The sequence below is a fragment of the Melopsittacus undulatus genome, chromosome 25, assembly GCF_012275295.1.
Source record: "Melopsittacus undulatus isolate bMelUnd1 chromosome 25, bMelUnd1.mat.Z, whole genome shotgun sequence".
Taxonomy (NCBI): Eukaryota; Metazoa; Chordata; class Aves; order Psittaciformes; family Psittaculidae; genus Melopsittacus; species Melopsittacus undulatus.
In genome coordinates, this window is record NC_047551.1 from 26,386 (window position 1) to 304,480 (window position 278,095).

At 58.0% G+C, this 278,095-nt stretch overlaps 21 protein-coding genes, 4 long non-coding RNA genes and 1 other non-coding gene across 47 annotated transcripts in view; 15 read left to right on the forward strand and 11 right to left on the reverse strand.

The window, feature by feature from the left end:
* Positions 1 to 1,055: 1,055 nt before the first annotated feature.
* LOC117437671 (AP-1 complex subunit sigma-1A) lies at positions 1,056 to 6,369 on the forward strand. 3 transcript variants are annotated; one of them, XM_034072230.1, is made up of 6 exons: positions 1,056 to 1,238; positions 1,377 to 1,403; positions 2,526 to 2,704; positions 3,619 to 3,727; positions 4,310 to 4,447; positions 5,927 to 6,369. In XM_034072230.1, exons 2-6 carry the CDS (start codon positions 1,401 to 1,403, stop codon positions 5,972 to 5,974), a joined length of 477 nt encoding a protein of 158 aa, XP_033928121.1. In that variant the 5' UTR covers positions 1,056 to 1,238; positions 1,377 to 1,400; the 3' UTR covers positions 5,975 to 6,369. The 3 variants fall into 3 exon arrangements, with proteins under 3 accessions (XP_033928121.1, XP_033928122.1, XP_033928123.1); XM_034072231.1 differs by having other exon boundaries at positions 1,056 to 1,212; XM_034072232.1 differs by having other exon boundaries at positions 1,083 to 1,100.
* A 7,302-nt stretch (positions 6,370 to 13,671) lies between these two features.
* Positions 13,672 to 13,745, forward strand: TRNAT-AGU (transfer RNA threonine (anticodon AGU)). Its single transcript has one exon. It is a non-coding gene; the product is annotated as a tRNA-Thr (tRNA).
* An 897-nt stretch (positions 13,746 to 14,642) lies between these two features.
* On the reverse strand, positions 14,643 to 15,058 carry LOC117437660 (uncharacterized). The gene is made up of 3 exons (XR_004550486.1): positions 14,999 to 15,058; positions 14,853 to 14,911; positions 14,643 to 14,774 (listed from the first exon to the last, which is right to left on the reverse strand). It is a non-coding gene; the product is annotated as an uncharacterized lncRNA (long non-coding RNA).
* Positions 15,059 to 26,377: 11,319 nt separating this feature from the next.
* On the reverse strand, positions 26,378 to 28,200 carry LOC115945999 (mucin-3B-like). Its single transcript, XM_034072216.1, has 7 exons — positions 28,197 to 28,200; positions 28,019 to 28,126; positions 27,808 to 27,935; positions 27,670 to 27,728; positions 27,441 to 27,589; positions 27,176 to 27,363; positions 26,378 to 26,506 (listed from the first exon to the last, which is right to left on the reverse strand). Exons 1-7 carry the CDS (start codon positions 28,198 to 28,200, stop codon positions 26,378 to 26,380), a joined length of 765 nt encoding a protein of 254 aa, XP_033928107.1.
* A 12,186-nt stretch (positions 28,201 to 40,386) lies between these two features.
* On the reverse strand, positions 40,387 to 63,628 carry POLR2A (RNA polymerase II subunit A). 4 transcript variants are annotated; one of them, XM_034072223.1, is made up of 29 exons: positions 63,539 to 63,628; positions 62,611 to 62,743; positions 61,892 to 62,028; positions 61,102 to 61,275; positions 60,214 to 60,495; positions 59,115 to 59,276; positions 58,127 to 58,347; positions 57,284 to 57,416; positions 56,524 to 56,648; positions 55,773 to 55,983; positions 54,676 to 54,885; positions 53,979 to 54,147; positions 53,409 to 53,503; positions 52,766 to 52,969; positions 51,622 to 51,844; positions 50,852 to 51,035; positions 50,022 to 50,193; positions 49,676 to 49,781; positions 48,850 to 49,055; positions 47,665 to 47,889; positions 46,926 to 47,172; positions 46,284 to 46,384; positions 46,098 to 46,202; positions 45,518 to 45,700; positions 44,690 to 44,893; positions 43,834 to 44,020; positions 42,545 to 42,658; positions 42,163 to 42,312; positions 40,387 to 41,807 (listed from the first exon to the last, which is right to left on the reverse strand). In XM_034072223.1, exons 1-29 carry the CDS (start codon positions 63,626 to 63,628, stop codon positions 40,651 to 40,653), a joined length of 5,910 nt encoding a protein of 1,969 aa, XP_033928114.1. In that variant the 3' UTR covers positions 40,387 to 40,650. The 4 variants fall into 4 exon arrangements, with proteins under 4 accessions (XP_033928114.1, XP_033928116.1, XP_033928115.1 ...); XM_034072225.1 differs by lacking the exons at positions 60,214 to 60,495; positions 61,102 to 61,275; positions 61,892 to 62,028; positions 62,611 to 62,743; positions 63,539 to 63,628 and adding an exon at positions 59,891 to 59,958; XM_034072224.1 differs by lacking the exons at positions 60,214 to 60,495; positions 61,102 to 61,275; positions 61,892 to 62,028; positions 62,611 to 62,743; positions 63,539 to 63,628 and adding an exon at positions 59,759 to 59,826.
* Positions 63,629 to 64,155: 527 nt separating this feature from the next.
* Positions 64,156 to 67,540, forward strand: LOC117437669 (uncharacterized). 2 transcript variants are annotated; one of them, XR_004550488.1, is made up of 3 exons: positions 64,156 to 64,296; positions 66,329 to 66,376; positions 67,435 to 67,540. It is a non-coding gene; the product is annotated as an uncharacterized lncRNA (long non-coding RNA). The 2 variants fall into 2 exon arrangements; XR_004550489.1 differs by lacking the exon at positions 64,156 to 64,296 and adding an exon at positions 65,528 to 65,594.
* A 28-nt stretch (positions 67,541 to 67,568) lies between these two features.
* ZBTB4 (zinc finger and BTB domain containing 4) lies at positions 67,569 to 71,816 on the forward strand. The gene is made up of 3 exons (XM_034072217.1): positions 67,569 to 67,795; positions 68,033 to 71,124; positions 71,777 to 71,816. Exons 1-3 carry the CDS (start codon positions 67,613 to 67,615, stop codon positions 71,814 to 71,816), a joined length of 3,315 nt encoding a protein of 1,104 aa, XP_033928108.1. The 5' UTR covers positions 67,569 to 67,612.
* A 1,478-nt stretch (positions 71,817 to 73,294) lies between these two features.
* Positions 73,295 to 78,113, forward strand: TRAPPC1 (trafficking protein particle complex subunit 1). Its single transcript, XM_034072245.1, has 5 exons — positions 73,295 to 73,399; positions 73,531 to 73,629; positions 74,277 to 74,347; positions 75,066 to 75,204; positions 76,554 to 78,113. Exons 2-5 carry the CDS (start codon positions 73,531 to 73,533, stop codon positions 76,680 to 76,682), a joined length of 438 nt encoding a protein of 145 aa, XP_033928136.1. The 5' UTR covers positions 73,295 to 73,399; the 3' UTR covers positions 76,683 to 78,113.
* A 313-nt stretch (positions 78,114 to 78,426) lies between these two features.
* WRAP53 (WD repeat containing antisense to TP53) lies at positions 78,427 to 84,955 on the forward strand. Of its 2 annotated transcripts, XM_034072237.1 has the most exons (12): positions 78,427 to 78,480; positions 78,561 to 78,609; positions 79,091 to 79,189; positions 79,880 to 79,982; positions 80,216 to 80,304; positions 80,821 to 80,911; positions 81,748 to 81,880; positions 82,448 to 82,656; positions 83,106 to 83,209; positions 83,308 to 83,454; positions 84,001 to 84,480; positions 84,517 to 84,955. In XM_034072237.1, exons 1-12 carry the CDS (start codon positions 78,459 to 78,461, stop codon positions 84,641 to 84,643), a joined length of 1,653 nt encoding a protein of 550 aa, XP_033928128.1. In that variant the 5' UTR covers positions 78,427 to 78,458; the 3' UTR covers positions 84,644 to 84,955. The 2 variants fall into 2 exon arrangements, with proteins under 2 accessions (XP_033928128.1, XP_033928127.1); XM_034072236.1 differs by having other exon boundaries at positions 84,001 to 84,955.
* A 2,036-nt stretch (positions 84,956 to 86,991) lies between these two features.
* LOC117437690 (uncharacterized) lies at positions 86,992 to 96,194 on the forward strand. Its single transcript, XR_004550491.1, has 5 exons — positions 86,992 to 87,138; positions 94,162 to 94,253; positions 94,731 to 94,822; positions 95,343 to 95,472; positions 96,095 to 96,194. It is a non-coding gene; the product is annotated as an uncharacterized lncRNA (long non-coding RNA).
* Positions 96,195 to 96,461: 267 nt separating this feature from the next.
* On the forward strand, positions 96,462 to 111,154 carry KDM6B (lysine demethylase 6B). The gene is made up of 19 exons (XM_034072218.1): positions 96,462 to 96,475; positions 96,572 to 96,719; positions 97,805 to 97,894; positions 98,034 to 98,165; positions 98,876 to 98,977; positions 100,562 to 100,669; positions 101,580 to 101,824; positions 102,376 to 102,502; positions 103,590 to 103,695; positions 104,940 to 105,145; positions 106,039 to 106,103; positions 106,202 to 106,273; positions 106,916 to 107,064; positions 107,704 to 107,818; positions 108,449 to 108,636; positions 109,045 to 109,186; positions 109,616 to 109,742; positions 110,349 to 110,519; positions 111,011 to 111,154. Exons 1-19 carry the CDS (start codon positions 96,462 to 96,464, stop codon positions 111,032 to 111,034), a joined length of 2,331 nt encoding a protein of 776 aa, XP_033928109.1. The 3' UTR covers positions 111,035 to 111,154.
* A 1,275-nt stretch (positions 111,155 to 112,429) lies between these two features.
* Positions 112,430 to 121,478, reverse strand: NAA38 (N-alpha-acetyltransferase 38, NatC auxiliary subunit). 9 transcript variants are annotated; one of them, XM_034072209.1, is made up of 7 exons: positions 121,398 to 121,478; positions 120,852 to 120,925; positions 119,803 to 119,853; positions 118,947 to 119,064; positions 114,570 to 114,780; positions 113,184 to 113,445; positions 112,430 to 112,580 (listed from the first exon to the last, which is right to left on the reverse strand). In XM_034072209.1, exons 4-7 carry the CDS (start codon positions 119,015 to 119,017, stop codon positions 112,450 to 112,452), a joined length of 675 nt encoding a protein of 224 aa, XP_033928100.1. In that variant the 5' UTR covers positions 119,018 to 119,064; positions 119,803 to 119,853; positions 120,852 to 120,925; positions 121,398 to 121,478; the 3' UTR covers positions 112,430 to 112,449. The 9 variants fall into 9 exon arrangements, with proteins under 9 accessions (XP_033928100.1, XP_033928102.1, XP_033928103.1 ...); XM_034072211.1 differs by having other exon boundaries at positions 118,947 to 119,135; XM_034072212.1 differs by having other exon boundaries at positions 113,184 to 113,415; positions 118,947 to 119,245.
* On the forward strand, positions 115,547 to 118,637 carry LOC117437662 (uncharacterized). The gene is made up of 3 exons (XR_004550487.1): positions 115,547 to 115,626; positions 117,603 to 117,791; positions 118,527 to 118,637. It is a non-coding gene; the product is annotated as an uncharacterized lncRNA (long non-coding RNA).
* On the forward strand, positions 121,059 to 158,025 carry CHD3 (chromodomain helicase DNA binding protein 3). The gene is given in 43 exon segments (XM_034072206.1): positions 121,059 to 121,204; positions 121,672 to 121,991; positions 126,590 to 126,708; positions 127,587 to 127,688; positions 127,690 to 127,779; positions 128,237 to 128,361; positions 128,927 to 129,165; positions 129,961 to 130,091; positions 130,655 to 130,790; positions 131,477 to 131,530; positions 132,250 to 132,428; positions 133,058 to 133,288; positions 134,049 to 134,246; positions 134,637 to 134,851; positions 135,386 to 135,517; positions 135,787 to 135,886; positions 136,339 to 136,530; positions 137,365 to 137,565; positions 138,119 to 138,256; positions 138,927 to 139,048; positions 139,417 to 139,590; positions 140,191 to 140,332; positions 140,739 to 140,870; positions 141,661 to 141,778; positions 142,706 to 142,830; positions 143,519 to 143,750; positions 144,341 to 144,507; positions 144,977 to 145,154; positions 145,526 to 145,591; positions 145,992 to 146,077; positions 146,820 to 146,953; positions 148,029 to 148,173; positions 149,089 to 149,236; positions 149,756 to 149,862; positions 149,953 to 150,091; positions 150,835 to 150,921; positions 151,180 to 151,293; positions 151,803 to 151,911; positions 153,129 to 153,261; positions 154,670 to 154,865; positions 156,415 to 156,578; positions 157,134 to 157,260; positions 157,921 to 158,025. Coding segments are annotated over 42 exon segments (6,144 nt in total). The 5' UTR covers positions 121,059 to 121,204; positions 121,672 to 121,678; the 3' UTR covers position 158,025.
* A 1,865-nt stretch (positions 158,026 to 159,890) lies between these two features.
* CCDC81 (coiled-coil domain containing 81) lies at positions 159,891 to 161,846 on the reverse strand. Its single transcript, XM_034072219.1, has 5 exons — positions 161,789 to 161,846; positions 160,979 to 161,235; positions 160,405 to 160,490; positions 160,180 to 160,307; positions 159,891 to 160,018 (listed from the first exon to the last, which is right to left on the reverse strand). Exons 1-5 carry the CDS (start codon positions 161,832 to 161,834, stop codon positions 159,891 to 159,893), a joined length of 645 nt encoding a protein of 214 aa, XP_033928110.1. The 5' UTR covers positions 161,835 to 161,846.
* Positions 161,847 to 164,482: 2,636 nt separating this feature from the next.
* On the reverse strand, positions 164,483 to 171,505 carry LOC117437682 (voltage-gated potassium channel subunit beta-3). 2 transcript variants are annotated; one of them, XM_034072248.1, is made up of 13 exons: positions 171,428 to 171,505; positions 170,928 to 170,971; positions 170,470 to 170,507; positions 170,048 to 170,109; positions 169,902 to 169,946; positions 169,421 to 169,465; positions 169,158 to 169,195; positions 168,365 to 168,451; positions 167,411 to 167,496; positions 166,841 to 166,934; positions 166,247 to 166,332; positions 166,016 to 166,103; positions 164,483 to 164,846 (listed from the first exon to the last, which is right to left on the reverse strand). In XM_034072248.1, the coding sequence occupies exons 1-13, from the start codon at positions 171,436 to 171,438 to the stop codon at positions 164,599 to 164,601; spliced, it is 972 nt and encodes a 323-aa protein (XP_033928139.1). In that variant the 5' UTR covers positions 171,439 to 171,505; the 3' UTR covers positions 164,483 to 164,598. The 2 variants fall into 2 exon arrangements, with proteins under 2 accessions (XP_033928139.1, XP_033928140.1); XM_034072249.1 differs by lacking the exon at positions 168,365 to 168,451.
* A 2,263-nt stretch (positions 171,506 to 173,768) lies between these two features.
* ATP1B2 (ATPase Na+/K+ transporting subunit beta 2) lies at positions 173,769 to 180,880 on the forward strand. The gene is made up of 7 exons (XM_034072246.1): positions 173,769 to 174,011; positions 175,339 to 175,467; positions 176,050 to 176,154; positions 176,960 to 177,171; positions 177,918 to 177,974; positions 179,532 to 179,630; positions 180,685 to 180,880. Exons 1-7 carry the CDS (start codon positions 173,900 to 173,902, stop codon positions 180,856 to 180,858), a joined length of 888 nt encoding a protein of 295 aa, XP_033928137.1. The 5' UTR covers positions 173,769 to 173,899; the 3' UTR covers positions 180,859 to 180,880.
* A 1,670-nt stretch (positions 180,881 to 182,550) lies between these two features.
* Positions 182,551 to 186,781, forward strand: MPDU1 (mannose-P-dolichol utilization defect 1). Of its 2 annotated transcripts, XM_034072252.1 has the most exons (7): positions 182,551 to 182,657; positions 183,030 to 183,095; positions 184,202 to 184,334; positions 184,667 to 184,752; positions 185,084 to 185,202; positions 185,992 to 186,102; positions 186,643 to 186,781. In XM_034072252.1, exons 1-7 carry the CDS (start codon positions 182,570 to 182,572, stop codon positions 186,772 to 186,774), a joined length of 735 nt encoding a protein of 244 aa, XP_033928143.1. In that variant the 5' UTR covers positions 182,551 to 182,569; the 3' UTR covers positions 186,775 to 186,781. The 2 variants fall into 2 exon arrangements, with proteins under 2 accessions (XP_033928143.1, XP_033928144.1); XM_034072253.1 differs by lacking the exon at positions 182,551 to 182,657 and having other exon boundaries at positions 184,207 to 184,334.
* A 734-nt stretch (positions 186,782 to 187,515) lies between these two features.
* On the forward strand, positions 187,516 to 189,074 carry LAMTOR4 (late endosomal/lysosomal adaptor, MAPK and MTOR activator 4). The gene is made up of 4 exons (XM_034072255.1): positions 187,516 to 187,597; positions 187,683 to 187,763; positions 188,452 to 188,569; positions 188,939 to 189,074. Exons 1-4 carry the CDS (start codon positions 187,595 to 187,597, stop codon positions 189,034 to 189,036), a joined length of 300 nt encoding a protein of 99 aa, XP_033928146.1. The 5' UTR covers positions 187,516 to 187,594; the 3' UTR covers positions 189,037 to 189,074.
* Positions 189,075 to 190,205: 1,131 nt separating this feature from the next.
* Positions 190,206 to 201,062, reverse strand: TRAPPC14 (trafficking protein particle complex subunit 14). Its single transcript, XM_034072262.1, has 11 exons — positions 200,669 to 201,062; positions 199,200 to 199,295; positions 198,638 to 198,770; positions 197,748 to 197,834; positions 196,764 to 196,884; positions 196,072 to 196,210; positions 195,329 to 195,411; positions 194,482 to 194,663; positions 193,484 to 193,608; positions 192,572 to 192,798; positions 190,206 to 190,360 (listed from the first exon to the last, which is right to left on the reverse strand). Exons 1-11 carry the CDS (start codon positions 201,017 to 201,019, stop codon positions 190,207 to 190,209), a joined length of 1,698 nt encoding a protein of 565 aa, XP_033928153.1. The 5' UTR covers positions 201,020 to 201,062; the 3' UTR covers position 190,206.
* An 837-nt stretch (positions 201,063 to 201,899) lies between these two features.
* COPS6 (COP9 signalosome subunit 6) lies at positions 201,900 to 210,725 on the forward strand. Its single transcript, XM_034072261.1, has 10 exons — positions 201,900 to 202,396; positions 204,399 to 204,524; positions 206,426 to 206,557; positions 207,612 to 207,700; positions 207,789 to 207,851; positions 207,975 to 208,022; positions 208,838 to 208,952; positions 209,521 to 209,613; positions 209,725 to 209,825; positions 210,541 to 210,725. The coding sequence occupies exons 1-10, from the start codon at positions 202,297 to 202,299 to the stop codon at positions 210,679 to 210,681; spliced, it is 1,008 nt and encodes a 335-aa protein (XP_033928152.1). The 5' UTR covers positions 201,900 to 202,296; the 3' UTR covers positions 210,682 to 210,725.
* Positions 210,726 to 213,105: 2,380 nt separating this feature from the next.
* MCM7 (minichromosome maintenance complex component 7) lies at positions 213,106 to 227,126 on the reverse strand. The gene is given in 16 exon segments (XM_034072260.1): positions 213,106 to 213,351; positions 213,988 to 214,097; positions 214,806 to 214,974; positions 215,894 to 215,977; positions 217,342 to 217,735; positions 218,568 to 218,651; positions 218,859 to 218,990; positions 220,169 to 220,283; positions 221,050 to 221,199; positions 222,688 to 222,825; positions 223,513 to 223,668; positions 223,670 to 223,694; positions 224,444 to 224,562; positions 225,366 to 225,524; positions 226,353 to 226,432; positions 227,025 to 227,126. Coding segments are annotated over 16 exon segments (2,148 nt in total). The 5' UTR covers positions 227,056 to 227,126; the 3' UTR covers positions 213,106 to 213,149.
* Positions 227,127 to 227,211: 85 nt separating this feature from the next.
* AP4M1 (adaptor related protein complex 4 subunit mu 1) lies at positions 227,212 to 238,086 on the forward strand. 4 transcript variants are annotated; one of them, XM_034072241.1, is made up of 16 exons: positions 227,212 to 227,304; positions 227,853 to 227,914; positions 228,638 to 228,732; positions 229,813 to 229,919; positions 231,215 to 231,311; positions 232,067 to 232,177; positions 233,018 to 233,098; positions 233,673 to 233,729; positions 233,966 to 234,032; positions 234,678 to 234,731; positions 235,078 to 235,184; positions 235,322 to 235,413; positions 235,722 to 235,766; positions 235,954 to 236,004; positions 236,729 to 236,846; positions 237,808 to 238,086. In XM_034072241.1, exons 2-16 carry the CDS (start codon positions 227,857 to 227,859, stop codon positions 238,045 to 238,047), a joined length of 1,380 nt encoding a protein of 459 aa, XP_033928132.1. In that variant the 5' UTR covers positions 227,212 to 227,304; positions 227,853 to 227,856; the 3' UTR covers positions 238,048 to 238,086. The 4 variants fall into 4 exon arrangements, with proteins under 4 accessions (XP_033928132.1, XP_033928135.1, XP_033928134.1 ...); XM_034072244.1 differs by having other exon boundaries at positions 231,215 to 231,284; XM_034072243.1 differs by having other exon boundaries at positions 231,233 to 231,311.
* Positions 238,087 to 238,613: 527 nt separating this feature from the next.
* Positions 238,614 to 241,380, reverse strand: ADAT3 (adenosine deaminase tRNA specific 3). Its single transcript, XM_034072220.1, has 3 exons — positions 241,335 to 241,380; positions 239,069 to 239,767; positions 238,614 to 238,882 (listed from the first exon to the last, which is right to left on the reverse strand). Exons 1-3 carry the CDS (start codon positions 241,378 to 241,380, stop codon positions 238,614 to 238,616), a joined length of 1,014 nt encoding a protein of 337 aa, XP_033928111.1.
* Positions 241,381 to 242,317: 937 nt separating this feature from the next.
* DLG4 (discs large MAGUK scaffold protein 4) lies at positions 242,318 to 265,481 on the reverse strand. Of its 2 annotated transcripts, XM_034072238.1 has the most exons (21): positions 265,467 to 265,481; positions 264,252 to 264,317; positions 263,532 to 263,585; positions 263,385 to 263,435; positions 262,678 to 262,802; positions 261,401 to 261,570; positions 259,255 to 259,391; positions 257,989 to 258,133; positions 256,700 to 256,838; positions 255,513 to 255,669; positions 252,909 to 253,011; positions 250,548 to 250,662; positions 249,391 to 249,567; positions 248,545 to 248,581; positions 248,412 to 248,439; positions 248,259 to 248,297; positions 247,590 to 247,691; positions 245,802 to 245,974; positions 244,265 to 244,374; positions 243,547 to 243,638; positions 242,318 to 242,543 (listed from the first exon to the last, which is right to left on the reverse strand). In XM_034072238.1, the coding sequence occupies exons 4-21, from the start codon at positions 263,412 to 263,414 to the stop codon at positions 242,437 to 242,439; spliced, it is 1,986 nt and encodes a 661-aa protein (XP_033928129.1). In that variant the 5' UTR covers positions 263,415 to 263,435; positions 263,532 to 263,585; positions 264,252 to 264,317; positions 265,467 to 265,481; the 3' UTR covers positions 242,318 to 242,436. The 2 variants fall into 2 exon arrangements, with proteins under 2 accessions (XP_033928129.1, XP_033928130.1); XM_034072239.1 differs by lacking the exons at positions 257,989 to 258,133; positions 259,255 to 259,391; positions 261,401 to 261,570; ... (3 more) ...; positions 264,252 to 264,317; positions 265,467 to 265,481 and adding an exon at positions 257,834 to 257,855.
* A 6,470-nt stretch (positions 265,482 to 271,951) lies between these two features.
* The window catches only part of ACADVL (acyl-CoA dehydrogenase very long chain), an 11,177-nt gene continuing 5,033 nt past the window's right edge, over positions 271,952 to 278,095 (reverse strand). The window contains 12 exon segments of the mRNA XM_034072256.1: positions 271,952 to 272,005; positions 272,007 to 272,093; positions 272,177 to 272,252; positions 273,247 to 273,319; positions 273,596 to 273,668; positions 274,256 to 274,328; positions 274,432 to 274,529; positions 275,239 to 275,340; positions 275,472 to 275,534; positions 275,637 to 275,723; positions 275,811 to 275,915; positions 276,990 to 277,188. Of these exon segments, the coding sequence (XP_033928147.1) occupies positions 271,967 to 272,005; positions 272,007 to 272,093; positions 272,177 to 272,252; positions 273,247 to 273,319; positions 273,596 to 273,668; positions 274,256 to 274,328; positions 274,432 to 274,529; positions 275,239 to 275,340; positions 275,472 to 275,534; positions 275,637 to 275,723; positions 275,811 to 275,915; positions 276,990 to 277,188 (1,075 nt within the window). The 3' untranslated portion in view covers positions 271,952 to 271,966.

The following is a 278,095-nucleotide window of genomic DNA, read 5'->3' on the forward strand; positions in this document are numbered from 1 at the left end:
GGGATCCTGGAGCATCCAGGTACATCCCAGAGCTTATCCTGATACCGGGTGGAGGGGAATGGGATAGGGTGGGAACGGGGATGGGGGGGATGTGGGGTGGGAATGGGGTGGGAATGGGGACATAGGGTGGGAATGGGGATGTGGGGTGGGAATGGGGATATGGGGGATGGGTGGGAATGGGGACATAGGGTGGGAATGGGGATATGGGGTGGGAATAGAGAGGTGGGGGATGGGTGGGAATGGGGATATGGGGGATGTGGGGTGGGAATGGGGATGTGGGGTGGGAATGGGATGTGGGGTGGGAATGGGGGTGAGGGCTAGGAATGGGGATGTGGGGATGGGGTGGGAATGGGGAGATGGGGGTTGGGGTGGGAATGGGGACATAGGGTGGGAATGGGGATATGGGGTGAGAATAGAGAGGTGGGGGATGGGTGGGAATGGGGATATGGGGTGGGAATGGGGGTGAGGGCTGGGAATGGGGATGTGGGGATGGGGTGGGAATGGGGACATAGGGTGGGAATGGGGATATGGGGATGGGAAAAGGGATGTGGGGTGGGAATGGGTAGGTGGGGGATGGGTTGGAATGGGGATATGGGGTGGGAATGGGGCACAGGGTTTGGATACGGTAACCTCGGACCCCCCCGCACCCCAACACCAGCCCCCAGCACCCCCAAACGGCCCCATAGCAGCCCATAGACCCCCACTCCACGACAAGAGCCCTGCAGTTGCCATGGAAACACCTCCACGCCCCCAGCAACCGTTGCCAGGAAGCCCCGCCCCCCGTTACCATAGCAACGCTCCGAGGTATCCCCGCCCACCTCACCCCGTTGCCCCCAGCAACAGGCCCCGCCCCCGGAAGCCCCGGCGCATGCGCGGTGCGGCGGGGCCTGGCGTGAGGCGCAGGTGAGGAGAGGCCCGGAACGGTCGGGATCGGGCCCTGGGGGTGTCCGGATAACGGGATAACGGGAACGGGATAACGGGAACGGAGGGATAACGGCACCGGGAGACCGGAACACCGGGAGCACCGGAAGCACCGGGAGACCGGAAACACCGGGACATCCGGGACACCGGAAGCACCGGAACATCCGGGATACCGGAACATCCGGGATACCGGAAGCACCGGAACATCCGGGATACCGGAACATCCGGGACACCGGAAGCACCGGAACATCCGGGACACCGGAAGCACCGGAACATCCGGGACACCGGAACATCCGGGATACCGGAAGCACCGGAACATCCGGGATACCGGAAGCACCGGAACATCCGGGACACCGGAAGCACCGGGACACCGGAAGCACCGGAACATCCGGGATACCGAAAGCACCGGAACATCCGGGACACCGGAACATCCGGGACACCGGAAGCACCGGAACATCCGGGATACCGGAACCGCCGCTATGGTGAGGGGGGGGTGAGGAGGGAGGGAGGGAGGGGAGGTTACGCTGGGCGCGATCATGTGCTCCAGGGGTGTCATGTGACCACCTGTGGGTTGTACATGTCCTGAACCCAGCCCCATAGCGACCCCCATGTCCTTTCCAGCCCCATATCCCCCAGCCCCACAGCAACCCCCACATCCCCTCCAGCCCCACAGCGCCCCCCATATCCCCTCCAGCCCCATAGTGAACCCCATGTCCTTTCCAGCCCCATATCCCCCAGCCCCATAGTGACCCCCACACCCCCCCCCAGCCCCACAGCGCCCCCCAGGTGCCCCCCAGCCCCATAGTGACCCCCATGTCCTTTCCAGCCCCATATCCCCCCCATCCCCATTAGCAACCCCCACACCCCCCCAGCCCCACAGCGCCCCCCATATCCCCAGCGTGACCCCCATATCCCCCCCATCCCCCCAGTGACCCCAATATCTCTCCCAGCCCCATATCCCCCCCATCCCCACAGTGACCCCCATATCCCCCAGCCCCATAGCGACCTTCATGTTCCCCTCCCAGCCCCATAGTGACCCCCACATCCCCCCCATCCCCATAGCGACCCCCATGTCCTTTCCAGCCCCATAGCAACCCCCATATCCCCCCCATCCCCACAGTGACCGCCATCCCCCCAGTCCCGTAGTGACCCCCATGTCCTTTCCAGCCCCATATCCCCCAGCCCCATAGCGACCCCCATATCCCCCAGCCCCATAGTGACCCCCACATCCCCTCCAGTCCCACAGTGACCCCCATGTCCTTTCCAGCCCCATATCCCCCCCATCCCCACAGTGACCCCCATATCCCCCCGAGCCCCATAGTGACCCCCATGTCCTTTCCAGCCCCATATCCCCCCCATCCCCCCAGCGACCCCCACATCCCCCCATCCCCCCAGTGACCCCCATGTCCTTTCCAGCCCCATAGCAATCCCCAGCCCTATAGCGCCCCCCAGCCCCATAGAGCCCCCCAGCCCCATAGCGACCCCCAGCCCCACAGCGCCCGCTGTCCCCGCAGATGCCCCCCAGCCCCATAGTGACCCCCAGCCCCATATCCCCCCCAGCCCCATAGCGACCCCCAGCCCCACAGCGCCTGCTGTCCCCGCAGATGCGCTTCATGCTGCTGTTCAGCCGGCAGGGGAAGCTCCGCCTGCAGAAGTGGTTCCTGGCCACGGCCGACAGGGACAAGAAGAAGCTGGTGCGGGAGCTGATGCAGGTGGTGCTGGCGCGGAAGCCCAAGATGTGCAGCTTCCTGGAGTGGAGGGACCTCAAGGTGGTTTACAAGAGGTGACAGCAGATGAGGGGGGACGAAACAGCACCGAAAACACCTGAAAACAACCTGAAAACAGCCCAAAATCACCCCAAAACAGCCCAAAATCACCTGAAAACAGCCAAAAACACCTCAAAACACCCCAAAATCACCTGAAAACACCCCAAAACCACCCAAGCCCACTTGAAATCAACCCAAAAACACCCAAACCAACCCAAAACCACCTGAAATCCACCCAAAACCACTCCCAAATGCACCCAAAATCACCTCAAAACACCCCAAACCACCCCCAAATCCACCAGAAACCACCTGAAAACACCCCAAAATCACACCAAAACGACCTGAAAACACCTGTTTGAGGGTGTTTGAGGGAGTTTTGGGTGTGTTTCAGGATGTTTTCATGTGTTTTGGGGCTGTTTGAGGGTGTTTTGGGTGTGTTTTGGGGTGTTTTGGGTGTGTTTTACGGTGTTTTACGGTGTTTTGGGATGTTCTGGGTGTGTTTTAGGGTGTTCTGGGTGTGTGTTAGGGTGTTTTGGGGCTGTTTGAGGGTGTTTTGGGTGTGTTTCGGGTGTGTTTTAGGGTGTTTTGGGGCTGTTTGAGGGTGTTTTAGGGTGTTTTGGGTGTTTTTCAGGGTGTTTTGGGTGTGTTTCGGGTGTGTTTTAGGGTGTTTTGGGGCTGTTTGAGGGTGTTTTAGGGTGTTTTGGGTGTTTTTCAGGGTGTTTTGGGTGTGTTTTAGGGTGTTTTGGGTGTGTTTTGGGTGTGTTTTAGGGTGTTTTTCAGGGTGTTTCGGGTGTGTTTTAGGATGTTTTTCAGGGTGTTTCGGGTGTGTTTTAGGGTGTTTTGGGTGTTTTTCAGGGTGTTTTGGGTGTGTTTCGGGGCTGTTTGAGGGTGGTTCTGGCTCCAGCCCCCCCATCCCTGCTGCCCCCCCCAGGTACGCCAGCCTCTACTTCTGCTGCGCCATCGAGGGGCAGGACAATGAACTCATCACCCTGGAGCTCATTCACCGCTATGTGGAGCTGCTCGACAAGTACTTCGGCAGCGTGAGTGGGGCGCCCCATAGACACCCCATAGACACCCCATAGACATCCCATAGACATCCCATAGACACCCCATAGACACCCCATAGGCACCCCATGGACACCCCATAGACACACCATAGACATCCCATAGACACCCCATAGACATCCCATAGACACCCCATAGACACCCCATAGACACCACATAGTCACCCCAAAGCCATCCCAGGCTCACCCCAAGCTCTGTCCCATGGGATCGGGATGCAGTGAGGTGGATCCCTTGGGATTCAGTGAGGTCCATGCCATGGGATCGGGATGCAGTGATGTCCATCCCATGGGATGCAGTGATGTCCATCCCATGGGATGCAGTGAGCTCCATCCCATGGGATGCAGTGAGGTCCATGGGATGCAGTGATGTGGATCCCATGGGATGCAGTGATGTCCATCCCATGGGATGCAGTGAGGTCCATGGGATGCAGTGAGGTCAATCCCATGGGATGCAGTGATGTGGATCCCATGGGATGCAGTGAGGTCCATGGGATGCAGTGAGGTCCATGGGATGCAGTGAGGTGGATCCCATGGGATGCAGTGAGGTCCCCATTGCAGGTCTGTGAGCTCGACATCATCTTCAACTTCGAGAAGGCTTATTTCATCCTGGATGAGTTCGTCATGGGGGGAGAGATCCAGGACACCTCCAAGAAGAGTGTGCTCAAGGCCATCGAGCAGGCGGATCTGCTGCAGGAGGTGAGGGCACAGGGAGCACCCCATAGCATCCCTATGGAGCACCCTATAGCATCCCTATGGAGCATCCCTATGGAGCACCCCATAGCATCCCTATGGAGCACCCTATAGCATCCCTGTGGAGCATCCCTAGGGAGCACCCCATAGCATCCCTATGGAGCACCCCATAGCATCCCTATGGAGCACCCCATCCACCCCTATGGAGCACCCCATCCACCCCTATGGAGCACCCCTATGGAGCACCCCATAGCATCCCTATGGAACACCCTATAGCATCCCTATGGAGCTCCCCATAGCATCCCTATGGAACACCCCTATGGAACACTTCATAGCACCCCTATGGAACATCCCAAACCTCCCTTGTGGACCCCCCAGACACCCCTATGGAATCTCCAAACTCACCCATGGAATACCCCAAACACCCTTATGGGACCCCCAAACACCCCTATGGACCCCCCCAAACACCCCTATGGACCCCCCCAAACACCTCTATGGAACCCTCCAAACAGTCCTATGGAACCCCCCCAAACTCACCTATGGACCCCCACAGAAACACCCCCCCCATAGGGTCCTGGTGACCAATGGGACCTTAACAGCTCCCATAGTCCCCCCCTCCCCAACCATGAGGTGCTGGTGCTCCCCAAAATCCCCTATAGGCTTCCCCTATAGACTCCCCTATATCACCCCTCATATAGCATCCTGGTACCCCCCCCTTAACACTCCTATAACATCATGGTGCCCCCCACCCCTCAAGATCCCCTATGGACCCTTAACACCCCTATAGGCCCCATTTAGAGTCCTGGTACCCCTCAAGTGTCCCCTATAGAACCCAACTACTCTCATAGAGCCCCCATGTGCCCCCCCCCAGATCCCCTATAGATCCCCCTGTGATGTCCTGGTCCCCTACAAAGTCCCTTATAGCCCCTTAATACCCCTATAGCCCACCCATAGGATCATGGTGCCCCCCCAGATCCCCTATAGACCCCCTCTATAAGGTCCTCTTGACCCCCCCAAAGTCCCCTATAGACCCCTAACACCCCTATAGCCCCCTATAGGGTCTTGAAACCCCCTTAAAGTCCCCTGTAGACCACCAATGAGGTCCTGGTATTCCCCAACATCCCCTATAGACCCCAACTCCTCCCATACCCCCCCCCCATAGGACCGTGGTGCCCCCCCCACATCCCCTATATGTGCCCTTTGCCCCCCCCATAAGTGGGCACTGTCACCCCATGTATAAGGGGCCCCAATGTGTCATTTAGGGGGAGGGTCCCCTCTTTATGACCCCCCCATGGGTAAGCAGCATCACTCCATATATAGGGCACCCCCATATATGTTTGGGGGGGGGTCTTCTCTTTATGTCCCCCCATAGGTGGGTGCTGTCACCCCATATATAAGGGCCCCTATATGTCATCTGGGGGGGGGGTTCCCATTTATCCTGCCCCTTGTGCCCCCCCAAACCCTGACCCATTTCCCCCCCCATAGGAGGACGAATCCCCCCGCAGTGTGCTGGAAGAGATGGGGCTGGCATAGCCCACCCTTATTGGGGGGGGGGGACACCCCCATATTAATGGGCCTCCCCCCCCATTCATCCACATGGGACCAACCCTGGACACAACAACAGGGAGGGGGGGCACCCCAAAAGGCCCCCCTAAGCTGTAAATATATATATATATGGGGGGGGCACCCACTTATTGGGGGGGGCAATGCTGCAGGGTCCCTGTGCCCCCCCCCATGGACCCTGGTTTGGGGGAGGGGGGTCACAAGTGGGTGCCCCCACCTAAAGGGACCCTTTTTTGGGGTGCTGGGGGGGTGACAGGGACCCCCCCTTGTCCTTTTGGGGGGGGTCACTCATTTGGGGACCCCCCCCCCATAATGGGACCATCCTCTTGCTGTCCCCCCTATGGAATAAAGCCTATGGAGCCCGTCACCGTCTTGGGTGCTTTTGGGGGGGTACTGGGTTATAGTGGGGGGGTCATGGGGCCAATATGGGGATGTGGGGGGGGGGGGTTTTGGGGGGGCCCCCCCCAGGATCGAGGGTAACTCGTACTAAAATAGTCGCTTTTATTCGATAGCAAAAGTCAATGATGGGGTATTTACACCCCCCCCATGGGGGGGTCTCTAGGGCTGGAATTGGGGGGGGGGGATGGAGGGGAGGAAGTGGGGGGGGGGGGGGGGGTCTAGGGCTGGAAATGGGGCAATTCCAGGGCTGAAACTGGGATGGAATTGTGGGGTCCGGAGCTGGAATTGGGGTACATGGGGGGGGGGGTTCAGCAATGGGAATGGGGAGGAACACAACACCCAAGCAGGATAAATGGGGGGGGGTCCTAATGGAGGGGTTGTGCCCCCCCCCGCTATGGAAACCCCTTGGGGGGGGCCCCCCAAAACCCTCTCCAGGTACCGCTGCAGCTCCCGATCCCGAAGGGGGGGTGGGGGCCGGCGCGGGGGGGGCAGGAAAGTCCGGCCTGGAATGCGGTTGGATATGGGAATGGGGCGGCTATGGGGCCGGGGGGGGGGGGGATGGATGAGCCGAGGGGGGGCCCCAATGGTGGCCTCTTCCTTGCGCTTCTGCTCCACGTCATGGATGATGTCGACCACGTCGTCCGCAGGGAGATGGAGCTTACTGGAGAGCTCAATGAGCTGGTCAATGGTACCGGGGTCCAGGTCGTCCACCTCGGCCGGGTCCTGAGGCTGGAGCTCGTTGGAATCCATTGGGATGTCATTGGAATCCATTGGGATGTCATTGGAGCTCAATGGGATGTCATTGGTGCCCATTGGGATGTCATTGGTACCCATTGGGATGTCATTGGAATCCATTGGGATGTCGTTGGTGCGCATTCTGATGTCGTTGGTGCCCATTCGGATGTCATTGGTACCCATTGGGATGTCATTGGTGCCCATTCGGATGGCGTTGGTACCCATTGCGATGTCATTGGTACCCATTGGGATGTCATTGGTACCCATTGGGATGGCGTTGGTGCCCATTCGGATGTCATTGGTACCCATTGCGATGTCATTGGTACCCAATGGGATCTCATTGCCTCTTGGGAGCATCTCCCCTCTTGGGCTCATCCTGCCTCTTGGAAGCATCTCCCCCCTTGGCATCATCCCACCTCTTGGGATCATCCCACCTCTTGGGATCATCTCCCCTCTTGGCAGGATCTCATTGTCCTCCAACCCCCCGTTGCCTTCGAACCCCTCATTGCCTTCAAACCTCCCTTTCCCCTTCCCACCCCTGTTGTCTCCTGCTTCAAACCCTGCATCCATCCCCTCCCCATCATCCCCATCCATCCCATCCCCATCATCCCCATCCATCCCATCCCGTTCCATCCCATTCCCATCCATCCCATCCTCCTCCTCGGACCTCTTGTCCTCGCCCCCCGCTCCCCGCAGCAGGTACCGCAGGAGCAGATCCGACGCCAGATCCGCCAACCTCTCCTCCTCGGCCGCTGCCTTCCTGGCTGCCTGCGCCTGGCGCCGGCTCTCGGCCAGCTCCTGGTACCGGCGCTCCAGCAACCGGTGCTCGAGGCTCTGCTGCTGCCGCAGCTGCCGGGAGCTGGCCCAGCCCCGTTCCCGTTGCTCCCGTTGTTCCCGTTCCCGTTTGGCTTCGGCTCGGAGCCGTCCCAGCTCCTCCAGCTCCTGCAGCACAGCCTCGGGCTGTGGGGCCGGGGGGGCCGAGCGCCTGCTCAAGGAGTGGGGGGGGGGGGATGGGGCGGTGGGGGGGGGGGCACGAGGGGAGGGTTTGGGGTGGCTCTGGACGAGGAGGGTGATGGAGAGCAGCAGAGCGGCGCTGCGGAGGGGGCGGGCACGGGGAGCCATGGGGCCTGGGGGGGCATGGGGGGGGGGGGGTGGAATGGGGGGTACGGGGGGGGACAGGAGAGATGGGGCAATGGGGGGTACAGGAGGGATGGGGGGGACAGGAGGGGTGGGGGGGACAGGAGGGATGGGGGGTACAGGAGGGGTGGGGGGCATGGGAGGGATGGGGGAATGGGGGGTACAGGAGGGATGGGGGCACAAGAGGGATGGGGGGCACAGGAGGGATGGGGGAGACGGGAGGGATGGGGGGCACGGGGGGATACAGGAGGGATGGGGGGCACGGGAGGGATGGGGGGGACAGGAGGGATGGGGGTAATGGGGGGGTACAGAAGGAATGGGGGGGCACAAGAGGGATGTGAGGATGGGGGGGACAGGAGGGATGGGGGAATGAGGAGCACAGGATGGGGGGGCACAAGAGGAAAGGGGGGACACAGGAGGGATGTGAGGATGGGGGGTACAAGAGGGATGGGGGGCACAGGAAGGATATGGGATGGGGAGGGATGAGCCCCAATGTGGGGTTCATCCCTCCCCCCAATGCACCATCCCTGTGTGCTACAGGGACCTTGTGTCCCCTATGGGACCCCCCCCCTCCGCCCCCTCTACATGATCCCCCCGGGACCCCCATAGGGACACCCCCATGTCCCCCCTCCACACACCCCATAGCCCCCCATGTCCCCCTCCCCATGTCCCCCCCCCCATCCCCCCGGCACCCCCACTTTCTGGTTGATGCAGTGATGGGGGGGGGGGGAACACAAGACACAAGGCTCAGTTTTGGGGGTCGCTGCCCCCCCCCCATTTATGGGGCTTCTCTGACCCCCCCCATCCCCATATCCCACCTCTGCCCCCCAGGGTGCTGCAGTGATGGGGGGGGGTCCCAATTGTCCCGCCCCACAGATTTGGGGCTCACCCGCATGCTCTGCCCCCCCCATCCCCATGCATTGCCCCCCCTAAGTCCCCGATGCTGGGGGGGGGGGGGGGGGTTGCATGTGCGAGGCGTGTGCGCACGCGTGTCCACGCGAGCTCATACATGTAACATGTGATGACACAGCTCACGCGCATCACGACACACGCACCCCCCCATAGAACACACACAAACACGCGTGTGCCCCCTCCCCCATCGAACCCCCCCCCCTTTCAGACCCCCAAAACCCCATTTGGGAACGGGGGGGACACACGACCCCTTCCATCCCCATCCCCCCCTTTTCACACCCCAAAACCCCATTTGGGAACGGGGGGGGGGGGGGAAAACCCCTTCCATCCCCACCCCCCCCCCCCACCCAATAACGGGGTCCGGGGGGGGGGGACCCCTTCCATCCCCCCCCCCCCCCCCCCACCCAATAACGGGGTCGGGGGGGGGGACCCCTTCCATCCCCACCCCCCCCCCCCACCCAATAACGGGGTCCGGGGGGGGGAACCCTTCCATCCCCACCCCCCCCCCCACCCAATAACGGGGTCCGGGGGGGGGAACCCTTCCATCCCCACCCCCCCACCCAATAACGGGGTCCGGGGGGGGAACCCTTCCATCCCCACCCCCCCCACCCAATAACGGGGTCCGGGGGGGGTGGGGGTCCCTTCCATCCCCACCCCCCCCCCCACCCAATAACGGGGTCCGGGGGGGGGAACCCTTCCATCCCCACCCCCCCCCCACCCAATAACGGGGTCCGGGGGGGGGACCCCTTCCGTCCCCACCCCCTCACCCAATAACGGGGTCCGGGGGGGGGGGTGTCAAGCGCTATTTACCGGCTCCGGGGGGGTCTCTGCAGATCCGGGGTCTCTCCCTTCACCCCCCCCTTCTTCCAATCTGTGGGGGGGGGGGCCGATGGATGTCGATGGGGGGGAGGGGGGGCTCGATGCTCCGTGCGGATGGGGAGGGGGGGTCGCGATAACGGGGGGGGGTATCGCGATAACGGGGGGGGGTATCGCGATAAAAGGGGAGGGGGTCGCGGCCGTCGCCGCCGTCTCGCCCTTCAGCACCCTGGACAGCGGCGGCACCGCCCCCTTTATACGCGCGGGGCCCCACGTGGGGGGTCTCCATTGACGTCAATGGCCCATTCATAAAATCCGGCCGGGCCTGGGAAAAAGGGGGGGGGGGGGGGGGGGGGGGGAGGTTCGCGCATGCGCAGAGGTCCCAGCGAGGGATGAATGAGCGAGGGGGGATGAATGAATGGGGGGGGTGTTACACACACACACACACACCCCCCCCGTTCCCTATACAGCCCCTATGCATACATAGAGCCCTATGCACCCCCATCCCATATACAGCCTCCTATACACACACAGGCTTCTATACACCCCCCTACACACACATACATCCCTATGCACCCCCATACCTATATGCGCCCTACACACACACAGACCCCTATAGACCCCCTACACACACACACAGCCCTGTACACCCCCTTACACACATAGACCCCTATAGACCCCCTACACACACACAGCCCTATACACACCGTTACAAACAGAGACCCCTATACACCCCCCTATACACGCATACGGCCCTATACAACCCCTACACACACACAGTCGTGCCACCCAGTACCACTGTGCACACACAAACCCATATACCCCATGCTCCTATACACACACACCGCCATACACCTCTATAGGCATCCCCTACATCCCCCATGCCACCCAGTACCCTATACACCTCCGTACACACAGCCCCTATACACCCCCATATCCCTATACACACCCCCTACCCCCCATCCTCCTATACACACCCCCCTATACACCCCCTCCACATACATACAGGCCCCATAGCACTGCACACGCCCTATAGAAACCCCAAGGTCACCCCCAGAACATCGCTTCCCCCACCCTTGTGTACATATACCTATGGGGAGGGTGCACATACGTGTCTATACGTGCATCTATACATGTGCATATACGTGCCTATAGGTGCCTATACGTGCGTACCTACACATACACACACATGTATAGGTCTGCATGCGTGTTCCTATAGGGTGAAGCTTGCACACACACGTGGGTCCACCCGCAGCCTGTCTATATGCGCACCCCCATGCACCTATATGTCCCTCCAGCCACCCCTGTAGGCCTCCCTATAGGTGCCCCCCCCCGGCCAGCACTGCGGGAGGAGGTGACTCACCAATGCAGCTGTACTGGGGGGGGGGTGTGTAGGTGATGGGGGGGGGGGCCTTATAGAGCTCCGACGCCTCCCCCACCTATAGAGGGGGGGTATGGGGGGGGGATGAGTCACTAATTGCTGCAGCTGCCTCAGCAACGGGGGGGTATGGGGGTATAGGGAGAGAGGGGGGGGAGGTGAATGGGGGATATAGGGAATAAGGGGGTGGGAAGGTGAATGGTGGATATAGGGAATAAGGGGGTGGATAAGGGGTGGGAAGGTGAATGGGGGATATAGGGAACAAGGGGGTGGATATGAGTGGGAAGGTGAATGGGGGATATAGGGAACAAGGGGGTGGATATGAGTGGGAAGGTGAATGGGGGATATAGGGAATGGGGGTGGATGGGGGTGGGAAATCGTGTAAGGGGTGTATAGGGAGAATGGGGGTGGATAGGGGGTGGGAATGTGTATGAGGGGTATATAGGGAGGAGGGGGCTGTATGGGTCATGTATAGGGCTTGGTAGGGTTAACTGAAGGGGGGGCCCATGTATAGGTTTGGAGGGACTCTATAGGGGCTGGGGGAGCCCTATAGGAGCTTGACGTGGGCTGTAGAGAGCCTCGGAGGGGTTGCATAGGGGCTGAGGGGGGTCTTCTAGGGGCTCTATAGGAGGTTTAGGGGGGTCTATAGGACCTGGGTGCGGATGTAGAAGGGACTTTTGGGGTTCTATAGATGCCTGGGTGTCCATATGGGACTTGGTGGGGGTTTACAGGGGCTGGGGAAGGCTCTATTGTGGATTTCATGGCGTTAATAGGGCTTGGGGGCCTTTATGGGGGCCTTTGGGGGTCTCTATGGTCGGGAGAGGGTCTATAGGGGGCTTTGGGGTGTCTATATGCTCCGGGGATGGTCTATAGGGGTCTTTGGAGCATCTATAGGGTCTGGGGGGGGGTCTATAGGGGCCTTTTGGGGTCTATAGCATCCGGGGGAAGGTCTATAGGGGGCTTTAGGGGGTCCATAGGGGGCTTTAGGGGGGTCTATAGTGGCCTTTGGGGGCCTATATGGTCTGAGGAAGGGTCTATAGGGGGCTCTGTGGGGTCTATAGGGGCCTCTGGGAGAGTCTATAGGGTCATTGGGAGAGTTTATAGGAGGCTTTGGGGGTATATACGGTCCGGGGAAGGGTCTATAGGCATCTTTGGGGGGTCTATAGGTTCCGGGAGAGGACCTATAGGGGGCTTGGGGAGTTCTATAGGGGCCTTTTGGGGTCTCTATGGGGCTGGGGCCCCCCCCGCTGCCTCCCGTGGATGATTCACCCTGCGGCATACGCGCCCCCCCCCGAGAGGTTGGGGGGGGGGGAGGGGCAGCGGTGACATCACCTCGGGATCACGTGGAGGGGTCTCCTACTGCAGCGGGAGGAGCGGACACCCCCCCTCCCCCCCGCCCTTGGGGGTGACCCTGACCCCCCCCCTCCCGTTGCCATGGCAGCCGTTGCCACGGCCCGAGCATCCCCCTGTTGCTAGGCCACCGGTTGCGAGGGACCCCCCTGTTGCAATAGCAACCGCTGTTAGGGGCTTAGCATCCTCTCCCGTTGCCATGGCAGCCGTTGCTAGGGACGTAGCATTCCCCCTCCCCCGTTGCCATGGCAGCCGCTGCTCGGTACCCAGCATCCCCCTGTTGCTATGCCAACGGTTGCTACGCACGGAGCATCCCCCAGTTACCACGGCAGCCGTTGCTACGGACCGAGCATCCGCCGTTGCCATGGCAGCCGTCGTTAGGGACCCAGACCCCTCCCCCCACCCTCCCATGGCTCCATAGCAGCGCCTCCGCCCGGGGACCACAAGGACCCGGGTTCGAGACCCCCCCGGGTAGGGGCCGGTGTGGATCGTGCCCCCCCCCCCCCCACATTGCACGTGCACCCCCCTCGTTGCACCCCTCTTTTACATCACCCTCCCCCACTGCCCAACCCCCCCATCACCCCCCCCCCGCACCCCTCATTACCCCATTACCTACCATTAACCCCCATTGCACCCCCATTACTCCCCATTCCCCCCATTCCCTCCCATTATCCCCTTTCCCCCCATTCCCCCTCTTTATCCCCCCATTATCGCCTCCATTCCCCCCATTCCCTCCCATTCCCCCCATTATTCCCATTCCCACCTTTATCCCCCATTATCCCCTCCATTCCCCCCCATTCCCTCCCATTATCCCCATTCCCCCCCTTATCCTTCCCATTCCCCCCCCTTTACCCATCCCATTCCCCAGCCCTCCGCTGCCCGCGCATGCGCGCAGCCGGCGGGGCCAGTATGCGGCGCCGTGCGCGCAGCTGCGGCAGGCGGCGCCGTGGCTTAGTTGGTTAAAGCGCCTGTCTAGTAAACAGGAGATCCTGGGTTCGAATCCCAGCGGTGCCTTTTGGTGCCATGGGGGGGGGGGACGTGGTTTTTGGGGGGGAATAAAGGGAATTGGGGTCTGGAATTGGAATGGGGGGGGGGGCATGGAAATGGGCTGGAATTTGGGATTGGAGGGAAATGGAGCTGGTGGCGACTGGAGGCTGGAAGTGGGGGATGGGAATGGGGTGGGGATGGGATGGGGATGGGATGGGAATGAGATGGGGTTAGGATGGGGTTTGAATGGGGTTCAGATGGGCTGGAAGTGGGGGATTTGACTGGGGTGGGATGGGGGGGGCTGGAATGGGAATGGGGTGGGGCTTGGATGGGGTTGGGATGGGAATGAGATGGGGTTAGGATGGGGCTCGGATGGGGTTGGGATGGGCTGGAATGGGGAATGGATGGGGCTCGGATGGGATTAGGATGGGGAATGGATGAAGCTGGGATGTAGTTGGGATTGTGCTGGGATGGAGCTGGAATGGGGTTAGGATGGGGTCCCATGTGCCTGGTTCCTGGTTGGACCTTCCCAGCGCAATTCCAGCCCTTGGAGCTTGGAATGGTCCCACAGAGCCACCACATGGGGCTCCAAACCCACAAATGTGACCCCAAAACCCAATGGAGACGCTCAAGAGATGGAATGAACCTGTTAATAAATATCATTGTTCTCATGGTGAAGCCCCATGAGCTCCATAGAGCCCCATCCAACCACCGGGATGGCCTCTCCAGTGAGGATTCCCCCAGGAACCATGGGGGAGCCCCCCTCCATCACTGAGGACCATATACCCCCTTTGTCTGTGTTGGGGTCTTGGTTGGTGGTCAATGGTTGGGTGTTGGTGTCAATGGTTGGATGCTGGTGGTCAATGGTTTGGTGTTGTGGTCAATGCTTGGGTGTTGGTGGTCAATGGTTGGATGTTGGGGTCAACAGGTTGCGTGTTGTGGTCAATGGTTGGTTGCCTTTGGTTGTTGTCCCACCATGATGCAGACACCAACAAAGCCTCAGGCCCCACCACAGAGCTCTTCAGGTCACAGGGATGGTGGATCTTCTACCATCACCTACAAGAGGGGTTGGAGCAGTGAAGATGGGGTTGGCCACCCCATCACCACGTCCATGGTGAAGCACCAAGAGCCTACCGGTGTGGTGGGGGCTGCCACGTCCACACTGGGTCTATAGGAGCTGTGTCTATAGGGATCTGAAAGAGGGAAGTGAGATGAAGCTCTGGTGGGGTGTCCTCACCATAGACATGGGGTTGTGTCCCCCCACTCCCAACGGGGGTCACCTTTTGGTGGTGGGGACCTTCTGCTGTTGACATGGTAGATGCCAGTGGCACGAGGGTTGCGCCGGGGGTTGTCCTCAATGGAGATGCTGTAGGAACCGATTGAGGTCCCATGTGGAGCTCATGGGCTCTGACACTGAGGTCTTCAACTCCCCCAGCCCCATAGAGGAAATGGTTGGGTGTTGGGGTTAATGGTTGGGTGTTGGGGTCAGTGATGGGGTGTTGGGGGCAAGGGTTGGGTGTTGGTGGTCAATGGCTGGGTGTTGGGGTCAATAGTTGGGTGTTGGTGGTCAATAGTTGGGTGTTGGTGGTCAATAGTTGGGTGTTGGTGATCAATAGCTGGATGCTGGAGTCAATGGTTGGGTGTTGGAGCCAATGGTTGGGTGTTGGTGGTCAATGGACAACCCAACTCAGTACCACCCCCAAGTGTCCCCCTTGGGCCCCCCACTAGAGCCCCTCTTGGTCCTTTCACCTGTCTCCAGTTGATGTCTTCTTCTTCTTGGCCAAGCAGATGGAGAGACCAATGCAGAGCAGGAGCAGGACGAGGAGCCCCAGCCCCACACCCAGCCCCAGCCCCACTTGGCTGATGTGGGTCTGGCAACGGCCACCAGAGGTCAGGAACCAGGACACAGTCGGACAGCTGCAGAAGGTGACATTTCATGGAGGAGCTCCATGCTGGGATCAATGGTTGGGTGTTGGTGTCGATGGTTAGGTGTTGATGGTCAGTGGTTGGTTGTTGATGTCAATGGCTGGGTGTGGAGTCAGTGGTTGGGTGTTGGTGTCAATGGTTAGGTGTTGATGTAAGTGGTTGGTTGGTGATATCAATGGTTGGGTGTTGGAGTCAGTGGTTGGGTGTTGGAGTCAATGGTTGGGTGTTGATGTAAGTGGTTGGTTGGTGATATCAATGGTTGGGTGTTGGTGTCAATGGTTGGGTGTTGGAGTCAGTGGCTGGGTGTTGGTGTCAACGGTTGGGTGTTGGGTTTGTGGTGGCTCTGGGGGGATTGGTTCACTCACAAGCATTGGGGACCCTCCGTTGTCACCCGGCAGAGCCCGGGACCGCAGTCGATGGTGCCAGGGACGTTGGGGGTGCAGTTGGTGACACAGAGGACACTACCCCCTATGCGGACGGGGTGGTAGAACCTACTGAAGGCAGGGGGTGCGAGGCTCCTGCACAGCTCTGCATGGAGAAGCTCCGGTCAGGCCAGTCCAGACCCAAACTGGGTCCCCATGGAGTCCCCATGGTGTCCCCATTGTGTCTCCATGGAGTCCCCATGGTTTCCCCATGATACCCCAATGGTGTCCCCATGATACCCCAATGGTGTTCCCATGATGTCCCAGTGGTGTCCCCATGGTGTCCCCATGGTGTCCCAGTGGTGTCCCCATGATATCCCAATGGTGTCCCCATGGTGTCCCCATGGTGTCCCAGTGGTGTCCCAGTGGTGTCCCCATGATATCCCAATGGTGTCCCCATGGTGTCCCCATCATGTCCCAGTGGTGTCCCCATGGTGTCCCAGTGGTGTCCCCATGGTATCCCCATGATACCCAACGGTGTTCCCATGGTATCCCCATGATACCCCAATGGTGTCCCCATCATGTCCCAGTGGTGTCCCCATCATGTCCCAGTGGTGTCCCCATGGTATCCCCATGATACCCAACGGTGTTCCCATGGTATCCCCATGATACCCCAATGGTGTCCCCATGATGTCCCCATGGTGTCCCCATCATGTCCCAATGGTGTCCCCATATTGTCCCCATGGTGTCCCAGTGGTGTCCTCATGCTCACCAGTGGCATTGGGCTCCTTGGGGTCGGCAGCTCTGACCGTGCTGAAGCAAAGCCCATCTGGAGAGGGAGCAGTGGTTATGGGAAGGCACCAGAGATGTGGAGGGACCATGTGTGGGCCCCTGGGTCCTACCTGCCCCATGGCTGCAGTTGTGGGGCTGAGCAGCTTCCAGCAGCTCCTGGGCACGATGCTGGATGTTGGTGTCTCCGTGTGGTGGGTCCAGGAGGACTTTGTAAGTCACCAGTACACTGCCTCTTCTGTGGGGCAGTGGTGTGGGGCTCCTCAACAGCTCCATCCTACCCCATCCCATCCCATCCCCATCCCCACCCCCATCCCATCCCATCCCATCCCATCCTACCCCATCCCATCCCATCCCCATCCCCATCTCCATCCTCATCCCATCCTATCTTATCCCATACCCATCCCATCCCCATCTCCATCTCCATCCCTTCCTATCCTATCCCATACACATCCCATTCCCATCTCATCCCATCCCATCCCCACACCCATCCCATCCCATCCCCATCCCATCTCATCCCATCCCCATCCCATCTCATCCCATCCTATCCCATACCATCCCCATTGCGTCCTGTATAAACCCATCCTCATCCCATCCTGTGCCATCCCATTCCCATCCCACTCCATCCATCCCAACCCCATCCCCATCCCATCCCCTCCCATCCCCATCCTGTGCCATCCCATCCCCATCCCCATCCCATCCCATCCCCATCCCCATCCCATCCCCATCCCCATCCCATCCCCATCCCATCCCATCCCCATCCCATCCCACCGCACACTCACTCCAGTGCCAGGACATGGGTACCACGGTACCAGGAGATGTTCTGGTAGACCTGGTCCATCTGGAGCCATGGAGACCCCCGTCACCAACAGCCCCACATTGGGCTGCCCCATGGAGCTGTCCCCAAACCCTTTGGGGTGAGGACCCCCCATAGGTCCTCACCGTGCGGCTGAACTCCCCCACGAAGCTGCGGTAGGTGTGGGATGAGGGGTCCCCCATGGTGTCCAGGAAGTCCCGGTTGGTGACACGCGCCAGCATGGCCACAGAGGGGCCCAGCGCTGCATGGGATGGGGTGGGATGGGGCATCCCATGGGGTGTCCCTGTGGGGGACAAGGGGGTTCTCCGTCCCCTCCATCACCCTCTGTTACCTGCTGTGATGTTGATGGTGGGTGCTCCGAACTGGCACTGGTCTCCAATCACATTGGGGGGGCAGAGACAACCGGTTCCCAGCCAGTGACCCCCGTTCTGGCAGGGCTCTGTGGGGACAAGGGCACAGACACATCTCCTGTGGGCCCCATTGCCTCCTGTGGGATTCACCCCCAGGTCCATGCAGTTGGGTCCCCACCAAGCGCCTGGTCCCACCAACAGCAGCCTGGGGTGTCCCATTGGTGGTGGGCTCAGCGCTGAGCTTCCTTTGCCATCCCATCCATCCCATCCCACACCATCCATCTCCATCCCATCCCATCTCACACCATCCACCTCCATCCCATCCCATCCCACACCATCCATCTCCATCCCATCTCTTCCCATCTCCATCTCCATCCCATCCCATCTCACACCATCCATCTCCATCCCATCCCATCTCTTCCCATCTCCATCTCCATCCCATCCCATCTCTATCTCCATCCACCCAACCCACCTCATCACACCATCCCATCTCCATCTCCATTACATCCCATCCCATCCATCCCATCACATCTCATCCCATCTCCATCTCTTCCCATCCCACCCACCCCACCCATCCCACCCACCCCATTACATCATTCCATCTCCATCTCCATTTCTATCTCTATCTCCATCCCATCCCCATCCCATCTCCATCCATCCCATCCCACCTCCACCCCACCCATCCCCATCCCATCCCCATCCCACCTCCATCCACCGCACCCTTGACCCCTTGCCATGAATGCCCACCCCCCACAGCACCCCCCAACCTGCGGTGCTGGTTCTGCCCACAGCAGTACTGGTTCTGCCCACGGCAGTACTGGTTCTGCCCACAGCAGTACTGGTTCTGCCCACAGCAGTACTGGTTCTGCCCACGGCAGTACTGGTTCTGCCCACAGCAGTACTGGTTCTGCCCATGGTGGTACTGGGGCTGCTCTGTGTCACCTCGCTGCTCCCATGCCCATCGGGGCCGCTCTGGCACCGCTCCCCATAGAACCCCCGTGGGCAGAAGCATCCGGTGCCCACAGCGGTGCCCCCGTTACCGCAGGCACCGGAGGGGTCGGGGAGGTCACAGCGGGTCCCGGTGAGCCCGGGGGGGCAGAGGCATCTTGGCCCCACTGCGGTGCTGCCGTCGGAGCAGCGCGTGGAGGGGTCGGGGGTCTCACATCGGGGGCCTGAGTAACCAGGGGGGCAGAGGCACAGGGGGGAGGTGGTGCTGGGGACGCCGCCGTGAAGGCAGGAGACTGTGGGAGATGGGGGGGGGGAGCCCCATGGAGAGAACGTCAGACATATGGGGAACACATCAGACACATGGGGAACCCATCAACCCCATAGAGAACACATCAGACCCATAGAGACCCCGTCAGACCCATAGAGAACCCATCAGACCCATGGAGAACCCATCAGACCTATGGAGAACCCATCAACCCCATGGGGAACCCATCAGCCCCATAGAGAACACATCAACCCCATAGAGAACCCATCAGCCCCATAGAGACCCCGTCAGACCCATAGAGAACCCATCAGACCCATGGAGAACCCATCAGACCTATGGAGAACCCATCAACCCCATGGGGAACCCATCAGCCCCATAGAGAACCCATCAGCCCCATAGAGACCCCGTCAGACCCATAGAGAACCCATCAGACCCATGGAGAACCCATCAGACCTATGGAGAACCCATCAACCCCATGGGGAACCCATCAGCCCCATAGCGAACCCATCAGACCCATGGAGAACCCATCAGCCCCATACAGAACCCGTCAACACCATGGAGAACCCAACACCCCAATGGGGAGCCCATCACCCCCATAGAGAACCCATCACCCCCATAGAGAACCCATCAGCCCCATAGAGAGCCCATCACTCCATGGAGAACCCAACACCCCAATGGGGAACCCATCAGCCCCATGGAGAACCCATTACCCCAGTGGAGACCCCACCACCCCACGTCCCCACCACCCCACGTCCCCACCACCACATCACCCACTGGCTGGAGGGCTGGACCCATGCGGGAGGTAGAGGCAGAATGTGGCCATGGTGCTGTTGGTGATGGTGGTGGTGATGCTGCTTGGAGAGGACCATGGGGTGTCGGTGGTGGACACGGTGGTGGGGCTGGTGCAGGTCCCAACGCACGCTGTGGTGGCACCAGTGGGGATGTTGTGGGTGGTGTTGGGTTGAGTTGGAGCTGGGGTGGCAGTGGCTCTGCTGGGAGTCTTGAGGATGCTCTCCATGGATGTGGTGGTGTTATCCATGACCGTGGTGGTGTTATCCATGACCGTGGTGGTGTTATCCATTACCATGGTGGTGCTATCCATGACCATGGTGGTGTTATCCATGACCATGGTGGTGTTATCCATGACCGTGGTGGTGTTATCCATGACCATGGTGGTGTTATCCATGACCATGGTGGTGTTATCCATGACCATGGTGGTGTTATCCATGACCATGGTGGTGCTATCCATGACCATGGTGGTGTTATCCATGACCGTGGTGGTGTTATCCATGACCGTGGTGGTGTTATCCATGACCGTGGTGGTGTTATCCATGACCGTGGTGGTGTTATCCATGACCATGGTGGTGTTATCCATGACCATGGTGGTGTTATCCATGACCGTGGTGGTGTTATCCATGACCGTGGTGGTGTTATCCATGACAGTGGTGGTGCTATCCATGACCATGGTGGTGTTATCCATGACAGTGGTGGTGTTATCCATGACCATGGTGGTGTTATCCATGACCATGGTGGTGTTGTTCATGACAGTGGTGGTGTTATCCATGACCATGGTGGTGTTATCCATGACCATGGTGGTGTTATCCATTACCATGGTGGTGTTATCCATTACCATGGTGGTGCTATCCATGACCGTGGTGGTGTTATCCATGACCATGGTGGTGTTATCCATGACCATGGTGGTGCTATCCATAGGGTTGGCCGTGGTGTTCCCCTCTATGGGGGTCACCAGTGTGGCCACGGTGCTCCTCTCCATGACCATGGTGTTGGTCTCCAAGGTTGCCGTGGTGTTACCATCTATGGAGTTGGCCGTTGTGTTCTTCTCCATAGGGTTGGCCATGGTGTTGGTTTCCATGACCATTGTGCTCCTGTCCATAGGGTTGGCCATGGTGCTGTTTTCCATGTCTGCAGTGCTGTTTTCCATGGCCACAGTGGTGTTACCCATGACCATGGTGCTCCTCTCCATGGGATTGGCTGTGCTGTTCCCCTCTATGGTGCTTCTCTCCATGGCTGTGGTGTCACTGTCCATGGATGTGGTGGTGTTGTCCATGACCATGGTGCTCCTCTCTATAGGTCTGGCTGTGCTGTTCCCCTCTGTGGTTGTCTCTAGTGTGGCCATGGTGCTCCTCTCCATGGCCATGGTGTTACCTTCTATAGGGTTGGCTGTGGTGTTGTCCATGACCATGGTGCTCCTCTCCATAGGGTTGGCTGTGGTGTTCCGCTCTATGGTTGTCTCTCCTGTGGCCATGGTGCTCCTCTCCATGACCATGGTAGTGTTGTCCATGACCATGGTGTTGTTCTCCATGGCCATAGTGGTGTTGTCCATGACCATGGTGCTCCTCTCCATGGCCACAGTGGTGCTGTCCATGACCACCCTGCTCCTCTCCACACTGGTCAGGACATCACCCTCCATGGGACGTGTGCTGTGCTCCATGGACACCATCGTCACCGAGACCACCTCCGTGCCCACCTTGGTGACCACGGTGACGGCCGCGGTGGTGGCCGTGGGGCCGGTGCACTCACACCGAGGTCCCCAAGCACTTGGGGGGCAACGACAGCCCCCATCCACCAACGTCCCCCCATTGAAACAGGAGCTGACCTCATACTGGTGCTGGCAAACATCTCCCCAGTACCCCGGGGGGCAGAGGCAGGAGGTGCCGAACGCGGTGGCCCCATTCCTACAGGCACTGGTGGCATTGGGGTGCTCACAGAGGGGACCCCCATACCCCGGGGGGCAGTAGCACTGGGTGCCCACAGCGGTGCCACCGTTGTGGCAGGCCTGCGAGGGGTCCCAGTGCTCGCAATGGGTCCCGTTGTAGCCAGGAGGACACAGGCAGACGGGTCCCACCAGGGTACCACCGTTGTCACAGGGAGCTGGGGACAGCAGGGTTATGGGGGCATGGGGTGGGATAGGGGGGTGGGATGGGGATGGGATGGGGATGGTGGGATGGAGATGGGATGGGGATGGTGGGATAGGGATGGGATGGGGATGGGGGTGGTGGGATGGGGATGGGATGGATGGTGGGATACAGGTGGGGATGTTGGGATGGGGATGGTGAGAAGGGGATGGTGGGATGAGGATGGGGATGGGGATAATGGGAAGGGGATGGTGGGAAGGGGATGGTGGGATGGGGATGGTGGGAACGGGATGGGCATGGGGATGGTGGGATGGTTGGGGATGGGAAGGGGATGGTGGGATGGTTGCATGGGGATGGTGGGAAGGGGTTGTAATATGGGGTTGGTGGGATGAGGGTGGTGCAATGGGGCAGTAGGAAAAGGATGGTGGAATGGGATGGGGATGGTAGGATGGGGAAGGGGATGATAAGAAGGGGGTGGTGGGAAGGGGGTGGGATGGGGATGGTGAGATGGGATAGAGACCTGGGAGAGAAGGTTCTACTCCCACCCCACATGTGATGGGTCAGCATCACCTGAATCCCTCAGGAGACATGAGGATAGGATGGGATGGGATGGGATAGGATGGGATGGGATAGAATGGGATGGGATGGGATGGGACCAGGTGGGATGGGGATGGGGATGGGATAGGATGGGATGGGATGGGATGGGGATGGGATGGGACCAGGTTGGATGGGGATGGGGATGTTGATGTCAAAAGAGCTCCCAATGGATCCAAAGGCTCCGACCCCCCCATTCCTTACCTGCCAGCACCTCCAGGGGGGCGAAGAGGAGGAGGAGGAGAAGAAGGATGAAGCCATTGAGCTCCATCCTCATCATCCCCAGGGGCTGAAGGAGCAACTGAGCTGCAGGACCCAAGCCCATGGCTTTGTGCCCTTGGGTGATGCGGTCACCAACCACAAGGTCAACAGTTGCCCATGAGTAATCCCCAGGCAAGCCCATAGACAACAGCCCCACAGCGTCCCCATGGTGACCCACAGCATCCAACCCTTGCCCCATAGACAAGGGAGGGAGCCGGTGGTGGCCTCACCCTGATAACATTGAGGCGAGGTCACCTCCCGGCCCCACCTTAGGGTGTTGTCACCTATGGGGCTGAGTCACCTGACGGACACGTCACCACCCCAGATACAACACCCAGGACCACCCATCCCTCGGGTGTCACCAGGAAGGAGAGCATCCACATGGATAGAAATGGAACCTTTATTGCTACACATGGAGCAGGAAAGGTCCTCGGGGGTGACCAGCACCCCTTGAGGAGTCCTTCATCCCCATCGATGGGGCATCATCCTCGTTGGACCTCCCCAGGCTTCAGCATCCCAATAAATAGTGAGTATTGAGGGTCTCCAGCCCAGCATTGGGTTCTTCAAGCCCTTGTTGGGTTCTCCAACTGCTTGTTGGGTTCTCCAAGACCAGTTTGGGTTCTCCAAGACCAGTTTGGGTTCTCCAAGACCAGTTTGGGTTCTCCGAGACCAGTTTGGGTTCTCCAACCTCTTGTTGGTTTCTCCAACTCCACGTTGAGTTGTTCAACCTGATATTGAGTTCTCTAACCTGATATTGAGTTGTCCAACCCCATATTGAGTTGTCCAACCCCATAATGAGTTGTCCAACCCCATAATGAGTTGTCCAACCCCATATTGAGTTGTCCAACCCCATATTGAGTTCTCCAACCCCATAATGAGTTGTCCAACCCCATAATGAGTTGTCCAACCCCATATTGAGTTCTCCAACTCCACGTTGAGTTGTCCAACCCCATATTGAGTTCTCCAACCCCATAATGAGTTGTCCAACCCCATAATGAGTTGTCCAACCCCATAATGAGTTGTCCAACCCCATATTGAGTTCTCCAACTCCACGTTGAGTTGTCCAACCCCATATTGAGTTCTCCAACCCCATATTGAGTTCTCCAACCCCATAATGAGTTGTCCAACCCCATAATGAGTTGTCCAACCCGATATTGAGTTCTCCAACCCACACTGGGTCATCCAACCCCTCTCATCCATCCTCCAGCATGTCCCACACACTGGTGGGGACCCCATTGCTTGAGGCCTTCATCCTGGGTCAAAGCTTGGTGGCAACCTGTGGCCTGGAGATCTTCATCTGCAAGGGGCAGAGGAAGGAAGGGGGTGAGAAGGGTTTGGGGTCCCCATGGGGGTCCCCATGGCTGTGGGATGGTGCTGGGGGTGACGCACCGGAACGGACGTGTCCACCATCTCCAGTACAGGCGTGAAGCTGCGTGGACCATCACCACCACCACGGTGGTACCGGGGTGGGCTGGGGGGTCCCCAGGACCTGGGGTTGGGGTCCCTGGGGGTGGTCCCGGCTCCCATGTTGCTATAGATGAAACCATCAGGCGAGGGCCAGGAGAGGGAGTCCTCCTCGTACCAGGAGTCACCAGTGGAAGATTGATGGTCACTGGGGGGGCAATGGGAAGGGGGTCAGAGGAGAGGGGATGGGGATGATGTGGGGGGGGGGATGGTGGGATGGGGATGGTGGGATGGGGATGGTGGGATGGGGATGGGGAGGGTGGGACGGGGATGGGATGGGGAGGGTGGGATGGGGATGGGGAGATGGGGATGGGGATGGTGGGAGGGAGATGGGGATGGTGGGATGGGGATGGGGAGGGTGGGATGGGGATGGGATGGGGATGGTGGGATGGGGATGGTGGGACGGGGATGGTGGGATGGGGATGGGGAGGGTGGGATGGGGATGGTGGGACGGGGATGGTGGGATGGGGATGGGGAGGGTGGGATGGGGATGGGATGGGGATGGTGGGATGGGGATGGTGGGACGGGGATGGTGGGATGGGGATGGGGAGGGTGGGATGGGGATGGGATGGGGATGGTGGGATGGGGATGGTGGGACGGGGATGGTGGGATGGGGATGGGGAGGGTGGGATGGGGATGGTGGGATGGGGATGGGGAGATGGGGATGGGGAGGGTGGGAGGGAGATGGGGATGGTGGGATGGGGATGGGGATGGTGGGATGGGGATGACAGGATGGGGATGGGGAGATGGGGATGATGGGATGGGGACAGTGGGTCCATGGGGATGTTGGGATGGGGACAGTGGGTCCATGGGGATGTTGGGATGGGGACAGTGGGTCCATGGGGATGTTGGGAAGGGGATGATGGGATGGGGACAGTGGGTCCATGGGGATGTTGGGATGGGGATGGTGGGACAGGGATGTTGGGATGGGGACAGTGGGTCCATGGGGATGTTGGGATGGGGATGGGAATCTCCACACCAAGGAGACCAGAGCATGAAGGTCAATCCCATCCCACCTCAACTCCCTCCTCCTCCGGCGGTCCCTGGCTATGATGACACCGAGGATGATGCAGGTGAGGAGCAGGACGGTGGCCACCAGCCCCAGGCCTGTGGCCACTTTGCTGACGCGCCCAGAGCAGTTCGGGCCCGTGTACCAGAAGAAGGCTTCATCCTGGCAGCTGCAGCAGGGGATGGGGCTGAGACCTTCACCTCCATAGGGGCAGCAACCAAGGACAGGGACAGGGGTGGGATGGGGATGTGGGGCCATGGGGATGTGGGGCCATGGGGATGTGGGGCTATGGGGATGTGGGGCTATGGGGATGTGGGGCCATGGGGATGTGGGGCCATGGGGATGGTGGGGCCATAGGGATGTTGGGATGTAGATGGGATGGGGATGGTGAGTCCGTAAGGATGTCATGATGGGGATGGGATGGGGATGCTGACCCATAGGGATGATGGGATGGGGATGTTGACCCATAGGGATGACGGGATGGGGATGTTGACCCATAGGGATGACGGGATGGGGATGTTGACCCATAGGGACAATAGCATGGGGATGTTGTTCCATGGGGATGATGGGATGGGGATGCTGTTCTGTATTGACAATAGGATGGAGATGTTGACCCATAGGGATGATAGGATGGGGATGTTGACCCATAGGGACAATAGGATGGGGATGTTGACCCATAGGGATGATAGGATGGGGATGTTGACCCATAGGGACAATAGGATGGGGATGTTGACCCATAGGGATGATAGGATGGGGATGTTGACCCATAGGGACAATAGGATGGGGATGTTGACCCATAGGGACAATAGGATGGGGATGTTGACCCATAGGGATGACGGGATGGGGATGTTGACCCATAGGGACAATAGCATGGGGATGTTGTTCCATGGGGATGATGGGATGGGGATGCTGTTCTGTATTGACAATAGGATGGAGATGTTGACCCATAGGGACAATAGGATGGGGATGTTGACCCATAGGAGCACCAGGTCCCTGACTCACAAGCAGGAGGACCCCTGGAGGGTGACTCGGCACTGCCCATGGTGGCACTGGAGTGAGGTGGGTCTGTTGGGGGTGCAGGTGGTGATGCAGGAGACAGAACCGCCTGTGGTGTCCGCGAAGTAGGACTGAGAGTAACCCAGAGGGGCCCGGATCCGGCACAGCTCTGCAGGCAGGGACATGGGGGGCACAGGGGTATGGGGGGAACAGGGGTATGGGGGGAACAGGGGGATGGGGGGGACAGGGGGATGGGGGGAACAGGGGTATGGGGGGAACAGGGGTATGGGGGGAACAGGGGGATGGGGGGAACAGGGGTATGAGGGGAACAGGGGTATGGGGGGCACAGGGGGATGGGGGGCACAGGGGGATGGGGGGCACAGGGGGATGGGGGGAACAGGGGGATGGGGGGAACAGGGGTATGGGGGGAACAGGGGTATGGGGGGCATGTAGTGATATAGGGATGGGGATGGGATGGGGATGGGATGAGGATAGGGTTGGGGTAGGGATGGAGATGGGGATGGAGGTAGGGATGGAATGAGGATGGGGATGGGGTGGGTTTGGGAAGGGATGGGGATAGGGATGGGGATGGAGGTAGGGATGGGGTGGGATGGAGGTGGGGATGGGGTGGGGATGGGATAGTATGGGGATGGGATGGAGGTAGGGATGGGGTGGGATGAGGATGAAGATGGGGATGGGATGGGGTGGGGTTTGGGATGGGGTGGGGTTTGGGATGGGGTGGGGATGTGTTTGCGATGGAGATGGAGATGGGATAGAGGTGGATGGGATGGGATGGAGACGGGAATGGAGACAGAGACAGTATGAGATGAGGATGAAGATGTTGAGATGAGGATGAAGCTGTTGCACCCATGGACCTGGCGAGTCCACGGGTGGTGATGGGGTCCAGGCAGGGTCTCACCATCCAGATCTGATGTCTCCGTCACGTTCCCTATGAGAGGGTTCTCGGCCACCTTGAGGCACAGGATGTCTATGGGGGGGACAGAAGACATCAGAGCCCCCCCTTGCTCACCAGGACCCCATTGAGGTGCATGGAGGGGCACCCACCGGTCTCATTCTGGCAGGCCCCTTGTCCATCCTCCACCTCCTTCAAGGTGAGCACCAGCCCATGGGTGATGTCCTCCACGTCCTGGCTCACGTTGTTGGAGGCCACCAGGGTGAAGAACACCTCGTAGGTCACCACGATGCTGCCTCTCCTTGGGGGACATGGGGGGGTGAGGATGGGGACAAGGAGATCGACCCCGACCCCCCAGTGTGGGGCTCTGATGGTCCTCACCTGAGGGTCTCAATCTTCACCCCCTCGTATCCAGGGATGGACCCATAGATCCTCATCATCTGCACAACCAAAGGGTCTCATAAGGACCACGGAGGGGACAACGTGGCCCTTGGAGGCTCTCGGTGCCCTCGTCCTCACCTCCTTATGGAAGAGGTCCTCAAAGGCCCCATAGGCCTCGGATGTGATGTCCAAGAGGTCCTCGGTGAAGTTAAAGTTGGTGACGGTCACCTCGAGGTCCGCGTGGGCCAAGATGGTCCCTGGGAATGCTGGAGGACACAAGGGATGGGGGTGACCATGGGGGCTCCAGGAGGTCCAAAGGGCCCCATAGATGGGTGAAGGTGACACCTACGGAGGTTGGTGTTGAAGGACTCAGTGGAGAACTCGCAGGAGGGCCCATAGAAGATGGGGGTGCAGAGACACTTGATGCCATCGTGGGTGCCCCCGTTGTAACAGAAGCCTGGGGGGACAAAGGAGGGGGTCAGGAGGACACTTGGAGACCCCCATGGACAAGGGAGGGAGGAGAAGACCCATTGGGGGAATGGGTTTTGTCAGGTAGATAAGGGGGGACTCACCTGTAGGGATGGAGGATGTGCTGGGGCTGAGTGTGGAGGGGACCTCTGTTGTGGTAACACCAATGGGGGTGACACCAACGGTGGGCAATGACGTGGAGGAACCAATGGAGGTGGTTGTGGCTGTTGTGGAGGTCACCAGTATGGATGTGGGAGCAGTGGAGGTGGCTCCAGAGGTGGAGAAGGAGGTGGAAGCATCAATGGAGGTGGTTGTGGCACTCAAAGAGGTCACCCCTGTTGAGGTCATCCCGATGGAGGTGGCAGCACTGGAGGTGGCTGCAATGGTGGTGAATGAGGTGGAGATAACACCAGAGGTGGTTGCGGCTGTGGTGGAGGTCACAGCTGTGGATATGGGAGCAGTAGAGGTGGCTCCAGAGGTGGAGGAGAGTGTGGAGGTGTCCATTGGGGTGGCTGTGGAAGACACTGGGGTCCCATCAGAGAAGGTTACAGGAGGGGAAGAGGTTCCAGAGATGGAGGAAGACATTGGAGGCTCTGATGTTGAGGTTGGAACATTGCTGGAGGTCACTTCAATGGAGGTGGCTGCACTGGAGGTGGATCCAGAGGTGGTGAATGAGGAGGAGGCAACAACAGAGGAGGTTGTGGCTGTGGTGGAGGTCACTTCAGTGGAGGTCGGAGCAGAGGAGGAGGCTCCAGAGGTGGAGAAGGAGGTTGGGGACACTGTTGGGGTGGTTGTGGCTGTTGTGGAGGTGACCACATTGGAGGTGACAGCAGAGGAAGAGGTTCCAGTGGTGGGGAATGAGGTGGAGGCACCAACAGAGGTGGCTGCAGCATTGGTTGAGGTCACTCCTGTGGAGCTGACAGCAGAGGAGGTGGTTGGGGCTGGGGTGAAGATGCCCTCAGTGAAGGAGGGAACAGAGGAGGTGACTCCAGTGGTTGTGAAGGTGCTGGAGGCACCAACAGAGGTGGTTGGAGCTGTTGTGGAGGTCACACCTGTGGACATGGGAGCACTGGAGGTGGCTCCAGAGGTGGAGGAGAGTGTGGAGGTGTCCATTGATGTGGCTGTGGAAGACACTGAGGTCCCATCAGTGAAGGTGACAGCAGAGGAGGAGGTTCCAGTGCTGGAGGAAGACATTGGAGGCTCTGATGTTGAGGTTGGGGCTGTTGTGGAGGTCACTGTATTGGAGGTGACAGCACTGGAGGTGGCTCCAGAGGTGAAGAAGGAGGTGGAAGCATCAATGGAGGTGGTTGGCGCAATGGTGGAGGTCACGCTTGTGGATATGGGAGCAGTTGAGGTGGCTCCAGTGGAAGTGGCTCCAGAAGTGGAGGAGAGTGTGGAGGAACCTCCTGAGGTGGCTGTGGAAGACACTGGGGTCTCAACAGTGGATGTTGGAGCAGTTGAGGTGGCTGCAGAGGTGGTGAAGGAGGTTGAAGGCTCTGCTGAGGTGGTTTGGGCTGATGTGGAGGTCACATCTATGGAGGTGGCAGCACTGGAGGTGGCTCCAGAGGTGGAGGAGGAGGTTGGAGGCTCTGTTGGGGTGGTTTGGGCTGATGGGGAGGTCACCAGTGTGGAGGTGACAGCACTGGAGGTGGCTCCAATGGTGGTGAATGAGGTGGAGGTATGTACGGAGGTGGTTGTGGCACTCACAGAGGTCATCCCTGCTGAGGTGGGACCAGTGGAGGTGGCTGCAGAGGTGGAGCAGGAGGTTGGAGGCTTCACTGTTGAGGTTGGAGCATTGGTGGAGGGCCCCAGTGCGGATGTGAGAGGGATGAAGGTGGCTGCAGTGGTGGTGAAGGTGCTAGAGGTGGTTGGAGCTGTTGTGGAGGTCACCCCTGTGGACATGGGAGCAGAGGAGGTGGCTCCAATGGTGGTGAATGAGGTGGAGGCACCAACAGAGGTGGCTGCAGCATTGGTTGAGGTCACTCCTGTGGAGGTGACAGCAGAGGAGGTGGTTGGGGCTGCGGTGAAGATGCCCTCAGTGAAGGAGGGAGCAGAGGAGGTGACTGCAGTGGAAGTAGCTCCAGAGGTGGAGGAGAGTGTGGAGAAAGCACCTGAGGTGGCTGTGGAAGACACTGGGGTCCCCTGAGGGGAAGTGACAGCAGAGGAAGAGGTTCCAGAGGTGGACATGGGGGTAGAAGCCTCTGCTGAGGTGGTTGGAGCATTGCTGGAGGTCACTGCATTGGTGATGGCTGCACTGGAGGTGGCTCCAATGGTGGTGAATGAGGTGGAGGCATCAACAGAGGAGGTTGGGGCATCAGTTGAGCTCATCCTGATGGAGGTGACAGCAGAGGTCGTGAAGGAGGTTGGAGGCTCTGTTGGGGTGGTTGGGGCTGTTGTGGAGGTCATGTCATTGGTGGTGGCAGCAGAGGAAGTGGTTCCAATGGTGGTGAATGAGGTGGAGGCATCAACAGAGGTGGTTGTGGCACTCATGGAGGTGCCCTCAGTTGAGGTAGCAGAACTGGAGGTGGCTCCAGAGGTGGAGGAGGAGGTTGGAGGCTCTGCTGATGAGGTTGGGGCATTGGTGGAGGGCCCCAGTGTGGATGTGAGAGGGCTGAAGGTGGCTGCAGTGGTGGTGAAGGTGCTGGAGGCACCAACAGAGGTGGTTGGAGCTGCTGTGGAGGTCACCTCAATGGAGCTGGGAGCAGAGGAGGTGGCTCCAGAGGTGGTGAATGAGGTGGAGATAACAACAGAGGTGGTTGTGGCTGTGGTGGAGGTCACTTCAGTTGAGGTGACAGCAGTGGAGGTGGCTCCAGAGGTGGAGAAGGAGGTTGTGGGAACTGTTGGGGTGGTTGTGGCTGTTGTGGAGGTGACCACATTGGAGGTGACAGCAGAGGAGGAGGTTCCAGAGGTGGAGAAGGTGCTGGAGGCACCAACAGAGGTGGTTGAAGCTGTTGTGGAGGTCCCCAGTGAGGAAGTTACAGCAGAGGAGGAGGCTCCAGAGGTGGACATGGAGGGAGCAGACTCTGCTGAGGTGGTTTGGGCTGATGTGGAGGTCACTGCATTGGAGGTGACAGCAGAGGAGGTGGCTCCAATGGTGGTGAATGAGGTGGAGGCATCAACAGAGGTGGTTGTGGCTGCTGTGTTCACCCCTGTGGACATGGGAGCAGTTGAGGTGTCTCCAGTGGTCGAGATCATTGTGGAGGCAGCTTCTGATGTGGTTGGAGCTGTTGTGGAGGTCACCTCAGTGGAGGTGGGAGCAGAGGAGGTGGCTCCAGAGGTGGAGGAGAGTGTGGAGGAAGCACCTGAGGTGGTTGTGGAAGACACTGAGGTCCCATCAGTGGAGGTGACAGCAGAGGAAGAGGTTCCAGTGCTGGAGGAAGACATTGGAGGCTCTGATGTTGAGGTTGGAGCATTGCTGGAGGTCACTTCAATGGAGGTGACAGCACTGGAGGTGGTTCCAATGGTGGTGAATGAGGAGGAGGCACCAACAGAGGTGGTTGTGGCACTCAGAGAGGTCACCTCTGTTGAGGTGGGACCAGTGGAGGTGGCTGCAGAGGTGAAGGAGGTGGAAGCCTCTGCTGAAGTTGTAGCATCGGTTGAGGTCATCCCAATGGAGGTGGCAGCAGAGGAGGAGGTTCCAATGGTGGAGGAGGAGGTTGGAGGCTCCACTGTTGAGGTTGGGGCTGTTGTGGAGGGCACCAGTGTGGATGTGAGAGGGCTGAAGGTGGCTGCAGTGGTGGTGAATGAGCTGGAGGCACCAACAGAGGTGGTTGTGGCTGCTGTGGAGGTCACCTCAGTGGAGGTGACACCAGTGGAAGTGGCTCCAGAGGTGGAGGAGAGTGTGGAGGTGTCCATTGGGGTGGCTGTGGAAGACACTGGGGTCGCATCAGTGAAGGTTGGAGCAGTGGAGGTGGCTCCAGTGGTGGTGAAGGAGGTTGAAGGCTCTGCTGAGGTGGTTGGAGCTGCTGTGGAGGTCATCCCTGTGGACATGGGAGCAGAGGAGGTTGCTCCAGAGGTGGAGAAGGAGGTTGAAGGCTCTACTGGGGTGATTGTGGATGCTGTGGAGGTCACCTCAGTGGAGGTCGAAGCACTGGAGGTGGCTCCAGAGGTGGTGAATGAGGTGGAGGCATCAATGGAGGTGGTTGTGGCACTCATGGAGGTCATCCCTGCTGAGGTGGGAGCAGTGGAGGTGGCTGCAGAGGTGGAGGAGAGCGTGGAGGTGTCCATTGATGTGGCTGTGGAAGACACTGGGGTCCTATCAGTGAAGGTGACAGGAGGGGAAGAGGTTCCAGAGATGGAGGAAGACATTGGAGGCTCTGATGTTGAGGTTGGAGCATTGCTGGAGGTCACTGCATTGGAGGTGGCTCCAGAGGTTGGGAACATGCTGGAGGCTTCAACAGAGGTGTATGGAAGTGTTGTGGTCAACCCTGTGGACATGGGAGCAGTGGAGGTGGCTCCAGTGGTGGTGAAGGAGGTTGGAGGCTCTGCTGAGGTGGTTTGGGCTGATGTGGAGGTCACCTCATTGGTGGTGGCTACACTGGAGGTGGCTCCAATGGTGGTGAATGAGGTGGAGGCACCAACAGAGGTGGTTGGAGCTGTTGTGGAGGTCACCCCTGTGGACATGGGAGCACTGGAGGTGGCTCCAGAGGTGGTGAAGGAGGTTGTGGGAATTGTTGGGGTGGTTGTGGCACTGGTGGAGGTGACCACATTGGAGGTGACAGCAGAGGAGGAGGCTCCAGAGGTGGACATGGAGGTAACAGACTCTGCTGAGGTGGTTGGAGCATTGCTGGAGGTCACTGCACTGGAGGTGGCTGCACTGGAGGTGGCTGCAATGGTGGAGAAGGTGCTGGAGGCATCAACAGAGGTGGTTGTGGCACTGGTGGAGGTGCCCTCAGTTGAGGTGGCAGAACTGGAGGTGGCTCCAGAGGTGGAGGAGGAGGTTGGAGGCTCTGCTGTTGAGGTTGGGGCATTGGTGGAGGGCTCCAATGTGGGTGTGAGAGGGCTGAAGGTGGCTGCAGTGGTGGTGAAGGTGCTGGAGGTGGTTGGAGCTGCTGTGGAGGTCACAACTGTGGATATGGGAGCAGTTGAGGTGGCTCCAGTGATGTAGGAGAGCGTGGTGGTACCTTCTGATGTGGCTGTGGAAGACACTGGGGTCCCATCAGTGGAGGTGACAGCAGAGGAGGAGGTTCCAGTGCTGGAGGAAGACATTGGAGGCTCTGCTGTTGAGGTTGGGGCATTGCTGGAGGTCACTTGAATGGAGGTGGCTGCACTGGAGGTGTCTCCAGAGGTGGTGAATGAGGTGGAGGCATCAACAGAGGTGGTTGTGGTTGCTGTGGAGGTGACCTCAGTGGAGGTGGAGGAGAGTGTGGAGGAAGCACCTGAGGTGGCTGTGGAAGACATCAGGGTCCCATCAGTGAAGGTGACAGCAGAGGAGGTGGCTCCAATGGTGGTGAATGAGGTGGAGGCACCAACAGAGGTGGTTGCAGCATTGGTTAAGGTCACTCCTGTGGAGGTGACAGCAGAGGTGGTTGAGGCTGTGGTGAAGATGCCCTCAGTGAAGGAGGGAGCAGAGGAGGTGGCTCCAGTGGTGGAGAAGGTGCTGGAGGCACCAACAGAGGTGGTTGGAGCTGTTGTGGAGGTCACAACTGTGGACATGGGAGCAGTGGAGGTGGCTCCAGAGGTGGAGGAGAGAGTGGAGGTGTCCATTGATGTGGCTGTGGAAGACACTGAGGTCCCATCAGTGGATGCTGGAGCAGTGGAGGTGGCTCCAGTAGTGGAGGAGAGCGTGGAGGTGTCCATTGATGTGGCTGTGGAAGACACTGAGGTCCCATCAGTGGATGCTGGAGCAGTGGAGGTGGCTCCAATGGTGGTGAATGAGGAGGAGGCATCAACAGAGGTGGTTGGAGATGTTGTGGACGTCACAACTGTGGAGGTCAGAGAAGAGGAGGTGGCTCCAGAGGTAGTGAATGAGGTTGGGGACACTGTTGGGGTGGTTGTGGCACTGATGGAGGTGACCACATTGGAGGTGACAGCAGAGGAGGAGGTTCCAGTGGTGGAGAAGGTGCTGGAGGAAGCACCTGAGGTGGCTGTGGAAGACATTGGGGTCCCATCAGTGAAGGTGACAGCAGAGGAGGTGACTCCAGAGGTGGTGAATGAGGTGAAGGCATCAACAGAGGTGGTTGGAGCTGTGGTTGAGGTCACTCCTGTGGAGGTGACAGCAGAGGAGGTGACTCCAGAGGTGGAGGAAGAGGTTGGAGGCTCCACTGTTGAGGTTGGAGCATTGCTGGAGGGCCCCAGTGTGGATGTGAGAGGGCTGAAGGTGGCTGCAGTGGTGGTGAATGAGCTGGAGGCACCAACAGAGGTGGTTGGGGCAATGGTGGAGGTCACCTCAGTGGAGCTGGCAGCTCTGGAGGTGGCTCCAGAGGTGGTGAATGAGGTGGAAGCATCAATGGAGGTGGTTGAGGCACTCACAGAGGTCACCTCTATTGAGGTGGGACCAGTGGAGGTGGCTGCAGAGGTGAAGGAGGTGGAAGCCTCTGCTGAAGTGGTTGCAGCATCGGTTGAGGTCATCCCAATGGAGGTGGCAGAACTGGAGGTGGCTCCAGAGGTGGAGGAGACTGTGGAGGTGTCCATTGATGTGGCTGTGGAAGACATTGGAGTCCTATCAGTGAAGGTGACAGCAGAGGAGGAGGTTCCAGAGGTGGTGAATGAGGTGGAGGCATCAACATAGGTGGTTGTGGCTGCTGTGTTCACCCCTGTGGACATGGGAGCAGTGGAGGTGACTCCAGTGGACAAGAACATTGTGGAGGCAGCTTCTGATGTGGTTGGAGCTGTTGTGAAGGTCACCTCAGTGGAGCTGGGAACAGTGGATGTGGCTGAAGAGGTGAAGGTGCTGGAGGCATCACCAGAGGTGGTTGTGGCACTCATGGAGGTGCCCTCAGTGGATGTGACACCAATGGAAGTGGCTGCAGAGGTGGAGGAGAGTGTGGAGGAAGCACCTGAGGTGGCTGTGGAAGACACTGAGGTCCCATCAGTGGAGGTTGGAGCAGTGGAGGTGGCTCCAGTGGTGGAGAAGGAGGTTGATGGCTCTGTTGGGGTGGTTGTGGCTGTTGTGGAGGTCATCCCTGTGGACATGGGAGCACTGGAGGTGGCTCCAGAGGTGGTGAATGAGGTGGAGGCATCACCAGATGTGGCTGTGGCACTCACAGAGGTCACCTCAGTTGAGGTGGTTGGGGTTGGGGTGAAGATGTCCTCAGTGGAGGTGGCTCCAGTGGTTGAGGAACTCAGGGTGACATCAACTGAGGTGGTTGGAGCTGTTGTGGAGGTCACTGCTGTGGAGGTGACAGCAGAGGAGGAGGTTGGAGGCTCTGCTGTTGAGGTTGGGGCATTGCTGGACGTAACTGCATTGGTGCTGACAGCACTGGAGGTGGTTCCAATGATGGTGAATGAGGTGGAGGCACCAACAGAGGTGGTTTGGGCATTGATTGAGGTGACCTCATTGGTGCTGACAGCACTGGAAGTGGTTCCAATGGTGGTGAATGAGGAGGAGGCATCAACAGAGGTGGTTGGAGCTGGGGTGAAAGTGCCTTCAGTAGAGGTGGCTCCAGTGGTTGAGGAACTCAGGGTGACATCAACTGAGGTGGTTGGAGCTGCTGTGTTCACCCCTGTGGTCATGGGAGCAGTGGAGGTGGCTTCAGAGGTGGAGAAGGTGCTGGAGACACCAACAGAGGTGATTGGGGCACTCATGGAGGTGCCCTCAGTGGATGTGACACCAGTGGAAGTGGTTTCAGATGTGAAAGAGAGAGTGGAGGAAGCACCTGAGGTGGCTGTGGAAGACACTGAGGTCCCATCAGTGAAGGTGACAGCAGAGGAGGTGGATCCAGAGAAGGATGAGAAGGTTGGAGGCTCTGCTGTTGAGGTTGGAGCATTGCTGGAGGTCACCTCATTGGAGGTGGCACCAGAGGTGGTGAATGAGGTGGAAGCATCAACAGAGGTGGTTGTGGCACTCATGGAGGTGACCTCAGTGGAAGTGGCTGCAGAGGTGGAGGAGAGTGTGGAGGTGTCCATTGATGTGGCTGTGGAAGACACTGGGGTCCCATCAGTGAAGGTGACAGCAGAGGAGGAGGTTCCAGAGGTGGTGAATGAAGAGGAGGCACCAACAGAGGTGGTTGGAGCTGTGGTTGATGTCTTCTCACTGAAGGTGACAGCAGAGGAGGTGTCTCCAATGGTGCTGAAGGTGCTGGAGGCATCACCAGATGTGGTTGTGGCACTCACAGAGGTCACCCCTGCTGAGGTGATTGGGGTTGGGGTGAAGATGCCCTCAGTGGAGGTGGCTCCAGTGGTTGAGGAACTCACGGTGACATCAACAGAGGTGGTTGGAGCTGTTGTGGAGGTCACAGCTGTGGACATGGGAGCAGTTGAGGTGGCTGCAGAGGTGGTGAAGGAGGTTGAAGGCTCTGCTGAGGTGGTTTGGGCTGATGTGGAGGTCACCTCTATGGAGCTGGCAGCACTGGAGGTGGCTCTGGTGGTTGAGAAGGTGCTGGAGTCATCAACAGAGGTGGTTGAGGCAATGGTGGAGCTCACCCCTGGGGACAAGGGAGCAGTGGAGGTGGCTCCAGAGGTGGACATGGAGGTAGCAGCTTCTGCTGAGGTGGTTGGAGCATTGCTGGAGGTGACCTCATTGGTGGTGGCAGCACTGGAGGTAGTTCCAATTGTGGTGAATGAGGTGGAGGCATCAACAGAGGTGGTTGTGGCACTGGTTGAGGTGCCCTCAGTGGATGTGACACCAGTAGAAGTGGCTGCAGAGGTGGAGGAGAGCGTGGAGGAAGCACCTGATGTTGCTGTGGAAGACACTGGGGTCCCATCAGTGGAGGTGACAGCAGAGGAGGAGGTTCCAATGGTGGTGAATGAGGTGGAGGCATCACCAGATGTGGCTGTGGCACTCACAGAGATCACCTCAGTTGAGGTGTTTGGGGTTGGGGTGAAGATGTCCTCAGTGGAGGTGGCTCCAGTTGTTGAGGAACTCAGGATGACATCAACTGAGGTGGTTGGAGCTGTTGTGGAGGTCACTGCATTGGAGGTGCCAGCACTGGAGGTGTCTCCAGAGGTGGTGAATGATGTGGAGGCATCAACAGAGGTGGTTGGGGCTGTGGTTGAGGTCTCCTCACTGAAGGTGACAACAGAGGAGGTGGCTCCAGAGGTGGTGAAGGTGCTGGAGGCATCAACAGAGGTGGTTGTGGCACTCACAGAGGTTACCTCACTTGAGGTGATTGGGGTTGGGGTGAAGATGTCCTCAGTGGAGGTGGCTCCAGTGGTTGAGGAACTCACGGTGACATCAACAGACGTGGTTGTGGCTGTCGTGGAGGTCACCTCTATGGAGGTGGCAGCACTGGAGGTGACTCCAGAGGTGGACAAGTAGGTTGGAGGCTCCACTGTTGAGGTTGGGGCATTGCTGGAGGTCACCTCATTGGTGCTGACAGCACTGGAGGTGGCTGCAGTGGTGGTGAATGATATGGAGGCATCAATAGAGGTGGTTGGAGCTGCTGTGTTCACCCCTGTGGACATGGGAGCACTGGAGGTGGCTCCAGTGGTCAAGAACATTGTGGATGCAGCTTCTGATGTGGTTGGAGCTGTTGTGGAGGTCACCTCAGTAGAGCTGGGAACAGTGGAGGTGGCTGCAGAGGTGGTGAAGGTGCTGGAGGCATCAACAGAGGTGGTTGTGGCACTCATGGAGGTGACCTCAGTTGAGGTGGTTGGAGCTGTTGTGGAGGTCACCACTGTGGAGGTGACAGGAGAGGAGGAGGTTGGAGGCTCCACTGTTGAGGTTGGGGCATTGCTGGAGGTCACTTCAATGGAGGTGACAGCACTGGAGGAGGCTCCAGAGGTGGAGGAGAGCGTGGAGGTGTCCATTGATGTGGCTGTGGATGACACTGGGGTCCCATCAGTGGAGGTGTCTCCAATGGTGGTTGGGGCATCAACAGTCGCTGTCCATGAGCCCCCCGGTGTGGAGGTGTCCCCATGGGTGGAGCAGGAAGTGGAGGCTGCTCCTGATGAGGCTGTGTCTGTGCTGGAGGTGAGGTCAGCAGAGATGAGGGCAGAGGAGGAGGCCCCAGGGGTGGGGATGGAAGAGGAAGGCTCCAGTTCAGTGACATCAGCAATGGGTGAGCTCATCCCGGCAGGGAGGGGGGTCCTGGGGGTGTCCATGGGGCTGGAGGTGACACCAGCAATGGGTGAGCTCATCCCTGCAGGGAGGGGGGTCCTGGGGGTGTCCATGGGGCTGGAGGTGACATCAGCAATGGGTGAGCTCATCCCTGCAGGGAGGGGGGTCCTGGGGGTGCCCATGGGGCTGGAGGTGACATCAGCAATGGGTGAGCTCATCCCAGCAGGGTTGGGGGTCCTGGGGGTGTCCATGGGGCTGGAGGTGACACCAGCAATGGGTGAGCTCATCCCTGCAGGGTTGGGGGTCCTGGAGGTGCCCATGGGGCTGGAGGTGACCGAGGCCATGGGCCCATCCATGAGGTTCACGTTCTCTGAGCTCTCAGCACAGACGGCTCCTGCTGGGGATCAGACATGAGAACGTGGCCCAAAACCTCCTGCAACCACCGCGTGCATCACAAGCACCTCCTGCATCCATCTACATCCTGCATCCATCTACATCCTGCATCCATCCACATCCTGCATCCATCTACATCCTGCATCCATCCACATCCTGCATCCATCTACATCCTGCATCCATCCACATCCTGCATCCATCTACATCCTGCATCCATCTACATCCTGCATCCATCCACATCCTGCATCCATCCATCCATCCACCTCCATCCATCTCCTCCATCCACCTCCTCCATCCACCTCCATCCACCTCCATCCACCTCCATCCATCTCCATCCATCCATCCACCTCCATCCATCTCCTCCATCCACCTCCATCCACCTCCTCCATCCACCTCCATCCATCCACCTCCATCCACCTCCATCCACCTCCATCAATCTCCATCCATCCATCCACCTCCATCCATCCACCTCCATCCACCTCCATCCACCTCCATCCACCTCCATCCACCTCCATCCATCTCCTCCATCCATCTCCATCCCACCACATCCATCCCTATCCCACCACCTCCATCCACCTCCATCCATCTCCATCCCACCACATCCATCCCTATCCCACCACCTCCATCCACCTCCATCCATCCATCTCCATCCCACCACATCCATCCCACCACCTCCATCCCTATCCCACCACCTCCACCCCCCCCCCACCATTCCCGTTCCCACCTGCGAGCAGCAGGATGAGGATCCTGCCCATGTCATGTCCCATCCCTGCGGATCCGGAGCTGACGGGACAGGAGGTGACAACAGGGACTTTGTCCCGGGTGGGGATGGTGACGATGATGTCAGCAGTGACGTCATCGGGAGACACTTCCTGGTCCCCACCCCAATGCCTTTGGGTTGTAAATGGGTGGGAATGGGCAAGGGAGGGGGAACGGGGAAAGAGAAACTGGAGATGGGATATGGAGATAACAGGTATGGGGTGTGGGGTATGGGGTATGGGATAGGAGATATGCGGTATGGCGTATGGGATGTATGGGGTATGGGATAGGGGGTATGGGATATGGGGTATGGGATATGGGGTACGGGATGTATGGGGTATGGGATATGGGGTATGGGATGTATGGGGTATGGGATATGGGGTATGGGATGTATGGGGTATGGGATATGGGGTATGGGATGTATGGGGTATGGGATATGGGGTATGGGGTTTGGGATAGGGGCTATGGGATATGGGGTATGAGGTATGGGATGTATGGGGTATGGGACAAGGGGTATGGGATAGGGGGTATGGGATACGGGGTATTTGGGGTAGGGGGTATGGGGTATTTGGGGTGTCTCTGGGTCCCTGTGACCCCCCCCGCATCCCTTCCTTCCCCCTCCCCATGGCTCCCCCTGGTGGCCTCGCACTCCCCATCAGCTCAGTCCCGATGGGGCCATGGGTTCGAATCCTGGTGCTCCCAACACGGGGTCGTCAGGGGGGGGGGGGGGTCCCCCTTTTACCCCTCCCCCCACCCCCATTTCCCCTCCCCCACAAACGGAGCTGTGGCTTAAAATCACTAAAACCTTTATTTTCAGCCCAAAATGTCCCATTCCTCCCTCCCCGCCATTGAACCCCCATATAAAGGTGGGGGAGGGGCCAAATACTCCCCCCCCACTGAACCCCACAATTACCCCTCCCTTGTGTTGTAACCCCCTCTATCACCTAACAACCCCCATAAATTACCCCATTTGGAGCTATTGAGTGTCCCCAACAACCCAACATGGGCACCCCCCCTTTTGGCCCCCCCTAGTTGGGGGTCACCCCCCAACTTTGGGGTCAGCCCCCCATTGAAGCTTACCTACAACCCCAAGTGTCTCCCACCCCATTGTCACCCACCCTAATGTCAACCGCCCGGCTTGGGGTGGTGACAGCAACTTATGGGTCAGCCCCATAGCCTGGGGGGGGTCCCCCCACCCAGGCTCAGTTGTCTTCGTCGCTGTCGTCGGGGCTGATGGCTGGGCTGGTGAGGCTGTAGGTGGGTGACGTGGGGCTGTAGCCGGGGGACGTGGGGCTGTAGGTGGACCCCTTGGGGCTGGTGGGGCTGTAGGTGGGGGATGTGGGGCTGTACTTGGGGCTGGTGGGGCTGTAGGTGGGGCTGGTGGGGCTGTATTTGGGGCTGGTTGGGGTGTAGACAGGACTGGTGGGGCTGTAGGTGGGTGAGGTGGGGCTGTACTTGGGGGTGGTGGGGCTGTAGGTGGGTGAGGTGGGGCTGTACTTGGGGCTGGTGGGGCTGTATTTGGGGCTGGTAGGGCTGTACTTGGGGCTCGTTGGGGTGTACTCGGGGGAGCTGGGGCTGTAGCTGGGGCTGGTCGGGGTGTACTTGGGGGAGGTGGGGCTGTAGCTGGGGCTGCTGGGGCTGTAGCTGGGGCTGCTGGGGGTGTAGGTGGGAGACTGCGGGGTGTAGCGGGGGCTGGAGGGGCTGTAGCTGGGAGATGTGGGGCTGTAGCTGGGGGATGTGGGGCTGTAGCTGGGCGAGGTGGGGCTGTAGTTGGGGGAGGTCGGGGTGTAGTTGGGGCTGGTGGGGCTGTAGCTGGGTGAAGTGGGGCTGTAGCTGGGAGAGGTTGGGGTATAATTGGGACTGGTGGGGCTGTAGTTGGGGCTGGTGGGGCTGTAGCTGGGCGACGTCGGGCTGTAGCTGGGTGACGTGGGGCTGTAGCTGGGCGACGTCGGGCTGTAGCTGGGAGATGTGGGGCTGTAGCTGGGCGAAGTCGGACTGTAGCTGGGGGACGTCGGGCTGTAGCTGGGCGAGGTGGGGCTGTAGCTTGGTGATGTGGGGCTGTAACTGGGCGACGTGGGGCTGTAACTGGGCGACGTCGGGCTGTAGCTTGGCGACGTCGGGCTGTAACTGGGCGATGTAGGGCTGTAGCTGGGTGATGTTGGGCTGTAACTGGGTGATGTGGGGCTGTAGCTCGGTGATGTGGGGCTGTAGTTGGGTGACGTCGGGCTGTAGCTGGGTGACGTCGGGCTGTAGCTTGGCGAGGTGGGGCTGTAGCTGGGGCTCTGTGGGGTGTAGCCCCCAGGTGAACGTGGCTCATAGGCGGGTGATGTTGGGCTGTAGCTGGGTGACATGGCACCGCCTGTAGAGAGAGGACAGAGGGGTTATTGGGGGTCCCAACACAGGTGTTGTGGGGGTTGTTTTACAGTGGTTTTGGGTGCTTTTCGTTGGGTTTGAAATGGTTTGGGTGTTGTGGTCTGGGTTTGGGGTGGTTTTGCAGTGGTTTGGGTGTTGTTGAGGTGGTGTGGGTGTTATAAAGGTGGGTTTGGGTGTTTTTGGGTTGTTGGGGTGTGGATTTGGAGCAGTTTTGCCATGCTTTGGGTGCTGTTGGGGTGGTCTGGGTGTCGTTGGGTTGTTTGGGTGTTGTTGGGGCAGTTTTGCCATGCTTTGGCTGTTGTCCAGGTGTTGTCACGTTGTTGCTGTGGGGCTGTACTTACCGGGGGAGGGGATGTAGGGGCTGGAGGGCCCAGGGGAGCCGGGGGAGCCGGGGGTCGGGGACCAGGCCGGGGAGTAACCGGGACTGAAGCCACTGGCATCCGAGGCTGCACTGGGGGAGAAGCCGGCGCCTCCGGGGGTCATCCCACTGCCTGCAATGGGGGGGGGCAAAAACAGGGGGTCAGGACCCACAACTGCCCCCCCCAATAGCACCAAGGACCCCAAACTGCCTCATGGGCCCCAAATCTGCCCCAGGGACCCCAATTTACCCCCCCAATCTGCCCCATAGCACCCCAATCCCCCCCCAACCATTCCCTTGTACCCCAATTTACCCCCCAGGCCCCCTCCCAGTGCATCCCAGTGCTCCCAGTCCGCATCACTCACCCACACTGGGGGACCAGGCCCCATAGGCGGGGGTAGCTCCTTGGTTCCAGGGCGTCATGGCTGGGGACAGGCCCCCCATGGGACTGGGGGCCGACCCAAAGAACATTCCAGTAGCTGGGAAGAAAAGGGGAGGGAGGGATTAGAGCGAACCCAATGGCTATGGAGGGATCCCAACATTCCCATCCCATCCTATTCCCATCCTCACACCTATCCATGCCCCTTTCCTGGCAGGGTGCTGGGAATCTCCATCCTCTCCCCATTCCCATCCCATCCCCGTTCTTATTTCCAGCCCTATCCCATCCTCATCCCCATTTCCATCCCCACCGCATCTCCATTCTGTCTCTATCCTATCCCCCCCATCCCATCTCCATCCTAAGCCCATCCCATGTCCATCCTATCCCCATCCCGTTTTAATTCCATCTCTGTCCTACCTCCATCCTATCTCTGTCCTACATTCATACTATTCTCATCCCATCTCTATCCTATCTCCATCATATCCCATCCCCACCCCATCTCTACCTCCATACCTCTCCCATCTCCACCCCATCTCCATCCTATCTCTATCCCATCTCCACCCCATCTCCAACCCAACCCCATCCCATCTCTATCCCATCTCCACCCCATCTCCAACCCAACCCCATCCCATCTCTATCCTATCCCCATCCTACATCCATCCCACCTCCACCTCCACCCCTCTCCCATCTCCATCCTGTCTCTATCCCATCCCCATCTTATCCCCATCCCATCTCTATCTCCATCCCTCTCCCATCTCCATCCTATGTCCATCCCATCTCTACCTCCATCCCTCTCCCATCCCCATCCCTATCCCATTCCTATTCCCATCCCTCTCCCATCCCCATCCCCACCCCATTCCCATCCCATCACTCACGCCCGCCCATGCCCATGCCGGGCAGGGTGCTGGGGATCTCCATCCTGTCTCTATGCCATCCCCATCCCACCCCATCACTCACGCCTGCCCATGCCCATGCCGGGCAGGGTACTGGGGATCTCCATCCCATCCCCATCCCCATCCCACCCCATCCCCATCCCACCCCATCACTCACACCCGCCCATGCCCATGCCAGGCAGGGTACTGGGGATCTCCATCCTGTCTCTATGCCATCCCATCCCCATCCCCATCCCTCTCCCATCCCCATCGCACCCCATCCCCATCCCACCCCATCACTCACAGCCGCCCATGCCCATGCCGGGCAGGGTACTGGGGATCTCCATCCCATCCCCATCCCCATCCCCATCCCATCCCATCCCCATCCCACCCCATCACTCACTCCCTCCCATGCCCATGCCAGGCAGGGTACTGGGGATCTCCATCCCATGCTTGCACTTCTCAGCATCCAGGAGCAGGTCGAAGCAGCCGGTCCCAGCAGGCGCCAGCTGCCCCAGCATGATGTTCTCTGACACCCCCTTCATGGGGTCACTCTCACCATGGGCTGCAGCCTCCATCAGCACGTCCACCTGGGGGGGGCAAATGGACACCAATTAGACACAAAACAGCCACAAATGGGCCCAAAACAGCCCCGAATCACACCCAAAACAGCCCCAAATCAGACCCAAAACAGACCCCAATCACACCCAAACCAGCCCCAAATCCGACCCAAAACAGACCCAAATCAGACCCAAAACAGCCCCAAACAGACCCAAACCAGCCTCAATCACACCCAAAATAGACCCAAATCAGACCCAAAACAGACCCCAATCACACCCAAAACAGCCCCAAAACAGACCCCCAATCACACCCAAAACAGCCCCAAAACAGCCCCAAATCACACCCAAAACAGCCCCAAATCAGCCCAAATTGCCCCAAATCAACCCAAAAAACATTCCCCCATCACCCCCATAGCCCCCAATACCCCATCACCCCCATTGCCCCAATTACCACCATAACCCCCATAGCCCCATTACCCCATCACACTCTTTACCCCATTACCTCCATCACCCCCATTCCCCCCTTACGCCCATCACCTCTATTCCCCCATCACCCCCTTTACCCCATTACCCCCTTTACCCCCATCACCCCCATTACCCCTTTTACCCCATCACCCCCATTCCCCCCATCACCCCCATTCCCCCATCACCCCCTTACCCCCATCACCCCCATTCCCCCCATCACCCCCATGTGCTCACAGTCTCCTCGAAGGAGCACTTCATGAGGGGTCCGGTGTCCTGGCGGTTGACACCATGACGGGTGATGGCCATGAGGTGTCCCCTCGAGGTCATGGTGTCACACAACAGCGCCAGGTGACGGTAGTTGACGTAGGAGCCGTCGAAGGAGATGACGTGGTACAGCTCACGCTCCAGGGCCTTGCGTACGGCCTCGATGCCCAGCACCTGCAGTATATGGGGTATGGGGTATATGGGGTATGGGATATGGGATGTATGGAATATGAGGTATGGGGTATATGGGGTATGGGATATGGGGTATGGGATATATGGGGTATGGGGTATGTGAGATATGGTGTATGGGGTGTATGGGGTATGGGGTATATGGGGTATGAGATGACGTGGTAGAGCTCACGCTCCAGGGCCTTGCGCACGGCCTCGATGCCCAGCACCTGGGGTGTATGGGGTACGGGGTATGAGGTATGGGGTGTATGGGGTATGGCGTATATGGGGTATGGGATATGGGGTATATGGGGTATGGGATGACGTGGTAGAGCTCACGCTCCAGAGCCTTGCGTACAGCCTCGATGCCCAGCACCTGCACAGCACCGGGGGTACCGGGTATATGGGGTGTATAGGGTATGGGGTATATGGGATATGGGGTATGTGGGGTATGGGATATGGGGTATGGGGTATATGGGATATGGGGTATGTGGAATATGGGGTATATGGGATATGGAGTATATGGGGTATGGGATATGGGGTATATGGGGTATGGGATATGGGGTATATGGGATATGTGGTATATGGGATATGGAGTATGGGATATGGCTCATGGGATCCGGTGCTCACCGTGAAGATCTCCACGATGTCATTGGACGTGGTGCGCACGGGGTCCACATCCTTCTCGCTCAGCACCCGCATGAGGCTGACGCCGTCAGTCTCCAGGATCCACTCCTGCAGGGCCTTGAACTCCCCATCCTCGGTGATGATGATCTTCTTCTTGTTGTCTGTCTGCGGGAGGTGCATGTACACCTGGGGGGAGATGGGGGTCAGCACCCGTGGGGCAGCACCCGTGGGGCAGTACCTGTGGGGCAGCACCCGTGGGGCAGCATCAGCACCCGTGGGGCAGCACCCGTGGGGCAGCCCCTGTGGGGCAGCACCCGTGGGTCCTGTGCCGGGCACCACACACCTCCATATGGAACCCCAGGTACCACCATGGGGATGCTGGGGGTGACAACAGGACCATAGGGGTCCTCAAGGCCACCAGCACCCATGGGTGCTACCTGGATGACACAACAAGCACCCATGGACCTCCTGAGGTGGCTCCAAGTGCCACTATAACCATTCTGGACCTCCTAAAGGTCCCAATGGAGAACCCCCAAGCGCTCCCCATCCCCCATAGAGCACCCATGGGTGCTGCTGGCCCCACCTTGCTGATCTGCTCGATGCCCTGCAGCGTCATGTCCGTCAGCATGTTGGACTCGATGCAGCGCAAGAAGACGTCATCATCCATCTTATCCACCACCTCCTCCTCCTGTGGGGCACAGGGTGACACTGGCTATGGGGCAGGGTCCCGGCAGCACCCATGGGTGCTCTGTGGGGCTGTGGGTCCCACCTCCTGCATCTTGTTCTCGTCGCTGTTCATGATGCGGATGCGCAGAACCAGCTTCTCTGCGTTGTCGTCATTGAAGATGCAGTTGAGGTCGTCACCGAAGCCTGACCATGGGGGGCAAGTGGGGGTCAGATGCCCTCGGGGCACATCCAGGACCATACAAACACCCCCAAAGACACCTTAAGTGCCCTTAAACCCCCTTTACATACCCTCAAACCCTCATTAGGTGCCCTCAAAACACCATTAGATGCCCCCAAACCCCCTTTAGATGCCCCCAAACCCCCTTTAGATGCCCCCAAACCCCCTTTAGATGCCCTCAAACCCCCTTCAGACACCCCCAAACCCCTTCAGACACCCCCAAACCCCTTCAGACACCCCAAACCCCTTCAGACACCCCAAACCCCTTCAGACGCCCCCAAACCCCTTCAGACACCCCCAAACGCCTTCAGACGCCCCCAAACCCCTTCAGACACTCCCAAACCCCCTTCAGACACTCCCAAACCCCCTTCAGACACCCCCAGACCCCTTCAGACACCCCCAAACCCCTTCAGACACCCCCAAACCCCCTTCAGACGCCCCCAAACCCCCTTCAGACACCCCCAAACCCCTTCAGACACCCCCAAACCCCTTCACCCCCTGCCCTACCAGCATTGATCTTCTCAGCTATCTGCTCCATGGTCAGCTTCCTGTCCGTCATGTGCTTGCGGTCCAGCTCCACGCGCAGCAGCCAGGGGGAGATGCGGCTGACATCGAAGTCAGGCATCTCATAGTAGACATTGACCCACTCCTGGTCCTCGGCCACCACCGTGCTCTGAGGGTTGGGGTCGTAGTAGATGGCGGTGTTGGCGGTCACCTTGCGCAGGGTGGTGTGCTCCAGGCGGCACAGGATGTCCTAGGGACAGGGGGGTCAGGTGGGGATGTGGGGATGGGGATGTGGGGATGGGGATGTGGGGATGGAGGAGACAGGGATGTCACAGAGCCCACAAGAACCAACACGGGAATGATGCCATGGGGATGCACTGAGCACTCAGGACATGCCACAGGGCTGGAGCCCAACACCAGCACCACCAGCACACCACCACCACCACCAGCACCAGCACAACACCACCACCACCACCACCACCACCACCATCACCACCATCACCACCACACCATCACCACCACCATCACCACACCATCACCACCATCATCACCACCATCACCACCACACCATCACCACCACCATCACCACACCATCACCACCACCATCACCACACCATCACCACCATCATCACCACCACCACCATTACCACCAACACCACAACCACACTACCACCACCATAACCACCACACCACCACCATCACACCATCACCACCACCACCCCCAGCCCCACAGTCACCAGACCTTGGCACGTTCAGCATCGCGGGCGCTCTGCCCCAGCAGGAACACGGTGAGCGAGGGGGTCTTGGGCTTCTTGGAGATGTTGATGAGCTCCTTGAGCCGCGGCACCCCCAGGGTCACGTTCTTGGCCGAGACCCCCGCGTAGTGGAAGGTGTTGAGGGTCATCTGCGTGGCCGGTTCACCCAGCGACTGTGCTGCCAGTGCACCCACCATCTCCCCTGGGTGCGCCTGTAGGGGGCAATGGGGTGATGGTGAGCTAGGGGTGATGGTGAGCTATGGGTGATGGTGAGCTATGGGTGACGGTGAGCTATGGGTGATGGTGAGCTATGGGTGATGGTGAGCTATGGGTGATGGTGAGTTATGGGTGATGGTGAGCTATGGGTGACGGTGAGCTATGGGTGACAGTGAGCTATGGGTGACGGTGAGCTATGGGTGACGGTGAGCTATGGGTGACGGTGAGCTATGGGTGACGGTGAGCTAGGGGTGACGGTGAGCTATGGGTGACGGTGAGCTATGGGTGATGGTGAGCTATGGGTGACGGTGAGCTATGGGTGACGGTGAGCTATGGGTGACGGTGAGCTATGGGTGACGGTGAGCTATGGGTGACGGTGAGCTATGGGTGATGGTGAGCTATGGGTGATGGTGAGCTATGGGTGATGGTGAGCTATGGGTGACGGTGAGCTATGGGTGATGGTGAGCTATGGGTGATGGTGAGCTATGGGTGATGGTGAGCTATGGGTGATGGTGAGCTATGGGTGACGGTGAGCTATGGGTGATGGTGAGCTATGGGGTGATGATGAGCTATGGGGTGATGGTGAGTTATGGGTGATGATGAGCTATGGGTGATGGGGAGCTATGGGTGATGGGGAGCTATGGGGTGATGGGGAGCTATGGGGTGATGGGGAGCTATGGGGTGATGGAGCGCACCAGGCGCCCTTCGCTTCCAGACACACATGGATCTACCACTTAAGAGCTGTGAGGCTGAGCTCTAGACACTGTATGTACCACTCAGACCCACATATGTACTCCTCAGACCCACATATCTACCCTTTAGAGCCCTGGAGCTAAGCTCTAGACACCATATGTACCCCTCAGCCCCCCATATCTGCCCCTCAGCCCCCCATATCTACCCCTCAAACCCCCATATTTACCCCTCAGCCCCCCCACGTCCCCCCCACCGCTGCTCACAATGGCCTGGTTGAACTTGGACTCGATCTCGCCCAGGAGCCAGTCGAAGGCCTCCCCGCTGAGGCGGAACTCGTCGGCCATGCGGCGGGCGCAGAGCGTGGAGCGCAGGTGGATGTTGAAGAGCAGGGTGGCGTTGTGCTGCGCCTGCCGGCTCAGCGGGTCCTCCCCGTTCACGATCACCAGGCGGCGGCTCAGCTCCCGCACCCCTGCCGCACGCAGGCGCATTACTACAGCCTTACTACGGCCTTACTATGGGGTTACTATGGGGCTACTACGGGGTTACTACGGCCTTACTACGGCCTTACTATGGGGTTACTATGGGGCTACTACGGGGTTACTACGGCCTTACTACGGCCTTACTATGGGGTTACAATGGGGCTACTATGGGGTTACTATGACCTCGTTACTACGGCCTTACTACAGAGTTACTACAGCCTTACTACAGGGTTACAATGGGGTTACTACAGCCTTACTACGGGGTTACTACGGCCTTACTATGGCCTTATTACTACAGCCTTACTACAGGGTTACTATGACCTTACTGCAGGGTTACAATGGGGTTACTACGGCCCTACTACGGGGTTACAATGGGGTTACTATGACCTTATTACAGGGTTACTATGGCCTTACTACAGGGTTCCCACTGATCCACTACAGGGTTACTATGACCTTATTATGGGGTTACTACAGATCCACTACAGGGTTACTATGGCCTTACTAAGCTCCATCAGAACCTTAATCCCCCCCTCCCACCCTCCTGGGGGTCCCCCAGACCTCCTGAACCCAGCACCAACCCCAAGGCCCCCCCAGGCCCTTCCCCACTCACCCTCCACCACTTTGATGGGGTGCAGGTCCGAGGGCAGCCTGGAGTTGATGTGGAAGATCTTCTGCGCGTTCCAGATCATGCGGAGCAGGTTGCAGGGGAGCACGACCTGGGGGGCAGGAGCCCCACAATGGGGGCAGGAGCTCAAACATGGGGCTCAGGAGCCCCAAAATAGGGGATACCACCTCAAAAATGGAGTTTAGGAGGTGATCCCCATCAGGAGATGATGGAACCTCCATGGAGCTCCCCATTGGCTTTGGGTCCTCCTGACCCCCATCAGGAGATGATGGCACCTCCATGGAGCTCCCTGACCCCCATAAGGATGCTGTGCCCCCCCCATAGCACTGACCTTGCTGTCCCCGGTGGGGAAGATGACCCTGAGGACCTCCCTGTCCTCCCTCATCTTCTCGAACTCCCTCTCGAGCTCGTTCTGGATGTGGGCATTGGACAGGATGTCCTTGACCAGCTCCTCCTGCAGCGTCCGGCGCAGAGCCCGCTCGTTGGTGCAGTCAAACTTGAACCTGGGGGGCACAGAGGGGGGCAAGAACATGGGGGGCACCAAGATGGGGGCAGAGATGGGCACCAGAACATGGGGGGCACCAAGATGGGGTCAGAGATGGGGACAAGAACATGGGGGGCACCAAGATGGGGTCCAACGTGTAAAGAAAGAGGTTGGGGACCCCAAGATGGGCTCCAATGTGGACAGAAGGAGGTTGGGGACCCCAAGATGGGGTCCAACATGGACAGAAGGAGGTTGGGGACCCCAAGATGGGGTCCAACATGGACAGAAGGAGGTTGGGGACCCCAAGATGGGTGTTGGGGACCCCAAGATGGGCTCCAATGTGGACAGAAGGAGGTTGGGGACCCCAAGATGGGTGTTGGGGATTCCAAGATGGGTGTTGGGGACCCCAAGATGGGCTCCAACATGAGCAGAAGGAGCTTGGGGACCCCAAGATGGGTGTTGGGGACGCCAAGATGGGTGTTGGGTACCCCAAGGTGAGTGCTGAGGACCTCAAGATGGGTGTTGTTGGACCCCAAAATGGGTGTTGGGGACCCCAAGATGAGCTCCAACATGGTCCAAATCACCTTGAGGCCCCCAAGACATCTCCCCCTCAACCCTCACTCCCCTTCCAGCCCCATAACCAACCCCCCCACTCTGTGTGTGTGTCCCCCCCTTACTTCTTCTCGAAGGCCTTGTTGGAGGGCTTGAGCGTGGCCAGGTTCTGGAACTCCACGCTCTCCCCAGCCAGCCCATCCTCCCCATAGCGCAGCTGCACCACCTGGTTGATGGAGTTCCTCACTGTGGCATCGTACTTCACCATCACCGACTCCATGGACTTGATCAGCCGGCGCTGGATGTACCCTGGGGGCAACGGGGGGGTCAACGGCTCTATGGGGTCTATGGGTTGGGGGGGTGAGCATCACGGATGGGGGTGGGAGGCATCTGGGGAGGGGTTGGGGGGTCTTAAACATCATGGATGGGGGGCAGGAGACATCTAAGGAGGGGTTGGGGGGTACTGAACATCATTAATGGGGCCCAGGAGGCATCTGGGGAGGGTTTGGTTGACCCCAAACCCCATTGAAAGCCCTTAGGAGGCATCTAGAGGGGGTCTGATGGACCCCAAACCCCATTGAAAGCCCTTAGGAGGCATCTAGAGGGGGTTGATGGACCCCAAACCCCATTGAAAGCCCTTAGGAGTCACCTAGAGGGGCTTTGCCAGACCCCACACCCCATTGAAAGCCCTTAGGAGGCATCTAGAGGGGGTTTGATGGACCCCAAACCCCACTGAAAGCCCTTAGGAGGCATCTAGAGGGGGTTGATGGACCCCAAACCCCATTGAAAGCCCTTAGGAGTCACCTAGAGGGGCTTTGCCAGACCCCACACCACACCCCCAGCAGGTACACAAGGCCCTGCCCCACAGCACGCCCGCTATGGGGCAGCCCCTAACCGGTCTCAGCCGTCTTGACAGCAGTGTCAATGAGACCCTCACGGCCACCCATGGCATGGAAGAAGAACTCGGTGGGGGTCAGCCCGGCCAGGTAGGAGTTCTCCACGAAGCCGCGGCTCTCGGGGCCATAGTCATCCTTGATGAAGTGGGGCAGGGTCCTGTGCTTGAAGCCAAACGGGATCCGCTTGCCCTCCACGTTCTGCTGCCCCACAACTGCAATGACCTGGGGGGGAATGGGGACCGGTCATGGACACTGGGGATACACATGGAGACACCAGAGATACACATGGAGGCACCAGAGATACACATGGGGACACCAAAGATACACATGGGGACACCAAAGATACACATGGAGACACCAAAGACATCATGGAGACACCAGAGATACACATGGAGACACCAAAGATACACATGGAGACACCAAAGATACACATGGGGACACCAAAGATACACATGGAGGCACCAAAGATACACATGGAGACACCAAAGATACACATGGAGACACCAGAGATACACATGGGGACACCAAAGATACACATGGAGACACCAAAGATACACATGGGGACACCAAAGATACACATGGAGGCACCAAAGATACACATGGAGACACCAAAGACATCACGGGGACACCATAGAGCTAGGAGATGTTGATCTTGGCGCATCAAACCCCATTGTGCCCTTCTCAAAGCCCATTGAGATCCTCCTGGCACCCCTCAAACCCCACTGAAACCCCCCCAAACCCCATTGCAACCCCCCCAAGACCCCATAGACCCCATATGGACCTGGGAGATGTTGATCTTGGAGCCCTTGGTGCCTAAGGAGCTCCATCAGACCCCATTGAACCCCCCCCAAACCCCATTGAAAACCCCCAAAACCCCACTGAAACCCCCTCAAACCCCACTGAAACCCCCTCAAACCCCACTGAAACCCCCTCAAACCCCATTGCAACCCCCCAAACACCATTGCAACCCCCCAAGACCCCATAGACCCCATATGGACCTGGGAGATGTTGATCTTGGATCCCTTGGTGCCCAAGGAGCTCCATCAAACCCCATTGAGATCCTCCTGAAACCCCTCAAACCCCACTGAAACCCCCTCAAACCCCATTGAAACCCCCCCAAGACCCCATAGACCCCATATGGACCTGGGAGATGTTGATCTTGGATCCCTTGGCTCCAGACACCACCATGGACTTGAAGTTGTTGTACTCGGAGAGGGATTTCTGTGCCGAGGAGCCTGTCTTGTCACGAGCATCATTGAGGATCCGGTTGACCTGGTTCTCGAAGGTCTGGCGCAGGGTGTTCCCTGGGGTGGGCTCCAGCTCGTTGTTGTGGGCCTTCTCTATCACCTGCACACATGGGGGCAATGGGGTGAGCTGGGGGCACCCATAGATGGGCTGGGAGCACCCATAGAGGGGATCGGGGGCACCCAATGGGAGCCAGGAGCACCCATAGATGGCACCCAATGGGAGCCAGGAGCACCCATAGAGGGGATCAGGGGCTCGTTGTTGTGGGCCTTCTCTATCACCTGCACCCATGGGGACAGCGGCAGGGTCAATGGGGTGGGCTGGGAGCACCCAATGGGAGCCAGGAGCACCCATAGAGGGGATCAGGGGCACCCAAAGGGACCCATGGGACACCCCACAGTGGGACCAGAGCACCCCAAAACCCAACAGGGGCAGCCACAGGGTGAAGGATGGGGTGCAGAGCACCCATAGAGGGGTGCAGGAGCACCCAAAGGGAGCCAGGAGCACCCATAGAGGGGTGCAGGAGCACCCCAACCCCCACCTCAATGACATCCTGCTTGGCCTTCTTGATGGTGTTCTGGATGTCCTGGTAGGTCTTGGCATCGGCGATGGAGTCCCCAATGCCAATGGTGTGCCCTAGAGATGGGGGGCAATGGGGGTCAATGGGTGCTCCCCACCCCTGGGGACCCCAAAACCAACCCAGGGCTATGGGGTCCAACCCAAACGGGTCCCAGACCCCCATGTCCATAGTGACCATCCCAAATGGTGTCCATAGACCCACAGACCCCCATTGACCCCAATGTCCCCATTGCTTCCATGTCCCCATTACCCTCAGTGCCCCATTACCTCTATGATCCCTACTGCCCCCATGTCCCCATAACATCCATTACCCCCATCACCCCCATTGCTCCCCATGTCCCCATCACTCCCATCACCCTCATTGTCCCATCACCCCCCATGTCCCCATCACCCCCATCACCCCTCATGTCCCCATCACCCCCATCACCCCCCATCACCCCCCATGTCCCCATCAGCCCCATGTCCCCATTACCCCCATCACCCCATCACCCCCCATGTCCCCATCCCCCCTCTGCCCCCCCTTCCCCCGCACCCTCGATGAGCAGCCAGTTGTTGATGACAGTCTGGATGTTGCTGTAGAACAGTCGGGTGGTGTCATGTCCCATCTCCAGGTAGGAGATGTGCACCAGGGACCCGGCTGACGTCCCCAGGGACTTCTTGCACAGGATGCCCATGATCAGCTCCCCGTTCTCCACGATCACCTGGAGGGGGGGGGACAACACCCGGGGGTGGTACCGGTACCCACAGGGACACAGACACCTCCTTAGGTACCACTGAACCCCTTAGGTACCATTGAACCCCCTTAGGTACCATCGAACCCCTTAGGTACCATCGAACCCCTTAGGTACCATCGAACCCCCTTTAGATGCCCTCAAAGCCCTTTAGGTGCCCCAAAACCCTCTTCAGACACCCCCAAATCCCCTTCAGACACCCCCAAACCCCTTCAGACACCCCCAAACCCCCTTCAGACACCCCCAAACCCCTTCAGACACCCCCAAACCCCCTTCAGACACCCCCAAACCCCTTCAGACACCCCCAAACCCCCTTCAGACACCCTCAAACCCCTTCAGACACCCCCAAACCCCCTTCAGACACCCCCAAACCCCCTTTAGACACCCTCAAACCCCTTCAGACACCCCCAAACCCCTTCAGACACCCCCAAACCCCCTTTAGACACCCTCAAACCCCTTTAGACACCCCCAAACCCCTTCAGACACCCCCAAACCCACCTTGGTGTCCCCAGGGGAGATGTGCTTGTAGGGCCCGCTGTCCTCATCATCGGGGTGGGTGCTGTGGGTCCGGATGCAGTTGATGTGACCAGGGATGATGAGGGAGAAGATCTGCTTCCCAGTCCAGAGCGGCCGCGGCTTCAGGATGGCTGGTTGGGGAACCTTCCCATCCCACGTGGACAGGAACATGAGCAGGTTCATCACCTCCCCCTATGGCAATGGAGCGGGGTCAGCATCACTGGGTGATGGAGAGCATCCCACTGGGGTCCTATGGAGCATCCCATTGGGGTCCTATGGGATCTGGATCCGTCCGATCCATCAGGGAGATGCTGTGGAGCATCCTATTGGGGTCCTATAGGGACCCAGAGCCTTCATCACTAGAAGATGCTATGGAGCATCCCATTGGGGTGCTATGGGAACCAGATCCTTCATCACTAGGAGATGGCTCCATATCTCCTCACAGAGGTCCATAAACACCCACAGTGCCCCATAGACACCCCATAGACACCCATATCTCCCCATACCCTCTGCAGGAACACATCCCACTTGGTGAACTTGCGCACAGCGGTGAGCACCCATAGACACCCCATAGACCCCCCACAGACCCCATACCCTCTGCAGGAAGACATCCCTCTTGGTGAACTTGCGCACGGCAGTGAGCACCCATAGACACCCACAGACCCCATAGACACCATAGACACCATAGACACCCCATATCTCCCCATAGAGCCCCATAGATCCCTATGAACACCCATACCCGCTGCAGGAAGACATCCCTCTTGGTGAACCTGCGCACAGCGATGAGCACCCATAGACACCCCATATCATCCCATAGACACCATAGACACCCATATCTCCCCATAGACACCCATATCACCCCATAGACACCCCATAGACACCCCACAGACCCCATACCCGCTGCAGGAACACGTCCCTCTTGGTGAACTTGCGCACGGCAGTGAGCACCCATAGACACCCCATATCATCCCATAGACACCCCATAGGGCCCCATATCATCCCATAGACACCCATATCACCCCATAGACACCCCATAGACACCCCATAGACACCCCATAGATCCCTATGGACACCCATACCCGCTGCAGGAAGACATCCCTCTTGGTGAACTTGCGCACAGCCGTCAGCGTGTCCTGCACGATGCCCATGACCGGCCGGTTGGCCTGTGGGGTCACAATCATACGCGGCACCATGGCCAACTCCTGGATCTCTGCTCGGGTCTCCAGCGACTGCGGCAGGTGCAGGTTCATCTCATCCCCATCGAAGTCTGCGTTGTAGGGGGTGGTCACACTGGTAACAGGGGGAATGGGTTAGGGGGAGGCTGTGGGGCTGGCTATGGGGCTGGCTATAGGGATATGGGGTAGGGTATTGGGTGTTGTATGGGGTGGTCACACTGGTAACAGGGGGCAATGGGTTAGGGGGAGGCTGTGGGGCTGGGGGATGTGGGGATAGGGTATTGGGTGTTGTATGGGGTGGTCACACTGGTAACAGGGGGAATGGGTTAGGGGGAGGCTGTGGGGCTGGGGATGGGGCAGGGGATGGGGATAGGGTATTGGGTGTTGTACGGGGTAGTCACGCTGCCGACAGGGGGCAATGGGTTAGGGGGAGGCTGTGGGGCTGGATATGCGGCTGGGGGATATGGGGATATGGGGCTGGGGGATATGGGGATATGGGGCTGGCTATGGCACAGGGGATGGGGATAGGGTATTGGGTGTTGTACGGGGTGGTCACGCTGGGGACGGGGGGCAATGGGTTAGGGGGAGGCTGTGGGGCTGGATATGGGGCTGGGGGATATGGGTCAGGGTTATGGGTCAGGGTTATGGGTCTCACCTGAGGTTGAGGCGGAAGGTGGACCAGGGCAGGATGCGCACACGATGTCCCATCATGGACATCTTGTGCAGGGTTGGCTGCCGGTTGAAGATGACAATGTCCCCATCGCACATGTGCCGCTCCACCTGCAATGGGGGGGGTCAGCACCCCAAAGTGGGGCAGAAACACCCAAAATGGGGCAGAAACAACCCAAAATGGGGCAGAAACACCCCCAAAATGGGGCAGAAACACCCCCAAAATGGGGCAGAACACCCCAAAGTGGGGCAGAACACCCCAAAATGGGGCAGAAACACCCCCAAAATGGGCCAGAACACCCCCAAAGTGGGGCAGAAACACCCAAAATGGGGCAGAACACGCCAAAATGGGGCAGAACTGCCCCAAAACAGGGTTGGCCCCAAAAAATGGCATCTTCCAGGGCCCTAAAAGCTGGAAGTTGAACCCAAACTGGCCCCAGAGTAGGGGGTGCCCCTGTATTGGGGTCACCCCTGTATTGGGGTCCCCTTGTATTGGGGACACCCCTGCATTGGGGTGCCCCATCTTGGGGTCCCCCCCTGTATTTGGGTGCCCCTGCATTGGGGTCACCCCATTCTGGGTTCACCCTGTATTGGGGTCCCCCGTTTTGGGGTGCCCCATTTTGGGATCCCTCCTGCATTGGGATCCTCTGGTTTGGGGTGCCCTATTCTGGGGTCCCCCTGTGTTAGGGTCCCACCTGTATTAGGGTGCCCCATTATGGGGTGCCCCTGCATTGGGATGGGGGTACCTTGTAGCCCGTCTGCAGGTGTAGGTCGCTGGGTTTGGGGTGGAAGCGGAGGTCAATGCGGTCCCCATTGTCCCTAATGATGTACTTGGCCCCCGGGTACTGACTGTTGCCGCGGCGCACCAGCTCCTGCAGCCTGTGAGGGCACAGCCGGCACGTGGGCAACAGGTACAGCCGGAGCAATACCAAAACACCCCAGAAACACCCCAAAACCACACCAAAACACACCCGAAACACCCCAAACACACACACCAAAAACACACCCAAAACAGCCCAAAAACACCCTAAAAACACACCCAAAACAGCCCAAAAACACCCTAAAAACACACCCAAAACAGCCCAAAAACAGCCCAAAAACACCCCAAAATCACACCCGAAGCAACCCTGAAAACACCCCAAAACACACCAAAACGACCCAAAACCAACCCAAACACACCGAAACACCCCAAAAACACCCTAAATCACCCCAAAATCCCCCTAAATCACCCCAACCCCCCCCAAACACAGACCTGTCAATGTTGAAAGGGGTGACAATCTCAGTGAAGCTCATCTTGGCAGCAATAGGATGGATCCACCACATCCATCACCCACCATAACACCCCAAATACACCCCAAAACCACCGGAACACCCCAAACCCCCCTGAAATCACCCCAAAACACAGACCTGTCGATGTTGAAGGGGGTGACAATCTCAGCGAAGGTCATGTTGGCAGCGATGGAGCCACCACACCCATAACCCACCAATAACACCCCAAATACACCCCAAATCACCCCAAAAACACCCTAAAAACACCCTAAATCACCCCAAAAACACCAAAACACCCTAAATCACCCCAAAACACAGACCTGTCGATGTTGAAGGGGGTGACGATCTCAGCGAAGGTCATGTTGGCAGCGATGGATCGGGGCACCCCCACTTGGTCGATGGCCAGGTTGGGGTCGGGGGTGATGACTGTGCGGGCGCTGAAGTCCACCCGCTTGCCCATGAGGTTGCCCCGTACACGACCCTCCTTGCCCTTGAGCCGCTGCTTTAGGGACTTGAGGGGACGCCCTGACTTCTGCATGGCCTGGGGGGGGAGAAATGGGGGTTATGGGGGGGGAATGGGGGTAACAGGGGGGAAATGGGGGTTATGGGGGGGGAAATGGGGGTTTGGGGGGGGAGAAATGGGGGTTATGGGGGGAAATGGGGTTTTGGGGGGGAGAATGGGGGTTATGGGGGGAGGAAATGGGGGTTACGGGGGGAAATGGGGGTTACAGGGGGGAAATGGGGGTTATTGGGGGGAAATGGGGGTTACAGGGGGGAAATGGGGTTTTGGGTGGGGGAAATGGGGGTTACGGGGGGGGAAAGAGGGGGTTCGGGGGGGGTGATGCCCCAAAACCATCCTGGGATGAGGTGTTAGGGGAGGGATGCGATGGAGAGTCAATAGGAGGCAGGAATCAACCCCATCCTCATCCTGGTCCCCATGGGGCTCCTCCTGTCCCCTTGTGCTGCCTCCCAGCACCCATGGGTGTCCCTCTGGGGATGGTCAGGACCAAGACCATGGTGCAGATCCCATCTCCATCCCCATTCCCATCACCCATCCCCATCACCCATCCCCATCACCCACCTCCATCACCCACCTCCATCACCCACCTCCATCACCCACCTCCATCACCCACCTCCATCACCCACCTCCATCACCCACCTCCATCACCCACCTCCATCACCCACCTCCATCACCCACCTCCATCACCCACCTCCATCACCCACCTCCATCACCCACCTCCATCCCCTATTCCCATCCCCACCTCCATCACCCCTCCCCCACCCCCCCACCCCTATCCCCTCCCCCACCCTGGGCAGTCCAGGCAGCTCGTTGTCCACCATGGTGGCCACATGGAACTGGAGCAGTTTGACATCCTCAGCAATGACGTGTGCGGCTGCTCCGTTCTGCTCATTGCGCCGCAGCTGGTTGTTGATCTTCACGATGTCAGCCAGCTTGTGGGTCAGGTCATCCTGGGGGGGGGCAAAGAGTGAGGTGGGGGGGGCAGGAGTGATGGGGGGCAGGAAAGGTAATGGGGGGCAACAAAGGCAATGGGGGGGCATTAAAGGCAATGGGGGGCAGCAAAGGTAATGGGGGGGCAGCAAAGGCAATGGGGGGATCAAAGGCAATAGGTGGACCCATCTATAACCCCCCTAAAGGTACCTATAACCCCCTAAAGATGTCTATGACCCCCTTAAAGTATGTACGAACCCCCTAAAGGTACCTATGAACCCCTAATGGTATCCATAACCCCCATAGGGTGTCTATAAACGCCTAAAGGTGTTCAGTACCCCCATAGGTACCATATCTGACCTGGTTCCTCGCAGAGCCCTGCATGACCACAGTGGGGCGCACAGCCGGGGGGGCACAGGCAGCACTGTGCACAGGGAACCCCAAAACCCCTTCAGGACCCCCATAGGGTATGTATATACCCCCCATAGGTACTGTATCTAACCTGGTTGCGTGCAGAGCCCTGCATGACGACCGCAGGCCGCACAGCCAGGGGGGGCACAGGCAGCACCGTGCACAGGGAACCCCAAAACCCCTTCAGGACCCCCATAGGATGTCTATAACCCCTATAACTAACCTGGTTGCGTGCAGAGCCCTGCATGACGACCGCAGGCCGCACAGCCAGGGGGGGCACCGGCAGCACCGTGCACAGGGAACCCCAACACCCCTTCAGGACCCCCATAGGGTATCTATGTACCCCATAGGGTATCTATAACCCCCATAGGTACTGTATCTAACCTGGTTGCGTGCAGAGCCCTGCATGACAACCGCAGGCCGCACAGCCAGGGGGGGCACCGGCAGCACCGTGCACAGGGAACCCCAAAACCCCTTCAGCACCCCCATAGGGTATCTATAACCCCCATAGGATGTCTATGTACCCCTATAGGTACCATATCTAACCTGGTTGCGTGCAGAGCCCTGCATGACGACCGCAGGCCGCACAGCCAGGGGGGGCACAGGCAGCACCGTGCACACCATCCACTCGGGGCGCGCGAACTTGGGGTCCATGCCCAGCACCAGACACTCCTCATCTGAGATGCGCTTGAAGACCTCGTGCACCCGCTCGGGGCTCAGCAGGATCTTCTTGTCCTGGGAGTCCTCGTTCACGTGCTTCCATTCGGCATAGAGCTCCAGCCCCGAGCGCCGGATGCGCGGCTGGTACCGACCGCAGCCACCGTGGCCCTGGGGGGATATGGGGATGGGGTGAATGGGGGAGATGGGGGTGATGGAGGTGATGAGGGAGATGGGGAATGGGGTTAATGGGGATGGGGAAATGGGGAAGATGGGGATGGGGGAATGGGGTTAATGGGGATGGGGTTTACGGGGATGAGGGATGGGGGAATGGGGATGGGGGGAATGGGGTTAATGGGGATGGGGAAATGGGGGAGATGGGGATGGGGAATGGGGGGAATGGGGGAGATGGGGAATGGGGGAGATGGGGATGGGGTTAATGGGGTTAATGGGGATGGGGTTTACGGGGATGAGGGATGGGGGAATGGGGTTAATGGGGATGGGGTTTACGGGGATGAGGGATGGGGGGAATGGGGTTAATGGGCTTAACAGGGAATGGGGGAATTGCTTTTCTTGCACTTATGGGTCCAGAGGGGTCACTTATGGATCCAGAGGGGTCACTTATGGGTCTGGGGGCTCACTTATGGGGCCAGAGGAATCACTTATGGATCTATGATCTCAGTTACGGGTCCAGAGGGCTCACTTATGGATCCATAGGGATCACTTATGGATCCATGATCTCACTTATGGGTCGGGGGCCTCACTTATGGGTCGCACCTTGTCCCTGGCCAGCTCGTCGTCGCCGTCAGGCTGCTCCACCCCAAACTTGTGGTCCATCTCCTCCCCACCCTCACAGATGTTCTTCCCCTTGCACAGGTCATAGACGTGTGACAGCCGCTTCTTGGGCTGCCCCTTGGACTTGGCCAGGATGTCCCGGATCTTGGGGTTGTTCTGGGGGGAAACAGAGAGATTTGGGGTGAAAACAGAGCGGTTTGGGAAAAACAGCAGTTTGGGGTCAGAAAACAGCAGTTTGGGGTCAGAAAACAGCAGTTTGGGGTCAGAAAACAGCAGTTTGGGGTCAGAAAACAGCAGTTTGGGGTCAAAAAACAGCAGTTTGGGGTCAAAAAACAGCAGTTTGGGGTCAAAAAACAGCAGTTTGGGGTCAGAAAACAGCAGTTTGGGGTCAGAAAACAGCAGTTTGGGGTCAGAAAACAGCAGTTTGGGGTCAAAAACCAGCAGTTTGGGGTGAGAATAGTGTATTTTGGGGTAAGAAAAGGGTGTTTTGGGGTTAGAGAAGGGCGTTTTGGGGTTGGAAAATGATGTTTTAAGGTTAGAAAAGGGCATTTCAAGAAAAAAAATGGTGTTTTGGGGTCAAAACCCCTCATTTTGGGGTCAAAAAAACCTCATTTTGGGTCTTCAGAACCCACTTTGTCTCCCTTGATGCCCCCCCCTTGGCTCCCCCCCTCCCAACACAGCCCCCGACCCATCCCCATTGGGAAGCCCCATGGGTTGCAGGGCCGGCTATGGGGCTGTGCGGCCGCCCCCCAAGTGTGGGGCAGCCCCTCACCGAGTCCACCAGCAGCTTGGAGCAGAAGAAGCAGACGCAGCGAAGGATCTTCATGGTCTTGGCCAGGAATCCCACATGGAAAACAGGCTTGGCCAGCTCGATGTGCCCAAAGTGACCCGGACACTCCGTCATGTTCCCTATGGGGAATGGGAATGGTGGGAATGGGAAAGGGGGAATGGGGGGAATGGGAAGGGGGGGAATGGGAAGGGGGAATGGGAAGGGGCAATGGGAATGGGGGGAATGGGAATGGTGAGGGGGGAATGGGGAGGGGGGAATGGGAATGGGGGGAATGGGAATGGTGAGGGGGGAATGGGGAGGGGGGAATGGGAAGGGGGGAATGGGAAGGGGGGAATGGGAAGGGGGAAAGGGGGGAATGGGAATGGGGGGAATGGGTGTTTGCAGCCCCACAAATGGGGTCAGAAAGGGGGTGGGTTCAGCCCCAAAAGGGAGGGGATTTGACCCCAAAGAGGGATGATTTGGCCTTAAATGGGGCAGGGGAGAAGTTTCACCCCCAAAATGGGGTTGGTTCTACCCCAAAAAGCGACTGTTCCATCCAAATTAGGGGGTGTTGTGATCCCAAAGCTCCCCCAAAAAGGGGGTGCCTCCCTCAATAAAAGGGAGCTCATTCCCCCCCCAATGGCTGCTTATGGGGGGCAATGGGGCAGCCCCTTGATGTCCCTGTGTGTGTGTGCCCCCCATTTGTGGGGTGCCCAACTCACCAGCACAGGTCTGGCAGCGCCCTGTCCTCTCAATGACACCCTGCCGAGGGTCCATGAGCCCCCCAAGTTTGGGGCGCCCCCCTTCTGTGGTCTCAGGGTACTTGATGCCCCCCTCGGTCACCGACATCCGTTTCTATGGGGGGGAAAGGGGAAACTGAAGCACAGAGGGAGCCCCAAAACCCTCCCAATTCACCCCAAAGAGATGGGGGACCCCAAACCCCCCCTTTAAGCGGTTGCAACCACATTCAAGCACCCCAATAATCACCCAAGGCCCCCCCAGCACCTCTGGGGACACCAAAGCCCCTCCAGGGACCCCAATATCACCCCGCAAACACCCCAATAGTGCTTGAAGAACCATTGGGGCCTCCTGGAAGCTCAATGGGGACCCCCAAACTCCCCTTTAGGAGCCATTGGGGCCTCCTTGAGGCTCAATGGGGACCCCCAGACACCCCAATAGTGCTTTAAAACCCATTGGGGCCTTCTGGAGGCTCAATAGGGACTCCAAAAGTGCCTTAAGAACCATTGGGGCCTCCTTGAGGCTCAATGGGGACCCCTAAGCACCCCAATAGTGCTTTAAAAGCCATTGGGGCCTTCTGGAGGCTCAACAGGAACCTCAATAGCCCCTTATGAGCCATTAAGGCCTCCTAGAGGCTCAATGGGGACCCCAAAACTCCTCCCGAGCACCCCAAAGCCTCCCGAGGGCCCCTTCAAGGCCTCATCACGGCTCCCCCCCCCCCCCCATCCTGTGGGGGGCGCTCTCCCCCCCCCGGGGCCTCTCTGTCTCCCGCTCTCGTTGCCTCGCCGCCATTTCCCGTTCCCCCCCCAACCTCAGCCGCTTTCCCGTCCCCATTCCCGTTCCCATTCCCGTCCCCATTCCCATTCCCATTCCCATTCCCATTCCCATTCCCGTCCCCATCCCATCCGGTACCATCTCATCGGGGCTGAGGATCCCGAACTGCACCCGCTTGATGGTGCGCAGCGGGCAGGCGCTGTCTCCGGAGGGCGGCCCGCCGTGCATGGCGCCGGCCGGAACGCGGCCCCGGCGGCCGCTTCACGTCCCGAGCACCCCACAGACTCTGCCCCACACTTATGGGGCTAAATCCGGTTAATCCCCTTCCTTTAGGGACCGGCGCAACCGGAGCCTCCCCCGCTGAGGTCCGGCCGCGGCGCGGTCCCGCTCCAACTGAGGTAAAACGCGCTTGAGCGAGCCCTTATATAGGCTCGGGACGGAGGGGGCGTGGCCGGACCGTACCAACGGGCGGCGCCTCAGAGAGGGGGGGATCGGGGTGAAGGAGACGGGGAACGGAAGGGGGAGCGGGGCCCGGTGCCGGTGCCCGAGGGAGGGGGGGGCGAGGGGGAGGCTGGGGGAGGGGAGAGGAAGGAGCGGCTCCGCTTTAACCCTACGGGGAAGCCGCAATCTGGGCCCCGATCCCCCCTCCGGGCGGCGATGGAACAGCTATGAATATTTAATGAGGCCACGCCCACTCCTCAGAGAGCCACGCCCCCCAGCAGAGGCCACGCCTCCCGGCGGAGGAAGCGGGCGGCGGAAGCGGGCGGAGGGTGCGCGGTGCGGCCTGCGCAGCCTCGGGCTCGAGTGAGCGCTGCGGCCGCCGCCCCCCCTGCGCCGCCCGGCTGCGGAGCTACGCGAGGCCCCGGCTCGGGCCTGGTCCGGAGCGGGCATGGAGGGTGAGTGACACGTGTGGGAACATGTGTGTTCTGGGTCACATGTTAGGGGTGTGGGGGTCATATGGTGCGTGTGTGTGAGGGGTGTGTCGCCTGTGTCATGTGTGTATTTGTGTCACGTGACAACATTCACATACGTGCGTATGTTGTTATATGGTATGTGTACATATGTTACATGTATATATATGTTACATATATATATATGTAATGATGTCTTATGTGTGTGGACATATATCTTGTAATGTGTATGTATGCTGCATATCATGTGTACGTGTGTCACGTGACTCACATATGTACATGCATATTGCATGCAGCATATGTTCCATATATGTACGTGTCACCTGATTTACACACATGTTGCAGGTCACCCGTCCCATACGTGTGCATGTGTCACATGATGCACACATGTGTATGCTGGGTGTCACGTGTCCCATATGTGTGCATGTGCATCACGTGATATACACGTATCTTGCATGTCACCTGTTACATGCATGCGCATCTGTCAATGATGTACATGCATGTTAAATGCCACATGTGCCATATGTGTGTCACATGACACACATGTACATATATGTTGTGTGTCATGTGTCACATGTACGTGTATGTTTTATGTCATGTGTCTTGCATACATGTGTTGCATGATGCACATCTGCATGTATGTTGCGTGTCACGTGCCCCGTGCTTATGCATGTGTGTCACATGATCCACACATACATGTCCATTGCATGTCATGGCCTGTATGTACATGTTTATCATATGTCGTGTGTTACGTGCCCCATGTGTGTACATTTGTCACGTGATGCACACATATGTTGTGTGTCACATGTCCTGTGTGTGCATGTGTCATGTGATGCACACGTATACGTATGTCCTAAGGGTCACGTGTCCCGTATGTGTACATGCGTGTCACGTGACGCATGTATGTTGTGTCCCGTGCCACACGTGTCCGCGCGTGTGACGTCACACGTGACGTCACCCTTTGACGTCACTCCACCCTCACCCCCTCCCTGTCCCTTTAACACCCCCCCCCCCGCGCCGCGCGCTGCCTTGTGGGCGCGTGACGTCACCCCCCCTCCCGTCCAATCCGCGGCCGGGGCCACCGCTGACGTCACGGCGGCGGTGGGCGGGGCTTGGCGCGGCCGGCGCTCCCCGATTGGCTGCAGGTGAAAGGTCCCCTCTCCCCCTGCGGGACCCTGGGGGGGGCTGTTCCCATGGCAACGAGCGGGTGACACCGCCCCCCCCCCCCCCATCACTGCCGCCTGTTGCTGGGGACGGCGGCGAGGGAACAGGCGGCGCCGATGGTACCGGGGGGGGCATTGGGGTCAATGGGGGTTGGGGGGGGTTCCTATAGGGGGTAGGTATGGGGGGGTGTGAGACGGGTGTAGTTATGGGGGTGTTGGTTGTTATGGGGGGGTTGTTATGGGGGTCGTGGGGGTGTTATGGGGGTGTTATGTAGTGTTGCTGTGGGGATGTAGTTATGGGGAGGTTGATATGGGGTGGTTATGGGGGTGTGGTTATGGGGGTGTTGTTATGTGAGTGCTGTTATGGGGGTCATGGGGATGTTATGGGGGTTGTTATGGGGGTGTTGTCATGAGGGGGTTGTTATGTGGTTGTTACAGGAGGGTTGTTATGGGGGTGTTGTTATGGGGTGTTTACGCTTGTTGTTCCAAGTGACGCCACACTGGGGGGGGGGGGGGTGGGGGTGTTGCTGTGTGGCAGGTGTTGCTGTAGGGGTGTTGCTATGGGGGGGGTGTTACAGGTGGGGGTTCCCCTCTGCCTGTTCCCCGCCCCCCCCCATCCTCCGCTTGTGGCTGTTGCGTTGTTGTTGTTCCACCCCCTCCCCCCCCCCCGGCCTCCCCCCATCTCCGACTGTACAACAACACCCGCTGGGGGGGGTGTGACGTCGCGGTGGTGATGACATCACAGTGACGTCACACCGCGCGTTGTGACGTCACAGAGCGCCACACACACACTTGTCACCCGCTGCCGCCTGTAGCCGGGTCCGGTTGTAACAACCCCCCCCCCCCCCCCGCAGGTTGTGGCCCCCCCAACAGCGCCCCCTGCGTGAGACCTCAGCGCACAGGTGGGGGGGCAGGCGGGTGTGGGGCTGCCCCATAGCGCGGGGGGGGAGGGTCTATGGGGCTCTATGGGGTCTCTGTGGGGTATATATGGGTCTCTATGGGGTTTCTATGGGTCTCTATGGGGTCTCTATGTGTCCCTATGAATGTGTATGGGGTCCCTATGGGGCTCTGTGGGGCTCTATGGGGCGCAGCCGCCGCGGCTCCAGCGGCCATTTTAAGCCTCCGGCTGCGGAGGCTGCGGCACAAAATGGCTGCTGCGGGGGGGGGGGGGGGGAAGTAGAGAAGCGGGGGGGGCAGGAGCTGTGGGGCAGAGACCTCGGCCCCATAGCACAGGGACCCCCCTGCCCCATAGCATGGGGGGGGGGGGGGCAGGAAGTTGCTATGGGGGGCGGGGCCAATCTATGGGGCTGGAGGGGGATGGGAGGGGGATGTGTGGGGCTGGGATACCTCAATCTATGGGGCTGAGGAAGCCCTGAAGTGGGACTGGTGGGGCCATGGGGACCCACAGGCACCCCATAGAAGGGACCCAGGTCACCATTCAGCCCCATAGAACAACCTGAGCCCCATAGAACAGCTCCAGTCCCACACCAAGCCCCATGAAACAGCCCAGCCCCACATCCAGTCTCATAGAACAGCCCCAGAGAACAGCCCCAACCCCACACCCAGCCCCATAGAACAGCCCCAGACCCCCATCTAGCCCCATAAAACAGCCCCATCCCCACACCCAGCCCCATAGAACAGCCCCAGCTGCAAACCCAGCACCATAGAACGGCCCCAAACCCACACCCAGCCCCATAGAACAGCCCCAACCCCACATCCAGCCCCATAGAACAGCGCCAACCCCACACCCAACCCCATAGAACAGGCCCAGCCTCACACCCAGCCCCATAGAATGGCCCCAACCCCACACCCAGCCCCATAGAACAGCCCCACGCCATACAACAGCCCCATAAAACAGCCCCAGCCCCATAGAACAGCCCCATAGAGCAGACCCATAGAACAGCCCCATAGAGCAGCCCCAGCCCCACATCCTGCCCCACATCCTGCCCCCTTCCCGCAGGTGCTGAGTGCGGCGCTGGAGCTTCCTGAACCGGACGAGCGGCTCCCCCTGGGCCCTGCCCCCCCCAGCGCCCCCCAGCGGCCCCTCCCCCCCGGGCATGGAGGAGGGGGGCGGGGATGGGGGAGGGGCGGTGGATTTGAGGTGCGGGGGGAGGGGGGGTGAGGAGGCATCGGCACCAATGGCGCTGACGTCATCGGTGACGTCATCATCATCGGAAGCACCAATGGCGCTGACGTCATCATCATCGACACCATCGGCTTCAACATCAGTGACACCATTGGCATTGACGTCATCACCATCGTTGGCTCCATTGACACCATTGGCGTTGACGTCATCGGTGTCGTCACCATCGTTGGCACCATTGACACCATTGGCGTTGACGTCATCATCATCACCATCATTGGCACCGTTGGCATTGACGTCACCGGTGTCATCATCACCATCATTGGCACCATTGACACCATTGGCGTTGACGTCATCACCATCACCATTGGCATCCGCAGCCGCGGTACCGCTGACCCCATTGACGCCATCATCGGTGACGCCATTGGCAGTGACGTCATCATCATCAGCAGCACCATTGGCTCCATTGACACCGTTGGCGTTGACGTCATCATCGTCATCATCATCACCATTGGCGGCGGCAGCAGCAGCTTTGGCACCGTTGGCGGCAGCTGCAGCATCATTGGCACCATTGACGTCATCATTGACATCATCATCTTTGGCACCGTTGGCATCATCATCAACACCATCACCGGTGACATCATCACTGACATCATCGTTGACTCCATTGACATCAGCATCACCGTCGTTGACTCCATTGACCCCATCCTTGACCCCATTGGCTCCACCATCACCATCCTTGACCCCATTGGCACCATCATTGACCCCATTGGCTCCACCGTCACCATCCTTGACCCCATTGACTCCACTATCAACATCATTGGCTCCACCATCACCATCCTTGACCCCATTGGCTCCACCATCACCATCATTGACCCCGTTGGCTCCACCATCACCATCATTGACCCCATTGGCTCCACCATCACCATCATTGACCCAATTGACTCCACCATCACCATCCTTGACCCCAATGGCTCCACCATCCCCATCCTCGGCCCCATTGGCTCCACCATCCCCCTCCTCGCCCCCCCCCCTCGGCTGTGGGCTCTGTGGCCGTGCCTTCGCCTCGGCACCGGCACTCACCTTCCACCTGAAGCTGCACCGGGGCCGCCGGGGCCTGGGCTGCCGGCACTGCGGGAAGAGCTTCATCCACGTCAAGAGGCTCCAGACCCATGAGGTGCTGTGCAGGGATGGGGACGGCGCCATGGACAACACCATGGCCAACAACACCGTGGCCAATAGCACCATGGCCAACAGTGCCATGGACAACACCATGACCAACAACACCATGGACAACAGCACCATGGACAGCAGCACCATGGACAACAATGCCATGGACAACAACACCATCGCCAAGAGCACTGTGGCCAACACCATGACCAGCACCATGGACAGCACCATGACCAACAGCACCATGGTCAACAACACCGTGGCTGCCACCATGATCAGCACCATGGACAACAACACCATGGCCAACAGCACCATGGGTAACAGCACCATGGACAACACCATGGCAAACAACGTCATTGACAGCATCACCATGGACACCACCAAGGCAATGGTGGGCAATGGCACCATAGTGATTAATAGCTCCATGGACACCACTGTGACAAGCAATAGCACCAACACCATGAAGGTCAATAGCACCATGGACACCACCAACACCATGAAGGTCAATAGCACCATGGACACCACAAACACCATGAAGGTCAATAGTGCCATGGACACCACCAACACCGTGAAGATCAATAGCACCGTGGACACCACCAACACCGTGAATGTCCATAGCACCATGGACACCACCAACACCATGAAGGTCAATAGCACCATGGACACCACCAACACCATGAAGGTCAATAGCGCCATGGACACCACCAACACCGTGAATGTCCATAGTGCCATTGACAGCCCCAAGCCAATGGTGTGCAACACCTCTATGAACACCACCAATACCACTGTACCGGTCAACAGCCCCACGGCCACCACCACCACCATGGCCAACAGCCCCATGGCCACCCCAAAGACCCCACCCCCCCCCACCATAACCACCCCCCCCAAACCAGGCAAGAAGGCGCTGTTGCTGCGTCACCGCGCGCTGGAGCCGGCGCCGGAGCCGGACGCGGTGGTCAAGGTGGTGGACGGGCACCTGGTGTACGCGTGTAGCACGTGCCAGCGCTCCTACATGACCCTGTCGAGCCTGAAGCGCCACGCCAACGTCCACTCGTGGCGCCGGACCTACCCCTGCCGCTACTGCGACAAGGTGTTCGCGCTGGCCGAGTACCGCACCAAGCACGAGGTGTGGCACACCGGCGAGCGCCGGTACCAGTGCGTCTTCTGCTGGGACACCTTCGTCACCTACTACAACCTCAAGACGCACCAGAAGACCGCGCACGGCATCAACCCGGCGCTCATCTCCTCCGAGAAGACCCCCAACGGCGGCTACAGGCCCAAGGTGGACGCATTGAAGCTCTACCGCCTGTTGCCCATGCGGGCGCACAAGCGGCCCTACAAGACCTACAGCCAAGAGGCAACACCGCACGGCTTCGTGGTGCCGGCTGTTGCCGCGGCGGAGCCGACGTCAGTCATCGCCTATGGGAGACCTCCCTCCGTCATCATGCGCAACAGCGCGGCGACAACCGCTACCCCCGGTGGTGGTGGTGGTGGTGCCTACAACCGGCCCGGCCCCACACCGGTGGTGCCGCCCATCAAGAAGCAAGTGCTCAAGGAGTACATTGAAGCGCAACAGGCGGCGGCGGCGGCGGCAACACCACAACCGGCGCCTTGTAGCGCCGCCGGCGACAGTCGGACCATGACGTACGTGGCCAAACCGGCCTGCTCGGGGCCACTGGGGGGGCTGTGCCAGATCACTGTGCGCATCGGGCAGGAGGCTGTTGTCAAGCGGAGCATCGCCGAGAGTCACCTGCACCCCCCGGCTACAGGCGGCGGCACCGGCGACCCCGAGGAGCGGTTGTGGGGCTACAGCCCCAAAGCCAAGCGGAAGGCGGCGGCAGGGGGGGCCGGCACCCACGGGACCGGGGGCAGCGAGGGGGTGAAGGCCCCCCCATGGCGCCGGGGGTGGCAACACCCGTGCGGGGTGTGCGGGAAGAGCTTCCCGGCGCTACGGAAGCTGCGGCGGCACCAGCGGGGACACCCGGAGCTGGGGGGTGACAAAGGGGGTGTTGTGGGTGCGGGTGTTGGGGGGGCGGGGGTCGCGGCCCCCCCCCGCGTGGGGCGGCGCCCGTCGCTGCGGTTCGCCTGTAGCCGCTGTGTGAAGGTGTGCAGGACGGCGGCCGCGCTCAGCCGGCACCTCAAGAGGCATCAGGCGGAGGTACAGGCGGAAGGGGGGGGGGCCGAGGGGTACGGCCCCATAGAGGGGACGGGGGGCGGGGGGGGACACAAGGAGGTGGGTGTTGCGCCGGGTGACGCAATGGGTGACAGCGGAAGTGAGGGCGCGGGGGGTGACAACAGGCGGACGGGTGACGCAATGGGTGACGTCACGGTGACGTCAGCACCCCCCGGCGTGGGCGGGGGTTACCCCGTGCAGGAGCAGCCATTGGCTCTGCTGAGGCGGGGGGGGGGGCAGGGGGGACCCCAACCCCCCCCTCCCCTCTGCCCCCCCTCCCCCCCCTGCAGTGTGGGGGGGAGGGGAGCGCACAGCCCCATAGAGGGGGGTGGGGTGGCCCCGTAGAATGAAGTGGGAAGGGGGGGCCCATAGGAAATGGGGGGGCCCCTGGGGTGAGTTGGGGGTCCTGCCCCATAGAGAAGGGTCCTGCCCCATAAACGGGGCTGGGGGGGGCCCCATAGAATCGGGGGGACCCATAGCATACAAGGGGGCTGTTACCCCATAAGGAAGGGTCCTGCCCCATAGATGGGGGGGGAATAAGGGACCCCCCCCGCACTACCCCCCCCCACACTTTAAGCCCCCCCAGACCCCCTGTAGCACCTTATGGCAGCCACATTCCACCCCCCATGGGGCGTGCGAGGCCTCGTGTCTTCCTATGGGGTGAGGGGTCCTCCTGGCCCCGCCCCCAACCCTCGTGCAAGCCCCACCCCCTTCCCGTGAAGGGGGCGGGGCTTGAACCCCCACCCCCCATTGCAATGAATGGGGCTCGCACGGGGGGGGGAGGGGCCTTGTCCAAGCCCCGCCCCCTTCACGCCCCCTTTGCACTTTGATGCCCGCGTTTGCTACTGATTGGCCCCGCCCCTTTCCCTCCTTTAGCCACGCCCCCTTCTACCGGCCACGCCTCCTCCTCCTTTAGCCACGCCCCCACTCTTTAAGCCACGCCTCTTTCACCATTGGCTCTGCCCCTTCCTATTGGCCACGCCCCCTCCAGCACTGGCTCCGCCCCCTCTTTGTCTTGACCACGCCCCCGTATTGGCCCCGCCCCCGGCAGCGAAACCCCACCCATACAAGAGGCCACTAAGGGGGGACCGCCCGGCCTGTGGGGGGGGGGGGGGGGCTGTGGGGTGGCTTCAATGGGGACGTCCAATGGGGTGGCCCCAATGATGATGTCACCAATGGGATGTCACCAATGATGTCACCAATGGGGGTCACCAATGGCAATGTAACCAATGGGATGACGTCAATGGGGACGTCCAATGGGGTGGCCCCACTGATGATGTCACAAATGGGGTGTCACCAATGGCAATGTAACCAATGGCAGTGTAACAAATGGGGTGACCCCAATGATGATGTCACCAATGGGATGTCACCAATGGCAATGTAACCAATGGGGTGGCCCCACTGATGATGTCACCAATGATGATGTCACCAATGGGGTGTCACCAATGGGGAGTCACCAATGGGATGACCTCAATGGGGTGTCCAATGGGGTGGCCCCACTGATAATGTCACCAATGGGATGTCACCAATGGGGTGACCTCAGTGGGGATGTAACCAATGGGGTGGCTTCAATCAGGGACACCCCATGGGGTGCCCCATGGCGAGGGGTCCCCCAGGGGTGTGGGGTGCCCCATAGCGGTGGCGGTGCCGAATGTCCACTATTTATCTGCATCAATAAACACCTTAGAGCTGAGCTGAGCGAGGGGAGTATGGGGCATGGGGGTCTATGGGGCATGGGGGGCTATGGGGCATGGGGGGCTATGGGGCATGGGGGGCTATGGGGACATGAGGGGCTATGGGGACATGGGGGGCTATGGGGACATGAGGGGCTATGGGGACATGGGGGGCTATGGGGACATGGGGGGTTATGGGGGTTCTTGGGGTTTATGGGGACATGGGGGGTTATGGGGGACATTGCGGGCTATGGGGACATGGGGGGTTATGGGGGACATTGCGGGCTATGGGGACATGGGGGGCTATGGGGGGCTATGGGGACATGGGGGGTTATGGGGGGCTATGGGGACATGGGGGGTTATGGGGGACATTGGGGGCTATGGGGACATGGGGGGTTATGGGGGACATTGGGGGCCATGGGGACATGGGGGGCACAGGGGCAATGGGGGGCTCTGGGGGTCCACAGCCATGGGGCACATGGGGTGCTCGGGGGCTCCATGGGTGCTGACAGGAGGGTCTATGGGGCGCTGTGGGTCACATGGGGTGGTCTTTAACCCCGCCCCCCCCATCGGGACCCCAAAACCTCCCTTTTCCACCCCAAAACGGCGCCGCGCCCCCACCCGTCAATCACAGCCGAGACCACGCCCCCTTCCCGAACATCCACGCCTCCCTCAGACCACGCCCCCTCATTACCATAACCACGCCTCTGCGCAACGTGACCACGCCCTCTTCTCCGTCGTGACCCCGCCCCCTCCGTTGCCATGGTCACGCCCTTCCCTCCGCGGCCGCCATCTTGGCTGAGGGCGGAAGCGGCGGCGGCCTGAGGTGAGGCAATGGGGGCCTATGGGGGGGTCTATGGGGCCCTATGGGGTCTATGGGGCGCTATGGGGTCTATGGGGCGCTATGGGGGGGTCTATGGGGTGCTATGGGGCCCGTCACGTGTCTCCCCCCCCCAGATGACCATTCACAACCTGTACATCTTCGACCGGACCGGGACCTGCCTCCACTACAGTGAATGGCACCGGCGGCGGCAGGCGGGGATCCCCAAGGAGGAGGTGGGGGGGGCATGGACCCAACATCCCATAATAACACACACATCCCATAATAACACATACCCCATACCCCATATCCCATATCCCATATATCCCATACCCCATATCCCATATCCCATATATCCCATACCCCATATCCCATATCCCATATATCCCATACCCCATATCCCATATCCCATATATCCCGTACCCCATATCCCATACCCCGTACCCCATATCCCATACCCCATATCCCATATATCCCATACCCCACACCCCATATACCCCATACCCCATATACCCCATATCCCATACCCCATATCCCATACCCCATATCCCATACCCCACACCCCATATACCCCATACCCCATATCCCATATCCCGTATCCCATACCCCATATCCCATATACCCCATATCCCATACCCCATACCCCATACATCACATATCCCATACCCCACACCCCATATACCCCATACCCCATATCCCATACATCCCATACCCCATACCCCATACCCCATATCCCATACCCCATATCCCATACCCCATACCCCATACATCACATATCCCATACCCCACACCCCATATACCCCATACCCCATATCCCATACATCCCATACCCCATACCCCATACCCCATATCCCATACCCCATACCCTGTATCCATATCCCAGGAATTCAAGCTCATGTTCGGGATGCTTTTCTCCCTCTGCTCCTTCGTGAACAAGATGAGCCCCACAGACATGTATCCTCTTGGCTTATGGGCTGCCCCATAGGGGGGTGTGGGGCTGCCCCATAGGACTCGGGGGTCCCAAAGTATGGGGGGGATCCCATAAAACCCAATGGGGGTGGATGGGGGAGCCCTAGGTTTGGGATATGGGGGGAAAGACCTGGGAGAAGGGAGCTCTCTATGGGGTGTATGGTTCTTTATGGGGTCTCTGTGGGTCTCTATGGGGTGTATGTGTTCTTATGGGGTCTCTATGGGTGTCTATGGGGTCTCTATTGAGTGTCTATGGGTCTTTGTGGCTCTCTATGGGGTCACTATGGCGTTGTATGGGGTCTCTATGGGTCTCTATGGGGTCTCTATGAGTCTCTATGTGGTCTCTGTGGGTTTCTATGGGGGTCTGTGGGGGCTCTATGGGTCTCTATGTGTCTCTATGGTCTCTCTATGGGTCTCTATGGGTCTCTATGGGGTCCCTATGGTCTCTCTATGGGTCTCTATGGGGTCCCTGTGGGGTCTCTATGGGTCCCCATGGGTCCCTATGGGTCCCTATGGATCTCTATGGGTCTCTATGGGGTCTCTATGGGTCCCTATGGGTCCCTATGGATCTCTATGGGTCCCTATGGATCTCTATGGGTCCCTATGGATCTCTATGGGTCCCTATGGATCTCTATGTGTCTCTATGGGGTCTCTATGGGGTCTCTATGTGTCTCTATGTGTCGCTGTGCTCCTGAGCGCGCAGGCGGGAGGGCTTCGTGTCCTTCCAGACCTCCCGGTACCGGCTCCATTACCTGGAGAGCCCAAGTGGGGTGAGGCTGGTGCTGAACACGGACCTGGGGGTGAGCAGCGCCCGCGATGCCCTGCAGCACATCTACAGTAATGTGAGTACCGGGAACAGCCGGAATACACCCGAAATACACCCGAAATACACCTGAAATACACCTGAAATACACCCGAAATACACCTGAAATACACCTGAAATACACCCGAAATACACCCGAAATACACCCGAAATACACCTGAAATACACCTGAAATACACCCGAAATACACCCGAAATACACCTGAAATACACCTGAAATACACCCGAAATACACCCGAAATACACCCGAAATACACCCGAAATACACCCGAAATACACCCGAAATACACCTGAAATACACCTGAAATACACCTGAAAACAGCTGAAATACACCTGAAATACACCCGGAAACACCCGGAATACACCCGAAATACACCTGAAATACACCTGAAATACACCCGAAATACACCCGAAATACACCTGAAATACACCTGAAATACACCCGAAATACACCCGAAATACACCTGAAATACACCTGAAATACACCCGAAATACACCTGAAATACACCCGAAATACACCCGAAATACACCCGAAATACACCCGAAATACACCCGAAATACACCCGAAATACACCCGAAATACACCTGAAATACACCCGAAATACACCCGAAATACACCCGAAATACACCCGAAATACACCCGAAATACACCCGAAATACACCCGAAATACACCTGAAATACACCTGAAATACACCTGAAAACAGCTGAAATACACCTGAAATACACCCGGAAACACCCGGAATACACCCGAAATACACCTGAAATACACCTGAAATACACCTGAAATACACCCGGAAACACCTGAAATACACCCGGAAACACACAGAATACACCCAGAAACAGCTTAAATACACCCAGAAACACCTGAAATACACCCAAACTGAGCCAAACTCACCCAAGCTCACCCAAACTCACCCAAAACAGTCTCTATGGGTGCTATGGAGGCTCTATTGGTGCTATGGGGGGGTCTCTGGATGCTATGGGAGGGCCTATGGGTGCCATGGGTCAGTCCATGGGCTCTATGGGGTCTTTATGGGGTCTCTATGGTGTCTCTATGGTCTCTCTATGGGTTTTTCTATGGGGTGTCTCTATGTTCTCTATGGTATCTCTATGATATTTATGGGTCTCTCTCTGGTCTCTCTATGGTTTCTCTATGGTCTATGTATGGTCTCTATGGTCTCTCAATGGTATCTATGTGGTGTCTATGTTCTCTATGGTGTCTCTATGGTATCTATGGGTCTCTCTATGGGGTATCTCTATGGTATCTATGGTATCTCTATGGTATCTCTATGGTATCTATCGGTCTCTCTATGGTATCTCTATGGTCTCTCTATGTTCTCTATGGTGTCTCTATGGTCTCCCCCCCAGCTGTTCGTGGAGCTGGTTGTCAAGAACCCGCTGTGTCCCCCCCGCGCTCCGGTGCAGAGTGAGCTGTTCCGCTCGCGCCTCGACGCCTTCATCCGGGGCCTGCCCTTCTTTGCGCCCCGTCCCTCCTGAGCGCCCCCTGCAGGACCGGAGGTGCCCTATGGGGACAGTGGTACCCTATGGGGCACAGTGATACCCTATGGGGCACAGTGATGTCCTATGGGGACAGCGATGTCCTATGGGGCACAGTGATATCCTATGGGGCACAGTGATATCCTATGGGGCACAGTGATGTCCTATGGGGCACTGTGATACCCTATGGGGCACAGCGATACCCTATGGGGCACTGTGATACCCTATGGGGCACTGTGATACCCTATGGGGCACAGTGGTACCCTATGGGGCACAGTGATACCCTATGGGGCACTGTGATACCCTATGGGGCACAGTGATACCCTATGGGGCACTGTGATACCCTATGGGGCACTGTGATACCCTATGGGGCACAGTGATGCCCTATGGGGCACTGTGATACCCTATGGGGACAGTGATACCCTATGGGGCACAGTGATACCCTATGGGGCACAGTGGTACCCTATGGGGACAGTGATACCCTATGGGGCACAGTGATACCCTATGGGGCACAGTGATGTCCTATGGGGCACAGTGGTACCCTATGGGGCACTGTGATACCCTATGGGGCACTGTGATACCCTATGGGGCACAGTGATACCCTATGGGGCACAGTGATACCCTATGGGGCACAATGATATCCTATGGGGCACAGTGATACCCTATGGGGCACAGTGATGTCCTATGGGGCACAGCGATGTCCTATGGGGCACAATGATGCCCTATGGGGCACAGTGGTACCCTATGGGGCACAGTGATACCCTATGGGGCACAGTGGTACCCTACGGGGCACAGCGATACCCTATGGGGCACTGTGATACCCTATGGGGCACTGTGATACCCTATGGGGCACAGCGGTGCCCTATGAGATACAATGGCACCCTATGGGGCACTATGGCTCTCTATGGGGCACTGTGATACCCTATGGGGAGCCATGGCAACCAGTGTGGCACAGTGATACCCTATGGGGCACAGTGATACCCTATGGGGAGGCATGGCTCTCTATGGGGCACAGTGATACCCTATGGGGCACCATGGCGCTCTATGGGGCACAGTGATACCCTATGGGGTGGACTGACACTCTATGGGGCACAAAGGCATTTTATGGGGCAGAATGCACTCTATGGTTCACCATGGCATCCTATGGGGCACAATGATACCCTGTGGGGCACCATGACTTGTTATAGGGTGCCCTGAACGCCCCCCATGGGGCACAATGACACCCTATGGGGCACAGTGACACCCTATAGGGCACAATGCCACCCTATAGGGCACAGTGACACCCTGTGGGGCACAGTGACACCCTATAGGGCACAATGCCACCCCATAGGGCACAGTGACACCCTATGGGACACCATGCCACCCTATGGGGCACCATGACACCCTATGGGGCACGCACCCCACATGTAATAAAGGCTCCGTTGGTTCTCAGCTCTCTGTGGGTGCTGGGGGGAGGGGCTCTATGGGGCAGGGCTCTATGGGGGCGGGGCTCTATGGGGGAGGGGCTCTATGGGGGCGGGGCTCTATGGGGGCGGAGCTCTATGGGGGAGGGGCTCTATGGGGAGGGGCTCTATGGGGCGGAGCTCTATGGGGGAGGGGCTCTATGGGGGAGGGGCTCTATGGGGCGGAGCTCTATGGGGGCGGGGCTCTATGGGGCAGATGACGTCATCCATTGCCCCATAACGGCGTTTTCGCGGCAAACTCCCCTCCGTGGCCCCGCCCCCTTGCCCCGCCCCCGCGCGGTGCACGCCGGGAAGGGGCGTGGCCAGCGCTGTCATGGCGGCGCCCATGGAGAGAGGTGCGTATGAGGGGGAGGGGGAGGCTCAATGGGGGGGAGGGGGATGTGACCCCCCGATGACCCCGCTCCTGCCCCCTTAGCCCCGCCCCCCGCCGAGACCACCCACGAAGCAGCGGAGGAGCCAATGGGGTGAGCGGGGGGGAGGGTTTGGGGTCTCTATGTGGGTTTATGGGGTTCCTATGGGGCTCTATGGGGTTCCTATGGGGTGTACGGGGTCTCTATGGGGTATTTGGGTTCTCTGGGGTGTATATAGGGCATTTGAGGTCTCTATAGGGGAGTTTATGGGTGTCTATGGGGTCTCTATGGAGTATTTGGGGTCTCTATGGGGGTGTATGGGGTTTCTGTGGGGTGTATATGGGATATCTATGGGGTATTTGGGGTCTCTGGGGGGTTATATGGGGTGTATATGGGGTATTTGGGGTCTCTATGGGCTATACATGAGGGTCCTATGGGGTGTATGGAGTCTCTATGGGGGTATTGGGGGTCTCTATGGGGTACTTGCAGTCTTTATAGGGTGTATATGGGGTCTCTATGGGGTCTCTATGGTCTCTATGTGTCTCTATGTGTCTCTATGGGGACCCTGACCCCTCTGCCCCCCCCTCCCCCCCAGTCTCCCCCCCCTCTCTCCGGACCACCCCCCCCGGCTCCTGGGGGGGGCTCAGGACGAGTTCCGGCTCCGGCCCCACAACTTCCTGCGGGGCTGCAAGTGGTGAGAGAGCCCCGCCCCCTTCCAGAGCCCCGCCCCCTTCCAGAGCCCCGCCCCCTTCCAGAGCCCCGCCCCCTTCCAGAGCCCCGCCCCCTCACAGAGCCCCGCCCCCTTCCAGAGCCCCGCCCCCTTCCAGAGCCCCGCCCCCTCACAGAGCCCCGCCCCCTTCCAGAGCCCCGCCCCCTTCCCGAGCCCCGCCCCCTTCCAGAGCCCCGCCCCCTCACAGAGCCCCGCCCCCTGCCCTGGCCCCGCCCCCCCACCGGACAACACCCCCTCATCTAACCCCGCCCCCTCTCATGGCCCTGCCCCCTTTAATGACCCCGCCCCCTCCTCGAGCCCCGCCCCCTCCTGTAACCCCTCCCCTGGCTCCGCCCCCTCCGCTGGCCCCGCCCACACCGTGGCCCCTCCCCGAGCCCAGGCCACGCCCCCACCCCCGGATCCTTTCCCCCTCCTCTCTCCTCTCCATAGATCTCTATGGGTTCCTATGGGTCCCTGTGGGGTCTATGGGGTCACTATGGGTCCCTATGGGGTCTATGGGTCCCTATGAGTTTTATGGGTCCCTATGGAGTCTATGGGGTCACTATGGGTCCCTGTGGGATGTATGCGTCTCTATGTGTCTCTATGTGTCCCTATGGGTCCCTATGTGTCCCTATGGGTCCCTATGGGTCGCTATGGGGCTCTGGGTGTCCGCAGGGCCCCCGACGGCTCCTGTGTGCTGAGCTGCAGCGCTGACAACACCCTGCGGCTGTTCAACCTGCCTGCCTGCCCCCCCCCGGGGCAGGACCTGCTGCAGCTGGTGCGTGAGGGGCTCTATGGGGGCTCTATGGGGCTCTATGGGGCTCTGTGGGTCCTTATGTGTCCCTATGTGTCCCTATGGTCTCTATGGGTCTCTATGGGGCTCTGTGGGTCTCTATGAGTCCCTATGTGTCCCTATGGTCTTTATGGGGCTCTATGGGTATCTGTGGGTCCTTATGTGTCCCTATGTGTCCCTATGGTCTCTATGGGTCTCTATGGGTCGCTGTGGGTCAGGAGCTGGCGCTGCGCGTGCACGAGGGTGACATCATCTACGACTTCACCTGGTTCCCACACATGAACTCCAGGGACCCCCAGACCTGCCTGTGGGTGTGGGGCTATGGGGCAATGGGGGGTAATGGGGGCCTATGGGGTAATGGGGGTGATGGGGTAATGGGGGTGATGGGGGTAATGGGGGTGATGGGGTATTGAGGGTGATGGGGGTAATGGGGGTAATGGGGGGCAATGGGGTGATGGAGAGCTATGGAGTAATGGGGCAATGGGGGCTATGGAGTAATGGGGCAATGGGGGCTATGGGGTAATGGGGGCAATGGGGGTTATGGGTGTAATGGGGCTATGGGGTAATGGGGGTTATGGGGTAATGGGCGCCATGAGGGACAATGAGTGCTGTGGGTTCAATGGCGAACAAAGCAGGCTATGGGGTCCATACTGGTCTGTACTGGCCTGTATTGCTCTATAGTGGTTCATACTGGTCTGTATAGGTGTGTATTTTTCTATACTGGTCTGTACCAGTGCATACTGATCAATACTGGTCTGTACTGGTCTGTACCAGTACGGACCTTACTGGTCCATACTGGTTCATGCTGGTCTGTACTGGGCAGGATGGCCTCCAGCAGCCGGGACAACCCCGTCCACCTCTGGGATGCCTTCGATGGGACCCTGAGGGGCTCCTTCTGCGCCTACAACCACCTGGTGAGCCCCATAGCGACCCATAGAGCCCTATAGTGACCACATAGAGCTCTATAGCGACCCCATAGAGCCCCATAGCAACCCATAGAGCCCCCTAGAGACCCATAGATCCCTATAGTGACACCATAGAGACGCCCCAGTGCTCCATAGAGACCCCCAGAGCCCCCCACGCATGTCTATGGGTCACTGTGGTTCTTTGTGGCTCCCTAAGGGTCCCTATGGGTCTATTTCTATGGGGTCCCTATGGGTCTCAGTGGATCTCTATGGATCTCTATGGGTCTCTATGGGTCCCTGTGGGTCTCAGTGTGTGTCTATGGGGCAGGAGGTGCTCTGTGGGGTCCCTATGGGTCTCTATGGGGTCTCAATGGGTCTCTATGGGGCAGGAGGTGCTCTGTGGGGTCTCTATGGGTCTCAATGGGTCTCTATGGGGCAGGAGGTGCTCTGTGGGGTCTCTATGGGGTCTCAGTGTGTGTCTATGGGGTCTCAGTGTGTCTCTATGGGTCTCTATGGGGCAGGAGGTGCTCTGTGGGGTCTCTATGGGGTCTCAATGGGTCTCTATGGGGCAGGAGGTGCTCTGTGGGGTCCCTATGGGTCCCTATGAGTCTCAATGGGTCTCTATGGGGCAGGAGGTGCTCTGTGGGGTCCCTATGGGTCCCTATGAGTCTCAATGGGTCTCTATGGGGCAGGAGGTGCTCTGTGGGGTCTCTATGGGGTCTCAATGGGTCTCTATGGGGCAGGAGGTGCTCTGTGGGGTCTCTATGGGGTCTCAATGGGTCTCTATGGGGCAGGAGGTGCTCTGTGGGGTCTCTATGGGGTCTCAATGGGTCTCTATGGGGCAGGAGGTGCTCTGTGCCCCACACTCTCTCTGCTTCACCCTGGATGGTTCTCGGCTCCTCGGAGGCTTCAAAGGCTCCGTCCGGATCTTCCCTATGGAGCGGCCGGGGAGGGGCCAGGAGGAGCACGTGCTGCGCTGTGAGGGGCGGGGCCAAGGGGGGCGGGGCCAAGGGGGGGGGGCGGGGCCAGGAGGAGCACGTGCTGCGCAGTGAGGGGCGGGGCCTCAGGGGGGCGGGGCCAGGAGGAGCACGTGCTGTGCAGTGAGGGGCCGGGCCAAAGGGGGGCGGGGCTTAATGCGGGGCGGGGGGGCTCGAGGGGGTGGGGCCTGAAGGGGGCGGGGCTTACTGCGGGGGTCTAAAGGGGAGGAGCTTAAAGAGGGCGGAGCTTTAAAGGGATGGGTTTAAAAGGGGTGGATCTTAAAGGGGGCGGGGCTTAAAAGTGGAGCTTGAAGTGGGTGGACTCTAAAGGGGCGGAGCTTAAAGGGGTGGAGCTTAAAGAGGGCGGGGCCTAAAGGGGCGGGAACTAAAGGGGCCTTTGCTTACAGGGGGCGTGGCTTAAATGGAAGAGGTGGAGAGGGGCGGGGCTTAAGGCAGGAGGGGCTTTAAGGGGCGGGGCTTTATGTGGGAGGGGTCTAAAGGGGAGGAGCCTACAGAGGGCGTGGCTTTAAGTGGGCGTGTCCTGCTCTCTCCCCCTGCCCAATCACAGATGGCAGCAAGCGCCAGGGTGGCCCCATTGGCTGCCTGGCAATGAGCCCCAGCCAATCAGTGTTCGCCTGCGGCTCCTATGGGCGGAGCCTGGGGCTGTACGCGCTGGGAGGGGGCGGGGCCTTGTTGTTCTGGCCCCGCCTCCCCGCGGCCCCCACCCAACTGCTCTTCAGCCATGATGGACTCCGACTCTATGTGGGGGGGCGCAAGGTGGGCGGGGCTTGGAGGGGAGGGGTTTGATTGGTGGAGGGGATGAGAGGGGCGGGGCTTAGGGTGGGAGGGGCTTAAAGGGGTGGGGGGGGCTTCGGTGTTGGAGGGGTTATGGGGATGGGGGTTGATTGGTTGAGGGGCTGAAGGGGTGGGGCTTAGGTGGGAGGGGCTTAAATGGGAGGGGTTGGAGGGTGGGAGGGGCTTATGGGAATGGGTTTGATGGGTGGGAGGGGCTTTAGGGTGGGAGGGGCTTAAGGGGGTTGGGTCTAATGGGGAGGGGTCTAAAGGGTTGTCCAATGGGGTGTGTGGTGGGCGGAGCTAGAGAAGGTGGAGCCTCTTTGTGGGCGTGGCCTCCACATTGGGGTGTGTCCAGGGGATGAAGCCTCCTGATTGGCTGTGCCCATCAATGGGGGGAGGGGGCGTGGCCTCACCTTAGGCCCCGCCCCCAGGACACCCACATCCTGTGCTGGGACCTGCGGCTGCCGGACCGCCCCCTGCTGGCCATGGAGCGCCACGTGACCACCAACCAGCGCGTGACCTTTGACCTTGACCCGTATGTGACCCCCCCCCCAAGTTGGGGTCCCCCCCTATAGGGCTATAGAGCCCCTATGGGGCTCCCCATTGACCCCATGTGTGTGTTCCCCCCCATAGGACAGGCCGGTACCTGGTGAGCGGTGACACCAGAGGCTTTGTCAGCCTATGGGACACTGTAGGGACCCCCCCGGAAGGGACGGACCTTCCATTGCTGTCCCCAGTGCTGCGGTTCAGGGCCCTGCAGGACTGCATCAATGGCACCAGGTGACAGCAACACCCCCTAACAACACCCCGCGTACACCAGAACACCCCCACAACACCCTATGTCGTCCCCGTAACACCCTAAATCCCTGTCACAACACCCCATAGCCCCCCACAACAGCCCAAATCTCCCCAGAACGCCCTAAATATGCCTACAACACCCTAAATTCTCCCCGCAACTGTGTAAATCCCTCCCACAACACTTTTCTAACCCCCTACAACACCCCAAATCCTGCCCAGAACACCTTAACTCCCCCCACAACCCTCCTATGCCCTCCCACAACACCCTAAATCTCCTCCATTACACCTCAACCCCCCTCACAACACCCTTAGAACCACCCCCCCAACACACCGACCCCCATCTCCCCCCCAGCACCACCCTCACACCCCCCCCAGTGCTGCTCTTTGGGGCGGGCTGTTGCGTCCGGCTGTTGCTGTGAGGCTGTTGTTGGGTCCGGGGGAGCCTTTGGGGGGTCACATGTGTGGGTCTGGGAGTACCTGGGGTTGTTGGGATCACCCCAATGCATGTAACCCCCTCCCTCCCCCCAGTTTACACCCTCAGCTCCCATTGTTGGCCACATCCTCGGGGCAGCGGCTGTTCCCACCGCTATGGAGCAGTGACGAGGAGGAGGATGAGCCCCCACCGGGGGGGGACAATCGGCTCCAGCTCTGGTGGTGGGGGCATGAACCCCCTGAGGACAACGGCTGGTGCATGGCCATGGACAGCGAGCAGGAGGACACCCATTGTCATCCTATGGGGGGCACCGACTGTGACACCGACTGTCAGCTTATTGAGGACACTCATTGTCACCCTACGGGGGGCACAGGCAGTGATGCCGATTGTCAGCTTGTTGAGGACACCCATTGTCACCCTACGGGGGGCACCGACTGTGACGCTGACAGTCACCCTATGGGGGACGCCCATTGTCACCCTATGGGGGGCACCGATTGTGATGCCGACTGTCAGCATATTGAGGACACCCATTGTCACCCGATGGGGGACACCCATTGTCACCCTATTGAGGATGACCATTGTCACCCTGCTGAGGACACCGACTGTGACACCCATTGTCACCCTACTGAGGACACCGGGACAGTGTCTGGCGACTGTCACCCCCCTGGGGACACCGACTGTGATGCCAGCATTGACTACCCCATGTCCTCTGAGTGTGACCCTGCCCAGGGACACTGAATGTCACCCCATGGTGACACCACCTGTGACACTGTCACCTACAGCCCCACAGGTAACCCCCCCAGGGCTGGTGGGTTGTGTCTGGGGGAGGTTTGGGGGTTGTTTTCAGGCTGTTGTGGGTCCAAGTGAGTTTTGGGGTCTCCCGTATGGGTCTAATGGAGGATGTGGGTGTTCAGGGAGGTCAGGGCTTGTGTTGGGGGTTGCATTGGCACTTGTTGGGGGTTGTTGTTAGGATGCTGTTGGGTACACATGCGGTTTGGGGGGAGTTTCAGGGTTTCCCCCCCTTTTGTATTAAAGACACTGTGACTGTTACTGCTTGTCATTGGTTGTACCTGCGGTGTGGGGTACAGCGGTACCCCACATACACCCCAGATACCCTCTTATACCCCTCATACAATCCATATACACCACACATACACCCCATATACACCCCATAGATCCCATATACCCCCTACATACACCCCATATACATCCCACATACATTCCATACTCTGCATATACACCCCATATACACCCTATGCACCCTATATGCACCCCATACCCCCAACATACACCCCACATACCACCCATACACCCCAGAGGCACCTCACATACATTCCATATCCACTCTTTACACCCCATATTCACCCCATACACCTCATATACACCCCATATACACCCCATGCATACCTCACATATACCCTATACACCCCACATACCCCCATATACACCCCACATATACTCTCTATGCCCCCCATACACCCCATATATCATCCTTTTTTGGTCCAAATCCCTCATTTTGAAGTTAAACTCCTCCTTATCGGGGTCCAACCCTCCCTTTGGGGCCAAACCCTTCATTTTTGGGTCCATTCCCCTCCTTTTTGGGCCCAAATTCGCCTTTTTAAGGCCTCAAACCCCCCCCCGTCTCACTCCCCCTCCCCCCTTGTTGCCATGGTAACAGACGGCCGCGCCCTGCCGTGACGTCACCGGCCAGCAGCCAATCAGGGCGCGGCTCCGCTGTTGTTGCTGGGAGGGGCGTCGGGGGGGGAGGGGGAGGAGGACGCGGCACGCGCAGGGGGCGGGGCTTCCGGCGGGGGGGGGGGGGGGGTGAGGGGTGGGCGGGGCTTCCGGGCGCACGTGCAGTCCCGCGCGCTGCCGCCGGGGGGGCGGGGCTTGCTCTGGCCACGCCCCTCTCCTCCCTGTTCCCGTTTGCCCCACCCCCAACGGCCTCTGCTGCGTTCTCATTGGCTGGAGCTCCGCTGCGGAGCCTGCTATTGGCTGCAGTGGAGGGGCGGGACTGGAGCGGCTGGTCCCAGTGTCAGGCTGTACTGGGACCAGTGTCACCCAGTGTCACCCAATGACACCCAGTGACAGCCCGGACTGGGACCAGCACTGTCCCCATCCTGATGTACTGGGATTGAACTGGTGTTAATGTCAACCAGTGTCACCCTGTACTGGTCCCAGTCTCACCCAGTGTCACCCTGTACTGGTCCCAGTGTCACCCACTGCTCCCAACACTGTTCCATCCTGCTCCATTCCCAACTCAATCCCATCCCATTCCCATTCCCATTTCCTGTTCTGCACCTCCTATCCCCCATCCCATCCCCACTTCCATCCCCAGTTTCCCATCCCATTCCCAATTCTATCCCATTCTCAATCCCATTCCCTGTCTCATTCCCAATACCCAATCCCATCCCACTGCATAGAACCCCCCCTATCCCATCCCATTCCCATTCCCAATACCCAATCCCATCCCACTGTATAGAACCCCCCATCCCATCCCATTCCCATCCCATTCCCATCCCATTCCCATTCCCACTTCCCAATCCCATCCCATTGCATAGAACCCCCCTATCCCATCCCATCCCATTCCCAATCCCATTCCCATTCCCATCCCATCCCATTCCCAATCCCATTCCCATCCCATTCCCATTCCCATCCCATCCCATCCCATTCCCATCCCATTCCCATTCCCATTCCCAATCCCATCCCATTCCCATTCCCATCCCATTCCCATTCCCATTCCCAATCCCATTCCCATTCCCATCCCATCCCATTCCCAATCCCATTCCCATCCCATTCCCATCCCATTCCCATCCCATTCCCATTCCCATTCCCATTCCCATTCCACCCCCTCCACTCCTCCCAACCACCAGGGGGCGCCTCCCTCCCCTTCATCGCGTGTGCGCCTTGGGGGGGGGGGGGGGGAAGGGGGGCGTGGCCACGGGCGCGGTGGGCGTCGTTCTGTGGGCGTGGCCACGCCGGCGGTGGGCGTGGCTTCACCGGGGGTATATAAGCAGTCGGGGCACGGGGGGCGTGCCCAGACGGGCGGTGGGCGGGGCGCGGGGCGGGCGGGGCGCGCGGCGCTGGGTCCTTTGTTTGAGCGAGGCCGGAGCTCAGCGGAGCCGACACCGACCGCGGGGCCGGGACCGGGGCCGGAGCTGGGGCCGGGACCAGGACCGGGATCCGCCGCTTCCCTTCCGCTTCCACCGCCTGCGAACCGGGCCCTGCCGCAGGTAACCGGGATGGGGGGGAACGGGAAACGGGGGGTAAAGGGCCGAGGCCTTGGGGGGGGTAAAGGGTGAATGGGGGGGGGTGACTCCATTGGAGTGCATTGAGGGGGTCAGTATGGGGTGTTTGGGGTGAGTTATGGGGGCCTGGGTGTCTTATGGGGGGGGTGTTGGGGAGGGGGTTTAAGGGGGTTTGAGCCCTTTTTTGGGGTGTTTTTAGGGGTGTCTGAGGTGAAAAGGGGGGGTCTGGCCCTGTTTGGGTCAGTGGGGGGGGTGTCAATGCTGAGGTGAGGAGAGGGGGTTCTGAGGTAAACGGGGGGGGTTGAGGCGCTTTAAGGGGGTTTTGGGGGGTTCTGAGGTGATTTGGGGGTTTGTGAGGTGAAATTGGGGTTTTGGGGGTGAATTTGGGGTTTTTTGGGGTGAAATTGGGGTTTTGTGAGGTGATTTTGAGGGGAAAGTGGGGTTTATTGGGGGGCTGTGAGGTGAATTTGTGGGGTTTTTTGAGGTTAAATTAGGGGGTTTGAGGTGAATTTGAGGGTTTTTGAGGTGAAATTAGGTTTTTTGAGGTGAAATTGGGGGGTTTGAGGTGAAACTGGGGGTTCTGAGGTGATTTTGAGGTAAAATTGAGGGTTTATAAGGTGAAATTGGGGTTTTTTGAGGTGAATTTGGGAGTTTTGAGGCAGATTTTGATGTTTTGATGTGAATTTGGGTGTTTTGTGGTGAAATTGGGGGTTTATTAGCTGAAATTGGGGGGGTCTGTGGTGAAATTGGGGTTGTATGAGGTGAAATTGGGGATTTCTGAGGTGATTTGACAGGTTTTGAGGTGAATTTAGGGGTTTATGGGGTGAAATTGGGGTTTTATGAGGTGAATTTGGGGTTTCTGAGGTGATTTGGTGTTTTTGATGGGAAATTGGGGGTTTATGAGGTGAATTTGGGTGATTTTGAGGTGATTTGGGGTTTTTTGAGGTGAAAGTGGGTGTTTTGAGGTGAATTTGGGGCTTTATGAGGTAAATTATGGGGGTCTGAGGCAATTGGGGGTCAGTGCTGAGGTAAACGGGGGGGATTGGGCCCCTCTGAGGTGAATTTGGGGGGTTTTGAGGTAAATGGGGGAGTTTGAGCCTATTTAAGGTGTTTTTTGCCTGTTTCCGGGGTGATTTGGGGTGATTTTGAGGTGAATCCGAGGCGGTTGTGTCCCTATTGAAGTGAATTGGGGTGAACTGAGGTAACGTGAAGGGGGGGGGTCAAAGCTGAGGTAAAGGGGGGGGGGGGAATTGGCCCTTTTGGGGTGATTTTGGGTGGTTTTGGGGCCCTGTGAGGTCGTTTTGGGGGGATCTGAGGTAAAGGAGAAGGGGGTTGGGCCCAGGAGGTGAATGGGGGGGGGGGGGTTGGGCCTCCTTAAGGTGATTTTGGGTATTTCTGAGGTGAATTTGGTGTTTCTGAGGTGATTTTGGGTGTTTCTGAGGTGATTTTGGGTATTTCTGAGGTGAATTTGGTGTTTCTGAGGTAAATTTGGTGTTTCTGAGGTGATTTTGGGTGTTTCTGAGGTGATTTTGGGTGTTTCTGAGGTGAATTTGGTGTTTCTGAGGTAAATTTGGTGTTTCTGAGGTGATTTTGGGTATTTCTGAGGTGAATTTGGTGTTTCTGAGGTAAATTTGGTGTTTCTGAGGTGAATTTGGATGTTTTTTGAGGCAAATGGGGAGGTTTGGGCTCAGTGAGGTGATTTTGGGTGTTTATGCAATGAATTGGGGGGCTCTGACCCCATTGGGGGGGTCAAACCTTAAGAATGGGGCTATTTGAGGTGATTTTGGGCTCTTTAAGGTGGTTTTAGGTGTTTATAGAATGAACTGGGGGGCTCTGACCCCACTGTTGTGCATTGGGGGGGTCAAACCTGAAGACTGGGGCTGTTAGACCCCAATAGGTGATTTTGGGGCTATTTCAGGTGATTTTGGGGCTATTTGAGGTGATTTTGGGGCTATTTGAGGTGATTTTGGGGCTATTTGAGGTGATTTTGGGGCTATTTCAGGTGATTTTGGGGCTATTTCAGGTGATTTTGGGGCTATTTAAGGTGATCTTGGCTGTTTCTAGAATGACTTGGGGGGCTCTGACCCCACTGGGGGCATCTTGGCTGGATATAAAGGAGGGCCCTGTCCCTATTGGGGTGCCCCCCACCCCCATTGCCCCATTGCCCTGGGCTGGGCCTGGCTGGGTGCGGAGCTGAGATAAGGGAGGGTGTGGGAGCACTGGGAGCACTGGGGCAGGGCCAGAGCTGCACTGGGAGCACTGGGTGCTGCACTGGGAGCACTGGGGCAGGGCCAGAGCTGCACTGGGAGCACTGGGGCAGGGCCAGAGCTGCACTGGAAGCACTGGGTGCTGCACTGGGAGCACTGGGGCAGGGCCAGAGCTGCACTGGGAGCACTGGGGCAGGGCCAGAGCTGCACTGGGAGCACTGGGGCAGGGCCAGAGCTGCACTGGGAGCACTGAGGCAGTGTTAGAGCTGCACTGGGAGTGCTGGGTGCTGCACTGGGAGCACTGGGGCAGGGCCAGAGCTGCACTGGGAGCACTGAGGCAGTGTTAGAGCTGCACTGGGAGTGCTGGGTGCTGCACTGGGAACACTGGGAGCTGCACTGGGAGCACTGGGAATGGAGACAAGAGATAATGGTCAGACTGGGAGCTGGTACTGGCCATACTGCGAGCAGTTCCTTATAGATCCCAGTTTGGCACTGGGAATGGAGGGAGCTCCCAGTGCTCCCAGTAACCGTGTTCCCCCCCCAGATACCACCATGGCTGCAGCCTAGCCCCCCCCCCACTGGACCCACTGCATGTGAGTGAACACACATGTGCAGGGAGGTCACGTGTGTGTCCATGTGCACACATGTGTGCAGGGGGTCATGTGACATGGATGTGTCTATGCTCACGTGTGTGCCAGGCTCTGATACATGTACATGTGTGTACACGTGTGTCATCAATGGGTGTTGTCACATGCACATGGGCTGTGCATACATGTTGGGGTGCACATGCCTGTACACGTGTGCACATGGGTGTGCTGTTGCACACATGTGGTCTGTGACACGTGTGTTGTTGTGTATTCCACATGAAACACGTGTGTTACACACAAAAAGCACAGTCAGACACGTGTCACAGGCAGAGAACAGGGCTACACACATGTAGAGGACACAGTTCCACACGTGTTACATGTGTTACATGTGTTACATGTGTTACATGTGTTACATGTGTTACATGTGTTACATGTGTTACATGCCACGTGCATGCTCACACACATGCTGTATTTCACATGCAGGGGCACAGTTGCACATGTTACACCCGTGACACCATCACACGTGTGTTACACGCAGAGCGTGTGGTTCCACAGTGTTATACATGCGTGTTGGCACTACACACACGTGCCACGGGCCCAGTTACATGTGTCTGGTGGTGTTACACATGTATGATGGGTGACACACGTGTTACATACGTATGACAGTGTGACACATGTGTTACATGTGTATGATGTGTGACACTGTACCTGTTTATGATGGTGACACACGTGTTACATACGTATGACAGTGTGACACATGTGTTACATGTGTGTGATGTGTGACACTGTACCTGTTTATGTTGGTGACACACGTGTTACATGTGTATGATATGTGATACTGCACCTGTTTATGTTGGTGACACATGTGTTACATGTGTATGATGTGTGACACTGTACCTGTTTATGTTGGTGACACATGTGTTACATGTGTATGATGTGTGACACTGTACCTGTTTATGTTGGTGACACACATGTTACATACGTATGACAGTGTGACACATGTGTTACATGTGTATGATGTGTGACACTGTACCTGTTTATGTTGGTGACACACATGTTACATACGTATGACAGTGTGACACATGTGTTACATGTGTATGATGTGTGACATGTCACCTGTTTATGTTGGTGACACACGTGTTACATGTATCTGCTGTTACACACGTGTTACACACCACACACAAGTCCATGCCCCTCCCCCTTCCGTGACGTCACTGGCCACGCCCCTCCCCCTGCCTCTTCCCCCCTCTGGGCAGTTCCTCCGGAACCTGAACAAGCAACAGCAGCCCCACATCTGCCCCACATCTGCCCCACAACTGCCCTATGGCTGCCCCACATCTGCCCCACCCCTGCCCCACAACTGCCCCACATCTGCCCCATGGCTGCCCCATAGCCCAAGCTCCCTGTGCCTCAGTTTCCCCTTCCCCCCCATCCCTGGGGCTCAGTGGGGCAGGAGCAGGGGCACATCCATGCGCCCCACATGTAACACACATCTAACACATGTAAGACACGTGTAACACATGTGTAACACATGTGCCCCCATGTAACACACATGTAACATGCTACAACATGCTTGCGACCCCAGGGGCAGTGACACGTGACCGGGGTCACGTGCCTGTTGTCACATGTGGGGTCACACGTGTGTGCTTGCATGTCCCATGTAGGCCTATGGAGCTGTCCTCATGTCACCCTGTGTCCTCACGTGTCCCATGATCCCTATATCCCATTCCTATATCCATATATCCCATATCCCATTCCCATATCCGTGTATCCTATATTCCATTATCCCATTCCCATATCTATGTATCCCATATCCCATTCCCCATATCCCATTCTGTATATCCCATTCCTATACCCATGTATCCTGTATCCCATACCCCATATCCATGTATCCCATACCCCATATTCCATTCCCATATCCATGTATCCCATATTCCATGTATCCTGTATCCCTTTCCCCATACCCCATTCCTATATCCATGTATCCCATATCCCATTATCCTGTTCTCATATCCATGTATCCCATCTCCCATTACCCATATCCATCCCTATACCCCTGTATCCCATGATCCCATCTCCATGTATCCCATACCCCATATCCATATATTCCATGCCCCATTCCCATATATCCCATATCCCTCCCATGTCCCCATGTGCCCTCTTTGTGTCCCCTCCCCCTCCGGCCTGCTGATGACGTCATGCTGACGTCACGGGGGGGGGATCCCACGCGGTGCCGGTGACTCACCCGTGTCCATGTGGGGCCCGAGCACGGGACAGGGCACATGGGGCACGGTAAGGACACGTTCATGGGCTGTGGGGCAGAGCACATGGCTGTGGGGCACAGGCTGTGGGGTAGAACATGGCTGTGGGGCATGGGACATGGCTGTGGGGCACAGGTTGTGGGGCTAGAACATGGCTGTGGGTCATGGGACATGGCTGTGGGGCACAGGTTGTGGGGTAGAACATGGTTGTGGGGCACCGGACATGGCTGTGGGGCACAGGTTGTGGGGTAGAACATGGTTGTGGGTCACAGGACATGGCTGTGGGGCACAGGTTGTGGGGTAGAACATGGCTGTGGGTCACAGGACATGGCTGTGGGGCACAGGCTGTGGGGCTAGAACATGGTTGTGGGTCACAGGACATGGCTGTGGGTCATGGGACATGGCTGTGGGGCACAGGTTGTGGGGTAGAACATGGCTGTGGGGCACAGGTTGTGGGGTAGAACATGGCTGTGGGGCATGGGACATGGCTGTGGGGCACAGGTTGTGGGGTAGAACATGGCTGTGGGTCATGGGACATGGCTGTGGGGCACAGGTTGTGGGGTAGAACATGGTTGTGGGTCACAGGACATGGCTGTGGGTCATGGGACATGGCTGTGGGGCACAGGTTGTGGGGCACAGGTTGTGGGGCTAGAACATGGCTGTGGGGCATATGTGTGTGGTTGTGGGTCGTGGGACATGGCTGTGGGTCTAGAACATGGTTGTGGGTCACATCTGTCCAGTTGTGGGTCACATGTGTTGTGGGTTTAGAACATGGTTGTAGGTCTAGAACATGGTTGTGGGTCACATGTGTCCAGTTGTGGGTCTAGAACATGGTTGTGGGGCACATATCATGGTTGTGGATCATAGGGCATTGTTGTGGGTCACCCAAGGTGGTTGTGGGTCCATGAGTTGTGGGTCAGAGAACATAGTTGTGGGTCCATGTATTGTGGGTCACACAACATGGCTGTGGGTCACGTGTCCAGTTGTGGGTCACACGTGTCCAAGTGTGGGTCATGTGTTCAGGTGTGGGGCACGTGCACTGGGTGAGGTGTGATGAGGTCACGTGATGTCACCTGAGGTCACGTGCCTCACAGACACCACTTTAGAGGGGGTTTGGCGCATTCATGGGTCTCTATGGGGTTGCTATGGGGCAGCCATGAGTAGCTATGGGGCAGTTGTGGGTACTTATGAGGCAGCCATGAGTTGCTATGAGGCAGCCATGGGTCTCTATGGGGCAGCTGTTGATCTCCATGGGGCACCCATGAGTTGCTATGGGGCAGCCGTGTTTCTCTATGGGGCAGCCATGGGTCTCTATGGGGCAGCCGTGGGTCTCTATGGGGCAGCCATGGGTCTCTATGGGGCAGCCGTGGGTCTCTATGGGACAGCTGTGTTTCTCTATTGGCAGCCATGGGTCTCTATGGGGCAGCCGTGGGTCTCTATGGGGCAGCTGTGTTTCTCTATGGGGCAGCCGTGGGTCGCTGTGGGTCTCTCTGGGGTTTCCCATGGCTGCCCCACCCCCTGCACGTCATGGGAAGGCCCCAAAACTCCCCCCCGTGGGCGGCTGCAACGTCACAGCCGTGGGGGGGCGGGGGAAGCCCTGCCCCATAGCGGCGGGTCCTGCCCCATAGCGCCGGGTCCTGCCCCATAGCGCTGGGTCCTGCCCCATAGCAACGGGTCCTGCCCCATAGCAGTGGGTCCTGCCCCATAGCAACGGGTCCTGCCCCATAGCGCTGGGTCCTGCCCCATAGCAGCGGGTCCTGCCCCATAGCAGCAGGTCCTGCCCCATAGCACCCGTCCTGCCCCATAGCAGCGGGTCCTGCCCCCCTGCTGCCCCACACCAGCCCCACAGTGGTTCCCCCCCATGTCTCTGCCCTAGAGCCATGTGGACACCCCCCCCCCTTGTCCTGATTGGCCAGCCCCAGCCTAACCCCCGCCTCCCATTGGTCCCCGCAGGCTGAGCTAGAAGACGGCTGGGGACGATGATTGGCTGCCAGGCGAGGGGCGCCCTGTGATTGGCCGGATTCCTGGAGAGCATCGCCGGATCGGTGAGGGGGCGGGGCCTGCGCCGTCTGACGTCACGCGGGAGCCCCGCCCACTTCCGCCCCACGTTGTTCCTGCTTCCCCCCCCATAACCAATCCCTGCCCCATAACTGCCCCATAACCAACCTCCCTGCCCCATAACTGATCTCCTGCCCCATAACAAACCCCTTGCCCCATAACCAATCCCTGCCCCATAACTGATCTCCTGCCCCATAACAAACCCCTTGCCCCATAACCAATCCCTGCCCCATAACTGATCTCCTGCCCCATAGCTGCCCCATAACAATCTCCTTGCCCCATAACTGATCTCCTGCCCCATAACAAACCCCTTGCCCCATAACTAATCCCTGCCCCATAACTGATCTTCTGCCCCATAGCTGCCCCATAACCAATCTCCTGCCCTATAACTGACTTCCTGCCCCATAACTGCCCCATAACCAATCCCCATTGGCCCCCATGACCCCCGTGAACTTTGACCCCAGGTGAGGGCGGGGCCGCCCCAGCCCAGCAGCCGCCCCTCCCCCACCCGGGGCTGCCCCTGACCTGCCCCCCACGGGGACCCAGCCCCGGAGCGGTGAGTGGGGTGCTATGGGGTGGCTATGGGGCTCTATGGGGTGGCTATGGGGTGTCTATGGGGTGCTATGGGGTGGCTATGGGGCTCTATGGGGGGGCTATGGGGTGCTATGGGGTGTCTATGGGGTGTCTATGGGGGGCTATGGGGTGGCTATGGGGCTCTATGGGGTGCTCTGGGTTGTCTGTGGGGTGTCTATGGGGTGTCTATGGGGGGCTGTGGGTTGCTTTGGGGTGCTATGTCTTCTCCATAGGGGGGCTGTGGGGTGGGTATGGGAGTCTATGTGGGGCTATGGGTGTCTATGGGGTGTCTGTGGGGGCTATGGGTTATGGGGTGTGGGGGCTGTGGGGTGACAGCTCCATTGCCCCCTATGGGGCTGCATTGCTCCCTATGGGGCTCTGTTCCCTATGGGGCTCCATTGTCCCCTATGGGGCTGCATTGTCCCCTATGGGGCTCCATTGTCCCCTATGGGGCTCCGTTGTCCCCTATGGGGCTCTGTTCCCTATGGGGCTGCTGCTCACAGGCTGGATGCATCGCGCCGTGGAGCCGCTGGGGGGCAGGGCCGGTCGGGACCCCTTCACTGTGGGGAGCCTGGGCTGCGGTGGGGCCTGGGCTGCCTGCCCCCCACCCCGGGCCTGGCTGCCCGCCACCAGGTACTGCCCCATAGCGACCCATAGTGACACATAGTGACCCATAGCGACCCATAGAGACCCATAGCGACCCCATAGAGACACATAGTGACCCATAGCGACCCATAGAGACCCGTAGTGACCCCATAGAGACACATAGAGACCCATAGCGACCCCATAGAGACACATAGTGACCCATAGCGACCCATAGAGACCCGTAGTGACCCCATAGAGACCCATAGCGACCTGTAGCGACCCATAGTGACCCGTAGCGACCCATAGCGACCCGTAGCAACCCATAGTGACCCGTAGCGACCCATAGCGAGCCATAGCGACCCCATAGCAACCCCATAGCGACACATAGAGCACCCATAGCGACTCATAGAGGCACCTGGAGACCTTAGCAACCCCATAGCAACCCATAGAAACCCATAGCGACCCATAGAGACCCATAGAGACATCATAGAGACCCATAGAGACCAATACAGACCCATAGAGATGCAGAGAGACCCATAGAGACCCACACACTGAGCCATACCACCCTATAAGAACCCCCCCCACTGCCCCATAGCACCCTATAAAACCCCCCCCACTGCCCCATAGCACCCTATAGGAACCCCCCCACCTCTCTCTCTCCCCCCCACAGGTGCTCTTCCAGCCTCGGGCAGGCCCCGCTGCCCCCCCACCTCCTGCCCCATCATGGTGGCAATGGGGTCCCCCCCCACAAGTCCTTCTACCCCCCAGGGTAAGTTCTACTCCCCCATTGCCAGGGGCATCCATGGGGCCGAGCCCCACAAGTGCCCTCTGTGGGGGTCAATCCATGGGGCTGGGCCCCACAAGTGACCCCTCTCTATGGGGGTCAATCCATGGGGCTGGGCCCCACAAGTGACCCCTCTCTATGGGGGTCAGTCTATGGGGCTGAGCCCCACAAGCGATCCCACTCTATGGGGGTCAATCCATGGGTCTGAGCCCCACAAGTGCTCTCTCTGGGGCTGAGCCCCAAAGTGCCCCCCATGGGGGTCAGTCTGTGGGTCTGAGCCCCACAAGTGCTCTCTATGGGGCTGAGCCCCACAAGTGCTCTCTATGGGGCTGAGCCCCACAAGTGCCCCTGTCTATGGGTCAGGCCCGCCCCCCCCCCCCGCGCGGCGCTGGAGCCCCCCCCGGGGTGCGTGCGGCTGCTGCCCTGGGAGCCGCCGGCAGAGGGAGCTGCGGAGCTGGAGAGCGTCTGCCCCGGGCGGGCCCGAGCGGTGCGGCTGCGGGGGCTGCAGCAGGTACTATGGGATGGATGGAGTATGGGGTGTGTGGGGTGTATGGGGTGTATGGGGTATGGGGTGTATGGGGTGTATGGGATATATGGGATATGAGGTATGGGGTATGGGATATATGGGATATGAGGTATGGGGTATGGGATATGGGGTATGTGATATCGCTATATTTAGTATCGCGGTATGTGGTACCGCGCTGTGTGATATCCACAGTATGGGGTATCCGCTGTATGGGGTATTCACGGTGTGGGTGTTGCTTTATGGGGTGTCGCTGTATGGGGTATCCATGGTATTGGGTATCGCTGTATGGGGTATCCGCGGTATGGGGTGTTGGGTACCGCACTATGCGGTATCAGCGGTAGTGGGTACTGCTGTATGCTGTATCCGCGGTGTGGGTGTTGCTGTATGCGGTATCCATGGTGTTGGGTCCCGCGCTATGCGGTATCCTCAGTGCGGGTGTTGCTGTATGCGGTATCCATGGTGTTGTGTATTGCTGTATGCGGTATCCATGGTGTTGTGTATTGCTGTATGCGGTATCTGCTGTGCGGGTGTTGCTGTATGCGGTATCTGCTGTGCGGGTGTTGCTGTATGCGGTATCCATGGTGTTGGGTACCGCGCTATGCGGTATCCTCAGTGCGGGTGTTGCTGTATGCGGTATCTGCTGTGCGGGTGTTGCTGTATGCGGTATCCATGGTGTTGGGTACTGTTGTATGCGGTATCTGTGGTGCAGGTGTTGCTGTATGCGGTATCCATGGTGTTGTGTACTGTTGTATGCGGTATCCTCAGTGCGGGTGTTGCTGTATGCGGTATGTGCTGTGCGGGTGTTGCTGTATGCGGTATCCATGGTGTTGTGTACTGCTGTATGCGGTATCCTCAGTGCGGGTGTTGCTGTATGTGGTATCTGTGGTACAGGTGTTGCTGTATGCGGTATCCATGGTGTTGTGTACCACTGTATGCGGTATCTGCTGTGCGGGTGTTGCTGTATGCGGTATCCATGGTGTTGTGTACTGCTGTATGCTGTATCTGCTGTGCGGGTGTCCCCGCTCCGGTACAACCGGTACCGGGTGTCTCATCCACCTGTGTCCCCCCAGGCCCAGCTCTGGAGCTTCCCTGTGGGCCCCGTGTCCCCCCCCCGCAGCCGGGCCCTGCCCCCGCTCCAGCCGGCCTGGAGCCCCCCCGAGGTGAGGGGGGGGCATTATGGGGTGGGGGGTTATGGGGTAGGGGCTCTGGATATTATGGGGCAGGATTATTACAGGATATGGGGAATGGGATATGGCTATTATGGGATATGGGGCATTAAACACACCCCTCCCCCCCCAGAAACGGACCTTCCCCCCCAAGCGGGGGGTGCAGCTGAAGCGGGGGGCGCCCCCCCCTGAGCCCCCCCCCCCGGCCCCGCCCGATGAACTGCCCCCCCCCGGCAAGCGCCAGCGGAGCCGCAGCCCCGAGCAGGTATGGGGGGGCATTAATGGGGTCTGGGGGGGCATTAATGGGGTCTTGGGGGGCATTCATGGGGTCTGGGGGGTATTAATGGGGTCTGGGGGGGCATTAATGGGGTCTGGGGGGGATTAATGGGGTCTGGAGGGGTATTAATGGGGTCTGGGGGGGTATTAATGGGGTCGGGGGGGGCATTAATGGGGTCTGGGGGGGTATTAATGGGGTCTGAGGGGGCATTAATGGGGTCTGGGGGGGTATTAATGGGGTCTGGGGGGGCATTAATGGGGTCTGGGGGGGATTAATGGGGTCTGGGGGGGCATTAATGGAGTCTGGGGGGTATTAATGGGGTCTGGGGGGGCATTAATGGGGTCTGGGGGGGCATTAATGGGGTCTGGGGGGGCATTAATGGGGTCTGGGGGGTATTAATGGGTCTGGGGGGCATTAATGGAGTCTGGGGGGGCATTAATGGGGTCTGGGGGGGTATTAATGGGGTCTGGGGGGGCATTAATGGGGTCTGAGGGGAATTAATGGAGTCTGGGGGGTATTAATGGGGTCTGGGGGGGGCATTAATGGGGTCTGGGGGGGGGCATTAATGGGGTCTGGGGGGGTATTAATGGGATCTGGGGGGGCATTAATGGGGACTGGGGGGGATTAATGGGGTCTGGGGGGGGTATTAATGGGATCTGGTGCCCATTGGGGCCCCCTCATCACCCCGCTGTCCTCAGGTGCCCCCCCCGTTCCCGCTGCCCCCCCAGGGGCTGTGGCCCCCCCAGCATGGGGACGCCTGGACACCCCCCCCCCGCCTCGGGGCCCCCCTAGAGAGACAGGTGAGACCCCCCCATTACCCCCAAGCCCCTCCCCCTTTCCCAAGCCCCTCCCCCTTTCCCAAGCCCCTCCCCCTTTCACAAGCCCCTCCCCCTTTCACAAGCCCCTCCCCCTTTCCCCAAGCCCCGCCCCCTTCTGACTCTCCCCCCCCCCCCCCCGCAGGACCAGCGCAGCCTGGCGCCCCCCCGCCCCCCCCCGCCGCCCCCCGGCCCCCTCGGAAGTGACCTTAGGGGCGGGGGGTCAGGGCGGGCGCCGCCCCCCCCCACACCAGCACCCACCGTCTGCGTGCCTTGTGCCCCCCCCCGGGCACCCCCCCGGCACCCCCAGAGCGTGAGTGGGGGGGGGGGGGGTCGCGATAGATGGGGTATGGGGTGTGGGGTATGGGATATATGGGATACGAGGTATCGGGTATTGTGATATATGGGGTATGGGGTATCACGATATATGGAGTACGGGGTATCGCGATATATGGGGTATGGTGTATGGGGTATCGCGATATATGGGGTATGGGGTATTGTGATATATGGGGTATGGGGTATGGTATATCGTGATCTGTGGGGTATGGGGTATGGGATATGGGGTATTGTGGTATATGGGGTATGGGGTATCGCGATATATGGGGTATTGTGATATGAGATATGGGGTATCAAGAAATGGGGTAGTGTGATATAGGGTATGGGATATCATGATATAAGATATGGGGTATTGTGATATGGGATATGGGGTATCGCAATATGGTATATGGAATATTGTGATATGAGGTGTGGGATATCATGATAGGGGTTTGGGATACCGGATATCGCAGTATGGGGTGTGAGTTATCGTGATGGGGTACATGGGGTACCATGATATGGGGTATGGGGTGTTGTGATATGGGATATCATGATACAGGTATAGGATATTGTGATGTGACATATGGGATATCCTGATATGGGGTCTCACCCTCTCTCCCCCTCCCTTTTCACCCCATAGGCTCCCGACCGCCACCACCCCCCGGAGCCGGGGGGGCCGGGGGTGTCACTTGGGGGGGTCCCCTCCTCCCTGGGCCCCCCCACCCCCGTGCCCCCCCTCTGCCCCCCCCCTCCTCCCCCCCCCCCTTTGCCCTGGCTGAAGGAGCCGGGGGGGGGAGGGGGGGACCCGTTGGACGAGCTCCTCTTTGGGGCTGGGGGGGGCACCCCCGAACCCCCATTGAGGGGGGGGCGCTCCCCGGGGCCGTTCCCGGCCCCTACCACCAGCACAGCCCCGGGGGGGGGGTCCCCGTTCCATTGCCCTTACTCCCATAAGGAGGAAGGGGAGGAGGAGGAAGCGCCCCCCCCCCCCCTCCCCTCCATCACCACCCCCCCCCCACCCCCCCTTTCTGGCTGGGGACCCCCCCCCCCTCCCCCTCCCCCCCTCGAGGGGCCCCCCCCCCAAGACCTCAGGTACCTCCCCCCGCCCCCCCCCCCAGCCCCCCAATCTTAACGGGGGTCTCCTATCCAAAGAGCGCCCCATTGCCCCCCCGCTCCCCCCCCCCCCACCCCCCCCCCCATCCTCCTCCTCCTCCCCCCCCCCGCTTCGACTTCGGCCCCCCCCCTTTGGACGACCAGTTCGAGGAGCCCCCCGAGTTCGCCCCCATCCTCCCCGATGGCTTGGCCACCATCATGCGCATGTTGGACGAGTCCATTCGCCAGGGGGAGGATGAGGATGGACTCCTGGCCCCCCCCCCCTTCATCCTCACCCCCCCCTCCTCCTCCTCCTCCATCACCCCCACCCCCACCCCCCCCTCCACCCCCCCCACCAGCCCCCCCCCTCCTCGCCCGCCCCAAAGCACCTCATTATGGGGCCCCCCCCGGCCATGACCCCCTCGACCCCCCCCCGCCTGTATCCCTTTGGGAAGAGGGATGATCCCGGTGCCCCCCCCCCCGCCCCATAAACCCATTGGGTTCCTTAAGTCCTTAGCAGCCGCTTTGGAAGGGGGGGGGGGCGACGACGACGAGAGGGGGGCCCCCCCCCTCCCCCCAGAATGCCCCCATTGCCACCCATGAGGCCCCCCCCCAAGTCGCTACCTCAGCACCCGGCTGGGTGCCCCCCCCACCCTCCTCCCATCCCAGTCATCCCAGTGCCCATCCCAGTCATCCCAGTGCCCCCCCCCCTCCGTCCCGCTCCGCTTCCGAAGCCTTGGAAGAGATCAGCAGGGCCTGCGAGACCCTGGCCGAGCAAGTGGGGCGCCCCCCCCCTCCCCACACCCCCCCCAAACCCCCCCCCCTTGAGCCCCATTCAAACCCCCCCCAAACCGACCCCATTGAGCCCCATTCAAACCCCCCCCAAACCGACCCCATTGAGCCCCATTCAGCCCCCATTGAACCCCATCCAACCCCCCCCGAAACCCCCCCAAACGCCCCCCCCCATCGGGGGTCGCCGGCACCGCCGCCCCCCCCCCCCGCCACCGCGCCCCCCCCCCGCCGCCGTCACCACCAGCACCACCCCCCCCCCCCGCAAGGACCGTCCCGTCCTCGCCTCCTTGGACCTCCAAATGCAACCGGATCAAGGGGGGGCTCCCCCCCCCCCCCCAGCCCCCCCAACCCCCTCTGGGGCCCCCCCCCAGCCCCGCCCCCCCCCCCCCAGCCCCCCCCGTCCTACGTCAGCTCCAGTGACCTCCTCAAGCTGCGGGCGCTGGGGGGGGAGGGGCCCCCCAAAGAGCTCAAGATTCGCTTGATCAAGGTGGAAAGTGGGGGGGGGACGGGGACGGGGCCCCCCCAGAACGGTGCCATAGGAGGGGGGGGGGACACCGCAGCGGAAGAGCCGCAGGGACCCCCCCTGGCACAGCTCACCATAAGGCACAGTGCGGCTGAGGTGGTGCGGGCCAGCAAGTGAGTGGGGGGGCAATGGGGTCTATGGGGGGGATGGGGTTGTATGGGACAATGGGGTTGGATGGGGGGGATTGGGATATATGGGAGGGAATGAGGTTATGGGGGGGAATGGGGTTATGGGGGAATGGGGTTCTATGGGTATTTGGGGAGGTTAAAGAGGGCTTAAAGGGGGTTTAGGGGTAATTGGAGGGTGTTTGGGGGATTAAAAGGGGTTTAATGGGGTTTAATATGGGTTCAGAGGGTCTCAAATGGGTTTAAGGGGGGTTTAATGGGGTTTAATGTGGTTTCAAATGGGTTTAATGTGGGTTCAGAGGGGTTTAAGTGAGTTTAATGGGGTTTAATGTGGGTTCAAAGGGGTTTAATGGGGTTTAATGTGGGTTCAGAGGGCTTTAATGGGGTTTAATGTGGGTTCAAAGGGGTTTAATGGGGTTTAATGTGGTTTCAAATGGGTTTAATGTGGGTTCAAAGGGGTTTAATGGGGCCTCAGGGGTGTTTAATGTGCTTGAGGCTCAGGCCCCTGTGCTGCCCTCCCCGCTGCCTGTCTCCCGCAGGCAGGCACGCCTGAAGGGCCCCTTCCGGGAGTCCTACCTGTGCCCGGCCCAGTCCGTGAAGCCCCACATTGATGCGCAGGAGAAGCTGCCCCGGGACAAGCTCAACCCCCCCACCCCCAGCATCTACGTGAGTGCTCATTGGCTGCTGCCAGACCCCCCCTTGATGCTCATTGGCTGCCCACAGGGCCCCTCGATGCTCATTGGCTGCTGCCAGGCCCCCCTTTATGCTCATTGGTTGCCACAAGGCCCACCTCGATGCTCATTGGTTGCCACAAGGCCCACCTCGATGCTCATTATCTGCTGCTTGACTCCCCCCTTGATGCTCATTGGCTGCTGCCAGGACCCCCTTGATGCTCATTGGCTGCCTTGATTCCTATTGGGCTGCTCACAGCCCCCCTTGCTGCTCATTGGTTCACTGGTGGGGGTCCCAGGGCATCCCTGCTTCTCATTGGCCGGTAGGAGGGGTCATGGGGCATCCCCTGCGGTTCCTTCCCCCTCATTGGCTGACTGGAAGGACCCCCTCCCTGCTGATTGGCCCGCTGTAGGGGGTCCTGGCGCATCCACTGTGCTGATTGGCCCATGGGCAGGGGTCCCAGGGTATCCTCCCTGCTGATTGGTCCGCTAGCAAGGCTCCCTGGATGTCCTGCCAGCTGATTGGCCGAGCAGCCACTGTCATGGGGCATCCCCCCTTGCTGATTGGCTGGCAGGAGGGGCCATTCCCAGGGCATCCCCCTGCTGATTGGCTGCCAGGCTGGGGAATCCCCACTCTGATTGGCTGTGGGAGGGGGACTGTTCCCTGCAGCTGATTGGCCGTGGGTGGGGTGTTCCCCAGGGGATCCTCATGCTGATTGGCTAAGGGGGGAGGGGGGGGGATTCCTTAGGACATCCCCATCCTGATTGGCTGGTGAGTCAGAGCATCCCTGTCCTGATTGACCCATAGATGGGGAATCCCTGCTCTCATTGGCTGCTGGGCCAGGGTATCCCTGTCCTGATTGGCTCCTGGCTCAGAGCATCCCAGTGCTGATTGGCTGGCAGCTTGGGGCTATTCCCTTTGTGCTGATTGGCCAGCAGGGAGCTGCGGGGGGGGGGGTTACCAGTCTCCCATTGGCTAATGAGGGGGGGGTTGATCTCTGATTGGTGCATGGGTGGAGGTGCTGGTCTGTGATTGGTCCGTGGTTGGGATGCCGGGCTCTGATTGGCTGTTCCCCCCCCAGCTGGAGAGCAAACGCGACGCCTTCTCCCCTGTCCTGCTGCAGTTCTGCACCGACCCCAAGAACCCCATCACTGTCATCAGGGGCCTGGCGGGGTCCCTGCGCCTCAGTGAGTGCCAGAACACCCCAAAACACCCCAAAATCACCCCAAAACACCCCAAAATCACACAAAACACCCCAAAACCACCCCAAAATCACCCAAAAATCACCCAAAACACCCCAAAATCACCCCAAAATCACCTCAAATCACCCAAAACACCCCTTTACTCCCATAGACCTGGGTCTGTTCAGCACCAAGACCCTGGGTCAGGCCCCATCCCCAGCACCCATGGGTGCCCCTTTACCCCCCATAGACCTGGGTCAGGCCCCATCCCCAGCACCCATGGGTGCCCCTCTCTCCCCATAGACCTGGGTCAGGCCCCATCCCCAGCACCCATGGGTGCCCCTTTACCCCCCATAGACCTGGGTCAGGCCCCATCCCCAGCACCCATGGGTGCCCCTTTACCCCCCATAGACCTGGGTCAGGCCCCATCCCCAGCACCCATGGGTGCCCCTTTACCCCCCATAGACCTGGGTCAGGCCCCATCCCCAGCACCCATGGGTGCCCCTCTCTCCCCATAGACCTGGGTCAGGCCCCATCCCCAGCACCCATGGGTGCCCCTCTCTCCCCATAGACCTGGGTCAGGCCCCATCCCCAGCACCCATGGGTGCCCCTCTCTCCCCATAGACCTGGGTCAGGCCCCATCCCCAGCACCCATGGGTGCCCCTCTCTCCCCATAGACCTGGGTCAGGCCCCATCCCCAGCACCCATGGGTGCCCCTTTACCCCCCATAGACCTGGGTCAGGCCCCATCCCCAGCACCCATGGGTGCCCCTCTCTCCCCATAGACCTGGGTCAGGCCCCATCCCCAGCACCCATGGGTGCCCCCATAGACCTGGGTCAGGCCCCATCCCCAGCACCCATGGGTGCCCCTCTCTCCCCATAGACCTGGGTCAGGCCCCATCCCCAGCACCCATGGGTGCCCCTCTCTCCCCATAGACCTGGGTCAGGCCCCATCCCCAGCACCCATGGGTGCCCCTTTACCCCCCATAGACCTGGGTCAGGCCCCAGCACCCATGGGTGCCCCTCTCTCCCCATAGACCTGGGTCAGGCCCCATCCCCAGCACCCATGGGTGCCCCTCTCTCCCCATAGACCTGGGTCAGGCCCCATCCCCAGCACCCATGGGTGCCCCTTTACCCCCCATAGACCTGGGTCAGGCCCCATCCCCAGCACCCATGGGTGCCCCTTTACCCCCCATAGACCTGGGTCAGGCCCCATCCCCAGCACCCATGGGTGCCCCTCTCTCCCCATAGACCTGGGTCTGTTCAGCACCAAGACCCTGGTGCAGGCCAGTGGGGAACACGCAGTTGAGGTTCGCACCCAGGTCCAGCAGCCCTCGGACCAGAACTGGGACCTGTCTGGGACCCGTCAGGTGTGGCCATGTGCCAGCAGCAGGTCCCACACCACCATAGCCAAGTACGCCCAGTACCAGGCCTCGTCCTTCCAGGAGGCTCTGCAGGTCAGGGGGGGGAATGGGGGTGATGGGGTTAATGGGGGCTATGGGGGTGATGGGGGCTATGGGGGTGATGGGGCTATGGGGGGGATGGGGCTATGGGGGTGATGGGGGCGATGGGGGTGATGGGCCTATGGGGGTGATGGGGGCGATGGGGGTGATGGGGGGTGATGGGGCTATGGGGTTAATGGGGGCTATGGGGGTGATGGGGGTATGGGGGTGATGGGGGCTATGGGGGTGATGGGGCTATGGGGTTAATGGGGGCTATGGGGTGATGAGAGCTATGGGGGTGATGGGGGCTATGGGGTTAATGGGGGTGATGGGGGTGATGGGGGCTATGGGGGTGATGGGGGCTATGGGGTTAATGGGGGTGATGGGGGCTATGGGGGTGATGGGGGCTATGGGGTTAATGGGGGCTATGGGGGTGATGGGGGCTATGGGGGTGATGGGGGCTATGGGGTTAATTGGGGTGATGGGGGGGATGGGGGCTATGGGGGTGATGAGGGCTATGGGCATGTTGAGGCTATGGGGTGATGGGGGCTATGGGGGTGATGGGGCAATGAGGGGAATGGGGATAAGGGAGGTAATGGGGTAATAAGGCTATGGGGACTGTGGGGGCAATGGGGTAATGAGGGGCTATAAGGACAATTAGGACAATGGGAGTAATAGGATAATGGGTGCTATGGGGGGAATGGGGGTGATGGGGCAATGGGGGGAATGGGGGCAAGGGAGGTAATGGGGTAATGGGAGCTATGGGGGCAATGGGGGTGATGGTAATGGGGCCAATGGGGTAATGGAGGCAATGGGGGTAATGGGAGTTATGGGGGCAATGGGGGCACTGGGGGCTGTGTGGGGAGTGGGCAATGGGGGTCCATGGGTCCATGGTGCCGTCCCCACAGGAGGACAAGGACAGTGAGGATGAGGAGGCCGAGGAGCCCGACAGCACCACAGAGACCCCCCCCAGGTAGGGGCACCCCCTGTGCCTTATGGGGACACTATGGGGGGGGGGGTGACACCCTGAGCACCCCATGGCACCCATGGGTGTCCCCATGTCCCCCCCAGCAGCAACCCCGACCAGAAATCCCACCAGATCATCAAGTTTGGGACCAACATCGACCTCTCGGATGCCAAGAGGTGAGGGGGGGGCACCCATGGGTGTTGGGGGGCACCCATGGGTGGTGGGGGGCACCTATGGGTGTTGGGGGGTACCTATGGGTGTTGGGGGGTACCTATGGGTGTTGGGGGCACCCACGGGTGTTGGGGGTACCTATGGGTGTTGGGGGCACCCATGGGTGTTGGGGGTACCTATGGGTGTTGGGGGGCACCTATGGGTGATGGGGGGCACCCATGGGTGTTGGGGGGCACCTATGGGTGATGGGGGGCACCCATGGGTGTTGCGGGGCACCTATGGGTGATGGGAGATGTTGCCGTGTCCCATGGGTGACATCTCCAATGGGTGACGCATCCCATGTATGGTGTGTCCATGGACAACACACCCATGGGTGCCACCTGCATTGGGTGCCATGTCCCATGGATACCACCTCCAATGGGTGCCGTGCCCCATGGGTGCCATATCCCATGGGTGCCGTGTCCCATGGGTGCTGTATCCCATGGGTTCCATATCCCATGGGCTCCGTGTCCCATGGGTTCTGTGTCCCATGGGTTCCGTATCCCATGGGTGCTGTGCCCCACGGGTGCTGTATCCCACGGGTGCTGTGCCCCACGGGGTCTGTGCCCTATGGGTGCTGTGCCCACGGGTCCCATCCTGCCCGGCAGGTGGAAGCCGCAGCTGCAGGAGCTGCTCAAGCTCCCGGCCTTCATGCGGGTGTCATCCACGGGGAACATGCTGAGCCATGTGGGACACACCATCCTGGGCATGAACACTGTGCAGCTCTACATGAAGGTGCCAGGCAGCCGCACCCCCGGTGAGCGCCTGACGTCACCCTGACGTCACCCTGACGTCACCCTCACGTCACCCTGACGTCACCCTGACGTCACCCCTCGCACAGCCAATGGGGCGGCAGGGGGCAGGGGGCTGAGCACCCGCCGTGGGGTGACAGACGGGTGGGGGTGTGTAGACAGTGCGGGGTGACATTGATGGGGTGATATTGATGGGGTGACATTGATGGGGTGACATTGGTGGGGTGTATATAGACAGTGAAGGGTGGCATTGATGGGGTGACGTCGATGGGGTGACATCAATGGGGTGTATAGAGACAGTGTGGGCTAACATCGATGGGGTGATGTCGATGGGGTGTATATAGACATTGATGGGGTGATGTTGATGGGGTGACATCGATGGGGTGTATAGAGACAGTGCAGGGTGACATCGATGGGGTGACGTTGATGGGGTATGTATGGACACTGGGTGCTATAGGGTGCCATGGGGATGCCATAGGGTGCCATAGGGTACCATAGGGTGCTATAGGGTACCATGGGGTGCTGTGGGTGCCATAGGATGCTATGGGGATGCCATAGGGTACCATAGGGTGCCATAGGGTACCATGGGGTGCCATAGGGTACCATGGGGTGCTATGGGTACCATGAGGGCGCTGTCCCCGCAGGTCACCAGGAGAACAACAACTTCTGCTCCGTGAACATCAACATTGGCCCCGGGGACTGTGAATGGTTCGCGGTGCACGAGCACTACTGGGAGACCATCAGCGGCTTCTGCGACAGGCGAGGGGCGGGGCCGGGGGCGGGGCCGAGGGACAGGGGGCGGGGCTTGGGGAAGAGGCGGGGCCATAGGGCACAGTGATGAGGGATGGGGAAGGGGAGGGGCTAAAGGAAAAGGGGCGGAGCCATAGGGCACAGTGATAAGGGATTTGGAAGGGGCGGGGCTAAAGGGAAGGGGCGGGGCTAAAGATGGGGTGGAGCCATAGGGCACAGTGATAAGTGATAGGAGAAAGAGGCGGGGCTTAAAACAGAGGCGTGGCCTATGGGAGAAGGGGCGGAGCCTACAGGAAGGGGCAGGGTCATAGGACACAATGGGGCTCTGTGGGGCACAATGGGGCACAGTGGGTCTCTGGGTCACAGTGTGGCTCTCTGGGGCAGGGTCTATGGGGCACAGTGGGGCTCTGTGGGGCTCTGGGGCACAATGGAGCTCTGGGACACAGTGGGGCACAATGGAGCTCTATGGGGCACAATGGAGCTCAGTGGGGCTCTGTGGGGCACAATGGGGCTCTGTAGGGCACAGTGGGACACAATAGGACACAATGGAGCTCAATGGGGCACAGTGGGGCTCTGTGGGGCACAGCAGGGCTCTGTGGGTCTCTGTGGGCCCCGCGTGTGAGGCTGTGTGTGCCTTAGGCACGGTGTGGATTACCTGACGGGCTCATGGTGGCCGGTGCTGGAGGACCTGTACAGCTCCAACATCCCCGTGTACCGCTTCGTCCAGCGCCCCGGGGACCTGGTGTGGATCAATGCTGGTACCGTGCACTGGGTGCAGGCTACCGGATGGTGCAACAACATCGCATGGAACGTGGGGCCGCTGACCGGTACCGGGGGCGCGGGGGGTGGGTGTGGGGGGTGTGGGGTATGGGGTGTGGGGTGTATGGGGTGTGGGGTGTATGGGGTGTGGGGGGTATGGGGTGTGGGGTGTATGGGATATGGGGTGCATGGGATATGGGGTATGGGGTGTATGGGGTGTGGGATGTGGGATATGGGGTATGGGATAGGGGCTATGGAGTGTATGGGGTATGGGTTATGGGATATGGGGTATATGGGGTATGGGGTGTTGGCTACGGGATATGGGGTATGGGATATGGGATATAGGGTATGGGATATAGGGTGTGGGGTGCATGGGGTATGGGATAATGGGGTATGGAGTGTGGGATATGGGGTATGGGGTGTATGGGATATGGGGTGTGGGTGTGGGATGTGTTCCCAGTGCCCCCTCCCCCCAGCCTACCAGTACCAGTTGGCACTGGAGCGCTACGAGTGGAACGAGGTGAAGAACGTGAAATCCATTGTGCCCATGATCCATGTGTCCTGGAACGTGGCGCGGACTGTGAAGATCAGCGACCCCGACCTCTACAGCATGATCAAGTGAGGGGGCTGGGGTACACACTGGGATACAGTGGGATACACACTGGGATACACCGGGATACACTGGGATACACCAGGATACAGAGTGACACTGGGTGACACTGGGTGTTGCAGGTACTGCCTGTTGCAGTCCATCAAGCACTGTCAGGTGACACAGGGTGACACTGGGTGTTGCAGGTACTGCCTGTTGCAGTCCATCAGACACTGTCAGGTGACACAAGGTGACACTGGGTGTTGCAGGTACTGCCTGTTGCAGTCCATCAGACACTGTCAGTTGACACCAGGTGACACAGGGTGACACTGGGTGTTGCAGGTACTGCCTGTTGCAGTCCATCAAGCACTGTCAGGTGACACTGGGTGTTGCAGGTACTGCCTGTTGCAGTCCATCAGACACTGTCAGGTGACACAGGGTGACACTGGGTGTTGCAGGTACTGCCTGTTGCAGTCCATCAAGCACTGTCAGGTGCAGCGCGAGAGCCTGGTGCGAGCAGGGAAGAAGATCACGTTCCAGGCACGGGTGAAGGATGAACCAGCCTATTACTGCAATGAGTGTGACGTGAGTGGGGCTGGGGGGGGCTTGGCCATGGCTTTGGTTGTCCCCCATTGTGCGACACTGTTGGCCCCTTCTTGTCCACCTGTTGTCCTTGGTGTTGTCCCCATTGGTGTCCTCTCATTGTCCCCCTGTGGTCCCTGCTCGACCCCACATTGTCCCCATGGTGTGACACTGTTGTCCTGGTGGTGTCCCCCTGTCGTGATGCTGTTGTCCCTGTCATGACGCTGTTGTCCCAGTGTTGTGACCCCATTGTGATGCTCTTGTCTGTGCTGTGACCCCATTGTGACGCTGTTGTCCCCCTCTTGTGACGCTGTTGTGATGCTGTGACACTGTTGTCTCCCTGTTGTGATGCTGTTGTGACCCTGTTGTGACCCCGTTGTGCTGCTGTTGTGATGCCGTTGTCTCCGTTGTCCCCCTATTGTGACCCTGTTGTGATGCTGTTGTGACGCTGTTGTCTCCGTTGTCCCGCTGTTGTGACCCTGTTGTGACCCTGTTGTGATGCTGTTCTGACCCTGTTGTCCCCGTTGTGACCCCGTTGTGACGCTGTCTCCCTGTTGTCCTGCTGTTGTGACACTGTTGTTACCCAGTTGTGACACTGTTGCCCCGCAGGTGGAGGTGTTCAACATCCTGTTTGTGACCAGCGAGACAGGCGGGCGCAACACTTACCTGGTGCATTGTGAGGGCTGCGCCCGGCGCCGCAGTGGGGCCCTGCATGGGGTCGTGGTGCTCGAGCAGTACAAGACCGAGGAGCTCATGAACATCTATGACAGCTTCACCCTGGTGAGCCCCCATGGGGCAGCCCCATAGCGATAGACCCACAGAGACAGCCCCATAGCGACAGCCCCATAGGGACAGACCCATAGGAACAGACCCATAGGGACAGCCCCAGAGAGACAGCCCCATAGGAACAGCACCATAGGAACAGCACCATAGAGACAGCCCCATACAGATAGCTCCATAGGGACAGCCCCATAGAGAGAGTACCAGAGAGACAGCCCCATAGGGACAGCCCCATAGAGACAGCCCATAGAGACACCACTATGGGGACAGCACCATAGGGACAGCCCCATAGAGACAGCTCCATAGGGACAACCCCATAGAGACAGCCCCATAGGGACAGCACCACAGGGACGGCCCCATAGAGACAGCCCTATAGGGATATCCCCACGTCCCTATCGGCTTGGCTTGACCCATATGGGGGGTTATGGGGAGGGGGGAGATGTGACCCCTCCCCCTTTACCCCCCCTAACCCCTCCCCCCTCCCATTCCAGGTGCCATCACCCAGCTCCAGATGAGCCCCGCCCCCCCCATCGGGGGGGTCACGTGATGATGATGATGGGGGGGGTGTCACGTGCCCTCCCCCCAACCCCCTCCCCCATAATGAACATTGTTATTTATTCCCGGTGATATCGCCCCTCCCCCACCCCCCCCACCCCATGTTGGGGGGAGGGGCCTGGATGTGGGGGGAGGGGAGGGGGGGTTGGGGGCCCCTCCCCCTCCCGGTTTTATACACAAATCCCCATTTATAGCAATTTTTTAAGCCCCTCCCCCCCCAGCTGCCCCTCCCCCCACTGTGGGGGATGGGGGGGGGGTCCCTCTGCCCCTCCCCCACCCTCGGGTGCCCCCACCCCCCCCATTACAATGGGGGTCAATGGAGGGGGGGGAGGGGCGGCCCTTTGCCAAGATACAACCAAAAACTCGCCCCTCCCCCACCGCCGCCCCTCCCCCACCCCCATCCGGGTCCTTTGGGGGGTGGGGAGGGGAGGGTTGGGCCCCTCCCCCCTCTTCCGGGCTATGGGGGATGGGGGGGGCTCAGGTCTCAATGGGGGGAGCGGGGGGACCCCCAAACCATGGTGCAAAGGGGGGGGGAGGGGGGATCTGTGCCCCTCCCCCCCCGCCCCTCCCCCTCCCCCCCCCCCGAGGGTTTTTTTGGGGGGTTTTTTGTAAATGATTTTTTGGGTTTTTTGCCTCTTTTTTAATTTATACGCGGGGGGGGGAGGGGCGCGTTATTTATTGGGGAGGGGCGCGCGGGGAAGGGGGGGAGGGGTCACTGTGAGCCCACGTGACCCCGAGGGGGGGAGGGGGTGGGGGAGGGGTTGTACGGCCCCATCCCCCCCAACCCCCCCCCCTTGCATCCCCTTCCCCTCCCCCCTCATGGTGCTGGGCCCCTCCCCCAAATCCCCCCTCCCTTATGGCCCCTCCCCCCCACCCCCATATCCGGTGTTTGGGGGGAGGGGGGTGGGGGGGAGGGGTCGGGTCTGCCCCTCCCCCCCCTTCCCCCCCCTCCCCCCGCGGCCACAGAAGCTATTTTGTACCTGAGATTAAATTAATGGCAAGGCCTGAATGGCTCCGGTGGGGGAGGGGCGGGGGGGGGGGGGGGGGGGGGGGGGCAGGAATGGGGGGGGTCAAAGGGGGGTCAGGAATGGGGGGGGGTCAGGAATGGGGGGGCTTAAAGGGGGGGGTCAGGAATGGGGGGTCAATGGAATGGGGGGGATAAAGGGGGAGGAATGGGGGGTGGGGGGCAGGAATTGGGGGTCACATGGGAGATAATGGGGTGTTAAGGGGGGGGTTGGGGAGATGAGGGGGTCACTTGAGAGGGGTCAGTGGGGGGGAGCAGAGATGGGGGGGCCATAGGGGTGAATAATGGGGCTCAATGGGGGGGATTAAAGAGGGGTCCCCATTACACAGTGGGGGGTTCTCATCCAGAGCTTTAATGTGGGGGTCCGGGGGGGGGCAGGGGGGGGGTCCCGGTGCCCTCGCGCTCCACCTCGATGGACACGATGTGGTGTCCTGGAACCATGGCCAGGCCCAGCACCCGCGGCTCCGAGCCGGGGAACGCGTCTGTGGGGCGGGGGGGGCACAGATATAACCCCCATTATAACCCCCCATGACCCCCCCATATAGCCCCCTATAACCCCCCTTATAACCCCAATAACCCCCCGATAACCCTCTTATAACCCCCTATAACCCGCATGACCCCCCCTTATAACTCCCTATAAACCCCCTTATACTCCCATTATAACCCCCTATAAACCCCCATATCCTCACTATAATGCCCCCTTATATCCCCCATGACCCCCCCTTATAACCCCCTATAACCCCCCCATAACTCCCCTATAAACCCCCCTTATAAACTTCTATAACCCCCCGTAACCCCTCTTATAACCCCCTTATAGCCCCCTTATAACCCCGTATAGCCCCCCCTTATAACCCCCCATGACGCCCCCTTATAACCCCCTATAACCCCCTATAACCCCCCTTATACCCACCAATAACCCCCCGTTATAACCCCCTTTATAACCCTCCTTATACCCCCCATTATAACCCCCTTATAATCCCCCTTATAACCCCCAATAACCCCCCCATTATAACCCCCCATTATAACCCCCCATACCCCCCCTATAACCCCCACCATAACCCCGCCATCCCCCCCCCTGTGCTGACCGGCCGCCTTGAGGAACTCCTGCGCCGAGCCGAGGATGACGTTGGCATCACGGTCAGTGCAGAGGAAGGCTCCGACCAGAGTCCGTCCGTCCGACATCCGGATCCGCAGGCTCCGGTTCAGCAGCGACTCCAGCAGCCGCCGGGACCGGGGAACCGGAACCGACACCGGAACCGGAACTGACACCGGAACCGACACCGCACCGGGAGCGACACCAACACCGGCACCGGGGGGCTGAGGGAGAACGGGGTCACCAACAGCATCCTATAGAGCCCATGGGTACCAGGAGCATCCCATAGAGCTTCCATAGGTACCAAGAGCATCCCATAGATCCCATAGGTAGCAAGAGCATCCCATAGAGCCCATGGGTTCCAGGAGCATCCCATAGATCCCATAGGTAGCAAGAGCATCCCATGGTGTCCACGGGTACCATGGATACCGTGAACCATCCCATGGCATCTATAGGGTCCATGGGTACCAAGAGCATCCCATAGAGCTTCCATAGGTACCAAGAGCATCCCATAGAGCATCCATAGGTACCAGGAGCATCCCATAGAGCATCCATGGGTACCAAGAGCATCCCATAGAGCCCATGGGTACCAGGAGCATCCCATAGAGCATCCATAGGTACCAGGAGCATCCCATAGAGCCCATAGGTACCAGGAGCATCCCATAGAGCCCATGGGTACCAGGAGCATCCCATAGAGCATCCATGGGGTCCATGGGTACCAAGAGCATCCCATAGAGCCCATGGGTACCAAGAGCATCCCATAGAGCATCCCATGGGTACCAAGAGCTTACCATGGGGTCCACGGGTACCATGGATACCATGAACCATCCCATAGCATCCATAGGGTCCATGGGTACCATGGATACTGTGAACCACCCCCATAACACCCCATAGACCCTCCAAGTGTCCCACAGCACCCATGGACCCCATTAACCACCCGCCAGCACCCCCATAACACCCCATGGATACCATGAACAACCCCATAGGCCCCATGGATACCATTAATCACCCCATAGACCCCCATAGCACCCCATGGACCCCATTAACCACCCGCCAGCACCCCCATAGCACCCCATGGATACCATGAACAACCCCATAGACCCCCATAGCACCCCATGGACCCCATTAAGCCCCCATATCCCACCATAGCCTCCCCCAGCACCCATGGGTGCCCCCCCAGGACACCCATAGCCCCCCTATGGAAACCATAGAGGGCACCCATTGAGCCCCATAGGCCCCTATAGCCCCCATAGGCCCCTATAGATCCCTATAGGACCCCATAGAACCCCCATAGAACCCCATAGGACCCCATTGAACCCCCATAGGACCCCCACAGGCCCCTATAGATCCCTATAGGGCCCCATAGACCCCCTCTCACCGCCGCTTCCGCCATTGCCGGCGCCGCTTCCCAGCAGCCCCCGCGGAGAGGCGGAACTTCCGGTCCCGTTGCCGTAGCGACCGCAGACACTTCCGGCGTCCTCGGCGTCGTCATGGCGACTACCGGAAGTTCCGGTCGCGGTGTTGCCATAGGGACGGGCGGTACTTCCGGTCGCGGTGTTGCCATGGAAACCATCATGGCGGCGGAGGAGCTGCGCGAGGAGCCCGAGGAGGTGGGGGGGGCCCATGGGGTCATATGGGGTCATATGGGGTCCTATGGGGTCCTATGGGGGGTTATAGGGGTCCTATAGGGGGCTATGGGGTCCTATGGGGGCTATAGGGGATTATGGGGGTCCTATGGGGGGTTATATGGGTCCTATGGGGGCTATGGGGGTCCTATGGGGGGTTATAGGGATCCTACAGGGGGCTATAGGGGTCCTATAGAGAGCTATAGGTTTCTTATATTGGGCTACAGGGGTCCTATAGGGGCTGGGGAGGGGGCTATGGAGGTCCTATGGGGGCATGAGGGGTTATGGGGTTCCTATAAGGGCTGGGGAGGGGGCTATGGGGGTCCTATTAGTGTATGGGGGGGGATTATGGGGGTCCTATAGGGACTATGGGAGTCCTATAGCAGCTATAGGAGGGCTATGAAGGGGTAAGAGGATATGGGGGTCCTATGAGTGTCTATGGGGGGGTCTGTGGATCCTATAGGGCTATGAGGGGGTTATTGGGGGGATACGAGAGCTCTATAGGGTTATGGGGGGTCCTGTAGGGGGGCTGGGGGGGGGGGGTTATGGGGGTCCTATAGGGTCTATGGAGGCTCCTATAGGGTCTATGGAGGCTGCTATAGGTGCTATAGGGCCCCCCCATAGGCACCGACCCGCATTGACCCCCGCTCGGGGCTGCGCTGCCGCTGCCCCCCCGCCCCCCCCCCGGAGCCGCGCTCTGATTGGACGGCGCCGCCCAAGCCCCGCCCCCCCCGCCCGAGGGGGCCCCAGGCCCCGATCCTGCGCATGCGGCTGCTGAACACGTTGACAGGGCAGGGGGCGATAGTGAAGGTGGGGGGGGATGGGGGGGGATGGGGGGAGATGGGGGGCAATGGGGCCTATGGGGGCAATGGGGCTGTGGGGGGCAATGGGGCCTATGGGGGCAATGGGGCTGTGGGGGGCAATGGGGCCTATGGGGGCAATGGGATCTATGGGGGCAATGGGGCTGTGGGGGGCAATGGGGCCTATGGGGGCAATGGGATCTATGGGGGCAATGGGGCTGTGGGGGGCAATGGGGCCTATGGGGGCAATGGGATCTATGGGGAGTCATTGGGATCTATGGGGGCGATAGTGAAGGTGGGGGGAGATGGGGGCAATGGGGGCAATGGGGGACAATGGGATCTATGGGGGCAATGGGATCTATGGGGGGCAATGGGGCCTATGGGGGCAATGGGATGTATGGGGGGCAATGGGATCTATGGGGGGCAATGGGGCCTATGGGGGCAATGGGATCTATGGGGGGCAATGGGGCCTATGGGGAGTCATTGGGATCTATGGGGGGCGATAGTGAAGGTGGGGGGGGATGGGGGCAATGGGGTCTATGGGGGCAATGGGATCTATGGGGGGCAATGGGGCCTATGGGGGCAATGGGATCTATGGGGAGTCATTGGGATCTATGGGGGCGATAGTGAAGGTGGGGGGAGATGGGGGCAATGGGGGCAATGGGGGACAATGGGATCTATGGGGGCAATGGGATCTATGGGGGGCAATGGGGCCTATGGGGGCAATGGGATGTATGGGGGGCAATGGGATCTATGGGGGGCAATGGGGCCTATGGGGGCAATGGGATCTATGGGGGGCAATGGGGCCTATGGGGAGTCATTGGGATCTATGGGGGGCGATAGTGAAGGTGGGGGGGGATGGGGGCAATGGGGTCTATGGGGGCAATGGGATCTATGGGGGGCAATGGGGCCTATGGGGGGCAATGGGATCTATGGGAGGCAATGGGGCCTATGGGGGGCAATGGGATCTATGGGGGGCAATGGGGCCTATGGGGGGCAATGGGATCTATGGGGGGCAATGGGATATATGGGGGCAATGGGATATATGGGGGCAATGGGGCCTATGGGGGCAATGGGATCTATGGGGGGCAATGGGGCCTATGGGGGCAATGGGATCTATGGGAGGCAATGGGGCCTATGGGGGGCATTGGGAGCTATGGGGGGCAATGTGATCTATGGAGGGCAATGGGGCCTATGGGGAGTCATTGGGATCTATGGGGGGCAATGGGATCTATGGGGGGCAGTGGGATCTATGGGGGGGCAATGGGGCCTATGGGGGGCAATAGTGCAGGTGGGGGGCGGCTGTGGGGCAATGGGGCCTATGGGGGGCAATGGGAGCTATGGGGGGGCATTGGGAGCTATGGGGGGCAATGGGATTTATAGGAGGTATTGGGACCTATAGGGGGCATTGGGACCTATGGGGGGCAATGGGATCTGTAGGGGGCAATGGGATCTATAGGGGGCAGTGGGATCTATAGGGTTAGGGTTAGGCAATGGGATCTATGGGGGCATTGGGATCTCTGGGGGTACTGGCACCTATAGGAGGTCATTGGCACCTATAGGGGGTCACTATCTCCTATAGGCTGTCATTATCCCCTATGGGGTGTAATTATCACCTATAGGATGTCATTATCACCTATAGGATGTCATTGTCCCCTATAGATGTCACTGCCCCATAGGGGTCACCGCCCTATGGCCGTGCCCCACTCCCCATAAGGGTCACTGCCCCATAGATGTCACCGCCCCATAGATGTCACTGCCCCATAGATGTCACTGCCCCATAGATGTCACTGCCCCATAGGGGTCACTGCCCCATAGGGGTCACTGCCCCATAGATGTCACTACCCCATAGATGTCACTGCCCCATAGGGGTCACCACCCCATAGATGTCACTGCCCCATAGGGGTCACTGCCCCATAGATGTCACTACCCCATAGATGTCACTGCCCCATAGGGGTCACTGCCCCCATTGTGCCCCCCCCACAGTCGGACCGTACCCGAGGGCCCCTGCAGGGGGCGCTGCTGTGGAACGCGCATGCGCGGGGGTACGCGTGGCTGAGCGGGGGGGCCCCCCTGCGGCCGGAGGACCCGCAGCCCCCCCCCGAGCCTGGCTGCCCCCCCCCCACAGCACTGCTGTACTATGGGGATGACTTCGGGGAGGACTGAGCCCCATAGGTAACTATGGGGGAGGGACCCCCCCATAGCACCCAATGACACCCCCATAGCACCCAGTGACCCCCCCATAGGTAACAATGGGGGGGCAAAGGGACACCCCATAGGTAACAATAGAGGGGTAAAGGGACCCCCCCATAGCACCCATAGCCACCCCATAGCACCCAGTGAGCCCCCATAGGTAACAATGGGGGGGGCAGGGAGCCCCCAATAGCACCCAATGACACCCCCATAGCACCCAGTGACCCCCCCATAGGTAACAATGGGGAGGGCAAAGGGACACCCCATAGGTAACAATAGAGGGGTAAAGGGACCCCCCCCATAGCACCCATAGCCACCCCATAGTACCCAGTGAGCCCCCATAGGTAAAAATGGGGGGGCAGTGAGCCCCCCATAGGCAACAATGGGGGGGGGGAAAGGGACCCTCCCATAGCACAAAGTGACCCCCCCAATAGCCCCAAATGACCCCCCCAATAGCCCCAAGGACCCCCCATAGCCCAAAGGAGGCACCCCAGGACCCCCAAACTGACCCCCCAGGTCCCCTTACCCCACCCCCCCCCACACCCCATAACCCCTCCTGCACCCCCAAAGTGACCCCAGTACCCCCAAACTGACCCCCAGTACCCCCAAACTGACCCCCAGGTCCCCTTACCCCACCCCCCCCACACCCCATAACCCCCCCTGCACCCCCAAAGTGACCCCCAGTACCCCCAAACTGACCCCCCCTTCTCTCTTTAGTACCCTCAGGACCGGCTCTGGGTGACACCGGGGGGGGGGGGTCCCTTATTGGGGTCCCCCCCCCAAGTCTGGGGGTGAAACCGTGAGTGTGTGAGCAGAAATAAAACCCTTTTCACCCAAACTGGTTGGTGTGGGTCTGGGGGGTGACAAGAGGGGTGTCACCTTCAACCCCCCCCATAGGGTGTACTGTCACCCCCCCATTGGGTGACACAGCCTCGGTGTTCCTATGGGTGACAACAACACTGTACCCCCGTTGGGTGACACAGCCTTGGTGTTCCTATGGGTGACAACAACACTGTACCCCTATTGGGTGACACAGCCTTGGTGTTCCTATGGGTGACAACAACACTGTACCCCTATTGGGTGACACAGCCTTGGTGTTCCTATGGGTGACAACAACACTGTACCACCCCCACTGACCTTACACCCCCCTGGGGGGGCTCACAGTGTTCCTGTCGCCTGTCCATGTGTCTGCCTGTCCTTGTGTCCATCTCATTACAGTGCCCCCATAGATGGTCCGGTTGTTGTCACCATCACCACAACGGGGGGGGTGTCAGTCGGTCGAGCCAGGTGCCATCAATCTCCATGGGCATCCCCTATCCAGCAACACTGATCCAGCGCAACAGGCGGCCCATGGGATGGTGTCACCCCTATGGTGTCACCGCGGCTGACACCATGACCACCGGGTGACACCGGCGCGGTGTTGTCCTCCCCCCGAGCTGAACAGCAATGGGACGCAAAGAGGAGCTCCAAACGGAGGGGAAATGGGGAAAACACCCCAAAAAAGACAGGGGAAAGGGGGGGGAGGTGTTGTTGGGGTGTTCCTAAAGGTTTGGGTGAAGGGTTGGGGGGTGCTTTGGGGGTGAAAAAAAGGCAGAAACAGCCCCAAAAAGAGAAGGGGAATGGGCTGTTTGGTGCTGTAGGGGCACCCCAGGGATCTGGGGGGGTTTAGGGGTGTCTGGGGGGGATTTAGGGGTGTTTTGGGGGGTCACTGGGGTTTTTTAGGGCTGTAACAGTGTTTTCTGCCCCCAAACCACTCAGATTGATGGATTTTGGCAGGGGTTTGGAGGACACCCACACTCTTAGGGCACAACCAACCCCCTTAAACCCTCATTTGGGGGGGGGTTTAACCCAGTTCACCCCAATGGGAGGCTGGAAGCTCCCCCCATAACCCCTACGAGGCCCCCAAAGTGGCAAATTCAAGCAATTGCCTGAACTATGGGGGGACATTGAAGGGGTTTGGGGCCCAAACCCCATTTCTCAGTGTGGTTTTTACCTGGTTTGGGCCATTTTAGGTGCTTTTGGGCTGGTTTAGCTCCTTTTTAGCCTGGTGAGTAAAGGGAGATGGGGTAAAGCTTTGTCCTAAGGGTTTATAGAGGGGTTTGAGGTGGTTTTTCCCCTTCTTTCCCCATTTAAAGCCACTTTTTCCCCTTTTTCCCCCATTTAAAGCCACTTTTCCCCTTCTTTTCCCATTAAAAGCCACTTTTCCCCTTTCTTTCTCTATTTAAAGCCACTTTTCCCCTTCTTTTCCCATTTAAAGCCTCTTTTCCCCCATTTAAAGCCTTTTTTCCCCTTTTTTCCCCATTTAAAGCCACTTTTCCCTCTTCTTTCCCCATTTAAAGCCTTTTTTCCCCTTTTTCCCCCATTTAAAGCCTCTTTTCCCCCTTCTTTCCCTATTTAAAGCCACTTTTCCCCTTTCTTTCCCCATTTAACCCCTCTTTTTCCCCTTCTTTCATCATTTAAAGCCACTTTTCCCCCTTTTCCCCCATTTAAAGCCACTTTTCCCCCTTCTTTTCCCATTTAAAGCCTCTTTTTCCCCATTTAAAGCCTTTTTTCCCCTTTTTCCCCCATTAAAAGCCACTTTTCCCCCTTTTTTCCCCATTTAACCCCTCTTTTCCCCCTTCTTTTCCCATTTAAAGCCACTTTCCCCCTTTCTTCCCCCATTTAACCCCTCTTTAGTGCCAAAACCAACCCAAAACCCCCCAAATCCACCTTAAACCCCCCTGTTCTTACCACCAACCGGTGGGGGGGGTTTAAACCCCTCCCTGACCCCGTTTGAAGGGGAAAAGGCCCCAAAAAGAGGCCAAAAGTGGTCAAAAAAGGCCAAAAAAGGCCAAAAAGAGGCCAAAAAAGGCCAAAAAGGGGTTTAGGATGGAAGTAGTTAACTTGAAGCAATTTATGCTGATGTCACACTGAGCATGAGTAGTGATTAATGCCCCCCCCGTTGGAAATAGTTGTATTGAAGGAAGGGGGGGTCAAAAAAGGGTAAAAAGAGGAAAAAAAAGGGGGGGGGGAGGTTAGATATCAAAAATAGCGATTATTTACCGCAGCCATCTTGCGTCGGAGCCGGATTCTTCCTCTTTTTCGCCCTTTTTCGCCCCAAATCGCGGGGCTGGGCCCTGAGGGAAGCGAGCGGCAAAGGCTCCAAAACGCCTTCAAACACCCCAAAACCCCCCCCCGTTTTTACAACATCTATAAATATAAACGCCATGATCCGCCTTTAGTCAAGGGGAGGAGGGGGGGGGGGTGTTAAATGTTCATTTTGCCTTTTTCCCCCCCATTTTTGCTCGTTTCGCCGCGGTTTAACGCTCCCTCCCCCACCGCCGTTTTGGGGCCGTTTGCCCCCGTTCCGGAGCCGTTTTTAACCCTTTTCGGCCGTTTTTGGAGCCTCCGACAAGGTGAATGCATGGAACCGGTGCGGGGTGGGGGGGGGGGGACCCCGAACCCTCCCTTCGGCCATTTTAAGCTCAATTTTCCTCCTTAAAACCCCCCAAAAAACGGGGGGGGGTTGGTTTTTAGGGCGTTTTCCCCCTTTTTAACCCTTTTCCTTCCTTTTTAAGCCTTTATTTCTCTCCCTTGGCTCACTTTTACCTCAGGAATCACCGCTGCTCGCAGAGAGGGGGGGCTCTGTGAGGACGCGCGCTTCCCCGCCGCCATTTTCGGTCCTCCTCACCCCCCCGTGTCCAACCCCCTCCACTCCCCGCGTTATTCCTGACAGGATTTTTCCCGTTTTCGCCCGTTTTCCACCCAAAACCCAACCCCCCCCAACGGGAACGAGCGCTCGGCGTGCAAAAAACGGGGTTTTAACCAGCCAAGGGGGGGCTCCGCCTTCCTTTCCCTGTCCCCCCCCCCCCTTTCCCCTCAGCCCCGTCATGGCTTCCCCTCTGAGGGAGGACGAGGAGGACGAGGAGGAGATGGCCGTGTCCGAAGGGGAGGAGGAGGAGGAGGAGGACGAGGAAGACGACGAGGAGGAAGATGAGGACGAGGACGACGCCGCCGCCATGCTCGGTGGGAGCGGAGGGCTCCGAGGGGGGCCCGGGGCCGACATGTTCCCCCCGGCCCCGGTGCCTCCGGTGCCTCCGGTGCCTCCTCCGGTGCCTCCTCCGGTGCCTTCGGTCCCTCCGGCTCCAGCACAGCCGCTGCCGCCGCCGCAAGCGGCCCTGCCTGCCCCGGGGGTGCACACAGGTACCGGCAGCGGGGGACGGGATGCATTGGGGTCTGTTGGGGTCTGTTTGGTTCTATTGGGGTGCATTGGGATCCATTGGGGTGCATTGGTGTCCATTGGGACACATTGGGGTGCATTGGGGTCCATTGGTGTCCATTGGGACACATTCGGGTGCACTGGTGTCCATTGGGACACATTGGGGTGCATTGGGGTCCATTGGGATCCATTGGTGTTCGTTGGGACACATTGGTATCCATTAGTGTCCATTGGGATCCATTGGGGTCCATTGGTGTCCGTTGGGATACATTGGGACACATTGGTGTCCATTGGGATCCATTGGGATACATTGGTGTGCATTGGTGTCCATTGGGGTCCGTTGGGATCCATTGGTGTGCATTGGGACACACTGGTGTGCATTGGGGTCTATTGGTGTCCATTGGGATACATTTGTGTCCTTTGGGATACATTTGTGTGCATTGGGGTCTATTGGGGTCCATTGGGACACACTGGGACACATTAGTGTCCATTGGGATACATTGGTGTCTATTGGTGTCCTTCGGGATACATTGGGACACATTGGTGTCCATTGGTATCCCTTGGTGTCCATTGGGATACATTGGTGTGCATTGGCATACATTGGTGTTCATTGGTGTCCATTGGTACCCATTGGTATCCATTGGTGTCCATTACTACTTATTGATATATATTGGAATCCATTGGCACCCATTGAAACTCCATTACCCCCCATTTCCTTCTATTCCCTCCCCCCATTCCCATTCCCCCTCCATTCCCATTCCCATTCCCACCACTCGGCCTATAGGGGTGTTCCATTGAGGGGCTGTTTGTAAACAGCCATCCCAACGTGGGGGATTGGGAATGGGATGCAATGGGATCCAATGGGATCCAATGGGATGCAATGGGATGCAATGGGATTCAATGGGATGCAATGGGATCCAATGGGATCAAACCGTTTCCCCCCCAGCACTGGGCCCAGTAATGGGGGGAGTGTGGCCCATTGGGGCCTATGGGGCTGGATGGTGCCTGTGGTGTGGGGCTATAGGGGCCTATGGGGGGTGTTGTGCCCCATGGTGTGGGGCTGTAGGGGGCTATGGGTCCCAATGTGGTTGTGGTACCCCATGGTGTGGGGCTATAGGAGCCTATGGGGGGTGTTGTGCCCCATGGTGTGGGGCTATAGGGGCAGTTGGGGGGCTGTTGTACCCCATGGTGTGGGGCAATGAAGCCTATGGGTCTTATGGGGGGGTTGTGCCCCATGGTATGGGGCAATAGGGGCTGATGGTCCCCATATTGGTTGTTGTGCCCCATGGTGTGGGGCTATAGGAGTCTATGGGGGGTGTTGTGCCCCATGATGTGGGGCTATAGAAGTCTATGGGGGGTGTTGTGCCCCATGATGTGGGGCTATAGGAGTCTATGGGGGGTGTTGTGCCCCATGATGTGGGGCTATAGGAGTCTATGGGGGGTGTTGTGCCCCATGATGTGGGGCTATAGGAGTCTATGGGGGGTGTTGTGCCCTATGATGTGGGGCTATAGGGGCAGTTTGGAGCCCCATGGGGGTGTTGCCCCATATATGGAAGCAGTTGGGGGGCTGATGGGCCCCATATTGGTTGTTGTACCCCCATGGTGTGGGGCAGCAGGGGCAGCTGGGGGGCTGATGGAGCCCATGGTGTGGGGCCTATGGGGCCCATGTCAGTTGTTGCACCCCATGGAGTGGGGCCCCGCTTTGGTGGTTGTACCCCTTGGGGTGTTGTTGGGCGCCGTGGCGGTTGTGTCACCCCATAGTGCGGCTGTTGGGTGCCGATGGTACCGAGGTGTCACCCTTAGCCCCCCTTCAAAGCCTCTTTGGGACAGTCCCATGGTGTTTGATAGTGTCTGATAGCGTTTGATTGTTGTTTTCGGGTGTATTCATCACTGTTTGGACCCAAAATCACCCATTTCTGGGCCAAATTCCAGGGGTTTTATGCTTTAGGATGGGGTTTGGAAGGGGGTTTCCCTGCTTTGGCCCGAAGTGACCACCGGGAGTCAGGAATTGCTGCTCGAGGACATTCATTCCCTCAAACCCCTCAAAAACAGGGAAACTGGGGTTTTAGACCCATTTCCCCCCTTTAAAACACCCCAAAATGGGTAAATTTGGGTCTAAATCCCCTCTTTTCCCCCTCACCCCACTGGGAAGCAGGGAAACCCCATCCACAATCCCACTCCCGTTCCCGTTGGGATGGTTCCTTTGCCTCTCTCCCGTTTTCCTTGCCCCAAATCCCTCTTTCCCACCCCAAACTCCCCTCCCCCCATCGCACCCCTTGTGAAGGGGGTTTCCCACTACAGCATCCCTATCGCACACCCTGCTCCGGCTACAGCGTTCCAGGCTGGCGCTGGAGGTGAAACTCCACTTTTCCTGCTTCCCAGCGTCAGGAATGTCCCATCCTCCTCCTCCCACAGCTGAAACTTGTTCCTTTTAGTGCCTTTCCCCCCCCCCCTTTCCCCCTCTTTCCTTGTATCCCGTTTCCAGCTGAGAACAATGGTTGGGATGGGATGGGATGGGGGGAACACTGGGATGGGGACACTTCCACCCCCCCCATCCCACACCCAAACCAGCCCCAAAGTTGCTGTTTTCCCCTTTCCAGTGGGAAATGCCCCAAAAGAGCCGGAATTGGGATTGTTCCATAGGGTTTTCCCACTTCCATGCCGGATTTTCTCCCCTTTCCCCCCCTTTTTTCCAGCCACCTCCCCTCGTCCTTTGTTCCAACTCCTCATTTCCTCCTTTTACACAATCACTCCGCCTCACTTCGAACCCTTTCCCCCCCCCCTTATCCCTATATTATCCCTGCTTTATCCCCATTTCCATGCTTTTTCTCCCTGTTTTCCCAGCCGGGGGGGGTTCGGTTGTTGCTTTGTTACAGGCGGAGGACGGGTGTTCTCCGTCACCCCCCCCCTTTACTCCGGTTGTCTACGTGGTTTCTCCTTCCTCCCTCTCGAGGTGTGGGGAGCATCACGTGTATGGAATATTCTCGGGAATGCTGTGCCAACAGCGCATGTCTATGGGAAAGGGGGGGGGGGGAAAGGGGGGGGGGGGGCAAAACACCCCCACAATGGCAGGATTGGGCCCGGTGACCGGTTGTACCCCCCAAGGGGATGGTGGTAACGGGACGAAGGGTGGGTTTGGGGGTGTTGAACACCCCCCATTGTGTGTGTGTGTGTGTGTGGAGGGGGGGGTGTTGTTATCCGGGTGTTGTGGTGTTATCTGGGTGGTCTCAGCGCCGCCGCCTGTCCCCATCCCTTGCCAACAGCGCTCTGGCAGCCGCCTGACAGCCGGTGCCAAGGGATTAAGGCTGGAATGTGACCCCGGCGGCGCCGGGTGTTGTTTCCTCTCCCGACGCCAAGCTTGGCACCCGGCGTCACCCTCAGTGTGTCCCCCCCTGTCTGTGTGTGTCGTGTGTCCATCCCCCCCCCCTTTCCCCTCCTCCTTGGGGACAACCAGGGGTTCCCTGTGACCTGTCAGCGAGCGCCGGCTGTGATGGATGGGGGCGTGCGGGTGACGTCGGGGTGGACACGCGCCAACAGCCGCAGGGCAGATGTGACACCCGGTAACGGTGCCAAGGCCGTGACACGGATGGAGGTAGCAATGGGGGGGGTGTGGGTCACAGTCAACCCCCCCCTCCTCCCCCCCCCCGCCGGGGGTTGTCCGTCACGGGGATGCCAATGGAAGGAGGCCAAAGGGGTTGGGAAATCCTCTGCTGGCTGTTGGTCATCGGCACGGGGACGGCGGCACGGTGACACAGTGACACCGGTGTCACCCGCAGGGAGGGGACAGGGAAGCCTCTGCTGGCTGTTGGTCACTGACACAGTGACACCGGTGTCACCCGCAGGGAGGGGACGGGGAAGCCTCTGCTGGCTGTTGGTCACTGACACAGTGACACCGGTGTCACCCGCAGGGAGGGGACGGGGAAGCCTCTGCTGGCTGTTGGTCACTGACACAGTGACACTGGTGTCACCCGCAGGGAGGGGATGGGGAAGCCTCTGCTGGCTGTTGGTCACTGACACAGTGACACTGGTGTCACCCGCAGGGAGGGGATGGGGAAGCCTCTGCTGGCTGTTGGTCACTGACACAGTGACACCGGTGTCACCCGCAGGGAGGGGACGGGGAAGCCTCTGCTGGCTGTTGGTCACTGACACAGGGACACCAGTGTCACCCAGAATGGGTGGATGGGGAATGCCCTGCTGGCTGTTGATCAGTGTCACGGTGACACTGACGGAGTGACACTGGAATGAGTTGATGGGGAGTCCCCTGCTGGCTGTTGGTCACTGACACAGGGGCGCATTGACAGTGGTGTCACCCGGAATGGAATGGGTGAATGGGGAATGCTCTGCTGTTGGTCACTGACACATTGATAGTGGTGTCACCCAGAATGGGTGAATGGGGAGTTCTCTGTGGGCTGTTGGTCACTGTCACAGTGACACCGGTGTCACCCACAATGGGTGAACAGGGAATGCTCTGTGGGCTGTTGGTCAGTGTCACAGTGACACTGGTGTCACCCTCCTGCTGTCCCCGTCCCCCCGCTGTGTGTCCCCGTGGTTGCCATGGTGAGGACCTGTCCCTTGTCCCCAGAAGGTGCTGAGGAGCTGTTGCGGGGCCTCGAGGGTGCTCTGGGGGTCAAGAAGAAGAAGAGGGGACCCCGGAAGCAGAAGGAAAACAAACCTGGAAAACCCCGGAAGAGGAAAAAGCTGGTGAGGAACCCACGGGGGTGGGGGTGGGGATGGGGGATGGGGATGTGGGATGGGTGATATGGGATGGATGATACGGGATATGGGATGGGTGATGGGTGATATGGGATATGGGATGGGTGATGGGACCTGGGATGGGTGATGGATGTCCTGGTGTAGTTGATGGTGGTCTTGAGGATGACCAATAGGAGTCTTGGGATGGCCAATGGTGGTCTTGGTATGGCCGATGGTAGCCTTGGTGCAATTGACACCCCCCCATGCCGGTTGACACCCTTGTGCCGGTTGACACCCCCATGCCAGTTGTCACCCGCTGTCGGGTGACACCCGTGGAGCGCTGACACCCGCTGCCGGTTGACGCTCCCGGAGCGCTGACAGCCCCATGCCGGTTGTCACCCCCAGAGCGCTGACAGCCCCATGCCGGTTGTCACCCGCGGAGCGCTGACAGCCCCATGCCGGTTGTCACCCCCGGAGCACTGACACCCGCATGCCGGTTGTCACCCCCAGAGCGCTGACAGCCCCATGCCGGTTGTCACCCGCGGAGCGCTGACAGCCCCATGCCGGTTGTCACCCCCGGAGCACTGACACCCGCTGCCGGTTGACGCTCCCGGAGCACTGACACCCCCATGCCGGTTGTCACCCCCGGAGCACTGACACCCGCATGCCGGTTGTCACCCCCGGAGCACTGACACCCGCATGCCGGTTGTCACCCCCGGAGCGCTGACAGCCCCATGCCGGTTGTCACCCCCGGAGCGCTGACAGCCCCATGCCGGTTGTCACCCCCGGAGCACTGACACCCGCATGCCGGTTGTCACCCCCGGAGCGCTGACAGCCCCATGCCGGTTGTCACCCCCGGAGCACTGACACCCGCATGCCATGCGCAGGGCAGTGAGGATGAGCTGGAGTCGGAGCGTGAGGAATTCCCACGTCAGGAATACCGGGATAAGTCGGAGAGCGGCGGCAGTGAGTCCGGGGGGGGGGGGAACCCGCAAGCGGCGCCGGAAGCACCGGGACAAGAAGGACAAGAAGACCAAGAGGAGGAAAAAGGCTGATGAGGAGGGAGGGCAGAAGGTCAAGGTAGGGCCCATGATGGGGGTCAGCACTGTGTGTGGGTCCTGTTGCCATAGGGGTGATGTTGGGGGTCCCATTGACATGGGGGTCCCATTGCCATAGGGGTGATGATGGGGGTCCCATTGACATGGGGGTGATGTTGGGGGTCCCATTGCTGTGTGTGGGTCCCGTTGCCATAGGGGTGGCTATGGGGCTCCCATTGTTGTATGTTGGTCCCATTGCCATAGGGGTCCCATTGCTATAGGGGTGACCATGGAGGTCCCATTACCATAGGGGTTACTCTGGGGGTCCCATTGCCATGGTGGTGACTCCGAGGGTCCCACTCCCATAGGACTGCCCGTCACTGCCATTGCCACAGGGCCTATCATCCCTATGGGTCCCCAATGGGCTCCTGTCACCCCTGTGGGTCCATGTGTGGGTCCCATCACCCACATGGGGCCCCCCCATTGTCCCCCCCATACAGGCGGTGGAGCAGAAGTCCTCAGCTCAGCTGCTGGGGGCCTGGGGGCTGGAGGACGTGGACCATGTCTTCACTGAGGAGGACTATCACACCCTCACCAACTACAAGGCCTTCAGCCAGTTCATGAGGTGGGCATGGGGCCCTATGGGGTCTGGGGGTCCTATGGGGTCTGGGGGGCACCTATGGGGCCTGGGGCTCCCGGTGACCCATCTTGGGGTGCTCTTGTGGGGTCCATTGATGCCCCTTGGTCCATAGGAGTGCATTGAGGAGCATCAGCATCCCGTGGTACCCAAACCCCATAGTGCTGCGCATCCCTTTTGGTCCTTAACCATCTCTCTGGGTGCTTTTGGGGGTGCTTTTAGGTCATCTCAAGGTGCTGGGGTTCCCCTCAGTGTGTTTGGGGGGTCCCCAGCTCTGTTTTGGGGTCCCTGTGGCCCATCTTGGGGTGCTCTTATGGGGTCCATTGATGCACCTTGATCCAAAGGAGCTCATTGAGGAGCAGCATCCGCATCCCGCGGTACCCACAGCCCTATGGATGCCCCACAGGCCCCTCATAGCCAAGAAGAACCCCAAGATCCCCATGTCCAAGATGATCCCATCCCCATTCCCTTTGGGATCCCATTTGGGGTGGTTGCTATGGCAACGGTTGCACCCGCATCCGATGGTACCCAGAGCCCTATGGCTGCCCCACAGGCCCCTGATAGCCAAGAAGAACCCCAAGATCCCCATGTCCAAGATGATGACCATCCTTGGGGCCAAGTGGAGGGAGTTCAGTGCCAACAACCCCTTCAAGGGCTCAGCAGCTGCTGTAGCTGCTGCTGCTGCTGCTGCTGCTGCTGCTGTGGCCGAGCAGGTGTCTGCAGCCGTGGGCAATGGGGGGACAGAGGCCCCTGCACCCCCTCTGCGCAAGGCCAAGACCAAGGAGGGCAAAGGTGGGGGGTGATGGGGGGTGGTTGTGGGGTGCAATGGGGGGTCTCTATGGGGTGCAATGGGGGGTGGTTATGGGGTGCGGTGCAAGGTGGCTGTGGGGTGTGGTGGGGGGTGCCTATGGGGTGCAGTGGGGGGTGCCTATGGGGTGCAATGGGGGGTGCCTATGAGGTACTGTGGGGGGTCTCTATGGGGTGCAATGCAGGTTCCCTATGGGGTGCAATGCAGGTTCCCTATGGGGTGCAATGCGGGTTCCATAGGGGTACAATGGGGGGGGGTCCCTATGGGGTGCAATAGGGGTCCCTTGGGAGTACAGTGGGGGGGGTCCCTATGGGTTCCAATGGGTCCCTATGGGTACCATGGGTCACTATGGGTAAAATGGGTCCCTATGTTATCACTATGTGTCTCTATGTCTCTCTGTGTGTCTCTATGTGTCTCTATGTATCCCCATGTGTCTCTATGTGTCTCTATGTGTCCCCATGTGTCCCCATGTGTCCCCATGTGTCTCTATGTGTCTCTATGTGTCTCTATGTATCCCCATGTGTCTCTATGTCTCCCCATGTGTCTCTATGTGTCTCTATGGCTCCCCATGTGTCCCCATGTGTCCCCATGTGTCTCTATGTGTCTCTATGTGTCTCTATGTGTCTCTATGTGTCTCTATGTATCCCCATGTGTCTCTATGTCTCCCCATGTGTCTCTATGTGTCTCTATGGCTCCCCATGTGTCCCCATGTGTCTCTATGGTCTCTATGTGTCTCTATGTGTCTCTATGTGTCCCCATGTGTCTGTCTGTGCCCGCAGGCCCCGGGCACAAGAAGCGCAGCCGCAGCCCGCGGGTACCGGAGCTCAAGCGCAAGCTCAAGGGCAGGAGGATGGCTCCGCTCAAGATCAAACTGGGGGTGCTGGGGGGCAAGCGCAAGAAGAGCAGCTCGGTACGGACCCCATGGACCCCATTGCACCACATTGATCCCCATTGATCCCCATTGCACCCCATTGTGCCCCATTGTATCCCACTGACCCCCATTGTGCCCCATTGCACCCCCATTGCATCCCATTGCATCCCATTGAACCCCATCTCCCCACATGCCCTCATATTCCCGTGTATTCCCTATGTTCCTGCATGTCACTTATGTCCCCCTGTATCCACTTAAATACCCCATATACCCCCATCACCCTGTTTTCCATATCCCCTATATCCCCCTTATATCTCACTATATCTCCCTATATCACCCTATATTGCCCTCTATCGTCCTGTATCCCCCTATATCTCCCTATATCATCCCCTTATATCCCCCATGGCTATACATCTCTCTATATCGCTCTATATCCTCCCATGTCCCCCCTTGTTCCACCATGTCCCATATCCCCATTGCCCCCAATACCCCCCATTGCCCTCATCATCCCCATCACTCCATCAACCCCATTCCCCCATCCCCCCCATCACCCCCATCACCCCCATCCCCCCCATCCCCCCCTCCCCCCATGTCCCCCCCAGAGTGAGGATGCTGGTGAGGCCGAGGACGACAGTGATGCTGAGAGCCCAGGGGTGCCTGGGGCCCCCCCCCGCCCTGACCCCTCCCCCCGCCTCAAGAAGCTCAAGCGGGGCCGGCCGGGCCGCAAGAAGAAGAAGGGTGAGTGCCCCCCCCCCCATTAACCCCCATTGACCCCCCCCCATTGATCCCCATTGATCCCCATTGACCCCCCCATTGATCCCCATTGACCCCCCCCATTGACCCACATTGATCCCCATTGACCCCCCCCATTGACCCCCCCATTGATCCCCATTGACCCCCCCATTGAGCCCCCATTGACCCCCCCCATTGCCCCACATTGACCCCCGTTAACCCCCCCCATTGACCCCATTGCCTCACGTTGCCCTCCATTGCCCCCCCTCATTGACCTCCATTGCCCTCCATTACCCCCCCATTGATTCCTATTGCCCCCCCATTGACCCTTATTGTTCCCCATTGCACCCCCATTGCCTCCCATTGCCCCCCTATTGCCCCCCATTGACCCCTGTTGCCCCCCCATTGACCCCATTCACCCCCATTGCCCTCCATTCCCCCCCCATCGATCCCTATTGCCCCCCCATGGACCCCTATTGCCCCCCCATTGACCCCCATTGCCCTCCGTTACCCCTCCATTGGCCCCATTTCCCCCTATTACCCCCCCATTTCCCCCCATTGCCCTCCATTGCCCCCCCATTGGCCCCTGTTGCGCCCCCATTGACCCCTATTGCCCCCCATTGATCTCCATTGCCCCCCATTGCCCTCCATTACCCCCCCATTTACCCCTATTGCCCCCCCCATCCTTGCAGCAGGGCTCGGCCGGGAGCGCGGCCCCGTGGGGACGGGCACAGCGCCCGGGCATGGTGAGACCCCCCCCATTGACCCCCATTGGCACCCATTGATGCCCATTGACACCCATTGACACCCATTGGTACTCATTGGTACCCACTGACACCCATTGACACCCATTGCCACCCATTGCACCCCCATTGCCCCCCATTGTCCCCACATGTACCACTGCTGCCCCATATGTACCGCTGCTGCTACCCCATAAATACCAATGCTGCTGCCCCATACGTACCACTGCTCCTGCCCCATATGTACCAATGTTGCCCCGTACATACCGATGCTATCCCATACATACCAATGCTGCCCCATACATATCAATGCTGCCTTGTACATACCAATGCTACCCCATACATACTGATGCTGCCCCCCATGTACTGATGCTGCTGCCCCATACATACCAAGGCTGCCCCATACATACCTCTGCTACCCCATACATACCAATACTGCCCCATACGTACTGATACTGCTGCCCCCCATGTACTAATGCTGCTGCCCCCCATGTACCGATGCTACCCCATACATACCAATGCTGCCTTGTACATACCAATACTGCCCCATACATACCAATGCTGCCCCATACGTTCCGCTGCTGCCCCCCATGTACTGATGCTGCTGCCCCCATGTACTGATGCTGCCCCCCATGTACTGATGTTGCTGCCCCCATGTACCGCTGCTGCCCCATATGTACTAATACTGCCCCATACATACTGATGCTGTGGTTGCCATGGGTCAGGTCCTGGCGCAGAGGACGATGCCGATGGCTACGAGACCGACCACCAGGACTACTGTGAGGTTTGCCAGCAGGGGGGGGAGATCATCCTGTGTGACACCTGCCCCCGAGCCTACCACCTGGTGTGCCTGGACCCCGAGCTGGACAGAGCCCCCGAGGGCCGATGGAGCTGCCCCCACTGCGTGAGCACCACCGGGGGGGGTGGGGGAGTATAGGGGCATCTATAGGGGGGTTATGGGGGGTTTAGGGGGGCTATAGGGGGGGTTTGGGGCTGTAGGAAGGGGTTTAGGGGGTCTGGGGGGGGGGGTTCATGGATCTAGGGGGGTTTAGGGGCTCTGTGGGGTGGTTGAGGGTGTCCATAGGGTGTCCGTAGGGTGTCTATAGCATCACTGTGTGTCCATAGAGCATCCCTAGTGTATCCATAGAGCATCCCTAGTGTATCCATAGAGCATCTCTAGGGTATCCATAGCATCCCTGTGTGTCTATAGAGCATCCCTAGTGTATCCATAGCATCCCTAGTGTATCCATAGAACATCTGTAGTGTACCCATAGCATCCCCGTGTGTCCATAGGGTATCCATAGAGCATCCCTAGGGTACCCATAGAGCATCCCTAGTGTATCCATAGAGCATCCCTAGTGTATCCATAGAGCATCCCCATGTGTCCATAGTGTACCCATAGAGCACCCATAGTGTATCCATAGAGCATCCCCAGTGTACCCATAGAGCACCCATAGTGTACCCATAGCATCCCCCTGTGCCCACCCCTGCTGACCCCCCATCCCTGCTGACCCCCCCCCCCCCCATTCCCAGGAGAAGGAGGGGGTGCAGTGGGAGGCGAAGGAGGAGGAGGAGGAGGAGGAGGAGGAGGAGGAGGAGGGTGAGAAGGAGGAAGAGGATGACCACATGGAGTACTGCCGGGTGTGCAAGGACGGGGGGGAGCTGCTGTGCTGCGATGCCTGCGTGTCCTCATACCACATCCACTGCCTCAACCCCCCCCTGCCCGAGGTGCCCAACGGGGAGTGGCTCTGCCCGCGCTGCACGGTAACTGGGGGAGACTGGGGGTACTGGGATACTGGGGTATGGGGGTACTGGGATACAGGGATACTGGGATACTGGGATGGGATGGAGGGGAATGGCTCTGCCAGCGCTGCACGGTAACCAGGGGATACTGGGAGACTGGGATGGGATACTGGGATGGGATACAGGGATATGGGGGTACGGGGATATGGGTATGGGATAGAGGGGAGTGGCTCTGCCCGCGCTGCACGGTAACCACTGGGATACTGGGATATGGGGGTACTGGGATGGGATGGGAATGGCTCTGCCTGTGCTGCACGGTAACCAGTGGGATACTGGGATATGGGGGTACTGGGATGGGGTGGGATGGAGGGGAATGGCTCTGCCCGCGCTGCACGGTAACCAGTGGGACACTGGGATACTGGGATGGGATGGGATGGAGGGGAATGGGATGGAGGGGAATGGCTCTGCCCGCGCTGCACGGTAACCAGTGGGATGCAGGGATACAGGGATACAGGGATGCGATACAGGGATATGGGGATACAGGGATGGGATGGAGGGGAATGGGGTGGAATGGGATACAGGGATACAGGGATACAGGGATGGGATGGAGATGGAGGGGAATGTCTCTGCCCGCACTGCATGGTAAGCGCCGGGGCACCGGGATACTGGGATACAGGGATATGGGGATATGGGGAGACAGAGATGGGATGGGATACAGGGATACAGGGATGGGATGGAGGGGACCCATCCCCCCCCATGCCCCCCATGCCCCCCCCCGCAGTGCCCGGTGCTGAAGGGACGGGTGCAGAAGATCCTGTACTGGCGCTGGGGGGAGCCCCCCCCCCCCCGTGGCCCCCCCCGGAGCCCCCCCCCCCCCGAGGGGCCCCCCCAGGCTCTGCAGGGCCGCTCGGAACGGGAGTTCTTCGTCAAGTGGGTCGGGCTCTCCTATTGGCATTGCTCCTGGATCAAGGAGCTGCAGGTATGGGGGGGGCACCCTATGGGGGGGTCAATATTGGGGTGTCCTGATGGATCCAATGGGGGGATCAATATTGGGGTGTCCTGATGGATCCGATGGGGTAATCAATATTGGGGTGTCCTGATAGGTGCAATGGGAGAGGATCAATATTGGGGTGTCCTGATGGATCTGATGGAGGGGTCGATATTGGGGTGTCCTGATAGACACAGATTGGGACCCCCTCCAACTTAAGGGTCCCCCCTCTAACTTAAGAGTCCCCTCTAACTTAAGGGTCCCATCTCTAACTTAAGGGTCCCCCCTACAACTTAAGGGTCCCCCCTCTAACTCAAGGGTCCCCCCTACAACTTAAGGGTCCCCCCTCTAACTTGGGGGGCCCCCCCCATCCCCCCACAGCTGGAGATCTTCCACCTGGTCATGTACCGCAACTACCAGCGCAAGAACGACATGGACGAGCCCCCCCCCTTGGACTATGGCTCTGGGGACGACGACCCCAAGAGCGAGAAGAGGGGGGCCGGGGGGGACCCCCTCTTTGGGGGCATGGAGGAGCGCTTCTACCGCTATGGCATCAAACCCGAGTGGATGACAGTGCACCGCATCATCAACCACAGGTGGGGGGGGGCAGCACCCATGGGTGCTGTGGGGAACCCCTATGGCACCTATAGGTGGTGCAGTCCGAGCCCCAAGACCCCCCCCTTATAACAGTTATAGATGGTGGTACCCAAGCATCGGTACCCCTATGGCACCCATGGGTGCTGTGGGGAACCCCTATGGCACCTATAGGTGGTGGGATCCAATCCCCAAGACCCCCCCCCTTATATCAGTTATAGGTGGTGGTACCCAAGCATCAGTACCCCTATGGCACCCGTGGGTGCTACGTGCACCTGGGGACCCCCCTATAGCACCCATGGGTGCTCTGTGGTCCTTCCACCCCCCTATAGCATCTATAGGTGGTGCAGTACAAGCCCCAAGACCCCATTACCCCATTACCCCCATCACCCCCATTACCCCATCACCCCCATTACCCCATCACCCCCATTACCCCCATCACCCCATCACCCCCATCACCCCCATTACCCCCATCACCCCCATTACCCCCCTTACCCCCATCACCCCCATCACCCCATTGCCCGGTGCCATTGCAGTGTGGACCGCAAGGGGCAGTACCATTACCTGGTCAAGTGGAGGGACCTGCCCTATGACCAGGCCACGTGGGAGGAGGACGAGATGCCCATCCCGGACTATGACCTGCACAAGCTGGCCTATTGGAAGCACCGGTGAGGGGGGATTATGGGATGTATGGGGCGTGGGGTGTGGGGTATGGGATATGGGATATATGGGGTATGGGATATGGGATATGGGGTATGGGATATGGGGTATGGGGTATGAGATATGGGATATGGGATATGGGATATGGGGTATGGGGTATGGGATATGGGTATGTAGGACATGGGACAGGAGCCACCATGTCCCCAGTGTCCTGATGCTGTTGCCTGTCCCTGTGTCCTGATGCTGTTGCCTGTCCCTGTGTCCCCCCTGTCCGCAGGGAGGTGTTCATGGGGGAGGACCCAGCCCAGCCCCGGCGCTACAAGAAGAAGAAGAAGGAGACACCAGGAGAGGGACCCCCCGACTCACCCACCAATGACGTGAGTGCAGTGGGACCCATCATGGACACCCCTCATGGGCACCCAGCACGGGCACCCAGTGACACCCATTGACACCCAGCATGAGCACCCATTGACACCCATTGACACCCAGCACGGGCACCCAGTGACACCCATTGACACCCATCATTGATATCCATTGACATCCATCATTGATATCCATTGACATCCGTCATTAACACCTGTCATTGACACCCATTGACATCCATCATTGACAACCCGTCACTGACACCCATCAACCCCCATTTCCCCCCAGTATTAACCCCCATTGCCCCCAGTATTAACCCCCCTTGCCCCCAGTATTAACCCCCATTGCCCCCACTATTAACCCCCATTGCCCCCAGTATTAACCCCCATTGCCCCCAGTACTAACCCCCCTTGCCCCCCAGTATTAACCCCCATTACCCCCAATATTAACCCCCATTGCCCCCCAGCCCACAGTGAAGTACGAGTCTCAGCCACGCTTCATCACTGCCACGGGGGGGACCCTGCACCTCTACCAGCTCGAGGGCCTCAACTGGCTGCGCTTCTCCTGGGCCCAGAGCACTGACACCATCCTGGCCGATGAGATGGGGCTGGGCAAGACCATCCAGACCATCGTCTTCCTCTACTCGCTCTATAAGGAGGTGAGGCTGCGCCTGGTGTCACCCCCGTGGCTCTGGTTTAGTGCCTGTGCCACCCCACTGGTCCTGGGCTCAGCCGAGGGGGCATTGGGGTCTGCCAAGGGGTCCTAGGATCATCCAGGTGGTCTTGGTGTCATCCGAGTGGTTCTGGTGTTATCCAGTTGGTCCTGGTGTCATCCAGTTGGTGCTGGAATCATCCAGTTGGTCCTTGGTGTCATCCAAGTGGTCCTGGTGTCATCCCAGTGGTGCTTGGTGTCATCCAGTTGGTCCTGGAATCATCCAATTGGTCCTTGGTGTCATTCAAGTGGTCCTGGTGTCACCCCACTAGTCCTGATTTAGTCCCTGTGTCATGCAGTTGGTCTTTGATGTCATCCAGGTGGTCCTGGTGTCATCCAATTGGTCCTTGGTGTCATCCAATTGGTCCTTGGTCTCATCCAATTGGTCCTTGGTCTCATCCAGTTGGTGCTTGGTGTCACCCAACTGGTCCTGGTGTCACCCGAGTGCTCACTGTGGTCACCCAATGGGTCCTGGCCTCGTCCCTGTGTCACCCAACTGGTCCTGGTGTCACCCCAGTGCTCACTGTGGTCACCCAATGGGTCCTGGCTTTGTCCCTGTGTCACCCAACTGGTCCTTGGTGTCACCCACATGGTTCTTGCTGTCACCCCTTTCCTCCCTCTTGTCACCCCCTTCTCCTCACTGTCACCCCCTTAGTCCCTGTTGTCACCCCCCTCCTCCTGGTGTCCCCCCTTGCAGCCCCCCAGGACCATGCCCCCCCCACCCCGTCCCCCAGGGCCACCCCATGTCCCCGTGTCCCCATGTGTCCCCCCTGTCCCCCAGGGCCACACCAAGGGCCCGTTCCTCGTCAGTGCCCCACTCTCCACCATCATCAACTGGGAGAGGGAGTTCCAGATGTGGGCGCCTGCCTTCTACGTGGTGACCTACACCGGGGACAAGGACAGTCGGGCCATCATCCGCGAGAACGAGTTCTCCTTCGATGACAATGCCATGAAGGGAGGCAAGAAAGCCTTCAAGATGAAGGTGGGGGTCTCTGGGGGTGTTGGGGGGCTGTTGTTGGGCTGTTGCTGGGTGTCAGGGTGGTGTTGGGGGCTGGGGTTGGGTGGTGTTGGGTGTCAGGGTGTTGTGGGGCTGTTGGGCTGTTACAGGGTGTCGGGTTGTTGGGCTGGGTATTGCTGGGTATTGGTGGGTGTTGAGTTTTGCTGGGTGTTGTTTCTGGGTGTTGTGTGGGTGTTGCTAGGTGTTGGGTGTTGCTGGGTGGTGTTGGGTGCTGTGGGGCTGTTGCTGGGTGTTTGCCGGGTGTTGTTGCTGGGTGGTGGTGTTGGGTGTTGCCGGGTGCTGTTGGGTGTTGTCGGGTGGTGTTGTCGGGTGGTGTTGTCGGGTGTTGTTGTTGGGTGTTGTCAGGTGTTGTTGCTGGGTGGTGTTGGGTGGTGTTGCCGGGTGCTGTTGCTGGGTGTTGCTGTTGGGTGTCACCGGGTGTTGTTGGGTGTTGTCATGGGGCTGTTGCCGGGTGTCGCTGGGTGTTGTCGGGTGTTGGTCACCCCGGCTCCGCACCGCCGCTGACCCGTGGCTGCAGCGCGAGGCGCAGGTCAAGTTCCACGTCCTGCTCACCTCCTACGAGCTCATCACCATCGACCAGGCCGCGCTCGGCTCCATCCGCTGGGCCTGTCTCGTGGTGGACGAGGCGCACCGGCTCAAGAACAACCAGTCCAAGGTGGGGGCACCCATACATGTGGGGCACTGTAGTGGGGACACCCACAGACAGGGGTCACTGTAGTGGGGACACCCACAGACAGGGGTCACTGTAGTGGGGACACCCAGAGACATGGGTCCTTGTAATGGGGGCACCCAGAGACATGGATCTCTATGGGGGGGGGCACCCATAGACATGGGTCTCTATAGTGGGAGCACCTATAGATATGGGTCCTTATAGTGGGGACACCCATAGACATGGGTCTCTATAGTGGGGGCACCCATAGATCTGGGTCGCTGTAGTGGGAGCACCCATAGACATGGGTGTCTATAGTGAGGGCACCCATAGACATGGGTATTTGTGGGGGGGGGCACCCATAGATCTGGGTCTCTATAGTGGGGACACCCATAGATCTGGGTCTCTATAGTGGGAACACTCATAGAACACTGCTGAAGTGCTCCCATTCCATGTATCTCCTGACCCCCGCCCCTACGGGTACCACGATATGGGGCACCCTATGGGTTCCTATGGGTGCTATGGGTGCCTATGGGTTCCTCTGGGTGCCCATGGGTGCTATGGGTTCCTATGGGTTCCTATGGTTCCTATGTGTTCCTATGGGTTCCTCTGGGTTCCTATGGGTGCTCTGGGTGCCTGTGGGTGCATCACACACGGGTGCCCCCATTGCCCCCAGTTCTTCCGGGTGTTGAACGGGTACAAGATCGAGCACAAGCTGCTGCTGACGGGGACCCCCCTGCAGAACAACCTGGAGGAGCTGTTCCACCTGCTCAACTTCCTGACGCCCGAGCGCTTCAAGTACGGCTGACACCGGGTGACAATGGGTGTCTATGGGTGACACTGGGTGACACTGGGTGACAATGGGTGACAATGGGTGACAGTGGATGACAATGGGTGACAATGGGTGACACTGGGTGACAATGGGTGACAATGGGTGCCTATGGATGTCCATGGGTCTCTTCTCCTCCTATGGGGCGCACGTGGGTCCTGTTGCCTACTATGGGTTTCCTGGGTCCCAATGGGTCCCATGGGGTCCCCTCTTCTCCTATGGGGTGCCCATGACCCAGGCACCTCTGTCCCCATGACCCCATAGCACCCCATAGCACCCCCTTCTCCCCCCATACCCCCCATTCTCCCCCCATTCTCACCCCCTATCCCCCCCACAGTAACCTGGAGGGTTTCCTGGAGGAGTTTGCTGACATCTCCAAGGAGGATCAGATCAAGAAGCTCCATGACCTGCTCGGGCCCCACATGTTGCGGCGCCTCAAGGCCGACGTCTTCAAGAACATGCCAGCCAAGACCGAGCTCATCGTCCGGGTGGAGCTCAGCCCCATGCAGAAGTAGGTGCTACCCACAGGCACCCATAGGGACACATAGGGACCCATTAGAACCCATAGGGACACATAGGGACACATTGGGACACATAGGGACACATAGGGATCCATAGCACCCATAGGTACCATCAGAACCCATAGGTACCCATCAGAACCCATAGCACCCATAGGTACCTATCAGAACCCATAGGGACCCATTAGAACCCATAGGTACCCACCAGAACCCATAGGGACCCATTAGAACCTATAGCATCCATAGGTACCATCAGAACCCATAGGGACCCATCAGAACCCATAGCATCCATAGGGACCCATCAGAACCCAGAGCACCCATAGGTACCCACCAGAACCCATAGGTACCCATCAGAACCCATAGACACCCCTCCACCCCATTGGGAGCTATGGGGATGCTCCAGCCCCATTCCCAACACCATTCCCATAGGAAGTACTACAAGTATATCCTTCCCATCCCCATTGGGAGCTATGGGGATGCTCCAGCCCCATTCCCAACACCATTCCCATAGGAAGTACTACAAGTACATCCTTCCCATCCCCATTGGGAGCTATGGGGATGCTCCAGCCCCATTCCCAACACCATTCCCATAGGAAGTACTACAAGTACATCCTGACCCGGAACTTCGAGGCCCTCAACTCCAGGGGGGGAGGGAACCAGGTCTCACTCCTCAACATCATGATGGACCTCAAGAAGTGCTGCAACCATCCCTACCTGTTCCCTGTGGCTGCCATGGTGAGAGGTGTGGGGTGTGGGGTGTATGGGGTATGGGGTGTATGGGGTATGGGGTGTATGGGGTATGGGGTATGGGGTATGGAATATGGGGTATGGGATATGGGGTATGGGATATGGGGTATGGGATGTATGGGGTATGGGGTATGGGATGTGGGATGTGGGATGTGGGATGTGGGATATGGGATATGGGGTATGGGGTATGGAATATGGGTTATGGGATATGGGGAATGGGGACATAGAGACTTCACCCTGAAGTCCAATAGGAGGGACATGGGGTGAAACAAGAGGCTATGGGATGCTGTGGGGATCTATAGGGATCTATAGGGATCTGTAGGATTCTATAGGTATCTATAGGGATCTATAGGGATCTATGGGGTGCTATGGGGCTGGTGTTTGGCCGTTGCAGGAGTCCCCGAAGCTGCCGAGCGGAGCCTACGAGGGGGGAGCTCTGATCAAGGCCTCAGGGAAGCTGCTCCTGCTCCAGAAGATGCTGAGGAAGCTCAAGGAGCAGAACCACCGAGTGCTCATCTTCTCCCAGGTGACCCCATAGCACCCATAGATACCCTATAGGGACCCACAGCATCCATTGGTACCCTATAGGGACCCTATAGCATCCATAGACACCCTGTAGATACCCTATGGGTACTGGAGAGCATCCTAGAGACACCCCCATAGCACCACCACGTGTTCATCTTCTCCCAGGTGACCCCAGAGACACCCTATAGGGACCCACAGCATCCATTGGTACCCTATAGGGACCCTATAGCATCCATAGACATCCATAGCCACCCATTGCGGCCTGTAGCGACCATAGACAACCATAGCAACCTGTAGCATCCATAGCACCCATAGACACCCATAGCAACCTGTAGCACCCATAGCAACCTGTAGCATCCATAGACATCCATAGACACCCATAGCAACCTGTAGCACCCATAGATGCCCATAGCAACCTGTAGCACCCATAGACACCCATAGCAACCTGTAGCATCCATAGACACCCATAGCAACCTGTAGCATCCATAGACACCCATAGCAACCTGTAGCACCCATGGACACCCATAGCAACCTGTAGCACCCATAGACACCCATAGCAACCTGTAGCACCCATAGACACCCATAGCAACCTGTAGCACCCATAGACGCCCATAGCAACCTGTAGCACCCATGGACACCCATAGCAACCTGTAGCCCCCATAAACACCCATAGCAACCTGTAGCACCCATGGACACCCATAGCAACCTGTAGCACCCATAGCCCCCCCAGCACCCACCGCCCCCCAGCACCCAGCACCCCCCAGTGCTCCCAGTATAACCAGTGCCCACAGATGACGAAGATGCTGGACCTGCTGGAGGACTTCCTGGACTACGAGGGCTACAAGTACGAGCGCATTGACGGCGGCATCACCGGCGCCCTGCGGCAGGAGGCCATCGACCGCTTCAACGGTAGCACCCAATGGGGGCACCCGGGGGGGGGGCACTATGGGGTAGGCAATGGGGCACTGTGGGGTAGGCAATGGGTCACTATGGGGTAGGCAATGGTAGGGATCAGTTGGCATCAGGAGGCCATCGACCGCTTCAACGGTAGCACCCAATGGGGGCACCCAGGGGGGGGGGACCCATAGGTGGGGGTCACTATGGGGTAGTCAATGGGTCACTATGGGGTAGGCAATGGGTGTGGGTCACTATGGGGTAGTCAATGGGTCACTATGGGGTAGGCATGGTAGGGGTCGGTTGGCATCAGGAGGCCATCGACCACTTCAACGGTAGCACCCAATGGGGGCACCTGTGGGGGGCACTATGGGGTAGGCAATGGGTCACTATGGGGTAGGCAATGGGTGTGGGTCACTATGGGGTAGGTAATGGGTCACTATGGGGTAGTCAATGGGTCACTATGGGGTAGTCAATGGGTCACTATGGGGTAGGCAATGGTAGGGGTTGATTGGCAACAGGAGGCCATTGAGTGGGGCTCTATGGGGCGCAGTGGGGCGCTGTGGGCACTGTCATGGGGGGGGCAGTGCCAGGGGTGCAGTGGGCTCTATGGGGCGCCGTGGGGCTCTATGGGGCGCAGTGGGTCTCTATGGGTCTCTATGGGTCTCTATGGGTCTCTATGGGTCTCTATGGGTCTCTCTGGGTCTCTGTGGGTCTCTATGGGTCTCTGTGGGTCTCTATGGGCACAGTGGGTCTCTATGGGTCTCTATGGGTCTCTGTGGGTCTCTATGGGTCTCTGTGGGTCTCTGTGGGTCTCTATGGGTCTCTATGTGTCTCTATGGGTCTCTATGGGTCTCTATGGGTCTCTATGGGTCTCTATGGGTCTCTATGGGTCTCTATGGGTCTCTATGGGGCGCTGTGGGCGCTGACGCCGTGGGGCAGCGCCGGGGGCGCAGCAGTTCTGTTTCCTGCTCTCGACACGGGCCGGGGGCCTGGGCATCAACCTGGCGACTGCCGACACCGTCGTCATCTTCGACTCCGACTGGAACCCACACAACGACATCCAGGTCAGGGGACACATGGGACACGTGGGACCCACAGCACACATAGCACCCATGGCATCCATGGCACCCATAGCACCCATAGCACCCATAGCACCCATAGCACACATAGCACCCATAGCATCCATAGCACCCATGGCATCCATAGCACCCATAGCATCCATAGCATCCATAGCACCCATAGCACCCATAGCACCCATAGCATCCATAGCATCCATAGCACCCATAGCACCCATAGCATCCATAGCACCCATGGCATCCATGGGACCCATAGCACCCATAGCACCCATAGCATCCATAGCACCCATGGCATCCATGGCACCCATAGCACCCATACCCCATACATCCCATACCCCATACCCCATATCCTATACCCCACACCCCATACATCCCATGTCTGTGTGCCCCATTGCAGGCGTTCAGCCGCGCGCACCGCATCGGGCAGGCCAACACCATACCCTGTACCCCATACCCATACCTGTATCCTGTCCCCTGTTACAGGCGTTCAGCCGCGCTCACCGCATCGGCCAGGCCAACACCATACCCCATGCTCACACCCCATACCCCATACACCCCACACCCATACCCTGTACCCCCCACAGGCGTTCAGCCGCGCTCACCGCATCGGGCAGGCCAACACCATACCCCATACTTACACCCATACCCCATAGCTGTATGCTGTGTGCTGTTACAGGCGTTCAGCCGCGCTCACCGCATCGGGCAGGCCAACAAGGTGATGATTTACCGCTTCGTGACGCGCGCGTCAGTGGAGGAGAGGATCACACAGGTGGCCAAGCGCAAGATGATGCTGACACACCTGGTGGTGCGCCCGGGGCTGGGCTCCAAGGCTGGCTCCATGTCCAAGCAGGAGCTCGATGACATCCTCAAGTTCGGCACCGAGGAGCTCTTCAAGGATGACAATGAGGGTGAGGGGCACATAGGGGGCAATGGGGCTTGTAGGGGACAGTGGGGGACATAGGGGCAATGGGGGCCATAGGGGGCAATGGGGGACATAGGGGACAGTAGGACACATAGGGAGCAGTGGGGCATGTAGGGGCAATGGGGGACATAGGGGGTAATGGGGGATATAGGGGACAGTGGGACACATAGAGAGCAATGGGACACATAGGGGACTGTTGGACCATGATGGGCAGGGTTGGAGCTAAGGCCATGTTGGTCCATGCCAAGACCTCATTGGCCAATGCTAAGGCCATGTTGGCCCACCCTAGCCCACACTGGCGCATGCCAAGTCCTCATTGACCCATGCCAAGGCCATGGTGGCCCATGCCAAGACCCCATTGGCCCATGCTAAGGCCATGTTGGCCCATGTCAAGTCCTCATTGGCCCATGCCAAGGCCATGGTGACCCACACTGGCCCACACTGGCCCATGCCAAGACCCCATTGACCCATAGCAAGGCCATGTTGGCCCATGCCAAGACCCCATTGACCCACGCCAAGGCCACCCTGCCCCACACTGGCCCATGGTGCACCATGCAAGCCCCATGGCACCTACAGGGGACAACAAGGAGGAGGACAGCAGCGTCATCCACTACGACAACGAGGCCATCGCGCGGCTCCTGGACCGGAACCAGGATGCCACCGACGACGCCGACGTCCAGAACATGAACGAGTACCTGAGCTCATTCAAGGTGGCCCAGTACGTGGTGAGGGAGGAGGACAAGGTGAGCGGGGGGTGATGGAGGGGGGGGGGGTAATGGGGGTGATGGAGGTGATGGAGGTGATGGGACAATGGGGTTGATGGAAATGATGGGGTTGATGGACGTGATGGAGGTGATGGGGTTGATGGAGGTGATGGGATCAATGGGGTTGATGGAGGTGATGGGGTTGATGGGGTTGATGGAGGTGATGGGGTTGATGGAGGTGATGGGATCAATGGGGTTGATGGAGGTGATAGAGGTGATGGAGGTGATGGGGGTTATGGAGGTGATGGGACAATGGGGTTGGTGAAGGTGATGGGATCAATGGGTTCCGTTGTGTTCCATTGGGTACCAGTGGGTACTGTTGGGTGCTGTTGGCTATCTATTGGCTAATGGGTGCCAATGGATACCAATGGGTACCGATGGGTGCCGTTGGGTGCTGTGGGTGCCCTGGGTGCCATTGTGCCCCCCTTGACCACATCCTCACCCTCAGATCGAGGAGATCGAGCGGGAGATCATCAAGCAGGAGGAGAACGTGGACCCTGACTACTGGGAGAAGCTTCTGAGGCATCACTATGAGCAGCAGCAGGAGGACCTGGCTCGGAACCTGGGCAAGGGCAAGCGCGTCCGCAAGCAGGTCAACTACAATGATGCGGCCCAGGAGGACCAAGGTGGGCACTGGGAGGCACTGGGATAAACTGGGATGGACTGGGATGGACTGGAAGGGGTTGTTACGTGCCATTGGGTGCCATTGGGTGTCGTTGGATGCCATTGGATACCATTGGACACCATTGGATCCCATTGGGTGCCATTGGACGCCATTGGACGCCATTGGACGCCATTGGATCCCATTGGATCCCATTGGGTGCCATTGGACGCCATTGGACGCCATTGGGTGCCATTGGATCCCATTGGCCACCCTTGGATCCCATTGGCCACCATTGGACACCATTGGCCACCATTGGATCCCATTGGCCACCCTTGGATCCCATTGGCCACCATTGGCCCTGTTGCTGTCCGTGGTGCTGATGGTGTCTCTCAGATAACCAGTCCGAGTACTCGGTGGGCTCCGAGGAGGAGGATGAGGACTTCGATGAGCGGCCGGAGGGTGAGGACCCCCCCATACCCCCCCCATAGCCCCCCCCATACCCCCCTTGTGCCTCCTATATCCCCCCTTGTGCCCCCCATAGCCCCCCCATATCCCCCCATATCCCCTTGTGCCCCCCATATCCCCCCATATCCCCTGTGCCCCCCATGCCCCCCCATCCTGTGCCCCTTTGTGTGTCCCCCCCCATGTCCTCCTGTGCTCCCCCATGTTTCTCCCTGTCTGGGGAGGGGGGGACCCACATGTGGGGGTCAGGGTGCTGCAGGGGGGGTTCAGGTGCTATGGGGGGGTCAGGGTGCTATAGGGTGCTCTATAGGGTGCTCTATAGGGTGCTCTATAGGGGTCATGCGCCATGGGGTGCTCTGGGGTGCCCCATGGGTGCTGACCCCATTGCCCCCCCCAGGGCGCCGTCAGTCCAAGCGGCAGCTCCGCAATGAGAAGGACAAACCCCTTCCCCCACTGCTGGCCCGGGTCGGGGGCAACATCGAGGTGAGGATGTGGGGTGCCCCACAGCTGACCCACAGACCCCAGTGTCCCCATAGAACCCAATATACCCATAGAACCCAATGTACTCACGGACCCCAGTGGCCCCATAGACCCCATCCCCATGGACCCCAATGTCCCCATAGACCCCAACCTCATGGACCCCAATGTCCCCATGGACCCCAATGTACCCATGGACCCCATCCCCATAGACCCCAACTCCATGAACCCCAATGTCCCCATGGACCCCAGTGTCCCCATAGAGCCCATCCCCATAGACCACAATGTCCCCAGGGACCCCAATGCACCCATAGACCCCATCCCCATAGCCCCCAGTGTCCCCATAGAACCCAATGTCCCCACAGACCCCATCCCCAAGGACCCTATCCCCATAGACCACAATGTCCCCATTGTCCCCATTGAACCCCATTACTCCCATTACCCCCATTACCCCATCACCCCCATCACCCCCATTACCCCATCACCCCCATTACCCCCATCACCCCCATTACCCCCATCACCCCCATTACCCCATTACCCCCATCACCCCCATTACCCCCATCACCCCCATTACCCCCATCACCCCCATTACCCCATCACCCCCATTACCCCCATCACCCCCATTACCCCATCACCCCCATTACCCCCATCACCCCCATTACCCCCATCACCCCCATTACCCCCATCACCCCCATTACCCCATCACCCCCATTACCCCCATCACCCCCATTACCCCCTTGCCCCACAGGTGCTGGGGTTCAACACCCGGCAGCGCAAGGCCTTCCTGAACGCAGTGATGAGGTGGGGGATGCCCCCCCAGGATGCATTCACCTCCCAATGGCTCGTGCGGGACCTGCGGGGCAAGAGCGAGAAGGAGTTCAAGTGGGTGCCAATGGGGTAATGGGAGTAATGGGGTAATGGGGGTGATGGGGTAATGGGGTGCAATGGGGACAATGGGGGTAATGAAGACCATGGGGACAGTGGGGGCAATGGAGGCAATGGGGGTGATGAAGACAATGGGGACAATGAGGGAAATAGGGGAAATAGGGACAATGGTTACAATAGGGGCAATGGGAGACACAGGGTGATGGTATCAGGTATGTCCCCCATTGCTCTCCATTGCCCCCATCACCCCCATTACCCCATCACCCCCATCACCCCCCATAGTCCCACAGCCACATGATGAGCCCTTACTCATCCCAGCGCCAGCCCAGTCAGGTTCCTGGGGGCCGGATGAGCCTCGTGCCCCCCTCACCCCGACACACAGTCACCCCCAGGGTCCCCCCATAGCCCTGGGGGGCCGGTGATGGCCTTGGGGGCACCAGAGCTGTGGCAGCAACCGGCCAGAGCCGGCACAGGCTATGGGGCGCTGTGAGGAGGGGACAGGCTGATGGCAAAGGGACAATGGGGGTAATAGGGGTAATGGGGGTGATGGGGTAATGGGGGTGATGGGGGTGATGGGGTAATGGGGGTGATGGAGACAGGCTCTATGGGGTCTATGGGTCTCGATGGGCTCTAGGAGCTCTATGGGTGTCAGTGAGCTGTATGGTTGTCAATGATGTCTATGGGTCTCTATGTGTCTCCATGTGTCTCTATGTGTCTATGTGTCTCTGTCTCTATGTGTCTCTATGTGTCTCTATGTGTCTCTATGTTCTCAATGGGTCTCTATGTGTCTCTATGGTCTCTATGTGTCTCTATGTGTCTCTATGTGTCTCTATGTGTCTGTATGTGTCTCTATGTGTCTCTATGGTCTCTATGTGTCTCTATGGTCTCTATGTGTCTCTATGTGTCTCTATGTGTCTCTATGTGTCTCTATGTTCTCAATGGGTCTCTATGTGTCTCTATGGTCTCTATGTGTCTCTATGTGTCTCTATGTGTCTCTATGTGTCTCTATGTGTCTCTATGTGTCTCTATGTGTCTCCATGGGTCTCAATGGGTCTCTATGGGTTCCCTATAGAGCCTATGTGTCCCTGTTCATGCGGCACCTGTGTGAACCGGGTGCGGACGGGTCGGACACGTTTGCGGATGGGGTCCCTCGGGAGGGGCTGTCCCGGCAGCAGGTGCTGACCCGCATTGGGGTCATGTCCCTCGTCAAGAAGAAGGTACCGGCACCCATGGGTGCTCCATTGATTCCTATGGGTGCTCCATTGACTGCTATGGGTGCTCCATTGACTGCTATGGGTGCTCTATTGACTGCTGTGGGTGCTCCATTGATTCCTATGGGTGCTCCATTGACTGCTATGGGTGCTCCATTGATTCCTATGGGTGCTCCATTGACTGCTATGGGTGCTCCATTGATTCCTATGGGTGCTCCATTGACTGCTATGGGTGCTCCATTGACTGCTATGGGTGCTCCATTGACTGCTGTGGGTGCTCCATTGATTCCTATGGGTGCTCCATTGACTGCTATGGGTGCTCCATTGACTGCTGTGGGTGCTCCATTGACTCCTATGGGTGCTCCATTGACTGCTATGGGTGCTCCATTGACTGCTATGGGTGCTCCATTGACTGCTATGGGTGCTCCCCACCCATGGGTGCTCCATTGACTCCTATGGGTGCTCCATTGACTGCTATGGGTGCTCCCCAACTATGGGTGCTCCATTGACTCCTATGGGTGCTCCATTGACTGCTATGGGTGCTCCATTGACTGCTATGGGTGCCCCCCACACATGGGTGCTCCCCATTGCCCTCTATGGGTGCTCCCCATTGCCCTCTATGGGTGCTCCCCATCCACCCCTATGGGTGCTCCCCATTGCCCTCTAGGGGTGCTCCTCACCCATGGGTGCTCCCCATTGCCCTCTATGGGTGCTCCCATTCCCCTCTATGGGTGCTCCCCATCCACCCCTATGGGTGCTCCCCATTGCCCTCTATGGGTGCTCCCCATCCACCCCTGTGGGTGCTCCCCATTGACCCCTATGGGTGCTCCTTGTTACCCCTATGGTTACCCCCATGTCTGTCCCTATGGGTGCCCCCCACCCATGGGTGCCCCCCATGTATGTCCCTATGGGTGCCTGCAGGTGCAGGAGTTCGAGCACATCAACGGGCGCTGGAGCCTCCCGGAGCTGGCGCCGGAGCCATGTCCTGAATCCCACCGCTCATCCCGAGCATCATCCCCAGCCCGCACCGAGCACAGCGCGGCCAACAGCCCTGCCCCACACACACCCGGTACTGCCCTATGGGGGGCACATGGGGTGTGGGGTGTGCATGGGGTGTGGGGTGTGGGGTATGGGGTGTGGGGTATGGGGTATGGGGTACATGGGGTATGGGGTATGGAGTGTGGGGTGTGGGGTATGGGATTTATGGGGTATGGGGTATGGGATATATGGGATATGGGGTATGGGGTATGGGATATGGGGTATGGAATATATGGGATATGGGGTATGGAATATATGGGATATGGGGTATGGGGTATGGGATATGGGGTATGGAATATATGGGATATGGGGTATGGAATATATGGGATATGGGGTATGGGATATGGGGTATGGAATATATGGGATATGGGGTATGGGGTATGGGATATGGGGTATGGAATATATGGGATATGGGGTATGTGATATGGGGTATGGGATATATGGGGTATGGGGTGTGGGATACAGGGACCATTGTGGTACATGGGGATGGGGATGTGCTGTGGGGACACCCCACACCCCATAATACCCTGACCCCCCCTCTCTGTCCCAGCCACGCCAGCCCCCAGTGAGCGTGGGGAGGGGACGGGACCCCCACAGGACCTGGGGGAGAGCAGAGAGGAGAAGGAGACCAAAGGGGGCGAGAAGATGGACACGGAGGTGGGTGCCCCACATAGACCCTATGGGGTCTGTAGGGGTGCTGTGTCCCTATGGGGTCCATAGGGGCTGACGCTGTGTCCCCTATGGCAGGCGCCTGCCCCAGAGCTGCCCCCATCACCAGGGGATGGCAGTGAGGCTGAGGGGATGCTCAAGGGGAAGGAGGAGGAGGAAGGAGCAGGGCACAGGGAACCCGAGGCCGAAGGGACCCCGGCCCGCGAGGAGCGAGGGGGTGAGTGAGGCCATATCCCATAATAGCCCAGATCCCATCATATCCCATCATATCCCATCATGTCCCATCATATCCCATCATATCCTATTATATCCCATCGTATTTTATAGTATCCCATAGCCCATAATACTCTGTATCTCATCATATCCCGTAATCCCCATATCCCATCATATCCCATCATATCCCATATGCCATAATACCCCATATTCCATAATATCACATAATACTCTGTATACCATCATATCCCATAATATTCTACATCCCATAATATTCCATAACAACTTGTCATATCCTGTAATATCCCATACTATTCCATGGTATCTCCTCACATCCCATAATATCCTATGGTATCCATCCCATCCCCTGGAATCCCATCCATCCCATAATATCCAATGGAATCCCATCCATCCCATAATACCTGCTGGAATCCCATCCATCCCATAATACCCACTGGAATCCCATCCATCCCATAATACTTGCTGGAATCCCATCCATCCCATAATATCCAATGGAATCCCATCCATCCCATAATACCCACTGGAATCCCATCCATCCCATAATACCCACTGGAATCCCATCCATCCCATAATACCCACTGGAATCCCATCCATCCCATAATACCCGCTGGAATCCCATCCATCCCATAATATCCAATGGAATCCCATCCATCCCATAATACCCGCTGGAATCCCATCCATCCCATAATATCCAATGGAATCCCATCCATCCCATAATACCCACAGGCCCGGATCCCGCTGCAGACAAGGGCGATGAGAGAGCCGCGGACGAGGACCCCAAGGAGCGGCCGGGAGACCCCGACCCCAAACGAGGTGGGGGGCGGAGCTTAGCGGAGGGGGCGTGGCTTGGCCTTTGGGGGCGTGGCTTCACCTCTAGGGGGCGTGTCCTCCCCCTGCCTTGTTCACTCTGGAGCCTACTGATGGCTCCCAATGGCTTCCTCCTATAGTACAGGCTCTTGGGTTGGGGGGGGGGGTCCCAATGCATTCCTACCCCCCCCAAATACCCCCTACACCCCAAATACCCCCCAAATACCCCCCCCAAATACCCCCTCACCCCAAATCCCCCCATAGAGGAGCTCAAGGCCGACAAGGAGCCCAAGGCTGAGCCCAGACCCAACGGGCGCCGGGAGGACAAGGCCGAGAAGCCAAGATTCATGTTCAACATTGCGGATGGAGGCTTCACAGGTATGGGGGGGACTGACCCCATTGCACCCTATGGGGGGGACACGGGCCCCATTGCACCCTATGGGGTGCCACTGACCCCATTGCGTCCCTATGGGGTGGCACTGACCCCATTGTGTCCCTATGGGGTAGCACTGACCCCACTGCGTCCCTATGGGGTGGCCCTGACCCCATTGTGTCCCTATGGGGGGGACTGACCCCATTGCACCCTATGGGGTGGCACTGACCCCATTGCTCCTTATGGGGTGACACTGACCCCATTGCACCCTATGGGGTGTCGCTGACCCCATTGCACCCTATGGGGTGTCCCTGACCCCATTGCACCCTATGGGGTGGCACTGACCCCATTGCTCCTTATGGGGTGACACTGACCCCATTGCACCCTATGGGGTGTCGCTGACCCCATTGCACCCTATGGGGTGTCCCTGACCCCATTGCACCCTATGGGGTGTCCCTGACCCCATTGCACCCTATGGGGTGTCCCTGACCCCACTGCATGCCCTGCCCCATAGAGCTGCACACGCTGTGGCAGAACGAGGAGCGAGCTGCCATCTCCTCTGGGAAGCTCAATGAGATCTGGCACCGGCGCCATGACTACTGGCTGCTGGCTGGCATCGTGCTGTATCCTTCCGGGGCGGCCTCCTCTTCCTCCTCATCCTCCTCCTGCTCTTCCTCTTCCTCCTCTTCCTCCTCTTCCTCCCCTTTCCTCTTCCTCCTCCTCATCTTCTTCCTTCTTGTTCTTCCTCTTCTTCCCATTTCCTTATCCTCCTCCTCCTGCTCTTCCTCCTCTTTCTCTTATCCTCATCCTCCTCTTCCTCTTCCTCCTCCTCCTCTTCCTTATCCTTATCCTCTTCCTCCTCCTCATCTTCTTCCTTCTTATTCTTCCTCTTCTTCCCATTTCCTTATCCTCCTCCTCCTCCTCTTCCTCTTCCTCCTCTTTCTTACCCTTATCCTCTTCCTCCTCCTCTTCTTCTTCCCTTTTCCCCTTTCTCTTCTTCCTGCTCCCTTTTTGTTGTTCTCTTCCTCCCCTTCCCTCCTCTTCCTCCTGTTTCCTTCTCCTCCTCTTCCTCTTCTTCCTGCTTCCTTTTCCTTAACCTCTTCCTCCTCCTCTTCCTCCCCTTCTCTCTTCCTCCCTTTTCCTTGTCCTCTTCCCTCTTCCTCCTCCTCTTCTCCTCCTTCCTCTTCCTCCTGCTTCCTTATCCTCATCCTCTTTGTCTTCCCTCTTCCTCCTCCTCTTCCTCCCCTTCCCTCTTCCTCCTTTTCCTCCTCCCTGGTGGCAGTGGCAGCACCAAGGAGGGTGACACCAAGGTAGGGGTGACGGTGACACAGTGATGGTGACAACGTGATGGTGATGGTGACATGGTGATGGTGACAGTGACATGGTGATGGTGACTTGTTGACGGTGACATGGTGACAGTGACACAGTGATGGTGACAGTGACACAGTGATATGGTGACAGTGAAATGGTGACATTGATGTGGTGATGGTGACACCATGATAGTGACACAGTGATGGTGACATGATGACGGTGACATGATGACGGTGACACAGTGACGTCATAGAGATGAGGTGACAGTGACACAGGGCTGTGATGGTGGCCTTCAATGGGAGGCAATGACAGCACACATGATGACATGGTGATCATGTGATGACACATGTGACAGTGCTCAGTGCTCAGCCACGGCTCCATGCATTGGCTGGGGGTGAATGGAGAGCCTTGAGGGTGACGTTAGGGACAGGATGATGTGATGACACAATGATCACGTGATGACCCGGTGATCATGTGATGAGACACGTGACGACAGGCGCGCTGACACGTGACGGTCCTTAGCGCTCAGCCACGGCTACGCGCGCTGGACAGACATCCAGAACGATGGAGCCTTCGGGGTCATCAACGAACCCTTCAAGGGAGAAGCCTCCAAAGGAAACTTCCTGGAGATGAAGAACAAGTTCCTGGCGCGGCGCTTCAAGGTGAGGGGGTCACGTGGGCGTCAGGGTCACGTGGGTGTCAGGGTCATGTGTGCATGAGGGTCATGTGTTCATCATGATCACATGTGCGCCAGGGTCATGTGTGCATGAGGGTCATGTGTTTAACATGGTCATGTATGAGCATGGATTGTGTGTGCATGAGGATCATGTGTTCATCATGGTCACATGTGCACCAAGGTCATGTGTTCATCATGGTCACATGTGCACCAAGGTCATGTGTGCCCCAGGGTCACATGTGCACAAGGGTTGTGTGTGCATGAGGATCACATGTTCAGGAAGGTCATGTGTGCATGGGGATGGTGCTTGCACCAGGGTCATGTGTCCACCAGGGTCACATGAGCACCAGGGTCACATGTGCATGCAGGTTACATGTGCCCCAGGATTGGGTGTGCACAAGGGTGGTGCTTGTATGAGGGTCACGTGTGCCCCAGGGTCACGTGTGCACAAAGGTCATGTGTTCATGAAGGTCATGTGTATGCAGGGGTCAGGTGTGCACTATGATCATGTGTGCATGAGGGTTACGTGTTCACCAGGGTCACGTGTGCACAAGGGTCACGTGCATGAGGATCATGTGGCCCGTGGTCATGTGTGCACAAGGGTTACTTGTTCATGAAGGTCATGTGTACGCCGGGGTCACATGTGCGCAAGGGTCACGTGTTTACGAGGGTCATGTGTTCACCAGGGTCATGTGTGCACAAGGGTCACGTGTGCACAAGGATCCCATGTGCACGAGAGCCATGTGTTCACCATGGTCACGTGTGCATGAGGGTTGTGTGTGCACAGGGGTCATGGGTGCTCTGGATGATGGTAACGTCATAGTTGGGTGTTCTGGGTGATGGTTGAGGTCATATTTGGATGTTGTTGGTGATGGTTAAGGTCATAGTTGGATGCTCTTGGTGATGGTTAAGGTCATAGTTGGGCTCTTGGTGATGGTTGAGGTCATAGTTGGGCTCTTGGTGATGGTTGAGGTCATAGTTGGATGCTCTTGGTGATGGTTAAGGTCATAGTTGAGTGTTCTTGGTGATGGTTAAGGTCATAGTTGAGTGTTCTTGGTGATGGTTAAGGTCATAGTTGGGTGCTCTTGGTGATGGTTAAGGTCATAGTTGGATGTTCTTGGTGATGGTTAAGGTCATAGTTGGATGTTCTTGGTGATGGTTAAGGTCATAGTTGGGTGTTCTTGATGCTGGTTAAGGTCATAGTTGGGTGTTCTTGGTGATGGTTGAGGTCATGGTTGGGCTCTTGGTGATGGTTGAGGTCACAGTTGGATTCCCATGGCAACACCTGCTCTCCCCATTGCCTCCTCTCATCTCTCTCTCCCCCACCCTCCCCTGTTCCTCCTTCCACTCTCTTGTCCCCCCCTTCCCATCCCCTACCCCCCTTTGCCCCCCAGCTCCTGGAGCAAGCGCTGGTGATCGAGGAGCAGCTCCGGCGCGCCGCGTACCTCAACATGACGCAGGACCCCAGCCACCCCGCCATGGCGCTCAACACCCGCTTCGCCGAGGTCGAGTGCCTGGCTGAGAGCCACCAGCACTTGTCCAAGGAGTCGCTGGCGGGCAACAAGCCCGCGAACGCCGTCCTACACAAGGGTAAGAGGCGGGGGGGGCCGGCGCGCCCGGCGCGGACGCCCCGTGTAGCTCCTGGCATCCCCTCTGTACACCCCCTGGCGCTTCTCGATCATTAAAGTGGGGTTCTCCTTCCCAACCGGCTCCCGGTGTATCCTTGCTCTGCGTTTGTTGCTTTTCTGGCGGCCGGAGAAGAGGGTTGTTGTTTGTGTGGGGGTCGGAGGGGGGTGTTTTGGGGTGTACGGGGGGTGTTGGGGTGTCAGAATGGCTAAAAGTCTTTGGGAGGGGGGGAAAGTTAGGGAAAATGGCCAAAAATTGGGGTTTTTGGGGTGTGAGTAAGCTCGGAGTAAACTCGGAGTAAGCTCGGAGTAAGCGGGGTGAGGCTTCGAGGTGGCCGCTATGGGGCAAGGAGCCGGCGGGTGCCTCTTGCTTTGCGCTAAGGGGGAGCTGGGGTGTCAGGCTGGAGGTGCCCCCCTCTAACTGGGGGCACTGGGGGGGAGTATGCGCCCCTGTACCCCCCTTCCTCCTCCTCCTCTCTGCCCCCGGTGCATGCTGTGATGAGGAAAGCTGGAGTAATGCTGGTGTATGGCGGGGCGGCCCCTGCTTGCATGTGATGGCTTGGCCCCGGGGGGCATGGACTGTGGGTCTCTGGTGTATGGGCAGAGTAACTCTGGGGGGCTTCATGGAGGGCTCCAGTTCAGGAAGGTGCTGAGTCAGTGATGAGTAGCGTTGGAGTAAGGGCAGAGTAGCACTGGAGTAAGTGGTGGGCAGCATTGGAGTAGCACTGGAGTGATGAGTATCATTGGAGTAAGCAATGAGTAGTACTGGAGTAAGTGATGAGTAACACTGGAGTAAGGGATGAGTAGTACTGGAATAAGCAATAAGTATCCTTGGAGTAAGCAATGGGTAGCACAGGAGTAAGGGATGAGTATTGCAGGAGTAAAGGATGAGTATCACAGGCTGATGGGGCTGAGCAGTGGGTATCAGTGATGTGCCTGCATCCTCTTAGCCCTGAGCAGGAGTAAGTGATGAGGAGGCCCAGAGTAGCTCTACTGTAGGCCAGGGGGAGTAAGGGCCATACCCGGAGTATCTCTGGTGTTGCTGGCCATCATCCTTGGGTAGGTAAGAAGTAAGTAAGGAGTATGTAAGGAGTAGGTAAGGAGTAGCCCTTCTGCATCTGATGAGCAGACCCAGAGTAAACCAGTAGTAACTCCAGTGCAACCAGAGCAAACAGGACCTGGAGTAACCCCAGAGTACTCAAGGCTCATACCCAGAGTACCCCTGACTCCTCCCACCCTGGAGCATGCCCCCATTCCTTCCCCCCCTCCCCATAGGTGCATCCTCTGAGTATCCCTTGAGTAACCCTTCCCTCTCCCCTACCCCATTCCCTTACCCTCACGTGAGTATCTCCACCCCCCCACCCCATAAGTAACCTATGCGCAACCTATGTGTAACCTATGTGTAACCTATGAGTAACCTATGAGTAGGCTCCGGATGGCCCCCCGGCGCTGACGGGCCCCCCCCCACCCCTCTCTCTCTCTCCCCCCCTCTGTTTCCCCCCCCCATGGGCCAGTGCTGAACCAGCTGGAGGAGCTGCTGAGCGACATGAAGGCGGATGTCACCCGCCTGCCGGCCACCCTCTCGCGCATCCCTCCCATCGCCGCCCGCCTGCAGATGTCTGAGCGCAGCATCCTCAGCCGCCTGGCCAGCAAGGGCACCGAGAGCCACCCCCCGCCGGTGAGCTAACGCCATACAGCACCATAGAGCACCATATAACACCATAGAGCACCATATAACACCATAGAGCACCATACAGCACCATATAGTGCCATACAGCACCATAGAGCACCATGCATCACCATACAGAGCCATACAGCACCATACAGTGCCAAACGGCACCATACAACACTGTACAGCACCGTACAGCGCCATACAACGCCATACAGCACCATACAGCGCCATACAGCACCATACAGCACCATACAGCACCATACAGCGCCATACAGCGCCATACAGCACCATACACCCCCATACACCCCCGTACAACACCATACAGCACCATACAACACCATACAACACCATACACCACCGGGCACTGCAGGTGTCCTTGGCCTTTGGGATCTGGGCATCCATTGGGGACATCTCCATCCATTGGGATCTGGGCATCCATTGGGGACCTCCTTCTCCTTGGTGCCACCCATAGGGACCCATTGTCCTGCCCCATCCATGCTGCTCCCCATGCTGGTACCATCAATGGGGAGGTGACCTCCTTGTTTCCCACCCCCCCCATAGACCTTCCCACCAGGGCCCTATGCCACCCCCCAGACCTATGGGGGCACCTTTGGGACTGCCCCCCCCGGAGCCCTCCCCCCTGGAGGGGCCAACTACAGCCAGATGCCACCTGGGTCCTTCATCACAGGTGAGGGGGGCCCATGGGTGCTATGGGGGTGGATGGGGACCTATGGGTGCTATGGGGGTGGATGGGGGCCTATGGGTGCTATGGGGGTGGATGGGGGCCCATGGGGGCTATGGGTGTGGATGGGGACCTATAGGTGCTATGGGTGTGAATGGGGGCCTATGGGTGCTATGGGGGTGGATGGAGTCGCATGGGTGCTATGGGTGTGAATGGGGACATATGGGTGCTATGGGTGTGAATGGGGTCCCATGGGTGCTATGGGCATGGATGGGGACCTATGGGTGCTATGGGTGTGGATGGGAACCTATGGGTGCTATGGGTGTGGATGGGGTCCCATGGGTGCTATGGGTGTGGATGGGGACCTATGGGTGCTATGGGTGTGGATGGGGACCTATGGGTGCTATGGGTGTGAATGGGGACCTATGGGTGCTATGGGGGTGGATGGGGTCCCATGGGTGCTATGGGCACTGGGTACCTGGGTCTTTGGGTGGGGGTCCTGGGTCTATGCCTGAACTGCATCCCCCCCATCACCCCCATCCCCCCATCACCCCCATTGTCCCCATTGCCCCCATTGTCCCCATTGCCCCATTACCCCATCACCCCCATCACCCCTATTACCCCCATTACCCCATCGCCCCCATCGCCCCCATTGTCCCCCCACAGCCGCAGCCAATGGCCCCCCCGTGCTGGTGAAGAGGGAGCGTGAGGCCGAAGGCCTGGACAAGAAGGAGCCGCGGGGGGGGGAGGTCATTTGCATCGACGACTGAAGGGGGGGGGGGGCACGGGGGGGCCCCCCTTGTGTCCCCTCCCCCCCTCTTCCCCATTCCCCCCCCTCCCCCCCCCCCCACTTTGGCAGCGGTGGGGGAGGGGCACCACTGCCAAAATCGCCTCTTTTCACCCCAAATCCGCTATGGGGGGGGGGAGGGGGTTGGGAGGTACCAATATGGGGGGGGGTGACAAGGACCACTGCAGCTATAAATATATATATATATATATCCCCCCCCCATAGCGGGGGGAGCACAGGGTTGGGGTGGCCCCTGTGTGTCCCCCCCCATCCCCCCCCTCCCCCACCCAAGGGTGTCCCCAAGGGGCACCCCAAAACTTACCCCCCCCCCCCCCATTGGGGCACTTGTTTAACCACAGCAGAATAAAACCTGGTTCCTTGGCTATGGCACATGGGTCCGTGGGTCTCCATAGGGTGGCCATAGGGTGGCCATAGGGTCCATAGGGATCATGGGTGTCTATAGGGTCCATGGGTGTCCATAGGGTCCATGGCGTTGCCATGGTGGGGGGGAGAAGGGTATGGGTATTATGGGGGTGGTCAAGTGGCCATGGGGTGGTCATTGGGTGGTCAATGGGATGGGGATGGGGATGGCCATGGTTGCCATGGGGGTGGTCAGGTGGTCAATGGGGTGGCCATGGGGTGGTCAATGGGATGGTCACTATGGGGATGGTCAATGGGGTGGTCATTATGGGCATGGTCATGTTGGACAGGGTTAAGTGGTCAATGGGGTGGCTATGGGGTGGTCAATGGGGTGGTCGCCATGGGGATGGTCAAGTGGCCATTGGTGCATGGTCACAGGGATGGCCAAGGGCATGATTATGGGATGGGGATGGTCAAGTGGCCATGGGGTGGTCAATGGGTGGTCAATGGGTGGTCAATGGGTGGTCAATGGGATGGGGATGGCCATGGTTGCCATGGGGATGGTCAGGTGGTCAATGGGATGGTCAATGGGTGGTCAATGGGATGTGGATGTTCAACCAACCATCATTTGATTCCTCATTCATGGATTTGATTCCTCATTTAATTCATTTCCATCAGGTTCTCATCATCAAATCCTGCCCAATCCCACTTCAGTCCCCTCATCCCATCACTTCCCATTCAACCACATCCATTCCCATTCCATCATTCCCATTCCCATCCCATTGTCTCCATCCCATTCCCATTCCTCTCCTGGCTCCTCCTTGGAGCTCTCCTCCAGCACTGCCACGATCGGGGTCAGGATCAGGGCTCCTGCTTCCTGCCCCCATCCAGATCCCATTCCCGGTCCCATTCCCGGTCCCATTCCTGCTCCTGGTCCCATTCCTGGTCCCATTCCAGGTCCCATTCCTGGTCCTGGTCCTGGTCCCATTCCAGGTCCCATTCCTGGTCCTATTCCCAGTCCCATTCCTGGTCCTGATCCTGGTCCCATTCCTGGTCCCATTCCCAGTCCCATTCCAGGTCCCATTCCTGGTCCTGGTCCCATTCCAGGTCCCATTCCTGGTCCTGCTCCTGGTCCTGGTCTCATTCCCAGTCCCATTCCTGGTCCCATTCCCAGTCCCATTCCTAGTCCTGGCCCCATTCCAGGTCCCATTCCTGGTCCTGGTCCCATTCCAGGTCCCATTCCTGGTCCTCTTCCTGCTCTTCCTTCTCTTCCTCCTCCTCTTCCTGCTCCTTTCCCACCTCTTCCTCTCCCTCCTCTCCTTCCTCTTCCTCTTCCTCCTCCATCATTCCCAGTTTCTTCCACCTCCTCCTGTCTCCTCTTGGCCTTTGGGCTCCTCTTGGAGCTCTTCCTATTGGGAGATTCCTTTGGGATCACCCATAGGGCTGCACCTCCCCCCCATTGAGTGTCCATAGGGATGAGCCTTCGGCCTCACCTGACCTGGGCCTTCTTCATCCCTGTGGCCTCCTCTTGTCCATCCCCAGCCATTGGGATGGGAACACCGGGAATGGGAACACCGGGAATGGGAACACCGGGAATGGGAACACCAGGAGATCCCACTGGAACCAGAGCATCCCATGGTGTCCAATGGAAGTCTCCATGGTCCCTTTGTGCCATCCCAACCCCATTCCCATCACGTCCATCATCCATTGGGATGGAGCTTGGGAGCCTCATGGTGGTTCCCATATCCCAATGGCCTTATCCATAGGAACTGCTTTACCTCCCATGGCCTCATCCGGGGCTGGAGACGTCCCCATTCCCATTCCCATCTCCTTGTCCCCACCAGCTGATCCCAAGCTCTTGAGCGGATCCTTTGGGAATCGTGGGGTCTCCAACGCGATCCCAAACCTGGGCCATAAGGAGAAGGCCTCGATCCAAGGGCTCATCCATAGGGATCCCATGGAAGGGATGGAGGTTGAGGTTCTCCATCCATCCATGGACGTACGTTGGGAAGATGAGGACACGACCAGAGGTGCTCAAGGAGGACACAGGATCCGAAGGCGACATTCCCGAATCCAGGAGATGGGAGACCTGCAATGGAGGAGCCCAATGGGGATGGGATGGACATGATGGACATGGAGGAGCCCATAGGCAATGGGATGTCCATGATGGATATGGATGACCCCATAGGCAATGGGATGGACGTGGATGAGTCCAATGGGGATGGGATGGACATGATGGAGGAGCCCAATGGGGATGGGATGGACATGATGGACATGGATGAGCCCATAGGGGATGGGATGTCCATGATGGATATGGATGAGTCCAATGGGGATGGGATGTCCATAATGGACATGGATGAACCCATAGGTGATGGGATGTCCATGATGGACATGGATGACCCCATAGGCAATGGGATGGACATGGATGAGTCCAATGGGGGTGGGATGGACATGGATGACCCCACAGGCAATGGGACGTCCACAATAACCCAACACTGGATACCCATTGACAGCCCCATTCCCCATCCCCCCCCATCCCCCCCCCCCCCATCCCCCCCATCCCCCCCCATCCCTGACCTTGTCTCCATCTCCCTCCAGGCTCCAGTTCCCCATCAGCTGCTCCAGGAAGTGTGAATAGAACCTGACACTGACCCTGCTGCCCTGGACCAGCAGCACCCCAAGGTCCTTGAGCACCAAGGCCACAGCCTCCCCCTGGCCCAGGCAATAGGACAGCAGGGACAAGGTGCCCTGGACACAGCGTTCAACCTCCCGGCGCGAGCTGGGGATGGATGAGGCCACCTGGGAGTACTTGAGGGGCTCCAGCTCCTTGTGGCCTGCAGGGAACAGGGGACGATGGTCAAAGACATTGGGGGGCTCCAATGGTCTGTCAATGTATTGGTGATCAATAACCAGCTATGGGAGAAGCAGCATCCCTATGGTCCCATTGGGGCATCTCCAATGGTCTGTCAATGTATTGGTGATCAATAACCAGCTATGGAGCTTCTATGGGAGAAGCAGCATCTCAATGGTCCCATTGGGGCATCTCCAATGGTCCATCAATGTATTGGTGCTCAATACCCATCTATGGTATAAGCAGCATCCCAGTGCTCCCAGTGGATCATCCCAGTGCTCCCAGTGCCCCATCCCAGTGCTCCCAGTGGATCATCCCAGTGCTCCCAGTGGAACATCCCAGTGCTCCCATTGGAACATCCCAGTGCTCCCAGTGGATCATCCCAGTGCTCCCATTGGAACATCCCAGTGCTCCCATTGGATCATCCCAGTGCTCCCAATGGAACATCCCAGTGCTCCCAATGGAACATCCCAGTGCTCCCAGTGGATCATCCCAGTGCTCCCAGTGCCCCATCCCAGTGCCCCCATGTCCCTTACTGGGAGCATAGTCCTTGTTGTCCATCAGGTTATGGATCTGAGCCATGTTCCTGGCCAAGGTGAATGTGGGTCTGGGGAGGGTCAGGACCTGCCCCCCCACCCGGACCTGCTCATGGACAACATCCCAGCAGCCCAGGGACGGGATCCGGACGCCCTGTGATTGGTGGAGAGGGATGAGGGGCTGGGGGAGCAGCCAATGGGAGAGCTGGGGAGGGACATGAGGGGAGGGGTATGGGGGGATGGTTGTGGTCTATGGGTGCTCTATGGGTGATCTATGGGTGCTCTATGGGTGCTCTATGGGTGATCTATGGGTGCTCTATGGGTGATCTATGGGTGATCTATGGGTGCTCTATGGGTGATCTATGGGTGATCTATGGGTGCTCTATGGGTGATCTATGGGTGCTCTATGGGTGATCTATGGGTGCTCCATGGGTGCTCTATGGGTGCTCTATGGGTGCTCTATGGGTGATCTATGGGTGTTCTATGGGTGTTCTATGGGTGCTCTATGGGTGATCTATGGGTGATCTATGGGTGATCTATGGGTGATCTATGGGTGCTCTATGGGTGATCTATGGGTGCTCCATGGGTGCTCTATGGGTGCTCTATGGGTGCTCTATGGGTGATCTATGGGTGCTCTATGGGTGTTCTATGGGTGCTCTATGGGTGATCTATGGGTGCTCTATGGGTGATCTATGGGTGATCTATGGGTGCTCTATGGGTGATCTATGGGTGCTCTATGGGTGATCTATGGGTGCTCTATGGGTGATCTATGGGTGCTCTATGGGTGATCTATGGGTGATCTATGGGTGCTCTATGGGTGATCTATGGGTGCTCTATGGGTGATCTATGGGTGCTCTATGGGTGATCTATGGGTGATCTATGGGTGCTCTATGGGTGATCTATGGGTGATCTATGGGTGCCCTATGGGTGCCCTATGGGTGATCTATGGGTGTTCTATGGGTGTTCTATGGGTGATCTATGGGTGCTCTATGGGTGATCTATGGGTGCTCTATGGGTGATCTATGGGTGATCTATGGGTGCTCTATGGGTGATCTATGGGTGCTCTATGGGTGATCTATGGGTGCTCTATGGGTGCTCTATGGGTGATCTATGGGTGCTCTATGGGTCCCCTATGGGTGCTCTATGGGTGATCTATGGGTGATCTATGGGTGCTCTGTGGGTGCTCTATGGGTGATCTATGGGTGATCTATGGGTGCTCTATGGGTGTTCTATGGGTGTTCTATGGGTGCTCTATGGGTGTTCTATGGGTGATCTATGGGTGCTCTATGGGTGATCTATGGGTGTTCTATGGGTGATCTATGGGTGCTCTATGGGTGACATATGGGTGATCTATGGGTGCTCTATGGGTGATCTATGGGTGTTCTATGGCTGTTCTATGGGTGTTCTATGGGTGATCTATGGGTGTTCTATGGGTGTTCTATGGGTGATCTATGGGTGATCTATGGGTGTTCTATGGGTGATCTATGGGTGTTCTATGGCTGTTCTATGGGTGCTCTATGGCTGTTCTATGGGTGTTCTATGGGTGCTCTATGGGTGTTCTATGGGTGCTCTATGGGTGCTCTATGGGTGATCTATGGGTGCTCTATGGGTGTTCTATGGGTTCTCTATGGGTGATCTATGGGTGCTCTATGGGTGCTCTATGGGTGCTCTATAGGTGCCCCATGGGTGCCCCATGGGTGCCCCACAAGCACCTTGTGCTGCAGGAGCTGCTCTCGCACACAGCAGGACACAGCATCCCAGATGGTCACTCGCTCTGGAAAGGGATGGGAGAGGAGCTTGTGGTCCAGGGGCAGCGGTGGCCAAGCCAACATCATCATCTTCATCTTCATCACCATCATCCCACCATCATCATCATCATCTTCATCACCATTGTCCCATCATCACCATCACCATCCCATCATCATCATCATCCCATCATCTTCATCATCCTCATCTTCATCATCATCATCATCATCACCATCATCTTCATCATCGTCATCATTACCATCCCATCACCATCATCATCCCATCATCTTCATCATCATCTATCCCATCATCTTCATCACCATCATCCCATCACCATCACCACCATCACCACCACCACAACCACCGCTCCCCCCACGCCCGTTGGTACCTTCCTGTGTGATGTGGGTCACTGGGATCATTCCCTGTTTCCCATCCCAGAACTCCATGATCCCTCTTGGCTTCCATGCAGCTGCTCCAATGGGATCCTCTGCCCCCCCCCCCCCCCATGAGCAGCCCTTGTGACGTCACCGTGACGTGGCCGCTGCTGATTGGCTGAGGAGGCTTCCTCCATGGAACCATGGGATCCCAGCCCCCCATCCCATTCCCATCCCCCCCATGGATCCCTATGGATTCTCCCCATACCCCATCCTCATTCCCATTCCCCACCATATATCCTTATGGATCCCCCCCACCCCCATCCCATGTATCCCTATGGATTCCCTGTTCCACTGATCCCCCCCCCCCATTGCTTCCCCCATGGATCCTTATGGATCCCTCCATAGCTTCCTATAGATCCCCCCCATCCCCCCCAATGTATCCCTATGGATCCCCCCAATGTATCCCTATGGACCCCCCCCCATCCACAACACCACAGCCCCTCCCCCACGTGGGAAAAGCCACTTTATTGCCCCCCCCCATTGAGGAGAGGGGGAGGGAGGAGGGGGAAAGGGGCGGAGCAGAGCGAGGCCCCGCCCCCTCCCCTGGAAGCGCTGTGATTGGTCAGGACCAAAAGGGGGGAGGGGTTGTGCTTAGAAGGCCCCGCCCCCTTGCGGAGGGGGGCGGGGTTATTGCTCTATAGTGACGTGGCCACGCCCCCTCGAAGGGGAGGGGCTACAGGAGGAGGGGAGGCCACGCCCCCCTGCAACCCCATTGGCTGGAGGGGCTGGGCGAGGGGCAGGGATTGGATGAGGAGGGGCTGGGCTCATGCGGGAGGCAGCCAATGGGAGGTGAGGGGCGGGGCCTATGGAGGCGCCGCTGCCCCCAGCAGGGGGTCGAGCTCCTGTAGGGCTGTGGGGCTGAGGTTGGGCAGGACCTGGGGAGGTCAATGGGGACGTCAATGGGGAGGTCAATGGGGAGTCAATGGGGACGTCAATGGGGAGGTCAATGGGGAGTCAATGGGGACGTCAATGGGGAGGTCAATGGGGAGTCAATGGGGAGGTCAATGGGGACATCAATGGGGAGGTCAATGGGGACATCAATGGGGAGGTCAATGGGGAGGTCAATGGGGAGGTCAATGGGGACGTCAATGGGGAGGTCAATGGGGAGGTCAATGGGGAGTCAATGGGGACGTCAATGGGGAGGTCAATGGGGAGGTCAATGGGGAGGTCAATGGGGAGGTCAATGGGGAGGTCAATGGGGAGGTCAATGGGGACGTCAATGGGGAGTCAATGGGGAGGTCAATGGGGAGGTCAATGGGGACGTCAATGGGGACATCAATGGGGACATCAATGGGGATGTCAATGGGGAGGTCAATGGGGACGTCAATGGGGAGGTCAATGGGGAGGTCAATGGGGATGTCAATGGGGACATAAGGGAACCCATGGGCAACCCAATGACCCAATGGGACCCCAATGACCCAATGAAGACCCCAATGACCTAATGAAGACCCCAATGACCTAATGAAGACCCCAATGACCCAATGAGGATCCCAATGACCCAATGGGACCCCAATGACCCAATGAGGATCCCAATGACCCAATGAGACCCCAATGATCCAATGAGGACCCCAATGTCACAATGGGACCCCAATGACCCAATGAGGATCCCAATGACCCAATGAGGATCCCAATGACCCAATGGGACCCCAATGACTCAATGGGACCCCAATGACCCAATGGGACCCCAATGACCCAATGAGACCCCAATGACCCAATGGGACCCCAAAGTCCCCCCTCACCTGCAGGGCCTGGAGCTGCTCCTGCAGCACTTCGGGGGTCTCAGCCCCCACCAGCACAGAGCTGACGCCCTCGGCCCGCAGAGACCAGGCTGGGGACACCCCATAGACCCCATAGAAACCCCATAGAGCCCATAGAGACCCCATAGAGCCCTTAGAGACCCATAGACCCCATAGAGCCCATAGAGACCCACAGAGCCCATAGAACCCATAGAGCCCATAGAACCCAGAGAGCCCATAGAGGCAATGGCCCATACCCCATAACCATTTTATCCCATACCCCATATCCCATATCCCATAATACTCACCAATGCCCAACTGGGACACAGAGCAGCCCAAGCGCTGGGCCAATGGCTGCAGGTCTGCAGGGTTCAATGGCTTCCGGTGCCCCATAGCCTGGGGACATGGGATATGGGATATGGGGTATGGGGTATGGGGTATAGGATATGGGATATGGGGTATGGGATATGGGGTATGGGATATGGGGTATGGGGTATTATGGGATGTGGGGTATGGGACATGGGCACACACAAACCCACCTTGCCTATGGGGCGCCCATGGGGCAGCTGCTCCTCCTGTAGGGCAGGGCCTGGGGCCAATGGGGACCAAGTGACAGCGCCCAGGCCTGGGGGGACACCAGAGTAACCCCTGCCCCATAGCACCCATCCCATGCACCCCCCTTAGACACCTGTAGGTGTCCCCACCCCACTGAACCCCATAGACCCCCACTGAACCCATTGACCTCCATAGACTCTCATTGATTCCATTGACCCCCGTTGACACCCATTGACTCCATTGACTCCATTGAGCCCGTTGATTCCCATTGACTCCCATTGACGCCCATTGATTCCCATTGATTCCCATTGACGCCCATTGACTCCATTGACTCCATTGAGCCCATTGATTCCCATTGACCCCCATTGACACCCATTGATTCCCATTGACTCCATTGACTCCATTGACGCCCATTGATTCCCATTGACTCCATTGACGCCCATTGATGCCCATTGACGCCCATTGATGCCCATTGACACCCATTGATTCCCATTGACGCCCATTGACTCCATTGACGCCCATTGACTCCCATTGACACCCATTGACCCCACTGACCCCCATGGGTGCCCCCCCCGCACCGAGCTGCCGGAAGAGGCGGGGCTCCGGCGGAAGCTCCGCCCACTGACACACGGGGGCCACGAGGTTGAACTGACGAGCAACAGCGAAGGTGTCCTGGGGGGAGACCATGGCCCACATCCCATAATAACCCATACCCCATAATACCCCATATATCCCATACCCCATACCCCATATCCCATACCCCATACCCCATATCCCATATATCCCATACCCCATATCTCATATATCCCATACCCCATACCCCATATCCCATACCCCATACATTCCATACCCCATACCCCATATCCCATACCCCATACCCCACATCCCATACCCCATATCCCATATCCCATATACCCCATATCCCATATCCCATACCCCATATCCCATACTCCATATCCCATACCCCATATATCCCATACCCCATATGCCATACCCCATACCCTATATGCCATACCCCATATCCCATACTCCATATCCCATACCCCATATATCCCATACCCCATATATCCCATACCCCATATCCCATACATCCCACACCCCATACCCCATATACCCCATACCCCATCCCCCCCCATAGATGTCCCCACCATGACGTCATTGGGGGCGCCCCCTGCCGTGCCCCAGTACAGCGCCAGTCCCCGGTCGATGACGTCACTCATGACGCGCACCAGCTCTGTGGGAGAGGGGCAGGGGGGTCACTCGGGGCTCCATTGAGAGCAGTGGGGTCTATGGGGTCTATGGGGTCTATGGGGTCTATGGGGGTCTATGGGGTCTATGGGGGTCTATGGGGGTCTATGGGGTCTATGGGGGTCTATGGGGTCTATGGGGGTCTATGGGGGTCTATGGGGTCTATGGGGGTCTATGGGGTCTATGGGGTCTATGGGGTCTATGGGGGTCCATGGGGTCTATGGGGGTCTATGGGGGTCTATGGGGTCTATGGGGGTCTATGGGGGTCTATGGGGGTCTATGGGGTCTATGGGGGTCTATGGGGGTCTATGGGGTCTATGGGGGGTCTATGGGGTCTATGGGGGGTCTATGTGTCTCTATGTGTCTCTATGGGTCTCTATGGGTCTCTATGGTCTCTATGTGTCTCTATGGGTCTCTATGTGTCTCTATGTGTCTCTATGTGTCTCTATGTGTCTCTATGTGTCTCTATGTGTCTCTATGTGTCTCTATGTGTCTCTATGGTTCTCTATGGTCTCTATGTGTCTCTATGTGTCTCTGTGTCTCTATGTGTCTCTATGTGTCTCTATGGGTCTCTATGTGTCTCTATGTGTCTCTATGTGTCTCTATGTGTCTCTATGGGTCTCTATGGGTCTCTATGTTTCTCTATGTATCTCTATGGTCTCTATAGGTCTCTATGGGGCTCTCAGTACCTTCCAGCCGCAGGAGCCTCAGGGTGGGGTCTGGCCCTGTGGGGTGAAGCAGAGACACGTGAGGGGGCGGAGCCTACGAGCAGAGGGGGCGGGGCCTGTGGGGCGGGGTCACGTGGTCGGGGCCTCTGGAAGGGGCGGGGTCTCTTGTAGGGGGCGGGGCCTCACCTTCGGTGTGGGCGGGGCCTGGGCGGGGACCCGCGAAGATGACGTCAACGTAGTCGAGCTGCAGCCGCTGGAGCGACCCCTGCAGGCCTGGGGGTGTGACCCACAGCGTGACCCATAGCGTGACCCATAGTGTGACCCATAGTGTGACCCATAGTGTGACCCATAGCGTGACCCATAGTGTGACCCATAGCGTGACCCATAGCGTGACCCATAGTGTGACCCATAGTGTGACCCATAGCGTGACCCATAGTGTGACCCATAGCGTGACCCATAGTGTGACCCATAGTGTGACCCATAGTGTGACCCATAGCGTGACCCATAGCATCCCCTGCCCCATAGTGTGACCCATAGTGTGACCCATAGCGTGACCCATAGCGTGACCCATAGCGTGACCCATAGCGTGACCCATAGTGTGACCCATAGCGTGACCCATAGTGTGACCCATAGTGTGACCCATAGTGTGACCCATAGCGTGACCCATAGTGTGACCCACAGCGTGACCCATAGCGTGACCCATAGTGTGACCCATAGCGTGACCCATAGTGTGACCCATAGCGTGACCCATAGCGTGACCCATAGTGTGACCCACAGCGTGACCCATAGTGTGACCCACAGTGTGACCCATAGCGTGACCCATAGCATCCCCTGTCCCATAGCATCCCCTGCCCCATAGAGTGCCCCACAGCATCCTCTGCCCCATGGAGTGACCCATATCATCCCCTCCCCCATACACCTGCCCTATAACACCCCACTGCCCCATAGCACTGCCCCATAGCACTGCCCCACAACTCACCCTCCAGGACTTGCTTCCGTGAGAGGCTCCGGTCAGCCCTTGGGGGGCAGAGATGGTGTCACCCCATGGCTGCCCCATTGCCCCCCTCCTGCCCCATAACCCCCCCCTTGTGCCCCATTGCCCCCTCCTGCCCCATAACCCCCCCCTTGTGCCCCATTGCCCCCCTCCTGCCCCATAGCCCCCCCCCTTGTGCCCCATTGCCCCCCTCCTGCCCCATAACCCCCCCCCTTGTGTCCCATAGGCAATGCATTGTGGGTACTCACTGCCCCCCCCAGAAGACCCTCGTGGTGATGACGTAACTGGAGCGTCTGGGGGGGGGGAAGAGGAGTCAGTGCCCCATAGCGCCCCATAGACACCCCATAGATACCCCATAGTGCCCCATAGCACCCCATAGAACCCCTATAGCCCCCCATAGAACCCCCATAGCCCCCCATAGAGACCCCATAGACCACTATAGCCCTCCATAGAGACCCCATAGGCCCCCTGTAGCCCCCCATAGACACCCCATAGAGAACCCCATAGCCCCCCTATAGCCCCCAATAGACCCCCATAGAGACACCATAGCCCCCCTATAGCCCCCCATAGCCCCTCATATAGACCCCATGGACCCCCTATAGCCCCCCATAGGGACCCCATAGCCCCACATAGCCCCCCATACAGACCCCATAGTCCCCCATAGGGACCCCATGAACCCCCTATAGCCCCCCATACAGACCCCATAGCCCCCCATAGGGCCCCCCCCACCTCCATCCTTTGCTCCTTAGGACCTCTCCCAGCATCTTCTCAGCCCTATAGGAATGTGGGGGGGAACAGGACGATACCATTGGGGGCTCATGGGGGGGGTCCATAGGGGCCATATTGGGGTGCCCCCCCCCCCTTCCCATTGGTACCTTCCGGAGGCCTCAGTGACGTCATAGAGGGTGACCCCACTGTCATAGGCTGCGGTCAGCACCTTGGACAGGGGCATAGGGGGTGAGACCATTGGGGTCTATGGGGGGTGATACCATTGGGGTCTATGGGGGGGGGGTGATACCATTGGGGGCTATGGGGGGTGATACCATAGGGGTCTATGGGGGTGATACCATTGGGGTCTATGGGGGGTGGTACCATTGGGGTCTATGGGGGGTGATACCATAGGGGTCTATGGGGGTGATACCATTGGGGTCTATGGGGGGTGGTACCATTGGGGGCTATGGGGGGTGATACCATTGGGGTCTATGGGGGGGGGTGGTACCATTGGGGGCTATAGGGGGTGGTACCATTGGGGTCTATGGGGGGGTGATACCATTGGGGTCTATGGGGGGGCTCTCACCTCATCAGAGATCCCAGCCCCAAACGTCCCCTGAATGCCTGTGGGGGCAAATGCCATTGACAGACATTGAGAGCCCCATAGAACCCCATTGACACCCCCATTGACCCACACTGACCGAACCATTACCCCCATTACCCCATTGCCCCCATTACCCCCTATTACCCCGTTACACCCACTGCCCCATTACCGCATTGCCCCCATTACCCCCCATTACCCCATTATCCCCATTGCCCCCATTACCCCCATTGCCCCCATTACCCCCCATTACCCCATTACCCCCATTCCCCCATTGCCCCATTACCCCATTACCCCCTATTACCCCATTACCCCCATTGCCCCATTACCCCCATTATCCCCCATTACCCCCATTGCCCCATTACCCCCATTATCCCCCATTACCCCCCATCACCCCCATTCCCCCCATTGCCCCATTACCCCATTACCCCATTGCCCCTCACCCAGCCCAATGCACGACACCCGCAGTCCGGACCTGCCCAATGTCCTTGATGGGGGGGGGGGGGGGGGGGGAGAGAGAGAGGTCACGTGGGGTCACTCGGGTGTGTGCACCCCCCCCCCCCAAAGGACCCGTATATTGAGGTCCCCCCCCAGGACCCGGATGTTGCCCCCCCTCATAGTGACCCGTATATTGGGGTTCCCCCCATAAGGACCCGGATATTGGGGTATCCCTGTCCTCCCCCCCCCCCCCCAATAGTGACCCGTATATTGGGGTCCCCCCCCATAGAGATCCGTATATTGGGGTCCCCCCCCAGTACCCGGATGTTCCCCCCCCCCATAGAGACCCGTATATTGGGGTCCTCCCCCCAGTACCCGGATGTTCCCCCCCCCCATAGTGACCCGTATATTGGGGTCCCCCCCCAGTACCCGGATGTTCCCCCCCCCCATAGTGACCCGTATATTGGGGTCCCCCCCAGTACCCGGATGTCCCCCCCCCCCATACCGGTACTTCATTCCATGCCCTGGGGCCGCTCCGGGGGGGTCCCTCCTTCCTTCGGCCGCTGCCCCTCCCCCCCTCCCCCCCTCCCCTCCCCCTCCCCTCCCTCCCCCCCCTCCCCCCTTGTACCCCCCTTTCCCCCCCCCACCCCCCCTCTGACCCCCTCCCCCCCCTGCCCCCCCCCCGCTCGATGCCCCTCCCCCCCCCCGTAGGCTCTGCTCGGTGCAGGCGATCGAGACCTGCATGGGGGGGAGGGGGGGGACAAAAGGGGGGGGGGGGCAAAAAAGGGGGGGGCAAGAAATGAGGGGGGGCAAAAAGGGGGGGGCAATAAAGGAGGGGGAGGGGGCAAAAAGGGGGGGGAGGGGAGGATGCAAAGGGGGGGTTAAAGGGGGGGTGCAAAATGGGGGGGGTTAAAAGGGGGGGTTAAAAGGGGGGGGGGTTAAAAGGGGGGGGGGCGCAGGGACCCCGGAGCTGCGCAGGGCACAGGGGGGACCCTGGAGGCCGCGGGCGAGAGGCCACGCCCCCTATCCTGACGTCATCTGTGTCATTTGCATACGCGGCTCCGCCCCTCCACCTCCTACGGGCGTCAGTGGGTTCATTTGCATGCGGGGCTACGGCACCGCCTCCCGAGGGTTATTTGCATACGGGGCTCCGCCCCAGGAGGGGTATTTGCATATGGGGCTCCGCCCACTGCTCTGGGGAGGGAAGGGGGCGCGGAGTGATGGGGTCTGTTGGGGGATATAGGGGGATGTGGGGGGATATAGGGGGATATAGGGGGGACATAGGCGATATGGGGGGGGTTATAGGGGGGTATTGGGGGATATAGGCGGGATATTGGGGGATATAGGGGGATGTAGAGGAAATTAGAGGGATATTGGGGGGATATAGGGTATCAATGGGTATCAATGGGTGTCAATGGGTGGCAATGGGTGGCAATGGGTGTCAGTGGGGTCAATGGATATCAATGGGTGTCAATGGGTGTCAATGGGTACCAATGGGTATCAATGGGTATCAATGGGTGTCAATAGGGTCAATGGATGTCAATGGGAGTCAATGGGTATCAGTGGGTGTCAATGGGTGTCAATGGGTGTCAACGGATGTCAATGGGTATCAATGGGTGCCACTGCTGCCCCCATGAGCCACACACCATGATAGGGCAGTATTATGGGATGTAACACCACATTCCCCCCCCCCCGGGCTCCTCAATGGATTAACCCATCCCCCCCCATTGGGCCAGGCCAAGGTCGTGGCTCTTAAAGGGCCCACGCTATAATTAGCAGCGGCTCAAGCGGCTCAGCCTAAGCCGCTTCCCCCCCCATGACCTCAATGGAAGCTCCCTATTCCCATAGAACCCCCCCTATAGAACCCCCCCCATAATGGGACCCCCCATTGGACTCCTCCACCCCGTAGGAACCCCCATAATGGGACCCCCATTGGACAACCCCAACCCATAGGACCCCCCCATAACCCCCCCATATAGGACCCCCCCATTGGACCCCCGAACCCCATAGTACCCCCCTATAATGGTACCCCCATTGAACACCCCATACCATAGAACCCCCCCCATAGCACCCCCATAATGGGACCCCCATTGGACCCCCCCATTGACCTCTCACTCCGGTCCCATTGCCCCTCCCGGGATTAAACCAAATCCCTTGGGATATGGGGGGGGGGGGGAGGAAGGACCCCCCCCGTGACCCCTCCCGTGACCTCCCCATCCCTCCCCTCCCCCCCCACCAATGGATCCCAATTGTCCCAGTTCCAAACTGGTTCCAAACTGGATCGAGTCCCATCCCCCCCCCCCCCCCCCCCCCCCCCCGCGTTCCCGCACGCGCGCTCCCGTCTCCTTGGTAACGGCGCATCCCAATGGGAACCGGAGGCCAAACCCCCCCCCCCTTCTATGGGGTCAATGGGGGGGTTCAATAGGGGGGTTCAATGGGGGGATCAATGGAGGGTTAATGGGGGCTCAATGGGGGGATTCAATGGGGGTGTCAATAGGGGGGTCCAGACCCATTGTTACCTCCCCATGGGGCAACTGGGTTGAGGGGGGACCAATGTTGGAGGTCTCCCCCCATAAGCCACGCCCCTTCTTTGGCTCCACCCCCTCCATTATAACCGTGCTCCCAGTCCCATTCCCAGTGCTCCCAGTTCCCCCCCCTTTTACTCCCATTACCCCCCAGTTCCTCCTTGCGCGGCCCCTTTAAGACCCCCCCCCCCCCGTGTCCTCATTTCTCTCAATGAGCCACCCTGGGAACAGCCCCTCCCCTTCACCCCCCTATTAGCATAAGGGGGCGTGGCTTAGCCCGAGGTGGGCGGGGCTCCGAGCCCATATAAAGCAGCGCAGCCGCACCATTGACCAACGCGCGGGGGGGATCCGGAGGTCGCCGGTTCGAGTCCCGGTCCGGCCGCATCGCGTTGGTTCAATAGGGAGGGTCTATCGCGATAGAGGGGGGGTCCTATCGTGACCCCCCCCCCGATATGGCTCGCGATAAGGAGAAGCGGAGCTGCGGGCAGGTATGGGCTGAATGGAAGGCGTTTGTATGGGACCCCCGCACCCGGCAGCTGCTGGGGAGGACTGCGAGCAGCTGGGGTGAGTTGGGGGGTGCTGACCCCCCCCACATTCCATCCCATAATAAGGGGGGGCAACACCATTGGGGGGCGGTGGGGGGTGTATGAAGCTGTTTCCCCCTTCTATAGGGTGTATAAGGAGTCCCCTTCTATAAGGTGTATAGGGAGTCCCCTTCTATAGGGGTGCATGGGGGGCACCCCAATAGTCCCCAATATAGGGGGGCCCCACTTTTTATGGGTGCGACTGAGAGGGTGCAACCCCCCCCATGGGTTGTATAGGGACCCCCCCTTTAATGTATAGAAGAGGTGGGGGGGGTGTATAGGACCCATGGGGGGGTATAGGACCCATGGGGGGGGTATAGGACCCATGGGGGCGCCCCCTCCATATAGATAGATCTATAGGGGTCCCCATTATATAGACTCCCCTATATGGGGATTCCATAGGGATCCCCCCAATGGGTTTCAATGAGTGATGCCCCCCCCCGAGCACCCAAAGTGGGGGGGGGGGTTAACTTATACACCCCCCCCATATAGATGCAATAGGAAGGGGGTACCTAAACCCCCCCCCCATTTGGGGGGTCTGGACCTATAGCCCCCCCCCATAGACCATAATGGAATGGGGGGGGGGGGTCCCAATGACTGCAATGGGGAAGGGGGGGGAGGGGCAGGAGATGGGTGCCCCCCCCCCCTCCCCCCCCCCCATCTGTTGCCTTGTGCCTATGAAAGTAGGTCATGGGCAGGGTGGGGGAGGGGACCAATGGGGACCCCCCTTTAGGGAGGGGGTGGGACCAGATGGGCTCCCCCCCCCCCCCATTGCTATGGGACCCCCCATTGGTGCTTCCGATCCCCCCCCCCCCATAGGGACAGATGGTTCCGACCGGGATTTAAGTGTCTGGGAAGGGATTTGGGGGGAGGATAATGGGGTTATGGGGGGGGGGAGGGGGAGTGATGTCATCGGGGCGGTTTTGGGGCGATTTGGGGCAATTTTGGGTCTATTTGGGGCAGTTTTGGGGCGATTTGGGGCAGTTTTGGGGCTGTTTGATGTCATTGGGGTAGTTTTGGGTCTATTTAGGGCAGTTTTGGGGCTGTTTGATGCCATTAGGGGAGTTTGGGGTGGATTTATTGTACTTTTGGGAACATTTGATGCCATCGGGGCACTTTTGGGTCGATTTAATGCAGTTTTGGGGCTATTTGGTCACATTGGGGCAGTTTTGGGTCAATTTAGGGCACTTTTGGGTCAATTTAGGGCAGTTTCGGGGCCATTTGACGCCATTGGGGCATCTTGGGGGGGGTATTTTCCACCACGGGGGCAATTGGGGGGGGGTATTAACCCCTTCTTGCCCCCCCAGGCCTGATCCTGCTCTTCTACCTGGTGTTCTATGGGTTCCTGGCCGGGCTCTTTGCTCTCACCATGTGGGTCATGCTCCAGAGTGTGGATCCCCATGTACCCAAGTACCAGGACCGGCTCCTTACCCCCGGTGGGCATTGGGGGGGGTCCTTGGGTGCTGGGGGGGTTATGGGGTCCCATGGGTGCTGTTGACACCCATAGAGTGCATTGAGTGACACTGATGCCCATAGGGTGCAATGGGTGCCGTTGACACCCATGGAATGAGATGGGTGCCGTTGACGTCCGTAGGGTGTAATGGGTGCCAGTGACACCCAATGGGGACCATTGACACCCATGGGGCACAATAGGCACCGTTGACACCCAATGGGTGCTGTTGACACCCAATGGGTGCTGTTGACACCCAATGGGCGCCGTTGACACCCATAGGGTGCAACGGGCGCCATTGACACCCAATGGACACAATGGGTGCCGTTGACACCCAATGGGCACCATTGACACCCAATGGGCACAATGGGCGCCGTTGACACCCATAGGGCACCGTTGACACCCAATGGGCACCGTTGACACCCAATGGGTGCTGTTGACATCCAATGGGCACTGTTGACACCCAATGGGTGCCATTGACACCCATAGGGCACCATTGACACCCATAGGGCACAATGGGCACCCTGGACCCCCATTGGGTGCCCCATACGAGCTCATGTCCCCCCAGGGATGATGATCCGACCCTATGCCGAGGGCCTCGATGTCACCTTCAATGTCAGCCAGAGACACACCTGGATGCCCTATGTCCATGCCCTGCACCAGTTCCTGGAGCGTGAGTGCACTGGGAGGCACTGGGAGGCACTGGGAGGCACTGGGAGGCCCATCAGCTGTAATGGGGGCACTGGGAGGCCTATAGACCACACTGGGGTGCCCACAGACCATACTGTGGACACTATGGTTGCTATGGATGCTCTATGGTTGCTATGGATGCAGTGGTTGCTATGGATGCTTTATGGTTCCTATGGATGCTCTGTGGTTGCTATGGACATTATGGTTCCTATGGTTGCTCTATGGTTACTATGGATGCTCTGTGGTTACTATGGATGCTATGGATGCTCTGTGGTTGCTGTGGATGCTCTATGGCTCCAATGGGTACCCTATGGATCCTATGGGTACCCTATGGATCTATGGGTACCCTATGGATCCAATGGGTACCCTATGGATCCAATGGTTACCTTATGGATCTATGGGTACCCCATGGATCCTATGGCTGCCCTATGGATCTATGGGTACCCTATGGATCCAATGGGTACCCTATGGATCTATGGGTATCCTATGTATCCAATGGGTACCCTATGGATCCAATGGGTACCCTATGGATCTATGGGTACCCTATGGATCCAATGGGTGCCCTATGGCTCCTATGGGTACCCTATGGATCTATGGGTACCCTATGGCTCCTATGGGTACCCTATGGATCCTATGGGTACCCTATGGATCTATGGGTACTCTATGGATCTATGGATACCCTATGGATCTATGGATACCCTATGGACCCAATGGGTACCCTATGGATCCTATGGATACCCTATGGATCTATGGGTACCCTATGGATCCAATGGGTCCTTCCCCCCCAGCCTACAACGACAGCCTCCAGGCTGCCCGCAACGCTGCCTGCACCCCCGGCCGGTACCACGAGCAGCCGGATGATGGGGTCCCCAACGTGCCCAAACGCGCCTGTCGCTTTAACCGCAGCTCATTGGGGCCTTGTGCGGGGCTGGGGCCGCCCCATAGCGAGACCTATGGCTATGGAACCGGCCAGCCCTGCGTGCTGGTCAAGATCAACAGGGTGGGACTGGGAGCACTGGGAACACTGGGAGCACTGGGAGGGACTGGGAGCACTGGGAACACTGGGGCCGCCCCATAGCGAGACCTATGGCTACGGAACCGGCCAGCCCTGCGTGCTGGTCAAGATCAACAGGGTGGGACTGGGAGCACTGGGAGGGACTGGGAGCACTGGGAGGGACTGGGAGGGACTGGGAGCAATGGGAGGGACTGGGAGCACTGGGAGGGACTGGGAGCAATGGGAGGGACTGGGAGCACTGGGAGCAATGGGAGCACTGGGAGGGACTGGGAGGGACTGGGAGCAATGGGAGGGACTGGGAGCACTGGGATGGTGATGGGGGGCACTGGGATGGGGACTGGGAGCAATGGGAGGCAATGGGATGGGGATGGGAAGCAATGGGGTAGTGATGGGGGACAATGGGACTGGAGGGCACTAGGACCCTGTAAGGGACCGGGCACTAGGACCCTGTAAGGGACCGGGCACTAGGACCCTGTAAGGGACCGGGCACTAGGACCCTGTAAGGGACCGGGCACTAGGACCCTGTAAGGGACCGGGCACTAGGACCCAGCGCAGGGCTGGGATGAAGCCCATTGCAATGGCTTGGGATGCTTGCAATGGAATACATTGGACTGGGAGGCACTGGGAGCACTGGGATGCGTTGGATGCGTTACTGCAGTGCCTTGCTCTGCACTGGTCCATACTGGTCCATACTGGTCCATAGTGGTCCATTAACCCTTCTCATCCCATAGGTCATCAACTACTTCCCTGGGGCGAACAAGAGCATCAACGTGGTCTGTGCAGCAAAGGTGACCCCAGTATCCTCCCAGTATCCCCAGTATAACCCCAGTATAACCCCAGCATCCACATTATCATCCCATTATCACCCCAGTATCCCCATTATCACACCAGTATCACCATTATCACCCCAGTATCCCTCCAGTATCCACAGTATAACCCCATTATCCCCCCAGTCTCCCCAGTATAACCCCATTATCACCCAGTATAACCCCATTATCACCTCATTATCACCCCAGTATCTCCAGTATCACCCCAGTATGCCCAGTATAACTCCATTATCACCCCAGTATCACCCCAGTATCACCCCAGTGCCCCCCCCATTACCTCCCCATTGCTCCCAGTATAACCCAGTGCCCCCCTCACTGCCTCTTGTCTCTCCCCAGCGGCCCCGAGCAAAGGGTGACCTGGTAAGGGGGGGACACCCCCAAAATAGCCCAAATTCACCCCAAAATGCTTCTAGATGAGCCCAAAATGTGCTCTTTTCACCCCAAAATCCTTCTAGGTTCTCCAAAAGTGCTATTTTCACCCCAAAATGCTGCTGAATGAACAAAAAACTGCAATTTTCACCCCAAAATGCTTCTAGATGCCCTAAAATGTGCTGTTTTCACCCCAAAATGCTGCTGAATGACCCAAAATGTGCTATTTTCACTACAAAATGCTTTTAGATGCCCTAAAATGTGCTCGTTTCACCCCAAAATGCTTCTAAATGCCCCAAAATCTGCTGTTTTCACCCCAAAATGCTGCTGGGTGCCCACCATACCCCATAGTATCCCATGATATCCCATCATATCCGATTGTATTCCATTGTATCCCATAGTATCCCATAATATCCCATTATATCCCATCACATCCCATTACATCCCATAATATCCCGTTATATCCCATAGTATCCCTTGACATCCCATAATATCCCATAGTACCCCATCATATACAATTAAATCCCATTGTATCCCATCATATCCCATTACATCCCATAATATCCCATTATATCCCATTCACATGCTCTCTCTCTCCAGCCGCAGAAGCAGTCGGACACCAGTGTAAGGGACTGGGAGCACTGGGATGGATGGGGGGGGCTATGGGGGGCTATGGGGCAGAGGGGGGACTCTATGGGTCTCTATGGGTCTCTATGTATCCCTATGAGTCTCTATGGGGTCTCTATGGGTCTCTAGGTGTTTCTATGGGGTCTCTATGGGTCTCTATGGATCCCTATGGGTCTCTATGTGTCCGTATGGTTTCTATGGGTCTCTATGTATCCCTATGGGTCTCTATGGGGTCTCTATGGGTCTCTATGTGTTTCTATGGGGTCTCTATGGGTCTCTATGGGGTCTCTATGTGTTTCTATGGGTGTCAATGTGTCTCTATGGGTCTCTATGGCTCTCTCTGGTCTCTCTATGTGTCTCTATGGGTCTCTATGGGTCTCTATGTGTCTCTATGGGTCTCTATGTGTCTCTATGTGTCTCTATGTGTCTCTATGGGGTCTCTCTGGTCTCTCTATGTGTCTCTATGGGTCTCTATGTGTCTCTATGGGGCAGGGCTCTCACCTCTCACCTCCCGCCCCATAGGACGAGGAAGACGCTGCCCTCCTGGGCCCCCTTCATCTCTTCCCCCCCAACGGCTCCATTGACCTCATGTACTTCCCCTACTACGGCAAGAGGGTGCATGTGAGTGGGGGCTATGGGGCAGTGATGGGGGCTATGGGGCAGTGATGGGGGCTATGGGGCAGCAATGGGTGATGGGGGCTATGGGGCAGTGATGGGGGCTATGGGGCAGCAATGGGGGCTATGGGGCAGCCATGGGTGATGGGGGCTATGGGGCACCTATGGGTGCTGGGGGCTATGGGGCAGCCATGGGTGCTGGGGGCTATGGGGCAGTGATGGGGGCTATGGGGCAGTGATGGGGGCTATGGGGCAGCAATGGGTGATGGGGGCTATGGGGCAGCCATGGGTGATGGGGGCTATGGGGCAGGAATGGGGGCTATGGGGCAGTGATGGGGGCTATGGGGCAGTGATGGGGGCTATGGGGCAGTGATGGGTGCTGGGGGCTATGGGGCAGCCATGGGTGATGGGGGCTATGGGGCAGCCATGGGTGATGGGGGCTATGGGGCAGCCGTGGGTGATGGGGGGGGGTCCTATGGGGCTGGGGGGGCATTCCATTGACTTGGGGGGGAAGAGCTTGGTCCTGGTTGTCCCTATGGATAATGGGAGCCCATAGGGGCCCTATAGACCCCATAGTGTCCCTATAGACCCCATAGCGCCCCATAGATCCCCATAGACACCATTGCCCCCATTGCAGGTGAACTACACGCAGCCGGTGGTCGCGGTGCAGTTCGCCATAACAACCCCATAGAACCCCATAACAACCCCATAGAACCCCATAGATGTCTATAGGGACCCATAGGACCCCATAGCGCCCCATAGATCCCCATTGTGTCCCATAGACCCCATAGCGCCCCATAGAACCCCACAGAACCCCATAGCGCCCCATAGAACCCCACTGTGCCCCATAGATCTCTATCGGACCCCATTGCCCCTATTGCAGGTGAACTACACGCAGCCGGTGGTCGCGGTGCAGTTCGCCATAACAACCCCATAGAGCCCCATAACAACCCCATTGTGCCCTATAGAACCCCATAGCGCCCCATAGCGCCCCATAGCGCCCCATAGATCTCTATAGGACCCCATTGTGCCCCATAGACCCCACTGTTCCCTATTGCAGGTGAACTACACGCAGCCGGTGGTCGCGGTGCAGTTCGCCAACGCCACCGCTGGGGTGCAGCATCACGTGGAGTGCCGCCTGCGCGCACTGGGCATGCGCGGGGAGGGGGCGGAGCCTCAGCGGGACCGCTTCGCGGGGAGGGTGGAGTTCAGACTGAGGCTGCACCGGGAGTGAGGGAGCCAATGGGGATACTGGGAGGGACTGGGAGGGACTGGGAGAGACTGGGAGGGACTGGGAACCAATGGGAACCAATGGGGATGATACTGGGAACCAATGGGAACCAATGGGAGCCAATGGGAACCAATGGGAACCAATGGGGATGATACTGGGAACCAATGGGAACCAATGGGGATGATACTGGGAACCAATGGGAACCAATGGGGATGATACTGGGAACCAATGGGAACCAATGGGGATGATACTGGGAACCAATGGGAACCAATGGGGATGATACTGGGAACCAATGGGAACCAATGGGAACCAATGGGGATGATACTGGGGTTAACTGGGAGTAACTGGGAATGATGATGGGAACCAACGGGAATGACAACTGGGAACAATGGGAAGCACCAGGCAGCACCGACAGAGCAGCGCATCCCAGTACAACCCAGTTAACTCCCAGTTCATCCCAGTTAACTCCCAGTGCATCCCAGTTTACTCCCAGTTCATCCCAGTTAACTCCCAGTTCATCCCAGTTCATCCCAGTTAACTCCCAGTGCATCCCAGTTAACTCCCAGTTCATCCCAGTTAACTCCCAGCTCAACCTGGTTCATTCCAGTTCATCCCAGTTCTTCCCAGTTCATTCCAGTGCATCCTGGTTACTCCCAGTTCATCTCAGTAACCTCCTGGGTACATTCCAGTTACCTCCCACTTCATCCCAGTTACATCCCAGTCTATCTGTGTTCATCCCAGTCACCTCCCAGTCCCTCCCAGTCCCTCCCAGTCCATCCCAGTCTATCCCAGTCCCTCCCAGTCCATCCCAGTCTATCCCAGTCCATCCCAGTCCATCCCAGTTACATCCCAGTCTATCTGTGTTCATCCCAGTTACCTCCCAGTCCCTCCCAGTTACCTCCCAGTCCCTCCCAGTCTATCCCAGTCTATCCCAGTCCATCCCAGTTACCTCCCAGTTACCTCCCAGTCTATCCCAGTCCATCCCATTCCATCCCAGTTACATCCCAGTTCCTCCAGTTTCCCCATTCCCAAGAGCAATAAAATCTTTGGGCAGTTTTCTATGGACAAGCTCCAAAATGATTGACCCAAAAATGGTTTTTTTGAGCCCAAAAAGGGGGAATTGACCCAAAAATGGTGTTTTTGAGCCCAAAATGGGTGGCTTCAGCAAAAAATGGGTTTTTTTGAGCCCAAAATGGGGGGAATTGACCCCAAAATGGGTTGTTTCAGCCCAAAATGAAGGGGATTGACCCAAGGGGTCAGGAGGAGGGGGCGGAGCCAAGGGCGGGGGGCGGGGCGGCGCATGCGCGGTGGTCAGGTAAAGGGACGCGCTGTGGGCGCAGCCATCTTGGGGGCGGTGCGCAGGCGCGGGAGGAGGAGGTGTGGCCAATCGGATGACGTCATGTGAATGGGCGGGGCCTTCAGGAGGCGTGGCCGCGCGTGCGCGGCACTTACGTAACGGGACTCACGTGGCGAAGGGGCGTGGTCACACGGAGTGACGTCAGAGCAGAGGCGGAGCCTCGCTGCAGAGGCTCCTCCGCGCATGCGTGCCGCTCACCGCACACAGCTCCGCGCTGGGCGCCGCCATCTTGCCGCGCAGCGCGCAGGCGCGGCTGGCCGGAGCCCGCCCCCTCAGCGCGCCGGGGGCGGGGCCTCGCTGAGGCAGGAGCCAATCAGGACCGTCCGGGGCGGGGCCGCGCGTGCGCAGAGCGCGGCCATGGAGGCGCTTCGGGCCTGGCTCGTGCCGGGGCTGATGCCCGAGAGCTGCTTCGAGGAGCTGGTGATGAGGCTGCAGCCAATGCACGGTACCGGAACCGGAAACGGGGGCACCGGAAACGGAAACGGGAGGGCGGAAACGGAAACGAGGGGAACGGAAAGGGGGGGTCCGGTAACGGGGGGATATCCGGTAACGGGGGGGACCGGAAACGGAAACGAGGAGGGACCGGAAATGGGGGTGGGGTACGGTAACGGGAGAGGCATCCGGTAACGGGGGGGGTGGAACCGGAAACGGAAACAAGAGCACCGGAAATGGAGGGTCCGGTAACGGGGGGGTACCGGAAATGGGGGGTGTGAATCCGGTGTATCCGGTTCCGGTGTATCCGGTAACGGGGGGACCGGAACCGGAAACGGGGGTACCGGAAATGGGGGTTACCATATCCGGTGACCCCTGCCCTCAGTTCCCTGCCTCCGGATCCTCGTGAGCAAAGTTCTCGGATATGGAATCGTGGCCGGATCCGTCCTGGGTGAGGGGGAGGGGCGGGGGGGGGGAGGGGGGGATATGGGGGGTGTATGGGTCGGATATGGGGCAGATATGGGGGGTGTACGGGGGGCTATGAGTGTCTATGGGGCAGATATGGGGCAGATATGGGGGTGATATAGGGGGTCTATGGGGGGGATATGGGTATCATCTATGGGGCAGATATGCGGTGGATATGGGGTTCTATCGGGGGTCTATGAGGCTCTGTGGGGGGATATAGGGGTCTATGGGGGTCATGGGGGGTGATAATGGTATGGGGGGGATTTGGGGTCTCTGGGTGGGGTTAGGGGCTGTGTGGTCCCTATGGGGTATTTATGGTGCTCTGTGGGTCCCTATGGGTCTCAATGTCTCTCAATGTCTCTCTATGTGTCTCTATGTGTCTCTATGGGTCTCAATGTCTCTCAATGTCTCTCTATGTGTCTCTATGTGTCTCTATGTGTCTCTATGTGTCTCTATGTGTCTCTATGGGTCTCTATGTGTCTCTATGGTCTCTATGTGTCTCTATGGGTCTCTATGTGTCTCTATGTGTCTCTATGGTCTCTATGTGTCTCTATGGGTCTCAATGTGTCTCTATGTGTCTCTATGTGTCTCTATGTGTCTCTATGGTCTCTATGTGTCTCTATGGGTCTCTATGTGTCTCTATGTGTCTCTATGGTCTCTATGTGTCTCTATGGTCTCTATGTGTCTCTATGGGTCTCTATGTGTCTCTATGTGTCTCTATGGTCTCTATGTGTCTCTATGGTCTCTATGTGTCTCTCTGTGTCTCTATGTGTCTCTATGTGTCTCTATGGTCTCTATGTGTCTCTATGGTCTCTATGTGTCTCTCTGTGTCTCTATGTGTCTCTATGGGTCTCTATGGGTCTCTATGTGTCTCTATGTGTCTCTATGGTCTCTATGTGTCTCTATGGTCTCTATGTGTCTCTCTGTGTCTCTATGTGTCTCTATGTGTCTCTATGTGTCTCTATGTGTCTCTCTCTATGTGTCTCTATGGTCTCTATGGTCTCTATGTGTCTCTATGTGTCTCTATGTGTCTCTCTCTATGGTCTCTATGGTCTCTATGGTCTCTATGGTCTCTCTCTGTCTCTCCCCCAGTGAAGCTGCCTCAGGTGCTCCAGGTCCTTGGTTCCCGCAGTGGTTCCGGCCTCAGCATCCCTGGGCTGTTGCTGGAGCTGCTGGCGCTGGTTGGGAGCGTGGCCTATGGCTGCTCCAGAGCCTTCCCATTCAGGTATGGGGGATATGGGGTCCTATGGGTTCCTATGGGGCCTATGGCTGCTCCAGGGCCTTCCCATTCAGGTATGGGGGCTATGGGGGCCTATGGGTTCCTATGGGGGCCTATGGGTGCTCCAGAGCCTTCCCATTCAGGTATGGGGGCTATGGGGTCCTATGGGTGCCTATGGGGGCCTACAGCTGGGGCAGGGCCTTCCCATTCAGGTACGGGCACCCATGGGTGCTATGGGTGCCTGTGGGTGCCTATGGGGAGGGAGCACCCATGGGTGTCTATGGGGTGGGGGGCGGCAGCACCCATGGGTGCCCCCCATAATCCCCCCTCCATTACAGTGCATGGGGGGAGGCTCTGTTCCTACTGCTGCAGACCATGGCCCTCGGCTTCCTCATACAGCACTATGGGGGTCACACAGGAAGAGGTAACAGGGGCTATGGGGCAGCAATGGGTGCTGGGGGCTATGGGGCAGCAATGGGGGCTGTGGGGCAGCAATGGGGGCTGGGGGCTATGGGGCACCTATGGGTGATGGGGGCTATGGGGCAGGAATGGGTGATGGGGGCTATGGGGCAGCAATGGGTGATGGGGGTCTATGGGGCACCCATGTGTCTGTGTGAGTGGGGGGCTATGGGGCAGCAATGGGTACTGGGATCTATGGGGCACCCATGGGTACTGGGATCTATGGGGCACCCATGGGTACTGGGATCTATGGGGCACCCATGGGTGCTGCTGGTTCACCCCATGCTGCTCTCTAGGGCTGCTGCTGGTGGCTTCCTATTGGCTGCTCCTGGGGGCCCTCCTCTCCCCACAGGCCCCCCCCTGGGTCGTGACCTTCCTGCAAGGGGCCAACCTGCCCATCATCATCCTCAGCAGGGTGAGGGGCACCCCCATTGACCACAATGGTTCCTTCCCCCCCATTCACCACAATGGTTCCTTCCTCCCCCCCCCATTGACCACAATGGTTCCTTCCACCCCCCCATTGACCTCAATGGTTCCTTCCTCCCCCATTCACCTCAATGGTTCCTTCCCTCCCCCATTTTCAATGGTTCCTTCCCCCCATTCACCACAATGGTTCCCTCCTCCCCATTCACCTCAATGTTTCCTTCCCCCCCCATTCACCCCAATGGTTCCTTCCTCCCCATTGACCACAATGGTTCTTTCCCCCCCCCGTTCACCTCAATGGTTCCTTCCTCCCCCCCATTCACCCCAATGGTTCCTTTCCCCCCCATTCACCACAATGGTTCCTTCCCCCCCCATTGACCTCAATGGTTCCTTCCTCCCCCCCCCATCGACCTCAATGGTTTCTTCCTCCCTCCCCATTGACCTCAATGGTTCCTTCCCCCCATTCACCCCAATGTTTCCTTCCCCCCCCATTCACCCCAATGGTTCTTTCCTCCCCATTCACCCCATTGGTTCTCCCCCATTCACCCTAATGGTTCCTCCCCATTAACCCCAATGGTCACCATCACCCCCATTAACCCCAATGGTTCCTTCCTCCCCATTCACCTCAATGGTTCCTTCCTCCCTCCCCATTCACCTCAATGGTTCCTTCCCCCCCCCATTCACCCCAATGGTTCCTTCCTCCCCATTGACCCCAATGGTCCCCATCACCCCCATTCCCCCCCCTGGGGGGTCATGTCCTTACTGCCCCCTGTGCCCCCAGCTCCTTCAGGCAGCCACCAATTACCGCCAGGGGCACACGGGGCAGCTCTCAGGGCTCAGCACATTGCTGCTGTTCGGGGGGGCCCTGGCGCGAGTGTTCACATCCCTGCAGGTGAGAACTGACCCCCCCCCATGGACACCCCCACATGGAACCTCCCTATGGGCACCCCCCTATGGAACCTTCCTATGGACACCTCCCTATGGAAACCCCCTATGGGCACCCACCTATGGACACCCTCTATTGACACCCCCCATGGGCATCCCCTATGGACCCCCCTATGGGCACCCCCATGGACACCCCCTATGGAACCTCCCTATGGACCCCCCTGTGGACCCCCCTATGAGCATCTTCTATGGAACCCCCCTATGGGCACCCCCCTATGGGCACCTCCTATGGGCACATCCTATGGGCACATCCTATGGGCACCCCTATGGGCACCTCCCTATGGGCACCCCTATAGACACCCCTATGGACACCCCCATGGGCACCCCCTATGGACCCTCCCATAGACCCCCCCTCCAATTCCCTTTCCCCCCCCACTTTGGGTCCCCCTAAATCCCCTTCTCCCCCCCCCTTTTTAACCCCCCTTTTCACCCCCCTTTTACCCCCCTAACTTACCCCCCTATTTACCCCCCCCCATTTACCCCACAGGAGACCGGTGACCCCCTCCTGGCTCTCACCTTTGCCTCCTCAGCCGCCTGCAATGGGCTCCTCCTGGGGCAGCTCCTCTATTACCGGGGGGGGCACAGCCCCAAACCCCCCCCCCGGCCCAAGATGGACTGATCCGGACACCCCCCCCCCCCATGGAACAGACCAAGGGGGCGGGGTCAAACCCCCCCCCATTGATAAAATGGGTTTTCAGTGGGACTCCTTGTGGGGTTTGGGTCATTTTGGGTCGATTTTGGGGCATTTTGGGTGGGTTTGGGGCGTTTTGGTGGATTTGGGTTATTTTGGATGCGTTTTGGGTCATTTTGGGCGGATTTGAGTCATTTTGGGTGGATTTGGGGTCATTTTTGGGTGGTTTTGAGTCATTTTGGGTGGATTTTGGGGCATTTTGGGCAGGTTTGGGTCATTTTTGGGTGGATTTGAGCCATTTTGGGTCATTTTTGGTGGGTTTTCGGTTATTTTGGGTGGGTTTTGGTTCATTTTAGGCAGGTTTGGGTCATTTGCAGCACATTTGGGCTCAGTTTCCCCCCGGGAGGACCAAGGTACCATAGAGGGGGGTACCTGGAGGACTGAGGGGCACTTCCGGGGTGTTGGAGGACTAACAGATCATAGAGAGGAAGCCCTGGAGGACTGAGGGGCGCAGGCAGCCTCTTGGAGGACTGGTACATCATAGAGTTCCATTGGAGGACCGTGATACCATAGAGACGGCTCCTGGAGGCCTCCCCTACCATAGAGTTCCATTGAAGGACCGCGGTACCATAGAGACGGCTCCTGGAGGCCTCTAAACCATAGAGTTCCATTGGAGGACCTCCATACCATAGAGACGGCGGCCTGGAGGACTCCATTACCATAGAGTTCCATTGGAGGACCGCCTCCCCTCCACCCCTCCCACTTCCGGAGTGGGCGTGGTCTCCCATCACGTGACCAGGCCGCCACCATGGTGCGCTGGGGCCGGGGGGGGGTGTCCGGGGTGGGTGGGTCAGTGGGGTCGGGCACGCGCGTGACCCCTGACCTCTGACCCCCAGAGCGGCGCGCTCACGCAGGGCCTGGAGCGCGTGCCCGCGCAGGTCGGATACCTCGTGATCAGTGACGGAGCCGTCCTGGCGGTGAGGGGGAGGGGCGGGGGGGGGGGGGGGATCTGTGGGGTCTCTATGGGGGTCTATGGGGGGATATGGGTGTCTATGGGGCTCTATGGGGTCTCTATGGGTGTCTATAGGGACACTATGGAGGTCTATTGGGGGGGGCTATGGGTCTGTGTAGGGATGTGTGTGTTTCTATGGGGTCTCTATGGGGCTCTATGGGGGGATATGGGAGTCTATGGAGGGGCTATGGGGGTCTGTGGGGTTTCTGTGGATCTCTATGTGTCTCTATGTGTCTCTATGGTCTCTATGTGTCTCTATGTGTCTCTATGGTCTCTATGTGTCTCTATGTGTCTCTATGGGTCTCTATGTGTCTCTATGTGTCTCTATGGTCTCTATGTGTCTCTATGTGTCTCTATGTGTCTCTATGTGTCTCTATGTGTCTCTATGGTCTCTATGTGTCTCTATGTGTCTCTATGTGTCTCTATGTGTCTCTATGGGTCTCTATGGTCTCTATGGTCTCTATGTGTCTCTATGGTCTCTATGTGTCTCTATGTGTCTCTATGTGTCTCTATGTGTCTCTATGGGTCTCTATGGGTCTCTATGGTGTCTATGTGTCTCTATGGGTCTCTATGGGTCTCTATGGGTCTCTATGGGTCTCTATGTGTCTCTATGTGTCTCTATGTCTCTCTATGTGTCTCTATGGTCTCTGCAGTCCTCAGGTGAGCTCCAGAACGATGAGGTCTCTGCTGGTCTCCTCTCATCTCTGGTGTCTGCAGCTGCAGGACTGAGGCTGCAGCGAGGGACAGAGCCCCCGTTCAAGCGGCTGTCGGGTGAGGGGGGATGGGGGATGGGGTCAATGGGGTGATGGGGGTTAATGGGAGCAATGGGAGCCCCATTGACTTCAATAGGTCCATGGTGCTGTTCGCCCTGATGGCCACAAGGCGGCAGCGTTGCCATTGACTCCCATTGGGTCCATTGAGTCCCATTGATGCTCATTGAGTCCATTGACTCCATTGAGTCCATTGACCCCATTGATCCCCATTGATTCCCATTGATGCTCATTGACTCCCATTGCCCCCCATTGATCCCATTGACCCCCATTGACCCCCATTGATCCCCATTGACTCCCATTGCCCCCCATTGATCCCATTGACCCCCATTGACCCCCATTGATCCCCATTCACTCCCATTACCCCCAGTTGTCTTCGGGGATCACTCTCTCCTCGTCACCGTCTCAGGACAGAAGCTGTTTGTGGTGAAGCGTCAGAACCACGTCCAGGAGCCGCTCACCGTCTGACCCCACTGACCCCCACTGACCCCCACTGACCCCCATTGACCCCCCCAACCCCCATTGACCCCCATTGACCCCCATTACCCCCCCATTGCCCCCAATTAGCCCCCCATTGGCCCCCATTGACCCCCCATCACCTCCCCATCACCCCCCCATTGCCCCCCCATTACCCCCCATTATCCCCCATAACCCCCCCCATCGCCCCCCATCACCCCCCCCATTGCCCCCCCCATTGACCCCATTGCCCCCAAGGCCAGGCCAGCTCTTTATTGGCACAAACACAGTGACAGCAGCTGAATAAATATCCCATAATAACCCCTTGGCATCTCTATGGCATCCTTATGGCATCCCCGTCCCAGTATGGAGACTGGGAACACTGGTCCCATTAAGGGCCATGGGGGACAATGGGGCCACTGGGACCATGGGGGTCTTGACCCCCCCCAGAGCTTGAGCACCCCCCAATGGTCCCCAATGGCAATCCCATTATCCCCAATGGCAATCCCATTATCCCCAGTGGCATTCCCATTGTCCCCAGTGGTGTTCCCATGGTCCCCAAAGGTGGCACCAGTGGCCCCATTGACAGCCCCATAGTCCCCAGTGGTGCCCCCATTGTTCCCAATGGCATTCCCATTGCTTCCAGTGTTGTCCCATTGTTCCCAATGGTATTCCCATTGCTTCCAGTAGTATCCCATTGTCCCCATTGATATTCCCAGTGGCATTCCCGTTGCTTCCAGTTGTCTCCCCAGTGTCTCCAATGACACTTAAGGGGTCCCCATTGGTGTCCCCATCACCCCCATAGCCCCATAACCCCCATAGCCCCATAACTCCCACTGCCCTGTAGACCCCATTACCCCCATAACCCCCATAGTCCCCCATAACCCCCATAACCCCCATTGCCCCATAGACACCATTACCCCCATAACCCCCATTGCCCCATAGCCCCCCATACCCCTGCCCCATAGCCCCATAGTGCTCCATAGCCCCATATCCCTGCCCCATAGCCCCATAACCCCCACAGCCCTGCCCCATAGCCCCATAGCCCTGCCCCATACCCCCATAGTGCCCTATAGCCCCATATCCCTGCCCCCCAGCCCTGCCCCATATCCCTGCCCCATAGCCCCATAGCCCCCATAGACCCCCACATCCCAGCTCCCCATCCCATCCCCCATCCCATGGTCACTGCACCGGCGGCACCACCAGGACCTTGCACTCCCTCTTGGCGATCTTGTCCAGCGCCAGCACCGGCCGCTCGGGGCCCAGCGCCAGGGGGCGACCAACGGGAGACCCCACGGGGGGGGTGATGGCGCGGCGCTCTAGCCCGCTGCCCGACCTGCAACCGGACTCTATGGTACCTACCTGTGGGGCTCTATGGTACCTGTGGGGGTCTATGGGATCTATGGGGGGTGATGGCGCGGCGCTCTAGCCCGCTGCCCGACCTGCAACGGCACTCTATGGTACCTCTATGGTACCTGTGGGACTCTATGGTACCTGTGGGGGTCTATGGTACCTGTGGGACTCTATGGTACCTGTGGGGGTCTATGGTACCTGTGGGGGTCTATGGTACCTGTGAGGGTCTATGGTACCTGTGGGGCTCTATGGTACCTGTGGGGGTCTATGGTACCTGTGGGACTCTATGGTACCTGTGGGGGTCTATGGTACCTCTATGGTACCTCTATGGTATCTATGGTACCTCTATGGTACCTGTGGGGGTCTATGGTACCTGTGGGGGTCTATGGTACCTCTATGGTACCTGTGGGGGTCTATGGTACCTGTGGGGGTCTGTAGTACCTGTGGGGCTCTATGGGACTTGTGGGGCTCTATGGGACCTGTGGGACTCTATGGTATCTGTGGGGGTCTATGGGACTCTATGGTACCTGTGGGACTCTATGGTACCTGTGGGGGTCTATGGGACTCTATGGTACCTCTATGGTACCTGTGGGGGTCTATGGTATCTATGGGACTCTATGGTACCTGTGGGGGTCTATGGTACCTGTGAGACTCTATGGTACCTGTGGGGGGTCTATGGGATCTATGGGGGGTGATGGCGCGGCGCTCTAGCCCGCTGCCCGACCTGCAACCGCACTCTATGGTACCTACCTGTGGGGCTCTATGGTACCTGTGGGACTCTATGGTACCTGTGGGGCTCTATGGTACCTGTGGGACTCTATGGTACCTATGGGGCTCTATGGTACCTCTATGGTACCTGTGGGGCTCTATGGTACCTGTGGGACTCTATGGTACCTGTGGGGCTCTATGGTACCTGTGGGGCTCTATGGTACCTGTGGGACTCTATGGTACCTGTGGGGCTCTATGGTACCTGTGGGACTCTATGGTACCTGTGGGGCTCTATGGTACCTGTGGGGCTCTATGGTACCTCTATGGGACTCTATGGTACCTGTGGGACTCTATGGTACCTGTGGGGCTCTATGGTACCTATGGGGCTCTATGGGACCTGTGGGGGTCTATGGGACCTGTGGGACTCTATGGTACCTCTATGGGATCTATGGGGCTCTATGGTACCTGTGGGGCTCTATGGTACCTGTGGGGGTCTATGGGACCTGTGGGACTCTATGGTACCTCTATGGGATCTATGGGGCTCTATGGTACCTGTGGGGCTCTATGGTACCTGTGGGGCTCTATGGTACCTCTATGGGATCTATGGGGCTCTATGAGGGTGGATATCACCTGCTGGGGTCCCTAGAGCCCCATATCCCCATATCCATGTCCCATCCATCCCCTGTATCCCATTATCCCAGTGTGATCCCAGTGTTCCCCCAGTGTGATCCCAGTGTGATCCCAGTATGATCCCAGTATGATCCCAGTGTTCCCCCAGTATGATCCCAGTGTTCCCCCAGTGTGATCCCAGTGTGATCCCAGTATGATCCCAGTGTTCCCCCAGTGTGACCCCAGTGTTCCCCCAGTATGATCCCAGTGTTCCCCCAGTATGATCCCAGTGTTCCCCCAGTGTGATCCCAGTGTGATCCCAGTATGATCCCAGTGTTCTCCCAGTGTCCCCCAGTATGATCCCAGTATGATCCCAGTATGATCCCAGTGTGATCCCAGTGTGATCCCAGTGTCCCCCAGTATGATCCCAGTGTGATCCCAGTGTGATCCCAGTGTGATCCCAGTATGATCCCAGTATGATCCCAGTATGATCCCAGTGTGATCCCAGTGTGATCCCAGTGTCCCCCAGTGTGATCCCAGTATGATCCCAGTGTGATCACAGTATGATCCCAGTGTGATCCCAGTGTGATCCCAGTATGATCCCAGTGTGATCCCAGTGTGATCCCAGTGTGATCCCAGTATGATCCCAGTGTGATCCCAGTGTGATCCCAGTGTGATCCCAGTATGATCCCAGTGTGATCCCAGTGTGATCCCAGTGTGATCCCAGTATGATCCCAGTGTGATCCCAGTGTGATCCCAGTATGATCCCAGTATGATCCCAGTGTCCCCCAGTATGATCCCAGTATGATCCCAGTGTTCCCCCAGTGTGATCCCAGTGTGATCCCAGTATGACCCCAGTATGACCCCAGTCCCCCACCTGCTGAGGTGGCCTCGGGGGGGCTGTTGATGGGAGAAGGACTGGGACCTGCCCAGCCCCCCCTGGTGCCGCTCCAGGAGGTCCCTCAGTGCAGGGGAACTGGGGCTGCTCCTGCGGGACACGGACTTGGGAACAGCGGGAACAACACCCGGAACTACACCCGGAACAACACCCGGAACTACACCCGGAGCCGCGAACTGCAGCTTCAGCTTCATGTGCTGCGACAGCTGCGGGAGACAGTGGGAGAACAGTGGGATAATGATGGGATAATGGGATACAGGGGGGATACAGGGATGTATGGGATAGAGGGATATAGGGATGTATGGGATGTATGGGATATGGGGTATGGGATACAGGGATACGGGGAATAGGAATACAGGAGTACAGCGATACAGGGACATGGGAATGGGATATTGGATATTATGGGATATGGGGTATGGGTTATTATGGGATACGGGGTAGGGGTTTTTATGGGATATGGGGTATGGGGTATTATGGGATATTATGGGATATAGCATATAGGTTATTATGGGATATGGGGTATGGGATATTATGGGATATGGGGTATTGGATAATATGGGATATGGGCTATGGGCTATGGGATATTGGATATTATGGGAAATGGGGTATGGGTTATTATGGGATATGGGGTATGGGTTATTATGGGTTATAATGGATTATTATGGTATATGGGGTATGGGATATTATGGTATATGGGGTATTGGATATTATGGGATATGGGCTATAATGGGTTATTATGATATATTATGGACTATAATGGATTATTATGGGCTATAATGGGTTATTATGGTATATTATGGGCTATACTGGGTTATACTGGGTTATACTGGGTTATACTGGGCTATACTGGGTTATACTGGGTTATACTGGGTTATACTGGTCCGCGCTCACCTCGAAGAGCCCCTCCCGCAGCGCCATGAACCCCACACTGACGGTGCTGGAACTGCCCTTGCGGGAGCAGCCCAGGTTGGTGTGCGGAGAGTGACACACGATGGAGTCCAGCGCCCCCTGCTGGCCTGCGGGAACAGGGGGTAGGGGGGATATGGGATCTATGGGGGTATATGGGGTCTATGGGGGGGGCTATGGGGGTATGGGAGTATATGGGGGCTATGGGGTATAGGGGGTATGGGGCTATGGGGTGGGTGTCACCTCTATGGGAATGAATGGGGGTGTCCCCAGTGCCCTCCAATCCCATCATTTTCCATCCCATATCCCATACCCCATATACCCCATACCCCACACCCCATACCCTATATCCCATACCCCATATCCCATACCCCATATACCCCATATCCCATACCCCATATCCCATACCCCATATACCCCATATCCCATACCCCATATACCCCATACCCCATATCCCATACCCCATATACCCCATACCCCATATCCCATACCCCATATACCCCATATCCCATACCCCATATACCCCATACCCCATATCCCATACCCCATATACCCCATACCCCATATCCCATACCCCATATACCCCATATCCCATACCCCATATACCCCATACCCCATATCCCATACCCCACACCCCACACACCCCATACACCCCATGTACCCCATACACCCCATAGCCCCATAGGTCACTCACTGCTCTCGGGGGTCCAGACCAGCCTGACACTCAGGAAGTCCTGCAGCTCATACCCCACACACCCCATAGCCCCCATACACCCCATAGACCCCATGTACCCCATAGCCCCCATAGGTCACTCACTGCTCTCAGGGGTCCAGACCAGCCTCACACTCAGGAAGTCCTGCAGCTCATACCCCACACCCCACACACCCCATGTACCCCATAGCCCCCATGTACCCCATACACCCCATGTACCCCATAGACCCCATAGACCCCATACACCCCATGTACCCCATGTACCCCACACACCCCATAGCCCCCATAGGTCCCTCACCGCTCTCAGGGGTCCAGACCAGCCTCACACTCAGGAAGTCCTGCAGCTCATTGACCAGGGTGTAGGTCACACGGAACCTCTGCCCCACAACCACAGGGGACACACACGTCCCCATCATCACGAACCGCGGCCGCTCCAGCCGGATGCTGGGGAGCCTGTGGGGATGGGGTCAGACCCATAGCGGCCTGTGGGGCTGCCCCAGAGCGCTGCCATATGGGGTTGTCCCATATTGCACCCCTATAGTGTTGCCCCATAGCGCCGCCCTATGGGGTTGTCCCATAGTGAACCCCTATGGGGCTGCCCCATAGCATATCCCTATGGGTCTGATCCATAGTGCATCCCTATGGGGCTGATCCATAGTGCATCCCTATGGGGCTGCCCCATAGCGCTGCCATATGGGGCTGATCCATATTGCATCCCTATGGGGCTGCCCCATAGCGCTGCCCTATGGGGCTGATCCATATTGCATCCCTATGGGGCTGCCCCATAGCACTGCCCTATGGGGCTGATCCATAGTGCATCCCTATGGGGCTGATCCATAGGACATCCCTATGGGGCTGAGCCATATTGTACCCCTATGGGGCTGCTCCATAGCACACACCTATGGGGTTACCCCATAGTGCACCCATATGGGGCTGCCCCATAGCTCACACCTATGGGCTGATCCATATTGTACCCCTATGGGGTTGCCCCATAGCGACGCCCTAGGGGCTGATTCATATTGCACCCCTATAGGGTTGCCCCATATTACACCCCTATGGGGCTGATCCATAGCACATCCCTATGGGGCTGCCCCATAGCGCTGCCCTATGGGGCTCACCGGTAGTGTGTGGAGATGCTGGTGGTGAAGGGCAGCTTGGGGGTGGACCATTGGATGATGGCAATGAGGGGAACCTCCAGGCCCTATAGGAGGGGAAAAGGGGGGGGCGTCAATGGGGTCCTAAAGGGCTTCAATGGAGGGGTCGTCAAGACCCACTAATGAAGCCACATTGAAGTTCCCCATTGAGTGCCCCATTGACATCCCCCCATTGCCCCCCATTGATGGGCCCCATCACCCCCATTACCCCATCACCCCCATTACCCCCATTACCCCATTACCCCCATTACCCCCATCACCCCCATTACCCCCATTACCCCATCACCCCCATTACCCCATCACCCCCATTACCCCCATTACCCCATTCCCCCATCACCCCCATCACCCCCATTACCCCATTACCCCCATTACCCCCATTCCCCCATCACCTCCATTACCCCCATTACCCCCATTACCCCCATTCCCCCATCACCTCCATTACCCCCATTACCCCCATTCCCCCATCACCCCCATTACCCCCATCACCCCCATTACCCCCATTACCCCCATCACCCCCATTACCCCATTACCCCCATTACCCCCATTCCCCCATCACCTCCATTACCCCATCACCCCCATTCCCCCATCACCCCCATTACCCCCATCACCCCCATTACCCCATCACCCCCATTACCCCATCACCCCCATTACCCCATCACCCATTACCCCCATTGCCCCCCCTCCCCCATCCCCCCCTCCCCCCCCACCTCTCTGCCCTCCCCCCCCCTCGGTGCCGCCTGCAGCTGGAACATGAAGTTCTGCTCCTCCAGGGCCTGCAGGGAGCAGGGTCCTGACCCCCCTGCTATGGGGCAGAAGGAGCCCACGGGGACCTCCCCTGAGTGGTGGCTGTGGGGCAGACACAGGCTCCCATTGGAACCTATGGGGTTCCAATGGAGCCAATGGGGTCCCATTGGAGACAATGGGGTTCCAATGGAGCCAATGGGGTCCCTATGGCAACAATACATTGATGTCCCCCTCATTGCCTCCCATTGATCCCCCCATTGAATCCCCCCATTGGTGTCCCCCATTGAAGCCCATTGCCCCCATTGCCTCCCATTGATATTCCCCATTACTCCCATTACCCCCATCACCCCCATTCCCACATCACCCCCATTACCCCATCACCCCATTGCCCCCCATTGCCCCTTAGCCCCCCACTGCCCCATAGCCCCCATTACCCCATAGCCCCCATTACCCCATACCCCCCCACTACCCCATCAGCCCCCTTGCCCCATAGCCCCTCATTACCCCCATTACCCCATTACCCCCATAGCTCCATAGCCACCATTACCCCATATCCCTCATTGCCCCATAACCCCACACCCCCCTGCCCCACAGCTGCCCCACAGCTGCCCCATAGCTGCCCCATAGCTGCCCCACAGCTGCCCCATAGCCCCACCAGACGTCATCCACCAGCAGCACGGAGCCGTCCGGCAGCACTGGCAGGTAACTGGCATTGAGGTTGGGCAGGACCCGAACCGAGCACAGGGACAGGGGGTCCTGGGAGCTGCCATTGAGCACTGGGGAGGGGGGAGGGGGTGAGGGGGTAATGGGGTAAGGGGGTATGGGGGTGATGGGGGAAGATGCCAGGACTTGGTTAGAACTATGTTCTTTTCCCCATATCCCATAATAACCCGTGTCCCATACCCCATATCCTTATATCCCATACCCCATACCCCATACCCCATATCCCATATATCCCATATCCCATACCCCATATCCCATACCCCATATCCTTATATCCCATACCCCATACCCCATATCCCATATATCCCATATCCCATACCCCACACCCCATATCCCACACCCCATACCCCATACCCCACACCCCATATCCCATACCCCATATCCCATATCCCATACCCCATATCCCATATCCCATATACCCCATATCCCATATCCCACACCCCATACCCATACCCCATACCCCACACCCCATACCCCATATCCCATATCCCATACCCCATACATCCCACACCCCATACCCCATATCCCATATCCCACACCCCATACATCCCAGACCCCATATCCCATACCCCATATCCTTATATCCCATACCCCATACCCCATACCCCATATCCCATATATCCCATATCCCATACCCCACACCCCATATCCCACACCCCATACCCCATACCCCACACCCCATATCCCATACCCCATATCCCATATCCCATACCCCATATCCCATACCCCATACATCCCATATCCCACACCCCATACCCATACCCCATACCCCACACCCCACACCCCATATCCCATATCCCACACCCCATACATCCCATACCCCATATCCCATACCCCATACCCCATACCCACACACCCCATATATCCCATACACCCCACACACCCCACACATCCCAGCCCCATATCCCATATTCACCTTTAAGCAGGGTCAGGTACTTCCCGGACACTGTGAGCTGACGGCATCGGACCACGGGGGGGGGCAGCACAGTCAGCAGCGTGCTTACTATGGGATGGAAGGGTGGGATATAGGGTATGGGGTGTGGAACATAGGGGTATAGGGTATGGGATATATGGGATAGGGGGTATGGGATATAGAATATGGGATATAGGGTATGGGGTATGGAACATAGGGATGTAGGGGTATGGGATATATGGGATATGGGGTTTGGGATATAGGGATATAGGGGTATGGGATATGGGATATAGGGTATGGGGTATGGAACATAGGGATATAGGAGTATGGGATATATGGAATATGGGGTATGTGATATAGGGATATAGGATATGGGGTATAAGGATATAGGATACGAGGTATAAGAATATGGGGTATGGAATATGGAATATAGGATATGGGATATAAGAATATGGGGTATGGAATATGGGATATGGGGTATGGGTTATTATGGGATACAGGATATAGGGTATGGGGTATGGAACATAGGGATATAGGGGTATGGGATAGATGGGATATGGGGTATCAGATATAACGATATAGGATATAGGATATAGGGATATAGAATAAGGGATATGGAATATGGAATATAGGATATGGGATATAAGAATATGGGGTATGGAATATAGGATATAAGGATATGGGATATGGGATATAAGGATATGGAATATGGGATATAAAGATATAGGATACAAGGATATAGGATATGGGATATGGGATATGGTGTACAGGTTATTATGGGATATGGGGTATGGGTTATTATGGGATATGGGGTATGGGTTATTATGGGATATGGTGTATGGGTTATTATGGGATATGGGTTATTATGGGCCCTGGCCCCATGTGCTGCCCACCCTGTGCCTTGAACGCCGCCTGCTCCTGCCGGAAGACCTGAGCTGGGTCCCGGCTCTGGAGCAGCTCCAGGTACCCAGAACCTTCCTGCAGCTCTGGGGGCTCCGAGTCCCTGCGCCAGACAGTGACCACCACCTGGGGGGGGATGGGGGTGATGGGGTGATGGGGTGATGGGGGTGATGGGGGAATGGGGTAATGGGGGTAATGGGGTGATGGGGGTAATGGGGGTGATGGGGGTCAATGGGAGCAATGGGATCCCCATTGACTTCAATAGGCTCATGGTGCTGTTCGCCCTGATGGCCACAAGGCGGCAGTGTCGCCATTGACTCCCATTGAGTCCCATTGAGTCCATTGACTCCATTGAACCCCATCACCCCATTACCCTCCACTGACCCCCATTTCCCCCATTACCCCCATCACCCCCCATTGCCCCATTGATCCCATCACCCCATAACCCCCATAACCCCCATCACCCCATAACCCCCATTACCCCATTACCCCCATAACCCCCATTACTCCCCATTTCCCCATTACCCCCATTGATCCCCTCACCCCATCTCCCACCTTGGCCTTGCTGGTGCCAGGGGGCAGCCTGTCCAGGGCTATGGTGAGGGGGAAGATGACCTCATCCGGGCACACAATGGGCTCCTCCACCGGCACCTGCAACATGGGGCAGCCAATGGGGATCCTGCATCCCATAATAGCCTCCCCACACACCCCGTGTTCCCTTAGCCCCTATCCCATTATCCCACATCCCATCCCCTCTGATCCCATATCTCTGTCCCATTATCCCCTTATTATCCCACCCTTATCCCACCAATATCCCCCATTACCCCCCATTATCCCATCATTATCCCCCCATTATCCCAAATTATACCATTATCCAAGCATTCTCCCCCATTATCCCTATATTATCCCCCAATTATCCCATTATCCCATCATTATCCCCCATTATCCCATCATTCCCCCCCCATTCTCCCCCCATTACCCCCTATTATCCCATCATTATCCCATTCTTACCCCCCCATTATCCCTGTATTATCCCCCCCATTCCTCCCCCCATTACCCCCCATTCTCCCCCCATTATCCCTATATTATCCCTATATTATCCCATTATCCCATCCCCCCCATTATCCCATTATCCCATCGTTATCCCCATGTTATCCCCATGTTATCCCCATGTTATCCCTATGTTATCCCTATGTTATCCCCATGTTATCCCCTATGTTATCCCCATGTTATCCCCATGTTATCCCCTATGTTATCCCCATGTTATCCCCATGTTATCCCTATGTTATCCCCATGTTATCCCCATGTTATCCCCATGTTATCCCCATGTTATCCCTATGTTATCCCTATGTTATCCCCATGTTATCCCCATGTTATCCCCATGTTATCCCTATGTTATCCCTATGTTATCCCCATGTTATCCCCTATGTTATCCCCATGTTATCCCCATGTTATCCCCATGTTATCCCTATGTTATCCCCATGTTATCCCCATGTTATCCCCATGTTATCCCTATGTTATCCCTATGTTATCCCCATGTTATCCCCTATGTTATCCCCATGTTATCCCCATGTTATCCCCATGTTATCCCCATGTTATCCCCATGTTATCCCTATGTTATCCCTATGTTATCCCCATGTTATCCCCATGTTATCCCTATGTTATCCCCATGTTATCCCCATGTTATCCCCATGTTATCCCCATGTTATCCCCATGTTATCCCCATGTTATCCCCATGTTATCCCCATGTTATCCCTATGTTATCCCCATGTTATCCCCATGTTATCCCCATGTTATCCCCATGTTATCCCCATGTTATCCCCATGTTATCCCCATGTTATCCCTATGTTATCCCTATGTTATCCCCATGTTATCCCCTATGTTATCCCCATGTTATCCCCATGTTATCCCCATGTTATCCCCTATGTTATCCCCATGTTATCCCCATGTTATCCCCATGTTATCCCCATGTTATCCCTATGTTATCCATATGTTATCCATATGTTATCCCATGTTCTCCTCACCCTCCTCCTGGCCCCTCCTCCCTCGCTCAGCATCACTCCGCACTCCCTGTAGGCCGCAGGGTCCTCCCGCCCGCAGGGGGCGCTCTCCTCCCCCTCCCCCTCGGCTGGCCCCGCCCCCGGGCCGGGGCTGACGCTGGCCAGGGCCGTCAAGGACGAGACCACTGCAGGCCAGGGGGGGGATCCGGGCCCCGGGCGGCAGCGCAGCACCAGCAGGAAGCGGACGGTCTCCCCCAGGAACAGATGGTTCCGGCGGGGCAGGCTCCGGTAGCGGCCGGGCTCGGCCGACAGCAGCTCCCGGGCAGAGAACGGGACAGCCGGGAAGTACATGGAGTAGTCACATTGGGACTCCATGGGGCAGGGATAGCAGTGGGATAACGGGAATGGGATAACGGGAACGGGAATGGGAGAACCGGAACGGGATAACCGGAGAACGGGATAACGGGAATGGGATAACGGGAATGGGATAACGGGAACGGGATAACGGGAATGGGATAGCGGATGGGATAACCGGGATAACGGCAGAGATAACCCGGAGAACGGCAGGGATAACCGGGATAATGGATGGGATAACAGATGGGAGAACCGGAGAACGGGAATGGGAATGGGAGAACAAGAACGGGAGAACCGGAATGGGATAACGGGAATGGGATAGCGGCAAAGATAACCGGGATAACGACAATGATAACGGCAAGGAGAACCGGGATAACGGCAGGGATAACGGGAATGGGATAACCGGGATAATGACAGGGAGAAGGGGTGGGAGGACCGGGATAACTGATGGAATAAAGGCAGAGATATGCGACAGGGATAACCGGGATAACGGCAGGGAGAACGGATGGGATAACGGCAGCGATAACCGGGATAACGGGAATGGGAACGCGGCAGGGAGAACCGGGATAACGGGTGGGATAACGCAGAGATAACCGGGATAACGGCAGGGAGAACCGGGATAATGACAGGGAATGCAGCAGGGAGAGCCGGGAAAGGGACCGGGAAAACGGCAGGGAATGGGGGCGGGATAACAACCGGGATAACCGGGAATGGGACCAATGGGAATGGGATCAATGGAATGGGATCGATGGGAATGAGGTCAATGGAATGGGATAAGTGGGAATGGGATCAATGGAATGGGATCGATGGAATGGGATCGGGATAAATGGAATGGGATCGGGATCAATAGGATCAATGGAATGGGATTGGGATCAATGGGATCAATGGGATCAATGGGATCAATGGGAATGGGCTCGGGAGGTTCCGGTACCGGCTCCTGGCGCGTGCGCAGGGCGCGGAGCCGAGCGCCGAGTGGGCGTGGCCAGGAGGGGTGGGCGGGGCCGAGAGCTGAGCTTATCGATGCTCCAGCCAATCAGGAGGCGAGGGCGGAGATTGGGGGGGTATTAAACCCTATAGGGGTGTATTAAACCCTATAGGGGTGTATTAAACCCTATAGGGGCAGGATCCCATTGTCTGTAGTGGGTAAATTAAGGCACGGGATGTACTGGGGCGTTACTGGGAGGCAATGGGGAGCACTGGGATGGACTGGGAGGGCAATGGGATCCAATGGGATGCACCGCATCGGTGTCACGTGATGGAGGAAGCCCCGCCCTCGTCCCCCGTCCTCCCCTCCGCGCATGCGCAGAGCCCAGGCCAAGATGGCGGCTGCGGCGTCCGGAGCCGCTTCATCCACAACCGGGAGCAACGGGGCCGGAGGGATGGAGGTGGACGGGGCAGGTACCGGACAACGGGATAACCGGATAGGGATAACGGGATAACCGGATCGGGATAATGGGATACCGGGATCGGGACCGGGATAACGAGATCGGGATAACGGGATCGGGGACCGGGATAACGGGATACCGGTATCGGGACCGGGATTGTGATACCGGGATACCGGGATCGGGATAACCGGATCGGGATAACGGGATCGGGTTAACGGGATAACGGGATCGGGATAATGGGATACCGGGACACCGGGATCGGGATAACGGGATCGGGATAATGGGATACCGGGACACCGGGATAATGGGATCGGGATAATGGGATAACGGGATAACGGGATCGGAATACCGGGATCGAACGGGGGAAGCAGCAGCACCAGCCTGTGGGGTGGGTGTGGACCCGGCGTGAGGTGAGGCCACGCCCCTCGCCGCCTCAGCCAATGAGCGCTGCCCGCTGTGGCCGTGGCCACGCCCCTGGCGCTGTTCCGCCCTCCGCTCACCACCCCCCGGGGGGGGGGGGGTTGTGGTCAGTGTGAGCAGCGTGGCCCCGCCCCCCGGTGCGCTTAGCTCCGCCCCCCTGTGCCCTTAGCCCCGCCCCCGGCTGTTCCCCCCTCCAGCCCCCCCCCCCACCCCCCCGTGATGGCCAGGGGGGTCCCTGGTAGTGTGGCTCCGCCCCCCGGTGTCCTTAGCCCCGCCCCCGGTGCCATTAGCCCCGCCCCCGGTGTCCTTAGCCCCGCCCCCCGGTGTCCTCAGCCCCCCCCCCGGCTGTTCCCCCCTCCAGCCGCTCCCCCCGTCATGGCCGGGGGGGTCCCCGGCAGTGTGGCTGTTGCTCCGCCCCCCGGTGCCCTTAGCCCCGCCCCCCGGTGCCCTTAGCCCCGCCCCTCGGCTGTTCCCTCCTCCAGCCGCCCCCCCCGTCATGGCCGGGGGGGTCCCCGGCAGTGTGGCTGTTGCTTCCGCCCCCCGGTGCCCTTAGCCCCGCCCCTCGGCTGTTCCCCCCTCCAGCCGCCCCCCCCGGTGTCCTTAGCCCCGCCCCCGGCTGTTCCCCCCTCCAGCCGCCCCCCCGGTGTCCTTAGCCCCGCCCCGCGGCTGTTCCGTCCCCCAGCCCCGCCCCCCGGTGTCCTTAGCCCCGCCCCCCGGTGTCCTCAGCCCCGCCCCCCGGCTGTTCCCCCCTCCAGCCGCTCCCCCGGTGCCCTTAGCCCCGCCCCTCGGCTGTTCCGCCCCCCCGGTGTCCTTAGCCCCGCCCCCCGGCTGTTCCGCCCCCCCGGTGTCCTTAGCCCCGCCCCTCGGCTGTTCCCCCCTCCAGCCGCTCCCCCCGTCATGGCCGGGGGGGTCCCCGGTAGTGTGGCTGTTGCTCCGCCCCCCGGTGTCCTTAGCCCCGCCCCTCGGCTGTTCCCCCCCCCGGTGCCCTAAGCCCCGCCCCTCGGCTGTTCCCCCCTCCAGCCGCTCCCCCCGTCATGGCCGGGGGGGTCCGTGGTAGTGTGGCTGTTGCTCCGCCCCCCGGTGTCCTTAGCCCCGCCCCTCGGCTGTTCTCCCCTCCAGCCGCCCCCCCGGTGTCCTTAGCCCCGCCCCTCGGCTGTTCCCCCCTCCAGCCGCTCCCCCCGTGATGGCCGGGGGGGTCCCCGGTAGTGTGGCTGTTGCTCTGCCCCCCGGTGCCCTTAGCCCCGCCCCTCGGCTGTTCCCCCCCGGTGTCCTTAGCCCCGCCCCCCGGCTGTTCCCCCCTCCAGCCGCTCCCCCCGGTGTCCTTAGCCCCGCCCCCGGTGTCCTCAGCCCCGCCCCTCGGCTGTTCCCCCCTCCAGCCGCTCCCCCCGTCATGGCCGGGGGGGTCCCCGGTAGTGTGGCTGTTGCTCCGCCCCCCGGTGTCCTTAGCCCCGCCCCCCGGTGTCCTTAGCCCCGCCCCCGGCTGTTCCCCCCTCCAGCCGCTCCCCCGGTGTCCTTAGCCCCGCCCCCGGCTGTTCCCTCCCCCAGCCGCTCCCCCGGTGTCCTTAGCCCCGCCCCTCGGCTGTTCCCCCCTCCAGCCGCTCCCCCCGTCATGGCCGGGGGGGTCCCCGGTAGTGTGGCTGTTGCTCTGCACCCTCTCGTCATCCTCAACATCTCCGACCATTGGATCCGGCTGCGGTCACAGGAGGGGAGGCCGGGACAGGGTGAGGACAGGGGGGGACGGGGGGGGGCATCTGTGGGGTACACCTATAGAGACACCTATAGATACCCTTATAGACACTCCTATACATATCCCTATAGACACCCCTATAGACACTCCTATAGACACCCGTATACATACCCCTATAGACACGCCTATAGATACCCCTATAGACACCCTATACATACCTCTGTAGACACGCCTATAGATACCCCTATAGACACCCTATACATACCCCTGTAGACACCCCTATACCTACCCCTATAGCCCTCCTATAGCCCCCTATAGCCACCCTATAGCCCCCTTATAGCCCCTTTTGCCCCCCCATACCCTCCCTATACCCCCCCTATAGCCCCCTGTAGCCCCTATACCCCCCCTATGACCCCTATACCCCCCTATACCCCCCCTATAGCCCCCTATAGGCCCCCCATACTCCCCCCATACCCCCCCTATAGCCCCCTATACCCCCCCTAAACCCCCCCTAACCCCCCTATAGCCCCCTATAGCCCCCCTATACCCCCCCATAGCCTCCTATACCCCCCCTATACCCCCCCTACACCCCCCTATACCCCCCCCATACCCCCCCTATAGCCCCCTATAGGCCCCCCATAACCCCCCTATACCCCCCCTATAGCCCCCTATAGCCCCCTATACCCCCCCTATACCCCCCTATAACCCCCCTATACCCCCCCTATACCCCCCCATACCCCCCTATAGCCCCCCCATACCCCCCCTATAGCCCCCTATACCCCCCCTATACCCCCCCTATACCCCCCTATACCCCCCTATACCCCCCCATACCCCCCTATACCCCCCTATACCCCCCATACCCCCCTATACCCCCCTATACCCCCCCTATAGCCCCCTATACCCCCCTATACCCCCCCTATACCCCCTATACCCCCCTATACCCCCCCTATACCCCCCCTATACCCCCCTATACCCCCCTATACCCCCCCTATAACCCCCCCATACCCCCCCCATAGCCCCCTATACCCCCCCTATACCCCCCCTATAGCCCCCTATACCCCCCCTATACCCCCCCCATACCCCCCTATACCCCCCCTATACCCCCCTATACCCCCCCTATACCCCCCCTATACCCCCCTATACCCCCCCTATACCCCCCCATACCCCCCCTATAGCCCTCCTATACCCCCCTATACCCCCCTATATCCCCCCTATACCCCCCTATAGCCCTCTATACCCCCCATATACCCCCCTATACCCCCCATAACCCCCCTATAACCCCCCTATAACCCCCCCTATACCCCCCCATACCCCTATACGCCCCCTATACCCCCCTATACCCCCCCTATACCCCCCCATACCCCCTATACGCCCCCCATACCCCCCCATACCCCCCCCATACCCCCCCTATACCCCCCCATACCCCCCCTATACCCCCCCTATATCCCCCCTATATCCCCCTATAGCCCCCTATACCCCCCCTATACCCCCCTATAACCCCCTATACCCCCCCTATACCCCCCTATACCCCCCCTATACCCCCCCTATACCCCCTATACCCCCCTATACCCCCCTATACCCCCCCTATACCCCCCCTATACCCCCCCATACCCCCTATACGCCCCCCATACCCCCCCATACCCCCCCCATACCCCCCCTATACCCCCCCCATACCCCCCCTATACCCCCCCTATATCCCCCCTATATCCCCCTATAGCCCCCTATACCCCCCCTATACCCCCCTATACCCCCCTATACCCCCCCTATACCCCCCCTATACCCCCCTATACCCCCCCTATACCCCCCCTATACCCCCCTATACCCCCCCTATACCCCCCTATACCCCCCCTATACCCCCCCCATACCCCCCTATACCCCCCTATACCCCCCCTATAGCCCCTATACCCCCCCTATACCCCTCTGTATGGCCGGCAGTGATCGGGGCGCTGATCGGGCGCCAGGAGGGTCGCAGCATTGAGGTCATGAACTCCTTTGAGCTCCTCTCCCACCTGGTGGACGGACACGTGCTCATAGACAAGGAGTATTACTACACCAAGGAGGAGCAGTGTGAGCCCATGGGGTCTATGGGGTCCTATAGGGTCTATGGGGTCCTAGAGGGTCTATGGGGTCCTATGGGGTCTATGGGGTCCTATAGGGTCTATGGGGGTCCTAGAGGGTCTATGGGGGTCCTAGAGGGTCTATGGGGTCCTATAGGGTCTATGGGGGTCCTATAGGGTCTATGGGGTCCTAGAGGGTCTATGGGGGTCCTAGAGGGTCTATGGGGGTCCTAGAGGGTCTATGGGGGGTCCTAGAGGGGTTCTCAGTGGGGAATAAGGGGGTTTGGGGGGGATCTAAGGGGGATATATAGAGAGGTATATAGGAGACATGTAGGGAGTATATAGAGGTATATAGGGGATATATATAGCTTTAGCGAATACATGTAGAGTTATAGAGGGGATGTATATAGGGGCATATAGGAGATATATGTAGAGTTATATAGGTGATATCGGGCTATATAGGTGATACGTGTAGGGCTATATAGGAGATATATATAGGAGATACATATAGGGGTGTATAGGGGATACATATAGGGGGATATGGGAGATACATATAGTGGATATGTATAGAGTAGTATAAGGGGTATATATAGGAGTATGTATGGCATACGTATAGGAGATATATGTAGGGGTATATAGGGTGTATATATATGAGGTTATATAGGATATATATATAGAGGTCTATAGGGGATATATATCAGGGTCTATAAGGAATATATACAGGGTCTATAAGGGATATATATCAGGGTTTATAGGGTATATATATATATATAGGGATCTGTAGGGGATTTATCTCGGGGTCTATAGGGAATATATACAGGGGTCTATAGGGGATATATATCAGCGACTATAGGGGATATATACAGGGGTCTCTAGGGGATCTATCTAGGGGTCTGTAGGGGATCTTTTTAGGGGTCTATGGGGATATATATCAGGGTCTCTAGGGGATATATACAGGGATCTATAGGGGTTGTATATAGGGGTCTATAGGGGATATATATCAGGGTCTCTAGGGGATGTATACATGGGTCTATGGGGCTGCACTGAGGCCTCCCTACCCCCAGTCAAGCAGGTGTTCAAGGAGCTGGAGTTCCTGGGCTGGTACACGACAGGGGGACCCCCCGAACCCTCCGACATCCACGTCCATAAGCAGGTCAGTGCCCCCCACACCCCATTATAGGGGTGTCCCCCCCCCATTATGGGGGTCCCCCCCCTTTACCCCCCCCCTATGGTGCCTATAGGTGTGTGAGATCATCGAGAGCCCCCTCTTCCTGAAGCTGAACCCCATGACCAAGCACACGGATGTGAGTGATGGGGGGGTCTATAGGGGGGGCTATAGGGGGGTCTATAGGGGGGTCTATAGGGGGTGTCCCCCCCTTTCTATAGGGGACCCCCCCCATAATCATCTTTATCCCCCCCCCCTTTAGCTGCCTGTGAGCGTGTTTGAGTCTGTCATTGATATCATCAATGGGGAGGTAATGGGGTCTATAGGGGGTGGGGGGGTCTATAGGGGTTTAAATGGGGTTGGGGGGGTCTATAGGGGGTGGGAATAGGATTAGGGGGGTCTGGGGGTATATATGGGGTTGGGGGTGGTCTATAGGGGGTATATATGGAGTTGGAGGGGTCTATGGGGGGTATATATGGGGGCTATGGGGGGTATATATGGAGCTGGGGGGGGAATGAATGGCAATGGGAGAGTCCATTGTGGGTTATGGGGGGGGATAAATGGGAATGGGGGGACCTAAAGGGGTATCAATGGGGCTGAAGGGATGGAAATGGGGCTGGGGGGGTGCTGTGGGGGTAGAAATGGGGCTGGAATGGGAGTGAATGGGGCTGGAATGGGAGTGAATGGGGCTGGAATGGGTGTGAATGGGGCTGGAATGGGAGTGAATGGGGCTGGAATGGGAGTGAATGGGGCTCTGGAGTTATGAATGGGACTGGACGAGTCCATTGTGCCTTGGGGGGGGGTGTCCAGGTAAGTCCACGTGTTCCATAGGGGGGGTTCCCTTGGGTCCGGAGGGGGTGTTGGGTATTGGGGGGGGCATAGGGGTCTATAGGGGGTCTATGGGGTCTATAGGGGGGGTCTATGGGGTCTATGGGGGGGTCTATGGGGTCTATAGGGGGGTCTATAGGGGGGGTCTATGGGGTCTATGGGGGGGTCTATGGGGTCTATAGGGGGGTCTATGGGGGGGTCTATGGGGTCTATAGGGGGTCTATGGGGGGGTCTATGGGGTCTATAGGGGGGTCTATAGGGGGTCTATAGGCTGTGCCCCATATGGACCCCCCATAGGCCACGATGCTGTTCGCGGAGCTGCCCTATACCCTGGCCACGGAGGAGGCTGAGCGCATTGGGGTGGATCACGTGGCCAGGATGACGGCGACGGGGGGAGGGGAGAGCAGCACCGGTAAGGGGGGGGGGATATAGGGATGGATATAGGGATATGGGGATGGATATAGGAACATAGGGATACAGGGTTTGATACAGGGATAGAGGGATGGATATAGGGATATGGGGATGGATATTAGGATGGGATATAGGAATATAGGGATGGATATAGGGGTATAGGGATATGAGATACAGGATGTAGGGATGGGATATGGGATACAGGGATATTGCATATGAAATATGGGTTAGAGGGATATGGGATAATGAAATATGGGATATGAGAATGGGATATGGGATATAGGGGTATGGGATGTATGGGCTATAGGGATGGGCTATAGGCTATAGAGATGGGCTATGGGATATGGGGATGGGATATACAGGATATAGGGATGGGATATGGGATATAGGGATATTGGATATGAAATATGGGATATGGGATATAGGGGTATGGGATAATGAAATATGGGCCATAGGGATGGGATATATGGGATACAGGGATATGGGGGATGGGATATGGGATCTATGGGATATAGGGGTATATGGGCTATGTGGGCTATAGGGATGTGCTCTATGGGGTGTCCCTGCAGTGGCCGAGCACCTGATCGCTCAGCACAGTGCCATCAAGATGCTGCACAGCCGAGTGCGGCTGATCCTGGAGTACGTGCGGGCGGCACAGGCTGGTGAGTGCGGACACATGTATGGATCCCTATGGAAGCATCCCTATGGATCCCTATGGGATCCCCCCTATGGGATCCCCCCCATGGATCCCTATAGCAGCCTCTGTCCCGCAGGAGAGGTCCCGTTCAACCACGAGATCCTGCGGGAAGCCTGTGCCCTGTGTCACTGTCTGCCCGTGCTCAGCACCGACAAGTTCAAGACTGACTTCTATGACGTGAGCCCCATAGAGCCCTATAGACACCTATGGATCCCTATAGAGCCCTATAGATCCCTATGGGCCCCTATAGACACCTATGGATCCCTATGGACACCCATAGACCCCTATGGAGTACTATGGACCCCTACACATCCCTATTGACCCCTATGGGCCCCCATAGATCCCTAGGGATCCCTATAGACACCTGTGGACCCCTATAGATCCCTGGGTTTGGACCATTCAATTTCTATGGGGGGGGGGGTTGGACCATTCCATTGCTATGGGGGGGGGTTGGACCATTCCATTGCTATGGGGGGGGCTGGACTATTCCATTGCTATGGGGGGGGCTGGACTATTCCATTGCTATGGGGGGGTTGGACCATTCCATTGCTATGGGGGGGGCTGGACTATTCCATTGCTATGGGGGGGTTGGACCATTCCATTGCTATGGGAAGGGGGTTTGGACCATTCCATTGCTATGGGGGGGGGGGGGTTTGGACCATTCCATTGCTATGGGGGGGGGGTTTGGACCATTCCATTGCTATGGGGGGGGTTGGAACATCCCATTGCTATAGGGGGGTTGGACCATTCCATTGCTATGGGGGGGGGGGGTTGGACCATTCCATTGCTATGGGGGGGGGGGGGTTGGACCATCCCATTGCTATGGGGGGGGTTGGACCATCCCATTGCCATGTGGGGGTGTTCCTGACCCCCCCCCCATTGCCCCCCCCAGCAATGCAATGACGTGGGGCTCATGGCCTATCTGGGCACCCTGACCAAGGCCTGCAACACCATGAACCAGTTTGTGAACAAGTTCAATGTCCTCTATGACCGGCAGGGACTGGGACGCCGCATGCGGGGCCTGTTCTTCTAGGGGTCCTCAATGGGGTCCTCAATGGGGTCCTCAATGGGGCTTCAATGGGGCTTCAATGGGGCTTCAATGGGGGCTTCAATGGGGCTTCAATGGGGCCTCAATGGGGCTTCAATGGGGGCTTCAATGGGGCCTCAATGGAGGCTTCAATGGGGCTTCAATGGGGCTTCAATGGGGGCTTCAATGGGGCTTCAATGGGGCCTCAATGGGGCTTCAATGGGGGCTTCAATGGGGCCTCAATGGAGGCTTCAATGGGGCTTCAATGGGGCTTCAATGGGGACCTCAATGGGGCTTCAATGGGGGCTTCAATGGGGTCCTCAATGGGGCTTCAATGGGGGCTTCAATGGGGCTTCAATGGGGCCTCAATGGGGCTTCAATGGGGGCTTCAATGGGGCCTCAATGGAGGCTTCAATGGGGCTTCAATGGGGCTTCAATGGGGACCTCAATGGGGCTTCAATGGGGCTTCAATGGGGGCCTCAATGGGGCTTCAATGGGGCTTCAATGGGGTCCTCAATGGGGCTTCAATGGGGCTTCAATGGGGCTTCAATGGGGTCCTCAATGGGGCTTCAATGGGGCTTCAATGGGGCTTCAATGGGGTCCTCAATGGGGTCCTCAATGGGGCTTCAATGGGGGCTTCAATGGGGCCTCAATGGGGCTTCAATGGGGCTTCAATGGGGTCCTCAATGGGGCTTCAATGGGGCTTCAATGGGGTCCTCAATGGGGCTTCAATGGGGCTTCAATGGGGTCCTCAATGGGGCTTCAATGGGGCTTCAATGGGGTCCTCAATGGGGCTTCAATGGGGGCTTCAATGGGGCCTCAATGGGGCTTCAATGGGGGCTTCAATGGGGCCTCAATGGGGCTTCAATGGGGGCTTCAATGGGGTCCTCAATGGGGCTTCAATGGGGGCTTCAATGGGTCCTCAATGGGGCCTCAATGGGGGCTTCAATGGGGGCTTCAATGGGGCTTCAATGGGGCCTCAATGGGGCTTCAATGGGGGCTTCAATGGGGCTTCAATGGGGGCTTCAATGGGGGCTTCAATGGGGTCCTCAATGGGAGGTTCTCAATGGGAGGTTCTCAATGGGGGGTCCTCGAGGTTGGGGGCTGCCCTGAGCATTGCCAGAGGCAATAAAGGTGGCTTTGAGGAGCTGGGAGTGGTTGTGCTTGGGGGGGGGGGTAAATGGGGTCCTAAGGGGGTAAATGGGGCCCTAAGGGGGTAAATGGGGCACTAAGGGGGTAAATGGGGCCCTAAAAGGGGCAATGGGGTATTGAGGGCAGGCAAAGCAGCTCCAAACCAACACTTTATTGCTAAAACACATCCATGGGGCTGCCCCATAGATGTCTGTTCCCACCCCAGAGCTCTATAGGGCTGCCCCATAGATGTCTGTTCCCACCCCACAGCTCTATAGGGCTGCCCCATAGATGTCTGTTCCCACCCCATAGCTCTATCCCATAGCTCTATAGCTGTGCCCACAGATGTGTGGGTCAACCCCATAGATGTCTATTCCCACCCCATAGCTCTCTAGCCCACCCCACAGATGTGTGGGTCAGCCCCATAGCTCTATCCCATAGCTTTCTAGCCCTGCCCCATAGATGTCTGTTCCCACCCCATAGCTCTATCCCATAGCTCTCTAGCCCTGCCCCATAGATGTCTGTTCCCACCCCATAGCTCTATCCCATAGCTCTCTAGCCCTGCCCCATAGATGTCTGTTCCCACCCCATAGCTCTATCCCATAGCTCTCTAGCCCTGCCCCACAGATATGTGGGTCAGCCCCATAGATGTCTGTTCCAACCCCATAGCTCTCTAGCTCTGCCCCACAGATGTGTGGGTCAGCCCCACAGATGTGTGGGTCAGCCCCACAGATGTGTGGGTCAGCCCCATAGATGTGTGGGTCAGCCCCACAGATGTGTGTGTCAGCCCCATAGATGTCTGTTCCCACCCCATAGCTCTATCCCTGCCCCATAGATGTGTGGGTCAGCCCCACAGATGTGTGGGTCAGCCCCATAGATGTGTGGGTCAGCCCCATAGATGTCTATTCCCACCCCATAGCTCTCTAGCCCTGCCCCATAGATGTGTGGGTCAGCCCCATAGATGTGTGTGTCAGCCCCACAGATGTGTGGGTCAGCCCCATAGATGTGTGGGTCAGCCCCATAGATGTCTGTTCCCACCCCATAGCTCTCTAGCCCAGCCCCACAGATGTGTGGGTCAGCCCCATAGCTCTATCCCATAGCTCTATAGCCCTGCCCCATAGATGTCTCTTCCCACCCCATAGCTCTATCCCATAGCTCTATAGCTGTGCCCACAGATGTGTGGGTCAGCCCCACAGATGTGTGGGTCAGCCCCATAGATGTGTGGGTCAGCCCCACAGATGTGTGGGTCAGCCCCACAGATGTGTGGGTCAGCCCCACAGATGTGTGGGTCAGCCCCATAGCTCTATAGGGCTGCCCCATAGATATGTGGGTCACCCCCCAGCTCAGACGAAGGTGATCCGGGTCCGAGCCGCATTGACCTGCAGCACGTTGAGCTCCTCCCACTCCTGCAGCGCCCCCTGCAGCTGGGCAGGGGTGAAGCCCTTGGCCAGGCAGCGCTCCAGGGCCTCGCTATAGGGCACAGCCCCACGGCCGCCCCCCAAGTCCCGCAGCGCCCCCAGGATGGCGTCCGAGGGGCGCTGGGGCCTGTGGGGGGGGGAGAAAGGGGGTTATGGGGGGTAATGGGGGGGATATGGGGGGGATATGGGGGGTAATAGAGGGCTATAGGGGGATATAGGGGGGGCTATGGGGGAGTATTGGGGGGTTATGGGGAGGGTTATGGGGGTCCCATAGGGGGTAAATAGGGGGTCAGTGGGGATCCATTAGCATGTATGGGGCAGGGTGCATAGGGACATGGGGGGGGGGTAATGTGATCCATAGAGATGAATGGGGCCCATAAGGATCAATGGGGCCCATGGGGATGAATGGGCCCATAGGGATGAATGGATCCCATAGGAATGAATGGAGCCCATAGGGGTCAATGGCTCCCATAGGGGTCAATGGCCCATAGGGATGAAGGGGCCCATAGGGATGAATGGGACCATAGGGATCAATGGCTCCCATAGGGATGAATGGGCCCATAGGGATCAATGGCCCATAGGGATCAATGGCTCCCATAGGGATCAATGGCTCCCATAGGGATCAATGGCTCCCATAGGGATCAATGGCCCATAGGGATGAATGGCCCATAGGGATCAATGGCTCCCATAGGGATCAATGGCTCCCATAGGGATCAATGGCCCATAGGGATCAATGGCTCCCATAGGGGTCAATGGCTCTGACCTTGCCGACGGCTCCGGCTCCGGCTCCAGGGATTCTCGGCTCATCTCCAGCAGCCGAACGGCCTCAGCCACATCCTCACGTTCCACAACATCCCCCAGGCGCAGGCGAGCCTGCCCGGACCCATAGAGACCCATAGAGACCCATAGAGACACATAGAGACCCATAGAGACCCATAGAGACACATAGAGACACATAGAGACACATAGAGACACATAGAGACACATAGAGACACATAGAGACACATAGAGACACATAGAGACCATAGAGACACATAGAGACACATAGAGACACATAGAGACACATAGAGACACATAGAGACACATAGAGACACATAGAGACACATAGAGACACATAGAGACACATAGAGACCATAGAGACACATAGAGACACATAGAGACCATAGAGACACATAGAGACACATAGAGACACATAGAGACACATAGAGACACATAGAGACACATAGAGAAGCATAGGGACCACATAAAGACCCTATGGACACCCTATAGCACCCCATTCCCACCTATCCCATTCCCAGTTCCCCCATTCCCAGTTATCCCATTCCCAGCGCTCCCAGTGCTCCCACACCAGTGCCGTTGCCATTCCCAGTGCTCCCAGTTAACCCAGTGCTCCCAGTTAACCCAGTGCTCCCAGTTAACCCAGTGCCCCCGCACCAGTGCCGTTGCCATCCTCAGGATCGCCAGCAGGCTCCTGGCTGAGGTGAATCCCAGTTCCCCCATTCCCAGTGCTCCCAGTTAACCCAGTGCTCCCAGTGCTCCCGCACCAGTGCCGTTGCCATCCCCAGTTAACCCAGTGCTCACCAGTGCCGTTGCCATCCTCAGGATCGCCAGCAGGCTCCTGGCTGAGGTGAATCCCAGTTCTCTCCCGTTCCCAGTTCCCTTCCTCAGCTCCACATACGCGGCTGTGATTGGCTCAGCCAGAGCCTCCGGTACCTGCGGCTGGTGCCGCTTGCACCGAGCCAGGTACCGCCTGTGGTCATAGGGATACAGGGATAATGGGATACAGGGACACACACAGGGATAGGGGGTTACAGGGATACAGGAGACAGGGATACAGGGATGGAGATAGGGATATAGGGATCCAGGGATATGGGGATACAGGGATACAGGAATACACACAGGGATACAGGGATGGATGCCAGGATACAAGGATGGATACAGAGGTAACAGGGATGGATACAGGGCCATAGGGATGTATGGGATACAGGGATGGATACAGGGATACAGGGATGGGTACAGGGATGGGTACAGGGATATGGGGATGGATAGAGGGATAACAGGGATGGGTACAAGGATGGATACAGGGATGGATGATGGGATACAGAGATGGATACAGGGATGGATACAAGGATGAATACAGGGATACAAGGATGGATACAGGGATGGATACAGGGATGGATACAGGGATGGATACAGGGATGGATACAGGGATGGATGCAGGGATGGATACAGGGATGGATACAGGGATGGATACAATGATGGACACAGGGATAACAGGGATGGATACAGGGATGGATACAGGGATGGATATGGGGATGGATACAGGGATACAGGGATGGATACAGGGATATAAGGATGGATACAGGGATACAGGGATGGATACAGGGATGGATACAGGGATAGATACAGGGATACAGGGATGGATACAGGGATATGGGGATGGGTACAGGGATAACAGGGATGGGTACAGGGATAACAGGGATGGATACAGGGATATGGGGATGGGTACAGGGATAACAGGGATGGGTACAGGGATAACAGGGATGGATACAGGGATATGGGGATGGGTACAGGGATAACAGGGATGGATACAGGGATAACAGGGATGGGTACAGGGATACAGGGATGGATACAAGGATGGATACAGGGATATGGGGTTTGCTTCACACCTCATAAGCTTCATGTCCAGGGGCTGGAAGGCTCCAGGTGGCTCCCGGTTGTGCCGGTGCACGAAGGTGATGTGGTGAGCGAGGCTGTGGGGCAGCCCCATAGCGTCAGTGGGGCCCATAGACAGCAATGGGACCCATAGACAGCAATGGGACACACAGACAGCAATGGGACACATAGACAGCAATGGGACCCATAGACAGCAATGGGACCCATAGACAGCAATGGGACACATAGACAGCAATGGGACCCATAGACAGCAATGGGACCCATAGACAGCAATGGGACCCATAGACAGCAGTGGGACACATAGACAGCAATGGGACCCATAGACAGCAATGGGACACACAGACAGCAATGGGACACACAGACAGCAATGGGACACATAGACAGCAATGGGACCCACAGACAGCAATGGGACCCATAGACAGCAATGGGACACATAGACAGCAATGGGACACACAGACAGCAATGGGACCCATAGACAGCAATGGGACCCATAGACAGCAATGGGACCCATAGACAGCAATGGGACACATAGACAGCAATGGGACACATAGACAGCAATGGGACACATAGACAACAATGGGACCCATAGACAGCAGTGGGACCCATAGACAGCAATGGGACACATAGACAGCAATGGGACCAATAGACATCAAAGAGACACACGGGTACCAGCCTCACACATCCCTATAGCTCTATCCCCTATACCGCAATCTATATATAAATGTATAGATATACATCACCTATACCCTTATATCCTATAACCCTATATATATATCCCCTGTACTCCTATACCCTATATCCCTATACCCTGTACCTATACCTGTACCCTGTACCTGTACCCTACACCCATACCCTGTACCCCATACCTGATGTCTCGGTGTCGGTGGTGCCTGTCCCTCATAGCCCACAGCAGATCAAACCGTGACCTGAGCGCTGGCGCCATCCTCACGTTGTTCCCTATGGATCCTGTACCTGTACCTGTATCCTACACCTGTACCCTACACCCATACCCTGTACCCTGTACCTGTACCTGTACCCTACACCCATACCCTATACACCCCATACCTGATGTCTCTGTGTCGGTGGTGCCTGTCCCTCATAGCCCACAGCAGATCAAACCGTGACCTCAGCGCTGGCGCCATCCTCACATTGTTCCCTATGGATCCTGTACCCTGTGCCCTACACCCATACCCTGTACCTGTACCTGTACCCTACACCCCATACCCCGTACCCCATACACTGTACCCTATACCCCATACCTGATGTCTCTGTGTCGGTGGTGCCTGTCCCTCATTGCCCACAGCAGATCAAACCGTGACCTGAGCGCTGGCGCCATCCTCACGTTGTTCCCTATGGATCCTGTACCCTATACCTGTACCTGTACCTGTACCTACACCCATACCCTGTACCCTGTACCTACATACCCCTATACACCCCATACCTGATGTCTCGGTGTCTCTGGTGCCTGTCCCTCATAGCCCACAGCAGATCAAACCGTGACCTCAGCGCTGGCGCCATCCTCACATTGTTCCCTATTGCCGCCGCCTGTTCCCACCGTCCCCCCGCGGGGTTGGCGGCCGCCAGCACCGCGCAGCGCGCGTTGAGCGTCGCCATGACACCCGCCTTGGCCAGCGACAGGCGCTGCTGCTCCATAGCCTCGTGCAGAGCCGCGCGCTCCTCCCCCCGCAGCTTCTCGAACTCGTCCATCACACACACGCCACAGTCGGACAGGACCAGAGCTCCTCCCGACACTGACACGGAGCCGGTTGTGGGGTCGCGGGTGACGGAGGCTGTGAGGCCTGCGCCCGAGGAGCCGCGGCCCGTGGTGAAGTGACCTGGGGGGGGGAGAGGGGATATAGGGTTATATATAGGGATATATGGAGTACAGATAGGGATATATGGGGTATAAATAGGGATATATGAGGTATACATAGGGATATAGGGGATATAGGGATATAGGGATATACATAGGGATATATGGGTATAGATAGGAACATATGGGGTATAGATAAGGATATATGGGATATAGAAATACATGGGATATAGGGATATAGATTGGGACATACGGGGTATAGGGATATATGGCATATAGGGATATACAGGTATAGGGATATACATAGGGATACAAGCACATATGGGATATAGGCATATAAGGATATAGGTAGGGATATAGGGATATATGAGATATAGAGATATAGATAGGGATATACTGATATAGGAATATAGGTATATAGGAATATACATAGGGATATATGGGATATAGGTATATAGGAGGATAGGGATATAGGGGTATATATAGGGATATAAATAGGGATATAGGAGCATAGGGATATAGGGGTATAGATAGGAATATATCTAGCAATATAGATAGGGATATAGTGGTATAGATAGGGATACAGGGATGTAGGGGTATAGGGATATAGATAGGGATATATACAGATATAGGCATATAGATAAGGATATAGTGATATGGGATATAGTTATATAGGGATATAGATAGGGATATATGGATATAGAGATATAGGGGACATGGACAGGGATAAAGGGATATAGATATAAAGGTATATAGGGGGATATAAGGATATAGGGTACAGGGATACAGGGACGATATGGGGTATGGGAATTGGGATACAGGGATATGGGTATATAGGTCAATGGGATCCTCACTGCGCGGCGCCAGGCGGTCAATGTAGGACAGGAGCTGGGACTTGGCCACACCAGGGTCACCCATGAGGCAGATGTTGATGTTCCCTATGGGGGCATCCCATAATACCCCATTGGGTACCCCAACCATCCCATAATACCCCATTGGGTACCCCAACCATCCCATAATAACCCAATGGGGACCCCGAACATCCCATAACCACTGATTCCCATCTCCATCCCACCCCATGATTCCATCCTAGAACCCCATTATCCCATCATTATCCCAGTGCTCCCAGTGCTCCCAGTCCCCACCTCGGATGCGCAGCCCGGGCAGGTCTCTCTCCACGCCCCCCACCAGCAGCAGCAGCAGAGCCTTCTTCACATCCTCGTGCCCATAGATCTCTGGGGCGATGGAGCCGGCCAAGCGCTCGTACACGTTCCCCTCTGGGGAGGCAACGACATGGGGGCTATGGGGCTGCCCCATAGATGGGTCCTGATGCTATGGGGCTGCCCCATAGATGGGTCCTGACGCTATGGGGCTGCCCCATAGATGGGTCCTGATGCTATGGGGCTGGACCCATAGATGGGTCCTGATGCTATGGGGCTGCCCCATAGATGGGTCCTGATGCTATGGGGCTGCCCCATAGATGGGTCCTGATGCTATGGGGCTGCCCCATAGATGGTCCTGATGCTATGGGGCTGCCCCATAGATGGGTCCTGATGCTATGGGGCTGCCCCATAGATGGTCCTGATGCTATGGGGCTGCCCCATAGATGGGTCCTGATGCTATGGGGCTGGACCCATAGATTGGTCCTGATGCTATGGGGCTGCCCCATAGATGGTCCTGATGCTATGGGGCTGCCCCATAGATGGGTCCTGATGCTATGGGGCTGCCCCATAGATGGGTCCTGACGCTATGGGGCTGGACCATAGGTGGGTCCTGATGCTATGGGGCTGGACCCACAGATGGGTCCTGACGCTATGGGGCTGCCCCATAGATGGGTCCTGATGCTATGGGGCTGGACCCATAGATGGGTCCTGATGCTATGGGGCTGGACCCACACATGGGTCCTGATGCTATGGGGCTGCCCCATAGATGGGTCCTGATGCTATGGGGCTGCCCCATAGATGGGTCCTGACGCTACGGGGCTGCCCCATAGATGGGTCCTGATGCTATGGGGCTGGACCCATAGATGGGTCCTGATGCTATGGGGCTGCCCCATAGATGGGTCCTGACGCTACGGGGCTGCCCCATAGATGGGTCCTGATGCTATGGGGCTGCCCCATAGATGGGTCCTGATGCTATGGGGCTGCCCCATAGGTGGGTCCTGATGCTATGGGGCTGCCCCATGGGTGGGTCCTGACGCTATGGGGCTGCCCCATAGATGGGTGCTGATGCTATGGGGCTGCCCCATAGATGGGTGCTGACGCTATGGGGCTGCCCCATAGATGGGTCCTGATGCTATGGGGCTGCCCCATAGATGGGTCCTGACGCTATGGGGCTGCCCCATAGGTGGGTGCTGATGCTATGGGGCTGGACCCATAGATGGGTCCTGATGCTATGGGGCTGCCCCATAGATGGGTCCTGATGCTATGGGGCTGCCCCATAGCAGGCTCCTTACGCGCCAGCAGCTGCAGCTCCTCCTCGCTCAGGTCCTCGCCCCCCAACTCCTCCTCCTCACTCTTGTCCATCTTGAGAACCTCGTGAGCCTCCAGGTATGTCTCGGACAGCAAACCCTATGGGGCAATGGGGGGCAATGGGTCCCATTGATGCCCATTGGTGTCCATTGGTCCCCATTGATGCCCATTGATACCCATTGGTGGTCAATGGTTCCCATTGGTCCCCACGGGTCCCTATTGATGCCCATTGGTACCCATTGACAGCCATAGATCCCCATTGTTGGCCATTGATCCCCATTGATCCTCATTGACCCCCATTGGTGCCCATTGCACCCCATTAATCCCATTGGTCCCCATTGATTCCCATTACCCCCATTGCTCCCCATTGATCCCCATTGGTCCCATTGCCCCCACTGATGCCCATTGGTCCCCATTGATGCCCATTGGTGGTCAATGGTTCCCATTCATCCCCATTACCCCCATAGCCCCCATTGCTCCCCATTACCCCATTATCCCATAGGTCCCCATTACCCCATTGCCCCCCACTGATCCCCATTACCCCCATTGTCATTACCCCCATTACCCCCATTGCTCCCCATTGACTCCATTGGTCCCCATTGATCCCATTGATGCCCATTACCCCCATCCCCCCCATACCCCCATTACCCCATAGCCCCCATTACCCCATTACTCCCCACTGACCCCCATTACCCCCATTACCCCATTGCTCCCCACTGACCCCCACTGATCCCCATTGACCCCCATTGCTCCCCATTGGTGCCCATTGACCCCCATACCCCCATTGCCCCATTACCCCCATAGCCCCATTGCTCCCCACTGCCCCATAGCCCCCATAGGTCCCCATTACCCCTCCCCCCCCCACCTGCACGAGCTGCTGGAACCCCGCCCTCAGCAGGGGCAGGGTCACTCCCGTGACCCGGATGTGATCTCCAGGCTGAGCCTGACGAGTGTTGGCTCCGGTAGCGGCTACAGTGATGGCGCGAGGCAGGTGACCCACGGGCACGTGATCCATCTGGGGGTCAGGGGGTCACATGGGGTCAGGGGGTCAGATGGGGTCCCATAGCTGCCCCACAGCTGCCCCACAGCTGCCCCATTACTGCCCCACAGCTGCCCCATAGCTGCCCCACGGCTGCCCCACAGCTGCCCCACAGCTGCCCCACAGCTGCCCCATAACTGCCCCATAGCTGCCCCACAGCTGCCCCATTACTGCCCCACAGCTGCCCCATAGCTGCCCCACGGCTGCCCCACAGCTGCCCCACAGCTGCCCCATTACTGCCCCACAGCTGCCCCATAGCTGCCCCATAACTGCCCCACAGCTGCCCCACAGCTGCCCCACAGCTGCCCCATAACTGCCCCATAGCTGCCCCACAGCTGCCCCATTACTGCCCCACAGCTGCCCCATAGCTGCCCCACGGCTGCCCCACAGCTGCCCCACAGCTGCCCCATTACTGCCCCACAGCTGCCCCACAGCTGCCCCATAGCTGCCCCACAGCTGCCCCACAGCTGCCCCATTACTGCCCCATAGCTGCCCCACAGCTGCCCCACGGCTGCCCCACAGCTGCCCCACAGCTGCCCCATTACTGCCCCACAGCTGCCCCACAGCTGCCCCACAGCTGCCCCATAACTGCCCCATAGCTGCCCCACAGCTGCCCCATAGCTGCCCCACAGCTGCCCCACGGCTGCCCCACAGCTGCCCCATAGCTGCCCCACAGCTGCCCCACAGCTGCCCCATAGCTGCCCCATTACTGCCCCATAGCTGCCCCACAGCTGCCCCACGGCTGCCCCACAGCTGCCCCATAGCTGCCCCACAGCTGCCCCACAGCTGCCCCATAGCTGCCCCATTACTGCCCCATAGCTGCCCCACAGCTGCCCCACGGCTGCCCCATTACTGCCCCACAGCTGCCCCACAGCTGCCCCATTACTGCCCCATAGCTGCCCCATTACTGCCCCACAGCTGCCCCATCACTGCCCCACAGCTGCCCCACAGCTGCCCCCACAGCTGCCCCATAGCTGCCCCACAGCTGCCCCCACAGCTGCCCCCACAGCTGCCCCACAGCTGCCCCACGGCTGCCCCACGGCTGCCCCACAGCTGCCCCACAGCTGCCCCACAGCTGCCCCACGGCTGCCCCATTACTGCCCCACAGCTGCCCCACAGCTGCCCCATTACTGCCCCATAGCTGCCCCATAGCTGCCCCACGGCTGCCCCACGGCTGCCCCACAGCTGCCCCATAGCTGCCCCACAGCTGCCCCACGGCTGCCCCATTACTGCCCCACAGCTGCCCCACAGCTGCCCCATTACTGCCCCATAGCTGCCCCATAGCTGCCCCACAGCTGCCCCACAGCTGCCCCATCACTGCCCCATAGCTGCCCCACAGCTGCCCCACAGCTGCCCCACAGCTGCCCCATTACTGCCCCATAGCTGCCCCATAGCTGCCCCATAGCTGCCCCACAGCTGCCCCACAGCTGCCCCATAGCTGCCCCACAGCTGCCCCACACTCACGTGCTCCTGCATCCGCAGCTCCTGGTACTTGATGAACTTGGAGCCTCTGCTCTGCAGGTAGAGCCTCCCCCCAGCCCTGTCCATGCGGCAAACCCGGCTGGGGCACAGCAGCAGCGGCGTGAACGTGGGGGCTGAGATCTGGGGGGTACAGGGAGGCTCTATGGGGATGCTCAATAGGAACACCCCATAGGGATACCCCATAGGGATGTCCCATAAGGATGCCCATAGGGTGCCCCATAGCACTGCCCCACAGCGCTGCCCCATAGGAACACCCCACATCCCTGCCCCATAGGCTGCCCCACATCCAGCCCCACATCCTGCCCCACATCCCTGCCCCACATCCTGCCCCACATCCCTGCCCCACAGGCTGCCCCACATCCCTCACCGGCTGGTAGGTCTCAGCCCCACATCCCAGCCCCACATCCAGCCCCACACCCTGCCCCATAGGACACCCCACACCCTGCCCCACAGGCTGCCCCATAGCCCCATAACCCCCCATCCCAGCCCCCCCCTCACTGGCTGGTAGGTCTCAGCCCCACATCCCTGCCCCATAGCCCCACATCCTGCCCCATAGCCCCATAGCCTGCCCCACATCCTGCCCCATATCCCTGCCCCACATCCCAGCCCCATAGCCCCACAACCCCATAGCCCCATAGCCCATCCCTCACCGGCTGGTAGGTCTCCGCCCCACATCTCAGCCCCACATCCCTGCCCCATAGGAACACCCCATAGCCCCATAGGCTGCCCCCCATCCCTGCCCCATAGGAACACCCCATAGCCCCATAGCCCCATAGGACACCCCACACCCTGCCCCCCATCCCTCACCGGCTGGTAGGTCTCAGCCCCACACTGGTCACATGTGTAAGTCGCCACCTCCAGCCTGGGCTGAACCTCCGTGACCCTGGTCACGACCCCAGTGACTGTCACCAGCTTCCCGATGCTGGAGGCACCAACGGACCTGAGGCTGCGGGGGGGGGAGGGGCGAGGGGGGGCGGAAGTACAGCTCACTGGGGGGGGGAGGGGGGGGGGAGGGGATGGGGTCAATGGAGGCAATGTGATTAGAGTGGGTACCCCTGAGGTCCCTATGGGTGTCTCCATCCCCCTATGGGTTCCCCTATAGGTGCCCCCTATAGATACACCTATGGATCCCCCCTATGGATCACCCCTGTAGGTCCCCCATGGGTCCCCCCACAGACCAACCCCCTATGGATGCTCCTATGTCTCCCCCCTATAAACCCCCCTATGGATCCCTCCATAGACCCCCCCCCATGGGTGCCCCTATAGATCCCCTCTATGGACACCCCTATGGATCCCCCCATAGACCCCCCCACAGCTGCCCCCTATGGGTGCCCCTATAGACCACCCCTATAGATCCCCCCACAGACCCCCCTATGGGTGCCCCTATGCCCCCCCCCATAGATCCCCCTATGGCTCCCCCCTATGGGTGCCCCAATATATCCCCCTATAGACCCCCCTATTGGTGCCCCCTATATACCCCCCTATAAACCACCCCTATACATCCCCCTATGGGTGCCCCCCATAGATCCCCCCTATAGATCCCCCCATAGATGCCTTCTATAGACTCCCCCTATGGGTGCCCCCATAGACCACCCCTATATATCCCCCCATAAGCCCCCCCATATATCCCCCTATGGATCCCCCCATAGACTCACCCCCCACAGCTGCCCCCTATGGCTCCCCCCTATGGGTGCCCCCTATATACCCCCCATACCCCCCCCATCCCCCTATGGCTCACAAGCGCCGCAGCAGCTGGGGTGGGTACTGGTTCTGGGGGTCTCTGGGCTGACCCTGACCCCTCTGCTCCAGCAGCAGCCGGTGCTGCAGGTACACGTCCAGCACGTCCCGGGGGGGCTCCTGCAGGGGGCAATGGGGGGTAATGGATATCAATGGGGATCAATAGACATCAATGGGGGCAATGGGGATCAATGGGGGGCAATGGGGATCAATGGGGATCAATGGGGGCAATGGGGATCAATGGGGGCAATGGGGATCAATGGGGGCAATGGGGATCAATGGCAGCCCATGGGGTATCAATGGCAGTCAATGGGTCCCAATGGCTCTCTAGGGGTCACAATGTCTCTCAATGTGTCTCTATGTGTCCCTATGGGTCTCTATGGGTCCCAATGTCTCCCAGTGTCTCTCAATGTGTCCCTATGGCTCTCAGTGGGTCTCAATGTCTCTCTATGTGTCTCTATGTGTCTCTATGTCTCTCTATGTGTCTCTATGTGTCTCTATGTGTCTCTATGTGTCTCTATGTGTCTCTATGTGTCTCTATGTGTCTCTGTGTCTCTATGGTCTCTATGTGTCTCTCTCTATGGGTCCCTATGTGTCTCTATGTGTCTCTATGTGTCTCTATGTGTCTCTATGGTCTCTATGTGTCTCTATGTGTCTCTATGTGTCTCTATGTGCCTCTATGGGTCTCTATGTCTCTCTATGTCTCCCAGTGCCTCCCAGTATCCCCCAGTATATCCCAGTATCCCCCAGTATATCCCAGTATATCCCAGTATCCCCACCTGCAGCTGTGGCTGCAGCATCTCCTGCAGGGTCTCCATGAACAGGCTCTGGTATCTGTGCACGTTGTCTCCCAGTGCCCCCCAGTATCCCCCAGTATCCCCCAGTATATCCCAGTACATCCCAGTATATCCCAGTGCCCTCACCTGTGTCTGAGGCTGCAGCATCTCCTGCAGGGTCTCCATGAACAGGCTCTGGTATCTCCTCACGTTATCAGCTGCAGCCTCAGCCAGGCCTGGATCAGCCTCAGCCACATCATCCAGAGCCACCCACAGGGCTGGGAGGGAGCGGGACTGGAGCTGGGCCTGGGGGGGAATGGGGGTTAATGGGGATCAATGGGGGGCAATGGGAGGGAGCGAGACTGGAGCTGGGCCTGGGGTGGGAATGGGGGTTAATGGGGTGAATGGGGATCAATGGGGGTTAATGGGAGTGAATGGGGGCAATGGGGGTGAATTGAGTCAATGGGAGGGAGCAGGACCGGAGCTGAGCCTGGGATGGCAATGGGGGGAATGGAGTCAATGGGGGGGAATGGGGGTTAATGGGGGACAATGGGGGTGAATGGGGGGTAATGGGACGGAGTGGGACTGGAGCTGAGCCTGGCACAGCAATGGGGGTGAATGGGGGGCAATGGGAGTCAATGGGGGTGAATGGAGTCAACAGGAGTCAAGGGGAATTAATGGGGGGCAATGGAGTCAGTGGGGGGCAATGGGAGTCAATGGGGCCAATAGGAATAACAGGATATTGGGGTAATGGGGTAAAATAAGGTGTAAATGGGGGTTACAACAGCAAATAGGGGACTCAATGGGGGTAGGACTCATAAGGACAATGGGAGGGGATGGGGGCAGGTTTTGGGGTGAAATAGGGCGGAAATGGGCCTTACAACAGCAAATAAGGGACTCTATGGGGCTGGGACCCATAAGTGATAGAGAGGGAGGAAAACAGGGGGGATATGGGGAAAAGAGGTTAGAACTGGGGAAAAGAGCTGGGATTTGGGGAGAAAACCTGGGATTTTGGTGAAAAGCGCCAGGATTTGGGGCTCCCCCCCCAGCCCCTCCCCCCCAGCCCCTCCCCCCTCCCCCCAGCCCCTCCCCCCTCCCCCCCCGCCCCTCCCCCCCCTGCCCCTCCCCCCTCACCAGCTGCTCCCGATACGGGAATTCCTTCCGTCCATCGGCTCCTTCCCGGTAGAATTCCTGCAGGAAGCGTCTGATCTTCTCTGGGGGGGATGGGAACGGGAATGAGCCCAGAGATCCCATAGGGACAATGGGAATGAGCCCGGAGATCCCATAGGGACAATGGGAATGATCCCGGAGATCCCATAGGGACAATGGGAATGATCCCGGTGATCCCATAGGGACAATGGGAATGATCCCAGTGATCCCATAGGGACAATGGGAATGAGCCCGGAGATCCCATAGGGACAATGGGAATGAGCCCAGTGATCCCATAGGGACAATGGGAATGATCCCGGAGATCCCATAGGGACAATGGGAATGAGCCCAGTGATCCCATAGGGACAATGGGAATGATCCCATAGGGACAATGGGAACGAGCCCGAGTCCCATAGGGACAATGGGAATGATCCCATAGGGACAATGGGAATGACCCCAGTGATCCCATAGGGACAACGGGAATGACCCCGGAGATCCCATAGGGACAATGGGAATGATCCCATAGGGACAACGGGAATGACCCCGGAGATCCCATAGGGACAATGGGAATGATCCCATAGGGACAATGGGAACAGTCCCGGGACCCCATCCCCCCCCCCCCCATCCCCCCCATCCCCCCCCCCGCCCCTCCCCCACCTTTCTCCGCCGCGTAATCCACCGGGATCATGGCTCCTCTCCCGCGCGCGCGCCCGTTTTGCCGCGAACTCGGCTTTTTCCCGCGCGGAGCCGCCCCACGTGACCCTGCCGCTCGGCCACGCCCCCCTCCTCCCCCCTCCACCAATAGGCAGCGAGCAGCGGGGTGGGAGGGGGGGGGCGGAGGGAGCCACGCCCCCTTGGGCGCTCTCAGCCAATAGGAAGCGAGCTCTCGTGGGGCCCCGCCCCTCCCTTTCCCGGCAGCACCGGCGGCGAGGAACAGGTCCCGTCTTAAAGGGGCCGCGGCCCTTTATGGGGGGGACAATGGGGATCAATGGGGTTTGTGGGGGGGCAATGGGGATCAATGGGGTTTGGGGGGGGGCAATGGGGATCAATGGGGTTTGGGGGGGGGGCAATGGGGATCAATGGGGTTTGGGGGGGGGGCAATGGGGATCAATGGGGTTTGGGGGGGATCTATGGGGATCAATGGGGTTTGGGGGGGGGCAATGGGGATCAATGGGGCTTGAGGGGGCGCAATGGGGATCAATGGGGTCTTGGGGGAGGATCTATGGGGATCAATGGGGTTTGGGGGGGGCAATGGGGATCAATGGGGTTTGGGGGGGGATCAATGGGGTTTGGGGGGGGCGCAATGGGGATCTATGGGGTTTGGAGGTGTGGGGGGTCCGGGTTATGGGGTGCAAGGGGGGGGGAGGGATTAAGGCGCTTGGGGGGTGCAAATGTGAGACGGGGGAGGCTCATGGGGTGTGGGGGGTAATGGGATCTATGGGGCACCCCATTGACCCCCATTGTGTGTCCTTGCCCCCCCCATAGGGTGATGCTGTCCCAGCTCTTCATCCTCTCGTCCAAGGGGGACCGGCTGCTCCATAGGGATTGTATCCTACCCCCCCCTAAAGCAGGGGTGGTACAGCCCGTGGGGGGGGGGGGCGCTACCATTCTGAGCCTATGGGGGGGTTCACCCCATTATAAGTCTATGGGGGGGACCTATTATGGGGCTATATTGTTGGGGACACCCATATTATGGCCCTATATGGGGGGGGGACACCCCTATTGTAACCCTATATTGGGAGGACACCCATATTATGGCTCTGTATGGGGGGGGAACCCCCTATTATGGCCCTCTATGGTGGGGGACACCCCTATTATGACCCTACGTGGGGGGGACTCCCATATTATGGCTCTATATGGGGGGGACAACCCTATTATGACCCTATATGGGGAGAGAACACCCCTATTATGGCCCTATATGGGGGGACAACACTATTATCACCCTATATTGGGGGGGACACCCCTATTATGACCCTATATGGAGAGGGGACACACTTATTATGACCCTATATGGGGGGAACACCCCATTAGGCCCTGTATGGGGGGGGACACAACCCTATTATGACCCTATATTGGGGGGACACCCCTATTATGACCCTATATGGGGAGGACACCCCTATTACAACCCTATAAGGGGGTATCCCCCCATTCTGACCCTACATAGGGATCCCCTCCTTGTGCCCCTATATATGCTCATAGCCCACCCACTATAGGCTCCCCCATTATGGGGACCCCCTTGTGCTCCCCCATTTCTCCTTGACCCCCCCCAGTCCGTGGGGACCCCTCGGACCCCATCACTGACGTGGCTGATGTCTTCTACCGTGGGGTCACTGCACTGCCAGGGGACCAGGCCCCTGTATTCATGGTACCGGGGGGGCTATGGGGTAATGGGGTAATGGGGTAATGGGGTAATGGGGTAATGGGGAGTAATGGGGTAATGGGGGTAATGGGGTGATGGGGGTGATGGGGTAATGGGGGTGATGGGGTGATGGGGGTGATGGGGTAATGGGGGTAATGGGGCTATGGGGGTGATGGGGTAATGGGGAGTAATGGGGTAATGGGGGTAATGGGGTAATGGGGAGTAATGGGGTAAGGGGGTAATGGGGGTAATGGGGGTAATGGGGTAATGGGGGTAATGGTGTAATGGGGGTAATGGGGTAATGGGGGGTAATGGGGTAATGGGGGTAATGGGGGGTAATGGGGGTAATGGGGTAATGGGGAGTAATGGGGTAAGGGGGTAATGGGGGTAATGGGGGTAATGGGGTAATGGGGGTAATGGGGTAATGGGGGTAATGGTGTAATGGGGGTAATGGGGGTAATGGGGAGTAATGGGGGTAATGGGGTAATGGGGGTAATGGGGTAATGGTGTAATGGGAGTAATGGGGGTAATGGGGTAATGGGGGTAATGGGGAGTAATGGGGGTAATGGGGGCAATGGGGAGTAATGGGGGTAATGGGGTAATGGGGGTAATGGGGGTAATGGGGTAATGGGGGTAATGGGGAGTAATGGGGGTAATGGGGTAATGGGGGTAATGGGGAGTAATGGGGGTAATGGGGTAATGGGGGTAATGGGGAGTAATGGGGGTAATGGGGTAATGGGGGTAATGGGGAGTAATGGGGGTAATGGGGGCAATGGGGAGTAATGGGGGTAATGGGGGCAATGGGGAGTAATGGGGGTAATGGGGTAATGGGGTAATGGGGGTAATGGGGTGCTGTGGGGCAATGAGGGGTAATGGGGAGCAATGAGAGCCCCATTGACTTCAATAGGCCCATGGTGCTGTTCGCCCTGATGGCCACAAGGCGGCAGTGTCGCTATTGACTCCATTGACTCCCATTGACTCCCATTACTCCCATTGATCCCACTGATCCCATTAACTCCCATTGATCCCATTGACCCCATTGATCCCATTGATCCCATTAACTCCCATTGCTCCCATTGCCCCCAGGCACTGGGCGGTCTCCACTTCGTCCACGTTCGCCACTCGGGGCTCTACTTTGTGGCCACCACCACAGCTGAGGCCTCCCCATTCACCCTGGTCGAGTTCCTCAACAGGTGCCAAGGGGGCGTTTTTGGGGCATTTTGGGCGTTTTTGGGTGTTTTGGGGCGTTTTTGGGGCATTTTGGGCGTTTTTGGGTGTTTTTGGGGCATTTTTGGGTGGTTTTGGGTGTTTTGGGAGCGTTTTGGGGCGGTTTTGGCCTTTTTTGGGGTGTTTTTGGGGTGGTTTTGGGGAGTTTTTGGGGAGGTTTGGGAGCATTTTGGGGCATTTTGGGTCCATTTGAGGCTGTTTTGGGTTCATTTGAGGCTGGTTTGGGTCCATTTGAGGCTGTTTTGGGTCCATTTGAGGCTGTTTTGGGTCCATTTGAGGCTGTTTTGGGTCCATTTGAGGCTGTTTTGGGTCAGTTTGAGGCTGTTTTGGGTCCATCTGAGGCTGTTTTGGGTCCATCTGAGGCTGTTTTGGGTCCATTTGAGGCTGTTTTGGGTTCATTTGAGGCTGTTTTGGGTTCATTTGAGGCTGTTTTGGGTCCATTTGAGGCTGTTTTGGGTCCATTTGAGGCTGTTTTGGTTCATTTGAGGCTGTTTTGGGTCCATTTGAGGCTGTTTTGGGTCCATTTGAGGCTGTTTTGGGTCAGTTTGAGGCTGTTTTGGGTTCATTTGAGGCTGTTTTGGGTCCATTTGAGGCTGTTTTGGGTCCATTTGAGGCTGTTTTGGGTTCATTTGAGGCTGTTTTGGGTCCATTTGAGGCTGTTTTGGGTTCATTTGAGGCTGTTTTGGGTCAGTTTGAGGCTGTTTTGGGTCCGTTTGAGGCTGTTTTGGGTCAGTTTGAGGCTGTTTTGGGGCCATTCGAGGCTGTTTTGGGTCCATTTGAGGCTGTTTTGGGTCCATTTGAGGCTGTTTTGGGTCCATTTGAGGCTGTTTTGGGTTCATTTGAGGCTGTTTTGGGTCCATTTGAGGCTGTTTTGGGTTCATTTGAGGCTGTTTTGGGTCAGTTTGAGGCTGTTTTGGGTCCATTTGAGGCTGTTTTGGGTCAGTTTGAGGCTGTTTTGGGTCCATTTGAGGCTGTTTTGGGTCCATTTGAGGCTGTTTTGGGTCCGTTTGAGGCTGTTTTGGGTTCATTTGAGGCTGTTTTGGGTCAGTTTGAGGCTGTTTTGGGTCAGTTTGAGGCTGTTTTGGGTCCATTTGAGGCTGTTTTGGGTCCATTTGAGGCTGTTTTGGGTTCATTTGAGGCTGTTTTGGGTCAGTTTGAGGCTGTTTTGGGTCAGTTTGAGGCTGTTTTGGGTCAGTTTGAGGCTGTTTTGGGTCCATTTGAGGCTGTTTTGGGTCCATTTGAGGCTGTTTTGGGTCCTCAGGTTCGTGTCTCTGCTCAGGGATTTCTGTGGCCTCCTGAGTGAGAAGAACCTGGGAGAGAACTTTGCGCTGGTGTCTGAGCTGCTGGAGGAGATGCTGGTGGGGGGGGGGGGGGGGGGATGGGGGGGGCACGGTGGGGGGGGGGCACATGTGGGGGGGGATGGGGGGGGCACATGGTGGGGCACGTGGGGGGGGGGACATGGGGGGGGAGGGGGTGACATGGGGGGGGGCACGTGGGGGGGGGCACGTGGTGGGGGCACATGGGGGGGGACATGTGGGGGGGACATGTGGGGGGGACATGGGGGGGGCACGTGTGGGGGCACGTGGGGGGGGGCACGTGGGGGGGCACATGTGGGGGGGGGAACCACATCTGGGGGGGGTCTGAGGCCATTTAAAGGCATTTGGGGGCAATTAAAGGGGGTTTGGGGCAATTAAAGGGGTTTGGGGGCAATTAAAGGGGTTTGGGGCAATTAAAGGGGTTTGGGGGCAATTAAAGGGGTTTGGGGGCAATTAAAGGGGTTTGGGGCAATTAAAGGGGTTTGGGGGTATTTAAAGGGGTTTTGGGGGTATTTAAATGGGGTTTGGGGGCAATTAAAGGGGTTTGGGGGCAATTAAAGGGGGTTTGGGGCAATTAAAGGGGTTTGGGGGCATTTAAAGGGGGTTTGGGGGCAATTAAAGGGGTTTGGGGCAATTAAAGGGGTTTGGGGGTATTTAAATGGGGTTTGGGGCAATTAAAGGCGTTTGGGGGCAATTAAAGGGGTTTGGGGGTATTTAAATGGGGTTTGGGGCTGGTTTAAGGGGGTCGGGTCCATGTAACCCAATGGGGGTGTTGGGGACCCCCCCCCCCCCCCCAGGACTATGGTTACATCCAGAGCACAGCCCCTGAGGTCCTGCGGAGCCTGACCCAGAGCCCCCCAGTCAGCCCCTCCCCCTTCAGCCTCCTGGACCTGGGCTCTATAGGGCTGGTGAGACCAGAGCATCCCAGTGTATCCCAGTTCATCCCAGTGCATCCCAGTACATCCCAATGGATCCCAATGTACCCCAGTGCATCCCAGTACATCCCAGTGCATCCCAATGCATCCCAGTGCATCCCAGTGCATCCCAATGTACCCCCCCAATGCATCCCAATACATCCCAGTGCTCCCAAGTGTCCCCCTAATACACCCCAGTACATCCCAGTATATCCCAGTCCTTTACCAGTATCCCCCAGTATCATCCCAGTGTCCCCAATATCATTCCAGTATCCCCCAGTACCCCCTCTTGCCCCCCCACTGCATCCCAGTTCCTCCCCCAGTATCCCCCAGTACATCCCAGTATCCCCCCAGTACATCCCAGTACATCCCAGTATCCCCCCAGTACATCCCAGTGCATCCCAGTATCCCCCCAGTACATCCCAGTACATCCCAGTATCCCCCAGTACATCCCAGTACATCCCAGTATCCCCCCAGTACATCCCAGTACATCCCAGTATCCCCCCAGTACATCCCAGTGTCCCCCCAGTACATCCCAGTATCCCCCCAGTACATCCCAGTACATCCCAGTATCCCCCCAGTACATCCCAGTACATCCCAGTACATCCCAGTATCCCCCAGTACATCCCAGTACATCCCAGTATCCCCCCAGTACATCCCAGTACATCCCAGTGTCCCCAGTACATCCCAGTATCCCCCCAGTACATCCCAGTGTCCCCCCAGTACATCCCAGTACATCCCAGTACATCCCAGTACATCCCAGTATCCCCCCAGTACATCCCAGTACATCCCAGTACATCCCAGTACATCCCAGTATCCCCATTCCCGTTGCAGTTCGGGGCAGACACTCAGCGCTCCAAGGTGGCTCCAGGCTCTGCTGCCACTCGGCCCCTGGGGACCCCCCGGGGGGAGCAGGTGAGTGACCCCCCCCCCCCCCCATCCCAGTACATCCCAGTACATCCCAGTACATCCCAGTACATCCCAGTTCATCCCAGTGCATCCCAATCCCATCTCTTTATCCTCCTACCTCCCAAACCCATCCCAGTGCATCCCACATCCCATCCCATCATCTCCCAGTACATCCCAGTGCATCACAGTGCATCCCAATCCCCTCCCATTATCCCCTAATGCATCCCAATCCCCTCCCATTATTTCCCAGTTCATCCCAATCCCATCCCAGTGCATCCCAATCCCATCCCAGTGCATCCCAATCCCATCCCAGTGAATCCCAATCCCCTCCCATTCTCCCCTATTACATCCCATTATCTCCCAGTGCACCCCAGTACATCCCAATCCCATCCCAGTGCATCCCAATCCCATCCCATTATCCCCTATTGCATCCCAGTACATCCCAGTTCATCCCAATCCCATCCCATTCTCCCCTATCGCATCCCATTATCCCCCAGTACATCCCAGTGCATCCCAGTGCATCCCAGTACATCCCAGTCCGGGATCCCCCCTCACCCCCCCCCTTTCTCTGCCCCCATAGGGGGAGGAGCTGTTCGTGGACGTGCTGGAGCGGCTGACAGTGGTGCTGGCTCCCAACGTGGGTGTCCCCCCCCCGGCCCCGAATGGTTCAGTCCAGGCTGGGACCCCATAGGGATGGACCAACCCATTACGGGCCCCTATGGGGGGGGGGGGGAAACACCCCTTTGTGGCTCTTTAATGGGGTCCCCCCCATTATAACCCTCTATGGGGGTTACCCCCCCTATATGGGGGTGGGATACCCCATTCGGAGCTGATCTAAGGGGGTTTCACCCCAAATCTGCCTCCCCCCCCCAGGGAACCCCCCTAAAGGTGGATGTGCAGGGGGAGATGCGACTCAAGTGCTACATCCCCAACTGCAGAGGTGAGGGGGGGCACCCACAGGGTGCACTTATGGGTGCCCCCCCCCCCTAATCACCTATGGGTGCCCCCCCCTCCATCACCTATGGGTGCCCCCCCCCCCCCATCACCTATGGGTGCCCCCCCCCCATCACCTATGGGTCCCCCCCCCCATCACCTATGGGTGCTCCCCCCACCCCATCACCTATGGGTGCCCCCCCACATCACCTATGGGTACCCCCCTCCATCACCTATGGGTGCCCCCCCATCACCTATGGGTGCCCCCCCCCCCATCACCTATGGGTGCTCCCCCCACCCCATCACCTATGGGTGCTCCCCCCACCCCATCACCTATGGGTGCCCCCCCATCACCTATGGGTGCCCCCAACATCACCTATGGGTGCCCCCCCATCACCTATGGGTGCCCCCAACATCACCTATGGGTGCCCCCCCATCACCTATGGGTGCCCCCAACATCACCTATGGGTGCCCCCCCATCACCTATGGGTGCCCCCCCCCCCATCACCTATGGGTGCTCCCCCCCACCCCATCACCTATGGGTGCTCCCCCCACCCCATCACCTATGGGTGCCCCCAACATCACCTATGGGTGCCCCCCCCCCCCCCCATCACCTATGGGTGCCCCCATTCACCTCCATTGCCCCCCCCAGAGCTGCGCCTTGGGCTGAGTGAGGAATTCTGCGTGGGAAAAGCAGAGTTGAGGGGTGAGACCCCCCCCATTGACCCCCATTAACCCCCCATTGACCCCCATTCACCCCCATTGACCCCCATTCAGCCCCATTACTCCCCCCATTGCCCCCTTAGCACCCATCCCATTGACCCCAGCACCCATAACTCCCATACCCCCATCACCCCCATACCCCCCACAGACCCATACCCCCATCACCCCCATACCCCCCACAGCCCCATTGCACCCCACAGCCCCATTGCACCCCATAGCCCCCATTGCACCCCATACCCCCCACAGCCCCATTGCACCCCATAGCCCCCATTGCACCCCATAGCCCCCATTGCACCCCATAGCCCCATAGCCCCCATTGCACCCCATAGGCTATGGGACCCAGGTGCGTGTGGACGAGGTCTCCTTCCACCCCTGTGTCAACCTGGAGGAGTTCGAGGCCCAGCGGGTGCTGCGGGTGACCCCCCCCCAAGGAGAGGTAACCCCAACCCCCCCCCGTGCTCCCCTATGGTACAGTCCATTAGAGCCCTATAGGAGGGGCTCAGCCCATTCAGAGCCTATATGGGGGGGTCACCCCATTTGGAACCTATAGGACCCCTATATTGCCCCCCATAGGTGACCCTGATGCGGTACCAGCTCCTGGATGACGTCCCCACACCGCTGCCCTTCCGCCTGTACCCCCATATGGAGTGGGACCCTATGGGGAGGTGAGGGGGGACCCCCATACTGACCCCTATATGGGGGGTGTACCCCATTCTAACCCCTATATGGGGGTTCACCCCATTCTGACCCCTATATGGGGGGTTCACCCCATTCTAACCCTATATGGGGGTTCACCCCATTTTAACCCTATATGGGGGGTTCACCCCCATTCTAACCCTATATGGGGGGTTCACCCCATTCTAACCCTATATGGGGGGTTCACCCCATTCTCACCCTATATGGGGGGTGCACCCCATTCTAACCCTATATGGGGGGTTCACCCCATTCTCACCCTATACTGGGGTCCCCACAGGCTCCGGCTGCACCTAAAGCTCCGCTGCGACCTCCCCCCTAATAAGTAGGTGCTGGTGGGCGTGGCCTGGGCAGGGGGCGTGGCCTGGACCAATGGGGGCGTGGTTACGTGGGAGGGGGCGTGGCCATGGCCGGCAGAGGGGTCACTGAGGGGCCGGGTGTGGGCGTGGCCAATGGGGATGGGGGCGTGGCCGCGGGTGGAGTGGGCGGAGCTTAACCAGCCTCGTTTCCAGCCACGCCATCAACATCCGCCTGGAGCTGCCACTTCCCAAGGGGGTGACCAGGTGGGTGATACCATTGGGGGGGGAAAGGGGGGGGTCCCCCCATTGAAACACCATTATAATCCCCATTGCCCCCACTATAACCCCATTATAACCCCATTGATCCCATTATAACCCCATTATAATCCCCATTGCTCCCCATTATAACTCCATTGTAACCCTCATTGCCCCCCTCTGTAACCCCATTATAACCTGTATTGCTCCCATTGCTCCCCATTATAACCCCATTGCCCCCATTATAACCCCCATTATAACCCCCATTGATCCCATTATAACTCCCATTATAACCCCCATTATAACCCCCATTATAATCACATTCCCCCCCACTGTAACCCCCACTACAACCCCATTGCCCCCCATTGTAACCCCATTATAACCCCCATTATAACCCCATTGCCCCCATTATAACCCCATTGCCCCCATTGTATCCCCATTGCCCCCATTATAACCCCCATTATAACCCCACTATAACCCCATTATAACCCCATTATAACCCCACTATAACCCCATTATAACCCCATTATAACCCCACTATAACCCCATTATAACCCCATTATAACCCCATTCTAACCCCATTATAACCCCACTATAACCCCATTATAACCCCATTATAACCCCATTATAACCCCATTATAACCCCATTCTAACCCCATTCTAACCCCATTGCCCCCCATTGTAATCCCCATTATATCCCCCATTCTAACCCCATTGCCCCCATTGCCCCCAGTGTGGCGCAGGAGCTCAGCAGCCCTGACCAACGGGCCGAGGTCCCCCCCGGCTCCCAGTGCATCCAATGGGACATCCCCAAGTGCCGCGGGGGGGCGCAGGTGGGCGCCATCTTTAAGGTGAGGGGGGGGGTCGCACCCATTGAGGGTGATGGGGGGGGGGGTCCCTGTATGTACCCTATGTGTAACCTATATGTGACTTATATGGATCCCATGTTCCTCCCATGTCCATCCCATGATGTTCCCATGTGCATCCTGTATCCATCCCATGATGTTCATATGCTGTTCCCATATTGTTCCCATGTTTATTCCCATGTCCTTCCCATGTCATTCCTATGTTATTCCAATGTTGTTCCCATGTCATTCCCATATCCCTCCCATGTTATCCCCATGTCCCTCCCCTGTCATTCCCATGTTATTCCCATGTAATTCCCATGTCCCTCCCACATCATTCCCATGACATTCCCATGATATTATTCCCGTGTTATTCCCATGATGTTCCCGTGTCATTCCCATGTCCTCATTCCCATGTCCTCATTCCCATGTCATTCCCATGTAATTCCCGTGTTATTCCCATGTTATTCCCACATAATTCCCATGTACTTCCCATGTTATTATTCCCATGTCCCTCCCATGTAATTCCCATTATTCCCATGTCATTCCCACGTCATTCCCATGTTATTCCCATGTCCATTCCCATGTAATTCCCACGTCATTCCCATGTTGTTATTCCCGTTATTCCCATGTTATTCCCATGTCATCCCCACATCATTCCCATGATATTCCTATGTTGTTATTCTCATGTTATTCCCATGATGTTCCCATGTCATTCCCATGTTATTCCCGTGTTACTCCCATGTTATTCCCGTTATTCCCATGTAATTCCCATGTCACCATTCCTGTCATTCCCACATCATTCCCATGTTATTCCCATGTAATTCCCATGTTATTATTCCCATGTCATTCCTATGTCATTCCCATGTAATTCCCGTGTCCATCCCACATCATTCCCATGTCATTCCCATGTTATTCCCGTTATTCCCATGTAATTCCAATGTTATTCCTGTGTTCCCCCCCCCAGCTCCGCTCCCCGGCCCCTCCCCCCGCCCTGCCCCCCGCGGCCGCGCGGTTCGAGCTGCCTGCGGTCACGTGCTCAGGGCTGCGGCTCCGCTTCCTGCGGCTGGCGGGGGGGGGAGGGGCAGGGCAGGCCCCGCCCCCTCGGTGGCTGCGTTACGTCACACACAGCGACTCCTACGTCATGAGGATGGAGGCCCCGCCCCCACCCCCGCTGCCCGCGCAGACCAGCAGGGGGAGCCAATGACACCCATTGATAACCATTGACACCCATTGATACCTATGGACACCATTGATAACCATTGACACCCATTGATACCCATTGACACCCATTGATACCTATGGACACCATTGATAACCATTGACACCCATTGATACCCTATGGACACCATTGATAACCATTGACACCCATTGACCTCCATTGACACCAATTGACTGTCATTGACCTCCCATTGATATCCAATGACTCCCATTGACCTCCATTGATACCCATTGACCTCAATTGATACCCATTGACTCCCATTGACCTCCATTGACTCCATTGATACCAATTGACAAGGATTGATCTCCACTCATACCATTGATTGCCATCGACCAACATTGACACCAATTGACTCCCATTGACAACCATTGATCTCCATTGACTCCCATTGACCTCCATTGACACCAATTGACTCCCATTGACAACCATTGATCTCCATTGACTCCCATTGATCTCCATTGACACTAACTGCCCTCCATTGACACCCCCACATCTCCCCCATTTACCCTCACCCCAATAAACCCTCTCCCCCCTCTGTGTCTGTGTCCCCCTCACTTCTCCACCCCATCCCCCACCAGCGGTGCCCACACCTTGGGGGCCACCCCCCCATAGGCCCTATAGCGATGGTTGAGCCGGGAGCGACCGTGGAGCCCATAGCGGGTGCTGAGGGCACCTTGGGGTGCTGGGGCCCCGAACAGCACCCGCCGGGCGCGCGCCAGCACCAGAGCCATGGCACAGAGAGCACAGGGCTCCCGGGTCAGCACCACATCCCAGCCCTGGCACAGGTATCCCATAGTGTCCCCATTGTCCCTATTGATCCCATTACCCCCATTACCCCCATTGCCCCCATTGCCCCCATTACCCCCATTGACCCCATTACCCCCATTACCCCCATTACCCCCATTGCCCCCATTGCCCCCATTGCCCCCATTGCCCCCATTACCCCCATTGTCCCTATTGTCCCCATTGCCCCCATTACCCCCATTACCCCCATAGCCCCCATAGCCCCCATAGCCCCCATAGCCTCTCCTTCTCCGCGCCACCTCCTCCAGGCACCTCATGGTCGCATGGCTCAGGGGGTGCCCCCCCCGCCGCCCATCCCCCGCAGCCGCCACCACCTCCCCGGTACCGGGGTCCATGACGGCGGCTCCGGACGGCTCCATCCCGCTGCGGACCCCGCTCAGTGCAGCCGCCACAGCCGCCGCCATGGCCCCGGCCACCGCGGCCGCTTCCATTGGCTGCAATGGGGGGGGGTCTGCGGGGGGGCTCCCACCGCGGAGCACCCACGGCCACAGCCCCATGGCCAAAGCTGCCTCCGTCTCTGGGCCTGGGTGTGGGGCTCGGCCGGGAACTAGGACCCGGAAGGGGGAACCCAAACCGAGGGGGGACACGGAAGGGCCCAAGAGGACGCGGAGGGGGGGGAGGGGGGAGGCGGTGACGTCAGCGGTGACGTCATTGATGGGGTTGTCCCTGGTGACGTCATTGACGGGGTTGGCCCTGGTGACATCAGCGGTGACGTCATTGACGGGGTTGTCCCTGGCGGCATCAGTGACGTCATCAGTGTCCTTGGTGGCCATGGATGGGCCCTCGGTGACGTCATTAGTGACGTCATCAGTGCCTTTGGTGATGGCGGAGGGGGCCTTGGTGACGTCACCGGAGGGGTCAGGGGTCGTGGCGGCGGTGACGTCATCGGCGGCTCCGTCGCCTGCGGTGGGGGGAGAGGCTGAGAGTGAACCCTGACCCCCCATTCCCATCCCCATCCATCCCCATTCATTCCCATTATCCCTTATTCCCCCATCCCCATTCATTCCCATTGCCCCAATTCCCATCCATTCCTATTCACCCCCATTCCCATTGTCCCCTATTCCCCCATCCATTCCCCCCCATTCCCATCCCAATTCCCATTCCCCCCGATTCCCATCCCCATTCATCCCCATTCATTCCCATTATCCCTTATCCCCCATTCCCATCCATCCCCATTCATTCATTCATTCCCTATCCCCCCCCGCACAGCAGCAGGACGAGGCCCCGCCCCCCTTGGCCCCGCCCCCCCCTTTGGCCCCGCCCCTCCTCATCCATCCCCATTCATTACCCTGCGGCTCCGCCCACTCCGCGGGGGGGGGGCGCGTCCTCCTCGAGGCACAGCAGGAGGGCGGGGCCCGGCCCCCCGCGCATGCGCTTGAGGTGGTTGAGGCCGGGGGGGAGGGGCCTGGCCGCGCGCAGCTGCAGTAACAGCCTCTGCGCCTCCCCCCGCAGCAACAGCGGCGCCGCCAGAGCCGGAAGTAGCGGGACAGGCCCCGCCCCCTCCCATGGCACCGCCCACGGAGGGGGGGGGGAGGGGGGAGAGTCCATTGAGGGGCTGCGGGGGGGGGGGAGAGGGGTTAATGGGGGTAATGGGGTTATAATGGGGTTAATGGGGGTCAATGGGGGTTATGGGGGGGAATGAGGGTAATGGGGGTCAATGGGGAGGTAATGGGGTTATAATGGGGGGGAATGGGAAGGGATTGGGGTTAATGGGGGAATGGGAATGGGGGTAATGGGGGTTATGGGGGTAATGGGGAGACTGGGGGGAATGGGGGGGTAATAGGGGGTAAAGGGGGTTAATGGGGAGGTAATGGAGTGTAATGGGGTTAATGGGGGAGTAATAGGGAAAGGGGGGTAATGGGAATGGGGGTAATGGGGTTAATGGAGGAATAATGGGGGGTAATGGGTGGGGATTGGAGGGAATGGGATGGGACAGGGGGTTAATGGGGGGATAATGGGGGCTTAAGGGGGGTAATGGGAATGGGAGGGGATAGGGGGCAATTGGGGGTAATGGGCGCGGTTTGGGGCTAATGGGGGCTAAAGGGGAGTAATGGGGGGAATGGGGGCCAATGGGGGGTAATGGGAGGGGATGGGGGGGCAATATGGGGATAATGGGGGACAATGAAGGGGTAATAGGGGATAATGGGGGGCAATTGGGTTATAATGGGGGGCAATTGGGTTATAATGGGGGGCAATGGCCCCATAATTGCCCCCTATAGAGCCCCCCCTTTGAGCCCTCCTCACGTGACCTCAGCCCCCCTCCCACGTGACCCCGCTCACCCTGCGGGCCGCTGCTGCTGCCGCCGCTCGCCGCCGGAAGTGAGGGGGCGGGGCTTGGGGAGGAAGCGATGGGATTGGTTGATAAGGGAAGGGGGCGGAGTCAATGGCGCCCCCTGGTGGGCGGGAGGAGCGGCAGCAGATTGGGACCAATGGGATTCAATAGGGCACCAGTAGGTTCCAGTTCGCACCAGTTTGAACCAGTTTGTGCCAGTAGGGACCAGTATGGAGGCGCATGACACCAGTATAGACCAGTATGAACCAGTTTACACCAGTATGGAACCAGTTAACACCAGAACGGCACCAGTATAAACCAGTAGGTGCCATTAGGGACCAGTATGGAGGGTCAGGACACCAGTATAGACCAGTATGAACCAGTTTACACCAGTATGGCACCAGTTAACACCAGTACAACCCAGCATAGACCAGTTCACAGAGCCCTCCATTCATTCCCCCCTCCTCCATTCACCCCCGGCGCAAGCCCCGCCCCTCATCCCTCCCCAGCCAATCACAGCCCTCGGGCGCTCTGATTGGCTGCGAGCGGCTCCCAGCGCAGCCCGAGGCAGGGAGAGCCCCTGGGTCCTAGCGCCCGCCCATTGAGTTCCATTGCAGCCCATTGAGCCCCATTGAAGCCCATTGAAGCCCATTGAAGCCCATTGAGCCCCATTGAAGCCCATTGAAGCCCATTGAAGCCCATTGAGCCCCATTGAAGCCCATTGAGCCCCATTGAAGCCCATTGAAGCCCCATTGAGCCCCATAGAGCCCCCCAAACCCCCCCATAGCCCCCCCAACCCCCCCCATGGCCCCCCCATGACCCCCCCCCTGTCCCCCCATTCCCAAACCTTCATCATCTCCACTCGCTTTATTCCCACAATAAGATTTCTATGCAAAATACTCTCATCTCCCCCTCCCCCCCCCAAAACACGCTAGGGGGGGGGGGGGGCGGGGCCCTGGGGACCCCCCCAGCCCCATAGCACAAGGAAGGGGCAACGATTGGGGGGGGGGGGGAGGGGGGGGTTGAGTTATGGGGGGAGGGGGGAAATAAGGGGGAACCCCCCCCCCCCAGCGTACAAATATAGAGCTTATATGTACAAAAGTCCAAAGTGGGGGGGGGGACACCCCTGGATGTGTGGGGGGAGGGGGGGGGATGAGCCCCACCCCCCCACCCCCCCCTTTTTGCTTATGGGGTGTCCCACACACCCCCCCCCATTGTGTGCATGCAGCTGCCCCTCAATGGGGTGAAGCTGATGGAGGAGGGGGGGGGGGTCTTAAAGGGGCAACCCCCCCCCAGCCCTAGAGGCGGTCCCGGGCTGGGACCCATATGTAGGGGCCCGAGAGCTCCTCGATGACGCGCTTCACCTTGTGGTAGATCTCCTCGAAGCTGTCGCCCTCCACCATTGCTGGGGGGGGGGGAAATGGGGGTCAATGGGGTGGGGGGGGCACCCATGGGTGAGCCCAACCCCTTTTAAGGGGTTTTGGGGGGGGTCTGGGGGGGTTCTATGGGGTTTTTGGGGGTGGGAAAGGGGTTGGGGGGGTGGAGGGGGTCTGTACGGGGGGTGTTTGTGGGCTTATGGGGGGTATTTATGGGTCTATAGTGGGTACTTATGGGTCTGGGGGGGTATCTATGGGGTTATCTATGGGTCTATGGGGGTATTTATGGGTCTATAGGGGTATCTATGGGTCTATGAGGGGTATTTATGGGTCTGGAGGGGTATCTATGGGTCTATGAGGGGTATTTATGGGTCTGGAGGGGTATCTATGGGTCTATGAGGGGTATTTATGGGTCTGGAGGGTATCTATGGGTCTATGGGGGGTATCTATGGGTTTGGGGGGTATCTATGGGTCTATTGGAGGTATCTATGGGTCTACAGGGGATATTTATGGGTCTCTGGGGTGTATCTATGGGTCTATGAGGGGTATTTATGGGTCCCTATGGGGTCTCTATGTGTCTCTATGTGTCTCTATGTGTCTCTATGGTCTCTATGTGTCTCTATGGTCTCTATGTGTCTCTATGTGTCTCTATGGTCTCTATGGTCTCTATGTGTCTCTATGGGTCTCTATGTGTCTCTATGTGTCTCTATGGGTCTCTATGGTCTCTATGTGTCTCTATGGGTCTCTATGTGTCTCTATGTGTCTCTATGGGTCTCTATGGTCTCTATGTGTCTCTATGGTCTCTATGGTCTCTATGTGTCTCTATGTGTCTCTATGGTCTCTATGTGTCTCTATGGTCTCTATGTGTCTCTATGTGTCTCTATGGTCTCTATGGTCTCTATGTGTCTCTATGTGTCTCTATGGGTCTCTATGTGTCTCTATGGTCTCTATGTGTCTCTATGTGTCTCTATGTGTCTCTATGTGTCTCTATAGGTCTCTATGGGGTCCCTATATGTCTCTATATGTCCTCACCAGAGAAGCACTCAGTAAACTCCTGCTCCAGTTTAGTTGCTCTGTCAAACGCTTTCCTGGCCTGCTCCTCAGTCACCCGCTTGCTGATCTCCCTATAGGGGGCGTGGTCTCCATAGGCCCCGCCCCCTCACCCCCATTGGTGCCCTGCCCCTCCAGGCTCCGCCCCCTGCAGGCCTGTTGTGAGCCCCACAATGACCAGGCCACGCCCCCTTAAGGAACCACCTGCTCCTATTCCCCACCGCAAGCCCCGCCCCTTCCCTATAAGCTCCGCCCCTATTACCATGTTAGGAGCTCTCAATGAACAAGCCCCGCCCCTTCCCATAGGCTCCACCCCCTCTATTCCCATTTAAAGCACGTGTCTGCCCTCAATGAACAAGCCCCGCCCCTTCCCTATAAGCTCCGCCCCTTGGAGGCCCCTCCCTCAAAGCACAAGCCCCGCCCCTCGCCACCCATATAACGTCATGTGCCCCCCACCTTCAAAGCCCCAAGCCCCGCCCCTTTCAGCCCCCCCCATTCCCTTTCCACGCCCCTTTCAGGCCACCCCAAGCCCCTCCCCTTCCCCCTAAGCCACGCCCCTCATTGCCCATATAAGGTCAGGTGCCCTCCCCGCCCTTAAATCCTCAAACCCCGCCCCTCCGCCGAGGCCCCGCCCCCTCAGAGCCCCAAGCCCCGCCCCTCTCTCTTGTCCCCGCCCCTCGGCGTTGTCCCCGCCCCTCACAGGACGTTCTCCAATGACTTGGGCCGGATGAAGATGGCGATTGGATGGAGCTGAGCTGCCTGCAGGCGCCGCACGGCATTGGCTGACACGTCCAGGATGCAGTGCTTGCCCTGTGACGTCACCGCACCGGTCACGCCCACCACGGCCCCCCACTGATCCCCATTGATCCCCATTGCCCCCCTTTGATCCCCATCACACCCATTGCCCCCTATTACCCCCATACCCCCAATTGCCCCCATACCCCCCATTCAGCCCTATTGCCCCATTCCCCCCATTCGCCCCCATACTCCCATTGCCCCCATCACCCCCATTACCCCATTTACACCCATTCCCCCCATTGACCCCCATTCCTCCTGTTCCGTTCACCCCACTGATCCCATTCCCCCATCACCCCCATTACCCTCATTCTCCCATTACCCCATTTTCCCCATTGACCCCATTCCTCCATCATCCCATTGCCCCTGTTACCCCATTTACCCCCATTCACATTGATCCCCATTCACCCCTTTACCCCATCACTCCTATTCTCCCCCTTCACCCCATTTACCCCCATTACCCCATTTATCCCCATTTACCCCATTCTTATTTACCCCCACTACCATTACCCCATTACCCCCATCACCCCCATTCCCCCATTGAGTCCCATTGCCCATCATTGCCCCTCACTGACTCCCATTGATACCCATTGACTCAATTGACTCCCATTGATGCCCATTGCCCCCATTCCACCCCATTACCCCCATCAGCCCCATTCCCCCATTACGCCCATTACCCCATTTACTCCATTCACCCCAGTGACTCCCATTGACTCCATTGCCTCCCATTGCCCCCACTGACTCCCATTGATGCCCATTGACTCCATTGCCCCCATTGACTCCATTGATTCCCATTGATGTCCATTGACTCCCATTGATTCCCATTGATGCCCATTGACTCCATTGCCCCCATTGACTCCATTGATTCCCATTGATGTCCATTGACTCCCATTGACTCCCATTGACTCCATTGACTCCATTGATTCCCATTGCTCCCATTGATGCCCATTGACTCCATTGATTCCCATTGACTCCCATTGACTCCCATTGACTCCATTGATTCCCATTGCCTCCCATTGACTCCCATTGATTCCCATTGCTCCCATTGACTCCCATTGACTCCATTGATTCCCATTGCCTCCCATTGACTCCCATTGACTCCCATTGATTCCCATTGACTCCCATTGCCCCCCATTGACTCCCATTGATGCCCATTGACTCCCATTGATGCCCATTGACTCCCATTCACTCCATTACCCCCATTGCCCCCATTGCCTCCCATTGACTCCATTGACTCCCATTGCCTCCCATTGATGCCCATTGACTCCCATTCACTCCATTACCCCCATTGCCCCCATTGCCTCCCATTGACTCCATTGACTCCCATTGCCTCCCATTGATGCCCATTGACTCCCATTGCCTCCCATTGACCCCATTGCTCCCATTACCCCCATTGCTCCCATTGCCTCCCATTGCCTCCACCGCCCCCCAGTGGCCGGTACCTGCTCCGCCACCTGCCGCACGGACTGGACGCTGGTGCCATAGAGGTGACTGTTGTACTGTCCGGCCTCAATGAACTTGTGTCCCTGGATGTCCTTCTCCATCCGCTCCCGAGACCCCACAAAGTGATAGTCACGGCCATCGACCTCGTACTCGCGCTTGGGGCGGGTGGTGTCTGAGACATGGGGTACATAGGGTATATGGGATATGGTGTATGGGGTATGGGGTGTATGGGGTATGGGGTATGGGGTGTATGGGGTATGGGGTATGGGGTGTATGGGGTATGGGGTAATCGCAGCCGTCAACCTCGTACTCGCGCTTGGGGCGGGTGGTGTCTGACACCAGAGAGACATAGGGTATGTATGGGGTGTGTATGGGGTACATGGGGTATGGGGTGTATGGGGTATGGGGTAATCGCGGCCATCGACCTCGTACTCGCGCTTGGGGCGGGTGGTGTCTGACCCCAGAGACAGATATGGGGTATAGGGTATGTATGGGTATGGGATATGGGGTGTATGGGGTATGGGGTAATCGCGGCCGTCGACCTCGTACTCGCGCTTGGGGCGGGTGGTGTCTGATACCATAAAGAGATATGGGATATAGGGTATGTATGGGGTGTATGGGGTGTATGGGGTGTATGGGGTGTATGGGGTATGGGGTATGGGGTGTATGGGGTATGGGGTGTATGGGGTATGGGGGGTATGGGGTATGGGGTGTATGGGGTATGGGGTAATCGTGGCCATCGACCTCGTACTCGCGCTTGGGGCGGGTGGTGTCTGAGACATGGGGTACATAGGGTATGTATGGGGTACATGACATATGGGGTATGGGGTGTATGGGGTATGGGGTGTATGGGGGGTATGGGGTATGGGGGGTATGGGGTATGGGGTGTATGGGGTATGGGGTAATCGTGGCCATCGACCTCGTACTCGCGCTTGGGGCGGGTGGTGTCTGACCCCAGAGAGACATATGGGGTATAGGGTATGTATGGGGTACGTATGGGGTATGTATGGGATACATGGGATATGGGGTGTATGGGGTATGGGGTAATCGCGGCTGTCAACCTCGTACTCGCGCTTGGGGCGGGTGGTGTCTGACCCCATAGAGACATATGGGGTATGTATGGGATACATGAGGTATGGGGTGTATGGGGTATGGGGGGTATGGGGTGTATGGGGTATGGGGTAATCGCGGCCGTCAAGCTCGTACTCGCGCTTGGGGCGGGTGGTGTCTGACACCATAGATACATAGGGTATGTATGGGATACATGGGATATAGGGTGTATGGGGTATGGTGTGTATGGGGTATGGGGTGTATGGGGTATGGGGTAATCGCGGCTGTCAAGCTCGTACTCGCGCTTGGGGCGGGTGGTGTCTGACCCCATAGACAGATATGGGATATAGGGGATGTATGGGATACATGGGGTATGGGGTGTATGGGGTATGGGGTGTATGGGATATGGGGTAATCGCACCCATCCACCTCGTACTCGCGCTTGGGGCGGGTTGTGTCTGACCATGGGATATAGGGATATGGGATACATGGGATATGGGGTGTATGGGATGTATGGAGTATAGGGTAAGGGGGAAGGGGTAATCACGCCCATATCCCATACCCCATATACCCCCTATATCTAATCCCTATACCCCCTATACCCCATGTACCCCCTCTGTCCATCCCTATACCCCCCATACAGCCCCTATACCCCATGTACCCCTATATCTGCCCCTATACACCCCCTCTACCCCCTACACCCCCCATCCCCCCCACCCCCCGTCCCCCCTCCCTCACGTGGGACGCAGGATCCAAACTTCTCCGGGAACTCAGACAGGAGATCATCATTGACCCTGTCCTTGGTGGGGCCCAGGATGATGATGGGGCGAGCGTAGTGCACTGCAATGGGGCACAGAGGGGGTTATATAGGGGATCATATAGGGGGTTATATAGAGGGGTCATATATAGGTGGTTATATATAGACAGTCATATATGGGGGTCATATATAGGGAGTTATATATAGAGGGTTATATATAGGGGATCATATATAGGTGGGTATATATAGGGGGTCATATATAGGGAGTCATATATAGGGGATTATATATAGAGAGTCATATACGGGGTCATATATAGGGGGTCATATATACAAGGTCATATATACAGGGTCATATATATAGGGGGTTATATATAGGGGATTATATATAGGGGGTTATAAATAGGGGATCATATATAGGGAGTCATATATAGGGGTCATATGGGGGGCTCATATATAGGGGTCATATATAGGGGGGCTCATATATAGGGGGTCATATATAGGGATGTTATATATAAAGGGTCATATATAGCGGGTTATATATAGGGGATCATATATAGGGGTTATATATAGGGGATCATATATAGTGGGTCACATATAGGGGTTCATATATAGGGGGCTCCCATAACCACCCCCCCGGTCCCCAATGGTACCTTCCATCTGCGTCACTGTCTCATAGCTCAGCACAGCATCTGTGGGGCACAGGGGGGTGATGGGGGAAATATGGGGGTAACAGGGGGGCTATGGGGGGACAATGGGGGGTAATGGAGGGTAATGGGGGGCAATGGGGGGGGTGCAGCACCCACCTTGTGAGCCTGATCCAGGGACCCGATCCTGTGGGGGGGCAACAAGAGAGGAAAGGGGGAGTTATAGGGGGTCAATGGGGGGGTTATGGGGGGAGTTATGGGGGGGTTTGGGGGGGGATTTGGGGGTCCCTACCTTGGCCTTGAGGCGCGTCCACTCTCGTCGCTCCACCCTGTGCCATAGAGAGAGGAGACCCCAATGCTCCCCATTGAGCCCCACTGAACCCCATTAAACCCCATTGATCCCCATTGAGCCCCATTGAACCCCATTGAACCCCAATGATCCCCATTGAGCCCCACTGATTCCCATTACCCCCATTGAACCCCACTGATCCTCATTGACCACCATTGATCCCCATTGACCGCCCCATTCCCAATGGCGACACTGCCGCCGTGTGGCCATCAGCGCGAACAGCAACATGTGCCCATTGAAGTCAATGGGATCCCATTGCTCCCCATCACCCCCATTACCCCATTGACCCCATTACCCCCATTGACCCCATTACCCCATTGACCCCATTGATCCCATCACCCCCATTACCCCATTGACCCCATTGATCCCATCACCCCCATTACCCCATTGACCCCATTACCCCCATTGATCCCATCACCCCCATTACCCCATTGACTCCATTACCCCCATTGACCCCATTACCCCCATTGACCCCATCACCCCCATTACCCCATTGACCCCATTACCCCCATTGACCCCATCACCCCCATTACCCCATTGACCCCATCACCCCCATTGACCCCATCACCCCCATTACCCCCATTGATCCCATCACCCCCATTGACCCCATCACCCCCATTACCCCATTGACCCCATTGATCCCATCACCCCCATTACCCCATTGACCCCATCACCCCCATTGATCCCATCACCCCCATTACCCCCATTACCCCATTGACCCCATTACCCCATTACCCCCATTGATCCCATTACCCCCATTGACCCCATAGCCCCCATCCCCCCCCAGACCTCCTCTTGCTGGGCACGAAGCCGAGCTGTGGGGGCTGCCCTGGGGGGTGCACAGCTCTCGCCTGCCACCATTCCTCATCTGATGCATCCAGCACATGGAGAACGTCCCCGAAGCGGAAGCTCAAGGCCTGGCTCAGGAACCCACAGTCCTTGGCCTTGTCGTAGTCAAACAGGGCCCTGGGGGCAGGACACACACCACAGTAACCCATAATAACCCATAACATCCCATAATAACCATCATAACATCCCATAATACCCCATGCATCCCATAATACCCCATACATCCTATAATATCCCATAACATCCCATAACATCCCATAACACCCCATGCATCCCATAACATCCCATAATATCCCATACATCCCATAATATCCCATAACATCCCATAATACCCCATACACCCTATAATATCCCATAACATCCCATAACATCCCATAACACTCCATGCATCCCATAATACCCCATGCATCCCGTAACATCCCATAATACCCCATACATCCCATAATACCCCATGCATCCCATAACATCCCATAATACCCCATACATCCTATAATATCCCATAACATCCCATAATACCCCATACATCCTATAATATCCCATAACATCCCATAACATAACACCCCATGCATCCCATAACATCCCATAATACCCCATACATCCTATAATATCCCATAACATCCCATAACATCCCATAACACTCCATGCATCCCATAATACCCCATGCATCCCATAATACCCCATGCATCCCGTAACATCCCATAATACCCCATACATCCCATAATACCCCATGCATCCCATAACATCCCATAACACTCCATGCATCCCATAATACCCCATACACCCCATAATATCCCATACATCCCATAATATCCCATACATCCCATAATACCCCATACATCCTATAATAACCCATAACACCCCATAATACCCCATGCATCACATAACACCCCATGCATCCCATAATACCCCATACACCCCATAATATCCCACAGATCCCGTAACATCCCATAATATCCCATAATACCTCATACATCCTATAGTACTCCATATATCCCATAACACCCCATGCATCCCATAGCAACCCATCCATCCCATAATACCCCCCGCATCCATCCCATAATACCCCCCGCATCCATCCCATAATACCCCCCCCCCACCTGACATAGAAGCCCCTCTTGGGGTCGCTCCTCAGGGATGCACTTCCCGACCCCAAACTGCTGCTCAGGAGCTGCTCCCTCAGGTCGTGGATCTTGGCCTCGAAGCGGCTGTATTCTATGGGGCAGGGATGGGGGTGGTGTTAGGGGCTGCCCCATGGCAGGGATGTGTGGGGCTGACCCATAGGCAGGATGTGTGGGGCTGCCCCATAGGTACAGATGTGTGGGGCAGCCCCATAGGCAGGATGTGTGGGTCAGCCCCATAGACACTGATGTGTGGGGCAGCCCCATAGGCAGGATGTGTGGGGCAGCCCCATAGACAGTGATGTGTGGGGCAGCCCCATAGACACTGATGTGTGGGGCAGCCCCATAGACAGTGATGTGTGGGGCAGCCCCATAGACACTGATGTGTGGGGCAGCCCCATAGGTACAGATGTGTGGGGCAGACCCACAGGTACAGATGTGTGGGTCAGCCCCATAGACACTGATGTGTGGGGCAGCCCCATAGGTACAGATGTGTGGGGCAGCCCCATAGACACTGATGTGTGGGGCAGCCCCATAGGTACAGATGTGTGGGGCAGCCCCATAGACACTGATGTGTGGGGCAGCCCCATAGACAGTGATGTGTGGGGCAGCCCCATAGACACAGATGTGTGGGGCAGCCCCATAGACATTGATGTGTGGGGCAGCCCCATAGACACTGATGTGTGGGTCACCCCATAGACACTGATGTGTGGGGCAGCCCCATAGACACGGATGTGTGGGGCAGCCCCATAGGTACAGATGTGTGGGTCAGCCCCATAGACACTGATGTGTGGGTCACCCCATAGACACTGATGTGTGGGTCAGCCCCATAGACACTGATGTGTGGGTCAGCCCCATAGACACTGATGTGTGGGGCAGCCCCATAGACACTGATGTGTGGGGCAGCCCCACAGACAGGATGTGTGGGTCAGCCCCATAGACACTGATGTGTGGGGCAGCCCCATAGACACTGATGTGTGGGTCACCCCATAGACACTGATGTGTGGGTCAGCCCCATAGACACTGATGTGTGGGTCAGCCCCATAGACAGGATGTGTGGGGCAGCCCCATAGACAGGATGTGTGGGGCAGCCCCATAGACACTGATGTGTGGGGCAGCCCCACAGGTACAGATGTGTGGGTCAGCCCCATAGACACTGATGTGTGGGTCAGCCCCATAGACAGGATGTGTGGGGCAGCCCCATAGGCAGGATGTGTGGGGCAGCCCCATAGACACTGATGTGTGGGGCAGCCCCATAGGTACAGATGTGTGGGTCAGCCCCATAGACACTGATGTGTGGGTCAGCCCCATAGGCAGGATGTGTGGGGCAGCCCCATAGACACTGATGTGTGGGTCAGCCCCATAGACACTGATGTGTGGGTCAGCCCCATAGACACTGATGTGTGGGGCAGCCCCATAGACACTGATGTGTGGGGCAGCCCCATAGACAGGATGTGTGGGGCAGCCCCATAGACATTGATGTGTGGGGCAGCCCCATAGACACTGATGTGTGGGGCAGCCCCATAGACACTGATGTGTGGGGCAGCCCCATAGGCAGGATGTGTGGGGCAGCCCCATAGACACAGATGTGTGGGTCAGCCCCATAGACACTGATGTGTGGGGCAGCCCCATAGACACTGATGTGTGGGGCAGCCCCATAGGTACAGATGTGTGGGGCAGCCCCATAGGTACAGATGTGTGGGGCAGCCCCATAGACACTGATGTGTGGGTCAGCCCCATAGACACTGATGTGTGGGGCAGCCCCATAGGTACAGATGTGTGGGTCAGCCCCATAGACAGGATGTGTGGGTCACCCCATAGACACTGATGTGTGGGGCAGCCCCATAGACACTGATGTGTGGGGCAGCCCCATAGGCACAGATGTGTGGGGCAGCCCCATAGACACTGATGTGTGGGGCAGCCCCATAGACACTGATGTGTGGGGCAGCCCCATAGGCAGGATGTGTGGGGCAGCCCCATAGACACAGATGTGTGGGTCAGCCCCATAGACACTGATGTGTGGGGCAGCCCCATAGACACTGATGTGTGGGGCAGCCCCATAGGTACAGATGTGTGGGGCAGCCCCATAGGTACAGATGTGTGGGGCAGCCCCATAGACACTGATGTGTGGGTCAGCCCCATAGACACTGATGTGTGGGGCAGCCCCATAGGTACAGATGTGTGGGTCAGCCCCATAGACAGGATGTGTGGGTCACCCCATAGACACTGATGTGTGGGGCAGCCCCATAGACACTGATGTGTGGGGCAGCCCCATAGGCACAGATGTGTGGGGCAGCCCCATAGACACTGATGTGTGGGGCAGCCCCATAGCCTCCATACCCTCAGGTTTGTACTGCGCGATGATGGTCACGCTCTGTCCTGCGTTCTTGAGCGCCACAGCTGCCTGCTCGTGGGTAGCACTGCGCAGATCCACCCCGTTCACCTGAGGGGGGGGGATACAGGGTACAGGGATAGAGGGATACAGGGATATGGGATGTATGGGATATATGGGATATAGGGATATAGGGTATAGAGGATATATGGGATACATGGGACATGGAGATATAGGAATATGGGATGGGAGAATAAAAGGATATCAGAATAAAGCAATACAAATATATAGGATACATGAGTATACAGATAGATGGGATTATAGGGACATGGGATATAGGGATATGGGATGTGAGATATAGGGATATGGGATGGGGATATGGGATGTGGGATATGGGACATGAGATGTGAGATATAGGGATATAGGACATGGGATGTGGGATATGGGATATAGGATGTGGGATATGGGACATGGGATATGGGATATAGGGATATAGGACGTGGGATGTGGGATATAGGACATGGGATGTGGGATATGGGACATGGGATATAGGGATATGGGACATAGGATGTGGGATATAGGGATATGGGATTGGGATGTGTCCCTGTGGGGTAAGGATGGGGATGGGTCACCATGGAGGTGGGGATGGAGGCAATGCAAGCTCAGGGGACAGGGATATGGGGCTGGGAATGGGGCCATGGCATTATGGGATGGGGATAGAGAGACATTGTGGGCTTAAGGATGGGGAATGGGATGGGGATGGGATAGAGATGGGATGGGGATGGGATGGGGATGGGATAGGGATGGGATAGGGATGGGATGGGATAGGGATGGGATGGGATAGGGATGGGATGGGATAGGGATGGGATAGGGATGGGATAGGGATGGGATGGGGATGGGATAGGGATGGGATGGGATAGGGATGGGATGGGATAGGGATGGGATAGGGATGGGGATAGGGATGGGATAGGGATGGGATAGGGATGGGATGGGATAGGGATGGGATGGGGATGGGATGGGGATGGGATAGGGATGGGATAGGGATGGGATGGGGATGGGATGGGGATGGGATGGGGATGGGGATGGGATAGGGATGGGATAGGGATGGGATGGGGATGGGATGGGGATGGGATGGGATGGGATAGGGATGGGATAGGGATGGGATGGGATAGGGATGGGATGGGATGGGGATGGGATAGGGATGGGATAGGGATGGGATGGGATAGGGATGGGATGGGATGGGGATGGGATAGGGATGGGATAGGGATGGGGATGGGATGGGGATGGGATGGGATAGGGATGGGATGGGATGGGGATGGGATAGGGATGGGATAGGGATGGGATAGGGATGGGATGGGGATGGGATAGGGATGGGATGGGATAGGGATGGGATGGGATGGGGATGGGATAGGGATGGGATAGGGATGGGATAGGGATGGGATGGGGATGGGATGGGATGGGGATGGGGATGGGATAGGGATGGGATAGGGATGGGATAGGGATGGGATAGGGATGGGATAGGGATGGGATAGGGATGGGATAGGGATGGGATAGGGATGGGATGGGGATGGGGATGGGATAGAGATGGGATGGGGATGGGATAGGGATGGGATAGGGATGGGGACGGGATAGGGATGGGGATGGGATAGGGATGGGATAGGGATGGGATGGGAATGGGATGGGGATGGGATGGGGATGGGATGGGAATGGGATAGGGATGGGATGGGGATGGGGACACCTCACCTTACAGGTGCCGCTGGGGACACGGCCCCATGGATGGGGACCAATCCCTATGGAGATGAGGATGGGGACACCTTTGGGGGTGACAGAGCCCAGTGGGTGCCATGGACCCCCCCCCATGATGGGATTGGGGATAATGGGGGGACAGGATGGGGGTCAATGGGGATCAATGTGGTCAATGGGTGTCAATGGGTGTCAATGGGAATCAATGGGCGTCAATGGGTACCAATAGGTATCAACAGGTACCAATGAGTGTCAATGGCAATGAATGAGTACCAATAGGTATCAATGGCTATCAATAGGTACTAATAAGTCCCTATAAGCATCAATGGGTACCAATGGGTATCAATGGGTATCAATGGGTCAATGGGTATCAATGGCTATCAATGGGTGTCAATGGCTGTCAATGGGTGTCAATGGGAATCAATGGGTGTCAATGGCTGTCAATGGGTGTCAATGGGAATCAATGGGTGTCAGTGGGCATCAATGGGTGTCAATGGGTGTCAATGGCTATCAATGGGTATCAATGGGTGTCAATGGGTATCAATGGGTGTCAATGGCTGTCAATGGGTGTCAATGGCTGTCAATGGGAATCAATGGGCGTCAATGGGTGTCAATGGGTATCAATAGGTATCAATGAGTATCAATAGGTATCAATGGCTATCAATAGGTATCAATAGATATCAATGGCTGTCAATGGATGTCAATGGATGTCAATGGATGTCAATAGGTATCAATAGGTATCAATGGGTATCAATAGGTATCAATAGGTATCACTAGGTATCACTAGGTATCAGTAGGTATCAGTAGGTATCAGTAGGTATCAATGGGTGTCAATAGGTATCAATAGGTATCAATAGGCATGAACTCACGGACAGGATCTGGTCCCCCTTGCGCAGCTCCCCACTGAGGTCAGCAGGACCCCCAGCCAGGATGAAGGAGATGAAGATTCCTTCCCCATCCTCCCCCCCCACGATGTTGAAGCCCAGGCCTGTGGAGCCGCGATGGATCAGGATGCGGCGCGGGTCCCTGCGGGGGGGGGGCACCGGTAACCATGGAGACAGCATCCGTAACCATGGAGACACCATAGGTAACCATGGGGACAGCATCGGTAACCATGGAGACAGCATCAGTAACCATGGAGACAGCATCCGTAACCATGGAGACAGCATCGGTAACCATGGGGACACCATAGGTAACCATGGGGACAGCATAGGTAACCATGGAGACAGCATAGGTAACCATGGAGACACCATAGGTAACCATGGGGACAGCATCGGTAACCATGGAGACAGCATAGGTAACCATGGAGACACCATAGGTAACCATGGGGACAGCATCGGTAACCATGGAGACACCATAGGTAACCATGGAGACCCCATAGGGAACCATGGAGACAGCATAGGTAACCATGGAGACCCCATAGGGAACCATGGAGACACCATAGGTAACCATGGAGACACCATAGGTAACCATGGAGACAGCATCGGTAACCATGGAGACACCATAGGTAACCATGGGGACAGCATCGGTAACCATGGAGACACCATAGGTAACCATGGAGACACCATAGGTAACCATGGAGACAGCATCGGTAACCATGGAGACAGCATCGGTATCCATGGAGACACCATAGGTAACCATGGAGACACCATAGGTAACCATGGAGACAGCATCGGTAACCATGGAGACAGCATCGGTAACCATGGAGACACCATCGGTATCCATGGGGACACCATAGGTAACCATAGAGACACCATTGGTATCCATGGAGACACCATAGGGATCCCATAGAGACCCCACAGATGACCATAGAACCCCATAGACGACAATAGGAACCCTATAGATGACCATAGGACCCCATAGATACCCCATAGATGACTATAGGGACCCCATGGAGACCCCGTAGATGACCACAGAACCCCATAGAGACCCCATAGGTGACCATAGAGACCCCATATATGATCATAGGACCCCATAAAGACTCCATATGCCCCCATAGGGACCCCATAGATGCCCATAGGCCCCCACAGGCCCCCATAGGGCCCCATAGCAGTACCTGGGCACGTCGTCATCGGGCAGCAGGTCCTTGGGGCCGGGTGAGTAACGTCTGGGGGACGTTGGGGTCATGGACGGGGGGAACTCAGGACCCAGGTAACTCTGGGGGCCCAGGTCTGCGTCCAGGTGAGCTGAGTAGGCTGGGGGGGGGCAATGGGGTCAGGGGGGGCAATGGGGTCAGGGGGGGTCAGGGGGGGATGGGGGTAATGGGGGTGAGGGGGGCAATGGGGGGGATGGGGGGGATAGCAAGGAGGTGGGGGTGAAGTGATGGAGGTGGCACCCAAGTGATACCCATAGCACCCAATGACACCCAATGGGAACCCAGAGCACCCAATGGGAACCCAATGCACTCCATAACACCTAATACACCCCATAGCCCCCCAGTGACCCCATAGCACCCAATGACACCCATAGCACCCAATGGACATCCATAACACCCAATGACATCCATAGCACCCAATGGACACTCATAACACCTACAGCACCCAATGACACCCAATGACCACTCATAGTCCCCCAATGACCCCATAGCACCCAATGGGCACCCATAGCACCCAATGACACCCAATGCACCCCAGAGCACCCAATGACACCCAATGCACCCCAGAGCACCCAGTGACACCCAATGGGCACCCATAACACCCAGTAACACCCAATGACACCCATAGCACCCAATGACACCCAATGCACCCCATAGCACCCAATGGGCACCCATAGCACCCAGTGACACCCAATGACACCCACAGCACCCAATGACACCTAATGCACCCCAGAGCACCCAATGACACCCAACAACATCCATAGCACCCAATGGGCACCCAATGCACCCCATAACATCCAATGCACCCCATAGCACCTAATGGACACCCATAGCCCCCATAGCACCCAGTGACACCCAATGACACCCATAGTACCCAATGACACCCAACAACATTCACAGCACCCAATGGGCACCCAATGCACCCCAGAGCATCCAATGACACCCAATGCACCCATAACACCCAATGCACCCCATAGCCCCCATAGAACCCAATGGGCACCCATAGCACCCAATGACACCCAATGACACCCAATGACACCCAATGTGCCCCCATAGCACCCAGTGACACCCATAGCCCCCCCAGCCCCATCTCACATCCGGTGACGTCCGGGGGCACGAACCCCCATAGCACCCAATGACACCCAATGGACACCCACAGACCCCAATGGACACCCACAGCCTCCATAGCACCCAATGCACTCCATAGCACCCACTGACACCCAGTGACACCCAATGTGTCCCCATCTCACATCCGGTGACGTCCGGGGGCACGAACCCATCCCCCAGGAAGGCTCCTGCAGGTTTGGCCACTCGCAGGTAAACGACATCAAAAGTGTTCTTGAGAGCAGCGACAGCATCTTCATGCATCACATCCTCCAGGCTCACGTTGTTCACCTAAGGGGGGGATGTGGGGTGGGGGGGATGGGGTCATGGGGGTGATAGAGTTATGGGGTCAATGCGGAGCAATGGGGTTATGGGGTTAATGGGGGTAATGGGGTTATGGGGTAATGGGGGTTAATGGGGGTGATGGGGTAATGGGGAGCAATGGGAGCCCCATTGACTTCAATAGGCAGAGATGCTGTTCGCCCTGATGGCCACAAGGCGGCAGTGTCGCCATTGACTCCATTGAGTCCCATTGATCCCATTGAGTCCATTGAGTCCCATTCAGTCCCATTGAGTCCAATTGACTCCCATTGAGTCCCATTATCCCCCCATTACCCCCATCACCCCAATTACCCCGTATTGCCCCACTGCCCCCATTACCCCATATCCCCCATTACCCCATATCCCCCATTACCCCATATCCCCCATTACCCCATAGCCCTCATCACCCCCACTGACCCCCATTACCCCATCACTCCACTGAGTCCCATTACCCCCTATTGACCCATTGCCCCATAGACCCCATTACCCTCATTACCCCATTACTCCCCATCACCCCCATTGTCCCCATTACCCCATAGGCCCCCATTAACCCATCACCCCCATAGCCCCCCCGGCCCCCATTAACCCCATTACCCCCTATTGCCCCATATCCCCCATACCCCTGCCCCATAGCCCCCATACCCCTGCCCCATACCCCCCATACCCCCTGCCCCATAGCCCCCATACCCCCTGCCCCATACCCCCCATACCCCTGCCCCATAGCCCCCATAGCCCCCATACCCCTGCCCCATAGCCCCCATACCCCCCATACCCCCTGCCCCATAGCCCCCATACCCCCTGCCCCATACCCCCCATACCCCTGCCCCATAGCCCCCATACCCCCCATACCCCTGCCCCATAGCCCCCATAGCCCCCATACCCCCTGCCCCATACCCCCCATACCCCTGCCCCATAGCCCCCATACCCCTGCCCCATAGCCCCCATACCCCTGCCCCATAGCCCCCATACCCCCTGCCCCATAGCCCCATACCCCTGCCCCATAGCCCTGCCCCATAGCCCCCATACCCCTGCCCCACACCCCCCATAGCCCTGCCCCATAGCCCCCATAGCCCCCATAGCTCTGCTCTCACCGCCAGGATCTTGTCCCCGATCTGCAGCCTCCCGTCCTTATGAGCTGCTCCTCCCTCGATCACTTTGGTCACGTAGATGCTGTTGTCCCCTGGGATGTGCTGGTTCCCAACACCCCCTGCGATGCTGAACCCCAGACCTAGGGGGGGGGAGGGGTCACCCCATAGAGACCCCAGACCCACAGCATGGGCTGCCCCATAGAGACCCACAGACCCACAGCATGGGCTGCCCCATAGAGACCCACAGACCCACAGCATGGGCTGCCCCATAGAGACCCACAGACCCACAGCATGGGCTGCCCCATAGAGACCCACAGACCCACAGCATGGGCTGCCCCATAGAGACCCCAGACCCACAGCATGGGCTGCCCCATAGAGACCCCAGACCCACAGCATGGGCTGCCCCATAGCAACCCCAGACCCACAGCATGGGCTGCCCCATAGAGACCCCAGACCCACAGCATGGGCTGCCCCATAGAGACCCACAGACCCACAGCATGGGCTGCCCCATAGAGACCCACAGACCCACAGCATGGGCTGCCCCATAGAGACCCCAGACCCACAGCATGGGCTGCCCCATAGAGACCCACAGACCCACAGCATGGGCTGCCCCATAGAGACCCCAGACCCACAGCATGGGCTGCCCCATAGAGACCCACAGACCCACAGCATGGGCTGCCCCATAGAGACCCACAGCATGGGCTGCCCCATAGAGACCCCAGACCCACAGCATGGGCTGCCCCATAGAGACCCACAGCATGGGCTGCCCCATAGAGACCCACAGACCCACAGCATGGGCTGCCCCATAGAGACCCACAGACCCACAGCATGGACTGACCCATAGAGACCCACAGACCCACAGCATGGGCTGCCCCATAGAGACCCTAGACCCACAGCATGGGCTGCCCCATAGCAACCCCAGACCCACAGCATGGACTGCCCCATAGCAACCCCAGACCCACAGCATGGGCTGCCCCATAGCGACCCCAGACCCACAGCATGGGCTGCCCCATAGCAACCCCAGACCCACAGCGTGGGCTGCCCCATAGCCACCCACAGACCCACAGCATGGGCTGCCCCATAGAGACCCACAGACACATAGTGACCCCAGACCCACAGCATGGGCTGCCCCATAGCGACCCCAGACCCACAGCATGGGCTGCCCCATAGAGACCCACAGACCCACAGCATGGACTGACCCATAGAGACCCACAGACCCACAGCATGGGCTGCCCCATAGCGACCCACAGACCCACAGCATGGGCTGCCCCATAGAGACCCCCAGACCCACAGCATGGGCTGCCCCATAGAGACCCCAGACCCACAGCATGGGCTGCCCCATAGAGACCCCAGACCCACAGCATGGGCTGCCCCATAGAGACCCCAGACCCACAGCATGGGCTGCCCCATAGCGACCCCAGACCCACAGCATGGGCTGCCCCATAGCGACCCCAGACCCACAGCATGGGCTGCCCCATAGAGAACCCAGACCCACAGCATGGGCTGCCCCATAGAGACCCCAGACCCACAGCATGGGCTGACCCATAGAGAACCCAGACCCACAGCATGGGCTGCCCCATAGCGAACCCCAGACCCACAGCATGGGCTGACCCATAGCGACCCCAGACCCACAGCATGGGCTGCCCCATAGAGACCCACAGGCACATAGAGACCCACAGACCCATAGAGAACCCAGACCCACAGCATGGGCTGCCCCATAGCGACCCCAGACCCACAGCATGGGCTGACCCATAGAGACCCCAGACCCATAGAGACCCCCAGACCCATAGAGACCCACAGCCCCATAGAGACCCATAGACACATAGAGACCTCCAGACCCATAGAGACCTCCCAGACCCATAGAGACCCCCAGCCCCATAGCATGGGCTTCCAATGGGGTCCAATGGATCCCAATGGGGATCAATGGTTCCCAATAGAGTCCAATGGGGATCAATGGGGTCCAATGTGCTCTCAATACCCCTCCCCCCCTTGACCCCTCCCCCATTGACCCCTCCCCCTTTATAGCCCCTCCCCCTTGGCCCCGCCCCCTCTCGTTGACTCCTCCCCCCTTAGCCCCTCCCCCTTTTAAGCCCCTCCCCCTTGGCCCCGCCCCCCTCTTTGACCCCTCCCCTTTGACCCCTCCCGTTACCTTTGGGCCCCTTGATGAGCTTCACCTCCACCACCTTCTCCTGCGGCGCTTTACGGCGCATGACGTAAAGCCGCACGACAGCGCCCGCCTCCTTCAGCGCCTCCACGGCCGCGCTGTGCGGCACCTCGCGCACGTCAGCCTCGTTCACGAACAGGATGTTGTCATTCACCCTGCGCCGGAAGTGGGCGGGGTCACGGCCGGAAGTGGGGCGGGGTCACGGCCGGAAGTGGGGGAACGGGGGCGGTAATGGGAGCGGTAATGGGGGTGAATGGGGATAAATAGGGTTAAATGGGTCTTAAATGGGGTTAAATGGGTCTTAAATGGGGATAAATAGGGTTAAATGGGGATAAATGGGTCTTAAATGGGAATAAATGGGGATAAATGGGTCTTAAATGGGGATAAATGGGGATAAATGGGTCTTAAATGGGGATAAATGGGTCTTAAATGGGGTTAAATGGGGATAAATGGGTTTTAAATGGGGATAAAGGGGTCTTAAATGGGGTTAAATGGGGATAAATGGGTCTTAAATGGGGATAAATGGGGTTAAATGGGGATAAATGGGGTTAAATGGGGATAAATGGGTCTTAAATGGGGTTAAATGGGTCTTAAATGGGAATAAATGGGGATAAATGGGTCTTAAATGGGGTTAAATAGGGTTAAATGGGGTTAAATGGGTCTTAAATGGGGATATATGGGGTTAAATGGGTCTTAAATGGGGATAAATGAGGATAAATGGGTCTTAAAGGGGTCCTAAAGAGGTTAAATGGGTGTTAAAGGAGTCCTGAAAGGGTTAAATGAGTCCTAAATTGGTCCTAGAGAGAGTAAAGGGGTCTTAAAGGGGTCTAAAGTGGGATAAATGGGTCCTAAAGGGGTTAAATGGGTGTTAAAAGGGTTCTAAAGGGGGTAAATGAGTCCTTAATGGGTCCTAAAGGGGGTAAATGGGTCCTAAAGGGGTTAAATAGGACTTAAAGGGGTCCTAAAGGGGTTAAATGTGTCCTAAATGGGTCCTTAAGGGGTTTAAAGGGGGATAAACAGGTCTTAAATAGAGATAAAGGTGTCTAAAAGTGGTCCTAAATGGGGTAAAGGCGTCCTATATGGGTCCTAAAGGGGGCCAATGGGGTCCTGAAGGGGTTAAAGGGGTTTCTATGTGTCTCTATGTGTCCCTATGTTCTCTATGTGTCTCTATGTGTCTCTATGTGTCTCTATGTGTCTCTATGTGTCTCTATGTGTCCCTATGTGTCTCTATGGGGTGTCTATAGGGTGTCTATAGGTCCCACCTGAGTCTCCCGTCCTGAGCTGCAGCTCCCCCAGGGATGATTTTGGTGATGAAGATACTGGGATCATCCCCCACGTGAGGGTTGTCGGTGCCACCGGCAATGCTGAAGCCCAGGCCAGAGTTACCCTGTGGGTTTGGGGTGAAAAACAGGGATTTTGGGTCAGAAACAGGGAGTTTGGGGTGAAAAAGGGAGATTTTGGGTCCAAAAGGGGGAAATTGGGGTGAAAAACAGGGATTTTAGGTCAAAAAGGGGGATTTTGGAGTGAAAAAGGGAGATTTTGGGTCAGAAAGGGAGATTTTGGGGTGAAAAAGGGAGATTTTGGGTCAAAAGGGGGGATTTTGGGTAAAAAAAGGAGATTTTGGGGGTAAAAGTGTGGTTTTGTGATGAAAAGGATTTTGGGGTAAAAGGATTTTGGGTAGAAAAAGGAAGATTTTGGGTCAAAAGGGGGTGTTGGGGTGAAAAGGGATTTTGGGGTGAAAAATGGGGATTTTGGTGTTGAAAGAAGGGATTTTGGGTGAAAAAGGTGAGATTTTAGGGTGAAAAAGAAGGGGTTTGGGGTGATAAAGGGAAATTTTGGAGTCCTAACTGGGGAGATTGGGGTGAAAAATGGGGATTTTAGATCAAAAGGGGAATTTTGGGCTGAAAAAGGGATTTTGGGGTTAAAAGTTGGGATTTTGGGGTGAAAAGGGAGGATTTTGGGGTCTCACCCGCTCCAATGTGATCTCCTCATATTCCATCTCCCCCTCGGTGCCATTCACCTGCGGGGGGGTCACATACAGAGGGAGGTCATGTGACGGGAGGAGGGGGTCACATGACGAGGGGGGGGTCACATGATGAGGGGGGGTCACACTCACATAGGCCGGGGCCTCCAATGTGTCCGTGTTGACGATGACTGGAGGGGAATTGGCCTGAAAGGGGGGGGGGGAACCCCCATTGGTTACCATGGCAACAGATGGGGAACACCCCCCCCCCATTGGTTACTATGGGAACGGGAGGATGGGGGTACCCCCCCACCCCCAAAGCATTGGGATAATGGGGTTCAATGGGGTCAATGGGATTCAATGGGATTCAATGGGGTCAATGGCATCCAATGGGATCCATTGGAACCCAATGGGGCTCAATGGACATCAATGGTGCCCATTGGGACCCAATGGACACCGTCAGGTGTGTGACATCACCCCAGCCCGTATGACGTCACCATGACCCCACCAGTGACATCACCATGGCCTTTCATGACGTCACAGCCACCCATGTGACCTCACCCTGACCCCAGTGACATCACCCTGACCCCAGTGACATCACCGCCAACCACATAGCAACCCCCCTATGACATCACCGGTGACGTCACACCCCTGCCATCCGTGACATCACCAGAGCTCCAATGACATCACAAGTCATGTGACATCACCACGTGGTCATCTACCCCCATCCCCACCTCAGTGGGCGGGGCTTGAACCCCAGTGGGCGGGGCTTGACCTCGCTCCCCCTCCCACCTCGGTGGGCGTGGCTTAGCGGCGGTGGGGGCGTGGCCTGGAGGCGGTGGGCGGGGCCTGAAGGCAGTGGGCGTGGCTTACCTGGCTGGGCAGGTGGGCGGGGCTCTGCTCCAGGGGGGGGCTGTCCTCATCTTGGTACCGGTACTTCTGCAATGGGGGAGGGGTAATTAGTGTTAATGAGGTTAATGAGGAGCTGCATTAATTAACACAATGGGGGGAGGGGTTAATTACCCTTAATGAGCTTAATGAAGAGCCCCATTAATTAACCTAATGGGGGAGGGGTAATTAATGCTAATGAGGTTAATGAGGAGCTCCATTAATTAACACAATGGGGGAGGGGTTAATTACCCTTAATGAGGTTAATAAAGGGCCACATTAATTAACCCAATGGGGGGAGGGGTTAATTACTGCTAATGAGGTTAATGAGGAGCCCCATTAATTAACACAATGGGGGGAGGGTTAATTACCCTTAATGAGGTTAATGAGGAGCCCCATTGGGGGGGAGGGGCTGTAATTAAGGCTGATGGGGGAGGGGCTGTGTCCCTCCCCCCTCCCCCCCCTTTAATCTCACTCTAATCCCGAGGCCAGGATGGGATTAGGGATAAACACAGGGAAGGGGGGAGGGGAACACGTGGGATCCCCCCAACCCCTCCCCCCACTTTGAACTGGGTCAGCCCAACCCCCCCCATGGCTAAGGGGGGGTCCCAGTGCTACCAGTGCTACCAGTGCCCCCCATTGACCCCCATTACTCCCATGTCCCCCATCACCCCATTGACCCCCATTGCTCCATCACCCCAATAGCCCCATTACATCCCATTCACCCCCATTACCCCCATGCCTCCCATTGCCCTGTTACCCCCAATACCCCCCATCACCCCCATTCACCCCATTACCCCTTCCCCCCATTGCCCCCATTGATCCCATCACCCCCATTGCCCCACTGCCTCCCATTCATCCCATAGCCCCCCATTGACTCCATTACCCCCCATTGCCCCCCATAGCCCCCATTGATCCCATCACCTCCATTGCCCCCCATTACCCCCCATTGACCCCCCATTACCCATCGACTTCCATTTTCCCCGTAGCCCCCCATAGAACCCCATTATCCCCATTACCCCCATAGCACCATTGACTCCCATTGCCCCCTATAGCCCCCCATTGACTCCCATTACCCCCCATAGACCCCCATTACCCCCATTAACCCCCATTATCCCCATTACCCCCCATAGCCCCCATTGACTCCCATTGCCCCCCATTGCCCCCCATTGACTTCCATTGACTCCCATTACCCCCCACCTTGCATCCGACCCCCACCGCCAGGCTCCGCCCCCTCCAGACCACGTGACACTGGCAGAGCAGCGGCGAGCAGCACCCGGGGGGACCGGAACCGGAACCGACCCCTGACCCCTCCGCTTCCTTCCGCTGCTGCCCCGGGGCCGCCATGACCGGACCCCCCCCCCCCCCCCCCATCACCCGTACCACGTGACTCCACAAGCCACGCCCCCAATGGTCGCTATGGCAACGGCGGCGCACATGGGGTTAAAGGAGCGGGGGGGGGGAGGCGGCTCCGCGCATGCGCGGGTGGGCGGGGCCGCGCCTCCTCCCTCCCCTCCGCCCCCTCCCGTGCGGAGCCTCCGGACGTTGCCTGGCAACGCCGCGGGGAGCGTCGCCTAGCAACGGGAGGGGGGGGGCCATGGGGGATATAGGGATATATAGGGGGATATAGGGGGTCTATGGGCCCTATGGGGGGACTATGGGGTCTATGGGGCGCTATAGGGGGTATTGGGGGATATGGGGGGACAGAGCAGGCTGTAGGTACAGGCAGACGGGTTCTATGGGGGCAGATGGAGGCAGGAGATGGGAAGTGATGGGTACAGGCAGAAGGATGGAGGCAATGGGGTACAGGCAATGGGTACAGTCTATGGGGTACAATCAATGGGTACAGGCAATGGGGTACAATGAATGGGTCACAACCAATGGGTCACAATCAATGGGTCACAATCAATAGGGCACAACCAATAGGGGACAATCAATGGGTCAGAGTCAATGGGTCACAACCAATAGGGCACAACCAACGGGTCACAATCAATGGGCCACAATCAATAGGGCACAACCAATGGGGCACAACCAATGGGGCACAACCAATGGGGCACAACCAATAGGGCACAACCAATAGGGCACAATCAATGGGTCACAATCAATAGGGCACAACCAATAGGGCACAACCAATAGGTCACAATCAATGGGTCACAGTCAATGGGTCACAACCAATAGGGCACAACCAATAGGGCACAATCAATGGGTCACAACCAATAGGGCACAACCAATAGGGCACAATCAATGGGTCACAGTCAATGGGTCACAGTCAATGGGTCACAGTCAATGGGTCACAATCAATGGGTCACAGTCAATGGGTCACAGTCAATGGGTCACAATCAATGGGTCACAGTCAATGGGTCACAGTCAATGGGGGCTGTCCCCAAGGCCCCCCCCCCGTGTGTGTGTGTGTGTGACCCACGCGCGTCTCCATAGCAACGCACGCGCCCGCTCCCGAACACCCCCACGCGACACCCCCACGGGTGACACAAACACCCCCCCCCATACACCCCATAGGGAGCCCTCTATGGGGCTGGAGGACCCTGCTCCAGGTCCTCCAACACCATCGACACCCCCGAGGCCATAGAGTGACCCCCACTGGTGGCCAGAGTGGCGCCTATGGGAGCATAGAGCGTCCCTATAGGACCATACAGTGCCCATATAGGGCATAGGGCATCCCTATAGGGCCATACAATGCCCCTATAGTGCCATAGAGCATCCCTATAGGACCATGGAGCATCCCTATAGGGCTATGGAGTATCCCTATAGGACCACAGAGCATCCCTATAGGGCTATGGAGCATCCCTATAGGACCATACAGTGCCCATACAGCGCCATAGAGCATCCCTATAGGACCACAGAGCATCCCTATGGACCACAGAGCACCCCTATAGGGCCATACAATGCCCCTGTAGTGCCACAGAGCATCCCTATAGGACCATAGAGCATCCCTATAGCATCATACCGTGCCCTATAGCATCCTACAGTGCTCTATAGCACATACAGTCCCCTATGGCAACACACACTGTCCCTATAGCACCTGGATCACCCCATAGCACCATAGAGTGCCCTGTAGCACCCCTATAGCACTGTACACGGCCCCATAGCACCCTATAGCACCTCATAGCACTATACAGCACCATACCGTGCCCTATAGCACCACAGTGCCCTATAGCACCCTATAATCCCCTATACCATCATACAGCACCCTATAGCAGTATAGAGCCCTATAGCAACCTACAGCACCATGTCACCCTATAGCATCCCTATAGCCATACATTGTCCTATAGCACCATACATCAACCCATACCACCATACATCACTCTAAAGCATCTCTATAACACCCTTTACCACCATACATCACCCTATAGCACCTGTATAGCACCCTATAGTGCCATACATCACCTATAGCACCCGTATAGCACCCTATAGTGCCATACATCCCTATAGCACCCTTTGCCACCATACATCACCCTATAGCACCTGTATAGCACCCTATAGTGCCATACATCCCTATAGCACCCTTTACCAGCATACATCACCCTATAGCATCCCTATACCCCCATACATCACCCTACAGCATCCCTATACCCACATACATCACCCTATAGCATCCCTATACCCTACATCCCTATACCCTACATCCCCCCCACGCCATCCCCATCACTGCCCCCCCCACAGCGCCACCCCCGCTGCTCCTCCATCCCCATTGGCCCCCCATATCCCCCCACAGACGCCCATAGAAACCCCATAGACCCCTATAGACCCCTATAGACCCCTATAGAACCCTATAGACCCCATAGCCGGTACCTTGGTGGTGACGATGCACAGGCAGTCCATGGCGGCCGGCGCTCATGGGCCGCGGGGGGGGGGGGCGGGGGGGGGGGGGGGGGGGGGGGGGGAGGGGGGGGGGGGGGGGCCCAGGGGTGATGCTGATGGGGGGGGGGGGAGGGGGGGATGCGGGAACGAGGCTGATGGAGAAGGGACCACGGGGGGGGGGGGGAGGGGGGGGGAGGGGGAGGGGGGGGCGAAGGCTTCGAGCGGGGGGGGGGAGGGGGAGGGGGGAGGGGTGAGGAGGAGGAGGAGGAGGAAGAAGAGGGGGAGGGGGCCCCGGGGCTGCGGGAGGAGGGAGAGGAGGGGGAGGGGGGGAGAGAGAGAGAGCGGCGGCGGAGCCGGAGCGGAGCCGGGAGGGGGCGGGGCCTACGGGAGGGGGCGGAGCCTGAGGGAGGGGGCGGAGCCAAAGGGAGAGGGCGGAGCCTGAGGGAGGGGGAGGGGGGGAGAGAGAGAGAGCGGCGGCGGAGCCGGAGCGGAGCCGGGAGGGGGCGGGGCCAACGGGGGAGGGGGCGGAGCCAATGGGAGGGGGCGGAGCCTGAGGGAGGGGGCGGAGCCTGAGGGAGGGGGAGGGGGGGAGAGAGAGAGAGCGGCGGCGGAGCCGGAGCGGAGCCGGGAGGGGGCGGGGCCTACGGGGGAGGGGGCGGAGCCTGAGGGAGGGGGCGGAGCCTGAGGGAGGGGGCGGAGCCAATGGGAGGGGGAGGGGGGGAGAGAGAGCGGCGGCGGAGCCGGAGCGGAGCCGGGAGGGGGCGGGGCCTACGGGGGAGGGGGCGGGGCCTGAGGGAGGGGGCGGAGCCAACGGGGGTGGGAGGGAGGGGAGGGGGTTTGGGGTGAATTGGGGGGAGCTTTGGGTTGGTTTTGGGGTGAATTTAAGGGGTTTTGGGTCTTTATGGGGAGGTTTTGGGGTGAAATAATGGGGGGTTTGGGGTGAATTTGGAGGGGTTTGGGTCTCTGTGGGGGTTTTGGGGTGAATTAAAGGGGTTTTGGGTCTTCATGGGTTGGTTTTGGGGTGAATTAAGGGGGTTTTGGGTTACCCGGAGCCGGGGGGCGCCGGGAGCCGCATCCGTCACTGTCAGCTCGTAGCTCTCTTGGATGTCTGGGGGGGGACGGGACTGATCCAGCACCAGAAAACACCCAAAACCCACCCAAATCACCCCAAAATCCACCTAAATCACCCCAAAACCCCCAGAAATCACCCCAAAATCCACCCAAATTACCCCAAAATCCCGAGAAATCAGCCCAAAAGAACCCAAAATCCACCCAAAATCCGTGTAAGTCAACCCAAAATGACCCAAAAGCCACTTAAATCAGCCCAAAATGACCCCAAATCCACCAAAATCACCCCAAAATGTCCAAAAATGACCCCAAAAGAGCCAAAATCACCCAAAATCCTTCGCAAAATGACCAAAAATCACCCAAAATGAACCAAAATCACCCAAAATCTTGCCCAAAATTACCAAAAATCACCCAAAAGAAGCCAAAATCACCCAAAATCCTCCCCAAAATGACCGGAATTCATCCAAAATCACCCCAAATTCACCCAAAAATAGCCAAAATCACCCAAAATCATCCAAAAATCACCCAAACCCGCCCAAAATGACCAAAAATCACCCAAATCACCCAAAATGCCCCAAACTCTCCTGTTTTCACCCCATTTCCCCCCTACCGAGCAGTGCATGGAACAAGCGGCTCTCGAGCACTCCCAGCAGCCTCTGCGCGCGCACGCGGGGGGGGCAGTCCTGGGGCGCCCCCTGCTGGCGGCCAGGCCCTGCCCGCACCGGAAGTGGGGTCATGACCCCCCATAGGGCACAATGTGGGGCAGGACCCCCCCATAGAACACAATGTGGGTCATGACCCCCCATAGAACACAATGTGGGGCAGGGAACCCCCATAGAACACAATGTGGGGCAGGGAACCCCCCATAGAACACAATGTGGGGCAGGGACCCCCCCATAGAACACAATGTGGGGCAGGGACCCCCCATAGAACACAATGTGGGGCAGGGAACCCCCCATAGAACACAATGTGGGGCAGGGAACCCCCCATAGAACACAATGTGGGGCAGGGACCCCCCCATAGAACACAATGTGGGGCAGGGACCCCCCCATAGAACACAATGTGGGGCAGGGACCCCCCATAGAACACAATGTGGGGCAGGGAACCCCCATAGGACACAATGTGGGGCAGGGAACCCCCCATAGAACACAATGTGGGGCAGGGAACCCCCCATAGAACACAATGTGGGGCAGGGAACCCCCCATAGAACACAATGTGGGGCAGGGAACCCCCCATAGAACACAATGTGGGGCAGGGAACCCCCCATAGAACACAATGTGGGGCAGGACCCACCCCATAGAACACAATGTGGGGCAGGACCCCCCCCATGGAACCCAATGTGGGGCACAGACACTTCCCCCCCCATAGAACCCAGTGGGGTTCAGAATGCACCCCCCCCAATGCACCTAATGTGGGGCAGTGACCCCCCCCCATAGCACCCAGTGTGGGGCAGGGCCCCCACTCTATGGGTCCAGGCCCCCTTTTCCCCCCAACCCCACCTCTATGGGTCCAGGACCCCCCTCTATGGGTCCGAGCCCCCTTTGTCCCCCCCCCCAACTCTCTCTCTATGGGTCCAGCCCCCTCTCTATGGGTCCAGGACCCCCCTCTATGGGTCCAGGACCCCCATCTATGGGTCCGGCCCCCCCAGCCCCACACTCACCCCTTGCTCCCATCGCCATGTCCTGACCTAATCCCCATTGAGCTGCAGCTTAAGGGGGGGGGGGATTTAAACTGCCCCCCCCCAGTGCAGTGCATGCTGGGAAATGGAGTCCCCGGGGGGGGGAGGGGAAGGGGGGGGCACAAATTCACCCTTTATTAATGAATTAAGGCATTAATTAACTCACACAATAAGGGGGGAGGGGCACAACCCCCCCCATTCATACAATGGGGACCCCCCCATAGAGAGGAGTGCGATGGTGCTGCCCACACCCCCCCCACAATGGGGGGGCGGGGTTAAGGCTTTGGTGGGAGGGGCCAAGTCCATTCATGGGGGGGTCCAAGTCCATTGATGGGGGGGTCAGAATCCATTGATGGGGGGGTCAAAGTTCATTGATGGGGGGGGTCCATGTCCATTGATGGGGGGGGTCCAGGTCCATTGATGGGGGGTCCAAGTCCATTGATGGGGGGGTCAGGATCCATTGATGGGGGGGTCCAAGTCCATTCATGGGGGGGTCCAAGTCCATTGATGGGGGGTCCATGTCCATTGATGGGGGGTTCATGTCCATTGATGGGGGGGTCCAGATCCATTGATGGGGGGGGTCCAAGTCCATTGATGGGGGGGTCAAAGTTCATTGATGGGGGGGTCAGGATCCATTGATGGGAGGGTCCAAGTCCATTGATGGGGGGGGTCCAAGTCCATTGATGGGGGTGTCCAAGTCCATTGATGGGAGGGTCAGGATCCATTGATGGGGGGGTCAAAGTTCATTGATGGGAGGGTCAAAGTTCATTGATGGGAGGGGCCAAGGGAATTGATGGGGGGATCCAAGTCCATTGATGGGGGGGTCCATGTCCATTGATGGGGGGGTCAGGATCCATTGATGGGTCCATGTCCATTGATGGGGGGGTCCATGTCCATTGATGGGAGGGTCCAAGTCCATTGATGGGGGGGTCAGGATCCATTGATGGGGGGATCCAAGTCCATTGATGGGGGGGTCAGGATCCATTGATGGGGGGATCCAAGTCCATTGATGGGGGGGGTCAGGATCCATTGATGGAAGGGTCCATGTCCATTGATGGGAGGGTCCATGTCCATTGATGGGATAGGGGGTTCCACCTCCATCCAAGTCCATCATGGAAGGTTCCATATGGGGGGGTCAGAAGCCGAGGGGGGTGGGGGTCACCACGCCCCCCCCCCTCCACCACAGCCTGGGAGATGCTGCGAAGGTTCCGGAAGCTCTCACTGGGCAGTGGGCGCAGGGATACAGTGACCCTATGGTGAGCCTATAGGGAGAGACCATGTACATGTAATGGGGGGGGTAAAAGGGGGGGTCAGGACCCCCCCCCCCCCCCCACTTTGTGCTCACCTCCTGGCACCAGGTATCGCAGAGGAGCCGCTCGTGCTGGGCTGTGGGGAGCCCCATAGACAGGGAGCGGGAGGCTCTGGGGGGGAAGGGATGCTTAGGGACACCCCATTATCCCCTATGGACACCCCATTGTTCCTTATGGGCACCCCATTATCCTTTATGGACACCCCATTGTTCCTTATGGACACCCCATTATCCTTTATGGACCCCCCCATATCCCTTATAGACCCCCCCATATCCCTTATAGACCCCCCATTATCCCTTATGGACACCCCATTATCCCTTATGGACACTCCCATTATCCCTTATGGATCCCCCATTATCCCTTACGGACCCCCCCATATCCCTTATGGACACCCCCATTATCCCTTATGCCCCCCCCATTATCCCTTATGGACCCCCCCATTATCCCTTATGGACACCCCCATTATCCCTTATAGACCCCCCCATTATCCTTTATGGACCCCCCATTATCCCTTATGGCCCCCCCCATTATCCTTTATGGACCCCCCATTATCCCTTATGGACCCCCCATTATCCTTTATGGACCCCCCATTATCCCTTATGGACCCCCCATTATCCTTTATGGACCCCCCATTATCCCTTATGGCCCCCCCCATTATCCTTTATGGACCCCCCATTATCCCTTATGGCCCCCCCATTATCCTTTATGGACCCCCCATTATCCCTTATGGCCCCCCCATTATCCCTTATGGACCCCCCCATTATCCCTTATGGACCCCCCCATTATCCTTTACAGACCCCCCCATATCCCTTATGGACCCCCCATTATCCTTTATGGACCCCCCCATATCCCTTATGGACACCCCCATTATCCCATATGGCCCCCCCCATTATCCTTTATGGACCCCCCATTATCCCTTATGGCCCCCCCATTATCCTTTATGGACCCCCCATTATCCTTTATGGACCCCCCATTATCCTTTATGGACCCCCCCATTATCCTTTATGGACCCCCCATTATCCCTTATAGACCCCCCATTATCCCTTATGGCCCCCCCCATTATCCCTTATGCCCCCCCCCATTATCCCCTATAGCCCCCCCATACCTGGAGAGCACCACAACCATAGCATAGATGTCAATGGCACAGTCGGCCACCCGCTTCAATACAAACTGCTCATCTATGGGGGGGGAGGGGGGGGGTTAGGGGGGGCTGCACCCCAAAACCCCCCCAGGGGGTAAAGGGACCCCCCCAGATCCATTTGGACCCCCCCAGATCCAATTGGATCCCCCCAATGCTTCAATGTTGCAGCCCTGAATTGAACCCCCCCATTGTAAAAGGGGGTGACCCCTATTTATGGGTGCCCCCCCCCGTCTATAGGTGCCCCCCCATCTATAGGTGCCCCCCCATCTATAGGTGCCCCCCCCCATCTATAGGTGCCCCCCCATGGACTCACCCACAATCTTCTTGCCATACTTGAGCAGCAGAGCATCAGCTGTGGCAGCAAAGAGCTCCAGGCACTGCAGGGTCTATGGGGGGTATAGGGGTTATGGGGGGGCTATAGGGGGTATAGGGTCTATAGGGGGGTATAGGGTCTATAGGGAGGTATACGGGTTATTGGGGGTATTGGGTCTATAGGGGAGTATAGGGGTTATGGGGGGGTACAGGGTCTATAGGAGGCTATAAGATCTATAGCAGCATTTAGAGATTATGGGGGTGTATAGTGTCTATAGGGGAGTATAAATGTTATGGGGTGTAGAGGGTCTATAGAGGGTTATAGAGATTATAAGGGGTATAGGATCTATAGGGGAGTATAAAGGTTATGGGGCATATAGGGTCTATAGAGCGATATAAAGGTTAAGGGGTGTATAGGGCCTATAGAGAGTCTATAAAGGTTAAGGGGTGTATAGGGCCTATAGAGAGTCTATAAAGGTTATGGGGCGTATAAGGTCTATAGAGCAATATAAAGGTTAAGGGGTGTATAGGGCCCATAGAGAGTCTATAAAGGTTATGGGATGTATAGCGTCTATAGTATCTATACAGGTTATGGGGTGTATAGGGTCTGTAGGGTGGATATAGGATCTATAGGGGGGGTTACCCCCTTTCCCCCCCCCACCTTCTGTGCACTCTCCTTCAGCTCCGGGTGAACATGTTCCTGCAGGGAGAGGCCTGAGCCCATCCCAGCTTTCCTGTATGGAATATGGGGGGGGGCATTGAGCACCCCAAAACCACCCCCAGCACCCTTCATATGGGGGGGGGGAAGGTTTTGGGGTCCCCCCCCCCGTTCTCTACCTGCGGATGCGCTGGGTGACTTCTCCAGCCAGGAGCCCAATGTTCCCCAATGGGTTCTTGAGGGCCTTTTGCACCCCCCGGAGCTGCACCCCCAGACTCTAAAGGGGGACACACACACAATAGGAACCCCATAAGTTGGGGGTCCCCCAAGTTTTGGGGGGTGTCCCCCCGACAATGGAAGAGGGGAAAGGATGAGGATGGGAAGCAGCCAATAGGAGCGCTGCTTGAGTGGTCCAGCGGCAGCATCACTAAAGCATCCTCAAACCTGCCCCCAAAACAGCCCAAAATCACCCTAAAACACATCAAAATCACCCCAAAACCACCCAAAATCACCTAAAAACACCTAAAATCACCCCAAAATCATCCCAAAATCACCTCAAAACACCTAAAATCACCCCCAAAAACCGTGTCCCCCCCATCTAAAGTCATTGAAGGCCACAGAGAGGCAGAAAGGAGGTGCTGCTTAAGAGTGGTCCAGCGCCAGCATCCCTAAAGCATCCTCAAACCCCCCCCTAAAAACCACCCTCAAAACCACCCAAAATCACCCCAAAACGACCCAAAATCACCTCAAAACACCTAAAATCACCCCAAAACCGTGTCCCCCCCATCTAAAGCCATTGAAGGCCACAGAGAGGCAGAAGAGGAGGCGCTGCTTAAGAGTGGTCCAGCGCCAGCATCACTAAAGCATCCTCAAACCTGCCCCCAAAACAGCCCAAAATCACCCTAAAACACACCAAAATCATCCCAAAATCACCCAAAATCACCCCAAAACACCCAAAATCACCCCAAAACCCGTGTCCCCCCCACCTGGAAGCCATTGAGGGCCACAAAGAGCCGCAGGATGTCATTGGTGCCCTCGAAGATGCGGAAGATGCGCAGGTCCCGCAGCACCCGCTCCACGCCGGCCTCCTATGGGGGGGGCGTGGTTTAAACGAGGGGGCGTGGCTTAGAGCGAGGGGGGCGTGGTTTAAATTGGGGAGGGGGCGTGGTTTAAAGGGGGCGTGGTTTAAAGGGGGCGTGGCTTGAGGGATGCTCCTGACCTTCATGAAGCCCATGCCTCCCATCACTTGGATGCACTCGTCTGTCACGGTCCAAGCTGCTTCCTATGGGATAAAGGAAGGGGGGGACACCCCATTAATGACCCCCCCCTGTAGTATTATGGGGTGGGGGCATCATTTTGGGGGGACCCCCCTTTAGAGCCTCACCGAGCCGAAGATCTTGCTGATGGCAGCTTCGATCTGGAAGTCAGTGGCTCCTTGGTCCATATTGGCACTGATCATATAGGCCATGGACTGTATGGGGGTATAGGAGAGATAGGGGGGTTATGGGGTGTCCAAGGGGGGGTGTTTTGGGGTGCCCCCCCCCCCATTGGTGGGTACCTCGGTGACGTATTGGAGCAGGGCCATGCGGGCCAGCTTCTCCTGGATGGCCCCAAAAGTGTGGATTTTGGCCCCAAATTGGGTGCGGTTGGAGGCATGTTCTACCTGGGGGGGGGGAAAGGGAGGGTTAGAGGGGGTTTTGGGGGTGGAAATGGGGTTTGGGTTCATAAAAGGGGGGGGTTGGGATAAAAAGGGGGTTTTGGGTCAAAAAGAGGAGTTTTGGGTTAAAAAGGGGGTTTGGGGTTTAAAAAAGTGGGTTTTTGGTTTCTCCCCCTTTTACCCCTTATGCTCCCACCCCTTTACCCTCCCCACGCTCCCATCCCCCTCCCCTTTCACCCCCATTTACCCCCACATTGACTACAATGGTCCAGCCTCCCCCATTCACCCCCATTGACTCCAATGGTCCAACCCCATTCACCCCCATTGATTCCAATGGTCCAACCCCATTCACCCCCATTGACTCCAATGGTCCAACCCCCATTCACCCCCATTGACTCCAATGGTCCCCCCCCATTCACCCCCATTGACTCCAATGGTCCAGTCCCATTCACCCCCATTGACTCCAATGGTCCATCCCCATTCACCCCCATTGACTCCAATGGTCCATCCCCATTCACCCCCATTGATCCCAATGTTCCAACCCCATTCACCCCCATTGATCCCAATGGTCCAACCCCCTGTTCACCCCCATTGACTCCAATGCTCCAGCCCCCCCCATTCACCCCCATTGATCCCAATGGTCCCCCCCCATTCACCCCCATTGACTCCAATGGTCCCCCCCCATTCACCCCCATTGATCCCAATGGTCCATCCCCATTCACCCCCATTGACTCCAATGGTCCAACCCCATTCACCCCCATTGATCCCAATGGTCCCCCCCCATTCACCCCCATTGACTCCAATGGTCCCCCCCCATTGATCCCAATGGTCCAGCCTCATTCACCCCCATTGACTCCAATGCTCCAGCCCCCCCATTGCCCACAATGGTCCGTCCCATTCGCGCATGGCACTCACCGCCTTGGCCATGGCGCCCTTATGGCGGCGGCCATTGTTGAGCTTGTTGATGGCCACCTTAAACCCCCCCCCCCATTGATCCCAATGGTCCCCCCCTATTCACCCCCATTGACTCCAATGGTCCCCCCCATTGCCCACAATGGTCCATTCCCACATGGCACTCACCGCCTTGGCTATGACCCCGCGCATGGTGCCGGCCATGGCGGCCGCCATCCCGAAGCGGCCATTGTTGAGCACGTTCATGGCCACCTTGAAGCCTCCCCCCGGGGCCCCCAGCACGTTCCCCACCGGAACACGAACCCCCTCGAAGTGAACCTCAGCTGTGTTGGAGGCGCGGATGCCCATCTTGTGCTCCGGGGCACCGCTGGGGGGCAGGGGAGAATGGGGGAGAATGGGGTTAGAATGGGCTTATAATAGGGGAAAATGGGGGGAAATGGGGTAAAATAGGGTAAAAATGGGGTGGAAATGGGGTTAGAATGGGGGGAAATGGGTTATAATGGGGGGAATGGGGGAAAAACAGGGGGGAATGGGGGAAAAACAGGGGGGAATGGGGTTAGAATGGGGTTAGAATGGGGGAAATGGGGTAAAAATGGGGTGGAAATGGGGTTAGAATGGGGGGAAATGGGGGAAAAATGGGGGAATGGGGTTAGAATGGGGTAAAAATGGGGGAAAATGGGTTATAATGGGGGGAAATGGGGTAAAAATGGGGGAAATGGGGTAAAATAGGGTAAAACAGCAAGGGAAATGGGGTTATAATGGGGAAATGGGTTATAATGGGGAAATGGGTTATAAGGGGGGGAAATGGGGGAAAAACAGGGATGGATGGGGTTATAATGGGCTTATAATGGAGGAAAATGGGGTAAAATGGGGTAAAAATGGGGGGAAATGGGGTAAAATGGGGTAAAACCAGGGGGGGAAATGGGGTTAGAATGGGGGAAATAGGGGGAAATGGGGGAAAATGGGGTAAAAATGGGGGGAAATGGGGTAAAAATGGGGGGGAAATGGGCTTATAATGGGGGAAAAATGGGGGAAAATGGGTTATAATGGGGGAAATGGGGTAAAAACAGGGGGGAATGGGGTTAGAATGGGGTTATAATGGGGAAAATGGGATAAAATGAGGTAAAAATGGGGGGGAATGGGGTAAAATAGGGTAAAACAGCAGGGGAAATGGGGTTATAATGGAGAAATGGGTTATAATGGGGGGAAATGGGGTTAGAATGGGGGGAAATGGGATGAAATAGAGTTATGATGGGGTTAAAATGGGGGAAATG

Excerpts from the sequence above, each read along its gene's own strand:
- LOC117437671 (XM_034072230.1), top strand. Across the intron at positions 2,705-3,618 it reads CTCAAGGTGGTTTACAAGAG|GTACGCCAGCCTCTACTTCT; the intron begins GTGACAGCAGAT and ends TGCCCCCCCCAG. Across the intron at positions 3,728-4,309 it reads TCGACAAGTACTTCGGCAGC|GTCTGTGAGCTCGACATCAT; the intron begins GTGAGTGGGGCG and ends TCCCCATTGCAG.
- NAA38 (XM_034072209.1), bottom strand. The coding sequence starts at position 119,017 with ATGGACACAAGGACAGGCAGACACATGGACAGGCGACAGGAACACTGT. Across the intron at positions 114,781-118,946 it reads CCCCCCCAGGGGGGTGTAAG|CTCCTCCGCCGCCATGATGG; the intron begins GTCAGTGGGGGT and ends CTCCTCGCGCAG. Across the intron at positions 113,446-114,569 it reads CGGCAATGGCGGAAGCGGCG|GATGCTGTTGGTGACCCCGT; the intron begins GTGAGAGGGGGT and ends TGGGCTCTATAG.
- LOC117437682 (XM_034072248.1), bottom strand. Across the intron at positions 170,508-170,927 it reads GGTGTCGTGCATTGGGCTGG|GCATTCAGGGGACGTTTGGG; the intron begins GTGAGGGGCAAT and ends TTGCCCCCACAG. Across the intron at positions 169,947-170,047 it reads GTCACTGAGGCCTCCGGAAG|GGCTGAGAAGATGCTGGGAG; the intron begins GTACCAATGGGA and ends ACATTCCTATAG.
- POLR2A (XM_034072223.1), bottom strand. The coding sequence starts at position 63,628 with ATGCACGGCGGGCCGCCCTCCGGAGACAGCGCCTGCCCGCTGCGCACC. Across the intron at positions 47,890-48,849 it reads CCAAGTTCAACCAGGCCATT|GCGCACCCAGGGGAGATGGT; the intron begins GTGAGCAGCGGT and ends TGCCCCCTACAG. Across the intron at positions 41,808-42,162 it reads CCCCTACATCCCCTCCCCCG|GCGGTGCCATGTCACCCAGC; the intron begins GTAAGTACAGCC and ends CTCTCTCTACAG.
- ADAT3 (XM_034072220.1), bottom strand. The coding sequence starts at position 241,380 with ATGCGCCTCCATACTGGTCCCTACTGGCACAAACTGGTTCAAACTG. Across the intron at positions 239,768-241,334 it reads GCACAAACTGGTTCAAACTG|GCGACGGAGCCGCCGATGAC; the intron begins GTGCGAACTGGA and ends CCCCCACCGCAG. Across the intron at positions 238,883-239,068 it reads AGGCTATGGGGGCTATGGGG|GGATCAATAGGGACAATGGG; the intron begins GCTATGGGGGCT and ends ATGGGGGTAATG.
- MPDU1 (XM_034072252.1), top strand. The coding sequence starts at position 182,570 with ATGGAGGCGCTTCGGGCCTGGCTCGTGCCGGGGCTGATGCCCGAGAGC. Across the intron at positions 183,096-184,201 it reads CGTGGCCGGATCCGTCCTGG|TGAAGCTGCCTCAGGTGCTC; the intron begins GTGAGGGGGAGG and ends TCTCTCCCCCAG. Across the intron at positions 185,203-185,991 it reads CCATCATCATCCTCAGCAGG|CTCCTTCAGGCAGCCACCAA; the intron begins GTGAGGGGCACC and ends CTGTGCCCCCAG.
- TRAPPC14 (XM_034072262.1), bottom strand. The coding sequence starts at position 201,019 with ATGGAGTCCCAATGTGACTACTCCATGTACTTCCCGGCTGTCCCGTTC. Across the intron at positions 196,885-197,747 it reads GTACCTGACCCTGCTTAAAG|TGCTCAATGGCAGCTCCCAG; the intron begins GTGAATATGGGA and ends CCCCCTCCCCAG. Across the intron at positions 194,664-195,328 it reads AGCATCTCCACACACTACCG|GCTCCCCAGCATCCGGCTGG; the intron begins GTGAGCCCCATA and ends CCATCCCCACAG.
- WRAP53 (XM_034072236.1), top strand. The coding sequence starts at position 78,459 with ATGGCGGCGCCCATGGAGAGAG. Across the intron at positions 78,610-79,090 it reads GCAGCGGAGGAGCCAATGGG|TCTCCCCCCCCTCTCTCCGG; the intron begins GTGAGCGGGGGG and ends CCTCCCCCCCAG. Across the intron at positions 80,912-81,747 it reads TCTGCGCCTACAACCACCTG|GAGGTGCTCTGTGCCCCACA; the intron begins GTGAGCCCCATA and ends TCTATGGGGCAG.
- ATP1B2 (XM_034072246.1), top strand. The coding sequence starts at position 173,900 with ATGGCTCGCGATAAGGAGAAGCGGAGCTGCGGGCAGGTATGGGCTGAA. Across the intron at positions 177,975-179,531 it reads ACGTGGTCTGTGCAGCAAAG|GACGAGGAAGACGCTGCCCT; the intron begins GTGACCCCAGTA and ends CCCGCCCCATAG. Across the intron at positions 179,631-180,684 it reads ACTACGGCAAGAGGGTGCAT|GTGAACTACACGCAGCCGGT; the intron begins GTGAGTGGGGGC and ends TCCCTATTGCAG.
- KDM6B (XM_034072218.1), top strand. Across the intron at positions 103,696-104,939 it reads GGCGGGGTCCCTGCGCCTCA|ACCTGGGTCTGTTCAGCACC; the intron begins GTGAGTGCCAGA and ends CTCTCCCCATAG. Across the intron at positions 107,819-108,448 it reads ATCAGCGGCTTCTGCGACAG|GCACGGTGTGGATTACCTGA; the intron begins GCGAGGGGCGGG and ends TGTGTGCCTTAG.
- AP4M1 (XM_034072241.1), top strand. The coding sequence starts at position 227,857 with ATGCTGTCCCAGCTCTTCATCCTCTCGTCCAAGGGGGACCGGCTGCTC. Across the intron at positions 232,178-233,017 it reads ACCTGGGCTCTATAGGGCTG|TTCGGGGCAGACACTCAGCG; the intron begins GTGAGACCAGAG and ends TTCCCGTTGCAG. Across the intron at positions 235,767-235,953 it reads TGCGACCTCCCCCCTAATAA|CCACGCCATCAACATCCGCC; the intron begins GTAGGTGCTGGT and ends CCTCGTTTCCAG.
- DLG4 (XM_034072238.1), bottom strand. The coding sequence starts at position 263,414 with ATGGAATATGAGGAGATCACATTGGAGCGG. Across the intron at positions 250,663-252,908 it reads CGCGCAGTACAAACCTGAGG|AATACAGCCGCTTCGAGGCC; the intron begins GTATGGAGGCTA and ends CCTGCCCCATAG. Across the intron at positions 248,298-248,411 it reads CCCTGGATCAGGCTCACAAG|ATGCTGTGCTGAGCTATGAG; the intron begins GTGGGTGCTGCA and ends TGTGCCCCACAG.
- COPS6 (XM_034072261.1), top strand. The coding sequence starts at position 202,297 with ATGCGCAGAGCCCAGGCCAAGATGGCGGCTGCGGCGTCCGGAGCCGCT. Across the intron at positions 207,701-207,788 it reads ACATCCACGTCCATAAGCAG|GTGTGTGAGATCATCGAGAG; the intron begins GTCAGTGCCCCC and ends TGGTGCCTATAG. Across the intron at positions 207,852-207,974 it reads CCATGACCAAGCACACGGAT|CTGCCTGTGAGCGTGTTTGA; the intron begins GTGAGTGATGGG and ends CCCCCCCTTTAG.
- ZBTB4 (XM_034072217.1), top strand. The coding sequence starts at position 67,613 with ATGGCGCTGACGTCATCGGTGACGTCATCATCATCGGAAGCACCAATG. Across the intron at positions 67,796-68,032 it reads CGTCACCATCGTTGGCACCA|TTGGCGTTGACGTCATCATC; the intron begins TTGACACCATTG and ends CCATTGACACCG. Across the intron at positions 71,125-71,776 it reads CAGCCATTGGCTCTGCTGAG|CCACGCCCCCTTCTACCGGC; the intron begins GCGGGGGGGGGG and ends TCCCTCCTTTAG.
- TRAPPC1 (XM_034072245.1), top strand. The coding sequence starts at position 73,531 with ATGACCATTCACAACCTGTACATCTTCGACCGGACCGGGACCTGCCTC. Across the intron at positions 74,348-75,065 it reads AAGATGAGCCCCACAGACAT|GCGGGAGGGCTTCGTGTCCT; the intron begins GTATCCTCTTGG and ends CTGAGCGCGCAG. Across the intron at positions 75,205-76,553 it reads TGCAGCACATCTACAGTAAT|CTGTTCGTGGAGCTGGTTGT; the intron begins GTGAGTACCGGG and ends TCTCCCCCCCAG.
- LOC115945999 (XM_034072216.1), bottom strand. Across the intron at positions 27,936-28,018 it reads GTCCTTCAACACCAACCTCC|CATTCCCAGGGACCATCTTG; the intron begins GTAGGTGTCACC and ends TGTGTCCTCCAG. Across the intron at positions 27,729-27,807 it reads AGGACCTCTTCCATAAGGAG|ATGATGAGGATCTATGGGTC; the intron begins GTGAGGACGAGG and ends TTGGTTGTGCAG.
- CCDC81 (XM_034072219.1), bottom strand. The coding sequence starts at position 161,834 with ATGGCTCAGATCCATAACCTGATGGACAACAAGGACTATGCTCCCA. Across the intron at positions 160,491-160,978 it reads TGGAGGGAGATGGAGACAAG|GTCTCCCATCTCCTGGATTC; the intron begins GTCAGGGATGGG and ends CCTCCATTGCAG. Across the intron at positions 160,019-160,179 it reads CCCGGATGAGGCCATGGGAG|TGGGATCTCCTGGTGTTCCC; the intron begins GTAAAGCAGTTC and ends CTCTGGTTCCAG.
- LAMTOR4 (XM_034072255.1), top strand. Across the intron at positions 187,764-188,451 it reads GTGACGGAGCCGTCCTGGCG|TCCTCAGGTGAGCTCCAGAA; the intron begins GTGAGGGGGAGG and ends TGGTCTCTGCAG. Across the intron at positions 188,570-188,938 it reads CCCGTTCAAGCGGCTGTCGG|TTGTCTTCGGGGATCACTCT; the intron begins GTGAGGGGGGAT and ends CATTACCCCCAG.